At 42.8% G+C, this 288,358-nt stretch overlaps 1 protein-coding gene across 4 annotated transcripts; it reads left to right on the top strand.

Annotated features, from left to right (window-relative positions):
* The first annotated feature begins 86,516 nt into the window (after positions 1 to 86,516).
* On the top strand, positions 86,517 to 287,375 carry LOC138511080 (abnormal spindle-like microcephaly-associated protein homolog). Of its 4 annotated transcripts, XM_069626580.1 has the most exons (4): positions 86,551 to 86,591; positions 158,353 to 158,396; positions 197,706 to 197,868; positions 285,078 to 287,375. In XM_069626580.1, exon 4 carries the CDS (start codon positions 285,119 to 285,121, stop codon positions 287,357 to 287,359), a length of 2,241 nt encoding a protein of 746 aa, XP_069482681.1. In that variant the 5' UTR covers positions 86,551 to 86,591; positions 158,353 to 158,396; positions 197,706 to 197,868; positions 285,078 to 285,118; the 3' UTR covers positions 287,360 to 287,375. The 4 variants fall into 4 exon arrangements, with proteins under 4 accessions (XP_069482680.1, XP_069482679.1, XP_069482681.1 ...); XM_069626579.1 differs by lacking the exon at positions 197,706 to 197,868 and having other exon boundaries at positions 86,517 to 86,591; XM_069626578.1 differs by lacking the exons at positions 158,353 to 158,396; positions 197,706 to 197,868 and having other exon boundaries at positions 86,517 to 86,591.
* Positions 287,376 to 288,358: the final 983 nt, after the last annotated feature.

Raw genomic sequence — 288,358 nt, 5'->3', positions numbered from 1 at the left:
CAGGGGTCTAACATGAGCCTGGCGCCTAAGGCGCCAGGACTGTGTCCAAAGGGCCCCAGCTTGGGCCCGCTGGCACTTCCCTGGGGGGAATGATGCCTGCCTCTGGGGTTGCTCGGTCGGACCTGGCTCCTTGGAGGTAGGCATCATGACAACCACCAGGGCACAGGCTGTTCAGCAGAACTGAGATGCTCTTTTCATCTATCGCTCCAGCAGTACCAACAAGCATGAATGCCAAGTGACTCCAGATTATGCCTTGGGAGCTGATGCAGAAAATAAACTCAACCATCAAGGGGTTCAACGCCATCAAGGAAGAGTTGAGAGCAGTTAGACTAATGGCCCTCCAGAACAGATACATTCTAGATCTCCTCACAGCCATGGAGGGAGGCATTTGCACCAAGATGTGGTCTTTTTGCTGTACATTCGGTCCTGCCAAAGATGAAGGCAACGGGACGCTGACGGAGGCCATCACCCGATTCTCAGAACTGCACACGAGGATGGAGGCAAAAACCAAAAATACCGGGAAGGATGAAGGTTGGCTGTCTTAAATATTCTCATGGATACCAACATGGATGGTCAAGGACTGGAAGTACTGGCAGCAACTTTGATATTACTATTGCTGACACTATTTTGTGTCATCAGGATAATCATCATGCAGTGTAGAAATACACCTTAAAAGACTTTAGGGATGAAAGTGTTGATAGACATAGAGACTGTAGAAGATGAAGAAACAAAAATACGAAATGCACTGAAACCACAAATGATGCAGTGTCCTCCATTCCCGACAGGAACAGTGTTCCAGTTTCCCTACAACACCCGTGACTATTGGGGAAAATGGGTTTGGTGTAACCCTGATGGAGACTGCAGCTACGTGACATGGAGCCTGGATTACCATGCAAAATTTTATGGACATCTTGGAGGGATAACAGAAGTTTGGCTCCCGAAACTGCAGATGAACCAAGAGAATGGTGTAGGTAGTGTGGTCGACAGGTAGACTGGAAGGGTAATTGTAGATGGGCGGGCAAATCAGACCCTCATGCCCTCCACACGACCCTCAACATGAAGGCAGAGAAACAATAGCTGTGCCTCACGTTTAGGCCCATCACCATGAACTTCAATGTATTGCAGGTGTGAGAAGCATTACTTGCTCAGACAGCTTTTCAGATTATACCCAATCGATGACTTGGACGATATGGGAATTACATCGATTGAGCAAGTTGACTGATTGCAAACCGAGAAACCAATGACGTCCTCACTGACATCATGACGTAGCTGCATTATAAATGAAGCACATATTCATCCATTCATGAAGTTACAAAACATGCACTAGTTTATTGCATATATGCATGAAGCACGTGCTTATGACCCACGTAGGTAGAGGACAGACACACATCTGTGCTCTGGCACTTTGAAGCATCTTCTATGCGCTAGATGGAATTACTAGTACATTTCTTAGACCAAATAACTGGACGGACCCAAGGAAGATGGTCAAATACTGCTTTAATTTCAATGTAGAGGAGCAGCTGTGTAGATCTGCAGGTGATCCTGCCTCCCTACCTCCCCTGTATTGGAGACATGAGATTGTGCCGTGCCTGACACCAGCCATAATACCAATACGGCAGCAAGTGTTTGAAAGAAGATACCCGTTGAGACAACCTTACCGAATGTACCCTCGGCGTGATGATAACCTACAGGAGGAAAACCTTGAAGTAGTATAAGAAGAAGCTAAACAGGTGAATTGATGACGTCATAAAGAAGTGTGCATGATGTCTAAAGATGAGAAAGTATGACAATGGATGAGTCTGAGAGGATAAAATGACACAAGAGGTTGAAAGAACTATCGACATAAACAAGAAGAAGACTATTTGGTAAATAAGATGTTGCAGAAAACAGAAGTTCAACACATGTACAGATGCTGAAACGATCAATTCATCATAGAGGCCAGCTATAATTAGTAAATAGAATGTAGGTGAAGCCACCATTGTACAGAACTGGACATTGGTATCATGAAATAAGTAAGCCAGAACACCATTAAAGGAGATGGAAAGTTGTAACGCAGCAGAATAGCAGGCTCGGGGAGCTGTGTGGCGAGGCTGTGTGGCCCAAAGTCAAGACCGTAGACATCGAGGTCAGCTATCTACTCTGAAGAAGAACGAGTGTGCAGAGGATGAACCTTCTCATGTTAAGGTGCAAAAAAGAAGACAACAGAGGCCACGCTTTAATTCATTTAGAGCCTTTAAAACCACAAAATGGACCAGATCGTGGTCTCCTGTTGCGTGAGCCGAGGATGGAAATAGAGCTTGAACTTGAATTTCCAGACACGATAGTGAGTGCCCTCATTCCCGTGCATTCCCAAAGACGAGAATACTCTACAAGGCCAAGTAAAAAGACAATTTCATGGCAGAAGGCATGGGCGATGAGAGATGCAGTACTAATTGGGTGATGAGGTAGTATCATTTCCTATCTCCCTGCATCTGGGTCTGGGTTTACGTGCTGCTAAATGAGCTGAATGTTCCAGACATGTCATACGCGTGCCAACCAATTGTATTAGTCAATATAACAAAGGACCTTATAGTTTGTAGGACTAATGAGAAACTATGTATCTAATGTTTCTGGAGTGACATGTTTTAAGAGGTAGGCCTAAGTTGTCCACCTGATATTGGACAGCCAGTATCCATCCTAGCTCCAATATAATTGTTTATCTATATGTTTCCCTTAACCAATCCCAACCCTTGATAGGTTTTTCACTATTGCCATGTAGTATGCCATCATTCTGACGCATTATCACTATAAGAATTGTATTTTTTGTGGAGATCATAGAGAGACTGAGCGTACATCCGTTGATGTTCGTTCTAACCTCCCTGTTTTAGATAATTGCTAATAAAACAGTACTTTGGCGCACACGAAAGTACGAAAAAGTACGGCTGTTGGCTGGAAGCACTACCTTGGACTTGCCTGCCGTCCCAGACTTGAAAGGATTTCCATTGCCGTGCGGTGAGAGTAACGCCGAGCAGACGTCCCCTTCATGAACATGGAAGCTGCCTGACTTCCCATTTGACTGATCTTATACTGATTGGGCCAGTGCGGCAAAAGCCTGCCTCTGACTCCGCCCCCTCCACTTTCAAAATCTGTGTGTGTAGCGCACACGGAAGTACGAAAAAGTACGGCTGTTGGCTGGAAGCACTACCTTGGACTTGCCTGCCGTCCCAGACTTGAAAGGATTTCCATTGCCGTGCGGTGAGAGTAACGCCGAGCAGACGTCCCCTTCATGAACATGGAAGCTGCCTGACTTCCCATTTGACTGATCCTATACTGATTGGGCCAGTGCGGCAAAAGCCTGCCTCTGACTCCGCCCCCTCCACTTTTAAAATCTGTGTGTGTAGCGCACACGGAAGTACGAAAAAGTACGGCTGTTGGCTGGAAGCACTACCTTGGACTTGCCTGCTGTCTCCGACTTGAAAGGATTTCCATTGCCGTGCAGTGAGAGTAACGCCGAGCGGACGTCCCCTTCATGAACACGGAAGATGCCTGACTTCCCATTTGACTGATGTAAATATTGTCATTGACTCGGTGTAATCTCATTCATTGCAATCCTGTTTATTGTTGACTCGGTGTAATCACGTTTGGTTCTCAATCAACCCTTTCTCGTATACACCTAACGCTGCCCCTTTCACTTATTTTCAGCCTATACTGATTGGGCCATTGCGGCAAAAGCCCGCCTCTGACTCCGCCCCCTCCACTTTCAAAATCTGTGTGTGTAGCGAACACACGCGCGCACACGAAAGTACGAAAAAGTACGGCTGTTGGCTGTTTGCTGCATTGCGCAGACTATAAACTAAGGTATAGTTAGACTCTTTGAGCCCTTCTTTTGAACAAGGCACTTAGGCATGCTAAGAGCTTAGCCTGTATTGTTATTGAGCGATCTGGCCCTGAGAAGTGCCTATTCTAGTCATAATAAACTGTTTTGGTGTGTGCATCCTAAAGGGTGGAAATTGTTTTGCCTGATTTGAGTAATGAAAAGAAAGCTTGTGTCATGATGCCTACCCCCGGAGCACCAGGCCAGGCCCAGCACCCCCGGGAGCAGGCATCACGCCCCCGGGTAAAAGCCCAGCGGCCCTTTATAGGGGCTCTTTGGACTCTGTCCTGGCGCCGTTGGCGCCAGGCTCATGTTGGACATCAGTCCTGGCGCCATAGGCGCCAGGCTCATAAAGGGAAGTGTTTGGTGCTCTTACCTGAAGCAGACCATGCTGCACACTCACCTGATGCAGACCATGCTGCATGAAGAACCAAGCCAAATGAGGCTTAGGAGGGACTATTTTTCTGAAGGAACTATTTTGTTACTTGGGTGGGGCTGTGGAAGAATACTCACCTGGAACTTCTTCCAAGGCTATTTAAGCCACACCCGAACAGCCACACGTGCTTCGCTGCAGCGCTGCGCTTCACTCACCTGTTCCCGAGACGCCGCCCGGCTTCATCGCGTCTCTCAGTGCCGGTCGCCACATCTCTGCACCGCACCTAAGGGAGAGAAGAAGAGACAAACGGTGAGCAAGGGAACACAAGAGGAAAGCCGGGTTTTCAGCCATATTACTTACCAGCTATTCTTGGTGAGCCATTCCACATCTCGGGTCGGCGCCACATCTCTGGCAGGTACCGCACCCCGGCCCCTATGGGGATAGGACAAAAGACATTACTGGGGAATTATAAAGACATTTAGAGGGGTTGCCCTCATCACTGACTCACCTGATTTTACCCTGGCAATTTAACCCCTCAACTCATCGCCTTTGTTCTGCACCTGAAATAAAGGACAGAAAAAGACAACATAAAAGGAGGCTCACACTTGAACTTTTGCATCTTCATACTTACGGCATATCGCTCAGTAAAGTCAAGTGGATTTGCCAGCGCCATTCTGAAAACCAGTGAAGTAACTGGACTAACGCGCGCCCCTGCACCAGAAGCAGGTTGTAGAGTTCATCCTTCCAAACCATAAGGTGAGCTTAAACCGGGGTTTTTGGAGGAAGTCAGAGGAGAACGAAGGGGGAAAGGGGGCAGCAAGCACATTATTCAGCAGACAGTTAATCCCCTTTCTCATCTGCAGAAGGATATTCCTACGGGCCAGACAAGCAAGATTTGGGGGTCCTGTTCAATCGGTGGTCCGAATTCTGCGCATCACGCTTGAAGAGGCCACAGCAACCCAGACCAGACCAGCGCCTCCGTGGGAGCCAGGTGAGCGTTACAGAACGCGTAGCCTTCCTACAAATTCCCACCCAGGCGCTATGGAAACTTCCGAGACTGACCAGTTGGCCCAACTACTGGGGGAATTACGGGCCGAAGTACACGCCGCTCATCAAGAGGCTAATGCTCTCAGGAGGGAAGTGATTGTAACAAAGGAAAGAGCTGATGACCTGGCTAGACAGCTTTTGCAAGGTCAAGCTGGACAAACTCCTTTACCTGGTTCCGGAGGGAACCCCGCTCCTGTGCTTTCCAGTAACCTGGTGCAGATTAATCTACCTGGAAACATGCCGCTGGCCCCACCCAAACGCTTTGCTGGGGACCCCAAACGATTCGCCGTATTCATGAATCAGTGTCGTTTGCATTTCCTGTGCAGACCTGGGGCCTTCCCTAATGACCAGACCAAGGTAGCCTTTGTATTGTCATATCTCAGCGGCAGTGCTGCCAATTGGTCAGTTCCACTGGTAACTCAAGATGACCCGATTCTTCATGATTTTCAAAGATTTCAAGCAAGCATGGAAAGGTTATTTGCTCGTCACTCCCAGGGTCAGGCTCTAGATGACAAACTTCTATCTCTGCGACAGGGCAATCAAGACCTCCTTTCCTACATTGCAACCTTTAATAGACTAATTGTGGAAACTGGGTGGCCAGAGGATAAAAGAATCACGTTATTTTATTGAGGTCTACGCAGAGAACTTAAAGATGTCCTGGCCCAAGTTGTAAATCCGCCCCAAGAGTGCTCTGAATATATAGACTTAGTGGTCCAATTGGATCACAGACTGCAAAACAGAAAAGCAGATCGGTCCAAGTTTGAGACCCGGGTGTTAGTCAAGACCCACGCTAACCTCAAGGGGGCTGAAGCCTCAGAGCCAATGCAAATCGGAGGAGTTAAAGGACCTTTAACGCAAAAAAGGAACGTGAAAGAAGACGGCAGATGCACTTATGTCTTTATTGTGGATCCTCTGGACACTTTCTATGAGATTGCCCGGCAAGACCGCCCAGGAAGGTGGTAGGAGCCGCTGAAAAAATCCATGAAACCTCTGTATCGGGAAACGACCCCGCCCGACAAGCGTAGGGGTCCGCTTGCCGAGCTTGAAAACGAACTCTCAGACCTCGCATTTCACTGTGCCAATGGTCCTCGTAGATCCGGAACAGCCTAAGCGGTTGCATGCAATAAAGGCATACATCGATAGTGGGGCTATAGGAAACTATGTGGATCGTGAATTGGTCTCCAGGATTAACCTTCCCCTGCGTCCTAAAACCAGCAAAGATGTCATCACCACAGTCGATGGAACCGAAATTGCCTCGGGATCGGTAACACATTCCACAGCTGAGGTAACACTTGTAGGTCCGGACGGCCATCGGGAGGCAGTTGTGTTTGATGTAATCAAGGCTCCACAGTTTCAGGTTATACTCGGAATCCCTTGGTTAGAGACACATAATCCTCGAATTGATTGGCGAGTGAAGAGAATAACCTTTCCAGAGTGTGCACGAACCTGCTATCCAGAAAATCTGAAGGTCAGTCTAGCATCAGTAACCTCTGTCTCCATGCAACTACCTCCGGAATACCAAGACTTCCAGGACGTCTTCCAAAAGGAACAGGCCAACACGTTACCTCCTCACAGATCGTACGATTGCCAAATCAATCTGGTGCCCGGTGCACAACCCCCTTGTAGCAGGATTTATGCCCTTACTGAGCCAGAGAATCTGCATTTGAGACAATATTTAGATCAATACCTAGCCAATGGTTTCATTCGCCCGTCAAAGTCTGCAGCATCCTCGGCTTTGTTCTTTGTGCTAAAAAAAGAAGGCGACCTTAGAACTTGTATCGATTACCGCGCATTGAACCAGATAACTGTTAAAAATCGTTACCCTCTGCCTTTGATCCCTGAACTCCTTGACCAGGTGAAGGACGCTTGCATATACACCAAGTTAGATCTCCGGGGGGCTTATCATCTGGTACGAGTTGAAGAAGGCGACGAATGGAAAACGGCCTTCCGTATAAAATATGGACTATTCAAATACCAGGTGATGCCTTTCAGGTTGTGCAACGCGCCTGCTGCCTTCCAATTCTTCATGAACGATGTCCTTCGGGAACTCATCGACGTCTGTGTTGTCGTGTATATCGATGAGATTCTGGTGTACTCCTCTTCGGAATCTGATCACAGAAAACATGTCAGGGCCGTCCTTGAGAAATTGCGCCAGCACAAACTGTTTGCAAAGCTGGAAAAATGCATTTTCCATACCACCGAGGTTGAATTTCTTGGATTCATCCTGACACCTAAAGGGGTCCGAATTGGCTCACGGAAAGTGGATGCCATCCTCAAATGGCCATCACCTAGTTCGGTGAAAGGTGTCCAAAGCATGCTTGGTTTTGCCAATTTTTCTCGCAGGTTTATCCCAGAATTTTCACGGGTGGTGCAACCCATCACTGCACTCTTGCGGAAGAATAAACGTTTTGAATGGACCGAGGAAGCTGAACAGGCCTTTCAGGAATTAAAGGCTAAATTTACGTCCGCACCTATTTTGAAACATCTGCGTCCTGATCTCCCATATATAGTCGAAACCGATGCATCCAGCTTAGCCATGGGAGCTGTCCTGTCTCAGAGAGACCCCGAAACCAACCAACTGCACCCCGTAGCGTTTTGGTTCAGAAAGTTCTCGCCACCGGAGATAAATTATGCAATCACCGATAAGGAATTATTAGCCATTAAGTCCGCCTTTAAGGCTTGGCGGCATTATCTTCTTGGCGCCAGGCATACCATGACCGTGATCACCGAAATTTACAATATTTAAAAACTGCCAAGGCTCAGTCTTCACGACAGCTCTGATGGGCTTTATTCTTTGCTGAGTTCGATTTTGTAATCACCTACCGTCCTGGCTGTAAGAATGGCAAAGCGGACGCGCTATCTCGAATTGGAATGGGAGAAATGGACACAAACTCAGAACCTGTGCCGATAATTCCCGAACAAAGAATCTTGGGGATAACCACTTTACAAACCCTTGAAGACATTCAAGCACGGGTAAAACTATTCCTGGACTCTTCAGACTTGCAGGATTGGATCAAAAGGGGGTCTGCCTTTTCAATCAACGATGGCTTACCTTACTTCCAAGGACGTTTATTTTTGCCAGAAAAGGAATTGCAAGAACTGGTTATTTCCCGTCATCACGATACTCTGATGGAAGGACATCCTGGCATTGCCAAAACAGAGGAAAAAATTAAACGACAATTCTGGTGGCCGTCCTGGAGAAAGGATATTAAATCTTTTGTGATGTCCTGTGGAGTTTGCACCCAAAACAAAGGTCAAAAAACAAAATCCGCCGGTCTTCTTCAACCCTTAGACATTCCACCAGCACCTTGGCACACCTTGTCACTAGATTTTATCACGGACCTGCCCTCTTGTAATGGATACAATACTATTCTGGTTGTGGTGGATTTATTTTCCAAGATGGCCCATTTTATTCCGTTGAAAGGATTACCTTCAGCTTTTGTTCTTGCCAAGTAATTCCTCGAAAATGTCATCCGTCTGCATGGATTCCCGTCCATACTAATCTCCGATCGGGGAAGCCAGTTCATTTCTCGTTTTTGGAAAAAGTGTTGTCAACTGGCACAAATCGACGTTAGACTCTCAACCAGTCACCACCCACAGACCGATGGTCAGGCGGAGAGAACGAACCAGACCCTTGAACAATATCTACGATGTATGTTGCACCAATCGGAGGGTAATTGGAAGGACATTTTATGGGTGGCTGAATATGCATACAATAACTCGATACACTCTGGAACTGGTCAGAGCCCCTTTTATACCCTATATGGACATCACCCTCGTACTTCAGACCTGGACTCACCTTTGAGCCTCGAAATGCTCGCAGTCGACCATTTGCATTCTACGATTACTCAAGCCTTCAAGGATGCTACTGCACACTTACAACATGCGAAAGAGAAATACAAAAAGAATGCAGATCTGCATCGCACGGAGGCGCCTCCATACCAAATTGGGGATCAAGTATGGTTGGCTACCAAACTCTTATCACTCAAGGGACCTCAGACTTTTTATCCAAGGTATTTAGGCCCTTACTCGATCAAAGCTATAATTAACCCAGTGGCAGTCAAGCTAGATCTACCAGCTAACATGCGGATTCATCCCGTCTTTCATGTGTCGCTTTTGAAACCAGTGCAACCAGGAACCAGATTAATGAAGCCACCAGAACCAATCCAGATAGATGGGGAGCCTGAATTCGAGGTGAAGAACATTTTGGACTCTAAGATCTCAAAATCAAAACTTTTCTATCTAATTGATTGGAAGGGGTACGGGCCTCAGGAAAGATCTTGGGAACCCAGCGACCACGTACATGCACCTCGGCTAGTAAAAAGGTTCCATCGGAATTTCCTGAACAAACCGAAACCTCCTGGGGAAAAGGCCTTGGGAGGGGCCTTGGGGGGCAGTGCTGTCATGATGCGTACCCCCGGAGCACCAGGCCCGGCCCAGCACCCCCGGGAGCAGGCATCACGCCCCCGGATAAAAGCCCAGCGGCCCTTTATAGGGGCTCTTTGGACTCTGTCCTGGCACCGTTGGCGCCAGGCTCATGTTGGACATCAGTCCTGGCACCATAGGCGCCAGGCTCATAAAGGGAAGTGTTTGGTGCACTTACCTGAAGCAGACCATGCTGCACACTCACCTGATGCTGACCATGCTGCATGAAGAACCAAGCCAAATGAGGCTTAGGAGAGACTATTTTTCTGAAGGAACTATTTTGTTACTTGGGTGGGGCTGTGGAAGAATACTCACCTGGAACTTCTTCCAAGGCTATTTAAGCCACACCCGAACAGCCACACGTGCTTCGCGTTGTTCTGCATCCCAGCAGCTGAACGCTCACCGTGTCTGCTCCTGCACCTGGACTCCAGCCACGCCCGCCTCGAACCTGGAACACCTGTAAGGGAATAAGAGAAGAGAAAGGTGAAAACCAAGAACTATTTCAACCTTCTTACCTGCATCCGGAATCTTCACGCCAGCATTCCTGAAGGAAGACTTCCATTTAAAAGCACCGCGTTGCTCGCTGCAGCGCCGCGCTTCACTCACCTGTTCCTGAGACGCCGCCCGGCTCCATCGCGGCTCTCAGTGCCGGTCGCCACATCTCTGCACCGCACCTAAGGGAGAGAAGAAGAGACAAAAGGTGAGCAAGGGAACACAAGAGGAAAGCTGGGTTTTCAGCCATATTACTTACCGGCTATTCTTGGTGAGCCATTCCATATCTCGGGTCGGCGCCACATCTCTGGCAGGTACCGCACCCCGGCCTCTATGGGGATAGGACAAAAGAAATTACTGGGGAATTATAAAGACATTTAGAGGGGTCGCCCTCATCACTGACTCACCTGATTTTACCCCGGCAATTTAACCCCTCAACGCATCGCCTTTGTTCTGCACCTGAAATAAAGGACAGAAAAAGACAACATAAAAGGAGGCTCACACTTCTTTTGCATCTTCATACTTACGGCATATCGCTCAGTAAAGTCAAGTGGATTTGCCAGCGCCATTCTGAAAACCAGTGAACTAACTGGACTAACGCGCACCCCTGCACCAGAAGCAGGATGGAGAGTTCATCCTTCCAAACCATAAGGTGAGCTTAAACCGGGGGTTTTGGAGGAAGTCAGAGGAGAACGAAGGGGGTAGCAAGCACATTATTCAGCAGACAGTTAATCCCCTTTCTCATCTGCAGAAGGATATTCCTACGGGCCAGACAAGCAAGATTTGGGGGTCCTGTTCAATCGGTGGTCCAAATTCTGCGCATCACGCTTGAAGAGGCCACAGCAACCCAGACCAGACCAGCGCCTCCGTGGGAGCCAGGTGAGCGTTACAGCTTGCTGGTGGTAAACGTTACGCAGCAATGGCGACTAACATTAAAACTCGGGGAATGAGCAGGACTTGATTGTATGTGCGCAAAATCAATCTGCAAAAATGATGTTGGAAAGGCAAGAAGATGATATCTCTGCCTCCTCGCAGTCTCTATTCAATGAGGAACCGAGATTGGAAGGAGGAGTTGAGAGGGAAACGGGTGGGAATGATCCTATTGGACACACCGCCTATTTTTGCCTCAGGTGAAATAACTGTTAGGATTATCTGAGCATCTTGAATCATCCACACAATGTTCTAATTCAAGATGCAACTTAGTGAATCCAGCTGAGGTGATGAGTGAAATCAGGAGGATTGGTATGCCTTGGAATATTGAGGGAACTGAGGGTATACAAGGTAACATATTAAAAGAAGTAAAATCGAAGACCTGTATTTGGAAAGAAATTTTGCTAGGTTGATAGCATTCCCTGATATGTTAACTGAAAATATGGCAAAGATTTATGTACCAACAGGTGAGTGTATCCCTAATAAGCTAATTGCTACCACAGATAATGGGCTACTAGTACCTGGTGATCAGCAATTGCTTATACCTAGGAGCGAGATTGAAGTTAGGGACCACAGTATTATTGATGTAACCAACACCGTGATTACCAATAGCCATGTGGAAGACTTACAAATTCCAACTGTAGCTAATGGACTGGTCAAGGTCGCAGAAATATTTAACATTGTTACCTAAAAAAAAAATGAAAAAAAATAGGCAAAACAGGTGCGTGCTAAAAAGGCATTGAACGCATCATCTTTAAAGTTCCTAAGAGACATTAACATACGCGACCCAGATGTGATGATTGTAGAGAAAAAGGATACACCACAGTCTAAGGCTGGGTCTGAGGTGCAAACTGTTAAGCCTGTACCGTATACCAGCATTGGAATTGAACCAAATGTGACAGGGTTTGACGGTACAGTTAAAGAAATAAATGTGACCGGATACTCCGATGATGTAAATAAACTTTCAGATGCTATGAAAAACAAAATTGTTACCAATAGAAATGATACGAACATAAAAAATATTGAGCTGGGGATTCTCGACATTTTTGATTTATTTAAGAACCCTGATGCTCCGATGAGGATAATGATACCTCCCAGAGATGGGAATGGGGTTCAAAAGACCTATGTGGACAATGAGAGTATCAGAAAGGCGAACCAAATACATGTGGAGTCCTCGGTTCTGCACAAGAAGTTATGATTGAAAAGAGATGTACTGACGGTGCAAATAAAGTAGTCATAGACAAAGCACAGGCATGTACGAGTAATGAGGTGCAAGCTAATATTGACTCTTTGCTTAATAACCCTGACCGTACTGAAATGCCTAATATACCACAATCGATTACAAACAAAGATCATTCATCACTCAATAAGGATGATTCTCGTGATGGAGACCGTCCTTTGACTGATGAACATGTAAGAACATTAATAAAGGAAATATTGATGAACAATTTAGGGAGGACGCCTCTTACAGAAACTACAACTATTGGAAACATCATGCCGAATGATAATAGTCACTGCGATCCCGGCAAAAGCGCTGGCTTAAATGCAAAATACGAACCTAGAGTCCAGGCGAGTGATAACATTCAATTCGGCGATGTTGTGAGAGATCGTGAGGCACCTCAGGATACCTCGTATGCCCACAGATCTCAAGAGCTTTCATACGAGAGTTATGTGAAAGGGAATAAACAGTTTAGTAACCCTAATGAAAAACTCAGGAGGCCGCACTGGCCTAATGAACCAAGCTTGATTTTATACTATGTGTTTGAGGATGGTTATTCCCCAATCCTAGAAGGACCAAACATTCTGAGACTATTTCATGACATACAAGAGCTAGCCCTCATATCATCCTGTTTCGTCCAACTAGTGGACTATATCCACCCATTTAGGATGGATTTTGTATGATTGGTGATTACCTCCCCAATTGTGCGTGCTATGATTCTGAAGGAAGCTGGGGCTCTGCAGAAGGGGGGTTTTGATACGTATGAGTTTGTGGATCATAGTGATAATGTTTCAATGAGAAATGAGGATCTCTTATCTCGAAACAATAGCTTAAGAGAGAATCAACGGGACATGAATCAAGTAGGTGGGGATAACCTAACACTGAGTGAAATGAAAAAATGGAGATCAATGGCAGTTTTACTTAAGGAATCTTTGGAACAACTAAAAAATATGCGTAAATCCCTTTAGCGCCGATAATTCCTATAAATTGGTGTCCTGGAATTCAAGAGGACATACGCATTTGGTCCAAAACAAAATTATCTGTAAGTCCTTAGAGAAATTTGATTTTGTTTCAATACAGGAAACTTGGGCTTGTGGACCGCTGTTATGGAACGGCTTTGTTTTCCTTGGTCTGTTTGGTACGAAAGGACCAAGAGGGCGGCCCAAGGGTGGCTTGGCCCTTGCATATCGTAACAACAAAGATATTTCACTGGTAAACGAGTTACACTTGCATGCGTCCTGTATTGTTGCTACTTTCAGAATAGCAACCGTGAAGGATATTGTCCATTTGATTATTATCAATGTTTATTGGAATGATGCAGACAATGATGTTACCATGCTTGAAAAATTGATTTGCGATCTGAATTTAGCGTTAGAAGAATGGATGATATCTACCCCAGAGGGTTTAACAATCTTGGCAGGCGATATGAATGCAGACTGTACCCTAACAAGTAGTGAGAATGCATGGAGTCTATCTGGACCTAGTAATAAAGGTACACGTATAGATAACAAACTGTACAGAGGGGCTTTATGGTGTAATTTTGCAAAATCCTGGGGCTTGATACGGTTATATAATGATAAACCTACATGGAAAGCTCGAGGCATATCTTCTACTATTGATTATATTTTTGCAAGTGAGCACCTAATTGGAAATGAGGCAAATATGCTTGTGGAAACAAATCCTGCAAGCGATCATGCTATGTTATCCATGAACAAGAATGTAAGGAAACAAACCAATTCCAACAATGAATATTGTGCTCAAATGGTGGTAAATACTAGAGGATACAGAATAAAGTGGAATAGAAAGAAAAAAAAACAATTCAACATGCTAATGTTGCTTGATTTCAAGAATACTGCTTTAGAGGAGAAAAAGAAGCTATACTTGGTTGTTAGATTCGGTGGGCTATTGGGGTCAACGCTAGCTAAGATTGAGTATCCACGATCGGGGGGAGCCTCTCAGAAAAAAAGTCATAAACACACATTTGATCTTGAAACTAAGCGGCAAAGAACTAGGCTAAATGGGGACCTGCGTACCTTAAAAAACAGATGATGCCTGAAGCCGAACTCAAGAATCTGTGTAGAGTGAGGCGACAGGCGTACAGGAATTGGAGGATCCATCATTATGCCTGTTTATTACAGAAGGATGGCGAAACCATGCTTAAAGCTATGAGGGAATCTAACTCGAGAAATTAGTGGGCTCTGATTAATAGTACAGAGAGTGCACAAATTCAATTAAATGCAAATCCTATTAGTGAAAAGGTCTGGTGCGAACACTTCGAGAAATTACATGCACGTTCTAATAGTGATGACTTTGCGATAGGACAGGTACAATACAATTGGATTCTTGATATATCTGTGGGAAAAATACTATCAATAATTAAGAAAATGAAAGCCTCCTGTACTCCGGGACCCAATAATTGATCAATGGCTCTGATTAAGGACAACGAACTTCTATGGGCAAAATTACTACATATGGTTTTTAAAGATGTAATTGAGCTAAAATCCATGCCAGAATCGTGGAAAGTATCATATGTAATATTAATATATAAAAAAGGCAATCGCCAGAATCCCAAAAATTACAGACCTATATCCCTTATAAATATTGAGACAAAGATATTTTCTGCCATAATTCTAGAAAATTTGCTAAAATGGATAGAGGACAAAGATATTCTTGATGTCCGTCAGATCGGATTTCGGAAAGGACTGGGTACTGATGCCGGGAGTTTACTAGTTAATATTCTGCAGAATCAAACATCGAAAACAGGGAATGTACCTATTTATGCTGCATCAATGGATCTCTCGGCAGCTTTTGATATGGTGGACAGGCCGCTTTTATGGCAAAGACTGATAACACTAAACATAGATGGGGGCTGCTTTCTAAGCTCATTCATCTGTACTCAAACACCATTTTAAAGGTTCGACTTAACTCAGAAGGATTGATGTCTAAGGACATTTATTTTTTCCAGGAATGTGTTGAAACAGGAATGCGCCCTGGCAGAAATTTTATTTAACCTGTATGTTTCGGGAGCAAATGCTAGATTGGATTCCTCAGGCTTGCTAGCTCCCAAGGTGGGAGGAATTGAGATCAAGTGGGTGGCCTATGCAGATGACTTCATGCTCTTTGATAAAAACTAAAATTGGGCTGCAAAGGCTTATAGACACTTTTGTCAGCTTTATCAGAGATTTGAAATTGAAAATTAATCCTCAGAAAACAGTTGTGATTAATCTTGGTGATACTAATAAGAACTGTGTTAATCCTGTATGATTTGTAGAAGGCACAGCAATTCGATTACAGAAACTATTTAAGTATTTAGGCTATTCATTTGCAAGCAATATGTCCTATAGTTTTGTAAAGAAATGTCTGGAACTCAAAGCCATTGATGCCTGCGAAACAAATAAGAGTAATCGAAAGTAAGTATGGTAAATTTTCAATGAGTGCGTGCAGGAACTTCTACCTGATGAAGGTGATTCCAAGATTGACATATGGTCTAGAATTCTATCCTGAGAAAGAAGTATTGCAGTTAAAAACGATTGAATCCAAAATCTTGAAAAAGCTATTTATTTTTTCTGCCAAAATGTGTACCGTTTGAATTAATAAGATATGAGTTTGGCATGAACTCCTTAAAATGCTGTATGGATTGTAAAAAAGCGATACTATATCGAAAGTGTGTCTTATCTAAGCATAACTCTCTGTATCAAGTATGCTGTAATGACACAGGGAAATACATGTTGAACCTGAAAATGGAGGTGGAAAATACTCTAAGCAATATTGGTGTCACTATGAAATGCCTTTTGGAGAGACCGACCAAAACTAAAACATTGATTAAAGCATTTGATTGGGTGGCGAATAATGCGGCAATAATGAACTCAAAATTGTATGCTCAAGTCTTTTCAGCATGGAAATGGTTCCGGGTGCTGGAACTATATCTTGTTAAATGTCCTTCACGGAAACTCCGTCAGAGTATTATGAGATTCCGCTTTAATGTGATGAATTCTAATGAGATTAGAGTGATAAGGAAGTTGATTACCGCGAACACGAAGGTCTGTAGATTTTGTAGGAACAAGGATTTTCCAGAAACACTGTCGCATTTGTTATTGGGCTGCCCGATGTTGATGCAAGAAAGACTTGCTTACTTTTCGGACTTTGTACATGACACTTCCTATGTATTTAGAGCTCAAGTATGGTATGAAATGCTTCATGGACATAATATCAAACTGAAGTTAAGGGTCATAGCGTTTTTGACAAATGTCTGTAAAGTGACTTAAAAAGAGTTATGATGGTTGTGATATGAAATAATTACATCTAGGAAGGAAAACATAGGGTTGTGGCAAGTGCATATCAGTAATTGAAATTGAATTAGAAGAATCTTAATTGAATTAGAGGAATTCAAGAATTGTCTGTGAGATATTTTAATGTCAAAATTGTTTTTTTTTTAATGTTTGAAATGATCTTTTATGTATGGATATAATAATAATTGGGATTGTTTTTGTGTAAAATGATAAAGTATTTTTATACGTTTTGATATTGAAAAATTTGTAAAGGTTTTTTTAAACCAATATACAATAAAGAAAAAAAATAATAATAAATAAAACAGTACTTTGCCATCTTCTTGAGTTGGTTCGGTTATTGCTCACGTGGTAGCAGTGCTGATGTTACCGATCCAAACGAGGTTGGCTCCAGAGTTTCGGACGATCGGGCATCCTCTGATATTAGCTGGAAGATCGCCGTGTTTCGTGTTTAGAGCGGCCGAGGGAAATAAACTTGCAAGAAGAATCGAGATGGTGGGCAGGTCCCCCTTTGAAGAAATCTCTGCTCGGTTTCCAAGGGCGCTCTGCGGATGGAAGGCGAAGTGGTCGGATTGAAGGAGGAGTCAATATCGAAGGCCTCAAGTTGATTAAACGAATGTAAGTAGATTAAGGGAAATGGCAAAATAAAGGGACAGGATTGTGATAATTTTGAGTAACAGGACATTTTGGGGAGATTAAAGAACACCTCAGTATTCCTATTTCCAGGGAGATAGAAGAAGACGTCTCAAAATCCAGTCAGTACTGTGAAAGTTGACATCTTAAACCCTGTAAAGGGTAAAATAAGTAGAGGCGAGAAAAGTATACCCGTTATTATAAATGGTTATAAATGAAGGTAAGGTGATCACAGGGATTATTAATGTGTGGTGTGTTCATATTTTATGTGTTGTGTGACATTTTGAAAAAGTAAAGAGCTGTGAAGTTTTGAAAATGTAACAGGGTTTATAATTTAAGGTGTAATAAACTATTGGTGCCAATCACAAGACAAATTGGTAGTTGAAACAGAAAAAGATTGAGCAGCGATTGATGGTGCTTGCTCATATTTGTTTTTTTTAAACTTAAAGTGGTGACTTGATTTAAATAGGTTTATTAACGGTTTGGTAAGTATCAACAGTGAAGTGTGACTTGACACTGTGGAGGACACTCCTCTCATGCATCTTTGTAAAACACTGCCAAGACATGTCCCCAAGCTCAAACAGTACAGTGCATAATGGGTAAAGGGCACAGCCGATAAAATGTTCATGCCATGGCCACAAGGGGGATCGTTGTCAAAAGCAGTGTTACAACACATGACTACATATGTACACATTGCGTACATGGGGGGAAAAATTGAGAAAAGGCTGGCAGTTTTAGAATTATGGAAAATATACTGAGTAGGATCCACCTCAAGAAGAGTGGATACTTAATCAGCATAAGGGAGAGGGCATTGAGCCCTCGGCTCCCCTTACTCTGCCTGAAATCAAGAGCACAAGTATAGATGAGATAGGAGTTTATCCTTTAAAGGAATTGAAAGCAGTGGCGGGGTACAGTAATCCGACAAGAACCCCCGGCTGATGGTAGTGACGATAGTCCAGAAGAGAGCAAAAGGAAAGAAGATGCTTGTAAATCCGTACGAGAAAGGGAAGAAAAGGGTGCGGGATCGAATATATCAATGGATATAGATTGCGAAATAAAAAGATGGAAAGGAGAAAAAGATAAGGCTGACGAGATAAAGCTTGTACAGAATGAATGAAGTAGAGGACTGATACTACTCAAGTTAGATGGGAAAAGTATGGAGGAAGTTAGGCAAACAGAAGACAAGGACGAGCTAGAAAAGAAGGACAGGGAATGGGGAAAAAGATTGAGGGAAGATGACCAAGGAAGAAAAAGCAGAGATTGGGAACACATATAAAGGGAGGAACAAGAGAAAGACAAAAGGTGGGCAGAGGAGCAAAGAATGTATGATGGTAAAAAGAAAGAGAGGAGGAGAGAGGAAGAAGAAGCAGAAAGGTTGAAAGACAGAAGGTTACAGAGAAGGAGAGAAGAAGAACGTAGACAGGAAGTAAGAAGGGAAGACAGAAGGCAGGAGGAAGAAAAGGCTAGAAAGGATGCGAGAAAGCATAGGGAAGAGGACAAAGAGATAAAACAGAATAGAAGGCAGCGAGGTCTGAATGCCAGTCTCATTCTTAAGGAACAAATGTGGTCAAGTGAGGAAATACGATGGGACAGAACGAAATAGGTTCTTCCAATAAAATAAGTAGTGTTAGAAACACATAGGGTGGCACTAGAAGAGTAAAGATATGATGTGGAAGGCATTGGAGAATGGATCGAAAAAATATATCCACAACTAAGATTGGATAGTGAGCGATCCTCCGGTACCTTAATTCATGAATTGAGGAGGAAAACATGTTTAGTGATGAACGCTGAGCGCTGTCTTTGAGTAGATCAAATCGAGATAGAGGCAACGGGAATGATAGTCACACTAGTTGGGGTCTAGAAATGTCAGACGAGGAAAGGGAGTCAGGTCGTAAGGCAGAGGAAGAGGGTGTGTGTTCACCCTCCCGGAGGCCAACAAATGGATAAGGAAGTAAGATGGTCAGACCTAAAACACCCTAAGGAGAGAACTCCAGACCCCATATCATATCCTGAGTGTCCTTGAGGACGAACATATAGCGAGGAAGGAGATTCACCACCTTATGCAAGCAGGTTAAGTTCATTACCAGCAAGAGGGCGGATATGGACGATTACCCCTGCCATAGATAGACTGAGAGTGGGATCCGAATACGGTTTGGGGTTCACATAGTTCCCCTTGTTTGAGAAGGGGAGCAAGACCACAATGTATCCCATGCCCCAGATGGACAAAGATCATTTGAAATGCAAGCTCCCGATTTTGACTTTGGGGGCTGTGAAATGGCTATACGAGCTAGAGAAAATGACAGGACGGAATTTGTTAGCCATAGGGGACATAGAAGGGTTATTGGCAGCCATCCTTGGGGATGTAGCTGATGACATATGGAGGTGAACGGGATATGCAAGTGTAACAGCACAAAACACAGCGCATGATGGAGTGCCATTTAATAACTGCAGTTTAGACGTTTGGAGGGCTCTCAGGGTACAGTATCCGGATACCTCAGATATGGGTGCAATTATGACATGTAAAATGAAGAAAGATGAAGACCCCATTGCTTATATTCAGGATATTCAGGATAAATGGCAGCCTGAAACTCATGAACCATTGGAAAAGACAGTGACACTGTTTTATCATATCTTGTGTCAGGGATTACCAGAACAAGTACAGAGACAAATGAAGAGAAAAGTAGGGATGGAAGCGAAGCCATGGGCTGAGATCCAGTTAACTATTGTGCATCACTGTCAGTTGTTATAAGAGAAGAATTAAAAAAAAAGATGAGAACAGAAAGATGAAGGAGGCTAAGTTAGTTCAGAAAAAAATCGCCATAGAAAGGGCAATCTTGACAAGTGAAGAAGGAGTGGGAACACAAGAAGTAATGGGTGCGTCGCAGGTGAAAAATGCACGCTCTATGGACCAAGGCGGGTATGATTTTTTTTCCACGAGGTAGAGGTACAGGGTTCTGGGGAAGATGAGGTAGATTTCAAAATGCCTAAGATGGGTTTCAGAATGGAAATCAAAATGATCAAGGAGGGTTTGGTAGAGGGCTACCCACCATATGTTAGAATTGTGGGATGGCAGGGAATATTGCGTGAGCATTTAGTAGCAGAGGGAGTGTACAGAATTGGTAGTTTTCAAGAGGGGGGACAGCTTATCCATCACCATACAGCACACATTCAAGAGAGGGCTTTGCCCAGGATCACACATCCTATCAGGCACAAGCGTCGCAAGTACAGCAGATACAACAGCAGGAGCAAATACAAACGCACCCACCACAAGGGCAGTCACAACAATCACCTATGCAGACAAAACAATATGCGTATACAGGGCACCTATTGACGCCTAGGATAGGAGTTAGTCACTGTAGTAGGAGGAAATCCCTTCATGGGGACGGGATGGGTTTATATCCTCAATAGGACAGTTCATAGGGTGACTTGATGTGTTCAGTAATATCGGTGACACCAGACCCCCAAGACGAACCAAGGTTTGATGTGACGATAGGATATGCAAATCCTTTTCTTTTCTTGTATACACTGGGGCGACCCACTCTTGAATATGGGAGGGAAAATATCCAATCTCAGGTATTGCCATGAACGCTCAAGGGTTCTCTGGAGCTATGAATTTAGTTCCTTTTACTGATAAGTTACCTGTTTCTATAGGGGAATGTGACATGTTTGTTCCCTTGTTATATTCACCACAGACAGCAGTCAACATTTTGAGAAGAGATTTGATGACAAAACTTAACAGGACGATTTCTTTCACTGATCTAGGAATAGTGTGCTCCACTCCAGGAATACACTATTTAAATGTGGGAGAGTTCACATTGGCATTTATAGGGCAAGTGGCTCTATGTGGAGTCCCGGTAGATCCGGAAGTCTTCCTGTATGGAGTGAGCATTTTATTGACATGGCACCTGGGCTAGTAAAGTATGTGAGGATACCAGATGAGTTCCTATTTAGACCACAGATCCCTATGGATGAGGAAGGCGGACAGACCATTCCCATGTAACTGGAAGCAGCTATATTGCGAGGAGGGATAGCTATGCTTGAAGGGGTGGATGAGGAAGGTAGATCATGGAGAACGGTGATAGCTCTTGAAGAGTGCTACAAATTGACTGACATAACAGATTAAGATATGTTTGGAGAAGAATGTCTCGATGACAAAGTCGTGTTCTTTATGAGCCTTACATACTGGATAAGGATCAAGAAAAGAGAAATCTCACAGCAAATGGCGACGATGCAGCAACAACCAGCATTCTTCCAGGAAGACCTAGACAAGGTGCCGAGTGTCCTTTGGACCACGGGCCCTTAAAACATAGGCCTGTTGAAGGGAATAGGGAAGGTTAAAATAAAGCTTACGCCAGGAGCAATTTTACCACTAGCAAAGCAAAACCCTATGTCCTGAGAAGCTGATGAGGGCATATTCCAGACAATTTCAGCACTGATGAATCAGGGAATCCTGGTGCCATTGGAATCCTCTTGCAACACTGCAGTGTATCCGATTAAAAAATCTAAAGGGAGGTCGTGGAGATTTATCCAGGACCTTCGCCCTCTTAATCAGATTGTAGAAGCAGACTTTCCTTTAGTTCCTAATCCTGTGACAATATGGTTCAGTAATCCAGTTGAAGCTAAGTACTTCACGGTGATCAATTTGAAAAATTCGTTTTTCTCAATCCAGTTGCAGAAGGACTCACAAGATCTGACTTCCTTTACGTTTAGACAAAAAAGACTAAAACATACCTCAAGGGTATTGTGAGTCCCCATCAATCTTTTATAGGGCCCTACAAATGGATCTTGGTAACATTGAACTCAGGAGTGCAGCAATTCAGTATGTAGATGACATATTGATTTGCTGTCAAATGGAGGATGAATGCAGACAAGACTCTGTTCAGTTAATAAATATATTACCAAATAAAGGATACAAAGTTGACAAGGATAAATTACAGTATTGTCAGGAAGATGTGTTGTACATAGGTTAGTTAATCTTGCATGAAGGAAAGAAAGTGACACCTGGAATTGCTGAGGCTATTATGAAAACACCTATGCCGAACACAGTGAAGCAAATGCAGCAGTTTTTGGGCTTGTGCAATTATTGCAGAGCCTGGGTTTATGATTACAGCACATATACCAAGCCACTTTTGCAAGCGTTAAAGAAAGTACAAGTTGGTAAGGAAATGATAGAATGGACTGAAGAAACGAAGGAAGGATTTGAGGAGTTCAAAAGAGCAATTTGTACAGCTCCAGGTTTAGGGATTCCCAACTATAGCGAAGAATTCTATTTATTTTCACACACAAATGGGGCTGTAATGACCGCAGTGCTCACACAAAGGACAACGTTGGGTTATAAGCCTTTGGCATACTACAGTGGGATTCTAAACCTAGTTATAAGAGGACATTTTCCATGCAAACAATATTTGGCTGCTGCCGCATTTGCAATTGAGAAATCCACAACTATTGTAATGGGCTGTTCCATGATTCTTTACGTGGAACATGCCTTATTTGCCATTTTAGAGAAACCCAAAGGTATGTTGATGTACCAGAGAGCTTCAGCTTCTGAAGTAATAATTTCCAATCCAGCGATTAAAATCGTAAGGTGTAAAATAGTGAACCCAGCAACGTTTGTAGCTAAACCTGTAGAAGAAGGTGATTATGTGCACGGCTGTGCAAACTATGTTGAGTTCTATGATGATATACCCTGAGCGAAAGAAAATGCCCTAGCAGGAGGGGAAATTCTCTTTATTGTTGGTTCTTTGAAAATTGGCCAGACTAATGGGGAGAGACATTCAGGCTCAGCAGTTATAAGACACAGGTTGAATGGTGAATCTGAGGTAGTGGCGAGTGCAAGACTACGTCTCATTTTTCAGCACAAGCAGCAGAATTAGTAGCACTTATTTTCGCGCTTGAGAAACATGAAGAGCAGGAAGTAGCAGTGTACAGTGACTCTGCCTATGTGATATCAACCGTACACACAAGGCTGTCATGTTGGAAAAGGAGGGGCTATCTCCGTGCAGACGGCTCTCCAGTGCAACATGCGTCCTTATTGGACAGACTCATTAAGGCACTACAACTCCCAGTAGCCATACCGGTTGTAAAATGTGCAGCCCATACTAATCTCTTGCGGAACGAAGAAGCGGACATAGAAGCCAAAAGAGTTGCATTTTCTCCAGACATTTCGAGTTTTGATACAGAAGAAACTAAAGGAATTTTGACGATAAGCATGTTAGTATGAGAGGGGTTTAATATGCTGTTGATTATGCAACTAATAGAAATTCAGGGTAGAGCCCCGCAAGAGGAGCAAGAACTATGGAAACATAGGGGGTGTTCTTTATCCCCCACGGAAGCATTATGGCGACAGGAAAGCACTGGAAAGCCAGTGATGCCAGCAGCATTTTTGAAAGTCGCACTTGAACGACTGCATTACACCACGCACATAACCAGAGAAATTCCTGCTGCCACCATTGCAGAAGACTGGTTTGTCCCCAATTTGTTGGAACAAATTGCACAGTTCATGGTGAATTGCATCGTATGTCAAAGGTTTACTGCTGGGCATACACTGAGAACAATCAGAGGAGTAATACCTTGACTGAATGGTCTGTTTCATTATCTACATATCAATTACTTAGATATACTGCTAACATGTAATGGATACAGGTATGTATTAGTGGTGGTGAGTCCCTTCTTGAGGTGGATCAAAGCTGGTCCGTTTGCACACATCTGATGCCATTTGCGCAGCAAAGTTTTTAGTGTCCAATGTCTTCCCTAGGTGGGGTGTGTGCGCGAAGTACTAAGATCCGATAATGGGCCACACTTTGTCAACAAATAGGACTTCTATTGAGTATAAAGCATACGTTTTCTTCTGCTTATCACCCAGAAGCAAACGGACTGTGTGAGAGACTCAACGGCCTCCTCAAAGAGAAGATCACCAAGATCAAATTGATGTTAAAGAAGGGATGGCTATATTGCCTACCGCTAGCCTTATGTCCTTTGGAATCAGCCAGGTTCTGACCACCACCTCACCCCTCATGAGCTAGTGACAGGACGTCACATGAGAACACCTCTTAAACCTCCATCCAGAGTAAGGAGTGATGCTCGGAGTGTAGCGAAGACTCTAGGTGATGAGATGTATGATTATTTGACATGTATGACTAGCAGTGTTTCTTTCATTTCAGATCAAGTCAAGCATCAGAGGGAGAGGTCAAGGAACACAGAAGACGATGATCCAGTGATCAGTCAAAGTGAACTATTGCCACTGCCAAAGTTATATGTTGGTGACTTAATTCTCATTAAGAATTTTACTAGAAGGTGGCACACACCTAGGTTAAATGGTCCATTCTGTGTTGAGGAAGTCTCCCCTTCTGCAGATAAGGTTTTGGGAAGACGAGCTTGGCTGCATTTAGGTGATGTTAAAATCTACAGGTGAGACCCTCCATCCAGTAGTTACTGACCAAGAAGCAAGACAAAAAGAAGACATTCCTGCATCTGCAGACTTGATCGATGACCAAGAAGAAGGATGATAAAGCAGCAGGTGATTAGCACACGTTTTGGACTGAAATTCAGTGGACACTCCTTATATATTTTAGCAGGAAGTGCCTAGACTTGCAGAGAAATTCAAGAGGCTGAAACAAACTTTTAGAAATGTATTGAAGAAATAAATATTGCATCAATTGTATGCTTAAACATCAGTTCCTAATTAGAAATTGAAAGAGGGACTAACACTTGAGTCATTTTTAAGAGAATATCTATTTCAATGATAAACACATGATACTTGCTAACAGTAACACAAATAGTATTGTGGTTGCTATTTTCGTGTTCATACTCCAATCCTACCCTGCCCTTGTTAGGAGAGATGTTAACATTCACACCTTATTACATGATCCCAAGAATGGTCCAGTGATAAGGAGACTCTTAACAGTGATAATTGAACAGATTGTGCAATTACAGGTGTGAAATTGAATACTTGAAATAAAAATGATTTGAGAAGAAGATAATGTGATTATAGAAAGAGCATGTGTCCAACAAGTATTAGGATGGCACACTAAATGTTTTCACAGACTCCTATGCATGATATGTATATGTCTATGTATTCTTTTTATCTTTCCGTATCTTACATTTCTGAAAATCTATTTTCCTGCTGATAGAATTGAAAAAAAGATCATCTATGATTCTTCCAAGTGCGAGTACAAATGATGATAATTTCTTTGATATCTATGAGCATGTTAAGTGACATAAGAGGGATGCAGAAGAAGACAATCAGGGGCTACATTCCTATCTTGATACTGCAGATCACCTGTGGAATAATATGTGGTACCAGCGCATCAAAAAGGTAGGGGAAAGAGCATCTGATGAGAATTGCTATGTCTGCTATCTCATTCACTAGGCAATGAATACTGTCAAAACCTTCATTTCAAGAGATGCCGGCACAAGGTGCAAAGTGTCTCAGTCATCTAATAGCGTGCACTACCAGAGAATAGTTCCAAGGCAGCTGGGCAACCTTGCGATGGAGATCAAGACAGTTGTTTCCATACCACGATGAGTTTATCAAGACAACACACATTGAGAAAGAGCCTGGATGGACAGACAGAATGCTTGTGTATCCTGCTGCAGGACAAGATGAGGTGATCATTGAAGAAATTAAGAGATCAGGAACAAAAGGACTCTGCCAAAGATGCCACAAAATCATATAAATCTTGGGCGAGACAAGACGAAGCAGTAATGTATCAGAATGACTCAGAGCAAATGCTGAAGACTTTAACAACAAAAAATCCCAGAGAATTCTGGTCCCTGATCAAAGATAAAAATGATGAGACAAACAACCAACTTTCGGACGCCGTCTCAGAGCAGGCATGAATTACCTTCTTTTCATCGCAATTTGCTCCTATCCCGCAAACCTCAAGTGACTCTCCACGCTGCATAACATCGTCTTGGGAAGACCTGGCAGACCGCGACGAAATTCTGGCGACTATTCTGAAATTAAAAACTTCTAGGGCACCTGGCCCTGATGGTTTAACCAATATGGATCTAAAGCAACATCCACAGGAATGGGCCGCCCTAATTACAAAATTTTTTAAGCAATGTACGATCACTAGGCAAATACCTAAAACATGGACTGAGGTGGTAATAGTACCTATCTTCAAAAAGGGAAATCGAGAAAGTCCAGCAAACTACCGCCCCATAGCCCTCCTCGACATCATGGGAAAGATCTTTGCTACCCTACTATTAACTAGATTTCACAATTGGGCGAGATCGGCGCCCTGTCTGGATAAATTCCAAACGGGCTTTGTTAAGAACGCAAGCACCAGCATCAATATCCTGATTTTGAACATCATAAAGGAAAAGGTCAAGAACGGTGCTCCAGCAGTTCATATTGCGTTCATTGACTTAACTCAAGCCTTTGACAAGATCAGCCATCAAAAGCTGTGGGCGAAATTAACAATGTGGAAGTGCCCTGCAAAGATCCTATGCCCGGTGATCGCATTACATACGGACACAAAACTAAGAGTACGTCTAAATCGGCAAGGGATGTTATCGGACCAATTTTCATCAGAGAATGGGGTCAAACAGGGTTGCCGGTTCGCTCCGGCCCTATTTATCGCCTTCATGGGAGACTTCCAATATACACAACCAGTGGTCAGAGCCTTTCCACCCAAATTGGGCACTACTGAAATATCAAGACTGTTATACGCTGACGACTTGATCCTCATGGATCAAACCCAAATAGGTCTCCAACGCCAACTCACGAACTTGGCAAACTATATAAGCGACAACGATTTGGAGATAAACATCCATAAGTCAAAAATACTGACGATGGGGAAAAGCCGTCAAACTACGACAGATTAAGGCCACTGGTATTTGAACAATATGAAAGTTGAAACCGTGTCTACTATAAAATACTTGGGAATCATGATAGATTCAAAAAGGTCGGAAAGTGCGACCTACTCAGCACTATGGACGAAGATCAAAACTCTGACAACCCAAATGAAATTAGTAGATCGGAAATATGGTAAATTCTCGCTTCTTCCAGCGATCCAATTTTACAAACAAAAGGTAGTTCTGTCAATAATCTACGGCATGGACGCTGCGTTGAACATTGACAATACCATGTGGACAAAGCTGGAAGGCTACCTATGGAAGGCCGTGCTAGGTTTGCCGAAATCCTCCTCAATTGCCGCTGTTAGACGTGAATTGGGCTTACTATCATTGCAAGCATCAGTTGGTCAAAGCCAGATGCGTCTTTTTTGGAAAATTATTCTTCCAGATACCCTTCCAATCTATAAGCTGGTCCAGATAGAGCTCAGTCAAGGCCGGTGCAGAGCACTAAATAATTGGGCACATAAACTCACAAAACAATTAGCAGATTTGGCTTGCTCAGTAGAAGACCTGATTGCGAATCCCAACAGAATCAAGGTAAAAATAGCACAAGCAGATTGGATTCAAACTGGTGAGAAAACAATAGAAAACAAGCTCCTGGCTCACTTACCAGCAACAACAAATAAACTTAACCAACCTATGAGCTACTGCATAAAATTTCCCAACAAAAAAATGCAGAAAACCTTTATGAAAAAAAGATTCAATCAACTACCAACGCAGGAAATTATAGCAATACGCACGAAAACCGATGCGCAGTCTTGCAGATTTTGTTCGGATCCAGAGACAGTGGAAACTTTAAGACATTTACTCATGACTTGCACCAGAACTGCGTTCTTGCGAGAAGCCTACTTGCTCCCTCTGATTTATGATGTAACACTCCGAGAGGAAAACACGTGGTGGTGCCGTCTGATTGCAGGAGACAGAACTAAGTGGTCGATAGCGGCAGTAAAGATTTTAGAAGCAGCCTTGAGCCTAAACCAGAACTTACAAACTAGTCAAGTCTAACTCAATGAATACGGATTCTCTCTGCTGCTTGGTCATTAAGTTTCTTTGGTTAAGTACCTAGTTTGCTGGTTTCAATTTCGATTTCAATTTTTCTTCTTCTTACCTTCTTGTACCATGATCGCTTTTTCTCTGTCTATATCTATGATATTTATTTTACAGAGTGTGTTTTTCTATGTTGCGTATCAACATCTTGTAAAAATGAAACGTTTTTGATTATAAACAAGTAAATAAATTTTTTTTTAAAAAAAATAAAAAATTAAGAGAATGACTGTTCTGACATGACAGAGAATGCTGGAATGCCTGGATGCTGGGAATGGTCACATCTTGCTGATCTATGGGTGAGTGTATACCAATAAAGGATGGGAAGATGGAATGATGTCGGGTGCAGCTCATCTACTAAGAAAGGAAGCAGTACAAGGAGTACAGAAGATGAATGATGAGTGCTTGAAGTCTTGGTCTAAGTATTCTATACTGCTGAGATGGGTGGAGGACGAAGCTGTACCGGTATCCATAGTCCCACTAATTAATGTGTCCATGTGCTTTCAAAGCAAGGCATAACATTATGTTCCACACAATAAAGGGTGTAAAACCATCATGGACGTTCCAGGAATGAGGAGAGGGACAGCTGTCCTAATGGATCAGTATTGGTCCTGCATATCTAGAGCATATATGAAACTGCCCAGGAATGGGGGTGGTGTGTACTCTTTGGTATACGTCAATGCTCCAGCATTGGTGATCCCACAAAGTGACCTGAAGATTGATGATCACATGAGAAGAAGAAGGTCAATAGAACTCCAGCGAAAGAGGAGATCAAATTATTTCTCAGTAAAATCAAAAGCAGCTTTTGATGATATTCCTGATGAGCACAAATTGTTCAGTAAAACTGCAGTGTTGTTCACATCTATGTTCATGCCTGGGATCCAAACTGCAGTAAACGCCAGCTGGTTACAAATTAATATTATTATTATTATTACCATATGGGAGCTGCTGCAAACAATCAACGCCAATATAAAGGGAGAAAATAAGAGTTGAGGGTCATCATCTTGATGACCCTCCAGAACAGGTATGTCCTTGACATGATCACAGCCATGCAAGGAGCAAGGAGGTGTTTGCGACTAGATCGGGCGTTCATGTTACGCATTCATACCAGCTCATGACGGAGAGAACAGGACGTTGACAGAGGCCTTATCAATGTTGACAGATTTACACATAAAAATGGTGGACGAGACAGCCATTGAAGATGACAGTTGGTTTGCATTCCTGTTCTCATAAATTCCTAATTGGATGGCAAACTTATTCAAGTTCCTTGGAGATATTTTGGTGTTAATAATATTTGGGTTCTGGTTGATAAGTATAATAATTGGACAATGTAAGAAGACTGCCAAAAAAGCAGTAGGAATGAAGATTATGATTGACAAAAAAGATAAGCCGGATGACAAGATGCTGACTGATGATGCTATCAGGGAATACATAAAGGCTAGTATTGTGGCACCTGAAGGAACACAATTCTGTTATCCAAAGGACCATAAGATGTATATGGAATGATGGGTCTATTGTACCCCAAATGGACAATGTAATTACATGACTTGGAGTGTGGATGAACATATTAGAACAGCGGGCACCCTGCGGGGTGTGACGAAGATATGGACACCAAAAAGAATTTTTTTTCAAGAAAAAATACAAGAGAGCAGAAAAACTTGAGGATGTGGTCGATGACTCGACCCGAGGGGGGAATGTAGAGTAGCAGCTGTGTACATCTGTAGGCGATCCCGCCCCCCTACCTCCCTTGTATTAGAGACATAACATCATGCAATGCCTGACACCAGCCATAATACCAATACCACAGTGAGTGTTTGAAAGAAGATACCGGTTGAGACAACCTTACCAGATGTACCCTCGATGTGATAATAACCCACAGGAGGAAAACCCTGAAGGAGTATAAAAAGAACCTAAACAGGTGAATTGATGACATCATAAAGAAGTGTGCATGATGTCTCAAATTAAGAAAGTATGACAATGGATGAGTCCTAGAGGACAAAACGACGACGCAAGAGATCGAATTAACTATCGACATAGACAAGAAAAAGACTACGCGGTAAATAAAATGTTGCAGAAAACAGAAGTTCAACACATGTACAGATGCTGAAACGCAAGGTAGATTAAGTATTCTTAGAGGCCAGTTATGAGTGGTGAATAGAATGCGGGCAAAGCCGCCATTGTACAGGACTGGACATTGGTATCATGAAATAAGTATGCCAGAAAACTGTTAAGGGAGATGGAAAGTTGTGTCGCAGCAGAATAGCAGGCTCGTGGAGCTGCTTGGCGAGGCTGTCTGGCCCAAAGTCAAGACCGTAGAAATCAAGGTCAGCTATCTACTCTGAAGAAGAACGAGTATGCAGAGGAGGAACCTTCTCTCGTTAAGGTGCAAAAATGAACACAAAGGATGCAAGGTTTTAATTAATTTAGAACCTTTAAAACCTGCAATATGGACCAGATCGTGGTCTCCTGTCACGTGAGCCGAGGATGGAAATGAAGCTTGAACTTGAAGCTCCAGACATGATAGCATGCGCCCTCACTCCTGTGGTTTTACCAAAGACGAGAATACTCTACAAGGCCAAGTACAAAGACAATTTCATGGCAGAAGGCATGAGAGATGTGGGGCTCATTGGGTGGTGAAGTAGTATTGTGTCCTATCTCCCTGAACCTGGCTCTGGGCTTACATGCTGCTTAATTAACCGAATGTTCCAGACATGGCACAAGCGTGCCAACCAATTGTATTAGTCCATATAACGAAGGACCTTATAGTTTATGGGACCAATGAGAAACTATGTATCTAATGTTTCTGAAGTGACATGTTTTAAGAGGTAGACATAAGTTGTCCACCTAATATTGGACAGCCAGTAACAATCCTAGCTCCTATACAATTGTATATCTAGATGTTTCCCTTAACCAATCCCAATCCTTGATAGGTTTTTCACTATTGCCACATAGTATGACATGATTCTGACGCATCATCACTATAAGAATTGTCTCTTTTGTGGAGATCATAGAGAGACTGAGCATACGTCCATTGATGTTCGGTGTAACGTCCCTGTTTCAGATAATTGCTAATAAAACAGTACTTTGCCATCCTCTTGAGCTGGTTTGGTTATCTGGACTCAAAATTATTCTGGTGTAATCCCGTCCATGCCATATGCACATTCCTAAGGGCCATATGCTCATCAATAAAAGAAAGCAGGGAGATATGGATATGACAGCTATCAAAATAGATGCATGCGTATTTACACTTTATATTGCTTGTACAGAGCTTATATACTTTTACATATGTCATTTATGATGTCATCCTATGTGTAATTTTGCAAAACCTATTCACGGGAGGGATTGGATTACGGCAATATGTCTATTTATGGAATTCTATAAGGGTTATTATCTCATTGGCTGTCCCTTGTCTGTAGGACACACCCTGAACTACTTCTACATAAGTCATTTACTGATTTATAGCAGAGAATATGGCAGCGGACTAATAAATGCAACATTGTATGTAGAAATGCGTGACAGGCTTATGATTGGTTGGCAACCCGATCCAACCTTGGACTTTCGGCACGGCTAGCAGCATGTGAGTGAAAACGAAACCTAGGTGTTCAAATTGTATCAACTTGCTCTTTATTTTCCCAATTAGTCCATCACATTTCATCAACCTGATCCTTTGCTAAGGCCTACCATTTGTAGTTGACCTCGTAGTCTGCTCACTGTTTTGGCTATTTAAGGGAGTATGGGCAAGCTACTATCTCCATCTGGCATTAATGAATAACCTGTGTCTTGGACTTCTAAGTCACGTGCTAGGAGACCACGATTTTGTCCATTTCAGGCTCTTAATTACTGATATTTGATTCTATTATACTGGGTGACGCTGCTCCTCTTGGCCTCTAGATACTTGCTCACTCCGGTTACCAGTCAATTGGTCGAAAACATTTGGTCGACAGGACAACTGGTCGACACCATTTGGTCGAATGCCAAATGGTCGAATTTTTTTTTTTTTACCCTTTTTTTGGGTTTTTTTGGGGGGGGTCCCCCCCCAACCCCCTTTTTTTTCTTTTTTTTTTTTCCCCACACGAAAACCCACAAAACACATATATATAAAAAAAAAAAAATTCGACCATTTGGCATTCGACCAAATGGTGTCGACCAAATTGCAGTCGACCAGTTTGCTGTCGACCAATTGACTGGACACCGCTCACTCCACCTCACATAGGCTTTTGCCTTCGTGGTTGTTCAGCATTTGTCACCTGCAAATTTCCTTACTCCTCCTAATCTTACCAGAAATATGTTTTACGCACATGGTCTGTTCATTCGACTCCCTTTTGTCCCTTGCACTCATCTATCAAAATAGCCTCCTTGATTCCAGGCAAAGGTACTCCCTTATTCTGCACACAAAAACAGCTTCTTCTTCAGTTTTTAACTTTTCAATTCTTCGGATCGTCTTTTGAGGTGACAGAGTTGATTCTTAACACGGGGTGTCGTCCATTTTCTTCCAATGGCCGTCCCAATCATTAGGTATATACCTCTTTTTAGCAAGCTTCTATATGTCTTTTCTGCCTTGCATTACAGCCTATTTACAGTTATTGGTAAGCAGGTTGATTCACCTTCTTATATTCACAATCACTTCATCTTTAGGTACATGTTTCTCTTAGTGCTTTAGTTACATCGTCAGTCTTAAATATTTTCATATCATCATACATCTTCTTTATGACATAATTCTGTTGTCATCAGACTTTACTTAGAGTTCGTCCGTATTACCCATAGCCCCATTCTGGCATCTTAGCAGTGGACATTTTTCCAGGTAGCATCCTTCCTCTGCCTCAACATGAGGGCATATTGTGAATGGCTGCCTCAGTGCATATCGTCTTTCATACACTCAACGTGGAATAGGAATTTTACATGGATTCATGCATGGGTTCCCAATGGTAGCTCTTTGTCTGCTACTTTAATAGGATGGCGGTGAGAGGATCAGAGAAGATGCATCCACCTGCTCCTCTATATTCCACCCTTTGGTTGAATCTTCGACCACACCCATCTTCTATTCTTCTGCCATTTCTGCTTCTTCTTCTATCATTGCATCATATTTTCTTTTCTTATGAACCCATATCTTCTGTGACCTGCATTTATTATATGTTCATCCACCCTCCAATTCATATATCGACAATCCCTGGCTGGTGAACAGAATATCCATCATCCCACATATCTCTTCCAATCTTGGGTATAATAAAACTTGTTCCTGGAGGTGCAAGAGAACTCTTGATGTTTTCTTGAGTACTGTCTTCCATCTGCATTTTCTCTCCAGTGCCACTGTTAATGTCAATCATTATCTTTATTCCAATTGCTCTCTTGGCTGTTTTCTGGCATTGTCCCATGATGACCCTTATGAGACAGAATCCTAGCAGCACTAAGACTAATATAGCTCCAAGTAATTTGAAAGCATTCGCCAACCAAGATGGAATCCATGAAAAAAGAGATGAGCACCAATTGTCTCTTGCCGTCTCAACAGCTTCCTCTTCCATCATTGTGTGCACGGTGCTTGGATTCGTGTATTTTGCTCCATTTGTTTATTTTGTTTGTCCAGCCGTTAACTTAATTTTACGTGGTCATGTGGCATATAGCTTTTGGCATCATTATTGCTTCTGTCAGGGTTCTATTTTCCCGCTCATGAGATGGTGTAAACGTACAGCAAGACGGCCCTACCTTGGCACAAATGCCTCCTCCCATTGCTGTTATTAGATCCAGAGCATACCTGTTCTGGAGGTTCATCAGCCTGATGGCTCTCAATTCTTTTTTGATTTCATTGAATCCTTTTATTGTTGCATTAATCGTCTGCAGCAGTTCCCACCTAGTGATCTTCAACCACTTGGCATTCACTGCTGCTTGGAGTCCTGGTATGAACATGGATGTTAGTATCATGGTGGTGCTGAACATTTGTATTAATCAGGAATGCCTTCATAAGCCTTTATTGATTTTGATGATACATTGTTCTCTCTTTTTAGTCGATGAAGATGAAGTGATTTTTTCCTTCTTTGGTATTTATTCATTTTTGGAAACTCTTCACTATGGAGGTCATTCTGGGGAATTACTAATGCTGGGACATGTACCATTACGATGGAGCACACTCCTCCCCAGTCTTTAGGCAACTGCATGTAGGCTCTGAATCCACAGGCCCAATATTGATCCATTAGCACCTCTGTTCCTCCATTAATTCCTGGCACTTAAATTATTTCTCCACAACCTTTATTCTTGTCAATATAGACCTTGCCATCATTCGTGAAGCAGATTGTCACATTGTTCGCTTAGAATATACGCACTGGTCCTGTTTCGCTCTCAACCCAGGTTAGTAGTTTTGCAAGCTTAGCCCATGATTCCAGGCATTCATTATTCACCTTTTGCACCTTGCGGATTTCTCCTTCTTCAATAAATGTGCAAGGTATGGTATTTGTCCATCATCCCATCCAGTACTGGTTGCTACATGCCCATACACCAACAGCTGTGTTCTTTCCCAGCATCCTGGCTCTCCTAAGTTTTCAGTTATGTCTGACCAGGTCATTCTTTTCATTTTGACAGTCTTTATTTGTTCTTCATACTGGGACGGAGATATATATATATATAAATATATGTATATATATATATATATATTTTAAAAAAGGAGGAAAAGGCAAAACGCACTCCCGCAGGCACATGCACTAGTGTCATGTTCAAAAAAGGTTGGACACAACACACCGGACACAGTATAAAATTACTAGTGTTTTTATTGTTTGCAAACATTTTTTTAAAAAATGCATCATGCAAAAACAATGCACAGCACATAGACAACACATAGAAACAAAACAACAGCAGGAGGCCAAGGTGTAGCAGCCTGCAGACAACGCATTTCGCGCTACACTGAGCGCTTGATCACGTGAGGGGGAGTGAGTTCATCAAAAGTAAATACACTTCAAAATTGCAGTCCCTTAACTGTGTCAATGACATCAACTAGTTAAAACATCATGAGGAAACAAAAGCGGCCATATTTGAAAGGAGTAAAATTGCAGGCAAAGTCAGAGAAATAAATGCACAGTGCATAGATAAAATCTCTACAAGTTATAAATAGACCAAACCACGGTGAAATAAAACAATATATGGAACCTTGTAGTACCCATATAAAGTCGGTCCCTCATAAAGATAATAATGCAAGGGAAATGCTAAATATACGCGCACAGTGCACAAGAATTATAACATATAAGCCACCATAATATAGCAAAATAATTTCCCCACTTGGTATTACACAATGCTTGCAGTAAGAATAAAAATGCATTAATAATGAAACAGCCATATCTATCATTTGATATACAAATGAGCATATACATGCAAAGTGACCCATAGACCCCCTGTTGAGAAACAATTAAGATCAGCAGTAAATTCATGTCATATTGGAATAACAAAATTATATGGAGAATGTTACCAAGGCCAAAGCATACAAAAAGAAACCGCAATTGTCCAATTAGCCTCATGAAATGAGTGAGTAAGTCATATTGTTCCCATCAACCAAGTAAGAACGTGATAAAGAGAAGCCAGCCAAAAGTTTGTTAGAAAAATGGTCAGTGAATAGGGCTATGCCAACACTGTATATCTTACAGCGTGACAATGCACAAGGCATGATATTATTTGCAAAATGCAAGATTAGCAGCAGGACCGTAAAATGTCGGTTGTTCAGTGCAAAAAAGCAAAATGAGCAGCAAGACAACATTGTGTCTATCCATCCTCATAGAATGAGGATGTATTTAAAGTGCAAGTGCATACATATGGTTCTTTGTGCAAAGTGAAAAAAAGCAGCAAGACCATGAAGTGCAAGTGCATGAGCAATGTTGACAGGCCAGAATGTATAGGGCACACAATGCCAAAAGCTATATGCCACATGACCACGTAAAATTAAGTTAACGGCTGGACAAACAAAATAAACAAATGGAGCAAAATACACGAATCCAAGGAGAGAAGGGAAAAACACAGATGTACAAAAAGACTGCATTTAAACCACCAAAATGAGGCAAATATGATTAGTGTAACGCCCCCCCCTGCATTGCAGAATAATCAGCTAAAACAAGCAGGTAAAGATATGTGGAAACATACAAAAATTAAAAAAGTTAATCAATCAATACCTACATGAAAACAAAAGAGGTGAACCAGGAAATATAAAGCCAAAGAAGTGCACCACTGGAAAAACAAGAGACCCCAATAGAGGAAAACAAGGCAAAGATGGCAGAGAAGGCAACAAATTAACTGAAGCAAATAATTAAGTACCCAAGAAAGTATACAACTCCTCGTCTACATTGTGACCCCTGGGATATTTAGTGTCAAGATCCAGAATAAATCTGGTTTCAAGTTGTCTCAGCTTCAAAATACGATCACCTCCCCTTGGATGACGAGGTACATGTGCCCCAGCAAAAAATGTTCGAATTTTCACATCATTATTATGTTCAGATTTAAAATGTTTTGCAATAGGATATGTCGGGTCAGAGTTCTTGATAGCTCTCAAATGTTGCAGACTACTCAATTTAAATTTACATGTGGTACCTCCGACATACCAGCGCAAACAAGGGCAAGAGAGTACATAAACAACGAAGGTGGTATCACAATTGATAGAATTACGTATCATTTGCTTAGTTTGCGTGATAGGATGCACAAAGGATTTCTTCGCAATAGCATGTGCACAAGCTTTACACTTCATGCATTTGGTAAATCCCATATGTGAAGCCGGAAGCCAGGTGCTGGAACACTGAATCTTGCCCCCTGGAGGTAAAAAACTAGACACAAGTTTATCCCTTAAGGAAGGTACACGTTTGTACGTCAGTGTAGGTCGACGGCCCAAGATAGGCTTCAAGTCATTATCAAGAGTGAGAACATGCCAGTGTTTTTCCACAATTTTTCGAATGTCATTGGAAGCAGTATCAAATGTGATGATGAGTCTGGGATCATCATTAATGACAGTTTTAGGACTGGTATCATATAATAATGTGTCCCTAGACATTTCACGTGCTCGAAGGTATGCCATTTCAATCGTTCTTTTGTGATATCCTTGTTTCAAAAAATCCATAGCGGTCTGTGCACAATGATAGTCAAAACAGGCAATATTGCAACAGTTACGGCGAACCAAATAAATTCGCCATAAGGGATAGATTTTTTGCAGGGTGTTGGATGACAACTATTCGCATGGAGTGGTAAGCCAGTATTTGTGGGTTTCTTTTGTAATGCTGTATTAATACCAGAGTCATCCATCATTACGGTCACATCTAGATAGACAATCTTAGAGCGACTATGGCATTCAGTAAAACTGAGATTGGCCTGATTGATGTTAATACTATTAACAAACATCCAATCACTTTCGGTATCTTTCCAAATAATAAACACATCATCAATATACCGCCGCCATGAAATAATCTGTGTTGGAAAACAAGATAGTAATAAGTCAGACAGGAAAGTAGCCTCCCACCACCCCATTGTGAGAATAGCATAAGATGGTGCAAAGGTACTACCCATCCCAGTCCCCCTTACTGCCGATAGAAGGACCCTTCAAAAAGAAAGACATTATTGTGCAAGCAGAATGAAAGCATGTCCAAAATCATAGAGCTGTGTCCAAGATAATTGAGTGAACGGGTGTCCAAAAAATATTTACATGCAGAGATACCAACAGTATGGCTAATAGATGTGTACAAAGAAACTACATCCAGTGTGGCCAAAAGCAAACCTTCCTCCCAAGGTGTATTAGTAACATGTTGTAAAAAGTCCTTAGTATCCCTCAGGTAGGAAGGTAACACTGATACAAATTGAATAAGTGTTTCATCAATGAATTGGGCTAGATGTTCCAATAATGAGCCACATAGGGTGACAATAGGCCTACCCGGGGATTAATAAGGCATTTATGTGTTTTAGGGAGGAAGTAAATAGTAGGTATAGTATAGCATGTAGGAGTGAGGAATTTGACCAAATCATCCTCCAATAAATCTTCATTCATCCACCTGGTACATAAAGCAATCAAATCCATCCTGATTTCTTCAGAGGGATCTTTCAGCAATTTGGTGTAACACTGACGATCATGTAATTTCCGATTGGCCTCTATTACATATTTTGTTCTGTCCTGAATAACAACATTGGAGCCTTTGTTTGCTGGTTTAATAATAATGTTAGATAACTGCTGGAGTTCATTCATGGCTTGACGCTGGGCAATCGTGAGATTCTGTTTAGTTATGCCGGTCTTTTGACAAAGTCTTCTGAGGTCATCGATACACAGATCGTGGAAAGCCTCAATACAACCTCCAACTGGAAATTGAGGGTTAAATCTGGATTTACTTTTAAATTTCGTCCGTATATCCCAATTGGGATTGATGTCAAAATCAGAGAAGTCAATATTCATGGGGTCATATTTGTCATCATCGAGGAATGCCAGATCCATGAGTGATGGAATATCCGAAATTAGGAGATCAGTGCCACCAGTACGTGATACAGGACGCTTAGTAGCAGTGACAGTGTTGGCAAAGAATTTCTTGAGCTTAATTTTACGCATAAACTTATCAAAATCTATGCATACTTGTGCGTAATCATAATTCATAGTGGGACAGAAGTGAAGATCCAAAGATAAAAGCGAAGTCTGGGATTTGGTAAGAACATGGGACAACAGGTTGACAATTTGGCAGGTCTTCATGTTGTCTATTGTTGGTTTTTGGCCCCAGAGCGCATTATTCTGCCCTGTTGCTGCGCCTTTGGACCGGTTCCCACGTCGGCCTCGGCGGATGACTTTTTTGCCTGTGATTTCTGTCCTCTTCCTCTTCCCTTTGGCTTTCTGCGACCTCTGCCTCTTTTTTGATTTTTCCCATCCAGACATAAAAGTCGCATTTTGTCTAAAAAATTCATTTTAGGAATGGGCTCATCAGTCTCGGATGCAGAGATATCCGACTCAGAAGTGGCCACGGCTAAATCAACAGACTGAACAGGTATTGACTGTGTAGCGTTAGTTTTGCGAAGAGAGTCAAAGCGTTTAGCAAAAGTAAAAACACGACCCATCTCAGTCTGTTTTATCTCTGAGAAATGTTCTATGTTTACGCTGTTTAATTTCATCTTCATAGGAGATTAAAGCTTCATCAATTTTTATATGTAATTGTTTGCCCTCCTCTTCTATAGGAACTTTGGTAAGGTCAGACTCAACTTTGCCCAATTCTTTGAGCGCTTGTTCACGATCCAATTTGGCATATTTTACTAAAATTGTCAAATTTGCCAGAACAGTCCTTACTGGCTTCACCACATTCCTGGAGCATCAGTGGATCTTGGTCCTCAAAAGACGGAGTAGTCATGATACGTAGGCCCCGTGGTATTCTCCCAATAATTTTGAAGGGAATGTGCCTCCCACCACTTAGATATTTCCCTTCTCCGAAGTCTCTCATGTTCCCTTAGTAAAGACACTTCCTTGCTAACATTAATGCTAGCCTTTTTATTTGCCCCAACAGTGGGCAATGTGACAATAGATTCCTGCTGTTCACAAAATAAATCCTTGGCTTGAAGTAGCCGGGCTGCCACCCAGGCGTCCTGCGTGTTTGTCATACTATGGCTGATGTTTTGAAAATTTTATAAATGAGTCCAACTGAAAAGAGCCAAAAAGCGGAGTACCGTCTTCTAGTTATAAAGGCGGTTACCAAAAGACCTGAAAACTGGTGCGGACTGGAACTCAGAATGCAGTAAATACTTGTGTGGCAGAAGGGAAATAGAAGCAAACTGAGAGCACACACTTACCTTGTAACGGTCTCTCGTGCATCCTCCGGCACACGTGAAATCGCCAGCCGGCAAGGTGGTTTCAGTTGCTGTCTTCCCGTGCGCACTCTCGATCCAAGTCCTGTCGGCAGTGTAATCTGCCACCAGCGGCAGCAATCCTCTTAAAAAAGCGGAGCATCAAAGTAGGACGCGCACAAAGTAACGGTCCCGGTGCTGATTCAAACACGGAACGTTCCGTGTTAAACAAAATTCAAAAAAAGGAGGAAAAGGCAAACCGCACTCCCGCAGGCACATGCACTAATGTCATGTTCAAAAAAGGTTGGACAAAACACACCGGACACAGTATAAAATTACTAGTGTCTTTAATGTTTGCAAACACTTTTTAACAAAAATGCATCATGCAAAAACAATGCACAGCACATAGACAGCACATAGAAACAAAACAATAGCAGGACGCCAAGGTGTAGCAGCCTGCAGACAACGCGTTTCGGGCTACACTGAGCGCTTGATCACGTGAGGGGGAGTGAGTTCATCAAAACTAAATACACTTCAAAATTGCAGTCCCTTAACTGTGTCAATGACATCAACTAGTTAAAACATCATGAGGAAACAAAAGCGGCCATATTTGAAAGGAGTAAAATTGCAGGCAAAGTCAGAGAAATAAATGCACAGTGCATAGATAAAATCTCTACAAGTTATAAATAGACCAAACCAGGGTGAAATAAAACAATATATGGAACCTCGTAGTACCCATATAAAGTCGGTCCCTCATAAAGATAATAATGCGAGGGAAATGCTAAATATACGCGCATAGTGCACAAGAATTATAGTAGTGAGGCGGCCAGTAATAAATGGCCAAAGCCACCATAATATAGCAAAATAATTTCCCCACTTGGTATTTCACAATGCCTGCAGTAAGAATAAAAATGCATTAATAATAAAACAGCCATATCTATCATTTGATATACAAATGAGCATATACATACAAAGTGACCCATAGACCCCCTGTTGAGAAACAATTAACATCAGCAGAAACATCATGTCATATTGGAATCACGAAATTATATAGAGAATGTTACCAAGGCCAAAGCATACAAAAAGAAACCGCAATTGTCCAATTAGCCTCATGAAATGAGTGAGTGAGTAAGTCATATTGTTCCAATCAATCAAGTAAGAACGGAATAAAGAGAAGCCAGCCAAAATTTTGTTACAAAAATGGTCAGTGAATAGGGCTATGCCAACACTGTATATCTGACAGCGTGACAATGCACAGGGCATGATATTATGTGCAAAATGCAAGAATAGCAGCAGTACCGTAAAATGTATATTTGTTTTCTGCTTGTCCACCCCATTCCAGGATCTATTCTCTTTGTTTTTACATTTATGTCTTCGTATGGGAAAGTATGTCTTGATCGCCATCTTAAAGTTGCCCGTTTTCCTTCGAATTGTCCTCTGGTGGTGCATGCTGCCAGTTGACTAAGACATTTTGTATCATGTGAAGGCATTTCCCTTGAAATACATGTTCTTGCCGCATTCATGGCATATGATTTAAGGAACAGACATAACTTTCTTCTGATGTTCTTTCTCCTACTTATTTCATGTGCTGGTACCATAGAATGTTAGCTAGATGAGCTGATTTGTCTAAATATGTATTTATACATTCATTGTCTTTTTCAGCATCTCTCTTTATTTGAGAAACATGTCTTTTAATATCAGATCAGTGGGGTTTTTGGATTCTTAATGAGGACAATGGTAGATGTCTTATTTTCTTGTTCATCACTACCTATATGTGTGAATGCCAACATAATAGGGATAGCAGTTAAAATCAACATACCACAAAAAGCTCCAATAATTATCCTACATAGAGTACATTTCTTTTGTGAAGATGCATTTCTTACTTATTGAAACATTTCCATTTCTCCAATTATTTTTAATATATCAAATGTATCGTTTATTGCAGGAATCTTGAATTTATAACAAAAACTGCAAAATAATCACCAATATAATTCTTAAAACAATGGTGTTGGTTTTCGGATTCCCGAGAAATGTCATAATGTCTATATGTCTTCTGATCAGAGCTGGATAAGACCGTAGAATATAAGAAGAAACTGCAAGCAAGAATGTATATACAATCGGTAACATACAAAATAATGTATTCTTCTTTTCTTCTGGCTTTTAATGCATCTGTCCCATTGTCTCTTTCGTCCTGGTTTAGGGAAAGTGTTGCAGGATCACTGCAAGTCCATCAATCCTTAGGAAAACCTTAATGTTATGTTATTTTGCATTTATATAGTGCCTTATATACCATTGGTATGGTCTGAAGGCGCTGGTAGGTTGAACGCCCTTGGGAACCGAAGTTCAGATCAGTAGAGAGAGTAGAGAGTCAAAAGGTGCGTGTGAGCACCAGCTATGTGTGCAGTTGGTGCGGTATTCGTGTAATAGCTGCTTCTTAGCAGTAGGTGTGGTGGTTGAGAGATCAGGAGTATGTGTTCGTTCTGGCAGGATTTATCCAGACCGAGTGTGGCTGCGTTATGCCTGAGGAGAACGCCTGGCTGGGGGGTGTGTAACCAGCAGTGTTTTACTTAGAGTGCTGTGGAGTATGCGGTGGATGTTAGTATGAGAACAGTTATACCGAATGGTGTCACAGTATCTCTGTGTTCTAGTTGAGTGGTGTTGTAGAGGGGAGAGTAAGCGTGGTGGTGTGATATGATGTGTTATATGCTCTTTCAAAACGTTCTCTGCATTCCAAACCATACTATATACGTCACGCAGTTCTATGCGCTCCAGTCCGTTCCATGCATTCCTATCCACTCCATGCATCCCAATCTGCTCCACACACTCCGGTTTGCTCGACGCACTCATGCTCTCCAGTCCGCCCCGCGCTCTCCAGTCTGCTCCGCGCATGCACTCTTGTCCGCCCCACGCGCTCCATTTCACTCGTTCCATCCACTCTACGCATTCAGTATCTCTGCGCAACTCGTCCGCTCTAGTAACAGGTCAATTCCAATCTGGGCACTCGTTCGCTCCAGGCACTCGTCCTCTTTATGCCCTCACATGCACTATGTATTCACCTGTTTTGCTCACTCATCGGCTCTACGCACCCGCCCCCTCAATGCACTCGTCCCCTCTACGCACTCAGCCCCTCTACGCACTCAGCCCTTTCTACCCTTGCTGTAGAGTTGCTTGCAACCTCTACTTCTCACAAGTCTAACAGCTTGTGGCCCTACATTGATTCCTCTTTTTCTTCAAAGTCTTCTGAAACATTGTGCGAAGACTTTTATACTTAACTTCAAGGAAGTGTTTCAGCCCATCTAGACTATTGCCTATTGGCTTTGGCTTAGCCAGTTTTAACTGAATGACTCTTATTGAGGGATCTGAAAGTATTTGTCTGCTTAAGAAATATTTGTGGTAACTTGTTTGCTCTAATAATCTTTTTCCTTTTTACTTGCTCTTAACTAATCCTGAATGCCAACATTAATAGATTAATGTCAACAACACCTTACCAATTGTCACCTGTGGCATTAGGTCTCTGCTGTATGCCATCCCAAATGGGTTTATGGTCTCTCCATCCAACCGGCCCACATCAAAATCTAAATGTGTTGCTCCTTTTTACTTTGCCTTGCCTTGGCATTTGGTTACAGATGTTGTCTGCACACGCTGAAATTCTTCACTTGCTTCAGTAGGGGTAGTTGGAGGAAAGGTCAAGGTTTGTCCTTTGTAGGGTTTGACGTCATGTAAATGTATCCATGCTCTCCTTCCTTGTTTTTACACAACAGTAGCGCTTACTTCCTCCACTTCATGGGGGCTCTCAAAGCTGGGGGTGCTCCAGGTGCATACAAATTTGCGCACCAGCACCTGGTCCCCTCGATACAAGCTTAGGGGCTTCAGTGTTTCTTCCATATCATTGGGCTGATTGTCCTTTTTGCTTCCTCTTGACCCCTCCAGTCGGTTATGGTTCTGTTGAGACATAAAAAACTCTTTTAGTCAATGTTTTCAAATAATCATGCATTTTATCGCCTAAAGCCCTTGCTATACTATGGGTGTCTGTTTTTGCCCTGGTTGAGGGAGTGAGAGGAGTTCTCATATGGCATCCAGTCACCAACTCATGAGAAGTCCAATGGTGATCTGAGCCAGGGTAGTTCAGCAGGCCATGTAGCGCAAGGGGTAGGCAATTGAGCCATCCCTTCTTCAAAGTTACTTTTAATTTTGCTCACCTTTTCTTCAAAAGGCCATTTAAATTTTCACAAATTCCTTTTGCTTTCAGATGATAAGCTGAAGCAAATTCATGTCTTATGCCTAATAATGAAACTATATTCTCAAATAGCTCATTTACGAAGTGCGGTCCATTATCGGATCACAAAACCTCGCACACCACCCATCTTGGAAATACCTCATGAACAAGAAACTTAGCGGGGCACGCAGCATCAGGGTGCATGCATGGAACCACTTCAATCCATCTGGAAAAGGGACATACTAGAACTAGCATGTATCTCTAGCCATTGCAAGTCTGCAGCATATCTACATAATCTATATGTAGATGCTGAAATGGTCCATTTGGTCTGGGGATTATTCCTCCCACTGTTTGCAAAGTGTGTCCTGTAGTATATTTCTGGCACAAAATACAGTTTTTAATGAACTGTGACACATGTCCAAATAGGTCCAGTACAAACCATTCTTCTGCAATAGTAGCAGCTAGACTCTCTCGAGTCACATGCTCTGGGCAGTGAAGCTGCGCCAATGCTACCCTCAATAAAGCTAGAGGCATAACTGGCTTCCCAGTGCTATCCTGTCACCAAATTGCCTCAGTAGGGGATAGAGAACATCCCCATTTTTTCTATACTCTTTTTCTTCCTGTGATGCTCGTCCTTAAATTTCAATTAATTGCACAATGGATGTCATATTAAATCCTTCTTTAACCAACATGCATCATCCTGTTGCGTGCCTTATATTTTTTACTTCAGTCTCAAATGTGGTTGGGTAATAGGCTGCTTTTTTGGCCTCTAAATCTGCAGCTGCGTTTATGCGAGAGATTAAATCTGTTCTCTTTGTATGGGCTGCACATTTTACGATTGCTATGGCCTCTGGGAAACTTAAAGCTTCAATACATTTTTCTAATAATCCTGCATGTTGCACTGGAGTGCTGCCTGCGTGGAGGAAGCCCCTCCTTTTTCAACATGACAAGCCTGCCTGTACAGTTGATGTCACATAGGCCAAGTCAGAGTACACCATCACTTCCACATCCTCAAAGCTTCGCATCAATACACGCTGCTAATTCTGCAGCCTGTGCTGAGTAATTTGTGGACAGTCTCCTACTAATCATTAACTCAAATTTACCCTTTTGGTTCAGTCTTATCACTGCTAATCCTGTATTTCTCACCCCTGTTTTCTGATAAATTCTCGATGACCCATCAATAAAAGCCAATTTCCCCGTTTTAGAGCATTTTCTCTAACGCTGGGAATATCATCATAACATTCAGTATATGTTGTACAGTCATGCACACCATCACCTCTTACCACTGGTTCAGTTATAAATATTCCTGGATTCACTGGGCTACCTAACAATTCTGATTGCAGGGTATGAGATAATTACCTCATACCTTGACGCTCTTTGTGTGGTCAATATACTTTTAGGCTTCTCCAAATTTGCAAATAATGCATGCTCCAAGAACAATGTTACTGAACACCCCATGGTTATTCTTGAGTCCTTTGCTTACAATGATAATGTCCTTTCATGACTGGATCTAAGATCCCCTATAATAAGCCAATGGTGTATGACCATGTCCTAGTGTTTTCTGTGTAAGCACTGCTGTCATGACTTCTCTATTTGAATAGTGAATCAGTACAATTCTTCACTGTAGTTTGGAATCCCTAACACAGGAGCTCTACTGATCGCATTTCTTAATTCATAAAATTCTTTGATCATCTCTGCTGTCCATATTAATTTCTTTTTAGCCATCTGTGCCTCTTTGAGTCCTTTTAAAAGTGGTCGAATATATGTACTATAATCAAAGACCCAGGCCCTGCAATAATTGAATAGGCCTAAACATGGTTGAATTTGTCTCACTGTTCCTGGCTGTTCAGTCCTCATAATAGCCTCTGCCCTTTCAGGTGTCACTTTTCTTTCTTCGTGTGAGACAGTACTTTTGGGGCAAACAAGTATGTTTTAGGCAGATCGTTCTATATGAAAAGGAAGACAAACCTTGTGAGTCCTCATGAAGGAGAATTGAGAAAAATGCATTTTCTTAATCTACAACAGTGAAATACTTTGCTTTCAACAGGATATTACACAATATTGTCATAGGATTTGGAACTAAGGGAAACTCTGCTTCGACTATATTGTTTAGGGGTCTCAAATCCTGGATAAATGTCTACGGCCCCCTCTTCATTTTTTGAAGGGGTGCACAGCCGTGTTACACAGAGAATCAGATATTACTAAAATGCCTTGCTTCATTAAAGCGGATATGATTTTGAATATACCTTTATCCGCTTCACTGGACATTGGATACATTTTGCATGTGGCACAATTGCTCCTGGTTTGAGATACATTTTAACTCGTCATACTCCTTTCAGTAGGCCCACGTCATATGGACTTGTAGTCCATAAGATACCTGGGACTTTTTCCAAATCTTTCTGAAAAAATGGCAGCTTCTTTTTTACCATTGCTATTCTCTGTGGTATTTCTACATTCTCTACTTTGATCCAATAAGTGAGATTTATGAAAAATACTAACTCATTATTTGAATAGTCATCCCTAAATAGCTCCTTGTCTGTCAAATCTGTCAACATATATCCTTCATTAAGGGCTATCACCATTCTCTATCCTCTTCCCTCATCTGTCCCATGAAGCGTCACTCTTTCTTATCCGACTATTGCTGCTTCTAGTTCTTAAGGGATAGTCTGCCCTTCCTCGTCATCCATAGGAATCTCTGGCCTGAGCAAAAACCTATAAGGTATTCTTTATAACGTGTCCATCAATTTAGGCAACCATGATAATAAGATATTCACTCCATACAAAAACACTTCCTCGTCTAGAGGTACTCCTCCTAGAGTTATTTTTCCTTTTAAATGCTAATATGAGCTCCCACACATTTACATAATGTGTCCCTGGAGTTGAACACACTATTTCTTCATCAGTAAAAGATATTGTCAAGTTAAGTTTAGTTATTAAGTCATGCCCAAGTATGTTTACCAGCGTTTGTCTAGAGTATAATAATGGCATAGACATGTCATGTTCTCCTATAGAAATTGGTAATTCGTCTGTAAATGGAACTAAATTCCTTGCCCCAGAAAATCCCTGCACATTCATGGCATTGGCTGACACTGGATATTTTCCCTCACGGACACAGGATAGAGTTGCTCCAGTGTCCACAAGAAATGAAAACCTCTTGCCTCCTATCGTCACCTTGACCCTTGGTTCCTCTTGGGGTTCCGGTGTTACAGATAGTACTGAACACATGAGGTCCTTCTGTGGGCTATCCTATTGTGGATACAAATCCATACACACATACCTGTCAAGTATTTCCTCCTACCACAGTCACACTCTCTGATTTGGATGCAGCTACTTGCGTGTCTCCCGTATCCATGTGCCATTGTGATGTACCTGCCTGTTGCATTGGGAAATATTGTACTTGTGTCGGTGCCTGTTATGTCCAACTAGGTGCTTGCTGTTGTGGTGATTGCATCTGCATTGGGACATGTTGTATTCGCTGTGATTGTGGTGCATATGCCTCACTTTGCATCTGATCTTGGGCATAATATCCCTGTGAATCTGTATTATACTGTGCAGCATATCCCATTCCCCCTCTCAGAGATTTCCAATTCTGTTGCTTCATGCCTCCCCTGCTTCTGCATACTCTAGCTAAATGTCCTAATTTACTGCAACTCCCACTATGTGTTTTTTTTCTGCCATCAGATCCTCCCCTTCCCTGAGGGTTTTAAAATCCACCTCATCATCCTCCTCGAGGCCCATTCCCTCTGCTTCTTGGCATAAGATGATACCTGTTCTAGTCCATGGTGTATGCCGCATTATTCTGCTGCAGTAACTGCACTATTTGTGCTGCAATTCCCTCATCACTTGTCAATACCACTCCTTCTATGGCATACTTTGATAATTATTTCTGCACCAACTTTGCCTCTTCCTGTTCCTTACTCTCGGCTTTCTTTTTATCTTTCTCCCTTAATATTCTACAATAATGCACAATTGCCAGTTCTATCTCTAGCCATGGTTTTGCTTCCATTCCCACCTCTTGTAGCTGATGTTGCACTGGCTCTGGCAGCCTTTGACATTAAATGTGGTAAAATAATGCTACTGTCTTATCCCAGGATTCATGTGTCTCCAAATTCCATCTATCCTGAATCTTCTTAATAAAGGCAACAGGGTGTTCATATTCTCCCATTTTCCTAGTCATTATTGTCCCAATATCCGATGTATCAGGATATTGTACTCTGAGTGATTGCCATACATCTGTTCTACAATTATGAAATGGCGCTCCATCGTGCACTGTGTTTTGTGCAGTTACTTTCGGATATCTTGCTCTTTTCCAAATGTCATCAGTTCTCTCTCCTAGGATAGCTGGTAATAGGCCTTTAATGTTGCCTATCGATAAAGTCGCACCTGATGTTCTTTTTCTCTAATTCAGATATCCATTTATTTATCCATGCATTTTAAATTCTCCTTATCCATTTGGGGCTATGGAATATATTGTGGTCGACCCCCCCCCCCCTTCTCTAATAGTGGGAATTGCTTAAATCCGGGTCCATGCTCATACCCTCCCACACTCCTTGTCCTCCAAGCAGCATTGTCCTCGACCGCTTGTCTCTGTCCTGGCAATCCCCTTTATCTCTCACATAGGAGGGTATATATGCTCTGTACTGCACGATCGTGCTTTTAATCATTCAGTATATAGTGTTGGTTCTGGTGTTTTTACTATGGGGTCTTCTAAATCTGACAATTTTACCCATTTTATCTACACTCGATTTTCTTGAAAATCCATATGTTTGTTTGTTTATTGATTTGTAGGGCGCACCAAACCCTTAGGTAGCTGGGCGCAACAGAGTACAAGGATACTTAAAGCTTAGTTACATAGTATAAAGAGTAGTGTAAGGTACATAGATACATTGCACAGTCAGAGGGAGAAATAAGGTTCATAGAGGATAGTGTAAGGTACATATATACATTGCATAATCAGAGGGACAAATGAGGGTTCATACATGCATGAGTGCAAGAGGCAACATAAAATACAGTGGGAGGCCAGGTACAGGGGTACAAACAAGTGCAGGAGAAGGTTCAGAGGCTAGTAGGTTCAGGGGCTAGTGCAAGTAGGCTAATTGTGCTGGTTGTTGGATCATAGCCAGTTAATAGTGTTTCGTCTGAATCTATAGTAGGACTGGTCTATTCTAAGATCAAGTGGGAGTGCATTCCAATACTGGGCAGCTTTTACCGGAAAGCTATTTCCTCCTGTTTTTTGTAACCTAAATCTAGGTATCTGTAGGCAGTGGGAATCAGTTGCTCTGGAGGGTCGGGTCGATGTTCTTCTGACTATACTTTCCATAAGGTAGGGTGGGGCTGCGTTATGAAGGCACTTGAAAGTTAGCGAGACTGTTTTGAGAAGGATCCTGTCACTTATTTTTAGCCAGTGGTGATCTCTTCTCATATTTGATACATGATCTCTGGTAGGTAATTTCAGGGCCGTTCTAAGGGCATTATTTTGCAGCGTCTGGATTTTGTTAGTGATGTATTTATTGGCTCCCAAATATAGGGCGTTGCAATAATCAAGTATTGATAGTATTAGGGCATTGCCTAGTATAATACAACTAGTTTGTGTTAGGAATGGTCTACATGATCTAATAAGTTTGCAGGTACAGGCGATGGATGATGCTAGAGAGTTTACCTGTTTTCTCAAGGTTAGGGTGGAGTCAAGGTAAAATCATAATGTTTTCACTTCTTTGGCTACTGTGATTATATTGCCATCAATGTTGAAAGCAGAGTAGTTGGTGTCAAGTTTTTTTAGATTAGTGGCAGAGCCAAGAATCGGGATCTCTGTTTTGTCGTCATTCAGGCAGAGGCCATGAGTTGCCATCCATGCCTGAATGAGGAGGTATATTTCATTTACCAAGGCCGTATCAGAGACGAAATTGCCCGAAAGGGGAATAAGGATCTGTGTGTCGTCTGCGTAATTCGTGTAGGTGACACCCAGTCTGTCCAATTTGTCAAATAGGGGCTTGGTAAATATATCATACATACTTGGCGAGACACAAGAGCCTTGTGGAATGCTGCATGCTGTCTGGAATGGGTCCACCGTTGCCGATGTGGAGAAAACTCTCATTGTTCTATTGTCTAGGAATGACTGGGCCCAAGTTGTGGCTTCGTTCGAGAAGAGGGCAGCCGATGCTAGGTGTTTGCATAAAACTGCATGGTCCACCATGTCAAAGGCTGTTGACAGGTCAAGAAGGAGCAGCATGGCAGTGTTTCCTTTGTCGTTGAGCTCGTCAATTTGTGCCTTGAGGTGGATTAAGGCCGTCTCTGTACCATGTTGAGGTCTAAATCCAGATTGGCGGGAGCCCAAGAGCTGGTTGGCTTCAAGATAGTTCTGAATTTGAATATAGGCTACTTGATCTATTATCTTGAGAAGGAAGGGTACCGTGGTAATAGGCCTGTAGTTGGTAGGGATGGATGGGCCTACAGTTTGTTTCTTGAGAAGAGGTAAACCCATGACACTTTTAGGTTACTTGGGACAGTATTGGTTGAGAAGGAGGCATTCATTAATTTTGCATTGAAGGGGGATAAGTCTCTTGCAGCATCCTTAATTATTTGGGCTTCAGAGATGCAATCATTTTTTCAATTTCCTGAATGGATACTTTGGTAAATTTGAACAGTACTGGACCAGGTGAGTCTTTAGTAGGGTTGATAGATGGCATCTCGGTCTGAGGCAAGGGTGCTTTTTTTTTTAGCAATATTTGAATTTGAAGTGTTGTAATCTTGTTAGCTAGGGCATTCTGGATGCTAGTGCACCATTGTTTGTCTTTGGGTACATTGTCTGTTAGGCAGAAACCTGTGCAGTTCCCTTAGGGAACACTGCAAAAGATTTAAGACTACAGGTATAGCAGTAAACCCACTTGGTAGCAGTCTGCACCACCCAGATTTACCTGGTAGCTGTGGCTGAGCAGTCAGACTTCCCTCAAGAAGAGTTAGGCAGTATGCAAAGAATACACAATATGTACTCAAATACAATAGCACAAGCAAACACTGACCAGAGCTTGGTTTCAGAAGTATATAGTTATTTATTTTAAGAACACATAAGTTGAAAACACTCTAGCAATATATAGTAAAACACTTCGAACACAGTTATATGGAAAGCAGTCCCAACCCTTATTCCTAACTAGACAACTCTTGGTTAACACCACATAATTCAAACAGAGGTGAGTGCTTAACTTTAGATGACACTCTAGTAGGTTCAAAGAAGGGAGGGAAAAAGAGCAGAATTAGGATAAACACACCACTCTAAGGTCAAGAACACTCTTTGTAAGTTCAAGGAAGCACAAAGTCACAGGTGAGCAAAAGTCACTAGGCAGGGCCCACTCTTAGAGCAGACGGAGCGAAAATGTGCCCAAGATCACACAGTTATTAGGGATTCAGAGTCTTGCAAACGAGTTCAGAAAGAGTTTAGAGAGGCTTAGAAAGTTTAGCCAGGGTGTCCCAGGCAATCCCAGGTTCGAAAGCCGGGGGCTAAAACTACCCCGTACAGTCGGTGGCAAGGGAAGCCACGCGGAACACGGTACCTTAAACGGGAAGGATCCTCCAGCGGTGGCAGTTGTTCCAGGCAGTGGCAGCAAGGCTCGACGTCGGTCAGGGAAGAAGAAGATCTCGCTGAAGAGCAGAAGAAGAAGGTCGTTGCACTGCCCGGGAAGAAACCAGCCGCGGAGTCCTCCGGTTAAAGGGTTGTACCGACTTTCGCGGTTGTGGTAAAAGTGTGGTATTCCGGTTGGCGGGGTGCTTGGCACGGGCAAGGCGGCCACGAGATACCTCGAAGAAGCGGAAAGAAGGTGAAAACTGGTTGTCCCCACCAGTCAAGGGAAGGAGCCACTCCGTTAAGAGTTCTCCTCGGTCGTTGGGAAAAGTGGTGAGACGGTTCAGCAGGGCTCCACCGGGTGGTGTCGTCGTAGCAGGTCGGCTCAGCTCTTCCCTCGTCGGATTCTTGGTCCTGTGGCGACTTCTAAAGTTCCAGTCCCCAAAGCCCTGCTTTTATGCAGCAAACCCCCATTCACCCAGCCTAGCTGTCACTCAAACATGCTAAGTGGTGAGCCGGCCGGCTCACCACTTGGGCCAATCAGGACGGAGTGCGACTTGAGTTACCAAGGTAACTCAGTCCAGGGTGCCTAAATCCCCCTCCACCCCTCCTAAGTACCCCAGACAGAGTGGCACCACTTTGGAGGGCTTCTGTGGAGAAGCCCGCCAAAAGTGGAACAAAGGGCTCCACTTTGGGTCAGAGTTACAGAGGCGAACGCCAACGCCATTTTAGGATCATGTTTTGGCAAAAAATCCCAACCGGAGTTATAATAATAAATATATAAACCGGCGGTATGTTTGAGGCTACCGTAAATAAATAATTAAATGTGTTAGCCTAAAACAATGGGAAATCCCATAGGAAAATATTCGCGGTTGAATATAAAAAGTAGTTTCCACTGCCACCAGCCAAAACTCGATCAGGGGGGACGGAGACGTGCCCCCTTGACTAACAGACCCTGGGGCAATCGAATTGCCCCAGCCAGTACGTCCACAATATGATGGTTTGTACTGGTTCTGTTCAGGATTTAAGACTAGTAAAGTCTTTGGAGACTTTACCTGCCCTGGGAGACAGTAGTCAGTCCCAGGGTATGGAGTCTATGTTGGGGAGTCCCTAGGACACCCCTGGGTTACTGCACAGAGGGTGCTGTGTAACCCACATTACAAAAACACATGAGGCCCTATGGAGTAAAAGACCCCATAGCCCATTCAACACAAGGTTAACCAAAGAAACACTCTTCAAACATGCCCAAGAGTGAGGGAAAAAGGGTCTCACTCTTGGCAGGAGAAAAAAAGAAACCCCAAGAAATCCAGCAAAGCTGCTGGGGGACTCACTAGGTAGGGAAATTCAGCCTAAACAGAGAATTCTCCCTAACATTGTCAGGTGGAGGTATAGTGGATTCTAGTTCCTGAAGGATCACAAATAGTTCCTTGATATTGGAGCTGGCGTTTGAGATTCTTTCGTTGAAGAGATCTTTTTTAGTACGGATAATTTGTTTTGTAGTTATTTGCGAAGTGATTTAGTTGCAGTTTGTTTTCATCAGTGGGGGAGTGTCGCCATGGGATTTCTAATTTTCTCTTTTGTAATCTTAATGCTTTGAGGTGAGGGGTGAACCAGGCATTGAGGTGTGCCTGCTGTTTACTCTTGCGTAGCTTGAGTGGCGCAATGGTGTCAAGGGCCTTAGTCATAGTGTTGTTGTAAAGATCCACCAGGAGCTCAGGGTCTGAGTTACTTGAGAGAGCATTAATAGTGGGAAGGAGGAGTGGTAGGAGTTTGTCAGGTGTGATGTTTTTTTTAGATCTAGTGGGGAGAGGAGGTGCCATAACTTTATCTTTGGCTATTTTTTATCTATAGTTATGGAGAAGTCTATTAAGTGGTGGCAAGCCATAGTTGAGGGGTAATTTTAGTAATGAATGTAGAGCAGTTCAAGGTGGCAACTCAATCTAGAGTCCCTCCCTTATCGTGAGTTGGAGATAGGACCTTTTGGATTAGGCCATGTTCAGCAAGCTATTGCTTTTGGCTTGTTTGTCTTCTGGATCATTTAATCCTAGGTTGAAGTCACCCAGTATAAGTAATTGAGAGGAGTCTTTGGTGTTATTGGCTAGGAGACTAGATAAGTCCCCCTCAAATGTGCCAATAGGCCCTGGTGGCCTATATATTAGGTAGATTGTAAGGGTACGGCAGTGGGAGATGGGCAATTTAGCTGTGAGTAGTTTGCATCATTTGAGTAGGGGTAGAGTTAGGAGTCTTAGGCCAAGGTTGGCTTTTACTGTGATGGCTAAGCCACCTCATCTGGCATTAGGTCTGTCTATTCTGATTAATTGATAATTATCAGGTATGGCTAATGTGAAGGCTGGGCCCGCTGCCTCGTGCAGCCAAGATTCGGTAACGGCGAAGAGGTCTAGGTCATTATAGGTTAGGATGTCAGCTATTTCTGTGGCATGAGCCACTATGGATCTAGCACTAATCAGAGCTTCAGATACCGTAGTTGTGTTTGGTAGTTTCTGGGATTCCATAGTGGTTAGTTTATGTTGCTTAGTTTTAGCGCAGGGTGTCGTTAGTATGGGGGCTTGCTCAGGATGGGAGGTAGTTAGTTTGTAGCTGAAGTTTAGGTCATTGTTATGTTGGTTCTAGGCTCGTAAAGGCAATAGAATCTAGCTCAAAGCCTGATATTTCTATCAAGTGTGGGACATGGTACTTGCATAGTTTGGGACATAGTTGAGTAGATTATTGGTAGGGTGAGCAGCAGCAGAAAGGACACCCGGGTCTTTCTGAAGAGCATTGTTTTTGAGTGGATACAGAGTAGGGATCGATTAAACTGGTAGTCTAGGCGTGGCAATGCAGTATGGTGGGCTGGTCCCTCAGTATATATCAGTGTATGCTAATCCGACATAGGCAGGCCAGTTGTAAGTCGAATTAGGCTGGTCTGACATAGGCAAGGCACATGCAGTTTTACATGGGCGAGTCCGACATAGGTATGGCAGTTGTAAATCAGAAATAGGCAAGTCTGACCTAGGCAGGGCAAAGGAAATTTTAAATAGGCTAGTCTGACATAAGTATAGCAAATGTAAATCAGAAATAGGCTAGTCCGACATAGGTATGGCAATTGTAAATCAAAATAGTCTAGTTCAGAGCTAGTACAGAGTTAATGCTGGTATAGAGTAGTCAAAATCAGCATACATTCACGTTGTGCTAGTTTGAGGTGGGCTAGTCCCGCATGGAATCACTTTGTTTATAGTGGTTAAAAGTGGGCTGGGCAGCGATGTGATTTCTAGGCAATTGCGGAAATGAGAGGGCTATTCTTGGCAAAGGTATATTTGGCTAAATCGGCCGAGCAATAGCATGTCATGCATAGGCGCACTTAGACTAAGCAACATAAGCATACATTGAGCATGAACTTGATGCTGGCAATCGACTGTACTCACTCGTGTCTTCCGTTCAGAATAGTCCCAGTGAAGTTCTGAGTTTAACGATGGGTGGTGTGTTCCATAGGGAAGTTCAGAACAAGGAAAGTACTTTCAAGGGTGAGAGTGAATGCGCCCTGGTGTGAACAGGAGCAAACAGGGCCTTTGATGGCCTTTGATGAGGCCGGCTCTTCCTCCTGCTGGCTGATGTGGAGGCAATTTAAACAGCGGTTGCTTAGCAACCAGATGGACGCCCAGCCTCGTTATGGCGCCGCATCGCGCTCGACATTTTGTTTTAGGTTAAATGTTGGCGCGGATGCAGGCGCGAGACCCGGGCTGCAGAGGATGAAATAAAGCTGTTGGTAGGGGTAATTCTCGCAAGATATGTGGAATGAGCAGCAGGGACATCGGCATCGGTAGAAGGTTGTCGCTTGACATTGATCACTCGACGTGGCAGTAGCGCAGATCTGATCCTTCGGTGCTGCAGGTAGGTGGGGGCTCCTGCCCTTGTCACCTGTCTGGTGATACTGTGGAATGAGGGGCAAACAGGGCCTTAGATGGCCTGCCGGCGGATGTGGAAGCAATTTAAACAGCAGTTGCTTAGCAACCAGATGGACGCCCAGCCTCGTTATGGCGCAGCATTGTGCCCAAAATTTTGTTTTAGGTTAAATGTCGGCGTAGATCCAGGAGCGAGACCCGGGCTGCAGAGGGTGAAATGCGCCTTTTTTCTGCGCCCTCACATTCTCTTCCCTTTTTTCATCTGACATCATTATGCCCCAGCTTGTGTGACTATTGTCCTCTTCCATGTCATCAAGATCTCACCTTGTTAAAGAAATCATTCTATGATCGTCTGTTATGGCGTCCCCTGACCGACCTGCAGTCCTCTTATTCGGGGTTTCTGTATTCTCTTGAGTTCCATACCTTTCTCTATCCCTCATTTGCCTATATAGCTTCCCAAGCCTCTGCTCTATGTCTTCTATGTCCTGCCCACCAGCCTATGCTGATCGCAGCATTCCTTGCAGCTCCCTCTGGGGCTGTTGTGACCCATTTTCTACTTCCAATCGTTCTTGTGCTTCTATGGGCACTATGCTCCTATGAAATAAATATTCGATCTCATCATCTTTTAATCCCCTACTTTGGTTAATTTCTTCCTCTCTTCTCCTTATTTCCCTCAAATCTTCCTCCTCTCACCTTCTTTGCAACCTACGTACTTTCAATCTTTGGGCTTCTGCCTCTTTTAGTTTCTCTTCTAATCTCTCCTTCTCTTTTCTCATCTCACATTATTTCAGTTCCTCCCTTCACTTACATTCTTTTCCCCTTTTTTCTTTGTATAATCTCTCTTCTTTGTCGTCTAGTTTGAGCAATATTTTTCCTCCCATCCATTTGTTCTGAACTGTTTTCATGCCCTTATCTGTATCCTTTATTCCCTTCTGTCTCTCTGCCTTTTCCTCTATCTCTATCTGTCTGTCCTGTCTATTCTTTCTCTCATCACGCTGTTTATCTTCATTGCGTGTTAATATGTATTTATGTTCTCGATTCCCGCTCTCTTCTGTGATGTCTTCACTGTTACAATCAGAGGGCTCATAGGTTGGATTAACATACCCCGCTGCTGCCTTTAATGACTTTTAAAGGATAAAATCCCTTCTCTTCAGTATTTGCATCTTGCTTTTCAGGAGGGGAAAGAGGAACCAAAGGCGTTGCATCTTCTCCTTTATGTTGATTAAGCATCCATTCCCTCTCAGCTGGATATTCTTTCTCACTCTGGAACATTTTCCAGAGTTCTAAAACTGCCAACCTTTTCTCTAAGTTCTTTCCTTTATGAGTGGCATAAGTATGTCGTCACATGGAACAATATCGGTTTTCATAATGAACCATCTGGAGGCCACGACATAAGTGTTTTATTAGTTGTGCCCTTGACACACTCAAATGATATTTCCTAATTTTTACTGTATATCTCAGCAATGTTCTACATGGCTATAAAAGAGGTGTGTCCTCCATGGTGACTAGTCAATTCAGACTGTCAATACTTATGTTGTTCTTCTTCTTAGATCTATTAAGTGTACCATTTTAATCTTTTTGAGCAAGCACCATGCTCGTAATCCGTGAATCAAAATATTTTGAAAACTCGTTGTACCACTGTTCTTCTTACTTCTTCATTTACACTCTCTATCAATTATCTTTGTATTCTTTGTTTTTTAGTATTTTAAGTTTCTCTTCTTTATTTATATATTAATTTAATCTAATGTTAACCTTCTGATTGACGTCGATCCTTTGTTTCAATAAATGTACCAAAAATCACTTTTATTTATTTATTTTGCTATCGTTTTATATCTATCCGTTTATACATACAGAAAACATCATAGACACATATTACACCCCCTACACATGTGCACTTTCAATTTGTTCCCCTACATACATCTTCCTTTACTATTCTTAGTAAATGTATCTCATCTCTTATTATCTACCCCATCTCAGAGTTTAATACCCCAGCCTTCTTATTGGTTGTATAGCTCAGGAATTCTTAACACTCCAATATAGAGTTACGGGGTATACTTTTTCGGTCCCTCATGGGCCCGTGAAATTGAGGTATCCTTTCTCTTCCTTATAATCCTCAAAAATCCAGTAACTCTTTATATATATATATATATATATATATATATATATATATATATATATATATATATATATATATATATATATATATATATTATACACAACACACCACAATATAATCCCAACCCCATTTATCTTTTACTACATTCAATGGTCTACTTACATCCTCTATTCAGCTCCAGTACCTCAGCATTGACTCTCGCACAATCGACCAGTTCGCCTTCAGTCCACGGGGCACCTGTGAGGACCGGACAGGAATTTCGTCAAAGGGTGGCCTGTCGACCAAATCTTGAACATGTGTTTTTACTCTCCGCAGGAAACTCTGCAATTGTCTGGCTAATGGTAGGAGCAGGCGATCGTCTGGGGTTTGGATCTGGGCCTAGATCTAGGTCATTAGATCAGAACCATCCACACTGCTACCAAATACGCTTTGGCACTTTGAAGCGTCTTCTATGCGCTAGGTGGAATTACCAGTAAATATCTTAGCCCAAATAACCAGACAGACCCAAGGAAGATGGTAAAATACTGCTTTAATCTCAATTAAAGAAAGCACAGAGATATGACAGCTATTAAAATAGATGCATGCATATACACACTTTATCTTGCTTGTACAGAGCTTAAATACCTTTACACATGTCATTTATGGCATCATCCTACATGGCATTTTGCAAAACCTATTCACGGGAGGGATTGGATTAGGGGAACAGGTCTATTTATGGAAAAATATAAGGGTTAATATCTCATTGGCTGCCCCTTCTCTGTAGCACACGCCCTGAGATACTTCTGCATACGTAATTTACTGATTATAGCAGAGAATATGGCAGCGGACTAATATATGCAACATTGTATGTAAAAGTGCATGGCAGACTTATGATTGGTTGGCAATCCCATCCAACCTTGGTCTTTCGGCTCGGCTAGCAGCAGGTGAGTGAAAACAAAACCTAGGTGTTCGAACTGCATCAACTTGCTCTTTGTTTTCCCAATTAGTCCATCACATTTCATCGACCTGATTCTTTGCCAAGGACTATCATTTATAGTTGACCTCGAAGTCTGCTCACTGTTATGGAACATTTAAGGAGGTATGGACATGCTATTATCTCCATCTGGCTTCAGTTACATTGTCAGTCTTAAGTATTTATATATTGTTTCGGCATAGGTTCATACATCTTCTTTATGACATCATTCTATCATCGGACTTTACTTAGGGTTCGTCCATATTACCCATAGCCGCATTATGGCATCTTGGCAGTGGACATCCTTCCTGGTAGCATCCTTCCTTTGCCTCAATGTGAGGGTATATTCTGAATGGCTGCCTGAGTGCATATCGTCTTTCATACACTCGACGCAGTATAGCAGTGTTACATGGATTCATGCATGGGTTCGCAATTGTAGCTCTTAGGCTGCTATTCCAATAGGATGTTGGTGAGGGGACGGGATCAGAGAAGGGACATTCACCTGCTCCTCTACACATACATATTTCTTTATATTCATATCCTTTGCCAAAGCTGAAACCGCAAGATGCAAAGAGTTCATATATTTAGTTTGCACATGCATGACTGCTATTAATATGGAGGAGCCATAGGGAATGATATATAAGCTATAGGTCTCTGAAATGGATGGCAAGGGAGAGACAGGCTTCGAGTACATGGAAAAGCTGACATGATCACTGCAGCCAGAGATGAGCAGAAATGAGGCACTCGGCCAAGGACAAGGGGAGACGGAAATATTCCAGTTACCAAGACAATGAGCCACCTACAGAAAATCAGGCTAAAATCCTCCTAATTACAAGCAGGACAGCTTAATTTCCTGGGCTCCACACATGTGACCCAGCCAAACAGGACAATGCCCATTCAACCAAGGTAGACGAAGAATACTGTTCCTGTGGAACCAGAAGGGAAACATGCTACAAGTGTGGCCCACGAGATGCTAGCTGACTGCACTCTCCCAGGCTTAGGTGATCAGAGATTGCAACATTAGGGAACCTTTCACACCTCCATGGTTATTTCCATTGAATTGAAAAGGTACAACCAGTCTGGTAACTGTCCAGGGTCCCAGGGATGCGAGGACACATTCTGACCAATCCCAATTCACCTTTCACGTGGGGACATAATTTGTTTCAAGGGCCAATGGTCTCTGTGACCCTGCAATATTGTAGATTAATACTAGTAGAGGTGGTCCTAGGAGGGGCCCCTAGACATGGCTCTCCAATTATAGAACTAACCCATATAGTTCCTATATGTATCCTACCTAAACTGACCAATGTAAATGTGTGATAGGTTTCTGGGATCGAACCTGGATTTGTGATATCACATCCGGATAAAACCATGTGACACATGCTTGGAATTCGAGAGCTCTGGAGGATGCTTGTTTTTCTGGTGAGTTCCCTGTCATTTGTTTGCTAATAAAAGACAGTGGGCCTCATTACATGGACGGTGGTAACCATGGTGCTATTAGCGCCATGGTTGCCGCCGGCATTTTACCGAGTCCGCCATGGTGAATGGCGGAATTACCGCCCTATTCCAAGGTGTGTGGGGGCGGTAATTCCCCATTTACCATGGCCCTTCCCCATTCCCATTTTTGCCCCATAGGGCTCAATGGGAATGGGGAAGGCGGTAATTACGGTACAACAAATTGTGGTACCGTAATTACCTCCTAGGTCCCTTTGCGGATCCCGTCCTTAACGGCTGGTAAAACCAGCCGTTAAGGTAGGGTCCCACAAAGGGACCTCGTAGTAAGGCGGTAAGGGTTTACCGGCACTGGTACCCTTACCAGTACCGGTAAACCCTTACCACCGTCCGTGTAATGTGGCCCAGTAACTTTGCCCCGTGGCTGAATCTTCCTTTCTTGTGGCAGGGAGTTTTTGATGGGCCCAAGTGTTCTCTGCTGATAATTGGGGTGACTGTTAGAGGGCTCCGCCCACCCATACAAAGTGGTAGCAGAGGAGGGTCGCTAGGAATTTTCTGCGAGAAACAGTCTTGTTGCATGCCTGAGGAGCTGTGTGGCAACCCACGGATTTTCTTTTGACTTCCTGACACAGTCCATTCTTGGTTTTAGTTAGGTAGGGAAATCCCACCTGATCATAGGGCAAGATAGGCATCTTTGAAATTTTAAATAAAAGTTTGTAGCCCAAACTTTCCTCAGTTGTCTGCATCTACTTCTGATGCCTTCACAACTGGGAATAATAGGTCTAATTGTTTCGGCTGGATCATTATCCAAAAGGAGGTAAGTGTCACCATCGCTCAGGTGATCCATACAGTTTGCTAAACATTTGTTGTTATCCATAATGACAGCTGTGCCCCCTTATCAGCTGGTTTTATGACGATTGTTGGGTCTTCTGCTAATCGTCATAATAGTTTGTCTTGATGCTTCCTTATGTTATACTGTCTCATATCAAAACATGTTATCAATTTTAGATCCTTAACCATTTTTGACTCAAATAGTTCCAAGGCTGGGTTCTTAACATTCGGAATGAAAGTACTCTTGGGTTTTAAGTCTAAATAGTCAAATGTTTTAGATCTTTCTTCCATAGGAGGTGTAGAATAAAAAAATAGTTTAAGACCCATTTCTCTGGTCAGTTAAGCTAGATTGATCTGTGCTTTAAACAGTCGTCTAGAGTTGTTAGTCAGGTCAAAGGACAGCCCTAAACTAAGTAGATCCAATTGTTGATTGGTAAAGTCATGGTTTGAGATGTGAACTACTAGCTCACAAACTTCTTTTTGGCTCTGAGTTTTCTTGTGTCCTTGCCTGGTTTTCCTAATCCTAAAAAATGGTTGTTAATTGAGGTTGATGCTAAGTCCCCATTTGTTGTGTATTATCTAGTATTTCAATGGGTGCAGTCCGTAGTGTACTTGCAGTCGCCAGTGTCGTTGTTTGTTCTCTACCACTGCTTGTTGTATCATTCGAGGGATCACTTCCTGTTGTTTTAGGTCTTCGGGTCCTGTCTTGTTGAGGTCCTCTGTAGGGTCTAGTTTGCTGGTAATATTACTGGCAAGGGTAGACTATATCTTGAATAATCTAAAGTGCCTCTTCTACATTTACTGATTTTCCTCTGCTCAATATCTTTTTCATAGGAATTTAGTTTACTTTTCGCATCTTGTAATATTTATGCAAATCTTCCTGTGCCAGAAGGGAACTTAGTTGGTCTTTGAGTTCGGTAATCTCACAATTGATTTTGGATAATGATTTTGCCACTTCAATTGTTAATAATATGAGGTCTAGAGAACATTCATATAATATCGGCTCCCCTTTTATTTACAAAATCGCTGTTCTCTTTTCAAAGAGTAGGTCTCAGGAAAATTCTCAATCCTCTAGGTATGCAGTGTGCCTTAAAGTATTGTGCAAGAGTAGATGAGTGCAATTTTTTGTGAAATGTCTTTTCTCAACAATCGTTCTAAATTGTTAACTAGTCTATTTGGATTTTCTGAGGCTGAGAAGGTCCTTTCCGTGCTAATATTCGGAAAGCCTTATCTTCACTAAGGGCTAATATGGTGGCTTGCTTGCTAGTCAATAGATTAATTTTCGAAAATGACATACTTCTTAGTATGGTATATAGATTATTGAGGGTGCTGGTCACTGATAGTGCCACTCCAAATGAATGGGAATTCACAATATACAAATATTGTTGTGACAGGCACACCAATTTCGGAAGCTAACTTAACTTGGTTGTAAGTTGTTTAGTGAAATTTTGGGTGCAGGGGACAAAAATACAACTCTAGCACTGACAGCTGTAACTGTAACAAGTGTATTTATTGTCCTAAAGTGGTGGACACTCCCATCGCCTGCATACCTTCCTTGCTGAACTAGTCGGTCAATAGTAAATCTCTTTGGTATCTCATTATTTGAATGATTAAACATCATGTTGACTTTTGGTGGATAATAGGAACTTGAATATATAAATGAAGATCATGGAAGCAGCAACATCATTTAGGATTCATAACCACTATGGTCAGTAACAGTTGGCACATTGCCTCATTGGGTACTGTACCCGTTGTGGGCTTGTGCCCTGATATAATTGACCAGAACATTTTCCGATAAATACATCACACCAATTTGAGGCTTATGTATGAATTACAATACCTCTATATTACAATACCTCTATATTCAAATAATTAAGATGAGGCATAGGCAAGAATTACAAGGCCGCTACACTGTAGCAATAAAAGAAACATGTGTGAGCGTAATAAAGCGAGAATGTCAATTTTCAATGATGTCATGATGCTACATTGTCCGCCTATTACGTTCGATTTATAGCAGCCATTTTAAGTTGCACTCGGGTTGCTACGCAGCTAAAAACGGATGGCACAAGTACTGGGTAAGTAGTTGCTAAGTCTGATACCAGACCAGTTTACTTTGGGACATAGCCTGGCATTATTTATCAGCACATGGTCAGTGATCATCCTATCCTGATCTCTTATAGATGCATCCTGAAATACTCGATCATCAAGAAAGTTATATACACAACATTCAGAATTAATGCAGAATATTCTTTCCAGTGGTGAGTATGACACATGGGTAGACATTAAAAACTGTATAGAGCAGATTGTCTAAATGATTCTAAAAGTTGAACATTGGATGGCAAATTGCAACAGCTTCATTATTATTTCACTTGACAGGCAAAATGCATAGATGCAAATCTGCTCCAAAGCTAACTACAACTCCTAGTTATTGACAGCAAATGCATGTTGCCCTACATGCATCCAAGGTACGCACTAATAGAGTGCCATTTCTTCCCAGCATAAAAAGGGGTTATATCATAGGATATTTCAGATCATCCTCAATGACAGACATTCATCATTTTACAGAATTGGAGTCTGGCTGCATTACTGGATCCAGATAGAAGTTGAACTTCTCGAACATATTGTAGAACGGCTGATATCCGGAAGAACTAAAACAGGGTATTCAAACTTTAGGAAATACCCTCACAATAAGTGACTGGTTAATGTAATCAATAGCTACATTAATGCACACCCAATTTGTGCTAGGTATGAATCAACATCTACACTAAACGTGTATAAAATAAGTTTTTCAACCTAGTCTGACAACAGAAATCATCCAGGTGATTAACTAACCAGCCCTCAATGATGAGTGTGTGCTATCCATTGAAGTGTAGATTATATATATATATATATATATATATATATATATATATATATATATATATATATATATATATATATATATATATATATATATATATATATATATATATTACATGGACGCGGTAGCGTCCATGTAGTTATGGTTAAGTTGGTGTTTCCATAGTAAGAGCATTTTTTGGGTGGCTTATAACTTTGCTCCCTCTGGACGAATCCTCACCAAACTTTGCAAAAAAAGTATATGGCCCAATCTGAATTTTTAGCAAAGTTTGGTGAGGATTCGTCCAGGGGGGGAAAAGTTATGGGGGGGGTCCCAAAACTTGTGTTTTTTCCTATAGACATAATGGGAAAAAACTTTGTGCACGGCCACAGGCCAAACCGCTGGACGGATTTACACCAAATTTGCGGCCGGAGCGGGGGCTTTGTCCCAAAAGCGTGCTTTTGCAAATTTGGTGTAAATCCGTCCAGTAGTTTTTTATAAAATGACCAAAACGTAAAACAAAAAAATTAGTGATATCTGTGTTCGCTTCGCGGACGGACTTCCCTGTTCGCTCCGCGGACAGCACCCCGATTGGCCCATGGCCTTGCGTCATGTCCGCGGACATGCGACGTGTTCGCTGATTGGACGGCGAGGGGCGTGGAGCGCGTCAGATTTTCTGTGGCTCCCGCCATCTTGTATTCGCCATTGACCGCGTACAGCGCAGTGAAACGTGGATAAAAAATTGTATTTAGTGCCGTGTGTTGGTGTGTAAGAGTGTTTGGGGAGGGTGGGGGAGTATGAGATAGGTTCAATGTTTTGTTTTTTTATGTGCTAGACGTTTTTGTTGCGTTTGATTTGTCCGCGGAGAACACGGCTGTTCTGACATTTTGTAAATAAACTAAATGGTGGGGTGTTTAGAGGACGGAGTATGTGACATTTTTGTTCGCAAGGAAGGTAAAAATGAGCTATGAACACTCGCGGTGTACTTAATTGTTCGTAAATACACAAACTGGGGGTGTCCTCAGGACGCTGTCCGTATTGTAATCTGTCTAGTTGAATGTGTTCTAAGAACACTTGCGGTGTCCCGAAATGGTTGCAATTACACAAAATGGGGGTGTTCTGAGAACGTGGTTTGTATTGTTCGTTGTCAGGGTGAAAGTGTTTTAAGACCACTCCTTTTGTCCGCTAATAGTACAATTTCCTATGGGCGTCAACCAACTTTTTGTCCACTAAAGACACGATAAATCCGGCTGGTGTGCGCCGACATTATGTGATAATCCTATGACTGGCGCTATTGAGCTAGCTGACTTGCTTTTGCGACATAAATCATATCTCCCGCCCCTAAGCCTGATATTATCAAAGCATTCATATTACCTGCCTCTCTCCGTGACGTTACAGGGTGCATCATCAAACGCGCCCAGTCCTCTGCAGTCCTAAGTGACTTTACACAGAACCCGGAAGACAACACATATTATGTCACAACACAGCGCGCCACAATTCGGAATATGAAACAGTGATTTAAAAGCAAACAGCAAGATTGTACATTTTGTAAAGTACATTTATTTGACATCAAATGTTTAGAGAATATTCAGCAATTTGCATTTGTCTTTGTTGTCGATCCGCAAAAGTTCATGTTGAGGCACGCGATGTTCCTTTGCGGTACAGAGGGTGTTAGATCAGCTTACAACTCAGTGCGCCACAATTCGGAATATGAAACTGTGGTTTAAAAGTAAACAGCAGGATTGTACATTTGGTAAAGTACATTTATTTCACATGAAATGTTTAGTGAATATTCAGCGATTTGCTATTGTCTCTGCTGTCGATCAGCAAAAGTTTATTTTGAGCCACGCGTTGTTCCTTTGCGGTAGATAGGCTGTTGGTTTATGATAAAAGCAGTAAATGGTCGCTCTGATAATCGGAAGGTTGCTCCAACAACGAGCCATTAGACCACCCTATTGGTTGGTATGTTGTTTGTAGCCGCTAGTACTGCGTAAGGGCATATTGGTCCTTGGCGATTGTCCCATAAAATGGTGAGGGTCATGAAGTTGCATATTTGGACCTTCACCTGGCAGTTGAAGACCCCATTCGCTGGAGTCTGTAAATCGTGACATAGGCAAAATGGGGCCACATACCTGTTTTAAAAAACATAAATTAGTCTCACCATCCGATCTTCATTAAAAATCATCATTTTATTTATTAGGGCGTGAAACTATTTGCTATCGAAGATAGTGCAACGGAGTATGTTAATAATAAAATAATAATATTTTCCCATTCATATAGCGCTAAGAACCGTGAGGTATCTAAGCGGTGCTTATTATTAACCACGGTGTGTGGTGCTCATTTATCGACCACGGAAGGATGAAAGGCTGAGTTTGGCCTTGCCGGGATTCAAACTTGCGTTAGCAAGCTGTACACGGATGTCAAAGCAAGCGTTGTACTCGCTGTGCCACTTGACAGGCTACAGTGAAGTGGCACAGCGAGTAGAGTGCTTGACCGCTTATAGACCGGTTAAATTATTTCTATTAACCCACCCTGTGTCGTCTGCCTTTTTCAGAGGCCTCTAAACGACAGGGGATCAATTTGGCGGTGATAGTGCGCGGTAGAAAACATTATGCCACTTTCAACGAACAAGTTCAACTTGAGCGGTCTTTCATGCTACGCTATTGTAATTATATTTGGTATAAAATAATCTAAAGGGTTACTTACAGTACAATTGCAATTTCCATTGTCTACGAGTAGTGCAGTCCCAAAATACAACTCCGCGTGTGCGAACGATCTTTCGCATAGTGATATAATATATAAAAGTGGTTTTGTTTCAGAAATGTCATCGTTATGTTCTCTTACGTTTTAGCAGCACTCCTTCAAGAGAAGTCTTTCATCACAATCTCTGTCTGTCAAGGTCAAAACACAATACAACCTTATAGTCCGCTTCGTGAGCCTCTCCGGGGCCCGAGAAAAAAATGGAAGCAGCTGACCTTCACTGTGAACGAGCATACATTCTTACTTTGCAACATTCTGTGTAAAGCCATCTGTGAGAAGTTGGTTTTTGCACGCCATGTTTGTATATTGTTTGCGTGATATTAAAAAAAGTTTGTTTAAGGGACGTTATGGTTCTAAGTACAGCCGAAAGACCCCTGAAAATCGCAAGTTATGGTAAGATATGAAAAATAACTCGCGCCACCACCGTGCACTGCTAAGACTAACACCCAGGACATCAAAGATTACATCGCAAATGTCATTGATGAAATCACTGATGACATCACATGTGTATGTACTTTTCATGGAATTTGTGTACTAGGGATTTTTATTATAATGTTGCGAAAAAAGAGTCAAGGATATTGCAATAAATATCATACCGTTATTACTGCTTTGAATGATGCATTGATATACATAGCATTGTATTATGGGATTCTATCTAGTATACTGAGCTACTAATGGAGAAACATAGCATTGTGTGCAGGTACAAGATGAAAGTATAATATTTGTAATGTCAATATGTTGAATAATGAAATGATAATTGTCCTGAAATGTTCGAAAATTCACAAAATGGGGGTGTTCTGAGGAAATTATTCGTATTGTGTGATTGCTTAGCTGTATGCAATGAGGGAATGGCACAGAGAGTAAAGTGGACGCCGTCCGCGGACACCGCGGCTGTTCGTGGACAGGGCGTGCTACATGCGGGTTTTTCCAGGAAATCCAACATGGAAAGAAGACTGTACGGATCAGCCAATCAGATGTCGAGGTTGTGGATTTGTGTTGAAAGAGACTGTGTGTGGTGAAGATGGCAGAAGTAGAGAAAGTCAGGGTGTTGGTGCTTGGAGATATGTTTGTGTATGGTTTACAACAGTACGCTCAATGCAGGCATGTTGCAAAGAACTTTGATGTGAAAGGAGTGGAGGTGGTGTGGAGCACTGTGCCTGATTGCAATGTACAGGGAATTGTACAAGTTTGTGAGGATATGGCCACGATGAACAGTCCGCATGTGGTAGTTTTGCACTATGGTGCTTTCCATTTGGGCAACGTCAGTGCCCCTACTTTGTTGGCTGATTTGGAACGCTTGGTTCAAGCCGTAATGAAGATCCTTTCAAATGCGAAAGTAATTTTTTCTGGATTACTACCTAAGGCAATATGGGACAATAGTTCAGTTTCTTGTCCTCAGCAAAACAATGCTAGGTGTGTCATCAACCGAGGCATGTGTGCCTTCATGCTTAGAGCTGGTATGTTCTTCTGTAATAATGAAAATATTGATGCCAGTAATGCTGTTAATTTTAAAGAAGATGGCATTTCTTTATCTTTTACGGGAAATGCCTTTCTTTTGGAATGTAAGGGTTGTTTTGGAGAAGGTTATGTGAAGATTTTAGGAGTAAAGTAAGAAAAAAAAACAAGAAAAAAAATACAAAATAACAGGTGTCTGTCAAGCATCTGTAAAAAAAAAAAAAAACGGCTCTTTTCAGAGCCAACTTCAAAGGGGAAAAGCGGCACACTATTTAAATTTACATTCACCACACTCAGATTTTCGATATGTCCGCGGACATGAAAATCACTACGAGGGGGTTAGTATGTTCTATGTTACATGTATATGAAGTCAGGGATATTATGGTTAAGTTGTGCTACTAAAAACCTATGAAATTCAGTGAAAAAACTTTGTTAAAGGGACGTTATGGTTCAAAGTAAAACCGAAAAACCCCTGAAATTCGGCAGTTATGGTAACATAAGCAACCATAACTCGCGCCACCATGCACTGCTAACACTAACACCCAGGACATCAAAGATGACATCACAAATGTCATTGATAAATAGCACCATGTATGTACATCGCAAGAAGAATTAAGTAAGGTAAGTGTGCAAACTCTGTACTTGTGAAACACACAGACCAAAGGCATACAGTATGCACCATAGTGGAAAAAACCAGTACACAGTCACGTCTGCATCCAGCAATATTACCAAAATGTCGATACACATGAAAACGAAGAAACAAATAGCAGAGTAAGGAATGCAAAGTATTGACTGTGAAACGTAACTCCTATGTGCTAACTACACTGAAATGTCCCTATTAATGCCTAATTTCTGCAGTGTACCACAATAGGAAACCTTGATATTTGTTTTTTTCGCATCAATGCCAAGTACCCTAGAATAGCTGCAAAAGAACGTCCCTCTTCCCTAAATAAGTAAGGGCAAGCAGCACACTGTAAAACGAAATTTAGGTAATATGTATTGCTTTATGTACACTTCACACATATGTTTGTGTGTAAGAGGACATACTTTACATTGAAGGAATGCATCAATAGAGGCACCTCTTCCACAACAGCATGTAGCCATACGAAATCTGTGAGACACTGTAAAAAGTAATGTACACAGCCAGTATGTAAAAATGGAACAATTGCTAAACAATTACTAGTAACCCTCCCCTGTCGAAATATGGGTGATGTTTCTTACGAAGTAAACCTGTACATGTAAACTGTTTGTGACTGTGTGCATATTTGTTGCTTTGGTGCTGTCAATGCATTGTGACTCTGTAGCGCAGTGTTGCCCCAGAAGCCTGCAGGACAGCAAAATTGAGGTTTCCTACTGAGAGTGCATGTGGCCGGCGTATGTTCAATCGCAATGGAAGTCTCCATATGACTACAGGACTGGCCTCATGTCCGCATCTTCTCATTCCCTTTTTAATTAGTCTTGGCACCGGACGTCTGTCAGTTGCACAGCTATACGTATGCATATGTCATCCTCTGTTTCCTGGTAATGCCGCCCTGTCGCCACGCCTACCAAATCATGCCACACACTACCTCATTTCAAACTGTGCTGCCGCCTATGGATTTCGTGTTGCAAAGGTACCAATTTATGACTGCGTCACGGCTTGCTGCCTGGGACCCATTGGGAGCAAGGAACAGGATGCTCCAATGTACAGTGGGCGTGTTAAATAGCCCATTGCCTTCAATCTAAAGGTGCTTGTCATTCCAGTACATGTGAAACTCCCACACCGTCTCTGCACTTAGCAACGTGAGGGTACGTAGCAAGTTCCTCACTGCCGTTTGCACAAGTGCATAAAATATTGCACTGCACATATGACAATCAGTAGTGACTCTGAAAAATATGAACACTGCTGCTGCTTGCTAAATCCCAGACAGTTGCATGTGAGCACAGCTAAGTAAACCACAAAATCTTGCAATCTCAAACATTAAGAGTCCCGGTGACAAAAGTATTGCGGCCACGTGGCGCTGCCTGAACAACTATCTTATTGCGCTTCCTAATGAAAGTGCGTGTTTCCTGATGAAAAGCATTCCTATGTGGCAAAATGTACTCATCTCTATAAATGCTACACATACCACTAATATCGTACCATCAAGTGAGGGAACTGTTGCCTGGATGCATAGATTGCTATATTAGAGTACGTACAAATAGCAGTCTTGTGGCGTAATATATGGTGTAGAATATGGTGCACACCAATAATTACGACAACAAATTATCTGTGGTGAGACATTCACACATATGGCAGCACCACTGCACAAGCTGTGTAGGAGTAGTGCATGAGACGTTGGATATGTACATTTGCAGTTCTATTGTACTGTTGATCGCAGTACCTGTACAGTGGCCCTTTGTTCACAGGCAAGACGAAAGGAACACAGTCCGTATTGGAACGTAGTTACAATCAACTGCTTTCATTCACAATGCATGTCCAAGTCCCTGCCCACCCCTTGCAGTAGCTATTCCAATTAGCTGCTAACAACATCATATACAGTACTGTAATATTCCATTGGTGACTAATTTACAAACGTTACGCTTCCAACACATTCTTGCTCACACCACACCCAGAAGCCTTATTGAACAATGTCATACCTTCCACAGACCCAGTTCCATTCTGCAAATGGGCCGGATGTGCACGTGGAATCCCGGAAGTAACGGGGTTTACGCATACTTTTCGTGCTGTGTGCAGATGTGGCGGAATACATTTCAACCAGGACAGCAGATTTTATATGTAGCGTGGCTCTAAAAAGAGGCGGTTGCAGTTTTGTTTGTGTAGATGCTTTAAAGGGAAAACTCTTTGTGGTTTCTATAGAGATTTTTTATATTTGTGCACTCTGCCCATTCTTACAACAACCGCCTCACCGCATCATGTACATGCAACTGCAAAACACCACTACCAATATTGCACAAAGAAATGCCATTGTCATGCAATAAGTCTGCATTTTTTGAAGCAATGTGTTGTGAAATGATGTAGCAGAAGCTCTTGTGTTACAAGCTTAACTCTTTATTACTGCAGCAAAATCAGCAGTGCAAAACAGACAAGTGCAGCATTTAGTCTAAAGGTAGCTGGCCTTCAACAGTTCAGGGTGATGCAATGAAAGGCACACCCTGGAGGCACACTCTGGAGTCATTTTACAGTTCATTTGAGAGGAGGCCCGGAAGTTCGACCTGATCAGTGTCCTCTGCCGGCTTAGTCTGAGTCGGTGACGGCTTTGCGCTTTTTCTTCCCGGCTCTTGAGGGGTCACCCGAGGTCTGGCGAGACTTTGGCGTCACGCAAGATCCCAACAGAATAATGTCAATCTTGCAGAAAAACATGGCAGCATCATACAAAAATGTACACATGCTTCCATTGCTGACACATCTCCCGCCCTTTCACACGGAACAAACTGCATTAGACCAAGTGCATAGTCTGTTAGTGGTATGGATAATACAAAGGATTTTCGCTTTTTATACAGATTTTTCTTTTCCTGTACTCCCCGCATTCTTAAAGTATGGTTTTCAATGCATCTTGTAAATGCTGCAACAAAATACCATTGCCAATGTTCGACAAGGACATGCCAATGTCATGGAAGAAAACCACATTTCTACACCCAAGGGTCTCATTGTTGCAGAAGAACATTCCAACTTTGCTAAAAAAAAGTAGCCATTTTGCCATTGATGGTACACCTTTCGCCCTCTGGTTGGGAAGAAACTCCATTCCAACAGGCCCATATTCTTCTTGGTGGTATAGATGAGAATAGAATTTTCGCAATGGGAAAGAAACGCCTCACTGCTGTTAACAATCTCTTGAGTTGATGCACCACATATGAAGAAGAGGCGTGACCCACATGCCGAGCTCCGTAGTGCAGCACGACAAAGTCAAAAGGCCTGAAAGTGACTACTTCTTTGCAAAGGTCAATGACAATGCTGATATTACAGATGTCGACAGTGCACCACAATGCCTCCACTCCTTCCAACCCGAAATTGCCATCCAAGTCTTTTTCCTTGTCATACCTAGGCAAATATACCACAAAGCCATCACCCAGTAACAGCACTCTGTGTCTCTCCATTTCTAGCAATCTGACTGCACGAAGTACTGTAACAATTTGTTACCGTCCCTTTCTGTGAGGCGGAACCTAAGAAGCTAATTGGATAATCCCAACAGGCACATTCCCATTGCCCAGCATGCTTACAAGGGCACAATGTGGCACATGCGCTTTCTGAACTAGCGCAAGGGCCACGCCCGAGTGAAGCTGGAGCAATCCTTCTCCCTATTGGTGCTCTTTCCTGTCACGTACACCCTGAACACCTGATTGGCCAAATGTCATAGTCCCATTTCCATTGGCCACTATGGTGAGAAGGGCAGAATGTGGCATGAGCCTTTCCCCAAGTATCAAAATGGCCACGTCCCAGTAAAGCAGGAGGCGTCCTTCTTCCCTTGGCACTATCTTGTCTGCGGCACTACCTCATTTGCTTATGCGTTAATAGGCACACACGCATCCACCAATCGCATCAAAGTCGCCATCATCCAACACTGTCACCCCTGTACAACACTTCAAATGTACCATCACAGATTTACAGTACAAGTGGCGTGCCATTGCAAAGCACGTCCACTACAAAGTTCTGTAAAACAATGTACGCTTCCTTCATCCGCATATATCCACATGGCCACCCAGAATGTGCAACGTGTAATCCTAAAAGTACTGCACGATGTGCTACCTTTTCGTGATAAGGAGGGGATGACAGTGGGGGAGATGGCGGGGTAAGAAATATGAACCTCACAATGGGATTGGATCTTCCGTCATAGATGTGTAAAGGTTTTTTTTTTGTGTTTTGTTTTTAACGGGTGTGCAAGCAACTTTTTTTGTTTTTCCTCTTTATATGCATTTTTGTTTGCCTCTCCTCAATTGTTTACCACATTCTGTGCATTGTTTATTGCACAGTGTAAAAGAAAACGGCATTGCAAATGGCGCTCAAATAAATGCCATTTCTACGGAACCACTGCATGTTGTACAACCTCATCACCTCGTAATGGGTGGACAACATGCCAGCAGTCTGCATAAAATCACGCATAAATCGGTTTATAACACGCCTTCATGATCTTAGCAGTAGGAAAAATCCCCATCACTGCATTCAGCAACCTCTTCAGATGGCGGATTAAACGTCCACACGACATAAACCAAAGGTAGACTTCCATAGTGCACGACGACAGTCAACGTTCGTGACGGAGGCCACATATCTGCAAAGTGGAACCATTCTACCGACACTGCAGTCACCCTGACAGGCCCAGAAAGCGTGCACTCCTTCCAACCCAAAATTACCAGCAACGTCTCTTTGCACGCAACACCTGTACAGATGGCGCACAAAGGTGTCACTGACAATAAGCACTGTGTGTCACTCCATCTCCACCAACCTCATGAGACAGTATTGGGACGATTTGGTATTGCCCCTTCTTGGCAACCACACCCTAAACACCTAATTGCCTATTTCCCACAATTCCATTTCCACTTGCACCATGCTCATAATGGCATAATGTGCCACATGCGCTTTCCCATCCACAGTTAGGGCCACGGCCCAGTAACGCACACACAATACTTCTTCCCTTTGCACAAGCATTTTTGCGCCACTCCCCCATTAGGTGCTGGCAAATTGTCAAACACGCATGCAGCATTCACATACGAAACCTCTCCATAGCACACTATCATTCCTGCACACCACTCCATATTTACCGTTACACACTCTCAGTACACATCCCGTTTCATTCCAAAGCCCCTCCAACAGAAACCGCTGCTAAACAATGCAAGATTGCAGTATCCACAACTATCCAGAGGCGCACCCACCACACCTTTGGCCATGCACACAACAGTGCAGTCCTTTCCACATCCACGACAACACTATGGATCCATGCATACAACCATTTTGCCACCTAACATAATGCACAAACGTAACATACGTGGCACAACTTCTACACAACTCCCCCACACCGATTAACACCCGTTCACGGAAAAGTATCCTAATGAGCAGAATCCACAAACATACCACAGCCTGCACCACCACTACCCACTGCCATTCAAAACGTATTGTGTCACTGGCAACCTACTCACAACAGCTACACAACATTGGGCCTACTTCAATAAATGTGCACACATTACAGTAACCAAGCACATGTAAGCTGCACTTCAACCACACCCTCTTCTATACTTACATCACATAAACACTGCACCCTGTGGCCACAGTACACAATTTCGCACTGCACCATCTCCTACCGTACATGCACCCAATAGTCCAATCCTTCAACACGCTCACTGCAAAGAAATCTACACACACCACAGTAACCAAGCACATGTAAGCGGCACTTCAACCATGCCTCTTCCATACTCCCTTTACAGAAACACTGCATCCTGTGGCCACACTGCACAACTTCTCACTGCACCATCTCCTGCCGTACACCAAATACTATACCATGTTCCAACTTTCACCACAACCATGGAACGCACAATACACCCTTTGGAACTCACTTGTGCTGCTGTAACACGTGTACAATGTGCTCCACGCCCATTCACCGAACATCACCATCCTGTGCCTAACGCACTGTCAAACCTGCAAGGCTGCAGTGGCTGTGCTCCTTCCACACATTCCCCGCACCGTTACTGTACCATTCATGTCAGCTTTTCACCATGTACCACTATGCACATATGCACCACTGGCACCAGCCTTCGGCCTTGCACCCAATAGTCTAGGTCTTGCACACACCCACCCCCAACGTAATGCCACCATACATGTCACCAACTAATACAATCCACAGGTATCGGGTAATAGAATCGCCGCAAAAATGTCGCCGGTAAAAACAAAATTGCAGCAAAAATGCTGTGGTTTGACCCGGTGAAGGTGTACCCCATTATACGATTTAAGGGGAGCGGGCGTTGCGGGGGTGTCCCCCCCCACCCTTTCCATTCCCGCTTCCTACCACCACATGCCCTATATTATGTTTGTCAGTCTCTTTCGCTGGCGCACTGTCCTCCGACACTCCATGGCAGCATTTCCCAAAAACTTTGACGCACAGCACGCTTCCCTCCAGCCAACCACCGGCCGCGTCCAACGTTCGCCTACATCACGGCGTGCCGCAGGCCAATTACACTTCGGTCCGCGGAGCGAACATGGAAATGGGTCCGTGGAGCGGACCCAGATATCACACATTTTTTGGGAAGTACAATTCAGTAGATTTCCACCAAACACACAAAAGCACGCTTTCTGATCCAAGCACCCGCTCATGCCGCAAATTTGGTGAAAATCCACCCAGCCGTTCGGGCTGTAGCCATGTGCAAAGTTTTTCTCCTTTCAGTCTATGGGGAAAACAAGTTTGGGACCCCCCTATAAGTTTCCCCTCCGCACGAAACCTCCTCCAACTTGCTGTAAAAATTCAAAGCTGGCCATATACTTTTTTTGCAAAGTTTGACGATTTGTCCAGCGGGTGCAAAGAGCGAAGTTATACGCCACTGAAAGTGCTCTTCCTATGAGTTTATGAGTTTAGCAACTTAACCATAACTACAACCATAACTATATGGACTGTACCGCGGGCCGTGTAATATATATATATCTCGTTTTAAAAATTGTTCTCCAGATACAACATATATTGTGAAGAAGTAGAATTCCCCAAAGATATTTGCTCTTGAGGAAGAGGACAGGCCGAAACGCACAGAGCTCATAATTGTATTGTTTATTGATTACAAATCTAAATATATATAGTACCAGAAGTCTTGTTTCTGTAACTAAATGTTGATGTGAATAACTGATGTCTTATTATCATACGAACATACTACTAAGAATGAGCTACCAAATAGATTTACTTTTGACTAACTAGTTTACTAAGGAAGGTGTTCAGGGGACGGGAGTGTCAACCACTATAGGACACTAAATACACTATTCATGTAGAACACTAAGAACAGTGTTTCATTTAGTAAAGAATACCCTTGGACAGTTATCTAAGAATGTAAGTGTTACGGACAGAAGTAGGTTTTTGACATGCCTGTGACAGACATTTTTTTCTCGGACTTTCTGACATTTTCATTAGTTTACTTTGAGGCAGGGAAACCCCTCATAGTATGTAGGGATAGAGGAGCATTTTTTTTCAACATTTTTCTTTTAATAAAAGTCTTTGCCCAAAATGATATCACCACTGTATCCGACTCAAACTTCTGCACTCTTACATGTCACATAGTATTCTAAGTGTGGAAATGTTGTCACATGGCAGTTAGAGCTTTGTGATATTTTAGAAAGGTTTAGTACACCTGCCGTTCAGCGGTAATGTGTTAGTGATTAGTAGCAGGTGGCACTTTTCCCTTTCATTATATGTTGTGTGTGTTAAGGGGGAAGGTGTGTGGTGGGCATCTGCCTGAGGTGTGATGTCACCAATGGGTCCCAGGTGGAATGTTGGTGGTGGCTTGAGTGTCAGAGTTCCACCAGTGACAGTTAGAGCGAGAGAGCAAGAGGGTGAGGACTAGCCTGGGTGATGGTGCCAATATGTCTATAGAACAACTGCCTGTATAGAATTATTTGTGATAATAAAGGTGATCTACCTTCAACATACAGACATCTGCCTGTCTTGTGTCTGCCTACATCAGGGTTTCCTCTAGAGCCTGGGGACCCCACAACATGTTTCTTTACAGCTTCATCTCGTTTTCCACACACGTTTCTTAATAGTGCAGAGTGCTTTATTACTGGATCATCTGTTATTTCACCAGGGTTACATACATTTAGATATTACAGCTGGTCCCATTTTGAGGATCAGCTATTTCCTAATCACTTTCTGCCTCATATTGTTACTCAGCATTCTGATAAATGTCTTGCTTCTCAGCTGCACAGCCTTTTGGTCTGAACTACTTTTGTGTCCCAACCAATATTACGCTTTAACGGCTCTGCCACTTCATACGTCACTAATCACAGCTGCTGGGGCTTCCCTGTTCAGGATGTGAGACACTACAACTACAACTCGGGAACTACAACTCCCAAGGGAGCTGTAGTTCTTGTAAATACATTTTTGGCCACCAGGCGTGACAGCAATAAGCCAGTCTGTGGCAGTCCAAGGTGGACGGGTGGATGGTTGGCATTCCACTGTCCATTTAATATATTGGTGAGTTTATGGTTATCATCTTCTTACTTCTGCTATCTGCTATTGGTCATAGGTGATTAATCCTTTTCATGGTTCATCACTTAGTATTATAGACTGGAATCCTTGTATTCTGACCAAAATGCTGTTAACCGACTCTAGAGATTCTTTACTGTCCCTTAAGGACTCCCAGCATGGTTTTCTTTCACTTTGTGCCCTGAATAAAATCAGGTTTTTTAATATCTTATGCTCCGCCCCTGTGGAGTCCTTATACTCTTCTACAGCCCCCACACTTAAAATGCCATTGATAAAAGCCAGAACAGCTATAAAAAATGCAACTGCCGTATATGATTATGTTCAATCCAATGATCCAGATGTCGTATGGATAACTGAATCTTGGTTCACTCCCACTTGTGTAACTTCTCTCCATTTGCTGGTGCCGGACAACTGCCAGATTAAGTGGCTTAATATGGAACAGCAAAAAGGGGGGGTGGGAGGAGTTTGGGGGTCACCATTTTATATACAAGCACTTGTGAGCTTCAAACTTTCAAGAACCTGAACTGGGATGATTTCTCCCAGGTATTGACATGTACGTGCCAGTTTTCACCTGCTACATCCTGTCAAGTGGTCCTATGTTACAGACCTCCAGGATCAGCTAAAGTTTTCCTGAACTCTATGGATGCTTACTTGGGGACAGAAGCCCTCTGTTACTCCAAGTTAATTATGTTAGGGGATTTTAACATCTGTTGTAATAATCCTAAAGACAGAGATTTAAAATGTTTTAAAGATTGTCCTGATTCACATCTTCTACATATCCTCTCTTAATTTCCCACACACAGAAATGGTCATTGTCTGTATTCTGTATTATTCAGAGGCCTTGGCTTACGCCATCTTGATAATATACCAGTTAGCTGGTCAAACCAATATATGTTGAATTTTATATGGTGAATTTTAGCATGGCTACTGATTATATTTTAGGGAAACCAAAGGTACTAACGAATCCTGAACTACGTTGCCAGAAAAAAGATCTCAACCTTATCTCTGATACTAAATTACTCTGTGATGTACTGGGACTACTAAAGGAATTAACCTGCCCAGACATATATACAAATCTGATGCAGCAGTTACAAGTTAATTGTGACACCATGGGCCCCTTACAAAAAAGCTAAAACCGTGCAAAGAAGAAACAACCAATGGTTTAGTGAAAATTAGAAATCTCTAAGGTTCTTTACTGGAAAACTGAAAAAGCAATGGCTTAGGACCAGATCTGAAGCTGATCTTATCAAAGCTAAGCTCACATTAGAAATTTACAAGAGTGAGATCATACTGGCTCTATCTTCCTGCCTTCAAAAGCAGATCAATCTTGCAGATAAGAGATCAAAAGCTCTTTTTAGGACAATTAGTACATTTTCTAATCCCACTCTAAAGATCAGCCTACAGAATAAAAAAAAATGACAAATGATTTTGATGTGTTTCTTTTGGATAAAAGTGGGCAGATTAGATCTAATATTGATTCCAACACAGTGGCTGGCCCTACTGAGGTCACCATCGACCAGGTGAGGGATGAAGGGGTGATTGCACCTGAATTTACCTTTTCGATGGTGGCTGAAGAAAATATAGAGAAACCTATTGCTAATCATAAACCAACTAATTCTCTCTATGACCCTATTCCAGCCTATATGGCCAAACAACATGTGAAACCTCTTAGTAAGCCCATTCAAACTTTGATGAATGTCTCACTGACTCAGGGCTTTGTACCCCTGGAACTGGAGGAGTCCTTTCTCACTCCATTGCTAAAGAAGCCCACATTGGACCATACAATTCTATCTATCGTCCTATTGCTGGTCTTCTTTGGCTAGCAAAAATTCTGGAAAAAGTTGTGACTTCACAGTTGCAGAGGTATTCGGAAGAAAGTAACATTCTAGATGGTTACCAATTCGGTTTTAGGTCTGGAATGATATCCTCAAGGCTGCTGACGAAGGCCACATCAGCATGATTGTCATGCTGGACCTGTCAGCAGCTTTCGATACAGTTGATGTTGCCATACTTAAATCCAGATTGACGTCTCTAGTAAATGTATCCAAGGAAGCCATTGAATGGTTCGACTCATTTCTAGTTGACCGATTTCAACAGGTCAGGATGGGCCCTTACTGTTTAGACGCACTCCCGATTACTTGTGGAGTGCCGCAGGGGTAATCTCTGTCACCTCTACTTTTTAATCTTTACATCCGCCCACTGCTTACCTACAGTACCATTCATATGTGGACAATGCACAGATTTACGTTCGTCTAAAGCAGCCTTTGGAGGCCTTTGGAGGCAGTGGAACGAGTTGTGAAGTGTGCTGAAAAAACTCAACTTTGGATGTTGGAAAATAAACTCCAACTGAATCCCTCGAAAACCAAGAGTATTGTCTTTGGCCCTAAAAAGAAGCTGGCTAGGGTAATACCCTTGGTTCCCTGCCCTACCTTATTTGGGAATGCAACCAATTATACACAGAATTGACTAAGTTGCAACTCACATGTTAATCATATTCTACTATCAACTGAAACCTTTAAAACCCATGCTTTCACTGATTTCTGAGAATGACTGCCTCATTGTAGTGGGAACCCTACCAATTCTCAATTGGACTACTGCAATGCTTTGTTATCGGGAATCCCAAAATACCAACTGCAGTGCTTACAGGTGGCTCAAAAATGTAGCAGTCCGCTTGATTTTTTTCAGTGCAACAAAAAACATCTATTTGAAAAGTTCCGGAGAGCCCTCCATAGGTTATCTGTTCAGCAGCATAAAGATTTTAAGATCCTATGCCTTGTTTTTAAATGCATTCATGGGCTTGCCCCAACCAAACTGACATCTAGAATTGTACCCCACTGTCCCACTCCCACCCGGCGATCTATGGGACATGGTCTATTAGTAATACCCTTCTCGAGAACAACTACTTGGTGCGATAGACGGGTGGCCTATGTCTGGAACTCCCTTTCATTATATTTGCAGCAAATCAATTCACTAAGCAGGTTCCGAAAGCAACTGAAAACATATCTGTTCAAATAATTTCTGTGGCTAGTTTAAAGCAGGTTACCTATTTTACTCATATTCAATTCCATCTGTGCCTAGATGCAGTCCTCTGCCTGGTTCCCCTTGGGGATATGTGCATTAGAAATATTAAAATCAAATACAATCACCTTTATTACATGAAAATCAGAAACTATTAATTCTACTTTCACAATTCTAACCTTTAGTCCACCAGATGTCTGTGAGAACAAGGCTCCCATGTGTCAACCCCTTTTTGAATGACAAGTAGAAACCTAGTGCCAAAAATGAAGATCTCAGACGGCTGCATAGAGATATTATAAGAGATATTTTGGGGTCAAAATAGTGGCAAGATATGTTAATGAGATTCACATTTCAAGTGATAAACAAAAGTGATGCATCTGAATGTTGATCTTAAGTACAGTACCTTTAAATTTGAAACTGTACTCATGGCTAGTTTTTCCCCCTGCCTGGGCAATGCTTGCTCCAACACGTCACCTCCAATGAAAACAGAGGAATTCCCCTAGACTTTTCCATGGCGACTGTCTTTTTATACTTTTTTTTCATTTTGGAAATCATGGGTAAATCTGTTTTTTCAAAATTCATTCTCATTTGACCAGAGCTAATCACCGTAAAACATTGGCTGGTGGTTGTGTCATCTGGTGATGACACTGCAGCCCTTGAGAAAAGCCCTATTATGAATCCAACAACGTCACAGAAACTGTGCATTCGAATATAAGCATATTTATTATGAGAGCCCCCTGGTGGGTGCACACCCCATTAAGCACAAACTCTTATTCACTCCAGTGTCGCTCTCGAACCTCACGGGTTCGAGAACGACGTCAGAGTGTACATCACAACATCTCCCCTCCAGGGGTCAACAGGGAAATGAAAGGGAAAAGAACAAAGTGGACCAAATGGGAATAAACCATACAGGTAAAAAGGATACCATTAGTGATAAAGATATTCACTCTTGAAATTAGGAGCAACTCTCCTGTTCCTCAGCAGCATCCTTTTGGCAGGGATTCAAACACCACTTCTCGTCTCCATTGTGGTATATGTGGATAGTCCTTGGTTGTGAATCCACTTTTGACTTTTAAAATCATGTGGCAGCTGGTCTGTTCAGTTCTCCGGAAAACACAACATCATCCCATGACCATCGTTTCCCATCCTCCAAAATCACTGACTTCTCTGATGCCTTCACCACTCTCTGTGCATCCCAGAATTTGGACAAGTCTTTTAAAATTGTCCTAGGTTCCTTTACACACACTGGATCTCCTTCTTTAAATGCACCTTTCCTTACATGCCTGGTATGGTCATAATACTCGTTGTATTTCCTTTGTTTCTCCTTCACTCTCCTTATACTTTCAATGTCTATTATTTTACAGTTTTTTTATGGTAACCATCGTGGCCTCAACCTGTTAGATGCTACCCTCCCTCTCATCATGATAAACAGTTCTCCTTCTGTTGCCGAATGAAGAGTCATTCAATATGCATTTAATGCCTCCTTGGTAACGAATGGGCCACAGCCAGTTGTATTATATTCTTTATAAAACCATTTATACGCTCCACTAACCCATTGGCCATGCGATGGTAAAGTGAAGTAACTTTGTGTTCAATGGCTCTATCTTTTAAAAAAGCTTACATCTCCTCTGACATAAATTGGGCCCCATATTATTTCTTGGGGATATCCTTCCCTACTGAATACATCTTCCAAAAATCTCATGATCTTTCCTATCGTAATCGTGCCCTCCATTACTCCCCATTCAACCCACTTTGAGGTGTAATCCAACAACACAACTATGTATATCTTTTGAGCATCCAATGTCTCGAAAGGCCCTGTAATGTCTATGGCCAGTATCTTCCACACCATGTTTGCAACCTCAACAGGTTGTAATGGTGTAACAATCATCTTCTTGCTCTTGAGGCTTACCGCACATGCCTGGCAATTTTTTACCAACTCTTCAATTTCATTCCACATCCCTGGCCACCAATAACATTCTCTCACTCTTGTTTTCGTAAGATTTCTTCCAAGATTGCCTTCATGTGCCAAATCCATGTGTTTTTCCTTAATGTAACAGGTGGAATTATTAGATCGCCCCTGAAAACACAAACTGTGTCTTCTGCAATCTCGTTCTTAATTTGTGCGTATTCTTTCAGAGCATGGTCAACCTTTTCCCATCCTTCCTGTACAGCTTCGCACAGTAAACTTTGCTTCAGATCCTCTGCAGATGCTCGGGCCCACTCCTCCTTCACTATTCCTGGTTCAATATGTGCAATAATGCATTCTATATCCTTCTCATCAATACATACTTCATTCTGTTCTCCATTATCCCAAGGAAATCTAGAGAAACAATCTGCAATGACATTCATTTTACCAGGCGTGTACACAATCTTCACATTAAATTGCATAATGTCAAGGATCCACCTGCGAATCCTAGGGGACACTAAATGTGGATTCTTAGAACTTAAGACGTGTATCAATGGCTTGTGGTCAGTCTTGAGGATTATTCAGAGGCCCCAAATTAGACCCCTTAAATGTTCCAGAATTCATCTCGCTCCGAAAGCTTCCTTTTCTATGGTTGAGTAGTTTAGTTCTGCTGCCTTCAAAACACACAAAGTAAAAGCAATTGGTACTATGCCATTCTCCTGGACTTGCTCCAACACTCCACCCAGAACAATATTACTAGCATCAACTGTAATTATGTTAGGGGCTATGCTGTTGAACATGCCTAGTGTTGGTGCACTGTTTACGCTCTCCTTGTTGTTTTCTAGTTCATCTTGGCACTCTTCAGACCACACAAACTTTGTTGACTTTTTCATGAGCTCTCTCACGTGCTGTGTTCTGTCTGTAAAATGTGGTAAAAATGTTGAATAGTACACTGCTACCTTCATGGAAACTGCTCAATTGGTCTTCATTTGAAGGAACAGGCATGTTTGATATTGTTTCCACCAGATTTCTCTTTGGACTGAACCCTTCGGAATGTATATGTCCCAAATATGTCACCTCTCTCAATTTGATCTTACATTTGTCAATCTTAAGTGTGAGACCTTTTTCTTGTATGACTTGCAGAACTCCTAACAGTTTGGCATTATGTTCTTCTTCCGTCATGGTTGCAATCAGAATATCGTCCTGGAAGTAGTATACACCGTCAAGGCCCCCAAATAGTTGTTGCATCAGTCTCTGAAAAGCAGCAGCAGCAGATGCTAGGCCGAAAGGCATGCGCCTATATCTAAAAGCCCCCAGGGGAGTGACAAATGCGTTTAAATGTCTTGAGCTTTAATCCAGAACCACTTGATGGTATGCTGATGACAGGTCCAGTGTAGTAAAATATTTGGCAGGCTTCATGGTTGTCAGCATCTCCCCTATATTTGGTACAGGGTGCCTATCAATCCAAATGTTGGCCTTAAGATCTGAAGGTCGACACACATTCTTATGGAATTATCTGGCTTGCGTACAATTACAATCGGGATAACCATTCAGAACACTCGATGGGATCTATAATCTTTTGTTTACACAGTTTTGTTAACTCCTTCTGCAGAACATTTCTTGTTCCCAATGGAATGTTTCTCACCCTGTGTGCAATGGGCTTGGCACCTCTCTTCAGAGTGATCCTATGTTTGAAACCTTTGAGCATCCCAATGTTTCCATTGAATACTAAAGAAAACCTCTTTGCTAGACCTTCATTGGTACTATAATCTTCATTGGACACACATACTATCGGATTCATCTCTCCTATGTGTATCTTTATTTGGAGGGCTGCCTGTTCTTCCCATCCTACCACTGACGATCCATTTTCCGCCACATACAACTTACAGTATGTCTCTCTACCCTCAAAGTTGAGATGAACCCATTTATAACCAATGATCTTGATGGGACTCTTACCGTACCCTGTGGCCCTGATATTGGTTGTCCTCAACTCTTCATATCACCCATCCAATTCTTTGGTAAATGTCATGAGATCTACTATTGTGTATGGCAAAACTGTGTCCACCATCACTTACGTAAGTATCTTATTTATATACATGCACACCCATGGACCCCTGTTTCCTCTCGGGGTGATTGTCAACATTTATATATCCTGTTCTTCTCTGGAGTTTAAAACAGATAACAGGCTGCTTGGGCCCCCCATTTTTTCCAAAGCTCTAATATTAGAATTAATGAGGCGGTTACTTTCTTTGTATGTTCTGCCACTTGAACCCATTCTTCCTCTGCCATTTATGCAGACCTTTGCAAAATGTCCAATATGTCCACACCTGAAACACTCTGCCACATATGCGGGGCATTCTCTATCACCATTTGGGTGTCTGCCATGACTGCATTTGTTGCATCTCCCTTGCAGTCTATTAAATGTATCTCTTTCTCTCCTAGGCATTTTGGCAGTAACCGTGGACATCTTCCTTATCAATGCTACTATGGAATCTTCATCATCATCTTTTTCCACTTGCACACTCTTGATTACTGTCATATCTTGTTTGTTTTGTACTGCCCTCATGCATCTATCTCCTAATTCCATTGTCCTGGCAATATCCACTGCTTGGTCTAGTGTGGGGACTTCAGCCTACCATAATCTTTGCTGAATGTGGGAATCAGCATTGTGAAGCACTAATTGATCTCTTAAGTATTCTTCTGCAAGGCCTGTGAACCTGCACGTTGCCATTAGTCCTCTTAAAACTGCGATGTAGGTATCTACTGATTCTCCATTATTCGATTTTCAGGAGAAGAAATTATATCTCTCGTATCACATTTTTTTTGTTCCCAAAATGTTTGGAGAGTTTATGAAGGGCAACTTCATAACGTCTGTTGCTACTAGTGGAATTTCCCGCCCCCTCATCACTATTGCTTTGATCAGGTAGGGTGCAGAAAATCCTGAGTGCTTCAGCCCCTATGCAATTTAACAGAGTGGCCTTTTTTAGGTCATCATTGAATTTTGCTCCTCCAATTGCCCTCAAGTACACCTGGAATGTGTCCACCCATTGCGCCAATTGTGTGGTGGGGCTACCAGGATCTGCAAGGAATGGGCAAAGCGGAGAAGGTGTGTTCTGCATTGTTTTGCTCACTGTTCGCTGTGTTTTGTTCACTGTTCACTGTGTTATGTTCACTGTTCACTTTTTATTTATTTGGTATGTCCACTGTGCAATCACTGTATTGCATATTTTATGGTGAGTCTTGTTTATTGTTTAAACATTCATAAGGTTCGCTAACCCCTGATATATTGTGGAGCCTCGTTATTCAGCTGATGTCTTGGAGAGTAATGAATGCAGGTGAACATTTTTATTACCGTGCTGGTCCTTATAACGGCGCTGCTGTAAAACTCTGAAAATGCCCACTACGATCCATATTGTGTTGCTATGATGATGTTTGACAACAGTGTTGGGGGAATGAAATGGCCGACATGTTTCAGACATTTATCAGGTCCTTTCTTCTAATAATTTCAGGAGTGAGCGTTATGCGCGCGCCATGCCCTGTAATTGAAAGATGCTTTGTGTTGCGTGGTGAGGGTCCTCGCTCTTCTATTTAATTCTGTATAAATGACTGTTGCAGCCCACCTCTTTAGTGTCCCTCAGGAGTACCTGGCCTCTCTAGTGTGGCTTATTCACAGCTGTGAATCAGCTTGCTCCGGCTTCCCAGTCGTGTCGCCCGTGGGTTGGCACCCTTTTGTGTTTGTGGGGTTAGGGGTGGCGATCCGCTCTCTTCTGGAGGGTCTCGCTTCCTCGTCGCCAATTATTATGAATCCAATAATGTTACAAGAACTGTGCATTTGAATATAAGTATATTTATTACGAGAGCTCCCAGGTGGGTGCGCTCCCCATGAAGCACAACCTCTTACTTACTCCAGCGTCGCTCCCGAACCTCACTGGTTCGAGAACAACATCGGGGTTTACATCACAATAGGCCGTTAGTTCTCTTTCAAATTCTATAGGGATTGAGGGCCATTAACACATTGCACATTGTTACTAATCAGAAATGCGATTGGACAAACAGTAATGCCACCATGCTGATATTACTTTTTTTAAATAATCATATTTTCTCATATCCTTTTACCAGATTACAATTTTTTTGTGTGAGGAATTTCTCTCACTTTTTATTTTTACAACCAAACAGTCTTTAGTGTCCATTTCCAAATCTTAAATCAATGTCAAAAGGTGAATAGCACATTTAGGTACTTTTGAAAGAATGTGTTGTAAATGATCCCTCATTGAAACTGAGCAATCAAACAATGTTTCCTTATCGTCAGCGTGTGCACATTATGAGGCGAAAGGGAAGATAATCTTTGATCTAACCTGCTGCCATCCAATTGGATCACATCTCTTTGTAGACATGTGTACCTCACTTAGATACCTCAATGATGTCACAATGCCTTCTCCTGGCATGGCATTCAGTAGATTATATGAGTTTCAAAGGGACTCTGAAACAACATCAACAAAATCTATGACCTCAAATAGTGCAAGGTAAGATCATGTTCTCACATGGAGTAACTCGAACATGTGACATTCTAGTTGTACAGATGTTATACATAAAACTACTGCTTAATTTGATATACAGCAATATCATTGTCAGCCCCAGGGGTGCACATATTTCAACAAATCAAGCTTGGAATACTATCTAAATATGTAGATTGAACCTTTTACAGTAAATATTGTAGATGCGTTGGATTTCAGGAAGAATGTGGACCCAAATGTGTTTATAAACACACACTTACAATGTACTGTTAATATACCAAGCCTCTGCTTTCTTGGCCCTACATACTACAGGGGAAGGCCAGTTGATATAAACCATGTCAGCCATCTTGGACTTTATCAGTTACTCTTTGTGGAAGCACCACATGGAGCTGCTAGATCCTGGAGTGAGAATGTGGATGAAACACTGGTTTATAGGTAACTCCCAATTTTCTTTTCTGGGGTTATGGACACTTAATCACAGAGGACAACTGAATCATATTTCCTATTGCTCTTTTCATACTTTACCTTCAGGACGATAATTGGTTACAAAGCATTTAAAGTGTTCCTGAAATTGTACAATACTCTCTGCGTGTTCTGGGCTTCTTCTTGGGTTAGTACACAGGTTCCTCTTGGACTTTACCCTCTTCCTGATCTAGACCCTACATTACTCTTTTCTTTTTCTTGGGATAGTATCCAGGTGGCTGTTCGTTGACGCCTTGTCCCAGGAAACTCTTGTAGCTTGTCTGTGTCTTGGTTTAGTCCCCAGGTATTCTTCCTCTTTACCGTCTTTTGGGTTAGTCTCCAGGTGACACTTTAAGGTGTCATCTTTGATCATTCCTTCTCTTTTTTTCTCTACATATTTCTAATACTGCTTGTTCTGCTTATTTTTATTGCCAGCTCAACCATTCAGTCTCTAAAGAATGAAGCACTGTAGGGTGAATGCCTCCCCACGAGCTAAACCTGAAAGTAGGTGCTGTCATTATGCTACTACTCAATCTTATGCCATCACAGGGACTCTGCAATAGAACAAGGTTGGCAATTATGCGTCAACAAAGATATATCATTGAGACCTGTGTGATCAATGGAACTTAGATACGTTTCTTATACTGCCCATACCTCTCATTCCATCTGATACATTTAGCCTTTTCAATGACCATTAATAAGTCACAGGGAACTAACCCCCCTTCTTGGAAGCGATCAGTGGTAATTCCGATATTTCAGAAGGGGGACAGAAGTGACCTTATGAATTATCAACTGATATTGACCTTTAAGATATGCTACAATGGCATGTGTTACGCCAGGAACAGCTAGTGTTTCAAATTTTTTATCTAGGATCTCTGGAGTGCTGGAGTGGTAGGGTGTTTCAGGCACCCCTCCACCCCGGATTCCCATTGGAATCCCTAGGTCTGAATCCTGCTTTGCTTCCTTCCTTCTCTGGTTGTCAGGCTGTCAAACCTGGGACTGGAGCTTTTCAAATAGGGTTGCCTCTGGTAAGTCCTTGTTCTTCCTCCTGTGGAGTAGAACAAAGACTTACCTGTCTTTATCCTATAATTGTGGCTGTGCCTATTGGATTTGTACCATTTAATCCTATGAAGAACTTTCTACAACTTCAAAACTCCCCCTAAAGTGACTTAAAATGGTACCACCTGAATTTGGACATTTTTCATGGATCACACTTGGGTTCTTTGAGTTTTCTACCAAAGACTAGAAATGTAGTAATACCCTTGAATTACTGCAGAATTAAAACGGTTCCTTGTGATAATGTCCCTGGAAAAATTTTACCATGGAACATATTTGCCGAAAAATTGCTGTTTTTTGCAGAGACATTATTATGGAACTTGCGGGTGACAACCCCGCATCCCCAAACTCTATTTTTTTGCTTCAAGGGGAGTGCGGGGGACACCCCTGCAACCCCCGCTCCCTATGTCCCTATATATATGGTCACCTATATAATGTCACCACAAACATTTCCGGGCGACCTTATGTACGAGGACCATATATATAGGGATATTATTACCTGATACCATTAAAATGTATTAAATTATCACACCAACGCACTCCTGACATAGAAATGTATCAGGATAATGATTCTAACTTTGCTTACATGGTATATTTTCCTTTCTAGGAGTGTGATTAGTCTAACCTTATTCAGAATGTTGGCGACACTTAGGATATGGCTTAAAAGTGTTAGCCCTTTCTCTCTTTCTAGGCACTTGTACCATGTACTAGAGGATGTGGGGATAAATGTAACTGTTCCTTTGATGGTATTTCTGGGTCCTGGTTTTAACAGTGTAAATGCATTTTGCAATTGTCGCTTTTTCTCTGCACCTTAACCTTATACGTTTTGAGATTACCACTAGGTGTAGGTCTTAGACTTAGGAGTGGCAAGGGTCTGCTTAGGCCTTTAACTGTTTTTAAACATATATTATGTTATATTGTGCGTTATGTCTAACCCAAAGTATTTATTTGAACTGATACTTGCTATATTTTATATTCAAAATAAAGAGTCCATATTCTTTAGTATAATTGTGTAATGTATTCTCGTGGGGTGCCTTTTGGCACTAACTGTCCCTATCCACAGCCTTTCTTCCACCCTTGCGTAAAGCTTGACTGCTCTGTCATACATCCCCATCAGTGTTTGGTCTACATTTTCTTTGGAATCCTGTCTTTCCTTTAGAATAGATAACTCCACACCAATCACCAGAGGGCTATGGATACATTTTGCTAATACCTTACATGCCAGGTATAGCCATAATATGTACAGCACAGCATATCAAGGGGCTGCCATCATATGTCAAGTGTGGCCTTGTTTCCTCAGAAATGTGTAGAGAATTGCATTATGTTGATGTCTCGTGCTGTCATGCGACTCACTGTTGCTTTTCGTTCTGAGAGTCGCGTGACAGCAGAGAGACGGTTGCTAGAGGTCGGGGCGACAGTGCGCTGCCTCCGGGTTGGGCCGGCCAATCGTTTCAGTGGCGACGAGGAACCTCCAAGCGAGCCCGCCGCAGAGGGAAGTCTACCAGTGTGTCGGCGGCCCGACAGGACGAGCTGCCAAGTGGAGGCTGTAGAGGGGGAGCCCTAAGAAGCCGGCGGCATACAGACAAGCCCCTTTTCGCCCGCAGCTGTTGTGGGTGAGGCCCACTGGGCGTGCATCATGGTCTCCCTTCCCTGCGCCGGGCTCTCACAGATGGTCGAGTAATACGCAGCCTACGGCACTGTGGAGGCCCCGCCCCGCTGCCTTGCACTAAGGTGAGGAGAAGGGGGTGGGGACAACCAAGGACACTAGCCAGTTAATGGGCCACGCACGATCCTGAGCAGGAAAGAGAACTGGCCCTGGAATTCTCATTGGCTGCCAGGCTGTTGGTCATATTCAAGCACCAAGTGAGAAAAACAAGCTCAATCCACCAGAAACGGTCTGAGAGAGCAGGCTAACTAGTTTCAGGAAAGGTCCTGAAACCTGCATTGAATTTAAAGGGACAGCTCAGCCCGAGCAATTTCAATATAATATTAATTTGGAGTTTACACAGAACTGGTGAATAGTCTATAAGTTTTGGTTGACAGCACATCCCAGCAACAGCAGTGCCAGTGATACCTCAGAATCACTAAAGACAAATTCCTAGCAGAAATGGATGCAGCAAGCATGTCTCCACCTCCACCTTTCCTGTCAGATCCAGGGACACCTGTGAAGTGAAGTGTTCCACTAAGAGGGTGATCCCCAGTAGGAAGTGTGGGAGACCATCCTATTTAAAAGATTATGTGGGATAGAAAGCTTGATTTTTATGATGCATGTTCAGATAGGCTTTTTCTGGGTTATCACTCAGCGTTCATGACTGTTAGTTATTTAATTCATCATCACTGCAGTTATCCAGTTTCAATGAAATGTTTCCAGATAAGTTTAGCATTTTTATGTTGTTGCTTTTAATAATGCTCTGGCGTTTCATGTTCTGCTTTTCTTTATCATCCTTATGTTTCTGTTATGCACAAAAGGAGGATGTGTAGCATCCTGAGATGCTATTGGGAATGTTACATGTAATGTATGGAATGTGGAACTGACAAGGGTGGAATCAGAATGTCAGTGTATGTCTTATCAGTTGAAAGGAGCTGTGGATAAGGCCTGTGAGGCATATGCAGATCGTATTTGATGTAAATAAATAACCTTCACTGTAACCTGTGTGAGGAGAATCATTTCAATTTTCTTTTCCAATTCTCTGCATTCCTTTACAAAGGATCTCTATTTCTGGCTTTATCAGCCACTTGTTATCATCCACAGCTATTTCATGTTCCACCAAGACAGTTGCTGCTGCAACTTCATTTTCCTCCTTACACACATATTGTCCATGACACATTGGCAACCTGCACCTAAAGCTAGCTTGTATCTGCAAAATGCTCTATAACAAAAATGAAGCATTACAATTTTGAAGCTAATCTTTCTAACATAGGACACGAGGAAACAGACAAACAGGAATCTTTTGATGATCCATTCTGCACCTTGCATACGCTGCACTAAATTACTCACCTGTACCACCATGTATCTCTATTCCTGATGTAATTAATGTCCTTTAACTCTTACTATTTCTAGTCGATTGCTCTAGCCTTTTGATTTCATGTTTAGGTTGACATGGCTTTAGCTGCTGGTACACAGGGTCACATTTATCCACTAGCAGATCACATTCCTACACTAGGACTTTTATATACCATGTGCAAGATGTATCCACAATTGTCATGCCAGGATGCCAAGAATTTGGAATGCTTGGCTTTGCCGTTTGTGAAGTTCAATTTGCATACCCGATCATCTACCTTATATTCTTTAATTCCTATCATAGTCAGACTTTGCCCTTTCAGCAGCCCTTTTTGTGTGTTTCTGTACATATGCAAATGCATGGTGTAAATGTTTCCTTAAATGTTCCACAGACTCGTGGATTGTATTGAACTGCTGTTTGGGGAGGGATATTGTCAAATGCGCCAACCACTAATAGAACTGTTTATTCAATTTTAGATTTCTAAAGTTGACGCAGTGAGTCAAGGTTCAAATAGTAGTCTGACAATGTTCTTATACCAACAAAGTAAAGTATTTAATTCAAGAAATTTGAGAAAACCAGTTCAGCAATCATTCCTGTGAAAACTCAAAGATGAAAAGATTACTTTCTTGAATTAAATACTACTATTTGAACCTTGACTCACCGTGTTAATTTCTAAAATTGAATAAACATTTCTATTACTGGTTGGCGCATTTGAGAAAATCCCTCCCCAAACAGCAGTTCAATTCAACAGTGTGGCAGCCACATTTTTGGGGATTAAGCTCTGCCAGACAATCAGAAACTATTAATATTGGTATCCAGTTAATATGTCAAACATTTTTTCGAATGACAAATATGTCAAACATTTTACCGAATAAAAACAATTTCAATGTATTCTTTTTTAATTGACATGTTTTTTTTTGGTTTCGCAAGTAAAAAAAAGGGTTAAAAAAAAGGGGGGGGGGGGTTGGTGGGCGGGACCCCCGCATTGCAAACAAAAAATAACCAAAAAAAGATTCAACATTTGTATTTTCAGCAAATTATTTTTGACATATTGGCATTCGAAAAAATGCCATTCGAAATAGTCACTAGGAACCATTCATGTTATTAGTGGAATCGCTAGGGGTAAGCTTTTATAGGCTGCAAACCTCTTTACATACTAATGGATTGTAAACTCATTTACCAGGATCTGTTCACTCAACTTATACAATACGTGTTTTGTAAATGTGTGTTAACATTATAGCAATTTACCAATACAGACCAAGAAATCACATTAGTAAACCAGGCAAATACAGACCCATTAAAGCATTGGAGCAGTACCATTTTCCTGCTTGTGATCAATTCATGTTGGCTGAGGTTTGTAGCTTTTGATGGTGTCACCCTTATGCCCCCCTGGAATGTCTGTGTGCCCCCATGCCCCCTGTGAGTGTCTGTGTGCCCCCCTTGAGTGTCTGTGTGCCCCCATGCCCCCCTTGAGTGTCTGTGTGCCCCCATGCCCCCCCTGAATGTGTGCCCCCTTGCCCCCCTTGAATGTCTGTGTGCCCCCATGCCCCCGTGAGTGTCTGTGTGCCCCCATTTCCCCCCGTGATGTCTGTGTGCCCCCATGCCCCCGTGAATGTCTGTGTGCCCTCACCTGCCTGCTCCCCCCCCTTCTTCTTGGCTCTGTGTTCCCCCCGCTCCCCCTACCTGCCTTCTACCCCCTTCCCCCTTCCCCCTCCATAAATCCCACCTCGCTACCATCTTCCTATTCCCCTTCCCTTTCTTTCGCCCCTTCTCTCAGCCTTTCTCCCCTTAGCACTTACTCCTATCATCTGTCCCTTGACTTTTGATATCAGCTTGTCTGTCCCCCCTCCTCCCCTCCGTGTTCTTCTCCCTCCCCCCCCTCCCTGCTTCTTTAATTTGTCACTGACAAATTTGCACAGTAGCGTGTCTTGTTCTTCCCCTTCTCCCCACTCTTATTCCCCCATCCCCCACGCCCCCTCCTCTTGTTTACCTCCTGCACCACATCAATTGTCGTCAGACATAGTAATGTTACTGCTTGCTTTGTTCTCCTTCTTTTCCTCTCCCTCTTGCCTTACTTGTTCTATGCACTTGCACTGTCAGAAATGTCGACAGGCCTATTACGATAGTTATTTTCGCATTCTGTATTGTTTCAAGGACCTTAACTGAATGTAACTGTATTTTCCTATGTTCCCTCCCTCCTTGAAGCGATTTGAAACACATTGTGTATAGGCGCTATATAAATAATCAATCAATCAATCAGCACTAATGGAAGTGGCAAGTCCCAACTACTCCATGCTTCTGCCACAAACTTCTTGATCATATAAATAATAGTTCTCTTGCACCATTTGACACCCCCACTAGAGGCTGGCCAATATGCAATGTCAATCAGCTAGTTTATGGGGATTCTCGAGTATATCAAGTATGCAGGTCTCCAGAAACTCTTTTTTTCAAGAACCTGCTCACCAGATTCGGCGCCAAACTATTCGGTACACAACCAAATACGGATGACACACCTTGAAGACGAATTGCACATGGAGCTGGTTCAGCTGTTGCTCAAAACATGGGCTAACGAGAATGCCACTCTAACTCATTTAATTCTAAAATATGTAAACACAGGGGAAGCTAGATGTCTTTTAATTCCATGGATGTCTATGTGAGAGTGTAGGAGTGAGACCCGGACACAGAGGTGACATGGTGGTTGGCAAAGACTTTTATTTGACAACAACAACAGCAGTGGTTGGAGAAAAGTCTTAACTTGCCCTAACTCTAAGAGGGGTTTCCCTGCCTCAACAAAACAAACTCGTGTCCATGTCAGGATGTTCAAAGTAAAGTTCTGTGTCCTGTGTCCAAATCCTAACCTGACCCTCACATGCTAAACTCAATATACAGTGATAGGGGAATTGTCTCTCAGCTGACCACTCACAGCTCTTTCCAAAGTTCCAACATAAAAAGATTCCAAAAACAAAGTTGCACAAGTTTCAGGGTGTGATTCCCTTCTCATGAGTGTCTTCACATTTCTAAAGGGGTATGGATGTTCTCTTGACCTTTCCCAGGATTTCAAAAAGTCATGATTCCAAAGGTTGTACCTCTTCCCTTGAACTTTCTCGCCGCTACTGATGTCAATAGTTATGGTGCTTCCCCAGCACTTCTGTGGCTCTCCCAATCCACAGTCTAAAGGTGTATGATTCTTCCCTTTTACCTTTCTCGGTTTTTCAATATTCACAGTCCCAAAGGGTATTTTGTTCCCCTCCAAGCCACTGTGATGAGGAAGAGTGGAGTTGTTAACCCTTTATTATAGCTTCAGGGTAGTATACCTCCTCCTTAGTGTCTCTGAAGCTCTGGGTTCACTCTCCTGCCCAATTATTGGGGAGGAGATGGGAAAAGCTAAGGCCATTTCACTCTGGCGTCTGCTCCACCCCCAACGATCTGCCTCCACTCCTTCTGAGGCTTGAAGCCCTTGCCGCCAAGTAAGTACCTTTTTGCTGGTCTTGCTGGGTCTCTTGCCAAGCTTCCGTTTGCCTCTGTGAGTCTGGGACGAATGATCTGGCGGACAATCCTAGGTTGGCAACAGTCACTGCGGACCAAGCCACGCCGAAAAACGCCTTGCGCGTCCTTCCACTGGCCTCAGGTCCTGCAGCGATTTTGCTCTCAAATAGTATCCTGTGTTAAACTCTGCCGTGCTTCGGCACATCGGTGGCAACACCACCCAGCAAGGCCTCTTCTGGGATCACCTCTCGCATTCCTGCACGGGCCTTCCACACTTGTGGGCTGGTCCGTAACATCTCGCTTCGCTCCCTCTGCTTTGCAGCATTCTCTACCACAACTGCTTCTGCTCTCGCTCTGTGGTCTGCTTCTGCTGCTACGTACCTCCTGAGGAGGACTTCTCTTTTTGGGAAGTCCTCCTTTTAATATATATCCCCTATAACCAATAGGGGCTTCTGACAACTAGACCATGCACCACAGTCTTAAGAGGTATTCTTCACCTCTCCACGCCTTATTTGGCCACATAGAATTTCTTAGATAGGTCTGCTTCTTCCTTATCCCAGTCTGATTTAAAGGGACAACTCCTTTAACTCTACCGAGGTCTACTGTAGAGTATTGCATGTAGTGGGTCTGAGGAGGAGTGTGTTTAGAAGTAGATGGTAGCAGCTGAACACACTGGGTTCCCCGGAGACAGTAATCTGTTATTCCATTAGGAGGGACTTCCCCTAGGCAAAATCACATTGCCTAGCGATTCATCACATCTCGCATAAAGAAACCTCTGGCATTGATAAATGCTCCTGGAAGCATTGACAATCTTATGATAATAATCGCTCAAACCTTTACAAACAACATGATGAATTCAAAACAGTTTTTAGAAGGAGAACAAAGGCAGATAGAATTGGAAAAGACAACCAATGCGCTTTAATAACGTCCACCACTAATATGATCTCTGAGTACCTGCTTTGTACTAATTTTAAGAAGAAATGTATGCTCATTCATGGCCTGTTCCAACCTGCTGCCACTTAGGGCGGTGTAAGGGTGTATAAGGAGGAGGCTGACATACAAGTGGCATAGTGATTGCTATCGACTTTTATTTAAGATAAAAAATAAAGAGAAAACCTACCTTTCCCTATATCTATGAGGGGTTTCCCTGCCTCAGTTAAAAGTGCTAATGGGTCTGTCAGGATGTCGTTGCAACTAAAGAGTCCACTGTCCTGTGCCAAATGTCCCTATCTCTGTCCCTTACCCTTATAAATAAACTAAAGTTGTACCAATGCTCTTAGCCCAGGAGAATGACTCCCCCACACCCCCCTCCTGGACTGGATGGCACAATTCTGTTTGCAAGTCTCTCACCAGAGGGAATGACTTCCTTCCCCTGACTTAAATACTTCAAAATAAAGGATTGCTGTCTTTGGATCAAACGTTCATTATTTCTTTCCTCCAAAGGGAATGTCTCCCTTCCCCTGGATCACTGGTTTGATCCTCCTTGTAAACTCAATTACCAGGAGAATGACTCCCTTCTGCTGATGTCTGAATGTTTTTCCCCACACAAAACCAGGTGGAATGACTCCCTTCCCTTGGACTCTCTTTTCACTTGGTTTCACAATTTCACAAAGCCCGGGGAATGACTCCCTTGCCCTGGCCTTCCTTGGCTTTGTTCTCATACTCTCTTGGGTTTTGCTTTCACAGTTCACAACATCAGGGGGAATGACTCCCTTCCCCTGGCCTTTCTTGACTTTACTTTCACAGTTTGCAATGTCAGGGGGACTGTCTCCCTTCCCCTGACCTTTCTCAGGCTTTTTATCACCGTTCATAATGCCAGGGGGAATGTACCCTTTCCCTTGGCCTTTGTCAGGCTTTTTACCACAGGGCACAATGCCAGGGGTAATATCTCCCTTCCCCTGGCTTTTCTCATTGATAGACCTCTTGGTGCAGGTCCTAGACTCTGGTTTCTTTAGGTCTTTGTTGAGGAAGACCTAGTTCACTTGCCTGCCAGGTACTGCCACGATAAAGATGGCTAGTGAGGATCTCTTCCTAAGGTTGCAGGTCCCCAACCCTGTTTTCTCCTCTGTATTTTGTTCCTGATACACCTGGTTCAATCTCCTGCCGGTTACTATCATATGGCCAATTGCTTAAGATATTCTCCTTAGGTATATGTAGGTCCCAGACCCCAGGTCTGAGGTTTCTCTTGCCCCTTTTCTTGATCCCAAAGTGCCCATGTACATTCTGGAACTCTGCTGGTACTTTTTTGTTGGTCACGTGCTTCTCTGACATCTTGTTCGGCTTCTTGCATACTTGTGCTAGTTCTGCAGTGCCTGCAACGGCTCTGCTGAGCTTCTCTCTGGGCGGGTTGCACGTCTTACCACAACAGCATGGTACGATCTACCCAGGCACAGTAGACCCTAATACGGACGCCACGACTCCTTCGCACACGTCCCGGTCAGCAGCATCCTCTCTCTTCCACGTGGGATGTCCTCCAGACTTGCAGATCCTTCTGGGAGGGTCTGAAACAAAGGCAATTCCTTCTTCTCTCTTTATGTTGAATGAGCAATGACAGCTAGAATGCTCATTCAAGTTCTTGGGAGGACTCTTCATTGTTCCGCACCTTCTCCTCGTCTCAGTACCTGTCAAGGAGATCTTCATTAATTCATCCCTAATCTTCCTTGTCTGAGTATCTGTCAAGAAGATCTTCATTAAGTCATCCCTACTCTTCCTCATCTCAGTTAGTGTAGGGTATTCAGTCTCATTGTAAAGGCTGGAGGGGGGTATCCGTACTTCTGTCCTCTATATGGTAGGGTAAAGGCGCAGAAAACCCCAGAAAGGCTCTCAAAGTGGTATAACGTGGCGAGCAGCCAGGCTTAAGCTTTCAGCAGGTATTGCAGGCAGGTTCTTAAGTACAGGGGTTTCCCAAAGCCCAAACAAAGGAATGTCCACACACTATGTTAGGTGATAATACACCTTCTTTATATAAAATAAGGTCACTACCTCTACCATATATATATTACATGGCCTGCGGTAGCGGCCATGTAGTTATGGTTAAGTTGCTAAACCCATAGGAAGAGCACTTTTTGGGCAGCTTATAACTTTCCTCCATCTGGACGAATCTTCACCAAACTTTGCAAAAAAAGTGTATGGCCCACCCTGAACTAATTTGCAAAGTTTGGTGAGGTTTGGTCAAGGGGGGGGGAGGCAAAGTTATAGGGGGTCCCAAAATGTCTTTTTTTCCCATAGGCATAATGGGAAACAATTTCTGTGGTGCCTACAGCCCAGAACGCTGGACGGATTTTAACCAAATTTGCAGCAGGAGCAGAGGCTTGGTCCCGAAAGATTTTTGGTGTAAATCCGTCCAGTAGTTTTTATGTAGTTTTTATTTAAACAACCAAAATGTGAGGCAAAAAAAATAGTGATATCTATGTCCGCTCTGTGGACAGGACACCGATTGGATAATCGGCTTGCGTCATGTCCGCAGACACGCAGCTTGTTCTCTGATTGGCTGGGATGAGGCGTGAGGTGCATCAAATTGTTTCGGTGCACCCGCCATATTGGATGCGCGGACATGTGCTGGAAGTGAGCATACATCCAATTTTGGGGAGGGTGTTGGTGTGGATGAGTGCTTGGAGAGGGTGGGGGAGTAAGAGATGGGTGAAATGCTGTATTTGTTTAGGTGGGAAAAGGCCGTGATGTCTTCCCGGTGTCCGCGGACATAATGAACACTGGGCGCACTACTGGCTATTTTAGTTTACTATGATGTTGATTTTGGGTCGTTAGAAGAGTATTGGGTGAAGAGGGTATGTATTGAAGAGTTTCTACATTGATTGTAATTATTTTTTAGAATGTTAATGGAAGTGGGTAGGTTTCGAGGTGGATGTATTATGTTTTTGGGTTGTGGTCATTTGGTAGGTGTTTGTTTCTACGGTGTGTAATGCTGCGGTGGTTGTGGCCAGGGCCTAGAGTCTTGGGTGCATGGCCGAAGTTCCGTAAGCCTTCGGCCATGCACCCAAGACTCTGGGCCCTGGCTACAACCACCGCAGCATAACACACCAATGTTACCAAAGATTTTGACTGTGGTATGTGGGCTGCTTAGGCGAAATGTTTTTAAAAATATGTGCACTGATTGGTAGTAGTGTAATAGTGTTTATAGGACAGTGAGATGATGTGTCTTAGTTTGTTTGTTGGATTGTGTTCAGAATGTTGGTATTGAAGACTCTAGGCATTTTAGGTTGTATTTATTGGTGAGGTGTTCGTTTGCATGGCTGTGTTATGTTGTGGTGGTGGTGAGTTTGATTCTTATATACTTAGTGTTTCTTTTGGTGAGGCTGTATGAAGAGTTTTGGCCAGGCCATGCAGTCAAGATTGTAGTGTTTGGCAACAAGCGCTGCAGCATAAGATACCTATGGAAGCAAACATTTTGGATTGCATTGTATGGTCAGGTGTTTGTTTGAATGGGTGTGTTATGCTGTGGTGTTTGTGAGTCCAATTATGATATACTTACTGTTTGACTTTTTGTGGTTGTATGCAGTTTTTTCATGCAAATTACCAAGAGGGGTCCTGGGAGTCCCTCAGCTAGACATTAGTCCTGGTTACGAGAGGCTTATTCAGAGTCTTCATCTCGCTATCTTCCACAGAGAAGAAATATCCCAAACATATCAGTGTTTGTCCTGCCGTGGGGCAGTCCAGCACCGAAATGCTAGGCAATTTTCCTCTGAAGAAGGGTACCAATAGCAATCCCAGGACATCTCTTGTTTTTTGCATATTTAAGTAACTTTGGATCTCACTTTAAGTTACTAGGGCAATCCAGACGTTGATCCCTTGGTCGCTATTATTAGAGAGGCACAGCTCCACCCTACTAATGAGGTCCAACCAGAACGAAACAAGTGTCTGGGGTTGCTGTTGGTACTCTTGTTGAGAGTCCAATTGTCTAGCTTTTTCGTGCTGGTCTGCCCCTGGGCAGGGCAAAGAGTGATATGATTGGGATATTTCTCCTCTGTGAAAGATAGTGAGCAAAAGAATCTCAGTAAGGCTCTCGCACCCAGGACAAATGTGTGCCAGAGAGGATCCCAGGACCCCTCTTGTTACTCCTACATCCCGTCCCCTTTCCTCCATACTTATGGGACATCTCTCCGTCCTGTGGGACGGGACCGGAGCACTTTTGTAAAAAGCATCCAACATTTTTTTCAACATTTTGTCCCTCCTCTTTCCTGCGCGGGGCCCGGCACGCGGCCGTAACCCCGCCCACCTTGGCTCCGCCCTGCGCATCGCCCATCAGTCCTTTTCTCTGCACGATCAGTGCCAGATGCACTTGCATCCTCGGAAGATTTTCTTCCCGTTTTTCCCTCTCTGGCTCTCGCTACCGTTCGTTTACTAGTCTGTCTAGTCTTTTAAACTAGATTTTCCAGACTGTTGATCGTGTCACCGTCGCTTCGCGAGAGCGGATCCTCATCCTCTTTGTTTAGAGTGTTTGGGTCCGGAACACCGTTGGGGACTCCTGTTTTTACTGTGACTCCTTTTTGGTCCGGGCTCTTTAACGTCGGTTGGAGAGGTGGGAGGAGGTGTTCGGACGGACTCCTCCTTCACATTTTCAGGCATTCATCAACGAGAAGAAAAAACGCCTGGTAAGTTCTTTGATTTTCAGAGCACCCCGGCCTCCTGTGGGGGCTGTGTGTAGACCCAGTTCTACTGAGTCATGGGGTACCGGAGCTTGCTCTGAGACCGTTCTTTCGGCTTCCCTCAAAAACAAAACCGGGGTACGCCCCGAGGTCTTGGCTGGGCTTGAGATTACCGAACGCATGTTGGAGGCCCGTGCAGATAAGGCTTCTACCAGGCCTAGGTCCGAAGTCCCTCGTACAGAGGCTAAGGCTACCAACATTTCTGAGGGGCCGGGCAAGGCCCTGTCGTTGACAGCGCACCGTTCCCGCTCTTGTGGTGACACCAGATCTGTTGAGGGGGCAAAGAAGAAAGTTTCTTCTTTTACCGGCAGTGCCGAGGCTCTTCCTTCGAAGGGTCAGTTGGCGGTTGGTTTGTCGCAGAAACATCCCAGGCCTCATAGTACCGGCTCTGCCGAGGTTCCTTACGTTAAGGCTAAAATTAAGACCCCTGATCCATCGACAGGGACCCCTGCCTCACTTCCTCACGTGCCGCAGTTCCCCTCAGATGAGAACAAAATGCCGCCCGTTCCCGCCACGACCACGATGGCCATTTTAGGTACTACCCCTACAACTACGCCATCAGCCCCTGGTGTAGGGTTCGGTCCTTCGGGTGAACCTAAGGTCCCTTGTGCGCATCCTTACCGGCCGGTTTATGATTGGAACGCCCGGATGCCTCTTCCACACAATGTTTCGTTGCCTGCAGGGGCGGCTCCCTTGATTTATGTGGATACGTCGGCAGAGGGGCCTGTGTGGCACCCTTCCCCGTTGCATCCCTGGATTTGTCCACCTCATGAGAGGCCTCCTCAGGTTCCGAAACAATCTCATGCGCACCGACCCCATGAGGGAATATTTAAAGGGTCTTTTGAAGGAGATATGTCCACCGGTGCCTCCGGCTCCACCCGCCCCATCGGTGGTTCCGCCGGCGCCTCCCTTGCCCGTGGTGCCTCCCCCTGCACTTCCGCCTGTGCCACCATTGTCCCCAGTGGACAAGGCAGTGCCTGACTCGGGTCAGCAAGAGCCGGACCTGTCAGATGACCCTCAAGGCGATCAGGACAACAAGGTCCTGCCCGCTCTACCAGAGCTTTCCATGACCGGGTACTGGACATGATGAGCTTCTTAGATGTTCCGGTGCCCGAGGCACCTGCCCCGCAGGAGGGCGTGCTTTCTGGGGTGTTCACCTTGTCTCCTTTGGAGCGTACCGGCCTGTTCTTGCAGAAGGACGTTCTGGCCGAGGTCCGAAGAGTTTGGGAAAAGCCACACTCAGGACTTTTTGTAAATAAAAAGATTGACGCGAGGTACAGGCTACATTCCTCGGAAGAAGTGGCCTTGTCGTCTTGTCCGCCTCCCTCCTCCACAGTGGTGGCTGCAGCCACGTTGCAATCCAGACCTGCAGCTTCCTCCTCCGCGACGGCGACTCAGGTCTTGGGAAAGAAGGACAAGCTCCTGGACTCCCTAGGGAGGGAAATCTTTGCCAATTCGGCCTTGCAGCTCAGGCAGGCCAATGCAGAATTGATTTTGGCGGGAGCTAACATGCGATGTGGAGAGGTCTGTCGGAGTTTGAGGAGCATATTCCGGTCGAGAAGCTGGCGGATTTCAGAGGAGGCCTTTCTGATGCCAGGGTCTTGGCCCAGGATCTCCTGGAGGCTGCGGCTCATCACGTAGACACCTCGGCTCGGGGTCTGATGCTAGGGGTTGATACCTTGTGGCAAGCATGGCTGCATGCCACTAAGTTCTTGAAGGAGGTGCAAGACAAGGTTCTGGACCTTCCATTTGATGGTAAGGAGCTTTTTCACTCTTCTACCGATGTAGAGCTCACCAAAACCAAAGACAGCACTCAGACGGCCAAATCATTGTCTGTTCTGGTAAAGCCTCCCTTCAAGACTCAAAGGCCGTTGTCGCAAGGTCGACCTTCCTCTGGTTTTAGGGGCTTCCTCGACTGCAAAAATCGCAGAGTGGATACTCCTGCGGGGAATAACCGCCGTAGACAACAGCGTACGTGGTATTTCTCCCTCTCCTCAGCCTCCTCATCAGGTTCAGGTGGCACCGCCACCGATAAACCTGCCAAACGAGGGTTTTCCGTGCTCGCACGAGACCCCGGTGGGAGGACGCATTGCGTCTCATTGGGAGGCGTGGCAGACCATCACAGAAGACAGATGGGTCTTGTCAGTCGCTCGAGCGTGCTTCCGCTTACCTTTACCCCCTACCCCACCCCTCAACCCTCCTTTTCAGCTATCAGGCTCACCCTCCCTCAAGGCCGAGGTTCAGAAACTTCTGCTCCTCGGAGCTGTGGAACCCGTTCCCCTTGGGGAGCGAGGGGAGGGCTTCTACTCCCGGCTGTTTACGGTGCCCAAACCCAACCAGGCTTGCCTGCGTACCATCCTAGACCTTTCCCAGTTCAATCTTTCCCTACCCCAAGAGAAATTCAAGATGATCACGCCCGGCCAAATTCGCTCCTCTTTGCAGGCAGGCGATTGGCTCTGCGTGGTGGATCTTCAAGATGTGTACATGCATATCCTAATTTGGAACCCACACAGGAGATATCTCCATTTCTCTCTGGGAGAGGAGCACTTCCAGTTTCGGGTGCTTCCTTTTGGCCTCAGTTCGGCGCTGCGTGTCTTCACGAAGAGGATGTCGGTGATCGCGGCCCATCTTCGTCTCCAGGGTATCCATGTGTATCCCTATTTGGACGACTGGCTCCTACGCAGCCCTTGCCCGTTGGCAGCAGCGGGCAACCTCCAGTCTCTCCTTCATCTCCTGTTCCATCTTGGGCTGTCGGTGAACTGGCGGAAATCCTCCATGACAGTCTCACAGGACCTGACATTCCTGGGTTTTCGTTGGAACACGATAGACTGCCGTGTGTATCTGACCGGGGACAGAATGGCGGATCTGTTGGCCACGTGTCAGATGTTTACGCAGTCGGAGAGCATGTCTGCCAGGTGGTTCCAGAGGCTTCTGGGCCTCATGGCCTTGTGTGTGCTGGCTCTTCCTCTTGCTTGTCTCAAAATGAGGTGGACCCAGATGTCTCTTCGGAGTTCCTGGCGTCAGGCTGTGGACCCGGATTCCAAACGGATAATGATTCCGGATTCCATGAGAGTGGACCTGGACTGGTGGTCTTCTCTCAGCAACCTGTCAGTGGGTGCTGGGTTCCAGGACCCAAGCCCCATGGTGACGATCACGACAGACTCCTCCCTTTTCGGGTGGGGTGCGACGTTAGATCTTATTCAGGTCTCAGACCTCTGGTCACCTCAGGACAAGCTCCTGCACATAAATCAATTGGAGCTTCTGGCGATTTTTCTGGCGCTCAAGGCATTCAGACCGCTCATTGTCAACAAGGTGGTCCGTATAAGAACGGACAATGTGGTGTCAATGTACTACTTAAACAAGCAGGGGGGAACAAAGTCTCCCCCTCTCGTGGATCTGGCCATTCAGATTTGGGAGTGGGCTGTGCTTCATGGGGTCTGGCTGCTTGCAGTGCACATCCCGGGCCGGCTGAATGTCACCGCGGATGCCCTCAGCTGGCGGACAGTGGTCAGCTACGAGTGGGAGTTGAAGGCGGAGATCCTATCATGGATTTTCTCGCGTTGGGGCACACCGGAGGTGGACCTCTTCGCCACAGCGATGAACAAGAAGCTTCCTCAGTACGCCTCCAGAGGGGGGCTGGGAGCCTCCTCTCTGGGGGACGCAGTCGAGATCCCATGGCACAACATGAGAGCTTACGCCTTCCCGCCTCTTCCTCTGGTTCATCGAGCAATTTGGAAGTTGAAAAGTTCTGTCAACTGTTCTCTTCTACTGATAGCTCCGTGGTGGCCGGCCAGGTTTTGGTTCTCAGAACTTCAACACCTGTCGGTGTGTCCGCCGATCAGGTTACCAGTAACTCCCAATCTTCTTCACCAAGGGGAACAACAGATGTGGCACCCCTCCCAACAATCGCTCAACTTGGCGGCATGGTGCCTGAGTTAACGGCGCTAGAGCCTTTGGGTTTGTCTGCGGATAACATGCGCATTATCCAGGCAGCCAGGAAACCCTCGACCAGATCCCAATACAAGAGTAAATGGCTCAGGTTCTGTCATTGGTGTTTGAAGAAAGAATTGGACCCGAGGGTGGCGACGATTGACACAGTGCTGTCCTTTGTCTCTCCCTAGCAGAGTCAGGGGTTCATGTCTTGTCCTGCAGGACTTATCTCTCGGCGATTTCCGCCTACCTCTCTACAGACCGGTGTTCTTATTCGTTAACTAACCCGGTGGTGAAGAGACATTTTTCTGGTTTGACACGCATCTACCCTCCGGTTCGTACTCTGCACCCGCCCTGGGACTTAAACGTAGTCCTGACGGCGCTGTGCCATAAACCTTTCAAGCCAATGGCTATGGTTGACCTCAAGTACGTGTCCTGGAAAGTGTCCTTTCTTGTCGCCGTTACGTCTGCGAGGAGCGTGAGTGAGCTCCAGGCCTTGTCGGTGGAGCATCCTTTCTTGGTTTTTCACAAGGACAAGGTAGTCCTTCGGACGAACCCAGCTTTCCTACCAAAGGTAGTGACTGAATTCCATCTGAATCAGTCGATTTCCCTTCCGGTCTTTTTTCCGAACCCTGCCTCAGAGGCGGAAGGGGTTCTACACTGCCTGGATGTCCGAAGAGCTCTTAAGTTCTACCTGGACAGGACTGCTGAGCTTCGGAGCTCTTCCCAACTGTTTGTGACCTTCGGTAAACCCCAGGGCAGGCCGGTGTCTAAAGCATCCATTTCCAGATGGATTGCTGCCTGTATCACGGAATCTTTCACCGTCCAAAAGCTGAAACCACCTAAGGGTATTCATGCGCATCAGGTGCGAGGCAAGACAGCTGCGGTTGCTTTTCAGAAGTATGTTCCCTGGGAGTCCATCGCTAGAGCGGCTACCTGGGCCTCCCCATCTGCTTTCTGTAAGCATTACTGCCTCGATATGAGCTCTAGGGCCGACGCTCAGTTCGGCCAGGCTGTGCTGAAGAACCTGTTTCAGTAAGGGGTATTTCCATCCACCCATAGTTCCTGTAAGGAGTGCTTGGGAATCTCCCATAAGTATGGAGGAAAGGGGACGGGAGTTAGGAGTATTACCAGGTTACTCACCGTAGTGACCACCTTACTCCTAGTCCATAGTCCCCTTTCCTCCATACGCCCGCCCGCTGTCCCCTCTAATAAGGTTCCTCTGTTATTGCTAATGGGTCTTGGACCCTGCGATAGAAAAGGACTGATGGGCGATGCGCGGGGCGGAGCCAAGGTGGGCGGGGTTATGGCCGCGTGCCGGGCCCCGCGCAGGAAAGAGAGGAGGGACACATTTTTGAAAAAAATGTGGATGCTTTTTACAAAGTGCTCCGGTCCCGTCCCACAGGACGGAGAGATGTCCCATAAGTATGGAGGAAAGGGGACTATGGACTAGGAGTAAAGTGGTCACTACGGTGAGTAACCTGGTAAAAACTCTTTAAACTTTTCAAATTAGTGGGATCTTTTAGTTTATGAATCGCCTCCACCTTTTTCTTTTGTGGGTTTAATCCATGCTCTGTCACGTCATGACCCAGGAAGGTTACCCTTTTTTCTAAACCACCTTGCTTTCTGTAAAGATACTTTTGCCCCAGCCTTCTGTAGCTAAGAACATGTCTATTCTCATTGAAGTGGCTTTTCAGATCTTCACTTGTGATTAGCACATCATCCACATAAACTATTGTCCCCCTTTCAGCTGCACCCGGGAGTGCCTTGCTCAGGAATATCCCAAACTCACTTCCTCTATTGACATACCCAAAAGGTGTCCGGGACCACACATATTGTGATATGTCAAAAGAAAATGCAAACACATTTTGAATATTTTCAGCGAGTGCCACACATCAGTATCCGGCTGTAGGGTCTAATGTGGTAAACACCTTTGACCCGTGAGCCTGTGCAAGACCCTGGTCAATAAATGGAAGGAGCCACCTTGAAATGGGTACCTTTTTGTTTAATTCCATAGATCTGCACACAAGCGCCTTTGGCATTAGGTTTTAGCACACCTAATATAGGGGTATTCGATGTGCTAAGAACAGGCCTAATGATTCCTCTAGCTTCAAAATGTTTGATTATTTCAGCTAGTGATTCCAAACATGCCTGGGGTAGCCTATATTGTCACACCAATACTTGCTCCCTACCATGTCCTTCTGGTTAAGCCACAATCATATGAATCTTTGGCAAAACCTGTTTGAATTCCATAAATATCTTTCTCAATTGGTCTTTTTTTCTTCACCTGTGCAAGCATCTGCTGCTTCAATTTGCTCCTCTACCATTTTAGAGAACTCTGGCAAGTCCTCCAAATCAGGAACCTCTGTACTTTACTCTAATCATGTGGCAGTTTCTCTTTGGAGGGTGGCTACACTCAAATATTTTGGAATATTCACCTCCATTTCAATATGCTGCTTTTCTCTTTTGGATTCACTTAATTCGAATAGAATACAATCATCTTGATGACAGCACGCTATTTCACTTGGCTCATAAGGGTACACAGACTGAACTTTAAAAATGTCTTTAGGCTTAGAATACAAGGATTGTGGGAACTCACCCTGTGCAGTTACATAGCTTTCAGGAATGTTCCCAATCACTACGTTACTGGAATCAGCAGTGTAGGAAGACTTCTGTAATGCCATTCATATTGCTGAATACTCTTCCAAATTAATGTCTTGATACCCTTTATTGTCCACCAGGATTTGAATGGGTCAATTCCCAATCTCTATTCACATTCTAACCCTTGCTGCCTCATGGATTCATTTAGGCATACAAATGCATCACAACCTGTTATCTGTTGTCCCTTTCTGTATTTTAATGCTACTGTGGCTTGTCTGGTGAATGCAGGAATGGTACCATCCCTTTTCACCTGCAGTTCAACTGCATATGGTGTCATTTGGGCGCAATGGTAAGCTTGTCTTTTTGTCTTCAAATTCAGGTGCGGCTCCACCCAACCTGGACCAAACCTTTTGATTTAGAAAGTCTAATACCATATACATTCTCTGCATAATGTCCTTTCCCAAATATAATGTATTTTGTGTCCCGCTCACTAGCCAAACATTGTGATGAATGCTCTTAGGACCAATTGTAATCTTTAACATGCATCTTCCTACAATTCTGCTACCTCTCAGGAGATTGATTTCTATTTGTGTTACCTCTGAATTCATGTGACACAGTAGGTGGAGAATGCAGAGTGACCATCCTTTGACCATGGTCGACTGGTGGTGGTGATTGGTTATATTGGCGAGGGACATAATTCATATTCTGCCTTTCATTTGGTGGGAATTGTCCCGTATGCTGGTTTCCATTTTCAATGAATCGATCCACATATCTTGGTCTTTCTTTGTGGCCATATACCATTGTATTAGGGTCAAATCTACTCTGGGCCTCTAGTGTCTGGTATAGGGCATTTTGCATTTTATTTTGATTGTCATTTAGACCTGACATATCGTGGCGAAATCCCACTCTGGGAGAATTACCCAAATATCTAGGGCTAATGTAAGAATCCCTATTGCTGGGATCAATGGATTGGAACATAGGAGTTTGGGGGTGATGTCCTTTGTGGAGGCATGCCCCTTTGGCTAGGTGTCATGTTGTTTCTTGCCTGAGCCTGGGTTGATTCAAGCAGTATCTTTACATATTTTATCTCCAGAATCGCTGGTGCGGGTTCTTTAGACTTTGGTTTTGTCTCCTTATTCTTAGGTCCTTCCTCTCTCTGACCAAATATCACTTCACATAGTTTGGTCCACTGTTCTATTATCCATTCTAGTGATTTCTCTGTCAAATTCACAAATTAACTGGGGTACAATTTCTTTTTGCCGTCCATAAAAGTATGCAGTCTTAAATTCTACAGTTAGGGTTAAATTCCACATCAAAGCGTGTAAATGCTCTTTTCAAATTTTTAAGGTATTGGTGAGGGGACATATCTGGCTTTGCCGTCATAGTATAAGCTGCTTTTTTGGCATCCTGGATAGACTGATAAGGTGAAATCTGACACATATTTCTGTTCATTGAGGCCATGAATTACACTACCAACTGCTGAATCTAGGGTTGGGTAAAAGTGTACTGTCTATATTGTTCCCTAGGTATCTGGAGGGCTTTAAATATATTGTGAACGGTTTGGTCTTCCATGCAACAGTCACCTCCCTTTTTGAATCAAAGTCTTGATAGATTTCATAATTTCGATAGGGCTACATGGTGCATTCTGGTGTTTCATTCTGCCACTCATTTCTGTTCTCTTGTGGGCAGGGATAATTGTGCATATTTGCTGGTGATTCGGACCCCACCGTTGGGTTATAACCACGTCTGGCCACCGGAATAACGGTTGGTACATTGTTTACGTGGCCAGAGCTGTGACTGAGTTCAGTTCGATTGAATGTACTGCCTTGTCGCCTTTCCTGAGACTTGAGACGTAATATTTGCTGTTCTGAGTTCTTGCACTGTCCATGAAGCTGTTCTGCCTCATGACAGAGGTCAGAATTCTCATCCCTGACCTTATTGATTATTGCTTGCAATTCATTGATTTGTGTCTGACACTGATTGAGCGCTTTTCCTTTTTGTCATTTTCTTCTAGTAATTTGAATATCTCCTGTTCCATAGGATGGAATTCTCTGTCTTTCTCCCTGTTATCTTCTCTAAGGGTCTGTATTTCCGAAATACCAACATCTTTGTCTTGTCTTATTTCATCTAAAATTACTTTAAAGTGGGTTAATTCTTGCGCACTCTCATTAAATTGTTTCTCTCTCTAAGCCAATTGAGTAGCCAGATCGCTGCATTTAGCTTGCAATTCCGTGTCTAGCTCCCTCTGTTTTAATTATGCTTTTAACCGCTGTACCTGATCACATTCATTGTCCAAACTGCATTGTAACTTGCTAATAACTTCACTGTCATTCCCTTTAATCCTTATGGATCTATGTAGCAAGAAACACAATTTTGCGCACAATCTGATGATGCAGTCTTTCTCCTCCTTGCATTCTGGTGCTTGGAATAGCCTCAAGAGGCACACCTGGTCAATGCTTCCTCCCGTTCTACCTCTGTGGTAATTCTGTCTTTCCATATTGTCGCATTTTCTGATGACCAAACTGCATGGCCATAAAGCTTTGCCTCAAGATAGTGTGCCAATTCAGAAAACTCAGCCTGGATCTGGGACATGGTGACACTATTATGTGAGTCAAATGAGCACAAAGTACTGCATTACCTCACAGCACTAATTTAATTAATGAGTGCACGATATGGTTATGCTTTGGGATGCAAGGCCACGCCCAATAACTGAAAGTTTCCCAATCGCCAATGCACCAAATATGTTGGATATATTTTGGGGTTATATCTATTAATTTGTGGTATTTTTTATTTTGATATTTGATGGAATTTTATAAATATATTGTTGTAACTTGTTGGTTTTTTTTTATAGTGGTGAGACTAATTTCAAAATATTGCCTAATAATTGTTTTTACCAGGGTCTCTAACAACAAGCAAAATACTGGACTTGATATCCTCTAGATGGAGGGCTCATGCCCCTTTTCCTCCTGGTACCTTATGAACAATACCACGCTGTGCCCCTTTAGCTGAGTTTCAAAAATTGTAAAGCATGCAATTTAAACACTGCACATTCATTCAATCTCTCTAGCTATCTCTTAGCACACTTCTGTCTTTTTATGCATGTCAAATAAAACAGACTAATTGCAGAATAATGCAATAAGACTACAAGTTACTTTGAAATCTGTTTTTTATCGTAAAATAGAAAATATCCAAGTTACATACGGTAACAGTTATGCCCACTTTATATTCACAGTGCGAATATATTGCAAAAGCGTTCAGGGTTCTCATCTGTGCCAACTGTCCATGGCAACGTGGCACTTGGCAAGAGAAATACACTTTGAAAAGAAAAACACATCAAGGTTTTCCAAACATAAGCACAGGATTACCTGCACGTTAAAAATAGACAGCACTTCATATGAAATTACCTACTTAATCTAGACTATCTGACCTAATTAAAAACAGCAACCCCTCACTTAAACTCATACTTACCCGGATATGTTGGCAATGTTTCCTAATTCAGTTTAGCATGGAAATATTCATCAATCTTTCCACCTGCCTCACCCAGGGTCGCTCAGATAAGGACTGCTTCAGCATCAGAAAGCCTGCAAACAGTGAATTCTGTCTCCAGCAAGCCCTCGGTTATTTCGTCTCCCAGCAATTGAGGATGTCTGAAAGCTACTCCCTTTCAAAACCCTTTTTAGTGCATCCCCCTGCCACTCAAGGGGAATTCCTCCCCTTGAGCAGATCATTCCACTGAAACGGCACATGATTTCATTGATGTAGAGCAAAAGATACATCTCTCCATGAGCGTCCTACTCAATACAGTGCCCGGTGTTCAGTGGAATGGATCTTCACATGTTTTATCACCCAGTGCAAATTCTGCCTGCACATTTAATTTCCAATTTAAAGAGCATCATGCATTTTCCAAATCTACCTCCAGCATATTTCAACATAGACTAATTTGCACTAAGTGTTATTAAGGGATTCAGTTGCATGTTAACTGGGGTTGGGTTAGTATGTTAATTTATACTAGTATTATGTTTAGTGCAGCTCAATCCATGTAAATATCACCCTGAAGGAACGTGCAATTTCAATCATGTGCCCTGTGCATTTGCATCTATTTAATTCTGCCTGAGACGTGAACTGTTGAGTACAGAACTGAGTTTCACCCCAAAAGCCCCTATTGCAGTTCAAACCCACGCTAACATGCGCAGGCTAAAATGATGAACCGCTGAAATGTAGAGTCTCACCGCTATAATTCAGAGCCTCTACTCCTACAAAACCCCAGGGGGACTATTTGGGTAGCAGCCTCACCTCCCTGGCCTCAAGGCAGGGGGATCCCCCTCGGGGAGAAGTGACAACATCTCGGGATTCATCACAGCGGCTACAAGCTCATGGCAATCAAGATGGGCACTGAATATTAATACTATTAATAATGTTAATTGTTTGTTATGTAATGCCCCAAAGAGGAATTGATCGACTTTCTTTTTTTTGCCGGGCATATTTGGGGATTAGGAAACATTAATCCCCCTTCTTAAACAATCATCTATTGGATAATGCAGAACAGTGTTACTTTTTATTTTGTATGCTGATTCCGGTTTGTAGCCTGGACTTGGTTAACATGTTTGTGACTGGCTTTGAGATAAAGAATGTTATGGATGGACAATTTAACATAGTTATCTTGTTTCAAATAATGATACTTTGATTTTACAACTGTTTATGTATTTGTGATTTTTCTTTTTAAAAGAATGAACTTTTAAGCCGAATAAAGTATTGACTGATATGCAATGTGTGGCTTTCTTTTCACCCCTTATATCTGCCACATTTACTGCACTTGGCTTCCATCGTCTGATTCTATCCTTTGAGGTAAACCAAATCTGCAGAAAATACCATTAGTGTAGACATAGTTTGTGCACTGCAATCAGGAGCAGGGATACATTCTATCCATCTTGATATTAAAGATGTCACTGTAGGCATGTGCCTGTTCCCCCCTGATCTCTGAATTGGAGCAATACAATCTACCTGCAGGTTTGACCATTGAAGAGCCAAACCTTTCTTCAAGAGCAGTGCTCTATGAGTTGGTGAAGTGGGTTGGAATTGGGTTCGCACTAAACATGCCTGTGTATAGTTTTCCACATATTTGAACACATGTAGCCAATAAGCACATTCTCTTAAAATTTCAAATGTTTTCTGAGCACTCCTCTGACCCCCTGTTATCGTATCATGCAATAAGCCTATGTAAGGACACAGAATGTGACCTGGAATGGATTTGTGGATGCATAATTCTTCTTGTAAATGGATTTGTTTTTTACTTAAGCAATAAGCCCCGAGCTGCGGGGGCATTGCTGCTTCAGGCAATGCCCTGGGGCCCATAGTTAATGCAGGCTCCAGGGAATTACCTGAGGTGGTAATGCCCCCCCCAGCTTATTGCTATCAGTACCACGCCCCCCGTAAGACCAGGGTGTTTATAGTGTCTTTTTTAAGTTGCGAGATGCTGCAGCGTCTAATAACTTAAAAAAGAAAAAAATAATGTCTGCGATGGAACGGTGTGAAGGGGACTATACATAGTCACTTCTCCCTTTCCATGGCGGCCATTGAAAAACTAAGAAAAAAGTAAACCAAAAAGATGGCCGCCAGGGAACGGGGAGAAGGGAGTACATGTAGTCCCTTCTCCCTTTCCATGGCGGCCAGGATGCGGCTGCGACCGCCCCGACAAATGCTTTGTCGGCTGGTAATTAGCCGGGGATGTCCAATGAGCTTGCTTGTAACAAGCTCATTGTCCCTCGCTGGGTACTAATCTTCATTAACACCCTCAAATCCTCTTTTTTCCTTGCAGTCCTCTGTACGGTGATTCTTCTCTGAATCAAAAATGTAATCATAGAATGTAACTGTTACAGGGCCTTCATTGTGTGCACTAATTAATTCCTTGTCAGGTGTGTCCAGACTCCATTGAACAAATTATTGATCTGAGATTTGGAATGTGTCATCACATTTACTTGTACCTCACTGAGCAAGTGCTCTAGGGGAAATAAGTCTCCCACTACTGTTAGAATTTTGGCCAGCTGATTCCCTTCCTTATCTTATCCAGGAATTTTAAAATGCCCCCAGATCTTTATCTAGCAGACCCTGATGTAATTTTCTGTTACAAGATTGTCAATGGCCTGAATCTGTTTGAGGTGTGTTTTATTACATGTTGCCATCCATTTAATTTTCTGCCCTGGAAAATACTCCACAAAGCTATTCCTGGCACAGTCAGAATATGTGGCAATTACTATGTCTTTCACTCTATTGCTTTGGATGGCACCTTGTAAATGACACACAGATCTTCTACTTGGCTACTCCTGGGACATAAACAATGACTTAATGAATGGATATCCTCATTTCAGGCCTGTACATTTGCAATCCCTACCACTAATTCCTTATCAGGGTGATATCACATGATATGCACAGTCATCCACAAAGAGTTGGGAGATTTTGACACTTTTCATTGTCAAAAGCTCTGTGTGGAGACAGATATTATGCAATCAAGTTATTTTCTAACTCTATATTTTCATTTGATTGCAGGAATGTGCAATCATATAATTCTGCTAATCCTTGCACCAAAGTATATTTCTTATTTTGTCAATAACTCACCTTTACGGGGAATCCTTGTTAAGTTAATAACCATGAGGTGATCCTTCATGGTAATTAGCGCCCTGTCCTAATTCGCTTACTTTGCAAGAATTACATAGGCTGAAGTACAGTTTCAATAATCACACCCTCTTACTTACCCACTCTTACTTATTAATGGGGCAAAAGTGTTGTAATGCCCTGATAGTGGTCTTTTCACTTTCATCAATCTTGATCCTTCTTTAGGTAAGCAAAACATAAGGCCCTGGCCAGGCAGTCTTTTATTGAACTACAGCCTCATGTTGTTTCTGCCCCCATTACCAAGGTACACGTTACATTACATTACATTACATTTGTTATGCGCACTATTGACCCCTGGCATAAAGGCGCAGACTACAGATAAGGACAAACAACACCGACAAAGTGAATCCACAACAAAAGGAGAGGTCAAGGAGGCCCTAAAGGAGATTTTTGAGATCCCCAATCAGAACACGGTACCAAAGCAAGTATCTGAGTTTTTTTTAGAGATGTCAGGCGAATAAGAGGGTCTTCAATTCCTTCTTAAAGGTGAGGAGAGAGGAGTGCCTCCTCAGACTTATGGGAAGATTATTCCAAAGAAAGGGGGCCTTCACGTTGAATGCTCCCTTTTCCGCCTTTGATGTCTTACATCTTGGCTGTATGATCTGGTTTAAGGAACCCGATATCAAAGATCTTTGGCTGCACTTCTCTTTTATGTGCTGTTGTAGATACGCTGGCAATATTTGAAGCCGGCATTTAAAGACTATAACTAGCACTCTAAAGTTAATCCGGGATTCGATAGGGAGCCAGTGCAAGGAGCGTCTGGCCTCAGTTACGTGGCTGTGCCTGGGGAGTCTGAGTACTACTCTGACCGCCCAATTCTGGGCGACCTGAAGTCTATGAAATTCTCGTTGACTGATGCCCAGCAGGAGTCTACAACAATAATCCAATTTAGCACCAATTATTGCCCTGGCTATTGTCTCAGCGCTTTCTTGGGAAATCATAGGCCCCAAGTGAGCAAGCAATTTAATGTAATAAACTACCCCCGCCACCACAGACGAAACATATGCTTTCATGCTTAATGTCGGGTCCAGTATTACTCCTAGTATTTTTGTTTTTGATAATGGTGAAATAATGTCATTTCCCAAGTTAAAAGCGCTATAGGCTTGATTTAAGTTGTTGAGCGCCTTAGAACTGCCTACAATCAGCAACTCTGTCTTGCTGCGATTCAGAGCTAGGAAGTTGTCAAACATCCACTTTTCAATCAGTGCAAATACTCTATTAACCTCCGCCTCATCATTTCTATGATGACGCATTAAAGTGATGACACATTGGGTGTCGTATGCATAATTGGAGAACACAACCCCCTCCTCCTGAAGCATGAAGAAGAAAGAGGCCATGAACAAATTGTACAGACAACAAATTGTACAGACATGGAGATAGACTTGCCCCTTGTGGTACCCCATAAAGAACTGAAAGAGGGGTCGCTTCGGCAGTAGCTGAGCAAACTCTACTTGTTCTGTGCTCCAGAAATGAAGCAATCCACATAGCTGCCGAGTCAGAGAGGTTTGCAACCTCCTGCAGCCTTGGGATAAGGATAGAGTGTTCGATTAAATCAAATGCCGCTGATTGATCTAATGAGATGATCAAGGACACGCCACTTCTATCCATTACCCCCATTAATTTAGTTTTCAACTCCAACAGAGAGGTTTCCGTCCCATATTTCTTCCTAAAGCCTGACTGATTCAGATGGAGAATGGGATGGAGATCCAAGTGCTCTGCACGTTGACCATAAACCACTCTATCCAAGATCTTGAGTAGAAAGGGCGTATTGGAGATGGGTCGAAAATTGAGTGGATTGCCCATAGCCAATCCTGTTTTTTTTAGGATGGGGGTGACCATAGTTGCTTTTAACTCATCTGGTACACTACCTTCCATTAGAGAAGCGTGTATGAAAGTACAAACTGCTTTAATGAGCCGGGGTGGGCATGTTTTTATTATCATAGAAGAGCAAGCGTCTCCCCTACACTGAGATGCTTTCATATGCTCTATGATTTTTATCAGTTCACTCTCGGTAACCAAGTGAAAGTTGAACTGAGGAATTGACGGGTCATGAATGAACCCTTTAATCACTTCCTTGCTGGCATCAATAGTGGACAGCCTTTTTTCAAGCATTGTCGTCCTGATTTTGTGAAGTTTGTTGTGCAATCCATCCTGTATGAGTTGACACCATTCCCCATCAGTTTTTACTAGTGAGTCTCGGGGTGCAGGAGTAGTTTTCTGTTCCTTTAATATCTTGAAGATTTCCCCTGTATTAGATTTGGCCATGTTAATACGACCATTATGAAAATCTCTTTTTGCGTCCAAGATTGACTTTTTGTACTCACGTGCTGTGTTCTTGTACTTCACTAATAATACTGGATTGTGTTCCTTTTTCCATGCAAAGTAGGCTTTCCTGACCCCAGATTTTATTTGTTCTGAGATCCACCGAAAACCAAGCCTTGCTTTTGTGCTGATTGTCTTTAATCTTTTTTAATTTAAGCGGTGCTAGTTTATCTGATATGCATGCCAGATTATTTGTTAGAGCTACAGCCATATCTTGTGAGGACATCTCGGCCTGAAGGTTTACAAGATTATCATTTAGCAAAGGCTCAATGTTATCAGTCGTTATCTTTTTTAGATTCCGCACCAGCAGTTTAGGTGACTAATTTGGAGTCTTCATTGGAAAGGGCAAGTGCAATTTAAAGTGCACAAAGAAATTATCAGACCAGGGACAAGGGTTGGCATCAATATCAATGCAGTTAGCATTGAGAGAGCCCAGCCAGTCCAAAGTGTGGCCAAATACATGTGTAGGGGCATACATTAGTTGGGAAAATCCCCAATTATCTAAGGACTGTTTAAGTTCCGCAGCCAGATGATCAGTGTCTGTTCCCAACCAATAGTTAAAGTCACCAAGAAGAATGAATCTAGAGGTTGGTTTGAGTTGTGGTAAAACGTATGAGCTAATAACCTCAGACAACTGCAAGTTGCAAGAAGGTGGACGATATAAAGGCAGAACATTCATGGTGGTCTGAGCATTAAGGCTTATCTTAAGGTGAATTGATTCAATACCTTCTAAAATAAAACCAGGTGACTCCCAAACTGAGAGTGAATCCTTCATAATTATCGCTACTCCACCCCCTCTACCTTCTAATCTGCCCTTCCTCAACATTACATAGCCAGCTGGAATGGCTAGATTAAGAGCTGGACAGGCTGCACTGGAGCCCCAAGTCATTGTCAAAGCGCAGATATCTAAACATTGTTTGAGTAGTCTAGTTAATGGTTGTGTGATCTCTGCATGGTTCTCAATAAACATTTTATTGGAACTTGTCATACCCAATAGACTGTTCAAACTCCTCACATTCGTGGGATCTCTCAATTTTGGATAGCTTCCACCATTTTCTTCTGTGGGTTCAAAGCACTCTCTGTGATTTCATGCCCCAAGAAATTGGAAACACCCAAAAAGACAGAGGGCAAAAAGACTGAAGCCCAAAAGTCTGGCCCCATTTGTCTGCATACAAGTATGTGTGGGGTGGGTGGTAAAGTTAAACAAAAATGTATTTGGGTAAGGTGGGGCAAGGGGGATGCGGGGGATCTCCCCCCCGCATATATATATTCAGACAAATGGTAAAAAAGAAAATAAAATCGGGCTTTCGGGACCCATGCTTTTTTCTTCCTTCTTTTCACACAGATCCAAGAAATTAACTCTTTTTCTGCGCCACTGGGCCTTCTGCAATGATATCTTTGCCTCAGCATTATGTAACTGACAGAGTACATGCCTTGTTTCATTGAAATTATCCTTTATTTACTCACTCATAATCAGGATGTCATCAACATAATCTATGACCTCTCTTCCATCTCAAATTCGCTCCTGCTATTTATATATCCAAACAGAACCCTTTCTGAGGCATGTTGCTTCCGTTGGAACGTAAAAGAGAGCACATTTTGGATGCCCCATGCTAATGAGATGCACTAGCATCCCAGTATCTAGCTGTTAAGCCTAACATGGTGAAAATGTTTGACCCCTGCATTTTTGCAGGACCTTGGTCAATAAATGGAAGCGGCCACCTTGAAACATGCATTCTCTTGTTCAGTTCTCTTGATATTACCACCTTTGCCGAATTACATTTTGCCAAATTTTTGTTTGCTGCATTTTGCCACCTTTTTTTTTACCACAACTGTATAGCTTGGGGGTTTGGTTTAGGTATTTAGGAAGAAGGGTTTTGTGGCGGTCACCCTCACTTTTTCCGGTAAAAAAAGTGGTGTAATCAGCAAAAGAAATTCAGCAAAATACAATTCGGCAAACATAATGTGAGGAATCTTCATAGATCTGTTCCCTTAGTCTGAAAGCAATCTTCATTAATACTTGGGTTTCAATAGCCCCAATATAGGAGTCTTTGATGTACTATTAATAGGCATAATTATCCCTCTTGATTGAGGATGTTTAATGATTTCTGCCAACGACCCCAAGCAGGCTAAAGATAGCCTATATTGTTGTACCGGTTATTGTAATTGTAATGGGTTATTTATAATGCGCTTAATACAGAGGTTTCTAAGCGTGGACCTGGGTTGCTCCGTGTCCTCTTGTTTCCAAGGCAAGCGGATTGCCCCAGAGCTATCCTCCTGAGACGTCAATGTAGTGACACGAAGATCAGTGTGCCCACAATTATACGCATCTTAAATACATATTTGAATTCTAAAAATATCTTCCTGAAATGGCCTCTCTGTATGTAATTTTTACAGGCATATGCCATCTTAATGTGTTCCACTATTAGGTGTAGAAAACTCTGGAAAATCTTCCATAAGTGGGTATTTCGGTTTATGGTCATTTCATCTAAAACCATTGCATCTAATGCCATTCCATAAAAATGTTTCATCTAAAAAAATGTCCATCTTATGCATTTACTTTCTTTTTTTTAGGGGGGGTCCCCCCAACCCCTGTTTTTTACCCTTTAAAATACACCTGAACAAAAAATTACCCTTTACTCCCCCAAAAACATGCATTAGATGGACATTTTTTAGATGGAACAATTTCGATGGAATGGTATTAGATCGAATGGGTTTAGATGAATTGACTAGATACCAGTATTTCTGTACTTTCTTCCAATTGTGTCTCTCTGAATTGTAGCCACGCTCATATTTCTTGGAATTTCAGCCTCCACCTCATGTGGCTGCCCTTCTTCTTGGTCCCATCATCCAACTGAAACAGAATTCAGTCCTCCTGTGATCACGTCCTTAGGTTAATATGGATAAACAGAATGCACCCTGAAGATCCCTTTTGTTCTTGAGTCAATAAACTCAAGCGTTTCAGCTCCCATGGTGGCATAACTTTCAGGAATATTGCCAATGACTGAGTTATGTAGATGTGCAGTATAATGGAAAGAAAACTGGTGTCCACAAGCCGTGTGTCAAGACGTGATCTTCCGGGAGGACTAAATACCTCTGTCCCCAAGCACCAGTCAGGGAAGCAGTACCACTCCATGACCGGTTATTGGGACCACAGGTGAACTGGAACCGCAGCACTGGAACCTCAGGCAGCTGAAAAGGAAACACAGGGATGGTAAACACAAGTACAATCACAGCTGAGATAGAGGAGGGGTAAACAGAACCTAGACCTACCTAGCGCGGTGCCCAGGGAGAGCAGTGAAGGGAAGGTGGAAGAACCCCAGATAACAGGGAACACCTCCCCTCGAGAGGTGAGGTGGAGCTGATGGCAACGTTCCAGTTGAGGTGTCCGTAGGTAAATCCAGAAGCAAATCCAAAAACCAGAAGCAAGTCCTTAGAGTCCAGATAACATATCCAGTTCACCAATGCAGAAGCAGGATCCAGTTGCAGTACAAAGGGAAAAAGCCCCCAAAAAATCCAGAAAACACCAGTTCAGCCAGTAATCCAAGGGGTTTCACAATAAGTAGTCCAGAATGCAGAGCCAGGGGTCAGTAATACCTGGTACAGGAAGTCCGGAAACAGAGGCCAAAAAACGCCACTCAGTAACACAGCTAAGAAGTACGAGTGGCAAGAGAGAGAGGCTTTTATGGGGGACTTCCTGAATGTGTGGAATCACGTGACCGGCCATCGAGCACGTAAGCGGGGAAAGACCTGGTCCTGCCGTGCGTCCCTAAATCGCCATGACAACTGCAACCGGCGAAGCAACAGGCACCGAGAAGGCTGCAAGGGCAAACTGCGGAAACGCAGGACCCCCCGCCGGTGCAGAGGAGGAGCAGCAGGGTGGCCCCAGAGTCGGCACCAGAAGAAGAACCTGCAGTGCGCCCAACTCTCGGACCGCGCACGCGGTAAGATCGTTACACCGTGGAATACTCGTGTCCCCTGCACACCTAATTTGTTTGCATAAACAAACAATAGTTAATGTAAATTTGATAATGTAAATTTAAGAAAATATATTCAATCGTAAAATTCTAGTGGTAACGATAATGTTATTATCAAAAATGATTTTTCATAACATGCAGTTAATATATTACATTCATAGTGCAATTACTTCATTGCATTATACAAATATTGTCAGATATTAATCATGGCCCAACGCGTTTCGAGACTAAATTCCCTTCATCAGGAGCTCAAATTACAACTGTAATTCTATATTTCAACTTCTTTGGGATCTAACATTTAACAAGAAGGTAAATTGCTGTTAGTTAGATGTCCCATTTTGTCAATAATTATATACATTGGGTCTCATGTCGATTCTTGAGACATTCACCTGGTGGGAAGCTCGATTGGATTGCACATTTCAGTACAAGTAAGCTACACTACTGGAACCTCCGCAGTCTGCAGTTTGCACTGTAGGTCGTACTGACTCTTACCACGTTTGCATTTGTATATTACACCCTATCTAGAGTATGATGTCGCCTCACTCACAGCATCGCTTTCTATAGAAGAAGAACACTGTATGGTCATTCATCTCAATTGAGGTAAATGTCGTTATAGTTGTCTACAACCATCCATAGTCATTTTAGAATAGACTATCATTTTTAAAGTTTTCCTCACTACCGTCATAACTCCTTCCCCATAGAGGAGCACAGTGTATTTTACCAGCTGTGGAAACGGGCACTTAAGTGCAAAAGAGGTCGCTCCGAACCATGCTTTCTAAGGTATCCCTTCATTCTGGACATTTTATCTTAGAGTCTAGTTGACATATGTAAACCCATGTTTCGTGTAGACCCGTATTTCGTGTGGGTCTCTGTGTGTGAAGGGACACAGTGTCCCGTTTGGCGGGAACATTTTCTTTTTCTCCTGTTCCTTCCACCCTACTTCGAGCTGCTGCCAGTAGACATGGTATAATCCGCCAGCAAGGGGATCAGGCTGGTCTGTGAGGAGAATTCACCTCATCTGTGACAGGAGCTCTCCTGCTGGTAAACTGAAGTGGAAGGTCCCCATGGAGCATAAAGCCCTGAGGGAATCCTGAGAGCCGAGGAAGAGAGCGGGGACGAGAGACGAGAGCGGAGGAGAGGCTCTTCGGGGCTGCTGCCATGTGGCAACCCCTCAGAGGCCGCAGAGGCCTATTAAAGGCCCCAACTGTTTCCGAGTTCGTTTCTCCCCTCCCCTCATGGCCTGCGGGGCGCAGGAGGTGGAAAGTTTCCCAAACCCCGGGGAGCTGAGTGTTCCTAACATGCCAGCCCGGCCTGTGGTGTGTGTCATTTTCTCTCACGAAATAAAAAAAACCCATACAGCTGGGGGAACATTTAGAGAAAACAAGAAGAGCCCGAGAGACGAGTATTTCCCCCTCTGGGGCTGCCGAGGCCTGACAAAGGCCTCCACTGTGGCCAAGTTCGTTTCCCACCCCCTGCACCTGAGAGCCTGAGGGGAGCTAAGAGCAGTGAGCAAGAGGCCCACATCTGGAGTACCGTGGTAACTTAGGGTGAGACCCAAAGTTACTTAGAGAGACACAGCTTCACCTCACTCATGATGCCCAACTAGGCTGAAACACGTGTATGGGGTTGCCGTGGTACTCTTGTTTAGAGGAGAATTGCCTAGCATTTTGGTGCTGGACTGCCCCTGGGCAGGACAAAGACTGATATGTGGGGATATTTCTTCTCTGTGAAAAGAACAGTGAGCTAAAGACTTGGTTGAGACTCTCCCAGGGGCCATCCACCCAAGAACAAGTCAATGGGCTGTGTTCGTGCTGGTAGAGAGTTTCCCAGATCCCCAGTTATGTATAATTGTCCTCTTGTGTCGCGCATATGTTCACACTAATGCAAAGTGTGGAACACTCATCAATGTCATGGCTTCCTGGCCTCTCTACATGAGCCATGCCACATAACTGTTTCCACAGAGTGGAGGGGGAGCTGTTCAGCATCACAAAACCTAATAAACCCAACATTATTGCGGATTGTGTAAGTGAAACTATGTGCGGAGTGTTTACACTTACACCGCCATTTAAGGGCCCCGGTACATCATAGTGCACAACCATGTGAGGAGAACTTTGGTAAAGAGAGGTCATGCAGAGATCTATCACCGTAAGGGGACTGCTGGAAGTAGTACACGGCTAGTGTCCACCCTGTATTGGTTCCACAATAGCCCTTTACCTCTCCATGTAGTGAAAGATAAAACAAACCTCAGCCCTCAGTAAACATTGGGCTCCGCTCAGTTGGCTCATGATGGGAAAGTATTAAAACTATGTCAGAACAATTATGGTGGATTAAAAAAGGAGACCTTTCAACAGTACAGATGACAGAATTATACATACTGCAAGGCTGACACTGTTTATCTGTGGCCAACCGGGGGATTGTAGTTTTTTTGATTTCACTGACCCTGGATGTGTGTGACTTTACCTCGTTGGGATTTACACATGGCAGAAAATCCTTGCCCCACTACGGAAAAGTGCGCCCAAGTAGGCGAGATTGAGTTACTTGTTTGGCCACTAGTTGTCTCGGACTCACAGATATACGGGATGAAAAGATTGGCATTATTTACAGCACATATCACTGTTTGTTTATCCAACAATGCTATCAGGGTATTCCTTGCCGGGTTTAGGTGGGACCTGGAGAGTAGATAAAAGTGGTGTTGTTTTATGCCGTTTCCCTTCTTTCCCCTTGTCCATGTGCGTGTTAAGCCAAACATGTTGTGTGGTAGCTTGCAACTATTACTGTATGTTGCTTGAGGGGCCTAACAAAACCCAGGGTACACCCTGGCCCTCTGATATCCGATGTAAGACACTAGAGATTATAACGCACTATGGGTCTGCATTCCAGGACTCTAAAAGATGCAACATCATTTGGGATACGGTTTTGTTTGTTTCAAACAAAAGGATAAAACAAGGGAGGGATGAAGTTATGTTGATGTACAGGCTATTAACCAAATCCATGAAATTCTAGTTTTTCTCTAGGTGTAAGCCATTGAACATTGCTGTTTTGAGCCAGTTCAAAGAATTGTTTCCATAAGTGCCTATTCTATTTGATTATTTATTTACCAAATGTGGATACACTTGTCACCAGGAGACCCCACTGGTCTATTTGTTTATTTATTTACCAAATGTGAATGCACTTGTTCTCAGATGACCCCACTGGTCTATTTGATTATTTATTTACCAAATGTGAATGCACTTGTTCTCAGGAGACCTCACTGGTCTATTTTATTATTTATTTACCAAATGTGAATGAATTTGTTCTCTAGAGACCCCACTGGTCTATATGATTAATCATTTACTAAATGTGAAGGCACTTGTTCTCAGGAGACCTCACTGGTCTATTTTATTATTTATTTACCAAATGTGAATGATCTCTAGAGACCCCACTGGTCTATATGATTATTCATTTACCAAATGTGAAGGCACTTGTTCTCAGGAGACCCCACTGGTCTATTCGTTTATTTATTTACCAAATGTGAATGCACTTATTCTCGGGAGACCCCACTGGTCTTTTTGATTATTTATTTACCAAATGTGAATGCACTTGTTCTCAGGAGACCTCACTGGTCTATTTTATTATTTATTTAGCAAATGTGAATGAATTTGTTCTCTAGAGACCCCACTGGTCTATATGATTATTCATTTACCAAATGTGAAGGCACTTGTTCTCAGGAGACCCCACTGGTCTATTTGATTATTCATTTACCAAATGTGAAGGCACTTGTTCTCAGTAGACCCCACTGGACTATTTGATCATTTATTTACCAAATGTGAATGTACTTGTTCTCAGGTGCCCCACAGGACCTTCTTCAATATTTTTTGTAACTAATGTTTAAGTATTTATACCGAAGGTATGGACAGAGAACTTTTAATTATTGTTTCTGTCAAAGTCCTAGAAGAGAGCGCCTCCGCTAGGAGCACAGTGGTGTAATTTTACTCAAGTGTACTGAGGATTGGTGTGATAGTTTTCGATTACATAAACAAAAGAGGTTTACGCTAAATATAAGAAATAAGGCTGTGTCTGTTCATTTAACCAGGGGCACCAGTATAGCTGGCAGTCATCTGGGCTGACACACTCTAGGCTCTCATGGTGGTCCATCCATTCGCCCCCCTGGGGTGTCATGTTCTTGCATATGTGTGCAGTAAGGTGTTAGACACCTATGCTCAGGCCTCCTACAGGTTGCTGCTTACTAATCCCTACAGACTATAGGGGAGAAACACCTTACACATAGGTTGAATTCCTGATCAGATCATTTTTCTCTCGCAGTATTCCTCTTGAGACTTACGAGTTACATTTGACAGCTACATATAGCGAGGTAAGATGTAAGGACATCTTATCCAATTCATTTAATGCTATATCCAATAATGACATTCCGTAATCTGTTGATGACTGTCTGTTTAGATCGCAGCTCCGCCCTCCAGCTACCATTGTGTTTGATAGAGATTAGCCTACTAGCAAATCCAATCCAGCTTCCCATCAGGTGAATGTCTCAAGAAGCTACATGAGAGCCCATTTATATAACTATTGACAAAATGGGACATCTAACTAACAGCAATTTACCTTCTTCTGTGAAATTTTAGATCACAAAGAAGTTGGAATATAAGAAGTACAGTTGTAATTTGAGCTCCTGATGCAGGGAATTGAGTCCCGAAACGCATTGGGCCATAATAAGTATCTAACAATATTTGTATTTGTATAATGCAATGAAGTAATTGCAATATGAATGTAATATATTAACTGTATGTTATGAAAAATAATTTTAGATAATAACATTCTTACATTTACATTATCAAACTTGCATTAACTATTTTTTGTTTATGCAAACAAATTAGGTGTGCAGGGGAAGCGAGTGTTCCAGAGCTTCTGGACACCGGTTTTCTTTCCATTGTTCAATATACAGTCCAGTGCCAGGACTGATCACCACTCCCCCGCACACTCTTACATCCTTAAGACCCCTTTTGGACTTGAGGTGTGCACCTAGCAACGGCCTTTTTTTTCTATGATGTGCAGTATGATGTAATGCTTGAATTGCCATCCTTATTGGTGTACCTTCTTCTATATAAATCTCTTGACATCCCTTGTTATCCAGCTGTATCTTTATGGGATTGTCCCTAACCTCTACTAGTGGGGACAATTCTGCCTTTCATTCCTTGTTGTTTCATGACTTCTTTGATACAAACATATGCATCAGGACTAATACGCATTTGCCCTTTTCTGGGTTTCAATGTCACTTTAAATTGCCTTATGAATGCAGGAATACAAACATCCCTCCTCACCCACAGGACCATTAAATGGCATTAGTTGTGCATAACAAAACACCTGTCTTTTGTTCTCAAATTCTTGTGGGCCTCCACCCAATCTGGAACAAACATTCTGGCTCAATAAGTCTAGAACCATGCCCATCCTGTGAATGATATAATTTCCCATATAGAACTGGGCCTCAGTTCTACTTACTATCCACATATTGTGGTGAATGCTTTTAGATCCTACCTCTATTTTTCAGCATGCACCTTTCAACTATTCTGTCCCATAATTAAGACAGTCTAACCTCAATATTTGCAGATTTCTGGTGGGGAAAAATAGTATTTCCTTCCTGGCAAGGGTTTGTTTAAATACCCTCTCATTAATGAAACTGCTTTCTTGTTCTAGGGTCAACTCTGCCTCAATATTTCCTGGATGCCCATCTGTGCACGTTTTATGTATGGGAGACCCCTACTCATGTGGATGTCAGCAAAAGCCGATATGTATTGTTCCTGTTCATTAATGGGTTTACCACAGGGCACTGTGTCTCCCGCGTGTAATTAATCCTCTGTGTGTTTTAGTCCACCTGTGTTTGCTAGTTCTTCTTTGGGTCTAAATGAATGTTCAGTGGTTGTTCTAACTCTTTAACCCTTGATGTATCCGCACACCTTAGAATGACAGTAACACTAGGCACGCACCCATTCTGAAGATAAACCTCAACCTCATTTTGGACTTGGCCCTGTATGACATTATTTTGTATTATTGTGTTGGTTTGACACTTTGAAGCCTTCAGTGGTTTCTTGCCCAAAGATCAGAGAATACTGTTATCTCCATCAATAAGGAATGACAGGCACTTCAGACAATCCATCAAAGAAATGGTGCTTCATTGATAGTGGTTACCAGCACTTGATGTCTTAGATTGCACTTTCCTACCTTAATATCTAACCTAAGTGGCACCTTCTACAGGTATAACCTCACCATTAAAATTGAGCACAGCGCCCTCTATTGGCTGTAACTTTAAAATGTGTTCATGTTGTTTCCCGTTATGTATGTTTTCTAGCAGTGTTCTTGACATGACAGTAGCTTGTTCACCTGTGTCCGCCATTACAAACACATTGCAATGCCCTTCCACCATAATATCAATCTTTACATTCCTCTAAGAAGTGTGAATTGTTGCTGATCTCAGGACTGACTTTCCTTAGGCCAGTTTGACTTCTTGCCAAACATAGGGGCATATGAAATGATATATTACCCCCATCATTTTTTATGTGTTATTCTGTTTTCCTGTCTTCCTTATTTATTTTCTAATCTGCTAGACCATCTGCAGTTGGGATATTCATTGACTTCCCCAAGTAATAGACCCACTTGTGGTCATACCCAACTCCGCACCTGGATGCACCACAATGTTTTCAATGTTCTCTTCATTAATCTCCATTTTACCTGCCTTTTCTAAAGGAATACCTTTTTCATACTGCATGGAAGGAATATCTGGTGTTTGTCACTTACCATGCACTTGTAATTCACCTGTTATAATCACTTCTCATTGAACATCTGTGCCAGGAACAATTCCTCTGGTGACTCATCTGTCTGCACCCTCTGGCCACATTCAAAATCTGTAGTACTATGAACATTATTAGATTCTCTGGGTAATGGAGCCCAATTAATTTCTCTTTCATTTGCATTTCTCATATCTGTCTTTTCATTCATTCCTGGAACCTTTCTTCCTGGCATTGGTTGTGGTTTCATTTGTATCATTTGAAATGTCTCATGTAATGGAGCACACACTCTGGAGTCTTGATCCTCATCAGGTAGAAAAGTACCGGTCCTCTCACTTACACTGTTGGGAATAGCACATCCTGCAGGCTCAACATTAGTCTAGGCTGTATTGCTAGTATTATCTTTATTATTTATACTATATGTTTCTTTGATTTCTTTTATTTTCTGATGCTCTTTGGGCTTTACAACCATATATGTGCATCCAGGTACCTCTTCTCTTTGTGGGTTACTGTTCTCACACACTTAAATACAATCAATGATTTGCTGTAGTTCTAGGTTAAACCAGTCAAATGTTCACTTGACGCCCACTTCTATCTTTGTGGTAAGCATTATACCATAATCCTAATCATAATCACAATGTCTACAGCCAGGTTTAACTTCGCACGACCAACGCCCACAATCTGTTCTTCTCCTGCAATCATTCAGCCCGCTGCACTCCATTCTAGCGAATGATCACAATTCGCACCGGCACACTACGAACAACGACGCCCACCCAATGCGCATTCTATACGGCATGTACTTTACTTCTGCCCTGAACCACCACTCACTGCACAATGGGCCACTCCTTGCCTTCTGCCATCAATAACTGCTCATGCACCTATGTTTATGCACCAACAATTTGTTTCTGTGTTGATATTATCTGATTGTGCAGCCGCCTATCTGCCAGTATACTTAGATGGCACACCCTACCTGCATTATCTGACTACACCTCGCCCAAGTACCAGTGTCAACTGATTGCACACTACCTATGTGATGATATTAACTGATTGTGCACCCTCCCTATGTGCTAGTGTTAATTGAGTGTGCACCCTACCTATGTGCTAGTGTTGAGTGTGCACCCTGCCTATGTGCCAGAATTAATTGATTGTGCACCCTGCCTATGTGCCAGAATCAATTGATTGTGCACCCTGCCTATGTGCCAGAATTAAATGATTGTGCACCCAGCCTATGTGCTAATTTTGAGTGTGCTGCCTATGTGCTAGTGTTAATTGAGTGTACACCCTGCCTATGTGCTAATATCGAGTGTGCACCCTGCCTATGTGCTAGAATTAATTGATTGTGCACGCTGCCTATTGCTAATATTAATTGAGTGTGCACTCTACCTATGTGCTATTGTTAATTGAGTGTGCACCCTGCCTATGTGCCAGAATTAATTGATTGTGCACCCTGTCTATATGCTAATACTAAATGAATGTGAACCCTGCCTATGTGCTAGTGTTAATTGATTGCACACCCTGCCTATGTGCCAGTGTTAATTGATTGTGCACCCTGCCTATTATCAAGACCAAGCTTAGCTAACCATGCCTATGCATACCTTAGCCCCTTGCAGAAATGGTAGCCATTTACTATCCTCAACCTGTCCATAATGACCCTCTTGATCTCACTAGCCCTAGCCTTCACTCCCTGCAAGATGGAGTACGACACTAGCACAACCTCTAACCATGCCTTGCCCTTCATCAAGAGCACAGTCTCCCTAGCCATGGCGGCTCCTCTACCTCAACATGACGCCATAGCTCCTACACAGTTTCTACCTCCACTAACTCCACAACCGTTCCAACCCCCAACTCCACCTAAAGGCTCCAATACTCTCTCACCTGCCCTCCGGATCCAACCCTACACCTCTAGACCAACGCCCAATCAACATTGCTCCTTAACCACTAGAAACCTTAGATTAGGATCTAGACTCAAATTATACTACCTCCAATCTCACACCAGCAAATCGCCAATCAAGGCTAGTAAAATTTGGAAGCCTTACAAGACTCCCACGACCCCTAGCTCTCGTACCCTTACCAAGACCATAGCCAACCTGACCATGCCCAGCAACAAGACCACCTTGATCAAAAGAGCACTTATCAATGCCAGATCTTTGACGGCTCACGCCCTAGACGTGGCTGACCTCATTACTTCCAATCAACTTGACTTCCTAGCCGTGACAGAGACCTGGCTGCATGCTGCAGCACACCCTTCACTTGCACTAGCCATTTCAGACAACTACACGATTATAAGACTTGACAGAGAAACGCCCTAGGGCGGCGGCATCGCTGTCATTTGCAAGACTGCCCTTGGCCTATGAGCTCTCCCCCACCACCCTCTCCCATCTGCGGAACTACTCTCACTGAAACTCCTGCTCTCCGCCACACGCACTTTAAAAATTAATTTGATCTACAGACCACCTGGTCCCATATCCTCAGTTGTATACGACATGTTACAAATCCTAGCAACCGATTCCAAACCTAACTCCCAAATCATGCTACTAGGTGACCTCAACCTTGGCTTCCTAGACCCTAATGATACCGCTGCCAACACCTTAGCAAACTCTATCTCAGAACTAGGTTTCTCCCATCGCATCACTAAACCTATGCATAACAAAGGCAGAATCCGCAATTGGATCACCGACCTCAACTGCGAAACAAACCTCATCTCCAACTCACCTTGTACTTGGATGGACCACCATTCCATAATGTTCACCATACAATCTGGCGCACAACCTCACATAGCCAAAGTCCTAGCTCCTCCAGCAATAACAAGAAATAACAAAAACATTACACTAAAAAATATGCGTCCATTCCTACAACCAATCCTAAATTACTCCAAAACTGAATAGACCCATCCACCTTTGTGAACTTCTACAACCAGATGCTTCACCAAGCCATAGACGCTATTGCTCCGTTGAAAGCACGGAAAGCCAAACCGCTAGCGCACCTCAACAATTGGTTCACCCCCAGCCTTAAAATCTTACGTGATAACAAAAGAAAGGCAGAATCTGATTGGAAAAATCACCCCTCTCACTCCAATATTCTCTGAACTTATCCCAACCTACTAACCACCACCCCATACATAATGCTAATATCTCTGTTCCAAATATCACATTTCACTTCACGAAAACGACTATCCTCGAGGTGGAAAAAACTATCCTCTCTCTCAAACCATCTAACTGTAAAGGTGATATCTGTCCAGCGCATACCATAAAAGAGGCTGCAAGAGACCTCTCCCCTTTCATTTCCAAACTGATCAACGCCTCCTTTGCCTCTGGCACTATCCCAGCTAATTTGAAACAATCTTGGGTACTTCCGCTTCTTAAGAAGCAAACCTTAGACCCACTTATCGCTACCAATTACCGCCCCATCACAACAGTACCATTTCTTCTTAAAATTCTGGATAAAATTGCTTATTTACAGATCCAAAAACACCTTGAACAACACAAACTCCTAGGGGCCCATCAATCAGGATTCCGACCATTACACGGGACGGAAACTGCACTGATAGACCTGAAGACACAGATCGATAAGCTGAGAGATCGAGGGAAAACTGCATTATTACCGCTACTCGATCTTTCAGCTGCATTCGACCTGGTCGATCATAAGGTCCTCTGCAGGCATCTTGATACAGCAGCCCACTTTTCCAGAGGCGCTGTTAAATGGATAGAATCCTTCCTGAGTGACAGAACCAGCAGAGTATTTTGTCCTTCTGCAGCAGCTGACCCCTATCATGTGTGGAGTCCCTGGGGTTCCTGTGTGTCCCCCACTCTCTACAATATATTCACCAAGCCACTGTTCGATGATCTGGACCTTCTGGGTGTCACCTACACTAACTACGCAGATGACACTCAGATTCTCCTCCCGCTTTCCTGGGATCATGGCAAGGACCTGGCATTGGTGAATAGAATTTATCTCATCATTCAGGCATGGATGGCCACTCACGACCTCTGCCTGAATGATGACAAGACAGAGCTGATAATCCTCGGTTCCCTAACCAACATCTCCAAACTAGGGCATGAATATGCCTCTTTCAACATTGACAGTAATAATACCATCGTCTCCAAGGAGGTAAAAACTCTTGGTTTCTACCTGGATGCAACAATGTCCTTTACCAAACAACTAAATTGTCTGGCCTCTACCACAGCCTATACCTGTAAGCTGATCAGAGCAGGCAGGCCCTTCCTCTCCAACGACAGTTGCCTTATATTGGCCAGAGCATTAATTCTATCAAGATTAGATTACTGCAGCGCCCTCTACAGCAGTGCCAATAAAACCATTATCCAAAAACTCCAAATATTACAAAATAATGCCATTAGAGTGGCACTAGGCATCAACAAAAGAGTGCATATCTTAGCCATCAGACGTCATCATAAATGCTTATCGACCCACAATAAAATACAACTAAAAATCGCCTCTCTGACACATAAAGTGCTACACAACGTGGCACCAAACTACCTCACTGACAGAATATCCAGAAGAATTTCCAGTAGACCAACCAGAACCATTAATACTAATTGTCTGGTAGTACCCAGATTCAAATTGTCTAAGATTGGCGGCACCAGCTTCCCCGTGAAGGCCGCTAAACTTTGGAATTCCATGCCACATCAGCTGAGAGCTGACCTCCCCTACTCTTTCTTCCGAAAGAACCTCATCATTCACCTCAACCTGACTGAGAATTAGTCCGCCCTGAGACCATGGTATGGTGGCACTACCTATTGTTTGATTGTAAATTGTGTATAGCTCCAATTACCTAGATGTATATTATTCTGCCTCGCAACTTAAGTCTTGTATATTGTATTATATTGTATCATTTCAAATGTAATGTTGACATGTCTTATTTGCCCTGTATATTTGTAACATATGTAAGCTTCGCATATCCGTCTGCGCCCTGCTACTCCTGGGTCTGGTGCACCTTATAAATGCAATAAACAAACAAACAAACAAACAATAGAGACACCTTCTTAAAATCTGCAAAGGAATACAAACAAGTGAATCCTTTAACAACTGAATCATTAACGCCAAATCTGGCACTAAATTATTCAAAATTCTCAGAGCTGGAATCACCTATCCCCCTTACTCAGACCTGCTCCAAAGACAAAACATGGTGCTCCAAAATACAAGCAGCTTTACTTGACAAAATATTGCTGCTACAATCTAAAATAGAAAAGAAAAAAATAAACATTAGTCCTGACACAAGCCTTCCAAAACCCAAAAATCCAACAGGGAAACATTTCACCCCTTTCAAATTCACACCTTTATCCATCCCTGAAGTGGAGAAAATAATCCTTGGCCTAAGACCATCTCATTGCCAGGGCGACTCTTGCCTGCAACTATCATTAAAGAGGTAGCAAAAGAACTGGCACCAGCCATCACATCCTTTATAAATTCCTCCTTTCAGACAAACGCAGTACCTACCAACCTAAAAGATGCCTGGGTCCTCCCACTCTTAAAAAAGCCTAACCTAGACCGTGACATCCCTACTAATTATAGGCATATCACCACAGTGCCATTCTTGCTGAAAAGTCTGGACAGGGCAGCCTACCTGCAAATACAGACTCATCTTGAAACAAATAACCTCTTAGGCCTGCGACAATCTGAGCTGAGTCCCAGACATGGGACGGAAACTGCTCTAATTGACCTTAAAACGCAGATCGATGACCAAAAGGACAAAAGCAACATAACCCTCCTACTCTTGCTATACTTATAAGCTGCGTTTGACCTTGTCAGCCACAAAGTCCTTTGCAACCACCTCACCTCTGCAGCCCACTTCTATGAGAAAGTCACAGACTGGGTTCAATCATTTCTAGACAAACGAACAATAAGAGTCTTCTCTCCCACAGCATCGGCCGATCCAGCACCAGTGACGCGTGGAGTTCCACAAGGGTTGTGTGTGTCACCAACACTCTATAATATATTTACCAAGCCTCTGTTCGATGATTTGGATCACCTGGGTGTCACCTACACTAACTATGCGGATGACACCCAGGTCCTCATTCCCATATCGGGCAACCACCATAATGACTCCAAACTACTAAACAAAATCTACCTCATCATTCAGGCATAGATGGCCACTCATGGCCTCTGCCTCAATGATGAGAAGACCGAATTGCTACTGGTCGGCTCACAAGCTAATTTAAACAAACTAGACTCTACCTTCAAATCCTTCACCATAGACGGCATACATATCCCGGGTTCTAAAAATGTCAAGACGCTTGGCGTTTATCTTGATTCCACTCTCACCCTAATGAAACAAGTGAACACTACTGCCTCATCCACAGCATGCCCTTGTAAGCTTATAAACTCATGTAGACCCTTCTCCACACCAGCGAGAGCGCTTATATTATCCAAATTGGATTACTGTAACGCACTCTACCTAGGCACCAGCAAATGCAATTTGAATAAACTTCAGGTCCTTCAAAATAATGCCCTGAGAGTGGCCTTCAACATACCCAGATCTCATCACATTTCGGAAACAAGATGTAACTCCAGTTGGCTATCATTTACTAACAGAATCTCGCTTAAAACCTTGACCATTACGCATGAGTGCTTACCCAACTCAGCACCGAACTACCTTGCATGGAAATTCGGCAGAAGGCAAACCAACAGACCGACTCGGTCAGCGCAACTGAACTGTCTCTCAATCCCGAGATATAACCAACAAAAATCGGGAGGCAGCAGCTTCCCTGTCCTTGCTTCCAAAATGCGGAACTCCTTACCCACTAACTTAAGATCAGAACCATCATTCACAACATTCAGAATCAAAGCTAAAAACTGGCTCACCTCCAGGAAACCGACTAACCCACTACCAACCTGTCTCGCCTAACTCTATATATTCTCTCTGCAGCACTGTTGTAATTGTTGCACCTTGCCGATATAACTTCTCATGTGTACATAATCTTGACTGTATACTATTTATCTGTATTGTTCCGTATGTTCCCTTCTGCTTATGTACAATGACTATGTACCTGTGTAACCTAAGTAATGCGCCCAGATGCCTAGGGCTTGACCTGCTATACAAATAAATAAATACAAATACATCTCTTTTTTGTGCATAATTCTATTTCCAATGTTACCATATTCCTTGCTTTCAGATTCTATTGATATTGATATTTTATTTCCATCGCGTTCGTACACAAGTGTTTCAGAGCACGACAAGGCAAGGGAGGGGAACAGGGGAGAACAAAACAACAATCTAACTGGGCCCAGTGACATTGAGAACGCGCAAGTGCATGGGAGAGGGGGAGGGGAAAAGTGCATGGAAGGGGGAGAAGTGGAAAGTGTGAAGCAAAGGAGAAACAGATAAATAATAATAAATAAATAATAAAGGCAATAAACAGTGGTAGTGCAGCCAGCAATTGGCAAGTGCTAGGTTTAAGGCAGTAGACAGGGTAGGTATGATAAGTGCAGGAAGAAAAAGGGGGGGCTGTATGGGTACAGATACAGACCACGTGCAAGGGGTGGCCCGGAGGCAGTGCGGGAGGGTGGCAGGGTGAGCAGGTACCTGGGCCCGGAGGACAGAGGGTGGCCAGGTGCACGGTGCCAAGGGAGAACAGATCAGCAGGGGAGAGGAGGAGCAAAGTCAGAAAAAAAGAGGAAGGTCTTGAGGTGCTTCCGGAACCGGAGATGGTTCTCCTCGTGGAGAGTGGCAGGGAGGCTGTTCCAGCTGGAGGCCCCAGCCGAAGACAGAGATCTACCCCCAGCTTGTTTCTTCGAAAAACGACTGACCCTGAGGGAGTTAGAGGTAGAGGAGCAAAGAGCTCGAGAGGGGAGGTATTTGCGGAGGGATAGCTGAAGGTATTTTGGATCCAGGCCCCAGAAAGCCTTGTGGACAATGCAGAGGGGTTTTGAATGTAATCATTGGACCCACTGGGAGCCAATGGAGGGATTTCAATGTCAATGTACAAATGTGTAGCCTGTCACTTTGCTCTTGCTATTCAGATTGGGGCATCTGGGTGACTAGTCACTTAGTTGTCCCTTGCCTCCTCATTCTGGGTTGTTGTTCTCTGGTAATCACACCATCTTCTTACCTGCTCAGCAAGCATCTGCATCTATGCCTCCAGTTCCTGTAACTTTTATTGTTCTATGAAGTCATTTCTCTGTAAATGATTTGACTGTAGTTACCCCAGTTACTTTCTGGTGACTGCATCTGGTTGGTATTTGCCCTAAACATCCTTCACAGCAGATGGGGCGGTGGGGTCTCCCTTGCCCATAAGCACCCTGTGAAGTGAATTGGGCATATCTATGTGGGCTATATGTCACATTAGGTCTTTCATTATGCTGATACTGTTCCCTTTCCTGGACACCTCGTTCAATGAATGTGTTTACATATTTTGGTTCAATCTGGTTACTGTGCCCATATGCCATTGTCATACGGTCAAATCTGCCAAGGGTTCCAGGTTCCAGGTAAGGCCCATGTGACGCTTGACCTGTTGGGATTCTTGGTTTTGTTGGATTGGGATGAAAGCCTACTTTCAGATTGTTCTCAAGATTATTGAGACTGACATATGTGGCTGAGTTGCTGGAGTTGATAGACTGAATAGAGGCCACCTTGGTGCAGGATACTTCACCTAGACCTTTCCCTAAGGTGGTTGGTCATTCTGAGTTCAGGATGTAGCACTTTATTTTTGCCTTTCCTGCTTCTAAAGCCAACATCTTCCCTTATGTAATCACTGCTATTTTTGTCCAGCAGTCTCACCCTTATTTTTGTTCTTTTGTTTTTTACCCCTTACCTCTGCATACACCATAACATACCATATTTTCATTGTTTCATCTAGAACTTAGTAAAGACATCTCACATTTGGGAATTCCCTTGCTAGGTGTGATATAAGTGAATGGTGTAATCCTTGAAAAAATGTATATCCCATTCTGTGTCAAACAATAAGAAAGCCCTTTTTAACATTTGTAGAAATGGTCAGGGAAACTCATCTGGGCCCGCTGACAATGCATATGCTCCCTGCTTTGCATCTTGCCGATACATATTTACTAACTTCCTCCTTTATTTGAATCCCATTATGTTCTGTATGTTCTGTTCTGTTAGACTGAGCAAACACCCAGTGTGCTGAGGGTCCACAGTCCAAGGGAAACACCTTATATAACTTTCTTCTGATTATCAAAATGTTAATCTATGGAGCTATGGAATCTTTTGTGAATGGCTTCACATATCTTTAAGTGACTTCATGACATTAACAGGATCTATATGTGAGTGCTTTTCTTATCTAAAACTGCAGGGCCTGGATGATTCCACCTCTGAGTCTGACTCATCTGTGATGCCTGCTATTACATGTGAAGTAGTCATATTTTCTATTCGTCTGTTCTACACTTCTCTTTCTCGCATCAGGAAATACACGTCTCTCTGCTCTAAATTCAACCCTTTGCCTGTCTGTGGCTCAGTGGTTCTGTGCACCCCTCCCATATAGAATCTGGATGGCGGCCAGCCCTTATCTTGTCCACTGCTAGCTCTACCCCCATAGGATCAGCTGGCTCGGTAAAAATGTGATTTCTCTTAGACAGCTTTTTAAACCTACATAACTGCGCTATTTGCATTTTCATTTCCTGAAATTCTGTTTGTAAAGCTTTGGATTTGACCTGGATTGAATTAATTCTGCTTTGTTCTCACTGGAACCTCGAAACTAAAGCACTGAGCTCTGTGACGGGTATCTTATACTTTACACAGTGGCGTATTTACTCTTTCTGCTGCCCTAGGCCCAAATAAGTGCGTGAGCCCCCTAACATTATTCCACCTCTGCCAGACTCTGCACCTTCACCAGATTCCACCCCTGCAACAAACTATGTCTGCATTGTCCAAACTACGCCCCTTCAACCCCTTTTTGTCCCCAATTTTGGTATATGTAAAGTTTACATATGAAATATATGCAAGTAGTAGAGGCACACCTTATTTAAATGTTGAATAAAAAGAATTCAACCCCCTTCTCATGGTTACAGGTCTGGTGTTAGCAGGGGCAAAATGGAAATAAGGCATGTTACCTGCTGCAGCCGATGTGCCTCCACTCCCATGGGCTGGAACACCATTAAAATATGGCAAAATCACAAGTGAAGTTTGTAAACTCTGCCTGAGCATAAATGCCTCAGTGGAATAAGAACAGTTGGAGAAGGTTCTTGGAATCTTTATCTGTGCATTCTCACAGGGGTATAATGGATAAGGGCTCAGAGGTATTCTTCCCTTCCTCCCCTTCCCCCAGAAGCTCACTGTCTCCAGAGCTCTGGTTCTCTCTAGGCTGGACTATTGCAACAGCCTCTTTCTAAATCTTCCTGCTTCCACTCTTCGCACTCTGCAACTCATCCAGAACAAGACTGCGAGGCTTGCCTTGGCCTCAAGCCCAGGGATCGTATCTCTCCAGGACTGAAATCTCTGCACTGGCTCCCACTGGCTGCGAGGATTAAGTTCAAACCCCTCTGCATTGTACACAAGGCCTTCTGAGGGCTGGGGCCTCAATACCTTCAACTCTCTCTTCCTAAATATCTTCCCCCTCGAGCTCTTCGCACATCCGCCTCCATCTCCCTCAGGGTCAGTCTCTTCTCCAAGCAACGAGTTGGTGGTAGATCTCTCTCTTCGGCTGTGGCCTCCCTCTGGAACAGCCTCCCTGAAACTTGAGGAGAACCATCTTCGGTTCTGAAAGCACCTTAAAACCTTCCTCATTGCTTCTGCTTTTCTCTCCCCCTCTCCCCGGCTGAAGCCCTGGCTGATACTTTACTGCACTGGTTACCTGGCCATCCATCTGATCTCTGGCCCAAGCCCTGCCAGTTGCATGCATGCACTGCCTCCCTGGCAACCCCTGCACCTGGAAACTGTTTTCTGTATCCCTACAGTCCCCCCACCAGCACTTATGTCTGCACTCACCCTGCACTTGCCACCAGCTGGCCGCTCTTATTTATCTTGTTATTTTATTATCCCATGCACTGCACTTTTCCCTGCCCCTCCCCACTGCACTTTCCTTTTCCCCGATCCCTTGCACTTGCGCGATCTGAATGACACCTGGCCTAGTAGGATCGTTGTCTGTCTTCCGTCTGTTCCTCCTCCCTTGCCTCGTCGAGCCTTGAAACATTTGTGTATAGGCACGCTATAAATGCCAAATCATATCATAAGGGCCACCCTGAACATTTGTGTGTGGGAAGAAAATGCCTTTCTCCTAAGCTGCATAATGAACAAAATAATCACATAGTAAATTGCTATAAAAGGTGCATACATTTTTTTTTATTAAGAGGTACAATGCTTTTTACATCATTGCTGTTTGTGCCATTGTCCAAAATACCCAACACTCCATGAGTACAATTGAGCAATGTATTGGTCGTTCTAGCACAATATTAACTTTGTAGGTCGTGGTTTAGGTTATGGGTCATGCCAGCTTGCGTTTAAGGTGATTTAAAATGTTTGTTAATTCTAGAGAGCTGGATGGACTGTATAATACATAGGTACATTTTAAGAGTTTTGGGCATAGATCTAGATGTCCTGCTGTTGTATGAAGTACTGTTTCATAGTAAAAGTCCTTCCTTGTATTCAAAATATAATTCGTATAAAGATTACTTATAAACATCATAAAAATGCATTGTGTGACATACTTTACTGTTGCTTCTCCTCGTAATACTGAGCATGCACAGGCTGGGCCTGGCCTATAGGGCAACAGGCCCATGGCCGAACCAAAAACACAAAATGCTGTTGTGGGCCCGTTTTTTTGGTCAAAGTGGGCACCTTTTTTGGCCAATTTGGGCCAGTTTGATTAGTTAATTCACTCTTTGGCTAGTAGTTTAGGCCAGTGTTGCTGAATAAATATTCTTTCAAATGTACAATTTGCATCACACTTTATCAAAAAACTCCCCCTTGGTTACTATTCAAACAGTGTCACAAAAGGAACGAATTGTCATTTGGAACAGTGGGCCACTTTTTCATTGGTGCTTGAGACAAATGTATGGCCCAGTATGACCCAGAGCATGCAGCAGAAGGTCATCAAAGACACATGATAAACCCAGCAGGGATGCCATTTGCGTGCTTAGCGCTGAGCAGCTTCTGTAATGATGGCTGAATGGACATATCTTTACAGGGCATCTTCCTTAAAGCTGTGAAACAGTGTGTACCTTTGGCATACATTTTTTGTTCTCACCCTTCTATGGCTGTGGGTATTCTTTCACAGGTTTCTTGATGCACTTGCGCATTTAGATTTACTCTTTGCCATTTTAACTTCTCTATGATCTATTTCATGCTTGCACCTTTTGGGCGGCCACAGACCTCTGAAATGTGGGGCCGGGAGGGAATTGGTGCTTGCTTTTGAACATCAATTTAGTGCCACCTGTGGGAACTGTTTGCTTGGTGTACGCATAGGCATGCGTTTAATATTGTAAAATGATGCATACTTTTTAACCTTTACTTTTCTCAAGGGAAAACCCTCATTGTTGCAGCGGTCTTAAAAAATGCATGCCATGTATTTAAATATAAAAGTGCTTGCTTAACAAGGTTTATGTGTATATTGTTTTGAAAGAACTCCAAAGATAATGTGAAGTGGTGGCAATTAAACCAATGAGGTTTTGCATATTAAAGAACATTGTGGGAAGAATGACCAAAGAGCTTTATATCTGTCGCATGACTGAATCACTAAATACTTAAGGCACGCTGGGTTTGGTGTGCATTTCCTTTTTAAAAAAAGGTTGTACAAGAGTATAAGTATTTGGGCCTCCTAATCAGCAACCAGCTGTCTGATAAACCTTATCACAGAAATTGAAAACCACCACTTCTCAGGCTAACATCATTCAGGAAAGATATGAAAAGTGTTCAGTTTCCCCTGCTATAACCTTCTTTAAACAGAGGGTTGCGCCTATTCTCACATATGGGGCCGCGACAAGAAGTTGGCTGTCTGAGATATATCGGCAAAGTCTCGAGGGTGCCTTTTGGAGATCTATTTTAGCCCTGCCAGAGTCCACTCCTATGTGTACTATTCGGTATGAACTCGGAATGGTCTCCCTTCATGCTATCTATCTATGGAAACTCCTGTCACTGTATAGAAAGTATCTATCTGATGTCAGACAAACGGCATGGCATTCTGAATACTTTGTCAAAATATGTGTTATTGACTAAGCACAAGAAGATGCAATGCTGGAGGACTAAAATCCAGGAAACTCTGTAAACCAAGGAGATTGCGCCTAATTTACTGGTCTCTGACCTAGACAGAGTTAAGAAAATACTCTGGTTGAGTGACTGGATAAGAACAATGGACAAATGCTCCTCCCTGCATCACTCTGCAAACCAAGCGTTTATGACAAAAAAGCTGTCTACCATAGAGTGTTATATGACATGCTTTCCAGACCCTAAGTTTAGGAATTTGTATATGAGATTGAGGATTAACCTCTGGTATACTACTGATGTTCTATATATCCGTAAAATGACTCAAAATAACAGATGTAGATTTTGTGCCCATTCCTCTGAGCATGAGACTTAAAGCATTTGATTGCTGAATGCCATTTGCTAATTGAACCGAGAGTTAAATATTTCCATCATTTCCTTCAAGAATATCGGTTTATAACTTCGGATATGCTGTGGAGATTTCTGTTTGATTGTCAGAGACCAGTGGTGAATATCGCAATGATCAAATTCATGCAATCTTTAAATCTATCTGAGGACAAATCTCGACTAAAATTCAAATGAACTACTAACCATTTCAAGTTGGCGGAAGATGAGGAAAATGTTTGGATAAATTGGTTGTCTGTGAGATCTCTGAACTTCGTTTATATGTCTATTTTTAATGAGTGTGTAACATTGAGGAATGCATAGTTTATGTAGTTTATGTTTTAAGGTTTTTTGGCAAAATTTACCATGATTATATGTATCCTCACTATGTTCCTGATGTACTATATTTATCATATGTGTTAGGTATTATGTGTAAGCATTTGAGTATATGTATTGTAATATTTGAAAGGCTGTTTTATTCAGCTATATCAAATAAAAAATAAAAATAAAAAGTGTTATAAAACAAGTGTTGCCCTAACAATAAAGCTTTTGTAAATATCAAGCATATATATGTTTGGCCAGGAAATGCTTTAGCTCTCAGAGTGGAATGACTGCTAACAGCTCGATATTACTGGGGCAATTTTGTGGCTCAGTCAGACTCTGAAAAACAAAAGGGCTTTATGTTTAAAAAATGAAAACCAGTGAATTGAAAATAAACTACAATAAAATGCTGCACCTCTGCCAATCTGCTGCCCTAGGCCTAGGCCTTGTTGTAAATGCGTTTACGACTCTACAGCAACTTTGACACCCATGTCGACTGAGTGCTGTAAATTGTGGTTAACATTAGGTTAAATGGTATCAGTTATGCCTCAAAATTTACAAACAAAAGCAATGTGTCAAAATAAGTTGCAGAAATAACATGAGAAGGTGGCCCAATTGGAGACGGGTAAAGACAGTGGAGGTCATTATGAGTCCCCAGGTATCCTGCCAGTTATTCCAGTGAGATACCGGGAAACTAACGTAATGTTTCCACTACATTACCTGCAGCAGTGACTCCCCATTCCACGGAGTCCTATACAACTCCATGGGATGGGGTTGCCCAAATCACCGACACTGTTCGTACCAGTGCCAGTGATTCAGGCATTTATCTGCCCGTTGGGGCCTGATCCACCGGCAGAACAGGCCTGCCGCTAGAGAGCCCTTACCAGCAGACTTGGAGTTGGCTGGTCCGGAAGGGTGCCGGTATACGTTGCTACCGGCACTTTATTTCCGGATCGGCCAACTCATGATGAGGGCCAATGAGGGGCAAGAATTATCACAAGAACAGAACAAATTTAAGGACTTGATTGATGAATTAGCACAGTTACTGGAGGATTAGCAGCATTGTTCTTCTGCACAAAGGGATTTATAGGTGCAACCCAAACAGATAGAAAAATATTAAGGCCAGTTGTTACAGTTAAAAGGTAAATTAGATGCTACATGGGATAACAGAGACCAAATAAATATGCGAAAGCAAATTTTGCATCAACGGAATCAGCAGCTAAAAAGCAGGGCCAATAGCTAAAAGGAGGAAATTACAGGATTAATGTTTGAATGATTCCTTGGAAAATGATCTGCATCAGTTTTTGAAAGATAGTCACTGTATGTGCCTGGTCAACGGACATGCATTTATACCAGAAAGGCTCTCTTACACTAAAACATTTGTAAGGCTAGCATCCACATTCAACAGTAGTTGGTTGAATTGTTCAGTTCAGGTTCTCCTGTAGACTACTTGCTCTATAGGTCACAGAGCTCATTGGAAGCACTTCATTGGTTACCTCTAAGTTTCTCTGCACTTCCCTGGCTATCAAAAGGGATGCAGCTCATATGCACTTGCCTATAAAGGATCTTCTTGGTCCACACTCTTTTCCTTTCAATGTCGTTTGTTAATTGTATCTTTTTGGCTTTCTGTGATCCCATCAAAACCCTTCATCTGCATATACTTGTTCTCAGTCTCTAATCCCTACTGCTCTCTTCAGCTAAGTTTATCTAGTCATCTCAAGTTGTTGCCTGATGACTCAAGCACTTCCCTCTTCGAGTATTGTTACCTGACAATCTAGCCTGTCTACCTCCATGGCTGGCCAGCCAGGGTGGTGTCAGACCAGGTACCAATGTTCAAGTCAAGGTTTTGGTGTGCCCTGGATGAACTGGTTTTCCCAGTTCAACATTTCACTGTTTTAGACCCAGAAACTGAGGGACAAACAGAACAGGTTAACAGGTGACAGAATAGTATCTCTCCTGTGTTCTATCACAAGTCAAAGATAACTGAAGTCAGCTCCCTCCACTAGTTGAATTATCCTAGAACAATCATTAACACATCTTTTGTCATGCTTGTTTCTATTGTGTGGCTGAGTTACTGGAATGGTGCAGGCTCTGAAGAACACTCTAATCGGCTCCTCCTGCTCTGCCTTTGACTTCTTCTGCTCTTCCGATAATCACTCTGCATATCTGATCGTTTGTGGGGATAAAGTCAGGAATCGACTCAGGGTAGCTCTGCAGGTCTTAGTTCCTTGTGGAAGAACCATAAAGGTAAACCTTCCCTATGTTTTGTTGAATATGGCCAGCTATCAGCAGAGATGCTGCCCACTTCTGTATGCCCTTGCCTACAGAAGCTGTCCTTGTCTACTGGGGTTTCAATGGGCGGCTGCCCCAACCCTTCTCGCCTCCAGACCACATGCCAGTGGACAAATTACTGCTCTTGCGCTGTATAGACAGTCACTGGTCCACCAGCCTATTCGACACTACGTGGGAAGGGCGGTCAGCCCACATCAGCTCTTCTGCACTGTCTTTAGTTGAGGCAAAGTCTGACAGATATCCACAACCAAAACTTAGCTACGAAAGAGTTTACCTCTTCATATCAGTGTCAACATGTCATTGGTATTCGACAAAGGATGACGACCTACCCATAGGCTTTGGCACAGATCTCTTAAGTCTGACCTTCTATGTCCTTGCATATGATGGCATACAGTGAAATCCCTTTAGTCAATGATATTTTCCTGCAGAAACCTTTGTAGTGGACATAGAGTAGTTTAGTAGCAAGAAGGGTTGATGGAGGAAGTGAGTGACTTGGGGACTCTAGAGAGTTAGATTTAGGGTAGGTTGTATTTATGCTGTGTGACAAATTCAGTGATTTCAAGGGGGTGAACCCCACAAGTGCCTCGTGGTGAGTCTAAGAAAGGGAATCTCTAAGAGTAAGGTACACTTGGGAGACAAACTCACGTGCTATTTGATTTTGAGTGACACTTATAGAAGCCTGAAGAAAATCTCAGTGATTATTGTATGCAGGAGGTGGTAACAGGATTTCTGTAGCTTTATGTGACTGTAAGCGACACAGATCTTTGAACGTTGACCCCTTTTTTCTTTTGCCGAGCGGCAATTTCGCAAAATGTTTTTGGCTGTTTTTTTTTTATCCCCCTTCTGACGCCTATACCCTAATTCCTCCTTCTATATATTCCAATTTACCATCTACATGTGTGTGGTAAAAAAAGAAGCTGCAAAAATGCAGGAAAATCATTTGGTGAAATTGACAATCGGCAAAAGTGGGTATTGCCTTGAAAATTAATCTGAATTATTTTGCTATGTATATCACACTTGATGCCAGTGTCTCTGGATTCGTAACACCAGACCGGTGATTGCATGCATTAACTTGCATTAACTCGTACCAAAGGCAAGCAAGTTACCAATGAGCTACCCTCTAAGCCTGTGAGTCCAGCTTGTGCTTTAAACTTGTGAGGATCAGAGTATCCTTGAGGGCAGCTTGTGCAAAACTGACTTGCATACTTTTCAGAGTAGAAAGTTGCATAGATTGAGGGAGGCCAGAAATACCATTCAGTGCCTGACCTTTGACACTCAGGAGAGTCTACAACTACGTTTTAGATCACGTTATCCTTCACAGTGGAGAACTCAGCTGCCTAGATGCGTGATGCCTCTCCCCTGGACATTTCACCTGTGGAAGGGATGTGTTGACCCAGTACAGTATTGGTACAGCAAACGGTCCTCCTGGCCACCAGCAATTTTGCCAGTGGTCAAACATTACAGCGCACTGATGTCATAATCCTTTCTTATTCCAGGGATTTCATAACCGGCCAATACATTTCTGCTTCCCGTAGATTTGTAACCTGTATGTCACTATGCAAAGAATGCAATGGATGCGCTCTTTCCCAAATTATGATCATTTGCTGTGCAGGATATTCATTTTCATACCTCATTTTCAACTGTTATCCACAGCTGAAAAAAGCCAATTAAGAACCAAGGCATTTAGCCAGGCCCACTGTGAGGCTATATTCATCTACTCCTTCCTGAAATACCTTTGTTATGAGAGTAACACACTTGGGTATAACATGTTACAGGTTTTATTTTTGCACACTGATGTGACCGGATTTGTAGCAGCGTCACCATTATATCAGATTAGGCAAAACGCCCCTTACTGCTTCCAATATAGTCACCTGAAGGTGAAATGAAAATACAGAGGCTACTGGGGACGGGCAATCAGGGTCAAGGTCTACTGGCGAGGCATTATAAGATACAGAGGCTACTGGGGACGGGCAATCAGGGTCAAGGTCTATTGGCGAGGCACTATAAGAGGACTCCTGCTTATCAGAAATAGTTTGATTGCACTGCTGCAAGACGGTGGGATGTGTATTGATGTTACTACTAAAAGCAGGTCTTTTTTTGCAACCTTAATTTCTTCTTCCTAGCTCGTTTCTGGCATAGCTCTTTGGTGCAGCTGGATTAACTGCCTATAGATCTTTCTGTCTTCTATGTTTCTATGCTTCATCCATCTTGTCACCCTACTCTGATTTTATTGTTAGAATAATTTCATTACTGGGATTAATTGCTCAATGAAATGTGAGTGTATCCTGTACAGAAAAAGACGTCACAGATGCCACATTATGAGTGCACCATCTGTGCATCCTCCTAGGGTTCTGAATGCATAACCAAGCTCATTGGACCTACAATACCCATGACTCTGCCTACAAGGGTGGAAGCCACCTGGAGCACTGTGATTGGCTCCCAGATGGACATTTCACTGTCTGGAGGTTATTTTCTATTTGTTTTCTCCTTGGCCATACCCTTCTTTTCCAGAAGACTATGTGCACCACCTGAGGGTCTTATCTGCAAAATGAAGCTCCCTGGGCCTATAACACCCAATACTCTGCCTTGAGGGATATCTGGCACAGTACCTCCCTTATTCATTCTCCTCTGGGTACCCAGCCCAGGTGTCTGCAGTCACGTGCCAAAGCCTCAAAGGTCAGCTCCATGTTTGGCCCTGTTGGGACCGGAAAGGGCCAAGGACCACAACCCCTGCTCAAGCCAGGACTTTACATAGATGACCGTTTATCTGACTTCTGCTTTTATGCATAGAGATCCTTCCACTAGTTGACTATCCATTTATCAGCGCGCTTCTGTCACCTCACAAGACCAAGGAACATTGCAGCTTTGGGTTTGTAAATGTCTTTCGGTTACCTATAGCCCCATTCTAGCCCAACTCAGAATTTAGACCTGCTTCTCCTCAACCAACCACCCACCCCTTGCCATTCCATTCACCTGCCTACCCTCCTATTTTTGGTTGCACCCTTTCTTCATTGTCTTCACTTGCCTATTTCTTCTACCCTTCATCATGCATTTTGACTTAGCTCCGTTCCTCCTTCCACTCACTCTTATCCTTCCCATCTCTCATAGCCTTCAGCCTCAATTTGGGGTAACTTCTGTACCACTCCCTAGCCTCCCCATTTCCCTCCTTCCCCCCTGCACCTCTCGAATAATACTCTCCCAGGATCTCCAACCTCATCTCTCTGTCTTGCCTATCGCACTACACCTGCTCCTCTCCTTCACCTCCTGTCACCCTTTCGCTTCGGCTCTGGAATACATAATCCCTCTGCAACAAGTCTTCCTATATTAATAATCGCTTCAACTCTTACCACCCTCAACTTGCACTTCTTACTATCAAAGAAACATGCATCTCCCGGCATGGCGGTGCTGCATTAGCACAGGGACGTCATTTCATCAAAATGCATGGGGTAGCGGAAGTTACATCACACGACCCTTGACCTCTGATGACATCCCAGGAAGTGATGTCATTTGACCCCACCCCGAAGTGACATCACAGGAAGCGATGCAACATGACTTTTCACCCCTTGACAAAATAGAAACTGGCATCACATAGCATTGTTCCTAAGTACACTACGAAAAATATGGTTAAGATATCACTGTAATGTGATATCAATATCATACAAGAATGGATCACCATATGTATCATTAATGTCAATCTGTAAAGGCCCATATTACCAAGTTACTGTGAATGCAAGCAGACTTCCAAGGCCGAATGATAATGATGTGTTATTATATAGCACTTACGCTTAAGCGCTTTATATAGAACAAATGTACATACAATTTCACCCAACTTGTGTTGGTACTCATTTATCGACCTCAGACGGATCAAAGGCTGAGTTGGCCTTGCCGGGATTCTAACCTGCAAACCACACAAACATTGCAGCAGTGAGCGTTCAACCCACTGAACTATATATCCGGCTATAGCTATCTTACCGGCTATTGTAAAATTAGCAATTGCATGCCTGAATGTTCTCAAAGTCAGAAAGCAAATTACACTCTGTAGTGGATACCATTAAACTAGTAACTGAGATTTAACAGCAGGCCAGTTCATCTGCAGGTGTGGTGCAAAGTTGGCCACATGTCAAGCCTGTGTGGATCTACTTTTCAGGCTTCAGAGGTTGGCAAAATACATACCATTGGGAGGGTCCATAACTGTGTATTCAAGGATTTAGAGTAGCGCAGGGAATGCAGCGCACTCACACGGCATCTCGTACTCTGAGCACTTGTTACCTAATACATTCAAACAAACATCCTGGACAGCATGCCAGGGAGATAGGAAAGATACACATTACAACAAAACATTAATTGTGGCACAATGAAATCAAGGTCCACTTTATGTGCTATGGTCAAATATTTCTACACTGTGCACAAGCTTTTAGGCACAATAATGTTGTCAAGTGACCGAGGACACTGAGATGGAATGTCTTGTGATGATCGCAACAGAGACAACGGCAGAAAAAACATGCTATAACTGCAACTTGTGAAAAGCAAAATACATAGTCCGAAATTGATGCTTATTCTACTCTAAATGTTTTTGGGAGGTTTTTGTCTGCATTGTGAATTTCAGGTGTCTAAGAACAGAGTAAATCAGTGACTCACCGCCTGAAGTTGCCCTGAAATAAAGCTTTAATGAGTTTAGCAATTATTGTATATAATTCCAGAAAGACAAATTATTAGTTATTCTTATTCTTTCTTATTTAGTGTCATTGCTCAAAGTGTTACACTTGTGAACCCCATGTTTTTTTTTTAAAGAGGCCTGAACAAGAAATCCAGCCACTCCAAAAACAAAGAGCCACATGGCACTGACCACAGCCCAGAAGCTTCCATTTACAAAAATAATAAAATCATTAAAAAAAAAAAATATTTGAAGAAAATGTGTTTAGGAGTAGCAAGGGAGACCACAGGGGTAGCAAGGGAGACCTCAGGGGTCGCGACTGCGACCCCTGGCTACCCCCAAATGACATCCCTGCATTAGCAGCGCTTCACACTGACTCTGCTATCTTCTCCCACTTTCCCAGACCTGTTGGGAAGGGTGGCGGTGTGTGGTTCTTTATCAATACACCTGTTAACATAGCCCCTCCACACCCATCTGACATCAACTCTTCCTCTTCCTCTTTTGAATATGTCACTATTCAACTTCTCCCCCTACTCTTCTCTTCCCCAATCTGAGCCTTCTCCTTGAGTCCCTTCCTACCAACATCCCCATTGTAATGATGGCAGACTTTAACCTTCCGAATCCCTCTGCATCCACCTGACTTTGACTTAACTCCCTCCTATCTGACCACTCCCTCCATGACCAGGCTACCCTCTCTGGTGGGAACTCTCTTGCCCTTGTCTTTCTTTCTAATTCACTCTCCTCATCTGACCTCTCCTCCTCACATCATTCCATTGTTCACTTTAACATCTCAGTCCCTGCACCTTCTACTCCTCAACTCTCCTCTTCAATGACTAAGAAGAAATGTAGACAAGACTCTCTGTCCCCTTACCTTGATGATGTGAGGACCTCCCTCCTATATATTTCCCCTATTTATACCACTTCCAGTGAACATGCTTTCTCTGACTTTCACTATGCATTTATGACTCCATTTGACCAACACTATCCTGCTTTCACATTCAAAACAAACATGTGCCATAACCTACAATGCAATGCAAATTATTGGCACCTAGCCTACAAAAATTCACTTGATGCCCTAACCTTTGTGCTGCACTCTGACAATTCCTCCAACTTCACAAATCTAATCTCCTTCATTCACACTCACCCGAGCAAAATGTAATCTACCCACTAATATTTGCACACACCTGCCAAGCCAATATCCATTGATTCCCTCTTTCTACTGATGACTCAGCTCACTACCTTTCCTCTAAAATGTGTGACACTCTCAAATGCCTCCCCTCTTTCCCTCAGCAACCTTCCTTCTGTCCACCACCTCTCCCCTACCTCTTCTACCCTTGATTACTTCTTCCCTACCTCTCCTATTGAATTAGCACCCATCCTTCACAGTGCCAACATATCTTGCACTCCTATCAACCCTTGTGCTCCCAAATGGTCAAAGACTTAGTTTCAATCACTTGCCCTTACCTCTTTGAGGTCATTAACCTTTCTCTGTTGTACTCTTCCCTACCTCCTTCAAATCTGCAACTGTCTTAGCTCTTTTGGAGAACACCTGTGCTGACACAAATGTGCCAGAAATCTATTGCCCAGTTTCTCTTCTTCCCTATTATTCAAAAGACCTTGAACAGTTAGTCTTCAACTGGATCACTGGGTACCTTGAGGATAATGGCCTTGGTGAGTCTCTTCAATCTGGCTTCCATATTAAATACTCCACCAAGAACACTCATGCATGTCTCCAACCTTCTCTAGAATGCTCACCAATCCAAACTCTATACTGATCCTCTTGGATCTTTCTGCAGCTTTCGACACTGTTAACCACTCCTCTCTCCTCCTCACACTTCAGGTCCTTGAGTTCCGCAAATCTGTTGTTGCCTGGATTGCCTCCTACCTGGAAGGTCAAACCCTTAACATTTCTTGGAACTCCTAAATCTTGGACCCCAGCCCTTTCCTTGTGAGCATCACCATACGACCATTCATTGGACCTCTTCTCTTCACCATCTATGTCTCTGCCATAGGAAGACTTTGCATCATCATCATTGCTTTAACTTTATTTTGTTTGTTAATAACCATAAAGTACAAAACAGCAAACATATACGTTTGGTAAGGAATTCAAAATGAATAAATTGCTAAATCACAGATTGTGTCACACATAGAACCCATAGTCCCATGTGTAATTACATTGTTGGTCAAATTATTAAAATTAATGATTTGATATACAACATAACTACACCATACATCTTTCAGAAAAGACTTATTTCATCTTTAGGCTTTCACTATCACCCTTTTGCTAATAACATGGAAATTTTGTTCTCCTTTCCCTTTTTGACCTCAGACATCTCAGAATGGATTATGAGCTGTCTCACTGCAATTCGTCACTGGTTGGCTCTCCACTGGTTCATGCTGAACTCTTCAAAAACAGAAGCCATCTTTCTCCCGGCTTCCAATAACATCACTATCATTCCATCTCCTATCTCCTTCCTGCCTGACCTTCTTGCTCCATTACCCAAGGCGTATAATCTTGGGGTACTCTTTGATAGCAACCGATGACTGCAACATTTCATCACTACCACTGCCTCTCCTGCTCATATTAACCTTCTCAACATTCAGAAAATGCATCCTTTTCATTCTTAACACTCTACAAAAATGTCCACTCTCTTGCTCAGCAAACATTACGACTGCGCAAGCCTACTCCTACTGCACAACAACTTTCTTTTCAAGTTCCTCTACTAATGCTCAAAGCTACAAAGGATCCTACTCCCCAGTACCGGTCTGATTGTACCTCAGTTTACTCACCATCTCATTCCCTCCGATCCTCCTCTGCACTTAACCTCATTGTCCCATACTCTCCATGTTCCTCCTCTTGATTCAGCTCTTTCTCCCTACTCGCCCTGCTCTGCTGGAACCCACTGCTCATAACAATCAAAGCAAGCTCAAGTGTGGATTCCTTCAAAGCTTATCTTATACTTCATGTACTAGCTAAAGAGGGAACTTCCCCTGCCCTCTCCCCCATCCTCCCTACCTGACCCTACCACTGCCTCCAGCAATGCTTAATAATGTAATTTTGCATATTTAAATAGTACTCCAAGCCATAAAATAACCAATATCTCACTGCAATTTGCGATGTAATTCAGGTGGTTTGCTAATTGTGTAGTACAGCTGGTGGTTTAAATGTATTTATTTATTTTTCTGCTTATAACGCACCAAAGCCTGCAGGCACGAGGGCGCGCATATAACGGAGAGACAAGCAACAAACAGTACTAAAAACAAAACAAAGATATGGGAAGAGGCTGGGGAACAGTGAAAGATCCAGGCAAGAGTTCATTCATAATTGTATATAGGCAGGGCAACTATTGAAAGAGAAGCGTATTGAGCCTGAATCTCTGAGAGCATTTCCACTAGGAGGTCATTTCATGCTAAAGTGGCTATAACCGGAAATGAACGACCTCTACCTCAACTTCTTTTAATCCTGGGCAGATAAGACGTTAGGTATTATTGGATCTAGTTAACCCCCCTGCAATTGGGGTGAGACATTTTTTCAAGTAAATGGGAACGTGTTCATGTAAGCACTTATGTGCTAAGGTCAGGATTTTAAAAGTGTTTCTGGAGTTGACAGGGAGCCAGTGGAGTTCACTCCTAGCCACAGTTATGTGTTCCCATCTTGAAACACCTTTAACAATTCGGACTGCGTCATTCTGGAGGACTTGGAGCTTTTGTATACCGTTCTTACTTGCTACTGCAAGTAATGCATTACAGTAGTTAATACGAGCAATTACAATGGCTCTGACAAGGGTTTCACAGTTTTTACTGGACACTTAGTGCTTGACCAATTACAATATTCAAAGGAAAAGCAGCTCACCCTGCATTATACTCTCGTCTCCACCTCCGGGCTCTCCCCACAATGCTTCCTATTTTGACAGCAAGTGCAAAGGGACTAATGGAGAATTCAGAACTAAATTATCTCCCCCACCCTTAATGGTGCCAACTACATGTGTCAGAATCTAGGAACGTTTATTTTTCCAAATAATTGCAAACCAGCAAGATGATATTTTTAATAATGTATCTATATTTTAATTTGTTAAAAGTTTAAAATGTTACATAATGCACAATTATTTCAACTAAGAAACACTGCATTGACTCCATGTTTTGTTTAGGTTAGTGTGTTTAAATCTCATTGTGTGAATTATATTTGTGTATGGGAAGGTGCAACATATTAACATATTAACAAATATTAGACAACACTTGAAAATGTACATTATTACACAGCTGGATGACAAACCTACTTCTGTGGCATGCTGGTTATTTCTGTGGCATGCAATTTATGTGCAGCCAACAATCAACCAATGAGCTTAATCCAAACTCCATGGCATTCTTCTTATCAATCTGTTCCTGTAATCCAGCTACCTGAAAGGGACAAATATCCCAAACTCCAATTTTCCACCTTATATGCCCAGTTCTCTGCCTGCTACAACACCATCCACTCTGCTCAGTCTTAGCTTTGTATTTCCTCTTAAACAATAGTGTCATGCACTCTGTACATCTACAAGCATACTGCAGCACCATACGCTATGCTTAGTAACCGTTATTTCTCATTGCAACATATTTGTAGTTTGTTTTTAACCCTTTAACTGCCATGGGTATTTCCCCCCCAGTGCCAAGGCCTTTTTTGGTGATTTGGGTATGTGGCCATTCAATGCTTTGTAACTTTTTTGTTACATGAGATATCTCGGCCAAATTTGGCCCCTTTTTTCCCACATGTAGGCGGTTGTAACGCCACCCAGGAATCCTAGGTTGCTGTAGGAGGGTGTTTTCAAAAATGCCAATAAAATAATGTGCAAAGAAGCCTGTGTTTTCTTTCCTTGTAAGAGCTAGGAACAAATGGTTTGCTGTGCTGAATTCCCCAATTTCCTGGCTTTCAAGAACAGGTTGAGTGGAGACGAATTTTTTTTATTTTGATGTGGTTATCAATCGTTTTGTGAGAGGTAGGCGGTTTTGGCCATTTTTGCCAATTGGACATGCATGGACGGAATGGAAGAAAAGGGTAAGAAAGCCGAATTGGAGGACAGAAAGACATACATTTCTGAAAAGTAGACAAAATTCCAAGTTTAGGAAGGGATGATTTGCATAGGTCGGGCAACAACTAGGTAGGGGAAAATGCCATAGATTGGGGGAAAAGCAGGAAAATTACCGAAAAAAAGGTATGTGGTGGACATGGTTGGCTTGGTACGGCAATGGCTTCTATGAATTTTAAAAAAAGCCTCTGCTACATTCCCCCGACTCTTGCAGTTAGGAAAGTACACATTTTTTGTAGTGTTTTACAAAACCAGCAATACCACAAGCAAAACATTGAGCCATGGTAAACAGGAGTTTTATGCTTACGGCCTGAACAGACGCACTTAGCATGTGTAAATCATAAAAACCAATGTGGAGAGGAACGGCAAGCATACATTTATTGAAAGAGCAAAGGCAGACCTTTTCAAGGGTAGGTGGCTTATGAAGGTTACAAAAGTGTATGGTGCCTAAAGCAGCGACTAAATGTAGGGCACATTTGGGAAATGAAAGGGTTGTGTGACAAAGGGCACCAGCAAATGGGTCAAAACGTTATGAAAACCACACAAACACAACAAATGTTATACCTTCCCGCGTTCCCAGAGGTGTCCCGATGAAAACGCTACCTCACATGTGTGGGTGCACCTACCTGGGCGCCAAGGGGAAAGCCTAAAACACAGGTAACCCCAAGTCTTTTTTGACACCTGAATTTCACACTTTCTCCAGACGGGCACACCATACAGATATGGGCCTCGGGTGTCCAAGCCACCAAGGAAAATGGGGAACCCCATGCATTTCCGAAATGAGGACACCCGTGGGAATCCGCAGAGGTATGATTTGCGCAAATCGGCCCAGAATTTATTACCCAGACACCCCTGCAAAGTCCAAAATATGGGAAAAAAACGCATTTTCCGCACATTTCACTCGACTCACCCATCGAAACACGCCCCCAACAACACATGGCCTACCGTCCCGCATTCCCACAGGTGTCCCGATGGAATGTGTACCTCACATGTGTGGGTGCACCTACCTGGGCGCCAAGGGGAAAGCCTAAAACACAGGTAACGTCAAGTCTGTTTTGACACCTGAATTTCACACTTTCTCCAGACGGGCACACCATACAGATATGGGCCTCAGGTGTCCAATCCACCAAGGAAAACAGGGAACCCCATGCATTTCCGAAAAGAGGACACCCGTGGGAATCCACAGAGGTATGATTTGCGCAAATCGGCCCAGAATTTAACACCCAGACACCCCGGCAAATTCCAAAATATGGGAAAACAAACGCATTTTTTGCACATTTCACTCCACTCGGCTCTCCCATCGAAACACACCCCTAACAACACATGGCCTACCGTCCTGCGTTCCCACAGGTGTCCCGATGAAAACGGTACCTCACATGTGTGGGTGCACCTACCTGGGCGCCAAGGGGAAAGCCTAAAACACAGGTAACCCCAAGTCTGTTTTGACACCTGAATTTCACACTTTCTCCAGACGGGCACACCATACAGGTATGGGCCTCGGGTGTCCAAGACACCAAGGAAAACAGGGAACCCCATGCATTTCCGAAAAGAGGACACCCGTGGAAATCCGCAGAGGTATGATTTGTGCAAATCGGCCCCGAATGCATTACCCAGAAGCCCAGGCAAAGTCTGAAATGTGCCCAAAAAAAACAAATTTTTCACTTTGTCGGGGGTTCTGAGTAGAACATTGTGGTCCGCTTCACGCAAGTTGGACCTCTGTGGATTCCCACTGGTGCCCTCTTTTCAGAAATGCATGGGGTTCCCAGTTTTCCTTGGTCGCTTGGACACTCTAGGCCCAAATCTGTAGGTTATCTCCCCAACCGCTTTTGTGGTTACCAGTGGGTTAGCCTTTTTCCTTTGTGGCTAGATTGGTGAACCCACACATGTGAGGTACCGTTTTTGTTGGGACACCTGTGGGAACGCGGGAAGGTATGACATCTGTTGTTGGCGGCGTGTTTTGGTGGGTGAGCAGAGTGAAATGTCAGGAAATTGTGTTTTTTTTACCCCCAAATTTGGACTTTGCCGAGGGTTCTGGGTAGTAGATCCTGGGTCAATTTGCGCAAGTCAGACCTCTGTGGATTCCCACGGGTGTCCTCTTTTCAGAAATGCATGGGGTTCCCTGTTTTCCTTGCTGGCTTCGACACCCTAGGCCCAAATCTGTAGGTTGCCCACATGAACAAAATGTGCTGTGGCGAAAGGCTTGGGGTTACCAGCGGGTTACCTTTTCCTTTTGCGCCCGGTAGGTGCACCCACACATGTGAGGTACCGTTTTTGTGGGGACACCTGTGGGAAGGCGAGATGGTATGACATCTGTTGTTGGCGACTTGTTTCGGTGAGTAGACACAGGGAAATGTCTCTGAAATTGGCTGGAAATGAAGACAATTCTCAGACATTTCGCTCTGGCCTGCCCCTGCAATTGTGTCCCAGCCCACCAACATATCTGCCCAGACGGCCCATTCCCACCCACACCACCAACAATCCAGCCCCAGTCTCACCCACCCCACTGACAGTGGGCCCTAACCATAGAATAATAAAAAAACAGTACTCACATAACGTTGCAGCGGCTCGGCTAGAAAAATCTGTAAACAAAACAAAAAACATGTGTTACCTACGGTCACACCAGCAAAATTTAGCCCTCCCCGGGGGCAGATAAGGGGGGGGCTGTCCTGCACTCCTCCCTGGGCTCAGGCGTCCCTTCCTAGGAGCAGATATCTAGTCCCAGGGAGAGCTGCATGACATGGCACCCACTCCATTGCGGGTGGGGGGTGGGAGGGTAAACGCCCCATCCCATTAGAAAATTCCCTGTCCCTTTGGGGTGCCCCACAGCCCCACCTAAAATGCATTCCACCATTTTCCCTTTTTTTCTTTGGTAACCCAATTCCCCTTGGCGCAGAGGGGCACATTGGTCTGCCAATCTGGCCCCGGGGTGCCCAAACCGTACAGCCCCACCCACTGAGGGGCCTGTTCCACAATGTTTGGGGGCCCTCTCCCCCCTCACCGCAAATGGGTGGTGGGGGCACCTCATGCAGCCCTCCCTGGGCCTCCTACAAACGGCTGTGTGAGGTACACCCTGGGGCCAGATTGGCACACCAATGTGCACCTCTGCGCCAAGGCAAGTTTCGTAAACAAAGAAAAAAATGGAAAATGGTACACTACACTTTAGGGCGGGCTGAGGGGCACCCTAAACTGCCAGGTAATTTTATAATGTAATGGGGGGTGACCCTCTACCCCCCTGCACCAAATGCAGGGGGGCATCTCATTCAGCCCTCCCTAGTGGCAGATAAGAGGGGGGCATCTCATGCAGCCCTCCCTGGGGTCAGATGCCTCTTCCTAGGAGATATCTGCCCCCAGGGAGGAATACAAGGGGTGCCCCCATTTCCTCTTGGGGTGAGGGGGAGATGCCCACCCCCCTTTTCTGTAAAAGAAATCCCTGGTGGCTAGTGCCCCCCCCTACTCCCACCCAAAATTCCCTTTTGTAATTTTTTTTATTTCATTTTTTTCCTTCTGCCCCTTCCCTGGGGACAGATGATCAGCCATCTACCCCCAGGGGGGCCCTAACCTGCAGGCCTTCTTATGGGGGGGGGCCTGCAAACTTATTCCTGGTGGTCCTCCCTCCCACCCCCCAATTGGATGGGGGGCCACCTCATGTACTCCTGCCTGGGGGCATAAATCTGCCCCCAGGGAGGGCTACAAGGGGTGCCCCCCCTTTTCACTTGGTGTGGGAGGGGAAGGGCCACCACCTTTTCAGGGAAGCAAAAAAATCCCAGGCCCTCCCACCCCCACCCCAATCCCGTTTGATTTTTTTTTCTTTTTTCTTTTTTCTTTTGCCCCCTTTCCTGGGGGCAGATGATCGGCCATCTTCCCCCAGGGTTTATCAGATATGTGCCCCCATGCTTTGGGGGCCGGGGGGAGAGGGCTGCTTACTGTAAGCAGCCTCTTTCCCCTCCACATCACAAACGTATCCCTGGTGATCCAGTGGGTTGCTGGTCACGGATCGAGCGTTCTGCGCCGATCCGTGAGCAGCAATGCGTCATACATGGTGTTGTTGGAAAGGGGAGAATCTCCCCTTTCCAATGACACTATTTTTTCCAATATCCCTGGTGGCTAGTGGGCCCCAGGGCCCCAAACCCCATCCTACCTCCCCCCTTCCTTCGAAATTATTATTATTATTATTTTTTTATCTTCACCCCTGGGGGCAGATGATCACTGCCCCAGGTGTCTCCAGCGCTGTGCTCCCATGCTCCCATGCTTTGGGGGCCGGGGGGGGAGAGGGCTGCTTACTGTAAGCAGCGCCCCTCCCCCCACATCACAAACATATCCCTGGTGATCAAGTCGGTTGCTGGTCCCGGATCGAGCGCTCTGCGCCGATCCGTGACCAGCAATGCATAATACATGGTGTAGTTGGAAAGGGGAGAATCTCCCCTTTCCAACGACACCACGTTTTCCTATATCCCTGGTGGCTAGTGGGCCCCAGGGCCCCAATCCCCCTCTCACCTCCCCCTTCCTTTTTTTTTTTGTCCTCCACACCCTTGGGGGCAGATCATCACTGCCCCCAGGGGTCTCCAGTGCTGTGGCGCCATGCTTTGGGGGCTTGGGGGAGAGGGGGCCGCTTACCTAGTGAGCAGACCCCCTCCACCTGCTCCCAAAACAGATCCCTGGTGGTCCAGTGGCCATTGTTGGCCACGGATCAGGCTCTGCGCCCGATTCGTGACCAGCAATGCTGTCACACAAGGTATTGCTGGAAAGGGGAGAATCTCCCCTTTCCAAAGATACCTGCCTCGATATCTGGCTTGAAATACAGCCGGAGATCGAGGCAGATGCAGAAGGGCTCTTGCCTTCTGTTTTCACTGCGGCAGCCGAAAATGGCTGCCGCAGTGAATTTACTTTCAATTTCATGTCGGCGTGCGTCACGCACGCTGACGTGAAATTGAACGTATATCCAACCCCCGGGCAGTGAAGGGGGACACCCCTTCACATAGCCCAGGGGTTAGATTACAGTTTTGTGCGATCCCTGCCTTGCAGGGATCGCACAAAACATTGTGCCTGAAAGGACGAGCTATCTCGTCCTTGGCAACAGGGAGGGAATCCCAAGGACGATATAGCTCGCCCTTGGCACTAATGAGGTTAAGGGATGCAGGTGCACATGAGTTGTGCAAAGCTTGCTCCCCTTAAAAATATAACATTGGCACCTTTGATTTCTAATAGTAATAAATACCACTTTTGGGAGCAGGCAGGGCTTGACCTCTGCACTCTGGCTTACATGGCTTACTGCCTGCCCGCCATCCCCACAAAAGTAGTATTTATTGCCATATTGGAATCAGTTGATATCAATGACAGGCAAGGGCCATCTTACCTGCCAGAAGTTGCCAACTACCCTGCCTGCCTCAAACCCACACTCCATATTCAGCTTGAACATTATGAACTTTATGATTTATAAAATGTCTAATCTTTTCTTTGCACACCATGAGAAGGTAAGCATAAAGTATAGAGGGAAACTGCCCTGTACAATACCAACCGCACCCAGGAGCACATAGCCTTGCACTGAAAACTGTTTTCAGTGCCTTTTTATCATATTTATTTTCTTATTCTCTCTCCTTTTATGCAGCTAAAATGTATATTTTTGACATTCATCTTGCTTATCCTTAATTTGGAAGCACACAAAAATGTTGTATTGTTGCTCATTTTATGTCATTTGTAAAAATAATTCTGGTTACAGTAAAAAAGATTAGTATGAAATTGCTACTCAAGTATGTTTGTTCGCTAACTAAGTACATTTTGTTTAGCAAACTCTGCTAATCAATTTTCAATAACAAACATATCCCTTGGTATTCCTCTTTAGTATGCAGCACGTGCCCCTTTAGGTTAATGTTAACTTGATCAGTCACCTGTCTTCTTGTAAATATTTTCTTCTGTTTGTCTTGTTCTTCCTTTGGTGTATGTCCAACTTTTTTACACCCCCATAAACTGGCTCACCACTTGTTCTCATCTTTGTGCTATTGTACAGGCAACCTTCGTGGGAATGAATCTGCTGTCTGTAAATGTTTAATTGTAAGTATTTCTGATTGAATTTGACATCCCTGTTCTTCAACTAAATACAAATACATTCTTCAAATGTCTTTCTACAAAACAAAGTAGATTCCTTAGTACCATGTAGGGGCCTGACATTTACTACCTATGCCTCTCTTGATCATGCACTTGCCCATCAACCTCTGTAATTTCTGTGTTATATTCTCTTCCTCTAGGTTGCTAATCTACTTTTGTCTTTTATTGTATGCATCAAACTGTTTTTTTTGTTGCATTTAAGCTGTCTTGTAATGCACCCAGGTACCTCAGGGTGTGGCACGTTTTATAAATAAATAAAACAAACAAACAATCTATCACTTGGAACTCAAGCTTTCCATATGCAGGCATTTATTTACATGTGCCGTATTCCGGCCGGTTCAATGTGAAATTCATGAAAGGTACAAGATGGAATGGATAAAGCTTGAATGGAAAGAAGGCTATGGCAAATGACAGAAGTGATCTCTATTACATTATCAGTACAATAAATTCGAAAATGTAAAATTGCATTTTTTAAAGAAACTCGTTTTTTGGGTTTTTCTTTGTTTAAAATAACGATTTACCACATGTGCTGTTTACAGCTTCCATGTCTGAAATTTCTTTAGGGAAATTTCTTAAACAGTGGTTAACCCCCTGGTAGACAAGTTAAGCCCTAACCAACACCACTGTTCCTGTCTGTCTCACCGCTCTTTCTCCTCCAGCAAGCCTTTTTTTAGGTTATTTTAAAATTCGATTTCTGTTCTCTACATTGTTCATGCAATATTCTGAGCATTCAATCTTTTTTGCATTGTTCCTGATTGCACCCCAGTGCCTGTGGGCCCTTGTCAGGTTACTGAAAGCTGAATCCACTCTGTTGGAATGTAAGCTCCGCATTTCATCATCCACATTTTTGCAAAGGTTTGAATTTGAATTAGTGCCAAGGGTGTGAGACTCATATATGTGATTCAAGGGGATGAGACTCAGGCTGAATCTAAATAGATGCCAATGCATAGAATACATGATAGAAAATAATTACTTTACTCAACAATGCTATTTTAATGGGCTGAGTTGCACTGAGAAAATAAAACTAACATGAAACTAACATACTAATTTACCTTACCCATGTAAGATATAACTCCCATAATAACATTTAGTGCAAACCAGTCCATGATAAACTGGATGCAGATTGATGGAAATGCACGATGCTCTGGAAATGGAAAAAGGAAAAGGAAAATGATATAAACGTGCAGGTTTGAAGCTGCACTGTGTTATAAAGTGTGGAATGTGAGATCTGTTCTGCTAAAGATATTGCATTGTCTCGGGGAAGGAAGCGTTAGAGGGATGCAACAATTTCTCTTCAGCGATGCAGTTTGCATCTCGGGTAAAGGCACAGGGGGAATCGGGTGCTATTTTCATTTATCAAGGGGAGGTGCTTTTTTGAGTGACACATGGGTTTTAGAAAAGGGTCTGAGGCAGAGAGGGCTGGGTCATTTTCTCACTCACTGACGAAGGGAGCAGAAGGCCGGAAGTAAGGGCTGGTTCCTGAGAGATTAAGGGGGTAATTCATAGAATTCAGCGCACAAGTGGCGCACGCGGCTGGCGCACAGTGTGCGCGTGCGAATCCCTGCGCCAGCCGCGTGCGCCAAAACCCATTTCCGCGCACAGCGTATTCATGGATTCCAGCCACCAAAACCAGCCGTGGCGCACAGTGGCGCAGCGACCTTCCAGCAGCGCCAGTTACGCCCCCAAGAATGCCTTCCGCGCAGGGAAAAGCCATCAAAATCCCCAATCCAGCGCAAAGGGCTGCGCTAACCCTGTACCAGCACGGCAAGCGGGCTACGTGTATTTCAGGGGTTCACGTGAAGTTCCTCACGCGATCGGGCCTGGGGGAGCGTGCTACGTGTATTTCAGGGGTTCGCGTGAACTTTTTCACGCGATCGGGCCTGGGGGAGCGGGCTACGTGTATTTCAGGGGTTCGCGTGAACTTTTTCACGCGATCGGGCCTGGGGGAGCGGGCTACGTGTATTTCAGGGGTTCGCGTGAACTTTTTCATGCGATCGGGCCTGGGGGAGCGGGCTACGTGTATTTCAGGGGTTCGCGGGAAGTTTCACACGCGAATAGCCTGGGCGCGTGTATTTCAGGGGTGCGCGGGAAGTTTCACACGCGAATAGCCTGGGCGCGTGTATTTCAGGGGTGCGCGGGAAGTTTCAAACGCGAATAGCCTGGGCGCGTGTATTCCAGGGGTGCGCAGGAAGTTCCACACGCGAATAGCCTGGGCGCGTGTATTTCAGGGGTGCGCGGGAAGTTTTACACGCGAATAGCCTGGGCGCGTGTATTTCAGGGGTGCGCGGGAAGTTTTACACGCGAATAGCCTGGGCGCGTGTATTTCAGGGGTGCGCGGGAAGTTATACACGCGAATAGCCTGGACGCGTGTATTTCAGGGGTGCGCGGGAAGTTTCACACGCGAATAGCCTGGGCGCGTGTATTTCAGGGGTGCACGGGAAGTTTCACACGCGAATAGCCTGGGCGCGTGTATTTCAGGGGTGCGCGGGAAGTTTTACACGCGATTTCAGCAGGGTACGCGTATTTCAGGGGTGCGTGGGAAGTTCTACACGCGATTTCAGCAGGGTACGTGTATTTCAGGGGTGCGCGGGAAGTTCTACACGCGATTTCAGCAGGGTACGTGTATTTCAGGGGTGCGCGGGAAGTACTACACGCGATTTCAGCAGGGTACGTGTATTTCAGGGGTGCCGGGGAGTCCTACATGTGATTTGACAGTGTGGGCCCTCCCAGGTGTTCCCTGTACACCCTCCACGGCCCCTGCAGGCAGCCCACACCACAGGGGACTACCTTGCATCCCTGGTCATGTCCCGCAGGCAGCCCACCCAACATGGGCATGCCCCCCAGCAAAGGCACATGTCTCCTTGAACTAATGAACACCAACTCATGTCCCCCACCACCCCCACCCCCCAGCACTGTGGGGCACCTGCCAGCAGGCCCCCACCCATGTCCAACTCATGTCCCCCACCACCCCCACCCCCAGCACTGTGGGGCACCTGCCAGCAGGCCCCCACCCATGTCCAACTCATGTCCCCCACCACCCCCACCCCCCCAGCATTGCGGGGCACCCTCCACCAGGCCCTCGCCCATGTCCCATCCATGCCCCCCTGCACCTGGGTCCCAACAATCCCCAATCATGTCCGTAATGGCCATCCTCCCCTGCCAAAAGGCCCAACCAACTATCACATCCACCCACATATCAAAGGCAATTACATGTTACACACCCAATGTAAATAATGCAAATGAACACATGTCTGTCACACACAATGGCTGCAAGTGAATGTCAAAACAACCAACATGACATGCATGAAAGTAATGAGATGATACGACACATTGAAGGATGAAAATAAAAATGTATTGAAAATCAATTAGAATGGAAATGAAATTAGAAAAACCACAAAGCAAAACAACAAAAAGAAGATGAATGTCCAAGGAAAAAAATCCAAAAAATCAAAAAATCCATAGAAGAACTATTTACAAGACAATCCCGGGTCCATGAGCCCAACCAAATGAAACCTAACTATGTCAACTAACTAAAAACTGAACTATATACAAAAAAGTGGCGCATTGTCCAATCGCAACCAAATTAAAAAAAAATAATTAAAAGGAAACCTACCACTAACTATATAACTATATACAATGGCAGCGGGCAAGTCCTGCGGCTCACTCTGTGATGTTGCCGGCCAGGGCATCATCGAACTCCATGTCGATGTCCTGGAGGCGGGACTCTGTCCTGGCCCCGAGGTCTCGCAGGGTTAACCCCATGTTCACCTCAAACTCCCTGCGAGCTTCCTCGAGGCACTCAGCCCGCCTCAACGCCCGACGCATGGAGAACTCCTCCCTGACCATGGTGAGCCGCTCCTCTTCCGCCCGCTGCCGCTCCGCACCTATCCGCTGGACCAACTGCTCCCACACGGAAGACACTACCATCCCAGGGTTCTCCTGCCCTCCGGCCGATGCCTGCCCCTCTGATCTTGATGGCCCCGAGCCATGTTGCCTCCCACGTCGAGCCTGCTGCTGCCTCCGACGCCACTGCCTCTGCCAGCAAGACGGCATCCAGGATGATGGAAACCACTGACGCCGTCATGCACGTGCCCTGCCCGATGATGCCGTCACATCCTCCATCTGCTGGGGTCCAGTTGCTGTGTTGTCCACCCCTGCTGGACCTCTGACTCCCGACTGTGGCAGGGATGGGATCCCCACCGAGCTGGCTGCATTGGTCAGGGCAGGTCCACAGGGGGCCCTGGTGGCATCTGGGGTGGAAGACGGCAAGGAGAACGACTGGCGTATGGTCTCCACAGAGGAGGAGAGGGCCGCCAGATTGGCCAACACATGCAGGAAACCCCCGAACATGGCCGATCCCAATTGGGCCACGTTCTCACGGTGCTCTTCGTGATGACGTGCGTGCTCCCCCTGGGAAGCACGCACGGCATCACGAATCACAGCCGTGCGCATCGCGACCCCAATCAGGACCTTCTCCACACGGCCAGGGGTCCCCTCGTCCGCAGGTGGAGGGGAGTCAGATGACATGGACATCCCCTCTACCTGCAGACGGGCCTGGGATGGGGCATCCCTGCTGGTGCAAGGTGGTGCACCCACAGGTTCAGGGACAGCGACATGCACAGGCCCCTCCACGGTGACCTGTGCTGCCTCCTGCCCCTGCCCCTGGACTGCACCACTTGCACCAGCAGGGATGCCCCCACCAGGCCCCATGTGCGCCTCAGTGGCGGCCTCCTCCTCCTCTGTGGAAACCACCAACCTGGATGGCTCCTCACCGTCTACCGCCGTAGCAGGCCCCTGTGGGGGCTCACCCACCCCTTCCACTGCAGCCGTGGGGGCATCCCCGCCGCCTTGCTCCACAGCGCCGTCTCCGCCCTCTCCTTCACTAGCCGCTGCGTAGAGGGAGACATAGAACACAAGCATCAGGGTACTGTAAAATGGTCCCCTAGACAGGAAGCAATAGCAGATGAGTGCCACTGTCAAAGTACACTTCAATCATGTCACACCACAACACATGTGTCAGTCCAGGCAAAACACACACAGTGACAGTCATGGTGCGTGCCATGGACATTTCAATGCATGTCCAATGGACTCTCGAATCATTCAATGTAATGGGACTCACATGCATCATGGGTCATGCCTATCACATGCACACACTTCACCTCAGTCACATCCATCTGGCCCCGTACACCCCAATCACAGTGCATACAAGGATGACTAGGCTGCATCAGTGAATCTGTACATTGTCACAGACATGTGTCATGCACCCATGGCACTCACAAGTCACAGACACGCAGGTCAGGCACACAGACATGGATACCACATATGTATCTGGCATCAGCACCCATCCCTCGCCCCCACCCATGTCCAGGAACAGAGACTGCCATGCTCTCATGTGTGCAATCTGCACAGGGCTCCCCATGTCGCATTCAAACACATGCAACAACCGTGCGGTTCACACATTACAGGTCGCACATGCATTCCCATGATGTCCCTGCACACATACATGCGTACATGGCCTATGTCACACATACAGGCAAGTATCAGACAACCAGCACACTGCAACATGCCCTGTCTCACACAGCAATGCTTGGCCACTTACCGCTCAACTCCAGACGGGTCTCCCTCTCAAGGACCTGGGCGTGGAGCGCTGGGTGTGCGCGTTCCAGGACCCTCAACTGGCTGGAACTCATGCGGCCCCGGCCCCCCTCCACGAGGCGCCGGGCCTTCATGAGGGTCCTGGACCTCAAGTCTTCCCAGAACTTCTTGACCTTCTGGATGGTGCGGGTTGCCACCCCCTGCGCGTTGATGGCAACCACACAGTCGGCCCAGATCCTGTCCCGTCCTTCCTTGTTGGCGCGGGACGATCCGAAGAGGGCATCATACTGCCCCAGGACTTGCTCCACCAGGACACCAACTTCGGTGGCAGTGAAGCTGGTGCCCCTCTGCCCCTCTGGCTGGGGGTTGCCACTGGTGCCAGATGTTGATGTGCCCGACATGGCAACCCCAGGGGCAGGAGTGGGTGGGCAACTGGGTCCTGGGGCTGGGCTGTGGAGCGATGTTATCCGAGTCGGGAGTCTTCTGTTCCAGCAGGGGTGGACACAGCAACTGGACACCTGCAGATGGCTGATGTGCAGGCGCCAAATGGCAGGGCACGGTGGCAGCAGGCAGGCAGGCAGGCAGCAGCAGATGGCACATGGGAGGCTGCTCGGGGCACTGGGGGGCAGTGATTCGGCCTTCTGGGCAGGAGCGTGGTCTTCCGTGTGTTTTCGCGTGGCCAGCTTGATACGGAGTGATTTGGCACGTGAAAATCCTGCACGTCAGCGTGAAAATCGAGGAAAAGCCCTTAGCGCGTAAGCGCGTCAGGACACGTATGCGATTTCATTGGACCCAAGGCCCTTGCAGCGTAAGCGCGTCTGTGACGTTTTGCGCACGGGCGTTGCCCTGGCAGGGCTTGGTGTTCCTGCGTGCATTTATGTTCTGTACGTGCTTTTTGTGCGGTGCGTGTGTTTTCCATCCGTTGGGGTTCACACGCTATTACTTCACAGCGGGTGTTGGCTACGTGTTCTTCTACACGCAAGGCAGACGGTGAGTGGTACCCCGCTCCCCCAGGCCCGATCGCGTGAGAAAGTTCATGCGAACCCCTGAAATACACGTAGCCCGCTCCCCCAGGCCCGATCGCGTGAGAAACTTCACGCGAACCCCTGAAATACACATAGCACGCTCCCCCAGGCCCGATCGCGTGAGAAACTTCACACGAACCCCTGAAATACACGTAGCACGCTCCCCCAGGCCCGATCGCGTGAGAAAGTTCACGTGAACCCCTGAAATACACGTAGCCCACTCCCCCTGGCCCGATCGCGTGAGAAACTTCACGCGAACCCCTGAAATACACGTAGCACGCTCCCCCAGGCCCGATCGCGTGAGAAAGTTCACGCGAACCCCTGAAATACACGTAGCCCGCTCCCCCAGGCCCGATCGCGTGAGAAACTTCACGCGAACCCCTGAAATACACGTAGCACGCTCCCCCAGGCCCGATTGCGTGAGAAAGTTCACGCGAACCCCTGAAATACACGTAGCCCGCTCCCCCAGGCCCGATCGCGTGAGAAACTTCACGCGAACCCCTGAAATACACGTAGCACGCTCCCCCAGGCCCGATCGCGTGTGTGACTTCCCGCGAACCCCCGGAATACACGTATCCCGCTCAATCGCGTGTGTAACTTCCCGCGCAACCCCGAAATACACGTGCCCCGCTCGCACAATTGCTGTATGTTGCCACTTTTGTAATGCGCAGGGACGCTACCGCCTGCCTTCGTGTGGCGGACGTGTATCGGCTTGTGCAGGCTTGTGCGTGTCTTTCGCTGTGCGTGGCTTTGCCCTATTCGGTTCCATGAATACGTGTGGTTCGGGTGCGTGTGGGCGTTCCGTCTGCTTCCCTGCAGTACATCCCCAGTTACGCCCTTGTTTTCGCGAGTTGTTCCCCATTCCGCGCGTTACGCCCCGTGTTCCGCCCCCTTTCTGGTGTAAGCGCCGAGGTTGTGCGCTTTCACTGTGCACGTCGCGCACGTCTTTTGGGATGCTGCAGTGACGTGTGCGCCATGCACGGGTTTGGCGCACATCCCGAGGTAAACACGCGCAGGGACTTCCATGAATCGCGTGCGCCTCTTTTTTTCCGCTTGCGCCTGCTTGCGCCTGCTTGCGCGTAGGTTTTTGGCGCACGTTTGTTCCATGAATCGGCCCCTGAGTCTCCTGTGTTCTTGCTGACTGTCTGCAGTACTGCAGGCTGTATGTCTCTCTCCTGGGTTGCAGTCCTTAGAAGTGCTGCAGTCCCGAGAATCCTTATCTGTGAATGACCCTGTGCGAGGCAAGCAGAAAGACTGGGGAAGGACTTTGTGGGTTACTGTTAGGGAGAATTCTCTCTTTAGGCTGAATTTCCTAACCTAGTGAGTCCCCCAGCAGCTTTGCTGGATTTCTGGAGTTTGTTTTTTTCTCCTGCCAAGAGTGAGATTCTTTTTTCTCCCACTCTTGGACATGATTTATGGTGTTACTTTGACTGTTAATGTGTTTTATGGGCTATGAGGTCCTTTACTCCATAGGGTCTCATGTGTTTTTGCTATGTGTGTTACACAGCACCCTCCGTGCAGTGACACAGGGGTGTCATAGTGACACCCCTCCATGGACTCCATACCCTGGGACTGACTACTGTCTCCCAGGGCATGTAAAGTCACCATTGGCTTTTCTAGTCCCAAATTATTAACAGAAACCAGTACAAACCATCATATTGTGGACGTACTGGTCGGGGCAATTCGATTGCCCCGGGGTCTGTTAGTCGAGGGGGCACGTCTCTGTCCCCCCTGATCAAGTTTTGGCTGGTGACAGTGGATACTACTTTTTATATTCGACCGCGAAAATATCCCTATGGGATTTTCCCATTGTTCGAGGCTACCAACTTTAATTATTTAATTCTCATAGCCTCGAACATACCGCCGGTTTATTTATTTAATATTAATTCGCTGGTTGGTATTTTTTGCCAGGACTCGATTCTAAAATGGGGTTTGTGTTCTCTTCCGTGACTCCAACCCAAGTCGAGCCCTTTGTTCCACTTTTTGGCGGGCTTCTCCACAGAAGCCTCCAAAAGTGGTGCCACTCTATCTGGGTGCCACAGGGGGTGTGGGAGGGGGTTTAGGCACCCTGGACTGAGTTACCTTGGTAACTCAAGTCGCACTCTTGTGTGATTGGCCCAAGTGGTGAGCCGGCCGGCTCACCACTTAGCATGTTTGATTGACAGCTAGGCTGAGTGAATGGGGTGTGCTGCATAAAAGCAGGGCTTTGGGGACTCGCGTGAGAAACTTCACGCGAACCCCTGAAATACACGTAGCACGCTCCCCCAGGCCCGATCGCGTGTGTGACTTCCCGCGAACCCCCGGAATACACGTATCCCGCTCAATCGCGTGTGTAACTTCCCGCGCAACCCCGAAATACACGTGCCCCGCTCGCACAATTGCTGTATGTTGCCACTTTTGTAATGCGCAGGGACGCTACCGCCTGCCTTCGTGTGGCGGACGTGTATCGGCTTGTGCAGGCTTGTGCGTGTCTTTCGCTGTGCGTGGCTTTGCCCTATTCGGTTCCATGAATACGTGTGGTTCGGGTGCGTGTGGGCGTTCCGTCTGCTTCCCTGCAGTACATCCCCAGTTACGCCCTTGTTTTCGCGAGTTGTTCCCCATTCCGCGCGTTACGCCCCGTGTTCCGCCCCCTTTCTGGTGTAAGCGCCGAGGTTGTGCGCTTTCACTGTGCACGTCGCGCACGTCTTTTGGGATGCTGCAGTGACGTGTGCGCCATGCACGGGTTTGGCGCACATCCCGAGGTAAACACGCGCAGGGACTTCCATGAATCGCGTGCGCCTCTTTTTTTCCGCTTGCGCCTGCTTGCGCCTGCTTGCGCGTAGGTTTTTGGCGCACGTTTGTTCCATGAATCGGCCCCTGAGTCTCCTGTGTTCTTGCTGACTGTCTGCAGTACTGCAGGCTGTATGTCTCTCTCCTGGGTTGCAGTCCTTAGAAGTGCTGCAGTCCCGAGAATCCTTATCTGTGAATGACCCTGTGCGAGGCAAGCAGAAAGACTGGGGAAGGACTTTGTGGGTTACTGTTAGGGAGAATTCTCTCTTTAGGCTGAATTTCCTAACCTAGTGAGTCCCCCAGCAGCTTTGCTGGATTTCTGGAGTTTGTTTTTTTCTCCTGCCAAGAGTGAGATTCTTTTTTCTCCCACTCTTGGACATGATTTATGGTGTTACTTTGACTGTTAATGTGTTTTATGGGCTATGAGGTCCTTTACTCCATAGGGTCTCATGTGTTTTTGCTATGTGTGTTACACAGCACCCTCCGTGCAGTGACACAGGGGTGTCATAGTGACACCCCTCCATGGACTCCATACCCTGGGACTGACTACTGTCTCCCAGGGCATGTAAAGTCACCATTGGCTTTTCTAGTCCCAAATTATTAACAGAAACCAGTACAAACCATCATATTGTGGACGTACTGGTCGGGGCAATTCGATTGCCCCGGGGTCTGTTAGTCGAGGGGGCACGTCTCTGTCCCCCCTGATCAAGTTTTGGCTGGTGACAGTGGATACTACTTTTTATATTCGACCGCGAAAATATCCCTATGGGATTTTCCCATTGTTCGAGGCTACCAACTTTAATTATTTAATTCTCATAGCCTCGAACATACCGCCGGTTTATTTATTTAATATTAATTCGCTGGTTGGTATTTTTTGCCAGGACTCGATTCTAAAATGGGGTTTGTGTTCTCTTCCGTGACTCCAACCCAAGTCGAGCCCTTTGTTCCACTTTTTGGCGGGCTTCTCCACAGAAGCCTCCAAAAGTGGTGCCACTCTATCTGGGTGCCACAGGGGGTGTGGGAGGGGGTTTAGGCACCCTGGACTGAGTTACCTTGGTAACTCAAGTCGCACTCTTGTGTGATTGGCCCAAGTGGTGAGCCGGCCGGCTCACCACTTAGCATGTTTGATTGACAGCTAGGCTGAGTGAATGGGGTGTGCTGCATAAAAGCAGGGCTTTGGGGACTGGAACTTCAGAAGTCGCCACAGGACCTGAGAATCCGACGAGGGAGAAGCTGAGCCGACCTACCACGACAACACCACCGGTGGAGCACTGCGGAACCGACTCACCACTTCCCGACGACAGAGAACATCTCCCGGCTGGAGAGGCTTCTTCCCTGACTGGTGGGCACAACCAGTTTACCTTCTTCTCTTCGCACCCCAGGCTGGCTTGTGGTCGAATTGCCCGTGCCAAGCAACCCGGCAACTGGATAGCCACTTACCACTGGACCGCAAATCAAAGGACCGCTCCTTTTACCTGAGAAACTCCGCGGCTGGTTTCTTCCCTGGCAATGCAACGGACTCCTGTCTTCCTCCCCGACGAGATCCTCTCTTCCCCCGGACGAAGCACCGACTTGCATCCGCTGCCAGGAACAACTGCCCCCATTGGAGTATTCTCACCACTTTAAGGTACCATGTCCGCCAGGCCTCCCTTTCTAAAGATTGCTACAAGGTAATAATAACCCCTTAACCTTCTGGACTGGGCTGGCCGCCTTGACCTTCTAACTGGTCCCTTTCTTTGGTCCAACTCTTTTTGAACCTTTTCAAGACTTTTGTGCACTGCAACCGTGTGACCTTGGACACATTTCGTTTGATCCTCTTAAAGTGGATCCAGCCTACTGAACTCTAACTTCACGGTTTTACTTTGCCTTCTTCTCTTGTTGTGTTCTTGTAAAAGTGTTGGGACCTGTTTCAATTTATTCTCTGTTTTTCTCCCTTTTTAAAACGAATTATTAGAGTGCCATCTGCGTTAAGCGCTCACCGCTGTCTGAAAATAAGTGGGGCTTTACTTAAGACTTGTCTAATATTCTTCTAAGGGAGTGTATATCTTTTAGTGACCTTTGTTTTTGAATTGCTTACTATTAGTGCCTGTGTGTTTTTCTAGATGTGGTTTTAAATAAATAATTATATCTCTTTTACACCAAGCCCTGGTCAGTGTTTACTTGTTCTACTGTGTTCTTTTGACCTATTGTGAATACTCTGTATACTGCCTAACTCTTCTTGAGGGAAGTCTGACTGCTCAGCCACAGCTACCAAGTGAATCTGTGTGGTACAGACTGCTACCAAGTGGGTTTACTGCCAAACACCTGTAGTCTTAAATCTTTTGCAGTGGTCCCAGAGGGAACTGCATAGGTTTCTGCCTAACAGTTACTGCCAAACTGAGTCGGGGAATATCGCCAACAGATTGAAGTAATTATACAAGTAATTGAGGAGCGTGTTGAAGTGGATGTTTTAATACTAAGTAACATAGCTTAAATAATTCAATTAATTTTTAGGTGCTGCATTAATAATAATAATTTAAACGTGCATTTAAAAATGTGATTGTATTTCTCCAAGTTTTGCTGCGATTCAGAGTGACATAGCCTCTGCCAGCTTTGTTGTGAAGTCAAGGCCGACAACAGGCAGAGCTCTGCACATTATCTCAGATAGTGTTGAAATCCATTGCAGGAAAACCATGTTTAGGTTTTAAATTACAACGTGGGTGCACATGTCATTCTGTGTAGCTTGCATATTTCTAGTTTCTGATAAAGAAAAATAATTTTAAAAGGTAATTTAGTCTCAGTGTATTTATTCTGCAATCAGTCTCATTGAGTTGGCATGCATAGAGATATAAAATGTGCAGTAAGAAAAATCTCAAAGCAAACTTCGTCACAGTAAATTGTTTACCATGAAATGCTGAATGAATGTTTTGTATTTCATTTGCATGTTTAATGTATTTTGAAACACAGCGAAAAGGGCATAAGAGATAAAATATCACAGAGCGTGAGCTAATTATTCAGAGTGTACTAAGTCCAGTACTTGTTTACCATTAGTGACCCTGCTGAAATATTGAATAGGCAGTGTTCTGAAATTAGTCTCACCACTATACAAATACCCCAATAAGTTTACCACAATATATTGCCAAGAGATAAGAAAACTACCACCATACCAAAATACCACAAGATACTAAATATAGCCCAAAAATATATCTAACAACTCTGAGAGACTTCTGTCCCCAGCATCTTTGGGAACTGTACATAGCAAGAGGAGCCTCCTCCTCTAGGATCTCATCAGCACCAAAGCTGTAATATAGGTTGCCCGTGCTGGCTGATGAGATCCTATTTGGCATCACAATCCAAATAGTAACAGAGGGAGTCTTTTCAACAATTGTACTAGATTGACTGGTAAATCACTGTTTGATTGCTCCAGATTTGCTTTTCAACACTGATATAATAGTCCATCAGAATTAACCTTATTATATGTCTGAAAAGGTAGCGCAGGATTTTAATACACCAGCTTTAGAGATCAGTATGCATTGTGGGTGTCATGGGTTAGCGTTGTGGCCATTCTGAATGAGTCTTTGAATCTGCAGATGTCAATATGACGGGCAGTTTTGTCGGGTACTATTAAGTTCTGCTTTCAGCAAATCAGTACTTCAGTGGTATTGCTTTGAATAAACTGTTACAGTGTTATGATTAGAATGGCTTACTGCTGCCTCTCATCCTGGTTCTTTATACTCTAGGTAAAGTATCTTTCATCACTGTCTCTGCACACCGCCTTTACCGGTGGCACATTAGTATCTTAAGAAGTGCTTACTGCAATGCAAGGACTGTTTAAAGGAAATCTAGACCATCACTGGGAGCAAGTGTGTGGCCCTATGGCACACAGAGATGTTATTTATTTTCCTCATGGTGAACATATCTGTCGGTGCATTCTGTACAAGCGATGGACAGTCATTCACTACAGCTGGATATCCGGCATGCAAACCTTCTCAACAGCAAAGGTAGGATTTCACATCATATGCGGTCGTGGCTGCCCTGCTTTGGAAGAATTGGCAAATTATATTTAACTGGTTGATTTTCTTGAGAATCCATTTTTCTAATGTATAGTTAAAAAAAATACAATTCTTGTTTTAAAAGAATTTGTTCTAATCCATCTTTCCTTATTCAATTCCCATTTTCACCATCAGGAGATTGTGATCATCCCTAGATGATGTCAACACAGGGATGCAGTAGCATGTGATCACCCCTAGGTGATGTCATCACAGGGATGCAGTAGCATGGGCAAAGTGTGAGCCCCAGTACAACTTTATGATACCAGTGTAGAAGCGTGCAAAGTTGCCCACAAACTAAAACACATTTGTGCCCTAACTTCGTGGCTTAGATAGAAGCACTAGAGCTGAATGCAGGTGGAGACCAAACACTGCCAAACAGTTCAGAAGCAAAACTTGCATGCACTGTTGCCCCATGAAGGGGCAGGGCCAGTCAACACAAAACATTGTATAAAAGAAAAATACCAAAGGATGCAACACAACATGTTGTGGAGCTCAGGCATTGTGCTTACACAGTGCGGCAGTTAGGCGAGTGAAGCAAGGGGAGTGTTGACCGACATCTCGAGTGGTAAGTGAGCCACTATAATTTGCATCATTGTTGGATTATAATTGGAAAGCACAATCTGAGTGTGTCCATATCCCCATGTGTGTACTTACCTCTCTGCATGTGCAACCTCCAAAGTGGGTATGAACTGAAATCACTCCCCAAGGCTGAAATGTCACAGGACTGCTTCTTCTCTGACTCAGACCTCCTTCAAATGGCAATAGATCTTCCTCTGCACTTGTCTCCAAGGGAGGGACCTTTGTGGGCAGAAGAAGGTATGGTAGCCAGACAGGACTTGAATTGCAGCAAAGGTATTGGTGACTGGCCCACAAATAAGTTCCCGGGCGGACACTGCATCAGAAAGAATTACTTTTTATTTTTCCTTGGCATGAGTCACTTTATTGCAACAGGAAAGCAGCCTTCCCCCAGACCAACAAAAGGGGAGGCCGCTGGTGTCTCGCAAGGGCGCAACAAGTCAAATGTTTCCCTCACTCACAATTTAGGAGTAGTGAATGCAAGATAAGGCAGTACAGTATCGAAAGCGGATTTGGTGGATGTTAGCCGGTACCTAAACACAGTCTTGGCATCACCTGATCTTACTGACATTTCCATCGACGACCTAAGATTCATTCTCCTCTAATTTCTCCACTCCGACATTGTGCCAAGACGTCTATCCACAATGTTAAGACAGGTGACTAGAAAGTGATTGAGTGCTCTGAAAAGCATTGCAATGTGATTATTGAGGAAATAAATCAGGTACTTAGTGTTTTAGTGTCCTTATATGAAGGACTAAAATTGGAATCTAAAAATTAATCACCTTTATTGGAATCACTATTGTTCAAATTCAACAATGTGGGCATTCAAAATAAGATCAAGGACTTTCTCATAGTAAATTCGAATCTAAGGTCCAGTCCGATAGCACAGCAAATAGAGCGCTCCCTTTGATATCTGTGCAGAGCCTGCTGATGCAGGTTCGAAACCCGGCAGGGCCAAACTCAGGCTTTCATCCTTCCGAGGTCGATAAATGAGCACCACACACCGTGGGTAATAATAAGCAGCGCTCAGACGCCTGAGGGTTCGCAGCGCTATATAAATGCTAAATTATTTATTATTATTAAGGTTGCAGCACCAACGGGAGAATTTTCCTTGTGCCAGCACCACAGCTTTGGAAAAAGGGACGGGAACTGAGCCCTGGTTTGATACAAAAGGCCTAAATACTGTGGGAATTCAAGTGGAGAAGTTCTGTGGTAGCTCTAAGAATTTCTCTATGGTCATTATGGACACTCATTCAAAATATTTGATTCTCTCTGGTGACTTGGATCTACAAACATTAGTGGTCTCCATCAATTCAGAGGCCCCAGCAGATACATTGGAGATTGCATCAAATCCCAGCGAAAATTCACCAGTATTAGTTCCACAAAAGACCACACGCAGACATGGAAAAGCCAAATAACTAGATCCGGAAATTTCATCTGGAAAATAAGTGCTCAGGAAAAAACCATTGCAATCCTCAGGGAATATTTTAGGAACTTTGGTAAACCAGCCCACTGTCATGACTGTGCAAAGAAACCAGCAACTGAAACACCCTGCAAAATCTCACAAGGCCCCACCATCTGTTTCACGACCAGTAAGGAAAGATGAAACAACTGTTGCTTCACCTGTCATGGTGGATTCTGAAATGATTCTGAGGGAGAAGGACCATCCAGCACCCCTTAACGGGGATATCTCTGAAGGGGAAGGAGAGATTGTTTCACAGTTGATTTAGCCCTCTAGGCTAGCCTCAATAAAAACGGGGAACAGATTTTCCTCATTAGCAGTACAGACAGAGCATACCTGGGCCCTCCCTGGGGAAGAGTTTACACTGCAAGTGACTCGCCGATCAATAAGGCACCAAAGCAGCAGTGCCAGAGTGAGGAGCAGGAAAAACAAAGCAAACCTCCAACGGTTCCGCAATTGTTATTGTCAACAGCTGGAGATTCTTACAGGACGTATAAGGAAGCATTACTTCAAGAGCCGGTGCTTGATCCTCCAAGATTTATATCCTTTAAGCCACAGAATTTGGGGGAGCTAACAGCCTTTCAAGGTACCAAAGGGGTTAAGGTGTCACAATAATCAAAAGATGGAGCATATTTTTTTGAGAGGCGCGAGAGGTTCCGAGTCTGGTCTTGCACAACAAGTACCTCCCCCAATGGCCCAATTGAAAGTGCCCTCTTTCCCTTGCAGATTGGGGATACTTCTGAATCCCTTATACCAGGAAATGATGAAATACTTGTGGAATGCCTTTTGCCTGAATATAGGGAAATAATTCTGAACAGAATGTACATTTTAATGCTCTTTAGTTCTGTATTCCTATTGCAAGCAATAACAACAAGGTATATCGCAAGAGTCTACTTCATTGACCTATATTGGACAAATCATGCCCCGATCTACATAAACTCAAAGGTGGTTGCTAACTGGATCCTGCAGGAATTGCAGTTACTTCATCAAGTCAGGTTCGATTTGACTCCGTATTCATTATCAACTGATATGAAGGGGCAAGATCAAGTGAATCTTCCTATAAGATCTCTTCCAAATGGGTTTGTTGCAGCTAATGGATCAGTGCGCGAGGTCATCTCTACACATTCTTTTCAGCAAGAAAGTGAAGCCGAACAGGACAGGTCCTGGATGGCAGGTTCTCTAAAGGCCCCTAGAAAAGAGGGAAATACCCGTCAGGATCTTGTATAAAAGGGGAAGGAAAGTCCCTTTTTTGCACACACTCCAGAATAAAGACAACCTGCTAGGGAAAAAGGCCAGGAGATTTAATTGTACAGAATACAAATATCAACAAAGAACTCTGCTGCTCGAGAGCGCTCTGGTCTATTCAGTCACAAACAGGGGCTTAAAAACCCCACATGCGTCATAATATACAGTACAAATGGATGCCACTAATTAGAGGCACCCTACACATGGGGCTACTCCATAGGGGATGGCAGCCAGTGATTGGTTAGTTTGTTCCCGTTGGTCTGGATGCATGTGGGTCAGCTGGGCTCATCCTCGCAGTGAAGGTTGGCCACACATTAATACGTTATTCCTATCTAAACTAGACATGCTAAGCCGGAATATTAACTCATTGTGGAAGGTACCTGAGCGGCACGGAAATGGTGCCATGGGAAGGGAGGATAAAACACAGTCACGCTGACCCAGATATTCAGGGCTTCTTTGATACTGCAGTTCCTCCACTCAAGGTCTCCACCCTGGGTTTTGATCTTTAATTTATCCCCCCCTGTACCTCGTGTTACAAGGGATATGTTTTTATGTTGGAAAAAAATATAGCCGTGCATGCTTAGATCCTCTGTGGACACTTGATTAGTGTTGTGACCTGGGGGTCGCTTGCTTATCAGGGAATGTAAAGGTGTGGGGGTCGAGTCAGCGGTGTGGGGCTAGCTTTGGCCTGGCTCGGTGGGGGTTAGAGGCCTACTGGCAGTTTAGTGGAGATGAATTGGCACAGCGCGGAGCCTGGTTTTTGTCTCACGCTCTTGAAAGGGTGCATTCCTTTGGAAGATACTAAATATTCGCAACACTGGAGGAACGAGGGAGAAGTGGACTTCCGTGGGAACAGGGCTCTGCTGAGTCAGTCTGCCATGCAGGAATTAGGCCTATTGAGCAGAGAACATGAATCATCTTATCCCTTTTGGGCCGAATACAAAATGTAGTTGGCTTTCTAGTGTCGCACATCTACTTCTATGCGCTACAGTGCCTCTACACATTGCTGATAATGCGGATCGATCCACCGTGTATGTTACATTACCTCATATGATGTTCGCCTTACCTGGAAGCACCTAGGGGGGTGGGATAGGCTCATTTCCATCCCAACAACGTGAAGATCTTACAATGCTATTGCGGAATACCAGGGGGCACCATAAACTCCTTACTGACTCAGAGCTGGGGAAAAGTTTGAAATCCCATAGTATCATATTGTTACAAGAGACTTGCTTACTGAAGGATGCACATGCTGATGGATTTGTTGGAGTGTCTCAACTGGCAAAGGCAAACGCACTAGTGTGCCCCTCTGGTGGTTTTTGACTCTTGTTAGATTTTCTGTGGGGACGGAAATTTCACTTGTGGACAATTGCTTGCAGGGTTTACTTGTTTACTTGCCATGCAGCTGAAAATGAAGGTTGTGAACCTGGTGGTCAATAGCCTTGTGATAAATATGTATTGGCATAAGGGGGTTTGTTCACTAGATGTCATGTTGAAGGTTGTTGTCTCGACTGTGAACAGCTGGCGTGATGTGATTCCGGGAGGCATGGTGATCTTGACGGGGGATCTAAATGCATCCTCTTGTCCTTCAAAAAATAATAACAGAGGGGTGTGTGACTGGAAATGGTTGAAGTGTCTTGAGGGCTTGGGTCTTTGTATGTTAAACGAAGGGTCGCCGATGAAGCCTAGTGGATAACATACTTGGCAAAGCACACATACTGGCTCCACTATTGATTACATATTCATAGATGAAGGTTTGTCAGGGTGGAGTTTGCCATTGCGGATCATCCCAACAACCCTAAGCGACCATCATTTCCTTACTACTGGGTTTAAATTCCACTTGGAAAATCAAATAGCTGGTTGTGCCCAGGATTTTATGGTGAATGGACCAGGCAACCACATTTCTTGGAACCAGACTAGGGTTAACTGGGTTAATTGCAAGTTTGAAGACTGGTACATGTGGGGGAATGGCAACACCATACCTTGGTGGTGGACACTTTTACTCCATTTGTGGGAAAGGTTATATCCCGGGTTATGGGTGGCCAACCTGTTAATAGAAAGGGGCAGAAAGATAAACACCTCCATAGATTTGACTCAGAATTAGCCCAAAGAAAAAGTGGGGTAAGAGCCAAAATTAAGAGTATTAAGGTAAGGTGTGAGGTACTTGCGTAAGCCGTAATACTCGAGACTCCACCGTAATCTAGATGGTCAGGTCTGGACTGTAAATAGAATCCCAGTAGGGGCCTGCTCAAAGAGGGTGACCTTCCCTATGAAATACCACCCTGTCTGATCCAGTAGGATACGGAAAGGATGGTAGTTCACCTGGAAGAGCAAAAATTACCACCAGGTATTTACCAGGCTGAAAAAAATGAAGGTGAGTATTAATACATGAATAGAGTAAGATATATATATTTCAAATGAGAACGGCATCTAAAGACACTGTTCAAGCGAGCAGCACTCCACACACAAAAGTGTTCCAAAATGACAAATAATGGTCACGGACAGCCAACAGCAAACACTGCAACTTCGGTTGTATGTTTATAAAACAACCTTTATTTTTCATTTGCAGCAGTTAAAAAATCCATTGAATTCGCCCAGTGAGAGTTTTCTTTGCCAGACGGCAGCCTGACGCGTTTTACTACTATCTACGGTAGTGGCTGTGTAGTTATGGTTAAGCTGCTAATCCCATAGGAAGAGCACTTTTTGGGCGGCTTATAACTTCGCTCCCCCTGGACGAATCTTCACCAAACTTTGCAAAAAAAAGTATATGGCCCACTCTGCATTTTTTTTGCAAAGTTTGGTGAGGTTTGTTCCAGGTGGGGGGGCAAAGTTATAGGGAAAAAACTTTGCTCACGCCTACAGCTCAAACCGCTGAACGGATTTTCACCAAATTTGCGGCAGGAGCGGCGGCTTGGTCCCAAAAGCGTGCTTTTGTTAATTTGGTGTAAATCCGTCCAATAGTTTTTTTAAAAACGACCAAAAAGTAAGTAAAAAAAATTAGTGATATCTATGTCCGCTCCGCGGACACACTTCCCTGTTAGCTCCGCGGACAGTACACCGATTGGTTAATCGGCTTGCGTCAGGTCCGCGGACACCCGACGTGTTCGCTGATTGGTTAGAATGAAACGTGAGGTGCGTCAGATTTTTGGAAATGCCGCCATCTTGGATTCGCAGACATCGGCAGTAAAAACATCGCAGTAAAAACATATTAAAATACACACCATTGCACTTGTCAAACTTATCAAATAATTGCTGGGGAGGTGAGGGGTGATGAGGATAGGATATGGCTGTAAGAGGCAAAAAATTGGTCTTTTTCACCGCAAAAGTCTGCGAACAGTTCGGATGTTCGCGGACAGTCCTGCGAAAGTTCGCAAACACCTCTGCATTACTGGTTTGGTGAAAAGCAGTTCTTGGATGGCTTATAACTTTGGCGCCACTTAACGGAACTGCATGTAATTTTGCAATTATATTCCTGATCTAATCCCGAATGAGTTTACAAAGTTTGGTGCGATTCTGTCAAGAGGGGGAAAAATTAGAGGTGGAGACCCAAAATAATGTAAAGGCTTATAAATGAGGTGCCATGTGACGAATCTACACTTAATTTGGCAAACTGATAATAGATCTAGATATTAATGTTTTTTCGAAGTTTGGTGGGATTTCATCAAGAGGGGGCAGAATTAGACAGGGGGGTCCCAAAATATTGTAAAGGCATATAAATGTGGTGTCATTTGACGAATCTGCACAAAATTTGGCAAAATGATTTTGGATCTAGATATAAATGGTTTTCTAAAGTTTGGTGGGATTTTATCAAGAGGGGGCAAAATTAGAGGGGGGTCTCAATATTTTTAGATGGCTTATAACTTTGTTGCTATTTGACAAATGTGGACAAAGGTTTTGAGAAAGATTATAGACCCAACCTCCAATGTTTGTGTAAAGACTGAATGGATTTTGTCAAGTGGGGGCTAAGTCATATGTCTATTGTATGTACCTACATTTTGACACTTTTTAAAAAATAAAACATGGGCGGATTTCGAGCAATCTCGTGAGGAGCATTGGCAAGGACATTAAAGCATGGTTTTGCAAATGTGCCAGTGTTTTATTTTTTGACAAGTGTAATAATGTAGGTATAAAAAATAGTCATATACCTTTGGTGACTGAGGTATAGCCTGTGGCCCTGGGCAGTAGCCAGATTCTCTTGGTAATGGCGTAAGGTCCTGACGCGGACAATCTGGCTACTGGCCATTACCGCTCGGGATGAAAAATGGTGTTAAAGTGGCTATGTCTACCTGGGACCGGCTATGTGGTAAAGTTTTTCGAAGGTAGGATAGGTTTGAAAGGGAAAAAAAGTGCTTGTGGTAATATGTTCATAGGGTTTTGCAGGCTGCCATGGAAAGGGAGCAGGGGCTGTGTACGGAGCCCCGCCTTCTCTTTCCATGTTGGCTGTCCTGGAAAAAGATTTTCCTTCCTACAGCAGGACTCTGCAGGCGTCCCGCTGTAGGAAGGATAAACCTTCCTTCTTACAGCGGGACGCCGCAGGCATCGCGCTATAGGAAGACAAATCTGTATTAGCACCCTGGGTTCCGGCTTTGGGAACAAGGGGTGCTAATGGCCTTTATCCCCCATTTCAGGGGCTGCAATGGACGATAATGGTCCGTAGCCCTCCTTATTTATTTATTTATAACGAGCCAATGCCCGCAGACATCAGGTTGTGTGGTTACAGTATTTGTTGAGGAAGATGAGGTGGAGGAAGACAGCTTACTACTTGCTAAGAAAGGAATAACCTTTCTAAGAACATTGCGGTCATTGGATTTGGTGTGGTGGCCATGGAGGTGGTCCCGTAGGAGTACTGTCCAGGTAGTCTGCGACTGACTACAAAATTGCACTCAGTGCATTTCACTTTGGTAGCTTTAGCCTTTGGTACAGTCCCAACAGTAGCAAAGAACTGGCACACCCATGATTCGATCTTGGTGCTATAAGTAGGCACTTCCTCTACCTCATCTTCTTGGTCTTCTTCATTGTCTTTGAAAGTACTGTGCTTTTTTTGTTGTGAAGGTCCTCCAGGTGGGGGTGGTGGTGGCTCTTGGGGAGGAGGGATGGCAATAACTGATGCCATTTGTAAGATAAATAGCAGTTTTGATCAAATTCTTCCAAGTATGTACTGTGTACTAGATTGCTAATGGATAATTAGTATGAAAAGGTGTAGGGGGTGTGCAAGGGAAATTTTGAAGTTGAAAGTTCCTAGATCAGTAGAAAATGCAGTTCCAAACCATCCGTGAAGGATGGATCTTATCGTGAAGTGCGGATTGTTCTCGGACACATCATCATGCCGCACGCCAGCGTATGGTCATGTGGCACTGTCCGGAAGGTCCGCAATGAAGTTAGATGTTCGTAGATGTCTACGGATGCAAAACTAGTTGAAATAGTTGCAAAACGTGTATAGAAGTGTTAAAAATGATTCTAGAAGGTGGGAAATGGCAGAGTTTTAAGGTGACACTTTGTAAATTGAACACAAATATTGTTATATTTGGTAAGTATGATATTAGTAAGTTGTAGGAAAATAGCATGCACTGGTAAAAACTCATGAAATTCAGTGAAAAAACGTTGTTAAAGGAACATTATGGTTAAGTTGGACTAATAAAAACCTATGAAATTCATCCCTTTAACAAAGTTTTTTCAGTGAATATATATATAAATACATATTTATGTATATATATTACATGGCCTGCGGTAGCGGCCAAGTAGTTGTGGTTAAGTTGCTAAACCCGTAGGAAGAACACTTTTTGGGGGTCTTATAACTTCGCTCTCCCTGGACGAATCCTCACCAAACTTTGCATAAAAAAGTATGTGGCCCAATCCGAATTTGGTGAGGTTTGGTCCGGGGGCCGGGGGGGGCAAAGTTATAGGGGGGTCCCAAAATTTCTTTTTTTTCTCATAGACTGAATGGAGAAAGAATTTCTGTCACGCCTACAGCCCAAACCGCTGGACGGATTTTCACCAAATGTGCTGCAGGAGCGTTGGCATGGTCCCGCAAGCGTGCTTATGTAAATCTGGTGAAAATCTGTCCAGTACTTTTTTTTAAATGACCAAAAAGTGGGTCTAAAAATATTAGTGATATCTATGTCTGCTCCGCGGACACACTTCTCTGTTCACTCCATGGACAGGACACCGATTGACTTATCGGCTTGCGTCATGTCCGCTGACATGTGACGTGTTCGCTGATTGGTTGGGGTAAAGCGTGAGGTGCGTCACATTGTTTTGATGGACCCACATATTGGATCGGCGTGGAAGTGAGCATAAATCCAATTTTGGGGATTTGTTTGTATGTAGGAGTGCTTGGAGAGGGTGGGGGAGTAAGATATGAGTCAAATGCTGTATGCACCCAAGACTCTAGGCCCTGGCCACCACCACCACAGCATAACACACACATGCTACCAAATATTTTGACTGTGGTATGTGGGCTGCTTAGGGGATATGTTTTCAAAAATATGTGTACTGATTGGCAGTAGTGTAACAGTGTTTATAGGATAGTGAGATGATGTGTGTTAGTTTGTTTGTTGGATTGTGTTCAGAATGTTGGTATTGAAGACTCTAGGCATTTCGGGTTGTATTTATTGGTGAGGTGTTTGTTTGCATGGCTGTGTTATGATGCAGTGTCTGTGAGTCTAATTATTATATACTTACTGTTTCCTTTGTTGAGGCTGTATGTAGAGTTTTGGCCAGGCCGTACAGTCAAGATTGTAGTGTTTGGCAACAAGCGCTGCAGCATAAGATACCCATGGAAGCAAACATTTTGGATTGTGGTCTATGGTCAAGTGTTTCCTTGAATGGGTGTTTTATGCTGTGGTGTTTGTGAGTCCAATCATTATATACTTACTGTTTGACTTTTTGTAGTTGTATGCAGTTTTTCATGACATGGGTAGTTGGAGCAGACATTTTTTTGCAATCACTGTGATAAAAGAAAAAAACACGTTAGTGTAGGTAGTTTATGATGAGTATTGCATTGCATAGTAGACATTTCTGTATTTTGTCGACCCTCATAGTTAGTACTTTAGAAGTACTATAGTTCAAACCAGTGTACTGTGCAATTTACTCAGTTCCTGTGTTTGTTCATTAAATCATTGGGTCTGTGGGAAAACAAATCCATGCTGGATTAAAAAAAAACCTTTCTACGTTTTGGTACAATATATTTCTTTCATATATTTCAATAGGAGGAATTGAATAGGTGTATGGTTTTTGATTTGGAAGTGGTGGTAGTATTGTTGCAATTAGATAGCAGTTGGTGTATTCTATTTGTTTATTTATTTTTCCATTTTAGTGGTATTCATCTATCTGTTGGCTTGTTGCAGATTTTTGGGGCAGTTAGATACCTGCTGGCGTATTTTAACTGTATATTTCTTGTTTGATTTTAGTGGTATTCATTTATCGGTTTGCTTGTTGCAGAATCTTGGGGCAGTTAGATACCTGTTGGCGTATTCTAACTGTTCATAGTTTTGAAGTTGAAGTTTTGTTTATGTCCATACACAGATTAGTTATTAAATGTTGGTTTTAAGAATTTTAAGTAAGCGTTTACAAGATTTGCTGGTAATCTCTGTTTTAGAGTAATGGTAGTACCATTACATTCGAACCATCCACAATTCTTTTTTTATATATGCAGTGTAGTGACCTGCATTGGTTGTTGCTCCTGCGTGGTAGATTATACCTATTGTTGTGAAGGTTTTCTTAACAAGTGATACTTGACCATGTGTGAATCCTGTCAGCTTGCAGTTGTTTTTGGTACCATCTGCATTGTAGCGTAAAAGCATTACTATTACGTATTTTGTGTCTGCATTTGTAGGGTGGAACGATTATTGGAATTGCAAGTAGTACATAATCTGCCATGGTTTGCATTTTGTACAAGTTGCTGAAATGGAATGGATTCACAGTTAGGTATGGATACATACACAAAGCGTTCATTAGGAACTTCTTCTTGTGCGACAGGGCTGCAAAGAGTGCATGTATGTTTCCACATGTATGAAATCTGGAAGATTTCATTTATAGGTATGTTTTTTTTCTAGTACTTGTAGTAAGTACATTAGCCATTCTTGTGGATCTTCTTGTGTGTTTATAGTGAATTTGACCATTCCAGCACAGTAGTCTAAATCCTGCCTTATTCCAGAAACACTGTAAGTGTTGTCAGGATTGTTGACTGCATTTCTGTGAAGGACTAACATTTTCAAACACAATTGGTCTGTCCAGTGTAACTAAATGTCAATAATGGTGGAAATTGGAATATAATATTGATTGCTACATTTGCGTAGCAATTTACACCAGTTGTATTTGAAAATTTGAATGGACCTGACAGTTCTGTGTCCAAGTCATTTGTTCAGAGTGTGTGTTGTTTTCTTTGAAGAGGTAGGTGAGTTAATTTGCGCAGTAGATTTTTCTTTGATTGTGGTCCTTGATGAAGTATTAGCTTATTTTACTTTCTTTAGAGGAATTGCTGTGAGATCCTGCATAGTTTGAGTCTGAAGTGGTTTTCTTTTACAACGTTTTGCTTTTTGCGGAACAGGATAGGTTTTTAGATGGGGGTGTAGAGTGAACGCAGTCTATTGTATTTTAGAATGCAAGGAATATCAGCATTTACTTTACTTGCATCAAAGTTGATTAAAAATAGTCTGTCAAGTGTACGTAAGCGTGATAGTGCTACATAGCTCATGCCTTCTTTAAAGACTGTGCTACCAATATCTATCAATGCTTTATCTAGGGTAAGACCTTTTGATTTTTGAATGGTGAATGCGTATGGTAGAGTTAGAGAAAATTGTTCTCTGCGTGCATACATGTCTTTGAAAAGATGGAAGCGGGATGTTGACTGTCCTATCCTTTTAACTTCTGATAGTTTGTCAAAGAGAATATTGACAACCTAAATGTTGTCACGTGGGTATGTTTGAAAGCCAACAACTGCACCAAGTGCTCTATTAACTAGTCCTTGGTCCACGTCAAGTTACGCTTAAGCATTACTCTACTGTTTAAAGATCATTTTAATATTTTCTCCAAACCAGCTGTGTTAGAGATAGAGTTTTCCAAGGTGCATAGCCTTGTTATGGCTTGTTGACACCTGGGTTGTGTCATACCATGTACGTCCAGTTTATCTGTTGTGCAAATTTGAACTAATTTGTTTTGGTGTTCTACTGGAAGGAGTAGTAATTGGTTTAAAGTAACACTGCTTATGTTTTAGACAGCTAGTGGGCAGTTACAACAGCTGACAGTTTGTTTGTCAATTTTTGCAGGAACTTGCTGATGATTTTGATTAAGAACGTTTTGCCTGAACCAGCTTGACCACTCACATATAGCAGTATAGGTGTATAGTCTTAGCAGATACAATTTTTACTTTCATGTTGAACGCCATGTTCACTTTGATTTGTTACTTCTTGGAAAATGCTAGGCTGCTCATTGTTTAGTTGTGATTTTAGTACAGCAAAGTCTTCTGTAGATTGCTCATACTGACACATGGTCTTTTCTACTTCTGTCATGGCTAATTCTGCCTCATTTGCTGTTAGTGGCTGTCCAAGTGGTTTTTGCCTTCCTGTTACAGAAGGTTGTCTACTGTCAGGAGTGTCCACATTGTTTTGTACTGTGTAAAGTTTACGTTTGTTATAGTGCTTTCATTTACTTTGAAAGCGTCTTCATAGGAGTCATAGGTATCTAGTAAATCTTCTTCTTTTCTCCATGGTTTAAAAAGTTGTAGCAGGGACATGTAATACAGTTCTTTATGTTGAGGAGTTTTTAATGACAATTTGATATGATTAATTAAGCTTCGTTTGGTAAGTTTCACCACCTGCCTTCACAATTTCCACTCTGTATCTACCTTTCTTTTCATCTAGTTTAATATTATTTTTGTATGTGAAGTTTTGGGCTACGTGGTATAGACACATGGCTTCCAAAGTGGTACTTCTGTTTGGGTAGTATGTGTCTAGTAAATTGTTATTCAAAATGTCTTGGCTGTTTGGATCATTTTTGGCTATTGTTTCTATGTCTTCATATAATTTGAGAACTCTTTTTCTATATTTAGCTGGACCAAGACTTAGCCATATTATATTTTCAGATTTTCCATACAAGGCAGTACAGGTTAAACGGTCTGCAGCTTCATAGCAGCCACATTCTCTATGGGAGAGCATTTTTATGCCTAAGCTGTACAATTTCTGTGATAGTGTTTTGTCAGATGATATGTCATCCCAGTGGTCTTGAAGCTCTGTTTTTTCTGCTTTGGTTAAGTAGGCTGTGACCTATCATGCAACTGCAGTGGAATTGTCTGCAACGTAATGCACATCTATATTTGCATTCCATAGGAAGGCAATGATTGCATTGAAATCATTGATTTATTTTGATTCTTCTGTTCTTTTTATGTAATATGTGATGTGTTTTTAGGTGATTTTCCTTTGACACTATGTCTAACTGAAGACATGAAGTTGTTTACTTGACCTGTTGTTGAAACTGGTCTAGGGAAACCAAAGCGGCATTTGGTGTAGTATTTCCCTTTGTTTTTATATTTGCGACAACAATACTTCCCACATTTGTGTCTTTGAAATTGTAAAATTCGTGCATGAAGGTCACTATGTCTTGTTTGTGAAGGGATTTCACAAGTGACATATATTTGGATGAACTGTAAAACAGTGGCATCACTGTCTTGACCAGATTTAGGAGCATCTTTAATCCACAAAGGCATGTGGATGTGTGGTGCTCCTCTGGCTTGGTATTCTTTTCTCCAAAAGAAGTGTTGCACTTCTCTGAGGGGAGGAACAATTTTATTACAAATGAAGTGTAGTATAGCAATGAAGCGATGATGGAAATATCTTGATACATTTACAGGATCTAGACAGCAGAGTTCTACTGGTATTTTTATATCTATGTTTGTTTTGTTTTTGTTTGCTATACGTAGGAATTTGTGTAAATTTTCCCATGCATATTCTGCACAACTTAATGTCACAAACCATGTGGGTGGGCCAAGGTTTCTTATTATACAGCGTACATCTCCGTGATGTCAGAATCAGTATTCTTTTGTACCACGCATGTTTGCTAAAAGATTTGTAATGCTTGACTGTAAAACCTCATCTTTTTCTTGCACTTTTTGTAGTAATTGTGTAGCTGACATATTTTGAAAATGGGTACCATATTTCAATGTATGTGCAACTCCGTAGCATAGAGTTGCTAGTTCACTTTCAAAGAGAAGGTGGAATATGTATTCCACATTTTGTCTGAATCTGGGGTCTTCAGAATACATTTGTAAAGAGCGGTATTCTGATGCTGTTATTTGTGTGGGTCTTTCATTGTATATCCTCCTTTTCCAGTAGGAAAGAGTAGAGGAAAGGCACGTGCTTCTATACTTTTTTCCCATATGCTAATTGGAGATCCATTGGCTTGTGGCATTTGGTACCTTTCCAGTGCATCATCTATGGTGGGTTTAGAGTGTAATGGGTGAATTGTTTAATGGTCTAAAATATTGGATTCTGTAGCAGGATCTAGAAGTTGAAATTGACCAGTTTCTGATGAGTCTTGAATTATTTCAATGGTTTCCCTCAGGTTTTCTTCAATATCAATTTCTTTGTAGTATTCATTGTTGTCTGGTAGATATTGCAGGGCTTGTCTAACTTTATGTAAGTCCACAAGTTGTTGCCAAATTGTTTTGTCTTTTGTAGGTATGCCATTTACTAAGATAATTAAAGATTAATCTATTGGACGTTGCACTCCCAAAGTGTGTACATTTTCTTTGAGATCTAATGGAAAATAAACTACTTTGCCACAAATGCCTTTCACTAATTCAGAGGGAGGTAAGTTTGCTGTTTTTGGTTGAAGGCGTATTATTGCTTGAAATGGGTGCACTGTTTGAATTATGATGTTGTTGCAGGGGTATTGGTAGTGGGAATAATTCCAAGTTATTTGTGATAGCACGTGAAGGTGTTTGGTTGTTATCAAGTTTTGCAGTGCAGTAACTGCAAAGTATTAAGGGGTCAGTCATTTTGTATTTGTTTTCTGCTATAAGATAGAGTGCTAATTGGAACCACTTGGAATCTTCATTGTCTTATATTTTGTACGTTATGTCTACAGTTTTTGTGCTATTTTTATAAAAAGTCCTGCGGCAAAACACACACACACATGGTTTGGTACTTCAGCAGATGTACAATTAAACTTTAGTATTTCCTTTTTGTATATGTGTACTAGAAGGTTGCCATCTGTAAAGTTGTTGCTAGTCTGTTGTAAAGCTATTGCATTTTGTAAGTGGCTTTCACTTCTAAAATATTTTCTCTGGATATGCTCTATTTCTTCAAGTAGTTCTTTGGCTGTACCATGTAGTAGATTGTTATTTAAATTGGCTAGTGCTAAAGCAGGACTTTTGGCATAGTACAGTTTATGAACCAGATTTCTTACAATTGAATGGTGTGTTCATATCATTTTGATATGGTGGAAGGTGCTTTTGCAAATAGGTCCAGAAATGCAGGCTAATGAATGTCCTTGTAGTCCTGTGTATTTGCGCACTGGACAGGAGTCCATATTTTGTAGTAGTGTCATTTTGAATTTGTCTTTGCCTTTCACATACTGATTGAGGAACTGGCGTAAAGACTTGAAAGATTTTTTGGCTATGTTACACATTGATGTGCACTGCCATTTGTAGACTGGACGTATTGGTGCAGTGGAATGGAGAGTTGATACTAAGTTTTCTGGGGATATTTTTGTGAGCAACGTTTCTTGTTCCATAATGGTATTATTACGTTTTTTATACCCTCGGTGGTGAATGCGTATGGTAGAGTTAGAGAAAATTGTTCTCTGCGTGCATACATGTCTTTGAAAAGATGGAAGCGGGATGTTGACTGTCCTATCCTTTTAACTTCTGATAGTTTGTCAAAGAGAATATTGACAACCTAAATGTTGTCACGTGGGTATGTTTGAAAGCCAACAACTGCACCAAGTGCTCTATTAACTAGTCCTTGGTCCACGTCAAGTTACGCTTAAGCATTACTCTACTGTTTAAAGATCATTTTAATATTTTCTCCAAACCAGCTGTGTTAGAGATAGAGTTTTCCAAGGTGCATAGCCTTGTTATGGCTTGTTGACACCTGGGTTGTGTCATACCATGTACGTCCAGTTTATCTGTTGTGCAAATTTGAACTATTGGTTGCATTTCTTTTTTTAACATTGTTTCATACATTTTTTTTGAGGACTGTAGACTGACGCATATTTCCAGTTAATTCTCTGTATTGGAAATGTTGCCAAAGGTTGACATTTCCTATGCTGCCAAGAGTTTTACGGCATAGTTTGTGCCCTAAGGTTTTAAAAATAGGTTCACCTTTAACTGGTGTTAATTGAAGAAGATCTCCGAAAACTATAATGTGGTTTCCTCCAAAGAGTTCTTCATAGTCTGTTTTCAGTACATCTTGTAATCTGAGGTGAATGAAGGCTAACATTAGATTGGAAACCATGCTTACCTCATCTATTAGCAGCATTTTCATTTGTTTGAAAACTCTGCGTAGTTCCATTGCCGCTTCTGGAGAAAGTTTGCAATAGTCTAATTTGTTTTGGTGTTCTACTGGAAGGAGTAGTAATTGGTTTAAAGTAACACTGCTTATGTTTTAGACAGCTAGTGGGCAGTTACAACAGCTGACAGTTTGTTTGTCAATTTTTGCAGGAACTTGCTGATGATTTTGATTAAGAACGTTTTGCCTGAACCAGCTTGACCACTCACATATAGCAGTATAGGTGTATAGTCTTAGCAGATACAATTTTTACTTTCATGTTGAACGCCATGTTCACTTTGATTTGTTACTTCTTGGAAAATGCTAGGCTGCTCATTGTTTAGTTGTGATTTTAGTACAGCAAAGTCTTCTGTAGATTGCTCATACTGACACATGGTCTTTTCTACTTCTGTCATGGCTAATTCTGCCTCATTTGCTGTTAGTGGCTGTCCAAGTGGTTTTTGCCTTCCTGTTACAGAAGGTTGTCTACTGTCAGGAGTGTCCACATTGTTTTGTACTGTGTAAAGTTTACGTTTGTTATAGTGCTTTCATTTACTTTGAAAGCGTCTTCATAGGAGTCATAGGTATCTAGTAAATCTTCTTCTTTTCTCCATGGTTTAAAAAGTTGTAGCAGGGACATGTAATACAGTTCTTTATGTTGAGGAGTTTTTAATGACAATTTGATATGATTAATTAAGCTTCGTTTGGTAAGTTTCACCACCTGCCTTCACAATTTCCACTCTGTATCTACCTTTCTTTTCATCTAGTTTAATATTATTTTTGTATGTGAAGTTTTGGGCTACGTGGTATAGACACATGGCTTCCAAAGTGGTACTTCTGTTTGGGTAGTATGTGTCTAGTAAATTGTTATTCAAAATGTCTTGGCTGTTTGGATCATTTTTGGCTATTGTTTCTATGTCTTCATATAATTTGAGAACTCTTTTTCTATATTTAGCTGGACCAAGACTTAGCCATATTATATTTTCAGATTTTCCATACAAGGCAGTACAGGTTAAACGGTCTGCAGCTTCATAGCAGCCACATTCTCTATGGGAGAGCATTTTTATGCCTAAGCTGTACAATTTCTGTGATAGTGTTTTGTCAGATGATATGTCATCCCAGTGGTCTTGAAGCTCTGTTTTTTCTGCTTTGGTTAAGTAGGCTGTGACCTATCATGCAACTGCAGTGGAATTGTCTGCAACGTAATGCACATCTATATTTGCATTCCATAGGAAGGCAATGATTGCATTGAAATCATTGATTTATTTTGATTCTTCTGTTCTTTTTATGTAATATGTGATGTGTTTTTAGGTGATTTTCCTTTGACACTATGTCTAACTGAAGACATGAAGTTGTTTACTTGACCTGTTGTTGAAACTGGTCTAGGGAAACCAAAGCGGCATTTGGTGTAGTATTTCCCTTTGTTTTTATATTTGCGACAACAATACTTCCCACATTTGTGTCTTTGAAATTGTAAAATTCGTGCATGAAGGTCACTATGTCTTGTTTGTGAAGGGATTTCACAAGTGACATATATTTGGATGAACTGTAAAACAGTGGCATCACTGTCTTGACCAGATTTAGGAGCATCTTTAATCCACAAAGGCATGTGGATGTGTGGTGCTCCTCTGGCTTGGTATTCTTTTCTCCAAAAGAAGTGTTGCACTTCTCTGAGGGGAGGAACAATTTTATTACAAATGAAGTGTAGTATAGCAATGAAGCGATGATGGAAATACCTTGATACATTTACAGGATCTAGACAGCAGAGTTCTACTGGTATTTTTATATCTATGTTTGTTTTGTTTTTGTATGCTATACGTAGGAATTTGTGTAAATTTTCCCATGCATATTCTGCACAACTTAATGTCACAAACCATGTGGGTGGGCCAAGGTTTCTTATTATACAGCGTACATCTCCGTGATGTCAGAATCAGTATTCTTTTGTAGCACGCATGTTTGCTAAAAGATTTGTAATGCTTGACTGTAAAACCTCATCTTTTTCTTGCACTTTTTGTAGTAATTGTGTAGCTGACATATTTTGAAAATGGGTACCATATTTCAATGTATGTGCAACTCCGTAGCATAGAGTTGCTAGTTCACTTTCAAAGAGAAGGTGGAATATGTATTCCACATTTTGTCTGAATCTGGGGTCTTCAGAATACATTTGTAAAGAGCGGTATTCTGATGCTGTTATTTGTGTGGGTCTTTCATTGTATATCCTCCTTTTCCAGTAGGAAAGAGTAGAGGAAAGGCACGTGCTTCTATACTTTTTTCCCATATGCTAATTGGAGATCCATTGGCTTGTGGCATTTGGTACCTTTCCAGTGCATCATCTATGGTGGGTTTAGAGTGTAATGGGTGAATTGTTTAATGGTCTAAAATATTGGATTCTGTAGCAGGATCTAGAAGTTGAAATTGACCAGTTTCTGATGAGTCTTGAATTATTTCAATGGTTTCCCTCAGGTTTTCTTCAATATCAATTTCTTTGTAGTATTCATTGTTGTCTGGTAGATATTGCAGGGCTTGTCTAACTTTATGTAAGTCCACAAGTTGTTGCCAAATTGTTTTGTCTTTTGTAGGTATGCCATTTACTAAGATAATTAAAGATTAATCTATTGGACGTTGCACTCCCAAAGTGTGTACATTTTCTTTGAGATCTAATGGAAAATAAACTACTTTGCCACAAATGCCTTTCACTAATTCAGAGGGAGGTAAGTTTGCTGTTTTTGGTTGAAGGCGTATTATTGCTTGAAATGGGTGCACTGTTTGAATTATGATGTTGTTGCAGGGGTATTGGTAGTGGGAATAATTCCAAGTTATTTGTGATAGCACGTGAAGGTGTTTGGTTGTTATCAAGTTTTGCAGTGCAGTAACTGCAAAGTATTAAGGGGTCAGTCATTTTGTATTTGTTTTCTGCTATAAGATAGAGTGCTAATTGGAACCACTTGGAATCTTCATTGTCTTATATTTTGTACGCTATGTCTACAGTTTTTGTGCTATTTTTATAAAAAGTCCTGCGGCAAAACACACACACACATGGTTTGGTACTTCAGCAGATGTACAATTAAACTTTAGTATTTCCTTTTTGTATATGTGTACTAGAAGGTTGCCATCTGTAAAGTTGTTGCTAGTCTGTTGTAAAGCTATTGCATTTTGTAAGTGGCTTTCACTTCTAAAATATTTTCTCTGGATATGCTCTATTTCTTCAAGTAGTTCTTTGGCTGTACCATGTAGTAGATTGTTATTTAAATTGGCTAGTGCTAAAGCAGGACTTTTGGCATAGTACAGTTTATGAACCAGATTTCTTACAATTGAATGGTGTGTTCATATCATTTTGATATGGTGGAAGGTGCTTTTGCAAATAGGTCCAGAAATGCAGGCTAATGAATGTCCTTGTAGTCCTGTGTATTTGCGCACTGGACAGGAGTCCATATTTTGTAGTAGTGTCATTTTGAATTTGTCTTTGCCTTTCACATACTGATTGAGGAACTGGCGTAAAGACTTGAAAGATTTTTTGGCTATGTTACACATTGATGTGCACTGCCATTTGTAGACTGGACGTATTGGTGCAGTGGAATGGAGAGTTGATACTAAGTTTTCTGGGGATATTTTTGTGAGCAACGTTTCTTGTTCCATAATGGTATTATTACGTTTTTTATACCCTCGGTGGTGAATGCGTATGGTAGAGTTAGAGAAAATTGTTCTCTGCGTGCATACATGTCTTTGAAAAGATGGAAGCGGGATGTTGACTGTCCTATCCTTTTAACTTCTGATAGTTTGTCAAAGAGAATATTGACAACCTAAATGTTGTCACGTGGGTATGTTTGAAAGCCAACAACTGCACCAAGTGCTCTATTAACTAGTCCTTGGTCCACGTCAAGTTACGCTTAAGCATTACTCTACTGTTTAAAGATCATTTTAATATTTTCTCCAAACCAGCTGTGTTAGAGATAGAGTTTTCCAAGGTGCATAGCCTTGTTATGGCTTGTTGACACCTGGGTTGTGTCATACCATGTACGTCCAGTTTATCTGTTGTGCAAATTTGAACTATTGGTTGCATTTCTTTTTTTAACATTGTTTCATACATTTTTTTTGAGGACTGTAGACTGACGCATATTTCCAGTTAATTCTCTGTATTGGAAATGTTGCCAAAGGTTGACATTTCCTATGCTGCCAAGAGTTTTACGGCATAGTTTGTGCCCTAAGGTTTTAAAAATAGGTTCACCTTTAACTGGTGTTAATTGAAGAAGATCTCCGAAAACTATAATGTGGTTTCCTCCAAAGAGTTCTTCATAGTCTGTTTTCAGTACATCTTGTAATCTGAGGTGAATGAAGGCTAACATTAGATTGGAAACCATGCTTACCTCATCTATTAGCAGCATTTTCATTTGTTTGAAAACTCTGCGTAGTTCCATTGCCGCTTCTGGAGAAAGTTTGCAATAGTCTAATTTGTTTTGGTGTTCTACTGGAAGGAGTAGTAATTGGTTTAAAGTAACACTGCTTATGTTTTAGACAGCTAGTGGGCAGTTACAACAGCTGACAGTTTGTTTGTCAATTTTTGCAGGAACTTGCTGATGATTTTGATTAAGAACGTTTTGCCTGAACCAGCTTGACCACTCACATATAGCAGTATAGGTGTATAGTCTTAGCAGATACAATTTTTACTTTCATGTTGAACGCCATGTTCACTTTGATTTGTTACTTCTTGGAAAATGCTAGGCTGCTCATTGTTTAGTTGTGATTTTAGTACAGCAAAGTCTTCTGTAGATTGCTCATACTGACACATGGTCTTTTCTACTTCTGTCATGGCTAATTCTGCCTCATTTGCTGTTAGTGGCTGTCCAAGTGGTTTTTGCCTTCCTGTTACAGAAGGTTGTCTACTGTCAGGAGTGTCCACATTGTTTTGTACTGTGTAAAGTTTACGTTTGTTATAGTGCTTTCATTTACTTTGAAAGCGTCTTCATAGGAGTCATAGGTATCTAGTAAATCTTCTTCTTTTCTCCATGGTTTAAAAAGTTGTAGCAGGGACATGTAATACAGTTCTTTATGTTGAGGAGTTTTTAATGACAATTTGATATGATTAATTAAGCTTCGTTTGGTAAGTTTCACCACCTGCCTTCACAATTTCCACTCTGTATCTACCTTTCTTTTCATCTAGTTTAATATTATTTTTGTATGTGAAGTTTTGGGCTACGTGGTATAGACACATGGCTTCCAAAGTGGTACTTCTGTTTGGGTAGTATGTGTCTAGTAAATTGTTATTCAAAATGTCTTGGCTGTTTGGATCATTTTTGGCTATTGTTTCTATGTCTTCATATAATTTGAGAACTCTTTTTCTATATTTAGCTGGACCAAGACTTAGCCATATTATATTTTCAGATTTTCCATACAAGGCAGTACAGGTTAAACGGTCTGCAGCTTCATAGCAGCCACATTCTCTATGGGAGAGCATTTTTATGCCTAAGCTGTACAATTTCTGTGATAGTGTTTTGTCAGATGATATGTCATCCCAGTGGTCTTGAAGCTCTGTTTTTTCTGCTTTGGTTAAGTAGGCTGTGACCTATCATGCAACTGCAGTGGAATTGTCTGCAACGTAATGCACATCTATATTTGCATTCCATAGGAAGGCAATGATTGCATTGAAATCATTGATTTATTTTGATTCTTCTGTTCTTTTTATGTAATATGTGATGTGTTTTTAGGTGATTTTCCTTTGACACTATGTCTAACTGAAGACATGAAGTTGTTTACTTGACCTGTTGTTGAAACTGGTCTAGGGAAACCAAAGCGGCATTTGGTTTAGTATTTCCCTTTGTTTTTATATTTGCGACAACAATACTTCCCACATTTGTGTCTTTGAAATTGTAAAATTCGTGCATGAAGGTCACTATGTCTTGTTTGTGAAGGGATTTCACAAGTGACATATATTTGGATGAACTGTAAAACAGTGGCATCACTGTCTTGACCAGATTTAGGAGCATCTTTAATCCACAAAGGCATGTGGATGTGTGGTGCTCCTCTGGCTCGGTATTCTTTTCTCCAAAAGAAGTGTTGCACTTCTCTGAGGGGAGGAACAATTTTATTACAAATGAAGTGTAGTATAGCAATGAAGCGATGATGGAAATATCTTGATACATTTACAGGATCTAGACAGCAGAGTTCTACTGGTATTTTTATATCTATGTTTGTTTTGTTTTTGTTTGCTATACGTAGGAATTTGTGTAAATTTTCCCATGCATATTCTGCACAACTTAATGTCACAAACCATGTGGGTGGGCCAAGGTTTCTTATTATACAGCGTACATCTCCGTGATGTCAGAATCAGTATTCTTTTGTACCACGCATGTTTGCTAAAAGATTTGTAATGCTTGACTGTAAAACCTCATCTTTTTCTTGCACTTTTTGTAGTAATTGTGTAGCTGACATATTTTGAAAATGGGTACCATATTTCAATGTATGTGCAACTCCGTAGCATAGAGTTGCTAGTTCACTTTCAAAGAGAAGGTGGAATATGTATTCCACATTTTGTCTGAATCTGGGGTCTTCAGAATACATTTGTAAAGAGCGGTATTCTGATGCTGTTATTTGTGTGGGTCTTTCATTGTATATCCTCCTTTTCCAGTAGGAAAGAGTAGAGGAAAGGCACGTGCTTCTATACTTTTTTCCCATATGCTAATTGGAGATCCATTGGCTTGTGGCATTTGGTACCTTTCCAGTGCATCATCTATGGTGGGTTTAGAGTGTAATGGGTGAATTGTTTAATGGTCTAAAATATTGGATTCTGTAGCAGGATCTAGAAGTTGAAATTGACCAGTTTCTGATGAGTCTTGAATTATTTCAATGGTTTCCCTCAGGTTTTCTTCAATATCAATTTCTTTGTAGTATTCATTGTTGTCTGGTAGATATTGCAGGGCTTGTCTAACTTTATGTAAGTCCACAAGTTGTTGCCAAATTGTTTTGTCTTTTGTAGGTATGCCATTTACTAAGATAATTAAAGATTAATCTATTGGACGTTGCACTCCCAAAGTGTGTACATTTTCTTTGAGATCTAATGGAAAATAAACTACTTTGCCACAAATGCCTTTCACTAATTCAGAGGGAGGTAAGTTTGCTGTTTTTGGTTGAAGGCGTATTATTGCTTGAAATGGGTGCACTGTTTGAATTATGATGTTGTTGCAGGGGTATTGGTAGTGGGAATAATTCCAAGTTATTTGTGATAGCACGTGAAGGTGTTTGGTTGTTATCAAGTTTTGCAGTGCAGTAACTGCAAAGTATTAAGGGGTCAGTCATTTTGTATTTGTTTTCTGCTATAAGATAGAGTGCTAATTGGAACCACTTGGAATCTTCATTGTCTTATATTTTGTACGTTATGTCTACAGTTTTTGTGCTATTTTTATAAAAAGTCCTGCGGCAAAACACACACACACATGGTTTGGTACTTCAGCAGATGTACAATTAAACTTTAGTATTTCCTTTTTGTATATGTGTACTAGAAGGTTGCCATCTGTAAAGTTGTTGCTAGTCTGTTGTAAAGCTATTGCATTTTGTAAGTGGCTTTCACTTCTAAAATATTTTCTCTGGATATGCTCTATTTCTTCAAGTAGTTCTTTGGCTGTACCATGTAGTAGATTGTTATTTAAATTGGCTAGTGCTAAAGCAGGACTTTTGGCATAGTACAGTTTATGAACCAGATTTCTTACAATTGAATGGTGTGTTCATATCATTTTGATATGGTGGAAGGTGCTTTTGCAAATAGGTCCAGAAATGCAGGCTAATGAATGTCCTTGTAGTCCTGTGTATTTGCGCACTGGACAGGAGTCCATATTTTGTAGTAGTGTCATTTTGAATTTGTCTTTGCCTTTCACATACTGATTGAGGAACTGGCGTAAAGACTTGAAAGATTTTTTGGCTATGTTACACATTGATGTGCACTGCCATTTGTAGACTGGACGTATTGGTGCAGTGGAATGGAGAGTTGATACTAAGTTTTCTGGGGATATTTTTGTGAGCAACGTTTCTTGTTCCATAATGGTATTATTACGTTTTTTATACCCTCGTCCACTGCTATGTATGGCAATTGGGTTTATTTGCTTTTGTTTGTATGCTTCTTCATTGAAATATGGTTCTGTGCTTATGGTGTGACTCCATTCACCTCCACAGATGTTTGTGAGGCTACCTTTGTTGATATTCCTTTATTGAGAAGTATTTTTTGTAGTTTAGTGGTTTCCTTCTGTTTAAAATTAAAATAAATGATTTCCTTTTGAGAAGGATTGCACTGTCTGAGAGCTTCTAGGATTAATTTTCTACGGTAGGTTTTAAGGGTTAAGCTTGATTTCTCTACTGTTTTTATAAGGTTCTGAAGGACTCTGTGGCGGAACATATTTTGTAAAATAATTTTTTTGGTATGCTTACTTGTGGCTACATCAAGATTTATAGGTGCAGTGTTAGCACTACTGGTAGCTGCAGTCTTGTTAATCAGTTTCTATTTCGTTTTACATTTTGAAAGGGGCGGCAACCTTTCTGTACTGGAAGCTTGTTTTGTTTCGCTTAATGACTGTATTAGCTGTTTTGTTTGAACTTTTTGTACACATTCTGCTAGAGGTGAATGCTTATTTTGGAGACTTCTTTATTTTGTTTACTTTTGCTTTGCTTTCTACAGAGTTGCTTTTTGGTAGCAATTCTTTGGGGTCTGTTGGAGAAAAAAAGAAAGTATGGTTTGGGATCTTGTGCAGTGTATGTGTGCTTTGTGCATGAGTGTCTGAGTATGATGGTAAGGATGTATGTAGAGGTGTGATTGTGCAATGGGCTGCTACTTCAGGTTGGGAAGGCTATTCTTGTAATTGTGTGTTACTTTAATTGTGTTCAGATGACAATACAAAGTATGCACCTGGTGAGGGGAAGCACTAATACTGAATCTCATACAATTGTTTGTTCTTGTCAAGCTGATCAACACCTTTGAACCCCTCCCTTAACTCCTCCTCACCTCTTTCTTCTTTTGAATCCGTAGACGGTTCACTTTCCTTCTTATTGCGAAGCTTCCTTGTCTTCTTCTCCTTTCTTTCCTTCTTTAGATGTAAATAGGGGCGTGGCTCCTCAAAGGCCGTCGTGACCGGAAGGAACCAAGTCCCGGGGACCCCCAAGGAGCCAGTCCTAAGTCAGGGAAAAAGCCGGTTGGCAGAAAAAACCCTGAGTGCGGAGAATGATCCTCTTGATTGATTGGTTGAAATTCTGAAGGTTGGTAAGAAAAGTTGTTCGAGATTGTTTTCTGAACAAAGTTAAATAACTCCAGATCCTGAAGGTCGATATTCAGATGATGAGACAGGAACAGTGAAACTATGTCACAGGAATCTTTGGGTTAAGGAGTAATGCAGTTGTAGGAATCCACTGCCTGGCCAAGAATGGAGGACAGCCAGGCGTAAAGGTAAGGTGTCTTGCGGGATACTGGGGAAGAGACGGAATGCCCATGGAACGAGCAACTTCGCCAGACAGAATCCACAAGATAACAGCAAGCAAGAAAAGGTAGAGATAGATAGCTAATTAGAAATCGAAGCGAAATAGTAGCTGAGGGAAGTAACAGAGTAAAGAACAGGAAAGCAAGGGTAGCAAGGTAAGTAAACAAGGTAGAGAAAGTGAACCCATACCTCCTCAGTGAAATCTAAACAGCGCTCAATATAACCGTGCCCTAAAAATGAGAAAACACCTCGAGAGTGAAATGAAGTTCAGAATCAAGGCTCTAAGGAAGGAAGGAAAAAGTTAGTACAAAGTAGACTAAGAGTCGGGAAACTAGCGTTGGAAGTTCTTGCGAGAAAAGCGACGATACAACGCATCTGTGCTCTGGTGCGTGTGATGTATATACGTCGCGGTGGCAATCTTGGAACTAAAGCATAGACCGCTGAATGGCACTTCTTACTCCATATTGGGTGTGTCTCCATCGGCTCCATATCCAAGGCTGATGGATTACAGTTCTACAATACTAGAATACTACAGTATTTTATTTTTATTTAATTTTATACATGTGTAGAGCGCACTGCAGCTCATAGACATCGAGGCACTATTAAATGAAGGTGTACGCAGGCAAGATTATGAATACATAGAAGACATAAGGTACTTAGTTACAGAGAGAGAAATGGAGCGTGGTTACATGTTTGAGTAACAGTAAGAACATTATGGCAGTATTGCACTTAATCTTTTGGATGGAAAGAGTAGGTTTCTTCTGAGTTCTGGTTCATGCTTTTCCGGAGAGTGGTCTTGATTACAATTGTGAAAGAAAGAAGTTAGTAAATCTGTGTGTTAATAGCACTGTTGTTAATGTAGACATGGATTTCTTTGTTTTTGCAGTAGTAGTGCTTTCTGATAACTGTGCATAGCATGTATATGCACTTTCCTTTGACTATGTGCATTCTGTATATTTTACTTAGCATCTGTTAGTTGAACGTGCTTTAGAAATTATTACAATAGTAAGCACACAGAGCAGACTTGGCTTCTTAAGGCGGTGTTATTGGATTTTAGGAGATAGAAGAAATAATTGTATGCTTTTTTTTGCTATTTTTACAGGGTAAATGGTAGGAACTGTAGGGAAAAGCATGCAATGTATGCATTTGTGAAGGTATGGGAAATAAAGCAGAAGAATTTGATGGGTTCAGCAGCTTATTACTCAGCAGGTGATTACCAAACTACTGGGTAATCCTGTGGTGCGTGGAGATGGGAGAGTCTTAAATAAAGTAAGGGTTTAATGAAGGATCTGGTACTTGCGTTGCGGACTGAAGGGAAGGGGGGAGATGTTATATGTATTGCTTTAAAACACTGTACATAGTTGTACATGATGTGATAGACATGACTGCACCGGTGCATAGTTGAATGCTGTTGTAAATTCTAGAACAGAATTGGAAACCAGCTGGAATGAGAGAGCTGTCTAGATTGGAAGAACAGTTGTAGAGGCAGTGGTGTTGTTTCAGCTGGAAGCCTTTAAAATGATGTTGGCTATATGTATGCATGTATAAAGATGCATGTACTCATCCGGGCTGCGTGTCATTTTATAACACACTAGAAAGCCTTCTCCTATAATTATACATCTTTTAACATGAAATGACACTTTGTTACATAGCTGTGTGTGTTGTCTGATTACTATTATAACCATTTCTAAAGGAAGAACAAATGATAAAATGTATGTTAAATATGCAGAAGGTATAGAAAGGAAATTGTATGTACATCCTATGCACTATAATGCATTAAATGCTATTATGATTGAAATGTGGATAAATAGGTGGCAGTGGTTACAGAAATGATGGAATGAATGAACAAAATAATAGTTTGCAAATTACAGTTAGTAATATGGGTAAATACAAATTTGGAGAGCAGACAGATTTGCAAGTGACACTTGATCATAGCAGATGGAGAAATGACAGTAAGCTTTTTTTACAGGTTACACAGGGTAAGTGGCAGTTACTCTGTTTATATGCATTTGTATAAGAGCTGTACATGTACTGTGCAGAAAATAGTCATACCTGTAGTTTGTGTTTGTGCATGAATCTGCACGTAGAAATGTTGGAGAGTTTTGTAGTAGTTGCTGTAGGTGCTTTCCAATCACAGCCCGATTGTACTCAGAGTGATCAACAGTACATCTAAAGTGCTGAACTGTGATGATGGAGTTTGATGTAGAGTTCTTGGATGTGATTAGTGGCTGGTTGTGTGACTGCTTAACAGTAGCCAATGAGGGAATGGTGTAGAGAGTGAAGTGGAAAGGGTATAAGGGCTGCCACAGTGTTACGCACTCCACGGACACTGCGGCTGTTCGCGGACAGGGCGTGCCACATCTGGGGTTTCTCAGCAAATCCTGCATGGAAAGGGGACTGTAGGGATTAGCCAATCAGGTGTTGAGGTTCTGCTTTGTATTGAGAGAGGTTGTGTGTAGTGAAGATGGCAGAGGTGGAGAAAGTCAGGGTGTTGGTGTTTGGAGATATGTTTGTGAATGGTTTGGAGCAGTATGCTAAATGCAGGAATGTGGCTAACAATTTTGACGTAAAAGGAGTGGAGGTGGTGTGGAGCACTGTGACTGGTTTCAATTTGCAGGCAATGCTAGAAGTTTGTCAAGATATGGCTAGGGTTAACAGTCCACATGTGGTTGTCCTGCACTGTGGTGCTTTGCATTTGGGCTATGTCAGTGCCCCTGCTTTGTTGGAAGATCTTGAAAACTTGGTTCAGGCAGTAATGAAAGTACTTCCAAATGCCAAGGTTATTTTTTCTAGTTTGGTACCTAGGGCAATATGGGACAATATTTCTGTTTTTTGTCCTCAGCAAAATGTTGTTAGGTGTTTAATCAACCGAGGCATGTTTGCTTTTATGATTAGAGCTGGCATGTTCTTTTGCAACAATGCCAACATTGATTCTGGTAATGTTGTTTACTTTGAAGCAGATGGCATGTCTTTATCTATTATGGGAAATGCCATGCTGTTTTGGAACATAAGGATTGCTTTGGAGTAGCTAATGTGAAGATATTTGTAGGAAGATGAGGAAAAATAATAATAAAATGTACAAAATGAAAGATGTTTCTGAAGCATCTGCAAAAAAATAAAAGCAAGGCTCTTTTCAGAGCCAACCTCAAAGGGGAAATGTGGCACACTATTTAAATTTTCATTCCCCACTCTCAGATTTTTCAATTTGTCCACAGACACTGCAGTTGTCCGCGGACAGCGCTTATTACATACAGGGAATTTGAGGCTGAGAGGCATGCAAATGAGACTGTGCAGAGCAAGGGATTGGTCAATAAGGTTTACTGGGTGTGATGTGTAAGGAGAGACTTTGTCAGAAAGTCTTTTTCCTGAGAGGAGAGCAGATAGCTATGGCTGTGTGTATCAGAAAGCAGATTGTCTGGATTTTGGGAGATTTGTGGATAAATTGGTTGGGGGTGCATGCAGATCACTGTGGAGTGGCTGCACATCTTCGATTCCCTCATGCAGAAGTGCACTGGCATGGAGTGCGTGGAATGAAGTGGCTGGATTTGATAATTTGGTACCTCTTTGTGCTACTTTGGTGGCACAGTGTCATCCAGACATTATTAATATTCATTGTCGAGGGAACAGTTTAGGAAATGTCTCTGGCATCTCTTGGCAATTTGCAATGAAAGAAGGACTTGGGAAAGTCATAGACATGTTTCCAAAGTCCTGAGTAATTTTTTCTCGCATTGCGCAGAGACAAATGTGGCTGCGTTCTTCTTCATTTGGTCCACAAATGGAGAAAGCGAGGTATAATGTCAACAAGGCTGTTTGTGCCTTTTTGAGAGATGTGTTGGCATGTCTTCTTTTTCCCAATACAAATATTATGTTTCGTAGTACACACATTTTTCGCAGCGATGGAGTACATCTTAATTATGCTGGTAATCAGATTTTTCTGCTAAATATACAAAATGCATTGCAACCTTTTTTGGAATTACAGCAATCCATTTTGCAGTAGGTGTTGACCATTTGAAGTTTTCAAAACACAAAAAAACACCACAAAAAGGCTCTTTTCAGAGCCACCACTTCCTTGCAGAGGAAAGTGCAATGGTTCTGACAGGGCAGCACCCCAAAAATGTTAGAGTCCGCCGACCTTTACAAATGCACAGGGTCCTGCAGCATTTCATTGACACTTCTATTTTTGAACTGTGAAAGGCGGCTCTGAAAAGAGCCTTTTTTGTTTGGTTTTTGTTGTTTTATATTTTTTTGGTTTTTTAAACATGACACACAAGGAAAGGAAGGGAAAGGAGGGTAAGGAAAGGACACCAACCACGGTGCTAAGAAAGGGCAGGTGGAGAGAGGAAGATGTAGGGTGGGCCTTATTCAGGTAGGTAGCAGTTCTTCTCATGCTCCCGGACCACAGACTTGAAAGCATTTCAAAGGTTCTCCCCCCTGCAGAGTACTGCATCGCAGTACATGCACAATAAATGACCCTCGAAAGGTAAGGGTCATCAGCATCATGTATGCCCTGTGAGGCAGCTGGAGGGATACGCTGCCCCACAGGAGTGTCTCTTGTGGTGGCAGGAGCAGAAACGGAGGATGCTGCAGGAGAACTCAACCTACTATGTTTATCACAAGGTACAACCTTACGAATCGCCCCACCGTGGAACGACCTTAGGTGTTGCTTCATTGAGGTATTACCATAGCTGTACAAACCCGGTTTGCCATGACTCAGTACCAACTGGCACTGAGTGCAGCGCACCTTGTTTGCACAAGCTTTCAGTACTCCATCCAGAGTGGCAAACAACCTCCACACCCAAGATTCACGGTGAGAGCTAGTAGTAGGGACTTCCACTACCTCATCCTCATCATCCTCTTCATCACTCTCCTCTGCATCCTCACGCCTGTTCCCCTCTGCAGGCCCTTGGGGAGGTGGTGGTGGTGGAGGGAGTGGGGGTGGTTCTGAGACAGCAGTAGCACCAGTAGCAGCTATGGATGACATTAGGACAGCTGTCAGGAATGAGGAATAGCAAAAGCAGGTACAGCAAGGATCAATCTCCAGTAGTGCTGTGTCTTAGACAGAAAGACAGAATGAGGATCAGCTCTGGAGTGTGGCCTTTTATAGGGGATCTGGGGCATGCTTCGCGGACTCTCGCGCTCTCCGTGAACACTTCAAATACCAAGAAAGGGCTCAAAAAGTTCCAAAAAGTATGTAGATCATCAGGGACATTGTCTGCTACATGTGCAAGGGTGAACTTTCACTGGAAAATACCTTGGATTGCTCAAAAAATCACTTTTTAGGTGTCTGGGGACCCAGACAGTGTTCGCGAACAAGGACCCACCCTTGGCGTGGGTGCGGTCACATGATGACGTTGCGGACACGTTCGCGAATGAGGCGGCTGTCCGTAGGACACCAAATGTGCTGGGTCGGTTGTTCGCATGTGTGCGGGTGTTCTACGGACAGTGTTCCTGTCCCCGAACTAATTAAAAGTGCGACACACGTGCGGCGGACAGTTGCGGAAAGGCGCGATGTTCGTAGGAGCGAAAGGTGTGATACGCATGCGCGCGGGTGTTCTACAGACAGTGTTCAGGTCACCGAACAAAATAAATGTGCATCACAACTTTGCGGACAGGCGGAGGGGATGTGTGTTCTACGGACATATTCATTCTGGTTGCGGACAATGCGAACAGGGGTAATGTTCTTAGGACACCTTAATATGAATAGTTACGAACATGCAGACGGATTTAGTGTCCTGCGGACACCCCCATTTTGACTACGGACAGTGCAAACAGGTATAGTGTCCTTAGGACCCCCCCTTTTCAGTTAATTGTGTACAGGCGGACATCTTGTGTGTCCTAGGGGCACCTCCATTTTGATTGCGGACAGTGCGAACAGGTACATTGTCCTTAGGACATCCCCATTTCGGTTAATTGTGGACAGGCGGACATCTTGTGTGTCCTAAGGACACCTCCATTTTAATTGCGAACAGGTACAGTGTCCTTAGGACACCCCCATTTTGGTTAATTGCGAACATCCCGGACATCCACGCTGTCCGCGGACTCCCTAACTGCATTTTTTTTTTAAAAAAAAGACATAGAGGAATATAGTAACATCACACATAATATTTTATTATTGTATAAAAATATAAAAATTATGAAAGAGAGGGGGAAGCAGAAACTGATACAAATAAAGGGGAATTAGGGATTTGTACATGTTGGATAGTAGGGGAGGAAGGGATTGAAGTCTCATAATGTTTTTCTTGCTGGGGAGTTTTTGGAGATGTTTGGCTGGGACATGGAGAAGGGGTAAAGGTACATGTGGGACAGTGATATTTAATTTTTTCCTTTATATGGTCCTCCACGAAATGTTTTAAAAGAATGACATTTCTCATTAATAGATCAATTTTTTGCTCCACACGCTGCAAATGAGTTTCCAAGGTGTCTGTTTCTGTATTATGTTTAATGTCTGTATGGTCGGTTAAAAAAAATATGTTAAGTACACATAGAGTAATGGTTATTAATTGGTTTATTTACAGAAGTGTAGTCTCTACCATTAGTATCACTGTTTTCACTCATTTCCTCCCGGGGAAAATTTTCTATGTAAATAACAAAAAAAAATACTTTTAGTGTACCTAATACAGAAAGTTTATAAATATATAAAATGAATGTAGTGTACTTACTAGTTTCTTTTTAAGTTTTGTTGTTACTGCTGCGTAGGTGTGCTGTTCATTTTTCCTGTGCAGTTTCTGTGAGGTAATTCTGCTGGAGGCATATTTATTTTCTTTTGGTATGTTCCATTATGTTGCATATGCTATGTAATTGGACTGTTAGTGTCTTACATATACAGTTTCACTTCTTATTTATTATTGAAAGTAATTTATTTATGTGCTGCTTTTTGAACATATTTAGTGTTTTTTTGCATGATATAACAAGGTAAGATACCCCCTGAGTTTTTGGATAGTGTTGATTTTGTCCGAGTCCGTCCGCGGACATGCGCACGGTCTGCGATCATCAGAACCACTAGCATAGGACAGGGGGTTCAGTATGTTATATGTAACATTTATTTAAACTAAGGGAATCCTACTAAACACCTATCAAATTTATGCTATCGTTATGGTTAAGTTGCGCTACTAAAAACCTATGAAATTCGGTGAAAAAACTTTGTTAAAGGGATGTTATGGTTACACGTAAAACCGAAAACCACCTGAAATTCGACAGTTATGCTAAGCTAAGCAACCATAACTCGCGCCACCACCGTGCACTGCTGAGACTAACACCCAGGACATCAAAGATGACAACACAAAAACAAAGTTTTTTTTACTGATATATATATAATGCAGTTAATAGATATTAAGGGATAATCAAGTGTAGGTGGTTCAAAAAACACTTTGTAGGAAATATTCATTGATAGAACATCTGGATTGGGGGGTAGCAAAACTTCCAGGGGGTTTTGGTGAGGTAGGGTAAAAGGGAAAGGTAATTAATTTGGTCAGTAAGGACCCTATTTCCCGGGCGGAACGAGGGCGCACTAATGGAATGCAAAGAGGCAAAATCCAGTTAGAAATAGTACAGAAAATAGGTCAAAAGCCAGGTAATCAGCAAGCAGTAAGTACAATAAAGGGTTAATCCAAAAAGCAGAGTCGAATTACCAAAGCCAGGGTCGAGAATCACATAGAGTTCAGGAATGGAGGCAGCAGAGCAGGAGATCGGAAACCAGGAAAGCAGAGCAGAACGTTGATTATCAAGGAAGCGAGGAACAAAAAAACTTCAACCAGAAGCATCAGCCGATTGTAATGCACACGTATTTAAGCGTGTCGGCCTGGCACCTTCTATGATGACGTGCATCATGTGAAAGGTCGCAGAGGTTGCCTGACCATGGCAACCAATTGGGGGCATGATAACTTTGAAGGATCGGGCCACTTGAGACCGTGACTGTCTCGAAGGCGCCATGGCAACTGCCAGAAGCGTCCAGCGGGCACGTGTCTGCTCTGTGTATGCACACAGCAGCGGCAGAGGACGGTGGGAACGGGTACCATTTCATAAGGAATGACTGGGCCAAAGGTATGATGGCTCATGCAATACAAAATCTATGTTCAACATTCAGAAACTGGGTCAAATTTAGAAGAGCCTCATTGTTACAGAATGATTGTGAAAACATGCTGAACGTTATGACTACAAAGAACTCTTCTACGTTTTGTAGACTAACGGCAATATGTTTTCTCAAGCAGCAATTCAAAATAATGCAGTTTCCGAGCCTGAGTGGGTTTCTTATTTTGAAACTGCTTTCACCACTGATATTTCCAAATCAAGGTTTTAATTTTTCAGAAAGAATAATGAATGTCAATTGGAAGTTGATCTGGTGACAATTTTTGAGATTATTAGAAAAATCAGTACATCAAGGATGGCCGGTCCCAACAAGCTCTGAAACCTTGTAATTCGTAGTAACTGACATCTCTGGTCTTGTATGTTAACTTCTCTGTTTAAGAATGTGGTGGAGAGTAACCATTTCCCTGACTCCTGGCAGATAGCACATGTAGTGCCGATTTATAAAAAGAGGCCTAGAACCGACCCTAAAAATGATCTTCCGATCTCCATTTTGGACACTGCCAGCAAGTGTTTGCCACCCTGCTGTTGGGCGCTTCGGAAATATGGGCTAAAGCACAGGACAACATCAAAAATGGCAAACAGGGTACAGGAAAGCCTACAGGAAAGCCATGGGAACACCATTAATTGGATTCCTTTTAAAGTGTATTCAATCACTTGCATGGACAAAAAATACAACAGTGTTCAGAGCAATGATTGATCTGTCCTCCGTCGGGAATTACTATGGAAGAAGTTGCAAGGATGGGGAACCTCTTCAGGTCTCTTGAAATTAATAGTTGCTCTTCATGCAGTCTCTACCCCTCCTGTTGCCTCCCAGGCTCTTTGCAATGCCCTTGCCTCTCACTACATTTCAAAAACCAAGGACATCCTGTCCCCCCTCTCCACCCCCACCCCCTCCTCCCCTCTCCATCTGTGCTTGCTGACCCTTCTTTAGCCACCCCCACCATCCTTCTCGTCCTTTCCTCTTTTCTCCCCTGACAAAGTCGCTAGACAAGTCCGATCTATGAAAGCCTTGTCAAAACAGGTTCATCCCTGTTCCTCTAAACCCATCAAGGACCACATTGACACCCTTGCTCCGGCCCTTGCTGATTTCTGCAACCACTCCTTTGCCTCAGGATCCTTCCCCTCCCCTCTGAAGCACTCCCTTGTGCATCCTCTTCTCAAGAAACCCACAGCTGATCCTTCTTGTCCAGCTAACTAACGCCCAATTTCCATTACTCCCTTTCTGGGCAAACTCCTGGAAAAGTTGGCCATCTCTCTGCTTAACCTTCATTCCAATTCTGTTGGCTTTCTCCATGATCATCAGTCTGGCTTCAGAGCTGCCAGAAGCACGGAAACTGCTCTCCTGAACATCCGTTAAGATCTGCTCTCCATCCTTGACTCTAACATTCTCTCTGTCCTCATCCTCCTCGATCTCTCTTCTGCCTTCGACATGGTCCACCATACCATCCTGCTCAACCGTCTCCGTGAAAACCTGGGGGTCACTGATCAGGCTCTGGCCTGGCTGACCTCTTTCCTCTCTGATCGACCCTCCCAGGTCCAACTTGGGTCCTTCCTATCATCTATCTTCCTCTCTACCTGTGGTGTTCCCCAGGGGTCTAACCTCTTGCCCTGGCTTTTCAATGATTACCTGGCAACTCTCACCCACTGCATTGCCATTTTTTGCTCAAATTTCCAGTGCCACGCTGACGACACTAAAATCATTTTCAGGCTGCCCTCAGCCACCCCCTCTACATCTCTCATCTCTGATTGCATAACTGCCATTCAAGATTGGTGTGCTACCAATGATCTTTGTCTGAATGCCATCAAGACGGAGATCCTCCTCATCGGCACACCTTCACCATCCTTTCCCCTCACTCTCTGGACAGCTTCCCTTGGCCCTCCTCCTACCCCCACCTGCGAGGCTAAGAACCTTGGGGTCATCTTTTATTCCACCCTTTCCTTCTCCACCCACATCTCTGAGGTCTCTAAAAAGTCAACCTTCCTACTGCACTCCTCAGAGGTACTCTGCCTTTCCTCTCCTTCCCCCAGAAGCTCATGGTATCCCAAGCTCTGGTTCTTTCTAGGTTCGACTATTGTAACAGCCTCTTTCTAAATCTACCTGCCTCTGCTCTCCGCCCTCTGCAACTAACCCAGAACAGCACTGCAAGACTTGTCCTTGGCCTCAAGCCCTGGGATCGTATCTCTCCAGCTCTGAAATCTCTCCATTGGCTCCCAGTGAATGCAAGGATTAAATTCAAAACCCTCTGTATTGTCCACAAGGCTTTCTGGGGCTGGGTCCAAAATACCTTCAGCTATGCCTACGCAAATACCTCCGCTCTCGAGCTCTTTGCTCTACCTCTAACTCCATCAGGGCCAGTCGTTTTAACAAGCTGGGGGTAGATCTCTGTCTTCGGCTGGGGCCTCCCTCTGGAACAGCCTCCCTGCCACTCTAAAACTTGAGGAGAGCCATCTCCGGTTCCGGAAGCACCTCAAGACCTTCCTCTTTTCTTATGCCTTTGCCCCCCTCTCTCCCCTGCTGATCTGTTCTCTCTTGGTACTGTGTACCTGGCCACCCTCTGTCCTCCGGGCCCAGGTATCTGCTCACCCTGCCACCCTCCCGCACTGCCTCCGGGCCACCCCTTGCACTGGGGCCTGTATCTGTACCCATACAGCCCCCCTTTTCTTCCTGCACTTATCAGACCTACCCTGTCTGCTGCCTTAAACATAACACTTGCAAATTGCTGGCTGCACTAGCACTGTTTGTTGCCTTTATTATTTATTTATTTATTATTATTTATTTGTTTCTCCTCTGCTTCGCACTTTCCACTTTTCACCCCTCCCCCTCTCCCATGCACTTGCACGTTCTCAATGTCACTGGGCCTAGTAAGTTCGCTGTTTTGTTCTCCCCTGTTCCCCTCCCTTGCCTTGTCGCGCTCTGAAACACTTGTGTACGAGCGCAATAGAAATAAAATATCAATATCAATATCATGAGCATTCTGTCATGCAGGTGTGATTAAATCAGGAAGGTTTGTTGTCATGTAGGCTTCCTGTTAGAAGGGGCTTCGACAGGGCTGCATACTTGCCCCCACCCACTTCAATTTGTATAAATCATACAAATAAGCCACAAATTATAAACACCATTGGGCTAACAAACGAAGTAGAAACTCGTATTTCGAGCACTGCTGCTAGACCAGATGCATTAAACATTATTGCAGAGAATTAAACTGATGCTATGGAGGCACTATGTAATGAACTATCGATGATTGACAGTCCCCCTATTATGTGCAATAAAAAACCACTGAAACGTTTCATTGTCACCAAGGGCGACATAAGTAGGAAGCGGGTGGACTTTTCTAATAAAACCTCTGAGTTTCTCCCAGGTAGCCATGACACCATGATCAGGGCATCACCCGCCTCTGGCCATACAGTAGTAATAAAGGATCAGGGTGACGGTGCCATATGCCAAGTGACTTTACTTGGCCCAATGGAAAAATGGGTACGCCGGCCTCAGCCTAAATCATACAGCTTTCATCCTGTACTGGCCGTACCTAGTCAAAATATAAATACTAACTTGTTAAGGAGGAGGGCTGAAAATGTTAGCACAGGTGTTGAAGATACTGGACATTTGGCTGAAACATCGTCCACACCCACGCCCATTCACTGCGGTGTCCCACAGGGGTCCTGTACCTCACCAACCCTCTACAACATTTTCACACTCCCACTCTTCAGTGACCTTGATGATCACAGTGTAACATACACCAACTACGCCGATGATATGCAAGTGTTACTCCCACTCACCGGCTCCTATGAAGAAGATGCTGCCACACTCAACAAGATCTATGCCATCATCCAGGCCTGGATGGGGGCCACTGGCCTTTGTCTCAATGGAGACAAGACTGAGATACTCCTGGTAGGTCCTAAACAAATCCCCAACAAATTGGACAGCAAATACTCCTCATTCATCATCGACAACACCACTATCTCAACATCAGAGGCAGACAAAACTCTAGGAGTTTACATAGACGCCACCCTGTCCATGACAAGACAAGTCAGCGCCATAGCCACATTGGCCGCACTAACCACAAAGATCATAAACACAGTCAAACCCTACCTCTTTCCCAAAAACTGCCTGTTCATAGCTAGAGCCACAATAGGTGCAAGGTTAGACTACTGTAAGGTCCTGTTCCTAGGCACATCATCAAAAAACCAGAAGAAACTCCAAACCATACAAAACAACACCATCAGAGCTGCCGTCAGCATTTCCAAGAGAGAGCACATATCCCAAGCAAGGAGGGACGCCCACAGGCTCCCAGTTAAAGATCACATCCTTTTTAAAGCCCTCTCAATCACACACTCATGCCTCGCCAACACAGCACCACCCTACCTCTCTGAAATCATTCACTGCGCAACCTCTGAAAGGCCCAAGTGAACCCAACACTGTAACCATTGTAAATGTGGGATCAGTCCCTGTTGGTGCGCTAGTGACCACTCTCGATTGGTTCCAAAACCAGCCTTTAAAATTAATTCTGATTATCCTGGCAGCAAAACAAATACTACCCCCTCAAACTTCCCACAAAGTTTGTATATAACATGGAAAATGTAGAATTAAGCTTCGGGGGAGTATCTTGCACTGTAGGTCAGTCCTTTCAATGCAAAAAATATTTCAAACAAATGTAGCATATGTTCAAATCATGTGAGATTTTGAATGATGTTTATTTTCCAAAAGAACAACAGCCGACACTTGTTTCGACCCCTGGTCATTGTCAAGGCTGTATACATCATATGTAAAACATAACAACATTGGTGACAATGTACATGACAGTAAAATTATCATTAGATCATAGAGTTAAACATAAAAACATAAAAAACATAAAAAAAGGAGATAAGTCATACCATATTGTATCATGTAACAGGTCAGGATTTGATGGTTGGAGTCAGAGCAGGATGACAATTCAATACCAAATGATAGAAAGAAAATATAAAGTTGCAATAAGCAAATTGGCAATTGTTGTCCTTCCATTGTATTCAATATGCACTGATATATGGTCTTGAGAAATTTACCCTTGATACATAAACACCAAGCTTATGCAGGGTTTGTGAGATATTCCATCAGTCAGTACCCGATATGACCAAAGTATAACAGGAATTTAGAGATCTAAATAATGTATGCTGTGTGTACTGAAATAATTAGAATGAAGCCTACTCACCCTGAAGTTAGATCCAATGTCATTAACGACTAGTAGTTATAATTCTCTCATGAGACCACTTGGACATCAAACGTATTTCCAGAAGAAATGGTTATTGGTACTTCTGAAGTGAATGAACATATATGTATCAATCTATGATGAACTATTTGGTGGCATGGACTGTGAAGTGATAATACAATAATTGTCTTACCTTATTATGGAATGGCGGATTTACAAGCAAATTGAGTTTCAATGGGCCATTTCTGGCATGAGTATCTTTATGTGGCCTGTGAAAAACATATGTAAAATTTTTGTATAGTCATATGATATAGCCCTTAGATTTAAATCAATACCCATGTGTGTCTAATATCGGGTTACTGAAGAATGGCACCGCACAAACACTTAAGAATGGTTTTGTAACTAACTTATTTATGTTTAAAGAAACACATGCATTTCATGGTCGCAATTCAAACCCACTTGGGTGCATCTTAAGAAACATATTAGTTTACACTCCTGTTGCATCAATTTGAGCAAAACATTGCCTCCTCTTTTGCCTAACTTAGCCTTCATTTGTCCAATGAAACAAATATCATTGCTATTGTGCATTTGGTGACGTTCTCGCCAATGAATGGCCAACGGTGATTTGGGGTCATTGTTTCTTAAACTAGACATGTTTACCTTTCATCAATAATGACATATACATCCTTTGTTGCCAATAACAGATATAGTGCGCTGATAATGCGCGTCGTCATGTTTACATTGATGACGTCACCCGTTACGGGCACCATTTTGTGTGGTGCTTTAGCCGCGATCGCGGCCGAAAAGCATTGCTGAAGGAGCGGAAAGGGACTGCTCCACAGACTGGAACCAGGGATTTATCCCCACAAATAGAAGGTATAGAATTTTGTGATGCAATTATTTGAATTGGGTTTTTTTCTCTCGATGGGTCTCCTTGGGGGAACAAGGTGCTGTTCATGGTTATATGGGGCCACATTTCAATTTATCATTTTCAATGTTATCTTTCACTCATCCATTTCTCACCAACAAGACATTACTATAAAGGGCACAGTTTTTTTCTTGCTAAATGGAGCATTGTGCACACATATATTAGGAGTAAAAATCACCTTTTATGGGTATTGATTTAAATCTAAGGGCTATGTCATATGACTATACAAAAATTTTACATATATTTTTCACAGGCCACATAAAGATACTCATGCCAGAAATGGCCCATTAAAACTCAGTTTGCTTGTAAATCCGTCATTCCATAATAAGGTAAGACAATTATTGTATTCTCACTTCACAGTCCATGCCACCAAATAGTTAATCATAGATTGATACATGTATGTTCATTCACTGCAGAAGTACCAATAATCATTTCTTCTGGAAATACGTTTGATGTCCAAGTGGTCTCATGAGAGAATTATAACTACTAGTCGTTAATGACATTGGATCTAACTTCAGGGTGAGTAGGCTTCATTCTAATTATTTCAGTACACACAGCATACATTATTTAGATCTCTAAATTCCTGTTATATTTTGGTCAGTGCCCCCCCAAACCCCCCCTTTACTTAAATAATCATACCCCAACCTGCACAAACACACCCCCTAAAAAAAATTTAAAAAATGTTGGCGATGAAAGGGTCGGCGATGAAAAGTCCCACGATGAAACGAAGAAATGCGTGTATACCGTCGAAACACGTGTCGGCTGTTGTTCTTTTGGAAAATAAACATCATTCAAAATCTCACATGATTTGGACATATGCTACGTTTGTTTGAAATATTTTTTGCATTGAAAGGACTGACCTAGAGCGCAAGACACTCCCCCGAAGCTTAATTCTTAATAATCAACACTGTAACTAGCCTGCAGTCCCAACCTTCAGAAGATCTAAAGCAGGAGGCACAAGCTTCACAGTCTTAGCCCAAAAAACTGAAATGCACTATCACCAGAACCCAGGAAAGAAACCTCACGCAGAGTGTTTCGAAAAGCTTTGAAAACTCAATCTTACACAGTCCCACCCGCCCAAATACACATATCCAATTTGGGCACTTGTCTGCTAACCATAACTCCTATCTATGTTTAGAAACACCACTGTTGATTGTGCTTAATTGTATTCAGAAATGCATCATGTAAGAAGTAAAATGTACATTTATTTTTGTCCGTCTAAGCAAGCAAACTGCAACAGCGCCACAATGCCCAAGGGCCGTTGAGCGCTTTATAAATTCAAATAAATAAATAAAATAAATAAACACCAGCAGGTGTCCAGATCTTGTCCAGCTGTGCCCAACAGATTGATCCTGTTTTCTCACCAGGTACGCTTGTAAAATTTGAAGAAATTGATCCCAGAAGGGAAAGTCCTTTTTGTAATCATACTACTCACCTCTCATTATGGAAAGATACTCCATTACTAACTCTGACATTGTTTGTATTTAGCTACCCAAGAGGGATAGCCCTCAAAACTGGGTGCTTATAAAATGTAGATCTCCTGCAGTTGTCTCACTTTTATGGACTTGTATTGACAGGTTGAAATGAATTGGATTAAGACTTATAAATTGTAATAGGAGGAATAAGGAAAGGTATTTCCTCCCCAAAACTCCTCTACACTCTACGGCCTCGGTGAACAGGTTTCCTTAACTGGAAATAGGAAGGCCTATCATAAATCTAAAGTAACCTATCCCTATCCCATGAGTGCTAGGTTAATAGAGTTCAGTGAAAAATAAGCCAAGGTCCAGAATAATATGTGACTATGACAATAGGACACTATTATTAATTGGTTAAGCTGGAATACACGTGGATTTCGATCTTCCCTTTCCCATCCCTTCGGTATAACATCTATTAAGGCTAGTGATATCCTCCTGTTACAGGAGACCTGGGCTAATGATGAATTTACAATTGATGGTTATAACATTCTGTACTCCCCCACCATATGTGGAAATAAGGGTAGACCACGGGGCGGCCTGGCTATTGGTGCCCAGGCCAAATACATATTAAAAGCGTATGATTTGTACATTCCCTGCTTATTTCTCATGGCTGCCACACTTCTTGATTGTAATAACACAGTTCTTATTATCTATGTTTATGATCTGTTGGCAGGACTTATACCTTTAAGGGGTGGAGCTATAATTGCAGGTGACCTGAATGCTCTGCATCTTTTGAAAAATGTGATCAGCACATTAGATGCGGGGGACCACACGGGTTAGGACAGCGACACGCAGACTCCCTCCTTTATTGATACTGATTGGATGAGATTGTTTGAAGGGCACAATCTTAAGTGTTTAAATACTAAAGGTAGTGATAATACCACTTCCAAAGTCACTTGGACCAATGGAACTAGTATATCATGTTTGGATTACATTTTCATTGAAAATTGCTGCTGGGAAAAAATGTGTCCCGCTTATTGTGACTCCTAATTCAGTTAGCGATCATGCTACACTATGTTGGAGCTATAAATTGGTTGTGCCCAGATATTAGAAAAGCATACAGCACCTTGTCTCTGCGAGTACACAAGGACATTGGATTATGCTGCGTGACAGGAATATAACTTGAATTAGTAATGTTGTGCTGAATAACCAGCCCATATCTGAAGAATGGTTGGCTGACCAAAATTGCGACCTCTCTCATGCAATGCTATTTTTGAATTGCCAGCTGTATATGAGTTATAATACCAAAATCTCATTACATAGCCAGCAAGGACATTTTATATTGTTGTCCATCATGCTAAAAAGACCCATAGGAATTCACTCAATACCATCAAGAAATCTAAAATGTTTACCGACCAGGAGAAAAAGAGCCTATCAACTAACCTTGCTACTAGGTATAAGAACTGACGACGCAGCTATACATTCTCAGTGATGGGGGCTGACTGGAAATATTTGTTTTGCTTAGAAGCAATGAGAACAACACATTCTGGTCAGAAATTAGAACTTATATCAATCATGCATCCAAACTAGAACTAAATCCTATTTGCATATTGGGATGGAATGACACCATCAAAAACCTGTATGACATACCAAGTTTGGATAAAATCTCAATCCCTCATATCACTAGTTCAGCCTTCAATGCGGCCTTTCTACAAGAGGATATTGAAGTTATTATTAAATCATTGAATAGTTCCCTCGCACCTTGACCAGATATGATGGCCAATGTGATATTTAAGGCAAATCTGGAATTCTGGGCATTTGTATTAGAAAGATTGTTTTCACACATTTTAAAGACCGGTAACATTCCACTAAGCTGGAGAAAATACATTCTTATTCCTGTTTTTAAAAAGGGCGGATAAACCAATCTGCAAAATTATAGATTACTTGCTATGTTAGACATCAGTTCAACATTTTTCACTTCTATCTTGCTGAAAAATCAATCTAAGTGGGCCTTAGCAAAAAATCTTCTTTCACCTTTTCAAACGGGTTTCCGGAAAGAATATAGTACCTTACATAATCTCAGTGCTTTTCAAACTATTGCGGCCCATTGTCAGGATAGTAACTATGGCATTTAATACTTATGTTTTGTGGACTTCACTAAAGCGTTTGATACAGTGTCTCAAAGTCGATTGTGGACTAAATTGGCAAGGTGGGGTTTGCTCACACCCTTCTCTATTTTCTTATTTCACTCTACACCAGTACATCAGTAACATATTTTATAAATCAATCTGGAAAGACGACTGATGATACAAGTACTAATATGGGGCTAAAACAGGGTTGGGCTCTGGCCCCCTAATTGTACAGTTTATATGTCTCAGATATGGGGCTTTCTATAGAAACCAAACATAACTACCCACCTTGCCTAGATAATATGCCAGTTTCTTGGATTGGTTATGCAGATGACACAATTCTGCTAGATAGAACGCCCATAGGATTACCGCGGTCTCTAGATGCACTTGCGGTCTATAGGGAGAAAAATCATCTTCGAGTAAATGGCTCTAAAACAAAAAGTTTAGTATTTAGTAAGAAAAGAAAAGTCAAATATAATTTTAATTGGTGTTGTGACGGTATACGCCTTGAAGTCATTGATAAGTATCTATACTTGGGGGTACCACTTTGTAATATGTCCACTCTGAAATTGTATGGTAATTTTGTGCAAACGAAAATAATGAAGAAATGGTGGATACTTAAGAGTTTATGCATAACAAGGGCTATCTTAATATTGAAGGCCTTGTTGCTATGTATTGCAAGAACATTCTCCCCAGGATCTCATATGGCCTCCCATGTTTAAGCCAACAGATGATGACCTGGGTAGATAGAGTTGAAGGTAAAATGTTGCTTTCTATTTTAGGAGTGCCATCTTCAGTGCCAATAGAGGCCCTAAGGTGTGAACTTGGGGTTCCCTCTACTCGCTCGCTTTGGCTGCACCAGCGATTTAAGTTGTTTCTCACTATCTATAAAGCTGCACCCTCATCAAACAGTTTATTAAGCTATCTAGCTTGGTTGTACAGCAAGCACTGTACTAATATTTTCCTTATCCAATTACGTGAGACAGCTATGGGTATATTGGTACTACAGTGGAAGAGTTGATCACGCTCCTTATGCGCATATTATTCTCAAAAGAAAAAATAGTAATGACGATTTTATTTCAATTATTTTGTATTTAAGCAAAAGATAAATTATACTGTTTTTAGCACGCAAGGTTTTTATCGGGATCACCATCCCACCTGCCTAACTAAGTTAATGTCTTCCGAGATCTGCAGATTCATTATATATCTACGTTTGAAACTTCTCCCTACTCTGGAACATACAGGTCGGTGGTCTAAGATGGCACGTAAGGAAATAACTTGTTGCTTGTGTAATTTGAAGCTTGAGTCCTCCCATCATCTACTTACTCAATGCTAAAGCTTAATTGCCTGTTATATTAAAAGCTATAGCTCTTTTGTACACAATTTATGCTCCATCCAAAAAGATCAATTTTGGAGCTTGATATATGGAGCTGAAAGCATTACGATTTCTAAAGCCGCTTTCCTTATGTGGAAGGTAGCACTACATTGAATATTAAATGGCGTAAGTTAAATATATTATACTTCGAATGACACTATTATTTTTAATTGTGTTACAAATGAACAGCTTTTTCTCTCTCCTTTTAAGTAGATATTTATATGTAATATGTTTCATAATGTTCTTATGATATTTATTATTTTTGTGAATGATGTATTTAGACTTTTAATGATGTTATAGGTATTTCTTGTTGGCAAATGTTTTGTTGAATGAATGGTACGGTTAGAACAAATAGAACAGGGCTACTGGATATTTTTAAACAAATTCCAGGATTAAGATCTCTAAATTCTGATGACATAGAGTGCCTCACCTTGCCACAGCACAATAACAATTGAATATAATATCTAATCTTATATGGAAACAGCGCCAGGACCTGATGACTTTGGGTTATGTCCTATGAAATCCTTAGACGAAGCCAATGAACTTATATTATATTGCATACAAATGCCCGTTGAGGTTGTCGAAGATCAGCTGTGGGGCAAACATACATTGTGAAAAACTGTATTGGGGAATCTCAGATCGCAACCCTTATGAAAGGAAGGCAGGATTGGTCATGAGTTGAACCAGCATTGAAAAAAATCATGGCCACAGAATGGGGGCTGTCCCAATCATAGCGATAAATCAATTAGTATAATGACATGGAATGTATGCGTGTTTAGGAATTTGTATTCATGGTTTTATAGCACAGCATATTGTAAGAGATCAATGATCATTATGCTTCAGGAAACAATGGCGGGATTGGAATTTAAACTCAATGGATATGAAACCTATACCTGTCCGGCAAATCGGGCTGTTGCAGGTCGTCCAAGTGGGGGGGCTTACAATTGCAATCAATAGGAATTTAAAAACGGAAACACAACTGGTCCACTCCTCTGATGGCTTGTTAGCTGTCAAAGTTGATTTCATGGAGGAAAGAAAAATATACTATCCTATTTGTGAACTTGTACTGCAACCCCGCTAGATATAAGCTGGAGGAATTTCTATTAAAAATAATGAAACTTCTTGAGGACTGGGCTATATCATCTCCCAATAGTCGAATCATCATAGGGGGGACTTCAATTGTGATTGTTTGGACAGCTATAAAATTAATAATGGATCCATCACGAACAATACAATCACGAAAAGTGGTCGAAAGGGCAGTACATGGGATACCTATTTTGCGGAATGGGAGCTATTGCAATTAGATATGAAAGAGGAAGATCATACTTTAACATACACTTGACTCAGAGGTAGTCTCTTTTCTAAGATAAACTATTTCTATGTGTCCCCCATCAATTAAATGTAATTGCGGACGATTGAAAATTGTAGACCCCCGGCTGTCAGGATTAAGGTTTGGGGCAGGAAGAGACGTGTGCGACTCAGAAAATGCTAGCATTGCACTTGTAGCTATGGAAGGATTACAATTCCCAGCAGCAGTGGAGCGAATTGTAGTCCTATGGTGTGCGCGGGTTCCCTGCTGATTGTAATTACTGAGGTACTACTTTACACGCGAGCCACCCGTGCCCAGGTGCAGATTATTGAAGCGTTTGGCGCAGTCACAGCGACATTTTGGGGAAAACTCAGGAAGGTGGGGACGCCAGAGGAAAGCTGCAGTATATGCAGCCCGGGTCGCGGTTGTGATTGGACACCGGAGTTGAGTGGCAGTCAACCCGGGTCGTGACGGTGAGAGAACCCTGCCATTTCGGCATCATCTCTTCTGGTCCGGGTAGTCCAGTGGGGCTCCCGGACAATAAGCTAAGTGACCGCATGTCTTGTTTTAAAGTTGCTGCATCTTTGTACTGAACTCTCTGAAAGCTCACGAGTCAGAGTGTTGTCCTGTTAAAATCTGTGTACATGTACTAGTGCTGTTTATGTAGTCTCCCAAGCTCGCCATCCTTGGGGGAAGGAACGGTGGGGGAAAAACAGATGTACAGGAGACACTATTTAGGGTTACAGAGAACATTAGGAGTCAGCAGAAATATGCTGAACTCCTGCATCATTTCGAGTGGTGTGTGAGAGCATAGCACACTACTTCTGCAGTAGAGTGGGTCGAGAGAGACCTGGGTTACGTTTATGTCAAACGCATACATGTCACACTGTGTTTCGCTTTGCTTGCCCAAAGGGCCATGAGTTTTGTTTCTCATAGGGTCAATCCCTTGTTTGTTCCATGCTGTTGCTTCAGTGTCACTATGTGCATTCCACTATGTGCCGGCTCACCACTTAGCATGTTTGATTGACAGCTAGGCTGAATGAATGGGGGTTTGCTGCATAAAAGCAGGGCTTTGGGGACTGGAACTTCAGAAGTCGTCATAGGACCTAAGAATCCGAGGAGGGAGAAGCTGAGCCAACCTGCAATGATGACACCACCGGTGGAGCAGCTCTGAACCGTCTCACCACTTTTCCCGACGACAGAGGAGATCTCCAGTCCGGAGAGTCTTCTTCCTTTGACTGGTGGGGATAACCAGTTTTGCCTTCTTTTCACCTTCCTGGAGCATCTCGTGGCCGCCTTGCCCATGCCAAGCACCCCGGCAACCGGAATACCACGGCTTACCACTATCGCGAAGAGAAGGGTAGTACCTTTTAACTGAAGAACTCCGCGGCTGGTTTCTTCCCAGGCAGTGCAACGACCTTCATCTTTCCTCCGCGGCGAGACCTCCGCTTCCTCTGGACGAAACACCGACTTGCACCCGCTGCCAGGAACAACTGCCCCCGCTGGAGCTTCCTTCACACTTAAGGTACTGTGTCCCGCCTGGCTTCCCTTGCGACAGATCGTTCGGGGTGACAGTAAAGCCTCGACTTTCTAACCTGGGCTGGCCTGGGACAACCTAGCTAACTTTTCCTGACTTTAATTTCATTCTTTGTGTGCAAACTATCTACAAGACTCTTTGGGCATAACCCCACTGTGTGAAGCTGGACCCCTTCTGCTTGCTCTCTCCAGGAGTGGTTCTTGCAATTGACTTCCTTGCTCCCCAGTAGAACTCTGCCTATCCTGCCTTACTGTGGTTCTTTTAAAAGTATTGAAATTTGTGTGCTTCCATAACTCTGCCTTTTTCCCCTCCCTTTTTAATAACTCATTAGAGTGCCATCTTATGTTAAGCGCTCACCTCTGTCTGAAAATAAGTGGTGTTTCTCATTAAGACTTGTCTAATAAGTAATGAGGGTTGTATATATATATATATAATAGCGACTGTGTGCTGAATTTACTTTTCTCTTTGTGCTAGTGTAATTTACAAGTGTGTCTTTAAATAAATAACTATAGACTTTTACACCAAAGCTGTGGTCAGTGTTTGCTTGTGCTACTGTATCCCTGTACCTATTGTGTATACTCTATATACTGCCTAACTCTTCTTGAGGGAAGTCTGACTGCTCAGCCACAGCTACCAAGTGAATCTGTGTGGTACAGACTGCTACCAAGTGGGTTTACTGCCAAACACCTGTAGTCTTAAGTCTTTTGCAGTGGTCCCACGGGAACTGCACAGGTTTCTGCCTGACAATCCACATTATCTCCCTAATCCTTCCTCCCCTATTGGCTGCCACATGGTTTTCTGTTATTCCAGACATCAGGCGCCCCTGCCAACCACTGTGGGAGGGTCGAATCTGTTCGGCTTCTGTGGTTCGGGGGAAGGTGTCGATACTCTCTCCCCTTTTGGATTCTTGACATAATAATCCGCCCCATAGTCAGGTTATATTTACCACCCAAGCCAAATGGAGACAAATCCTACCCCTTTACCAGAGGTGCTAAGGACGTTAAAAATATTCAAATTTAGTTAGCCCATGCAAGGCAGGAATCCATCACATTAAAGGCTCAGGTGCAGGGGTTAGTGTCACAAGGTACCCATTTAGAATGCGGTAATGCCGGACCTTCGGCAGGGGCAGCGGCGGGCAGGTCACCTAAAGTTACTGTGCAACCACCAATCAGTGTTCCGCTGGCAGCACCGGAAAGGTTTGCCGTAGACCCTACAAAGTACATGATGTTTTTGACGCAATGCAGGTTGCATTTTCTGTGTAAACCTGCAGCCTTTGAAACAATTCAAGCATGGACAGCTTTTGTGATTTCCTATTTGACAGGAAATGTGGCCGCATGGGCTATGCCATTGGTTCAAAAAGGTGACCCTTTAGTATGTAATTGTGAGGGGTTTTTGACTGAGTTTGGCCAGTCGTTTGATAGGCGTAGCTGCCACAGGATAAAGAATTATTGGCACTACGTCAGGGGGCACGCGATTTAGTGTCATGTGTGACAGTTCAACCGCTTGGTAATTGACACAGATTGGCCAGAGACCAAACAAAATGTATTGTTCTATCAAGGTTTGAGAGAGGAATTGAAGAACGCAATTGCACAGGTGGAACCACAACCCACTCATGTACTGGCATGATTGACTTGTCCTTACTGTTAGATCATCGAATGAATGAACGCAAGGGGGATAGGAAGAAGCCAGAGGTGGTACCTTTTGTAAGGTTGGATAAGGGTTAAGGAGGAAGAGGTGGAAAAGGGAAACCCATGCAAATTGGAAGTGTAAGAGGGCCATTGTCTTCTGCAGAAAAAGAACAGTGCAAGGCTAATAATCTCTGTTTATACTGAGGGCAATCAGGGCATTATATTCATACTTGCCCTAACGCTCCTACAAAAGGTGCAGGGGGGGACAGGAGCAAGGGGGAGACGGGAAAAGGTTTGGCCGGTCTTAGGGGGAACTCGGGCATCGGCCCTAATGAATCAAGGTTCCCCGGTTGGGTAGCAAATACTGTAGGAAGCAAGACCTCTCACTTATATATTTTGGTCACATTGTGTTTCGCGCTAACTAAGCAGGTGGTGTCGGCCATGGTTGATTCTGGGGCTACAGGGAATTTCATTGACATTGAATTGGCAGAACATTTCGGTTTACCTCTGCAGGGTAAACAGCGGGTGGAGGGAGTACAGTCTGTGGATGGATCACCATTGACTTCAGGACCAATTCGACAGCAAACCCAACCATTGGGAATGGTGTGTGCGTCAGGCCATGTAGAAGAGATTACCTTCGATCTAATAGTGGCTCCACAATTCGGTTCATTTTAGGGATGCTGTAGCTGGTGCAGCATAATCCCAGGATTCATTGGTCGACTCAGGAGTGTGAGACACATATGCAGGGGGGATTGGGCCCGCTATCTTCTTGGCAGACAGAACACAGACACCGCAGGTGGGTGGAGCAGTAAGGATCGGGATTCCGTCCCAATACACAGAATTTGCAGGAGTGTTTGATAAAGGTGGGGCAGGGAGATTGCCACCTCATCGCCCTTATGAGTGTGTGATTGATTTAGAACCAGGTGCAAAGTTGCCTTGCAGTAGGATATACGCACTCACGGAAACTGAGAATCAACATTTGAGAGAATATTTGGATGAGATGTTGAAAAAGGGGTTCATCAGGCACTCTACATCACTTGTATCCTCGCCATTATTTTTTGTACCAAACAAGGAAGGAACCCTCAGAACCTGTATTGACTATCGAGCTTTTAAAGAATAGGTTTCCTCTTCCTTTGATCGCTGTGTTACTAGATCAAGTTTAGTCAGTGGTAGTGTACACAAAACTGCACTTGAGGGGGGCCTACCATTTGATAAGGGTGAAGAGTGGGGATGAGTGGAAGACCACTTTCTTGACTAAGTTTGGGTTATTTGAGTACTTGTTTATGCCCTTTGGCCGGTGCAATGCACCAGCAGCATTTCAATATTTCATGCAGGAGGTGTTGAGAGAATTCATTGATGTGTTTGTCATTGTGTATATCGATGATATTTTGATCTATTCTGCATCCCAGGAACAACATATAGCACATGTCAAAGCTGTATTACAACAGCTGCAGGAATATCAGTTGTATGTCAAACTTGAGAAGTGCACATTTCATAATATGCAGGTGGAGTTTTTGGGTTCATTTTAACCCCAACAGGTATTGTGATGGATAAAAAAAAGGTTCAGGTGGTTACTGATTGGCCATCTCCTCAATGTGTAAAAGATATTCAGTCATTTTTGGCAATTGCCAACTTTTACAGGAGAGTTATTGGTAACTTTTCTCAGATTGTGAGCCCCATAACTAAGTCACTGAGGAAGGCAGTGCGGTGCAGTTGGAACGAGAAAGCTGAAGAGGCATTTCAGAAATTGAAGGGAGCCTTTACTAAGGCACCAGTTTTAAGACATCCAGACCTTGGGAAACCTTTTCGGATAGAAATGGATGCATCTAATGTGGCTTCGGGGGCAGTTTTGTCTCAGAAAGATGGGAGGGGATTTGTCATCCGGTGGCATTCTACTCTCGCAAACTCACGCGTTGTGAGCAGAATTATTCTATCATAGATAAAGAATTGTTGGCCATTCGTGCTGCGTTCTTGGAATGGAGGAACTACTTGTTGGGGGCTAGGCATTAGGTGATAGTGGTGACAGATCACAAAAATCTACAGTACTTCAAGACAGCGCAGACGCTTAGTCCAAGGCAACTACGATGGTGTCAGTATTTTAATGAGTCTGAGTTCCTTGTGACTTTTCAGCCTGGGAGGAGAAATGGGAAGGCTGATGCTCTGACCAGGCAGCAGAATTTGGAGAATGTGGTGACGGAGGTTAAGGCAATCATTCCTCCTGAGAAGGTTATTGGGGCGGTTACTGTGAAACTGCTAGGACAATTGCGTAAAGGACTGAGTCTGAGGGAAGTGCACAAGTGGGGAGTTGGAGACCCATTAAAAACCATCAGAGATGGGCTTCCTTGTTATACGGGACGGTTGTTCTTGCCCACTCGTGACCTACAGGATAAAGCTCTATATTGGTGTCATAAGTCTCCATCGGCAGGCCATTCAGGGAAGAAAAAGACTCAAAGCATGTTGGATAAGTGCTTTTGGTGGCCAGATTTGAGAAAAGATAATGTTGGCTACGTTCAAAGGTGTGAGACTTGTGTTTGCAAAAAAGCGGACCATTCCAGAAAGGTGGGTTTGTTACATCCTATGCCTACACCTGAGAGGGCGTGGGCACATATTTACATGGATTTCTTAACTGATCTCCGTCCAGATAATCAGTATGACACCATTTGGGTGGTGGTTGATTACTTGTCAAAGCATGCTCACTTTGTTTCATGTATTGGTATTCCGGGGGCAACTGGCAGAGTTATTTTTGCAGAATATTGTTAGGTTGCATGAACTTTCTCAGAGTATTGTTTCTGACAGGGGGCCTCAATTTACTTGTAGATTTTGGCGTGCCTTCTGCCGGATGTTGGGAATTAATGGTGGACTATCCACGAGTTATCACTACCAGACTGATGGCCAGACGGAAAGGTTTAATCAGACATTGGACAATATTTACGGTGTTACTTGGGGGATGGTATGAAATAATGGGTGAGAGCTTTGTGGTTGGCAGAATTTACACACAATAACACTGAACACACATCTCTGAGTCTGGCATCTAATGAATGTCTGTACGGGCCTGAACAAAATATGTTTCCAGAGACTTTGCCCGTGGTGAAACAAATTCCGGTTTTACACGAGAGGAAGCCGTTGCTTCTGAACATCAGGCGGAAGGCACATGCTAATCTGGAACGAACTAAAATGGCCTACAAGACACAGGCTGATAAGATGTCAGGAAGCTCTGGTATGGCTGTTTACTCATAAATTTACACTGGTAGGACATTGCAAATTTTCACCTCAATTTATTAGACCATATGAAATCATACAGTGTGTGTCACCTGTGGCTATGAAATTGCAATTACCCAAGAATTTGAAGATACATCCAGTATTCCATGTGTCTTTGCTTAAACCTGCAGCTCATGGGATGATCACGCAGCAACCCCTAGCGATTATGAAGGGTGGCTAAGTGGAATACGAGGTGAAAAAGATCCTGGATTCCAAAAGAAAGCAATGTAATTTGTAGTATTTAAACCAGTGGTCTGGTTATGGTCCACAAGATTGTTCATGGGATCCAGCAGGTGCAGTGCATGCTCCAAAATTGGTGCGACAGTTTCATAGGCATCACCCTGAGAAGCCAAGCCATGTGAAGGGCCCTGGGAGAGGAGGTACTGTCAGGATTAAGGTTTGAGGCAGGAAGAGACATGTGTGACTCGGAAAACGCTAGCATTGCACTTGCAGTTATGGAAAGACTACATTTCCCAGCAGCAGTGAAGGGAATTGTAGTCCGATGGTTTGCGTGGGTTCCCAGCTGATTGTAATTACTGAGGGACTACTTTACACAACGGAAGCCTGTGCCCAGATTATTGAAGCATTTGGCATGCGTGATCACTGTGGCATTTTTGGGGAAAGCTCAGGACAGTGGGGACGCCGGAGGAATGCTGGAGTATATGCAGCCCAGGTCGCTAGATTGGACACCAGAGGAGGGTTGATTGGCAGTCAGCCCGGTCACGGCAGTGAGTGAACGCTACCTGGGCACATTTCGGCATCATCTCTTCTGGTCTTGGTAGTCCTTTGCGGCTCCCGGACACTAAGCTATGTGGCTGCATGTCTTTGTTGCTACATCTTTGTACTGAATCAGTGAAAGTTCACGAGTGCACACAGTGTTTTCCTGTTAAAATCTGTGTGCATGCACTAGTGCTGTTTATGTAGTCTCCCAAGCTCGCCATCCTTGGGGGAAGGAACGGTGGGGGAAAAACAGATGTGCAGGAGACACTATTTAGGGTTACAGAGAACATTAGGAGTTGGCAGAAGCATGCTGATCTCCTGTATCATTTGGAGTGGTGTGTGAGTGCAGAACACCTACTTCTACAGTAGAGTGGGTTGAGAGAGAACTGGGTTATGTTTAGGTCAAACGCATTCATGTCCCACTGTGTTTTACTTTGCTTGCCCAAAGGGACATGTGTTTTGTTTCTCATATATGGTCAATCCTGCGTTTGTTCCATGCTGTTGCTTCAGTGTCACTATGTGCAGTCCATGTGTCATCATGCTTTTTGCTATGTGTTCACTGTTATAATTCAGAAGAATAAAGGAAGAGGTAAAGTGTTCAGGGGTCTATGGTATTAGGTCATGAGTCAGGCAGGTCAGGTGTAGGAGTAGAGCAAAGTGCTAAGTATGTGTGTGTTTTCCCTATATTCCCCATACCCATCCAATCATGTTTTCCCTTAACCTTTCCGGGTTTCCTTACTTCCCCTTCCCTATCCACAAACTCTCCCTAATCCCTCTTCCCCGCATTGGCTGCCACGTGGTTTCCTGTTATTCCAGACATCAGGCACTCGTGCCAAACACGGTGGGAGCGTTGAATCAATTCAGCTTTTGTGGTTCGGGGGAGTGTGTCGATACACTCTCCCCTTTTGGATTCTTGACACCGGTCTAGGTGATCATTTGATACTGGCGTTTGATCGACTAAAGGAAACCCTTGTATTTGAGATCAATCCTATGCTTGCCTCCCTTGACCATGACTGACCAGGTTTATCTCTCAGATGGAACAATAGGATAAGTGTAGATTTTGTGAAGCAACTGGACTCAGAGGTATATTCCTCTGGAGTCCTTAGTAACATAAACTTGGACCCATCAAATAAGGCTGATATAATTTCTGAGATTGTTCTTCAGTGTTTAAGGGCAATTGTTGGATCATTAAAAACAAGAAACCTGAAACCCAACTGTCATGCTTATAATAAAGCAGTTGATGAGTCTAAACGTTGTAAAAAGAGAAAGATTAGATCTCTACAAAAGTTAAATCTCTCATATGCTGAATGCATAGCAGAAAAAAGACATATTTGCCAGACCTATAGGAACCTTGTTAAATCTTTGAAAATTGTTATCTATATAGGTGACAATCAGGTTATGATTAGAAACCTTTGTAACAACAACTCAAGAGCATTTTGGTCCATGATGAATACAACTATTGGTCAAACCAGAGGGAATATGGACTCTCTCATTAAAGAGGAAGTGTGGGTTAAATACTTCATAAAACATTGACAGCATTTGATATTATTTGTGAAGTATGGGATCCCAGTGAAGGAGTTTGCTTGGTGGGGCCATGTCCTTGGGAAGAGGATGAGATTGTTTGGGCCATCAACAAACCTAATCCATCAATGGCTGCTGGCCTCTGATGGCATAGTCGCATTTGTATTAAAAAATGATTCCATCTTGTGGGCCTCTATCTTAAAAATAAAATTTGATAAGATATTTTTTTCTAACTGTATCCCAAGACCATGGTCTCAGTCTTTGATCATTCCCATATTCAAAAAGGGCGAGCCCCACAATCCTTCTAATTACAGACCCATAGCTCTTACGGATGCCTCTTCAAAGGTATTTGCCATTTTAGTTCTGAGGGATTTGGAAAGTGTAATGCTGCAATCGGATTTTCTGTCACGCCTACAGGTGGATTTCTGTAAAAGAATGGGGACTTCACTTAATGCAACCATAATGGCACATCTTTTGGAGGCAGCTAAGCAGTCAAACAGGTCCTATCTTTATGGCATCGTTAGGTATGACCTCTGCGTTTGACTGTGTAATTAGATCCATCTTATGGCAGAAACGTCTGAGCTATGCAATACCAGCAGGCAATGTACAGATGGTGTCAATGATCCATCGTAATACCTACCATAGAATCCAGATCACTCAGGAAGGCTCCCTGACAAGAAATATTCTGCCGTTTGCAGGGGTAAAGCAGGGCTGTAACATGGCTGCAACTCTGTTTAATCTGTATCTTAGAGATATGGATGAAATATGGACCAGCGAAAATATCACTCCTGTGAGATTGGGTAGGTTAAGACTGCATTGGATAGCATTTGCTGATGACCTAGTATTTTTCGATAGAACAGCTATGGGGTTGAAAGCGAAGCTAAGCTTATTCCTGCTGTATGCCATTAATACAAATCTACAGGAAAACGCACTTAAATCAAAAATCGTGGTGTTCTCAGGACCGGAAAGAATGAAAAACGATGGTATGGTCTATGAGGTCAGAAAGGATCAAACAAGTTTTGCAATGCCGATATCTGGGATATAACTTATGCAACTCATCATCTAGGATTATATGAAAGAGTCCGACCTCTGGTTTCCCAAATGAAATGTCTCTTTGGTAAGGTCTGCAAATGTTCGTTGTTACCAGTATTTAATTATTATGTGTTAAAGGTTGAACTGATCATTCTTTATGGTTTAGATATGTGCTTGATGGACTTGGGTGATTACCTTAACTGTCTTCAGGGGCGTGTATGGAAAGAGGTGCTTGGGTTCTCCTGTTCTTTGTCAAATGTAATTATGAGGCATTAGTTGGGGTTAGTGTCCTTATCCTCAAAGCTTCTTTGGAGGCAACTGCTAAAATATTCAAAATTCCTAGATCCGCCCTGTAATTCTTTATATGAAGATTTGAGTAGCATTTTGAGGGAATCTGCCCCCAAGTCTGTGATGCAGTATGGGCAAAGAATGAACTCTCTTCTGTGCTCTATTGATTCATGTGATGAGGAATTAAATTGTCATCCAGAGGGCACTAAGAAGAAGCTCTTTAATCATGATTGGATGAATACTATCGGGTCTGTGGGCACCTATAGTCTCCATAAAGAATATGAATATTTTCAGAGGAAATATGCCCCTATATAATATGATCCCCTTGCAACTATGCACGTGCACTTTATATAAGATTTTGATTTAATCATTTTCAAAATAGGGAACGTTGTAAACTTTGGGCTGTGTTTAAGGTTAAAGGAATGAATATACATTGTCGATTTTGTATTAACCCTTCAGAATTGGAAACCTTAAAACACTGGTTAAAAAACGGACCCAACTTTAAGCCTTTAAGGATAAAAGTATTTGGCTGTGACTATGCAAGTGACAGTAAATTCTCTTCAAATCTTTTTTGGGCAAGGCTCAAGTGGGGTGAGCATAATGCACTTATAATAGCCTTAACTAGATTTTTTATTGATATTGATTCACAATTATAGAACTGTGTATTAGCGAAACTTTTCAATGGTTTTTATACATGTATTAATTGTCTGGAAGTTTGTGATATTGGTATTAAGTGTTTGAAACAATCATGAATGCTGACAATTGTAAATGATTGTAATGAATTATTGATTGTTCCTTTTTACAAGTATGGATGATTTTGTGAAGGTTTGAACAAACCAAATATAACTAAAAAAATATATAAAAAAGGTTTGTTGAATAACCATTTGCTAAATAAACAACTAAGAAAATGTGTCTACATCAGATATCGGGGAGTCACTCTGTCCAGTAGCATTTGCATCGCCAAAAATATCTAAATTTCAAGTCAAATGGATTAGTTACATGGACGACTTCCTCCTGTTTGACTGCTCTGAGAGAGGTTTTCAGTATCTGCTAGTTATGCTCAATTACATTGTTTGGCTATTTATTCGAAAAGAGACAAAGATTATGCAGTGTAGTGCAAAGAAAAAGGAATCTTTATATACTTCACGAATTGGAGGGGGGCCACTTGAAAAAGTTGACAAGTTTTTATATTTGGGTTTTCCTGTTTTTAGTTAACCGTATGCCTTGAGAATTAGGGATTGGGTGAAAATGATAGCATTTCCTATATCGAACGAAATGAAATTTGTGGATGCTAAATGTGGGACAATTTCTGTGTCACCTATGATAAAATGTTGTGAGGAGAAATTAATCCCCAGGCTTTTATATGGTATTGAGACATTTTATATCTGGATTTTAAAGATCGTAAAGTACCTTCAGGGATTATTATGCAGGAGAGACCATAATAGTCAGAAATACACCTCTTCACAGCAAGTCCTTATGAGTTGGAGTTATGCTCTTTAGAAAGCAGAGCACAATGGAAACTTCTAAGTTACTACAGGAAAGTACTTGACCCCCTGAAAGATTCTCTTGTTTGTGATTTGTACTCATATAATCTTGAAACTAAGAGTGGCTACTTTGGGGATTTTGACATGCAGTGTACCACAGCTTTGAGTAAGCTGGGATTAACCAAAAAAGGCACTGGACAACTGCATCTACAAGTTATATCAGTAACATCTTTCCAAAATAAGATCAGTCATTCTAATATGGTGGCCCAACTGACTGAAGGGGCATTAAGATATTTGCTGATCCGCTTTGAAACAGCTTAATTTAAGTGTATAATATTTTGGAAGGAGCGTTAGAAGGGGAACCAAATTATGAGCAATTAATTAGTGCTCTAGGTGTTCCAAAACAAGAAAAGGAACACTATAAGAGAAATATGTTAGCACTCAGCATGTAATGGACTTGATAACAAACTGTATGGCTACATGTTGAAGCACGAGGGGTGGAGTGTAGGAGACCCATGCTCGCAAGTTCTTGTTTTATTTTGTAATGTGGGGGCACAAAACAGTTTACACAAGAGTAGATTGCCCACATACATTATTTTAAGATAATGTATTTATTTCACTGGTGACATAGGAAGGCAATAGCCAGGTATATCCATGAAAGATGTAGTATGGTGAGCGTGTAAGCGAGATTTACTGTTTGCACACCTGCAGGCAGGGCCATTCAGATGCCAAACGTTTTGGGCCCGTATTTTTTAGGAAATGCCAGAATCAGCAACAACTCATGGTAATTCTTATACATCATAATTGTAACTATTTTGCATTTTACACATCCCACTGTGACCTCGAACCCACAACCTTGCAGCTGGCAGCCACATGGATAAACTGCTTGTGCCACATAGACTGCTCGGGCTATAACGACTGCATTGGAAAAGAGCACATTAGCAAGGCCTGTTAAAGGAATCCTAGTACACGCAACTTTGTTTTTAACAGGCTTGCAGGCACAGCTAAATCACACATTCTAAATCCAGGGGCAGTGCTGGAAATACATTATTTACTGGGGATTGGGGGGTGGGGAGGGAGGTGGTGGCAGTTCAGGTTGCCCTACTGTTATGTTTGTGGCCAGTACTGTTTTTATATGTTGAAAATGTAGCCACCCTATCTAAATAAGAACACCAAACAATTGCAAGGCATCTGTAATACCGGTGCCTCTTGGTAGCTTTTTTTGTGCGTAATAAATTTAAGGAAGGGTATTAGCATTCATTCTTTATATAGCACTAAATTGTGCAGAACCTGCTCTCACCTTCCTGGGTCGAAGCTCTAGCAGTGACTATTTGCCACCTATTTGACAATGTCTGTCATCCTTTGGCAGCCAAATCAACTTCATCAAAACAAAATGTGTCTGGAGCTAGAAGGCTATGCTTGAGAGTGCATACTAATATAAGTGTGGCAAGCCTGCGCAGCCACTTAATGATCAGGCTGTTTTTATTTTTCTTGATGCATTTGGACGTGCCCTATTGTTAAATCAAGCCTTGAGTAATAGACCAATGGGGCTGTCCAGTGCTCCAGATAAGATGTTGAAGTGGGAGTAACACCAGTGGGATGCTTAATTTATAATGGAATCAAAGGAATACAGTGAGGGGATTAATAGCTGCACATTATAAGAGGATAGGCAGTCAGTGGGAAGTGGACATACTAAATGGCCACTGAAAACCTATCAATCACTTTTTGACAACCAGGATGCTAATGTAGATTAATCCAGAGTAAAAAGACAACAAGGTATAAGAATGTTGCTAGATACTGCAAGAGGCCCGAAGGAGGAGATGGCCTGAGGGTGCCAGCAAAGACAATCTCTAATGTGTGCACTGCAAAGGGCACATTTAATGTCCTGCATCAAAGGCATATGTTGCTGTGTAAAAGACTGCCAACATGGGGCAGCTGCTTGGGTCCCATTTCACATAAAAAGGTTAAAAGGGCATTGATGCTGTCTGGCTGGCAAGAGAGAGAAATGTACGTTTTTTTGATGGAGGGTACAAAAAACAAGTGATTTGTTACTGGCATAGATTGTGTTTGCAGCTTCATACGAGGAAACAAACAGTCACCATCCTGGCATATATTGTGTCCTCTTGCTCATGAAAGTGATTTGGAAGTCCCCACGCTGGCATAGATTGCATTCGCAGCTTCATGACATTGTTTACACTGACCATTACTGGCATAGATTTTCTCTCCAGCTTTATAAAGGTTATTTACTGTAACCATTACTGGCATTTCTAGTTTGTGGCTGCAGCTTCATATACATGGCTTGCAGTGGCAATGCTAATGTATGTTGTAGACTTCAGGTATCATGCAAATTCTCCTGGGGTATGGTTGGGGAAATAGCATCTACTGAACTTTTCATTGATTTCCCACAGAGAACTAATTGTAAATTGTATGGCTTTTTACCCCATTCTTCAAACGTTTTGGTGTATAATTAACCATTTAAAAACATTCTTTTAAATGTTTTCTTGAGAGAGGACGCTCAGTCGCTCACAATAGTTTGTGGGAAATTTTAATTGGCAAAAACACAGAGGGGCATATCGTACTTATATTTAACTTGTATAATAGACCCTATGGAACCAACCGTTTGGGGTCGTTAAAACTATTGCAGAAATGAATAACCAGCCCGGGACGACACAATAACTGGGAAATTTCACATCTTAGTCAGGGGGGTGGGGGGGGGATTTAACCTGCAATATGAACCCCTAAGAGAACTGGAAGGGGTAGGGGATGAAGTTGATCTGGAGTGGGAGATCCCAGATACAGAGGCAAGTTATCCCTCCTGGGCCCACAAGTAGGCATTGGATGCAGCCCTCATATTGCAGGGGCTTAATCTAAGGGAATGCAATGGTAGGTGTAGTGGTTATTGTCCCGGAAGGAATACTATTTTTGGGGTTGACGTTTCCTCACGGATTGATTCTATTCGATCACAGACCCCTTTTGCTGGTCGTGAGACTAAATGGTAAATTAGGTGATATACTGGTACCAAATGTACTGATTAGGATCTCTGGGAATGCCAGACGTGTTATGCAATTGGATAAAATAGAGACAGCTGGGTTAAAACGTGCTCCTCACCAAACAGCAGTAGTACATTTTGAGAGCATTTGTGGCAGTGATCTCAGTGATAGAGAGGTCCTGGTTGAGTTTGATCATCTGGTTGCAGACCTCTGCCCCTTCCCCTTTTTTACTAGATCAGCAAATGACAATAAAAAGAAAGGTGTGGTAAAGCCTGATTGATCTGCTGATGAGAGTAGGACGGCTAAGAAAGCTCTGACCCTCTGCCTCCCAACAGAAGACAAATTGAATAAAGTGGAGCTACGTTCTTGTAGAAATAACTACAAGAATACAATCCGGGAGAAAAAAAAGGGATATTACAAAGCTAAGTGAGAGGACCTCCTACAGGCAGTGACAGGAGAGATACTAAGATATTCTGGAGCCCGGTTCCTGATAAAAAGGGAACACATGATGATGGGCTTCTGTTATGAAAGGATCTAGACCACTTGGTTCTCTCCATGTAAATTCTGTACCATAGTTCATTCATTGTGATTGTTATTGTAAATCTCACTCTGGGGCGTGCGATCCTAAGAATACTGAAGACCCAACTACTGTTGCTATGTAAACATGTTGTGATCTGGAATGTGGAATGGTTGGGGGTTGAAGATGTGAAGCCCAGTAGAGCAGTTGGCGCCTGGATGTCAAGCTGGGGGTTGTCTTACCGTGTAGCTTAAATAAACCTTCTTGAGTAGAGTCATCCTTCTGCGTGGCATGTATTTCCTTGGTGCATCCCCTCCACAACATTTTGGCAACAAGGATTAATTGGTGAGGAGACAACCCCCAGCAGTTCGGCAACTGGCAGACTGGAAAGGCGAAGGCCTGTGAGGCAGTCCACTGCAAGCCACCAATGGCTAAAAGACAGGAGTGATAAAGGACTGTGAGGAGGTCCATTACAAGCAGCAGCGATGGCTGGCAGACAGGACTGACAAAAGTGTGTGAGGAGGTCCGTTACAAGCAGCTGCGATGGCTGGCAGACAGGAGTGACAAAAGTCTGTGAGGCGGTTCACTGCAAGCGGCCGCGACAGCCTACGAGACCCGTGGAAGTTGCAAGGAAAGGTACGAGCGTACGCTGGATTGATGTTGGTGTGACGGTCCTGGAAGCTCCGACGAGGAGGAGGCGGCCAGCGCAGGCACTGAGCGTGCTAACAGAGGCTGAGCAGTAAAGTGGGAGGAGCAACAGATATCTGGCGGCGGCAGGGGTATGCCTGAGGCAGGTTCATTGATCTGTAACGGACGTCCGGCCACATAGTCACGTGTAACGTCGAAACTCATCACATGACCTAAGCAACCTGCTTTCACTTCCGTGAAACAGGTGGGAGTTTGGAAGCCACCCAGCACTTGGAGCTGCAATGGCCGCCTTGGGAAAGGTGCTGGAGAGTTTGCAGTCTGTTTGAAATAGACCTACATTGAGGCTCATGACGCTCTCTATCAACGGTGAGTGATGTGATTACAGTATGTATGGGGAATGGAATGAACTCAGATGTTTCGCACAGTAGTACAAGTGGAGACAATTGACTGCTAACTGGTGATCCCATACAAGGATACTTAAAACTGAACATTTTAAGAGTTGTTGAGGATTGCTGACCAGAGTCCTGCAATCATAAAAGAGGAGGGAGCCCATTGTATATGTTGACACGTCACTCTAGTTCAGTAAACACTGGGTTCATCAAGACAGTGGCATTGGGATCTGCTGTTCACACGTTCTAGCTGTGTAACTAAGAAACATGGGAAATATTCCTGCTCCTGTTTTTTTCCTACCCAGTCCAGGAGAGCCCAGAGTTAGATGGGCTCACTGGAAGGAGGACTTCACAAAATATGCACTAGCAGCTTTGGAGCAAACTATTCCAATGAAAGAAAAGAGGCTCTTTTGTTCCATTGTTTGGGGCCTGCTGGGAAAGACATTTTAAGGAAGTTACCAGAACCTACGGATCTTGGGCCCTATGAGAAGACCCTTGCGGAACTAGACAAACAATTTAAAATAGAAGAGAATATCATACTTTATAAGTTTGCCACCAGAGAACAAAGACAGGGCGAGAGTATTGAGGATTTTGTGACAGCACTCAGAGGATTGGCAGTGAAATGTAGGAAATGTTTCTATGTGTCAATGACAATATCAGAAAAGAACTGTGGAAAGAAAGGAACCCCACACTTGACAAAGCCATAGAAATTGCAAAGATGGTAGAACACACGGAAAAAATTATTACTACCCTTCAATTTGACAAGAGTGGTGATCAAATAAGAGACAAGTCCAAACTGGAGGAAGGCCTGGTAAACAGGTTTTATAAGCCACGGTCAAAATCATTTCATAATGACTTACCTAAGAGAGGCGAGAGAAGAGGGGAAGAGCAAAAGTTCCCCGACAACAGAGGTGGAAGACAGTCATTGGGGTTGTCAAAAGACTCAAGATTGCCATTAAGGGGTGAAGGTGGCATGTTTAGAGATTACAGGAATGTGTCCAGTAAAAGATGTTTTAGGTGTGGGAGTACCACACACTTTTCTGTTGATGAGGAATGTCTTGCGTGGCACATAATCTGTCATAAATGCGGGAGGAAAGGGCATTCGGCTAGGTGCTGTAAGAATTTTACTGCGGGTCAACTCAATAAATTGAGTGGATGTGAAGACATGAGTGAAGCTGAAGGTGCTGGCAGAGAGATTGTATTTTCAGTTAATGCAGTAGCAGGCAAAGTAAACATTTCTAAACCCTATGCCGAGGTATTGGTCAAAGGTACACCTGTTAGAATGTTGATTGACAGTGGTGCCGATTATACCTTGATTGGTGTAAAAGTGTGGAGGAATGAGTACTGTTGCACATTACGTGAAAATGATGTCAACGTGAATGCCTATGGAGATATTCCCATTGAGATTGTTGGCTATTTTGAGGGGGAGATACAGTTCAAGGGAAGGAAAGCTATGTCTACCATATATGTTGCGGCCAAGGGTGGAGAGTTGTTGTCCTGGAGCGATCAGGCAGAGCTTAAGATCAGGTTAGAAGCTAGTAATCCTGAGCAGGTGTTGTCTGTGGATGATGCCAAGAAATATAAGGACATCATGGAAGTTGTGAGTGAACCGAATAGAAGCAAGCTTGGCTATTTGAGAGGATTTGTTCATACGATCAGGTTCAGGAATCGAGCTATAACTAAAATTGCAAAGCTGCGCACTGTGCCCTTGGCACTATGTAAAGAAGTGGAAGAAGAGTTGTTGAGAATGGAAAACGATGGAGTTATAGAGAGAGTTCAGGCATCGGAATGGATTAGCCCCATTGTAGTGGTTAGAAAGTCCAGTGGAAAGATAAGGCTTTGCATAGACCTCAGGCATCTTAATAGCATGGTGGTTGCTGAAAGATTTCCTCTTCCCAGGATCGATGATTTGTTGGTGGGATCATCAGAGGCAACGATTTTCTCTATACTAGACTTGAAGTCTGCTCATCACCAACTAGAACTCCATGAAGATTCCTGAGATCTTACAGTGTTCATAACGCCTATAGGACTGTTCAGGTGTGTGTGTATGCCATTTGGGCTAGTATCTGCTGCCAGTGTGTTTCAGAACATTATGTACAGGTTGTTAGGTGGAGAATTGGGGGTAATGTGTTACATTTTGATTTGTGGTGCAAATGAAGTGGAACATGATATGAGATTGAAGAAGGTCATGGGAATCCTAGAGGAAACTGGACTTACAATAGCTAGTGAGAAATGCATTTTCAGTGCCCGGGAAGTAATTTATTTGGGTCATGAGATCTCGGGAAGTGGGGTTAGACCTAAAGAAGATGCTGTGGAAGCGATTAGTGCCTCCGAAAAGCAAGGGTTATGGTTTTTTGTTGTTGTTGGTGTGATTGAATTTTACGGACAATTTATGAAAGGGTTGGCAGACAAAACAAGAAGCATGTGGAGTCTCACACGCAAAGGTGTGAATTTTCATTGGGATGAGAAGTGCCAACTTGAGTTTGAGGAGGTAAAACGCTCTGTAATTAATGCACCAGTTTTGGAGAATTTTTAAGAAAATCTGAGAACTTTGCTTTTTGTGGATGCAAGTGAATATAGGCTTGGAGCTGTGCTGATGCAACAAGACTGTGGAGGTTTACACACCGTAGCGTTTGCGTCCAGGAGCTTGAAAGGAGCAGAGTGCAGGTACTCAGTAGTAGAGAAGGAGACTCTGGCGTGTGTGTGGAGAGTAGAGAAATTCAAAAGATTCTTGTGGAGTAGGGAGATTGTTCTTTGCACTGACCTCAAGCAGTTGGTCAGTATATTCTCCAAAGGTGGTTTGGAGGGTGTGTCTCGCCGTATTATGAAATGGGTGACCTCAATGCAAGGTTTGAAATTCTCCATGGTTCATGTTTGTGGTTAGACCAATGTGGTGGCTGATGCTCTGTCAAGAGGTGTGGAGCAGAGCAAGGTTCATGAGATTCACGAAGAAGAAGTGGTGGAAACTTTTTCGATTCAAGGCAGCATACAAAAAATCAAGTGGGATGCTGCATGTGGGGAAGATGGTTTATACAGTAGAGTGTTGTCGTTGGTGAAGAACAAGAACATTAAAAAGGGTGATCCCATATTAGAAGGTTTTGGGAGAGTCAAGGACGAGTAATACGTTCAAGGAGATTACTTGTTTCATGGACTCCAACTTGTGGACCCTGTGGGCATGAGGAAGGCTCTGATTGATTTAGCACATGTTGGTCACTTGGGCTTGTCACGTACCAAGGGCTTAGTGAGAGCTGAGTTCTGGTGGCCAGGGTTGGATAAAGATGTGCAGGTACAGGTGTCAGCTTGTTTGGAATGCATTGAAGGTAATAAAGGTTTGACGGTGCAAAAGGTACCCATGGTTGTACATTAAAGTCCTGCATTGCCATGGGATGAGGTAGCTCTGCATTTGTTAGGACCATTCAACATCTGTGGTTCCAGGGACATCTATTTGCTAGTTGTAGTTGATCTGTTTTCTAAGTGGCCGGAAGTGTGTGTGCTTAAAGAAATATCGATTCACAAGATTATACAATTCCTTGAACAGTTGTTTTGGAGAGAGGGCTTCCCAGGGAGATGCGTATCTGACAATGGAACACAATTGGTATCCAGAGAGTTCAAGGATTTTCTTAGAAAGTATGGGGTAGAAAAGGTGAACACAGCACTTTATCACCCTCAAGAAAATGGTTGTGTTGAGCGATTCAATAGAACGCTCCTGGAAGCTATAAGAATTGCAGTAGCAACTCGAGGGGATTGGCTTAGGACAATAATGGAGAGGACGTTTCAATATCGGTTAGCCTCTCATAGTGTCACTGGTGCATCTCCGTTTGAGTTGCTGCATGGAAGAAAACCCAATTCCCATTTATGTCCAGTTTGGATAGGGAGAGCGAAATGATGAATGTTGATGTTGAGGAAGTAAGAGAAAGGATGCATGAGAGTAGGGTTAAATCCAAGTTACGTTATGATCAGGTAAACTGCTGTAGGGACCTGATAGTGAAGGAAGGTGAGTGGGTCAAGATAAAATTGCCTGGAAAGGTGCGTAAAGGAGCAGCTGTGTATTCAGAACCCAAAATGGTGGTGAAAGACTTGGGTTTGTCTGTATTAGTGAAGGGAGGAGCTGTGTGGAACAAGGAGAAGGTTGCTGTTCAATGTTCTTCACAGTTTACAAATTCTTTTGGAAAAGAAGGAGTGTTAGGAGAGGATCTAGACCACTTAGTTCTCTCCATGGAAATGCTGTACATAATTCATTAATTGGGATTGTTATTGTAAGTCTCACTCTGGGGCGTGTCATCCTAAAGAATACTGAGGACCCAACTACTGATGCTATGTAAATATGTTGTGGTCTGGAATGTGGAATGGTGGCAGGTTGAAGATGTGAAGCCCAGTAGAGCAGTTGGGGCCTGGATATCAAGCTGGGGGTTGTTTTACCATGTATCTTAAATAAACCTTCTTGAGTTGAGTCATCCTTCTGCATGGCGTGTATTTCCTTGGTGCACCCCCTACACAACAGCATCTTTGCTGCATCCCCCCTGAGGATTGGCTCAACCATTTCTGTGGGTTGTACAAAGATGGCATGGTTAATAAATGTATGACTATTGAGGGATTTTTAGATAAAGGCCTAGAGATTATTGAATGTAAACAACCATTAATGGTTATTACACTGGTAGAAGTAAAGAGTGCAATTTTGATTTTCAAAAGTCAGGAAGCTTCAGGTCCTGATAGGATTACAGCCAACTTGCTGAAGGACGAACCAGAAGTCTGGGCACCAATTTTATTTAAATTATTCTTAGCAGTTGTTAAACTTAATCAAGTCCTCAATTCCTGGCGAGCCGCTGAAATAGTGCCGATTTATAAAAAAGATGGCAGGGAAAATCCCAGTAATTATTGGCATATTTCATTAGTTGATGCCACTGGAAAATGTTTGTGAAGGTGGTACCAAAGCAATTGCAGGATTGGGTGACATCTAACAAACTAATATTTCATCTCCAGGCCAGTTTTCAACACGGGACAAGCACTATTGATCAACATTTTCGCTTGTCCCTCATCTTACAAAAGAAGATACAGTACTGAAGAAGATGCAGGTTTACACAGTCTTTGTGGACCTCCAGACTGCTTTTGATTGTGCCCCCAGAGATCAGCTATGGCAGGTAATGCTGAAGCAGGAGTGCCTGTCCAACTGGTAGCAGTAATTCGACAACTCTACTCTAACAACACTGCAGTAGTGAGGTGGGGCCTCGCAAGTGAGGTTACTTACCAGTTTCAGGTGGACAGGGGTATGCGATAAGGCTGTGTGCTTGCCCCGCTCCTGTTCTGCCTCTACATCGATGACGTCATTCTGCAGTTGATGACCAAATGCCCAGGTGGCAGGCTTGCCCCCCAATACTCGGCACTGGTACTTTCCCGGCACTATTCTTTGCTGATGATGCTGTGCTGCTGGCAACATCTCTTATGAGGATCAGGCACTGCTTGGAGTGTTTCATCACTAAATTCTCCCAACCCGGCTTGACCCTAAATAAGAACAACACCAAAATAGTTGTATTTAGACTCAAAGAAAAAACTCTGTATATGTCGAATAAGTAGATGGGACTAACCTCAAGCAAGTAACCTATTATGATTACTTGGGACTAAGATTCACCGATATTGGGGCATGGTCCAAAAAGCTGAAAAAATCACAGGTTTTTCTTGAAATAAGTAGTGATTGTCTCAGAAAATTCTTCATAGAGCATGGTGAAAGGGCTGTATCGGCAGCTATTAATATCTAAAATATCCAGACTGCATTGGCCGCTCTCCATGGAGCCGAATTAAGGGGTCACATTAACTGTAAGAAATTGGGAATTGTGGTGAACACGTTTTTAAAAATGTTATTAAGGCTCCTGTAGGGTATTTTGTGGAGATTTGGGGCCTGACGGTATTTTATTACCGCCGAAAAATAACTTAGCAATAATCACTCCTTGTATTCAGATTTGGCCATGTGCAACAATAATACAGTGGACATGCATTATTTCAGCACCCAGACATGCATATTTGGTATGCGTGGTTGGTATGCGTGGTTGGTGGTATTTTGGTGAGCATAATTCCCTTGTTTTATTTGTGGCCCCAATGTCCAGAATCCCTTATCTTTGCTTAGATTTTTCGTGTAATCACTAGAGAGACCTCAGACCTACATTTTAGGAATACCACATTTTCAGTGTTAGTGTTAGTGTGCCACCATGGGCGATCTCACTGACTTATTTACGACAGAGAGCTATATGTGGTAATTTTGTGGTAATTTCCACTACCTTATATACGGTAGGGAACTATGTTCAGAGAGTCCCTCTTCCCGTTGGCTCATGTACCTCCAACGAGCTATGCTACAAACAATCACTCTCAACTGTCCATACTGAATATGATCATGCACACATCTGTCTTAAAATGACAATTGCATTGTTTAAAAATCTCCCCTCATCATCAGCACTGTATTGGTAAATATAAAATACACCACCCGTCTGCTTTCAAATATTTTTCTGTATTATGAAAGTTGCATTTAAACACGATCTCACTCTTTACAGAAATAAATAAAATAGCACAGTAACAGCATTGTCTGTGATACACTGAAAAAAAAATGGCGGAGAACAGAACACAATTTGCAACATTAACGTGTGATTAAGGCACCGGAATCTCCTTTCCTACTCTGACTGAACATTCTCGTACACACTCAGCTCCCACACTTATGCAATTACCTTATCTGTTCAGTCAAGTTTTCTTTAGCTGTTCTCTTTCTGAATGTGGCTCCCTTGAAGATTAACCCCAGTGAAAAGGAGCGCCTTTCCTTCTCAAACCGGGGTCATTGCCTGGAATTCTCAGCTTTTGCAGATAGGAATGCTCCAACCAGGAAAAAGGTCCTTCTCCCAGCTCTGCCAAATCTTGACTGTCCTTCTCTCTCCTCAAACTCCCCCCAGCAAAACTCTGATCACTCCCTCTAGCATGATACTTGCTATGACGCTGCTCCAATCAGAATCAATCATGCCATCTCCTCCTTCTCTACACAATGGCTCATTTTTATAGTAATACTTTGTAACCAACTGATTTCCTGTTCTTTTCGAGCCCTTTTGCTTCCTGTAGTTATGTGGACAGGGCAGCAGAGAAAACGAAGAAGAAAAAAAAATGGATGTGCGTTTAAAAGTTCACTTTCAGAATAGGCCTAATTCTGCAGTGGAGACACATTTTTATTAGTGGATTATGTTAACTTCAATTTCATTAGTCAGGTTAGTTATGAGTAATGTTAGTTATTAATTTTCAAATGTGTCTCTCGCACCATAGGCATTTCAGGTGAAAAATAGTGTGCATTTTTGAATGTGCACGTGTGCTTTTAACTGTAAAAATAGATTTGCATCTTATATGTTAAAATCGTTTTTGACTGAATAGCCTGTCTTTCCTTGTTAATCTGGTAACACATATAGCAATGCACCGCACCCTTGTGGTGGTGCTGCATAAAAGAATTGCTACCTGTGCAGTAGTGCTGTACTCTGTGCTGTAACACGCCAAATATCCTTACATACCCTCCTTTTGTTTTTAGAACTTGGCTACAATCCAAGCCAATTCCTAAAAACAACTTGTTCTTTCTTTTTCTTTTAAAATGCATGTGTATTGGGATATCTTTCTCTTCCTGACGTAGCTAGTAAAATCAGTAACATTTTCATTTTTACTGATAGCACAATCAACCATCCACCAATGATTAGCACCAGGATAGCCAAACCCACTATTGAGCGTTCCCCCCAGGTTCCCCAATTAAATCTTTCCACTTCTATTATGCCCAGATTACTAATTGTAATATTGTTTTTTCTCAAATTCATTTTTATAACATGTCTTTCTTTGTGATTCAATAAATATTCCACATCCGGATCTATTGGAAAAGTATCCCTTTGAAAAAAATCGATATTTTCCACTTGGCTTTCCCAAACATCATTTGTTACATGAAACAATGTTAATCCCCCAATTGACACAATTGCATCCTTTGGAACCTGTAAATAAAAAACATTATATTTCACCTGTTTAACCACGTATGTTCCATGGTTTAAATGTACTACCGTCATGTTCTTTAAGCAGGTGCTGACCAACCATTTACCTCTGACCATCTTAACTGTGCCATTTCTTCACTCACCATATTACTAATAATCACTTCACATCCCTCTGATATACTTGGGTCAGATTTCAAACCACAAATAGCATCTGTGGCATCAGGAACAAACGGTTTACCTGGACACATATAATTTTGTTCTTTAAATGTTACACATGTTTCCAGGTTTGGTATTAAATAAACTTCAGGTTCCCATGACTGAAATGCCACCACTTCTGGAGTCTTAATCTTAATGAATTTGTCCTCTTGCCAAAATCCCACGTTGTGTACCCACTTCGTTTGATAAATAAGTTCAGGGGCTACATATGGGATGCATAGCAAAAATCCGATCTCTAGTCTTTCCAAGTCCACATACAACGGCATTGCATTCCTCATTTCGAATGCAATTTTTACCTGTATTATGTCAATTTCCCTCCTGGTCAATCTTTCTATCATTTGACGAATGATATCCTGCGAAACAAAATACAATGGAATATGTCCTTGAATCAATTGTGAAACTGCAGTTTGAACTTCTCTCATATAATTCGTCAATAGTCTATCAACAGGACTCATTATGTTCAATATTTCAAGTTCTGTCATGCTTAAGTATTATTTTAGTCGCCCGTTGCATTACATCCGCTTGTTCATTTAGAATGATTGCAGTTTCATTTATGAATCTTACTTGTTCATCCAGTCCCCCTCTAATTCCATCTAATGTTTTTTGTATTATTTCTAGGTCAATACTCAGTTGTTGTGCTTTAGTACTCAGTGTTCCTACCGAAATAGAATTGGCTGTTGATATTGTGGTACTATTATTGCTCCAACTATAGACATTACCATTGATATCGCGAGCATCACCGCACCTCTCTTTCCTCTCTTCTTCTTAATGTCTGCTGAATTCACGAATGTTTTTTCCAATTGCATTAATATATCTCTTATTGACTGCTTAGTGTCCTCTTTTCTTATTTCCAGCCACTCTTTAGTCTGTTCAATCTTAATTCCGGTATTGTTCAAGTGTTTTTCAATCAAAATCTCAGGATTTAATGGTATGTATATATTTTGGAAAATCATCCTTCTATCACTCATGATGAATCCTGGTGCCTCTTCCACCGCAATACCAGATGCTGGTCCAGGTTCAATGACAACCTGTGCTTCTGAATTCTTGAAGATCCCTCCAAATATCATCATCATTAACCATATCATCGGTATCATCTTCAATGCTGATCGCTTTGCAGCCTTGGTCTTCACCCCCCTTTGGGGTTTTCTCGGAATCCGTCCACATGGGCTCCAGGACTCCATCGTCTCCCGTGGGCTCCGATCCCGGAACCTCCGACCAAATAATGTTAATTTTCTAAATCAAAATAGAAAATAAACAAATTAAGTACATAGCACAATATTAACTTCACCCTTTTGCCAAAAATAAAACATGCTTGGTAAAAATATATATATTTTTTTTTTTTTTTTTTTTTTAAATTAAACACAAGTTAAAAGAAAACAAGCACATATAAAACAGCACTCAATATTTAATACATTTTCTCTCTGCACACCAACCATGAGCTTCCATTATATATTTATTTATTTATTTATTTTATATTATATATTTTTACATATATTACAGTGTTTATGTGCCATTATAACAATCAACTTTTTAACTTCTTTGTCACTGCCTCCTGATTGCACCCATTTATTTTCTCTTTTTGTGTTCAAGGGACTTTATCTGTTTCTACATGCTCAAGCTGCCTGATCTTATGTCTGGGATGGCATGGTTTGATTTGATTTACATGGACAAACTGCTCTATTGCTGTTTCACCTTCATTTTTCAAAATTTTATAAACCACAGGAGAGACCTTATCTATAATTCGAAATGGCCCCTGCCAGGCTGCTAGAAATTTCGAATTTTTCTATTTACTTTTTCCAAAATGAAACTTGTACACCTGATCCCCTACACTGTATTCCTTTACTGATGTCTTTTTATCATAATAAGATTTTGCACTGTCAGCAGCTCTTTCCAGATTTCTCTGCACAAACGCAAATGCATGTTGCAAATGCCTCCTCAGTTCATCAATATATTCATGAACTGTGGATGCACTCACAAGGGTTTGCTCATGTGTTCTGTATAGTAGGTGTTGTGGTAACACCATTTTCCTACCTGTCAAGACCTCATGGGGGCTAACACCTGTTGCTTTGGCAGGAGTCGACCTGATTGCCATCAAAACCAACGGTAAACGTAAATCCCAGCTGGAACCTGCTTCTGCCACAAATTTCTTTAAAATATCCACAACAGACCTATTGCTTCTTTCAACTGTACCTGAAGACGCCGCCCGATATGCGATATGTAGTTTCCTTTTCACACCTAGTATTTGCCATACCTTACTCATTAGAGTACTTGTGAAATGACTTCCTCTGTCTGACTCAATTCTTTGTGGCAACCCAAACCTTGAGAACACATGGTTCACCAGCAATGTGGCTGCTGTTTGCGCACTACAATCTGGTGCAGGAATGCATTCAATCCATTTCGACATCAAACATACCACACTCAAAATATAACAGTGTCCCCTGCTCGACCTTTTTAAAGGACCTACATAGTCTATTTGCAAATCTGACCATGGGAGAGTTAGGCCTCTTTTCATCAATGGTGCTCTATGCATTGGTGAAGCAGGTTTAAATTGGGCGCATACTAGACATCCTCTAGTATATAATTCCACATCTTGGGACATATGTGGCCAGTAAGCATAATCTTTTAGTATTTCTAATGTTTTTTGTGAACCTCTATGGCCTGCAGTTATGGCATCATGTGCATGGTGTAGCATTAGTCCTCTGAATGAAAGGGGTACTACCCACTGTATTTGTCCTGTTATGGACTCTCTAATCATGAGTCCATACTGTAATCTAATTCGTGTTTTGTTCTTTAATAGCACCCTCAACTCTTCTTTTCCCATACAATCATTTTCTGTTAAAGGATTTTGTTCGGGATCTATCAAATGATTATAATAGATTCCCAAAATTTGATCATTCTTTTGTGCCTCAATCAAATCTTGGTCTGGTGTATCATAACTCCACTGCACCACCGGTTGATCTACCTCCTTTGGTGCTTTAGAACGTGTGACTGCATCAATTTGTATTTCACCCATTAAATAATCAATAGGTAGCAATTCTCCCATCACAGCCCCAATCTTAGCCAGGTGGTCTGCCTTATCATTTCCCTCCTTATCCTCTCCTGGTGTTTTTAAATGCCCACGAATTTTTCTCCAGTATATTGTTAACTTATTCTCTGACACCAATTTGTCTATGGCTTGTATCATTTTTCCATGCTTAAGTGGCTTTTTGTTATATGTAACCATGCCTCTTGCTTTCCAACCAGGCAAATACTCCACAAAGCTATTCCGTGCATAGTCAGAATCAGTCACCAGGACAATTTCACTGAACTTTTTATGAACTGCAGTAGCAATTGCTTTATAAATGGCTGCCAATTCCGCCACCTGACTGCTCCTATCTCCAATCCTCATCCCTATACTGGGGACACCTTCACATTTCAACCAGACATTTCCTATTCCTGCCACTAACTGTTTATTACTGTCATTTTCAATGTGAAAAGCACAACCATCCACATATACAGTTGGCAAATCCTTGCATGTTTTTTCATCAAAAGCTTTGTGTGGTGATTGTTCAAATTCCTGCAAACTAGTTTCTACTTCCATTTCATTTGGTATTTGTTCAGCTGCACAGTCATGTAAGTCAGCTAACCCTTGAGCAATTGGGTTCTTTTTATTTTGTCCATATCTCACTTCTACGGGAAAACCTTGCAATGCTAGCGTCCATGAAGTGATTCTGGATTGCGCTAGATTACCTGATCTAATTCTTTTACTCTCTAAAAATTGCAAAGGTTGATGATTTGTTTCAATAATTACCTTTTCTCCCTGAACAATGGGGCGGAAATGTTGTAGCGCCCACACAGTGGTTAATAGGGCCTTTTCACATTCATTAAATTTCATTTCAACTTGGGAAAATGCCTTACTTGCATATGCAATGGTTTTGTGATTCAAATCGTGTTTTTGTGATAACACTGCTGACATACAATGTTCAGAAAAACCTATTTCTATAAAGAAATCCCTGTCCTTTATGGGGTATGCTAAACATGGTGCCTTTACAAGACATTCCTTTAATTTAGCCACTGCATCAGACTGCCCTTTTTCCCATTTCCAGGGAGTATTCAGTTTAAGCAGTTTAGTCAATGGTTGAGTGATTTCTGCATAATTTTCAATGAACTTTCTGTTATAGCCTGTCATCCCTAATAAACTTTTTACTCCTTTCACATTTTTAGGATCTTTTAATCTTTGTATGGCCTCTATTTTCTTCTTTTGTGGATTTAGCCCATGTTCAGTCACTTCATGCCCTAGAAAGTTCACTTTTTTCCTGCACCATTGTGCTTTTTGCAAAGATACTTTGGCGCCTGCTTTCTGCAATTGGCCAAGTACATGTCTCATTTCATCAAAATGGCTTTTCAGGCTTTCATTTTTTATCAGGACATCGTCCACATAAACTATTGTTCCTCTTTCCGCTGCATCCGGCATGGCCTTTCTCAGAAATATGCCAAATTCACTCCCACTATTGATGTACCCGAACGGAGCTCTAAGCCAGGCATATTGAGTCCTGTCAAATGTAAAGGAAAATAAATGTTGTATCTCCTCTGCCAATGGCACGCACCAATATCCAGAGGTGAGATCTAATGTGGTAAACACATTTGAACCATGTACCTGAGCTAGGCCCTGATCAATGAATGGCAGTGGCCATCTAGATATTGGTACTCTTTTATTTAACTCTCTCAAGTCTGCACACAGCCGCCATTGACCATTTGGCTTTAACACACCTAAAATAGGTGTATTGGATGTGCTATGAATGGGCCTGATGATTCCCCGCGATTCCAAATTTTTAATAATCTCTGCCAATGATTCTAAACATGCCAGCGGTAGTCTATACTGGCGCACAAACACTGGATTTCTGCTACACCCTTCTGGTAGTGTGGCCACATGTAAATCAGTTAAACCACAATCATAAGCATCTTTTGCAAATACATCCTTAAACTCCATAAATATCTCCCTCAGATTGTCCCTCTCTTCATTGCTTTCACATGCATCCGCTAAGGAGATCTGCTCTTCTACCATTTTGGAAAATTCTGGAAAATCTTCTGGTAAGGGAATCTCGGCGCTTTCCTCTAACTGTGTGGCTGTGTCTTTTTGTAAAGCTGCCACTTTTAAATATTTTGGCATATCAGCTTCCACTTCAATGGGATGATTTTCTGTTTCATTTTCATTTAAATTAAATATTATGCAATCCTCTTGATGGCAGCACACTGTCTCATTTGAATCATAAGGATACACAGAATGAATTTTAAATATTCCTTTGGGCTGAGAGTCCAGGTGTTCTGGCAACTCGCCCTTGGCATCTACATATTTTTCAGGAATATTCCCAATCACCATGTTATTTAAATCTGCCGTATAATGTGATTTTTGTATGGCCATTCCTAATGGGGAGTTTTCCTCTAAATGAATATCCTGACAACCTTTATTATTTACCATGATTTTTACAGATCCTTTACCAATGTCTACCAATGGAATGTATTCACAATACAGGCCTAGCTGTTTTATGGATTCATTCAGGCATACAAATGCATCAGAGCCTTTCATCTGCTGTCCATTTTTGCATTTCAGTGTTATTGCAAACTGTTTTGTAAATGCAGGAATAATAGTATCTTTCCTCATTTGTAATTCGATTGCATAAGGAACCAGTTGTGCACAATGATGAGCCCTTCTTTTGTCTTCAAATTCAGGTGCCGGACCACCTAGGCGTGACCATATTTTTTGATTAAGGAAATCTAACACCATACACATTCTGTGCATGATGTCATTTCCCATGTAAAATTCATCTTGTGCTCCACTCACTATCCATACATTATGGTAAATTGTTTTCTGCCCAATGCTAATTTTAAGCATGCATCTGCCTGCAATTCGGTTTTCAAAGTCTGGACTGTCCAACCCAGAAACATATTGGTTTTTAATCCTAAATCTCGGGATTTCTTCCCTTTCCATTATTTTTTGCAACAATTTCTCATTAATGAAGCTCCTTTCATGTCCAAGCGCTAAAGTGGCTTTTATTGTTTTAAAATAGTCATTTATACCAACATGAACCCATGGTTGCTCATCTTCCATGTGTATTTCTGCCAGAGTGGTAATGTGTTTTTCAGAATCTGTTTTAGGAGCAATATTCTGTTTGCATGTTTTCTCTTTTAAATAAAAACGTAATGTGTGCTCATCTATGGCAGTCTGCCAATTTTTCCTTGGGTCCAAGTACATTTGTACAGGTAGTTTTTCATTGTCGCTCTGCATTGTGTCTTGACACATTAATATGACAGTGACACTAGGTATGCAACTATTCTGGAGATATACCTCCACAGCATCATTTGTTTTGGCAACGGTGTGACATTCATTTATATTGCTGTTTTGTGATTTTAGTTTCTTAGTCCTCAATGGTTTTTTGGTTAATGACCACAGCACTCCATTCACCCCATCTATTAGAGGAGACAATCTTTTCAGACAATCTGTCCCCATCAGAAATGGAATTTCACAAATAGATGTGATCAATACCTCTTGTTTCATTCTGTGCTTTCCTATTTTTATGTCAACCTCAGTTACACCTATGATGGGCACCTCCTCCCCATTAAAGTTATGCACTGGGCCTTGATTTTCCTTCACTGTGATCTGACTCTGTAGAGGTCTCCCTTCATTGATACTCTTTACCAGCTCCTTGGACATAATTGTGGCCTGTGCGCCAGTGTCAATCATAGCAAAGGTGTGGCATTTTTCTTCTACAGTGATGGGTGCATAATATCTGTCCTCAACTTCCTCTAATACACATAACAAATGTGAATTCTTACTGATTTCAGGGCTCACCTTTCTCAGGTCTTTTTCACTTTTGGCTAAGCACATTGGTAAATGGAAAGACATTTTTCCCTCCTTTTTACCCATTTCTGCGCGAGATATTTTATTCATTTCTCCATGATCAGAGGTTTTTTGGAGTGTGGCCACTGTTCGCCCATCCATCTGGGTAACATCAGAGACCACATTACAATCCTCCAACTGAACATGTGTAACAACATCATTCAGCAATTTGTCATTTTTTAATTCTGTGCATTTGTGATCATTTAGTGTGATACCAGCCCTTTCAGCCTCTTCAAAAATATGTGGCTCAAAGAATTCTTCAGGTGATTGACTTGTACCCTCCTTGTGAGTATTTCCTTTTTCTGTCTGTGTTTGGTCATTGTTTTGCTTGCCCAGGGAAGGAGCTATAGCATCCCCACTTACTCCCTGTTCACTGATATTCCCCATGCATGAGTCATTTTTCTTAAATCTGTCCCTTTGTTCTTTTGGAATTCCTAATGTTTCTTTTTCATTTGTGCAAATCTTTACTGTTTTATTTAGCTCTAGGTTAAATCGTACCTCTTTTTTAGAAGTATTTGCACTTTCTGTCACAAGTTCATTTACGGGCACTTTCATTTTTAATCCATTAGGCATCTCAGAGTCGTTATGCAAAATTATATCAGAGCAATCTGTCATTTTGGCATTGCAGTTATCATGAGTACTTAGTCACTTTTCGGAAGCCCCCCGGTCATTGCTATGGCCATCAGCCCCCTCTTTGGAAGGTTGTTTTTGCGCTGTATAGAGCTTTCCTATTTAATCAGCTAACATTTTCACTTGGCCCTCAAGGCACTGGAACCTTTCCATCTCTCTAGGATCCTCTTTCTGTGGCCTAGATCGATATTGGTTGTTTTCCCCCTGATTGGATCTATTCTGATACCTCTCAGGTGATTGATGTCGGTTGGGATGGTTTCTGAACTCTTGATTCATTTGTGGAGGAGAGCGGGTTGCACCCATCCTTTGATTATAGTCCCCTGATGGGGAATCATTGTACTGGCGTGGACTGTAGTTCACGTTTTGCCTCATGTCCTGTCTCTCAGATTGTGGGTACTGGCCCCTATGTTGATTTCCATTATCAGTAAATCGATCCACATATCGGGGCCTATCCTGATTACCATATATCATGGTGCTGGGATCAAATCTGCTCTGTGTCCCCAATGACTGGTAGGGACCATCATTTCTTTGATCTTGATTTTGTCTCTGGTTATTGTTCATACCTGCCATATCAGGCCGGTATCCTACCCGGGGTCTGTCCCCTAAATACCTAGGGCTGATGTAGCTCTCTCTATTACTAGGATCATGTGATTGGAAGATTGGTACAGGAAATGGCGATCTTTGTTGATTACCCCTTTGTTCAGGTGTCACATTATTTTTACCTTGGCTTTGAGCAGACTCAAGGGACATTTTGGCTGACCTGATTTCCATTACTGTGGCTGAGGGTTCTTTAGATGTAGGTCTAGTATCTTTCATTTTATCACTTTCTCTACCCTGACAATAGAGTACCTCATATAGTTTTGTGCTTTGATGTACAATCCATTCAAGGGACTTGTCACGGTCAAATTCACGGATCAATTGGGATATGATGTCTTTCTCTAGCCCATAGAAGTATGCAGTTTTAAACTCATTGGAATTTGAGTCAAAAGATACATCAAAGCGAGAAAATGCTCTTTTTAAGTCTTGTAAAAATTGGCGAGGAGATGTATTAGGTCCAGCAGTAATTGTGTACGCGACTTTCTTTGCCTCCTGCAATGACTGAAAAGGAGAAAAATGATGCCTAATTTCTTTTTCAAACTCCAGCCATGTCATATTCTGCTGTTCATTTAATCCCCTTATGATGCTGGCCGTCGGGGCATCTAAAGTTAAATGAAAATATTGTCTGTACTGTTCCTTAGGTATCTGGAGTGCTTTAAAAATGTCATGCACCGCTTCTAAGTGATCCTCAATGCAGCATTCACCTCCCTTTTTAAATGGTTTGATCAGGGCTTTAATGGATTTCATTATTTTTATGGGGCTACTTGTTGCAATGCATGGAATTGCACTATTTTGTGATTCACTCCTGTTTTCAGGTGTATGAGATTGGTGGCTGCCCCCAATGGGAGTATTAAATCCCCCAAGGGCGCTGCAACCAAGTTCAGTCACCGGCCCAGTCACTGGAGCACTAGCTCTTTGGGCAGAGCTAGAATTCACCTCCACTCCATTGAATGTGGTACCCTGCCGCCTCTCCTGGGATCTGGGAATGCACATTTGCTGTTCTAAGTCCTTACACTTTTTAAGGAGTCTGTTGGCTTCATCTTGCAAATAGTTGTTTTCACCATTCATCTTATTAATCACCTCCTGCATGTCGCACATTTGCATTTGGCATTCATTGAACTCTTTATTTCTCTTGTCTCTTTCTTGAATCATTTTAATCATTTCTTGTTCTGCACTCTGGAGATCACCTTCTTTTTCACAATGTTCTTTTTGTAAAATATGCATCTCTGAAACAACCTCATCTTTATCCCGTCTAATGTGATCCACTAAGGCTTTTAAGTGTGGCAATTCTTGCTCACTATCTTCAAATTGTTTCTTGCTTTTGGATAACTGAGTATCAAAGTCTCTGCATTTTAATTGCATGTCTTTTTGGCATATATCCAATTCTGCTCTCAACATTTCCTGATTTTTACTTGCCCCATCTAATTCAGTCTTTAACCTGTTAATTAGCTGAGTATCATTCTCTTGCATTCGCAGGGACTTATTTAAAATAAACCATATTTTGCCGCATAGCCGTATTAAACAGTCTTTCTCTGCACTTTTATCGGCTGCATTCAATAATCTTGTAAGGCAGACCTGAATTATGCTGCCTTCTGCAAAAATATTGTCTAGTTTTTCTTTCTGCACCTCACCCTGAATGCGGTTACTCCATTCTAACGTGCTATTCGACGACCAATTCCCATGTGCAAACAACTTTGCCTCTAAATATTGCACTAGATCTGAGAATGTGGTTTCCCTTTGTGACATTCTGAAATTCGTTTTTAGTGGCACACTGCTATTATAAAATGGGTTCCCTTTAATGTGCAAATGGCAGTGTGAGACACACTTGCCACGCCCAGTAGCTACTCTATGATCACTTTCCCGGCCTGCAACGCACCATAAATATGTAGGGTATTTTGTGGAGATTTGGGGCCTGACGGTATTTTATTACCGCCGAAAAATAACTTAGCAATAATCACTCCTTGTATTCAGATTTGGCCATGTGCAACAATAATACAGTGGACATGCATTATTTCAGCACCCAGACATGCATATTTGGTATGCGTGGTTGGTATGCGTGGTTGGTGGTATTTTGGTGAGCATAATTCCCTTGTTTTATTTGTGGCCCCAATGTCCAGAATCCCTTATCTTTGCTTAGATTTTTCGTGTAATCACTAGAGAGACCTCAGACCTACATTTTAGGAATACCACATTTTCAGTGTTAGTGTTAGTGTGCCACCATGGGCGATCTCACTGACTTATTTACGACAGAGAGCTATATGTGGTAATTTTGTGGTAATTTCCACTACCTTATATACGGTAGGGAACTATGTTCAGAGAGTCCCTCTTCCCGTTGGCTCATGTACCTCCAACGAGCTATGCTACAAACAATCACTCTCAACTGTCCATACTGAATATGATCATGCACACATCTGTCTTAAAATGACAATTGCATTGTTTAAAAATCTCCCCTCATCATCAGCACTGTATTGGTAAATATAAAATACACCACCCGTCTGCTTTCAAATATTTTTCTGTATTATGAAAGTTGCATTTAAACACGATCTCACTCTTTACAGAAATAAATAAAATAGCACAGTAACAGCATTGTCTGTGATACACTGAAAAAAAAATGGCGGAGAACAGAACACAATTTGCAACATTAACGTGTGATTAAGGCACCGGAATCTCCTTTCCTACTCTGACTGAACATTCTCGTACACACTCAGCTCCCACACTTATGTAATTACCTTATCTGTTCAGTCAAGTTTTCTTTAGCTGTTCTCTTTCTGAATGTGGCTCCCTTGAAGATTGACCCCAGTGAAAAGGAGCGCCTTTCCTTCTCAAACCGGGGTCATTGCCTGGAATTCTCAGCTTTTGCAGATAGGAATGCTCCAACCAGGAAAAAGGTCCTTCTCCCAGCTCTGCCAAATCCTGACTGTCCTTCTCTCTCCTCAAACTCCCCCCAGCAAAACTATGATCACTCCCTCTAGCATGATACTTGCTATGACGCTGCTCCAATCAGAATCAATCATGCCATCTCCTCCTTCTCTACACAATGGCTCATTTTTATAGTAATACTTTGTAACCAACTGATTTCCTGTTCTTTTCGAGCCCTTTTGCTTCCTGTAGTTATGTGGACAGGGCAGCAGAGAAAACGAAGAAGAAAAAAAAATGGATGTGCGTTTAAAAGTTCACTTTCAGAATAGGCCTAATTCTGCAGTGGAGACACATTTTTATTAGTGGATTATGTTAACTTCAATTTCATTAGTCAGGTTAGTTATGAGTAATGTTAGTTATTAATTTTCAAATGTGTCTCTCGCACCATAGGCATTTCAGGTGAAAAATAGTGTGCATTTTTGAATGTGCACGTGTGCTTTTAACTGTAAAAATAGATTTGCATCTTATATGTTAAAATCGTTTTTGACTGAATAGCCTGTCTTTCCTTGTTAATCTGGTAACACATATAGCAATGCACCGCACCCTTGTGGTGGTGCTGCATAAAAAAATTGCTACCTGTGCAGTAGTGCTGTACTCTGTGCTGTAACACGCCAAATATCCTTACACTCCTAAGAAGCTTTCCCAATGCCCCCTTGTTGATGGAGTGCGGTCTTGAGCTTATTGTTTCACATATAGCCTGGAAACCAGTATTTTACTGGATTACATTTTGGATAGCTCCAGAGCTCGGAAGATACCGAGAGGCCCTGATTAGTTTACTCAGCTACCCAGGGGGGTGCTCACTTTCATGGGTGAAATATGTAAACCAGCTGCTGAGTGGATTGGGTCTAAGTGACATCTGGCAGAAATCTCTGAATGTATCCAGCCACACCAAAGAAGAGGTGAAACTGGCTGTTAGGAAGATATGAGCACCTCATAAACTTCTGTTTAAATCTATAAATAGGATTGGATTATCTGCATTTGAAAATTGAGCAAGGAGCTGAAAAATATTTAAACTTAATAACACTGGCTTATGCATGCAAATTATTAATGGAACTCAGAACCCATGCTTAATTTATGGGGGTGTTTGCCAGGCTCAGCCCTGGCACTAATTTTGGAGTTCAGGCACTTATTGTCTCAGACTCACTTTAATTATTAAGTGGTGATAGTCAGTGCATCCATCAATCACAATGAGCAGGTGTGAGCTATAGTGTAACCCCAAATATGTCAGCACTGTGGGGAGCAGCTATGGGTGGTGGCAGCAGTGGTGCCCATCCACAGTGTCACAGGAGTGCTAGAAAATATTTAGGTACTGGCACTTATATTTTTACAAAATTAAGCACCGCTCAGAACTGATACCCTTAAGACCAACGAAATTCACCAGTGGTTGGAAAAAACTAAATTCAAAGTTCTGTTCACTGTGCGACTCATGTCCATAGACAATTGTGCATTTTTTGATATTTTGTGAGAGCTATAAAGATTTGACAATACTGTATTTATTACCCCTGTTCAGGAAAGCCCAATGTTAAACGTGCTGTGGTAGCTTTGATTTTATGCCAAGCTATCAAAATTGGTAATGATATCTACTTTGTGGCAAGATTCATTTATCAAGCCTGGTCACGCAGGAATTACTTGACCAGGCAACTAAACTTAGTCTGAGCTTGATGACCTTTTCAACATTTTCTAAATGAAAACTGTATGTATTTAGCATTTCATTATTGTTGTTTTTAATCTATGACATTTTTACCCTGGATGTCACACAAAAGTATTCTTTGAAGGTGATGTATTGAACAGTGTATGCTGAAGGAAAATGTAAGAAAGAAAGAAAGAAAGAAAGAAAGAAAGAAAGAAAGAAAGAAAGAAAGAAAGAAAGAAAAAGAAACAAGGAAAGAAAGAAGGAAAGACAGAAAGAAAATGCTACTCCACTAAAATATGTATCTGCCACTACAACCTTAAATTGTTTACAATCGCAAGGACCCCTCAGGACATCCCCAACCTCCTAGCACCAAAAAGCTGCCTCTACCATGAACATGTGTGTAATAACTTTACTGTTTCACGCCTAGTTGCGGCTGGTACGTTGGCCGCTAAGGGACAGACGCTGTCACCGCTTTGTTTCTACTCAAAGGGAAAGATGAGTTTGATTAAAATACCTAAGTCTTTCACCTAGTGCCGTGCTCAGTGCCTCATGTTGAAAGCATGGTCATCTACACTTTGCACATGCATCTGACTCACACCGGCCATGGGAGTCAGTGGCACAGCCTATGCTCATTTAGGTAGCTTGGGTGGGGCCCTTAGCAAGGTTCACAGGGGTGCCCTCACATTTTGTGCTACGCCAGTGGGCAGTAGGGTGGCATGGCCGAGGCCTCAGCTGTTTTGTTTTGTTTGACAATATTCTCAACAAACACCCACACAAACTCAGTGGTGATTATACTATTTTATTGAAAAATGAAGAAATAAAAAATAGAAAAATGCATGGAAGATGAGGATGGTAAGCTTACTTCCCATTTCTGTTCTTTCTGCCGTTGACACTAACCTCACAGAGACAATGCACTTAGCTTGGGTGAACATAGTTGCATGCCAATCGACCATGAACATGAATTTCTCCAGCTAAGATGTACTTCCCCGGGCATGTCCTAGGTACATTCAGGTGACAACAGTCTCTATGTAAGATTTTGAGAATCTTCCCTTGCTATCTACGTAGTCAAAAGTACCAGAATTTGGCATGATGAACCATTCAACAAGATATTAACAAAAACATTCTTGTGCTGTTAAAATCCATCACTGACATTTCGTAATATCTCCCATGGTGTTTTCAGTTTGTCCCTCGCAAACTGGTTCATGAAAAGAAAATAGCTGCATGATTAACATGTCTTGTCCCATCTTTGCATGGGAAGCAGGAACAGCAAAGAAATATGCCTTTAACTAAACTGAGTGCAAACGAGCGTTCACCGCTTATTGCAGATATGCATGGGCCCTTACATGTGTGCAGTCCAGCCAAGCTGTGCTAGGAGGGGGCTGGTCATCAAATGTCTCTGTGCCTCAGGAGGGAAGGAGGGCTTGCCTACAGCTTACATTAGGTAAAGCCTAACTTCATTTATTAATAGCAAAAACATTCATTCAGCTAGGATAAACAAATTGAATATGATTATTTGTGATGGTTCATTTTCTTAATAACTAATTTTTGTAACATCTGTCTCTGCTCTGTGGTACAGCTGTGGTGTTACTCGTCTGGTATTTTGATCTTCAAATGTACATCTACACTGATGACACTAAACAATTTGAGTACACAGGGAAGTAGTGAAGTCGGATACCTTTCATCAAGCGTTTCAAGTGACAGGTGACCACGCCCCTTCAGCACACACCTGAACCCCTATACATTTTATTGAACCCTATAAATTTAAAGCTCCCAAAAAATTTTATATACATTTTACATGAACTCAATAAGAGCCCCACTGTAGTGTATATAACATTTGATAGAGCTGTATCTGAACCCCTATTGAACCCCAATAAATATGCCGACCCCCCAAAAAAGTGTATACATTTTATATGAATTGTATACACATTTTAAAAGATTTCCAATGCAGTTATATAACAATTTGATATAGATTTATCCAAACCCCATACATTTAATTGAACCCCAATACATTTGATGACCCCAATATATTTTATAAACATTTATATGTATTGTATATACATTTGATTAGTATTCCAATGAATTTTATATAGATTTATCTGAACTCCTATACATTTCATTGAACCCCAATAAATGTGATGACCTCCACATTTTTTTTATATAAATTCGATATGAATTTGATAACCCCAATTGGCTTGCTATGAAAATACAACTTTGATAGCACCCATATAGTTTGAATGGGTCTGTGTGCTAAATAGGCATATGTGTATGGGAGTCTCTAAGGCTATGACGTTATTAGGGGTGGAGTGCCACAATATGGATATATAGCTGTTATTGTAGCCCTCGAAAAAACGTGCGCTCTTCAGACTTCTCGGGTGATCAAGCGTGGTGTCAAGGAAACTAATTATGAACAGCTACAAGTATAAACAGGAGAAAACAGCCTAAGGCAGCCCCGCTGATAGTTATTTACCATATTGCCTTCAGAGAAGATCCAACAGTCTTGGTGCAATGGACGACTCACAGGCTTTGATGGCGGACCATGAAGATCGGGATCTCAGTGAGAACATGTCTACACTTTGTGTGGGCAGTCAGTCGCCTCTCATCACCACTGTCATGGGGTGGTCTGTTGGAGATGTCATTCAAAATGCTCAGGTGAGTGCAGCCGAAGAGATGGCTAATTTGCATTTAGCTAACAATGCTGATGCCTTGGTTCTCAACCAGCCTATGGGGGTAGAGCCCATACTATCATGTTTAGATATGCAACATGGTGAAATGGAGTTTGAAGACAATAAATGCAGGTCTATGATCATGCAGAATGATGGAGTTGAGGTGGGGGAGAGTGACCCCGACCCGTCAACATTTGGGGAATACAGAAGGACATGGAGCGTCGATATCGGACATCATGCCAGCCGGTAGGTATATTTATAAAGCAAACATTTTTACCTTTTTGGGATGTGGTAACTCTGAGTTAAAACCATGCATTTCTGTTTTTGTCTACAGCTTCTAGCTGACAAAATGGATGGCAATGAGGAGAGCAAAGCTGTAGCAGACACTGTCCATTTATTACTGTTATTTGCTGCTCAATTGAAATTGAAAACCCGGGGAATAATAGACTGTGTTAGCAACGTATCTCAATAATGGAGACTGAAAGTGTTAAAAACGATGTGGTCACAACAGTTGTCACCTGGGCTGATATCCTAGCCATTCAGGTCTTCACAGCTATAGTGGTGAAAACATGTTTAAAACAACCATTTCACAAATGGTGTGACAGGCATAAAATTGACAATCCGCAGCAGTAGGTTTGTGAATGTTTGCAGATATCCCATACAGAATCGTTATGTAAAATATGCTACAATTGAGCCCTAAACATCTTGTAAAAATGGTATATTTAATACAGCTGTCAACCCAGCTAAGGGTTGGGAAAGGTGCAGAACAATGCGTGTCTTAAACATTGTGGGCTATACAAGTGGCATATAAGCCCCTTTTGAAAATTAAGCAGTTTAGACATGGATGTCCGCTGTGTGTTAGAGGTATAATTGAGAAAACTGTTTGCAAGTGAGCGGATAAAGTATATTTAAGCCATTACAACAGGAAAATGTACATGGTGCCTCGTAAACTGACCTATGAAGATTGAGAATGTAGATAATTTACATGTATTTACGCTTATTTGCAGGAAATGAAAAATTGACACTTTTTGACAAGCTGCCAATTTAATATGAAACCAGCCAGTGGATGTGTCCAGCAATAAATGTTGGCTTTACTTAAAGAGCATCTAGGCAGTATATCCCAAAGAATCTTGTATTATCTGCAAACACCACAGTGGGAACACAAACGTGAATGTGACAATATTCTATGCATTGAGAACATATGTTTCAACAGATGCCCCCCTACAATGGACATTTATTGGGGAAATCGCTACAAAGGGGTTTTTGACGATTTAAGTCTGCCTGTGGAACTTTCATTGAAGGTGGAGGTGTACAACATGCAACATCATTTCCTAGCTGTTAAAGGATATTGGCTGTTTGATAGGGAGCTTTATGAATTTCTATCAGCCACAGCTATACTGTGTATGTTTGCTTATCAAAACAGTAAACAGCACAATGTGTATGAAGTAATTGAGCATACTGTGGAATTTGTAGCCTGATTGATATTGATAACTGTACAGCAGCAAACAATCCCATATATTAAATGTGAATAAAAATATGGTGTTGTAAATGTGAATACAAATCTGTTGTTTGTAAAATAGTAGTGGTGAATGTATGTCCAACGACTATGGAATGAACATGTCCTGTGTAAAATTGACCCAAATATATTACGATGAATGTGGTGTTGGTAGTTATGAAGGTGTTGAGGGATTGTATCATAAACTGAGAACTGGTGAGAATGTGTCAAGAATCGCTGTCAAGACATGGATGTCGGATCAGGACCCCTACGTGCTGCATACCCCTATAGTCCAAAAACATATTAAATACCCCTATAGTCCAAAAACATATTAAACAACAAATTACGGTAGTATCTGATATCGATCAACAATGGCAGTCTGATCTTATCGATATGAGCCAGTTCCAGGGAGACAATGGTGGCTTTTGATATATTCAAGCCGTCATCGATGTCCTATCAAAATACACCTTTGTTGAAGCTTTAAAAGACAAGAAGGCACCGAGTGTACCTGCAGAATTAAATGCATATTTAACAGCAAGCAAGTACTCACTAAACTACAGATAGGTGCCGATAAGGAGTTTCTAAATAATCCACTACAGATCCTTGTAAAACAACAAAGGTTGCACTATTTCATACCACATTCCAAAGCTAAAACCTCCCATGTAGAACGTTTTATATGAACGTTTAAAACACAAATCTGGCATTTCTTCACAGCTAAGAGCACCAGTAAATATGTGTTGGTGACCCACATTTATAAATGTTTACAACAACACACATCACAGATCTATTAATACTAACCCCGTAGCTGCAACACCTCAGAATACATTGAAGCTCTGGAAACATTTTATGCTTAAAGACTTTTTGAAAAGGAGGCAAAAACCCCCCTTAAAAAGGGTCATCATGTACGGATCTCAAAACTCAAGGCGTCTTCACAAAGGGCTATTAGCAGAACGGTACGACGTCCTTTCATCGCCTGCTTTTACATCCCCAGGCTTTTAAACATGCACATTACATCGAATGTGCTCATCAAATTTGTTAGGGGGGGTGGGAAAGGCAAATAAGGGTTTGGGCGGTTGGGCAATAGTAAAAGTGTGGCTGGGAGGTTTTGGAGGGGACCCCCCAAAAAAAAAACGATGAGCACATTCGATGGAATGTGCACGTTTAAAAGCCTGGCGATGTAAAAGCAGGCGATGAAGTTACATGGAACCAGCAGAACTACAGCCACGAGATCTTTATCATAGATGGAGTGACTCTCTGTGAAATTCTTTATATAGATAGGCTAATCGATTGCTTTGGGGAAGCTGTTCAACGTGTTTTTCATAAGGAGGGGATCCAAAAAGTCAGAGAAAACCAACACAGAGTTACAGAATAAAGAAAGTAATAACTATTAAAGGATGAGGGTCTGGGAAACAATATCTAGTACAAAGGCCTGAAATTCAATAGTTGGGTGGATGTCAGCTCTCTAGAGGCCACAGCTGTATAGCGGGAAACTCATGGAGCCTATACCTTTTTACAACATGCTCCCCAGCAACGCCTCTGCAGATACATTCCCAGAGAACAAAATATCGAACTTCACCATGATGTTGGCCAAACCCGCAAATTTGGAAGGACAGTGGACTGTGGAGCACAGAGAAGTTCACTACGTCCGTTAGTGTAATACTTTAGGCAGCAGGGATGCCACGCTTATCATAAAATGAACAAACCCAGCAAGACTTTCACTGGGATGGTTCACTGAGGGTTACTAGCCAAATATATAGCAACAGAGTCATCAACAAAAGCATATGAACCATAGCAGGGTATGGGGACACAGTGTTACATCTAGACCTGCACCAGAGGAAAGTTCTTCTTCAAGGGCTGGACGCGTCTGTCAGGATTTCAACAACGGGAAGCCTGCGTAACCTACTCGGGGCCTTGCAACATGTTGGAAGTAGAGAACCATGGGACAATAGCTAACCTTATATTAACAGGGGGTTTTACAGTTGACTGATTTACAGCAATATAGTGGAGCATCAATAGGTGGTGGATAGCTATGCACAATTACTTATAATTGTGGATATCAAAGGTAACAACAGCAATATTGTGAACATTCAATACAGTTAACCTGATTATGTTTGTAAAAACCATTTCGACATCATCAGCATTCAGATAAGAGATGATCAAGGGCAGTCTGTATCATTTAAATATGGAAAAATCTGGCTGCAGTTTCATTTCAAACTGCTGCGACTCAAAGACTAATAAAACAGTGTTACAATGGCCGTGGTGAAGAACTATTTACTTTTATGGAATATTACAGGACCCAGGTCTGCTACAGCGATCTGTCATACTTTAGTAAGAGCCCCATAATGTATGCAGCGGGGCTCAGCAGTATCTTTAGAAGTCTCTTTAGATGCGCAATGTCCTTCCTATGCCGTGGCTTTGAAATAGCTAAATCTCACGTGAAAACGGCTGCCGCCAGTATTGCAAAAGATGTCATGGGTACTGTGACAAAAGCAGTTGCCAACCATTTCGACCAACAAAAACAATATGTGGTAGGATGGATTAGGCATCATTTATAGACCATGTGGGAGTGTTAAGAGGAAGAGGTCCACATCACCTCTATGCGGCTCTCCAGAACCCGTCAAGAAAAGAAGCTCAAGGGCCCGATGCAGACTTCAAACTAAGAAGATGCACGTTAGCCCTAAAACACACAAGGATGGTGATACCTTCTAAAGAAAAGAACAATGGCTTTCTTATATGGTTCCTCCACGCAGTGTGTACAATAGGAGCTTGATCTCTTCAGCGTACCACCGACCCAAACCAGCATCAAGAACAGTTTTTTCATGGAGGTGTCATCCCTGGTAGCGCTATGGCTGTTACCCCTATAGAATTCTTTGTATCAGGGTCAACTTGCATGTATCTGGATTTGAACAACACATTGTTGCATCTAACTTTTAAAATAACAAATTCCGATGGCACCACCCTCGTGACTGGCGCATGAGTGGCTACAATAGCCACAATGTTCAACCAGGTGGACATAACACTGGGTGAGAGAATGATAACCGAGAGTGATAATATGTCGCTTACAGGGCCTATATAGAGAGCATATTAAATTATGGCCCGATGCCTTGGAAAACCAGCTATCGGCCGATCTCTTTCACCGAGACACTGCAGGACAGTTCGGCGCCACTGCTGTGGATGGTGACAACACAGGGTTCATGAAGAGAGACTGCTACTTTATTTTATTGTTGTTTTTATAACACGCCTAATACTGTACCGGAGTTCAGTTTCTAAGTGCGGACCAGGGATTCATACCTCTGTTGCTCTGCGTGGTCTTGCTTCTAAGACCAGCGCGTTGCCCCTGTGCTATCCTCCGTTCACAAACGCCATTCTCAGTAGAACATTTAATTTAATAGGATGTCTACTTTCTGACCTTTTCTACCAGGATAAACTGTTGATCAACTATATTGAACTTGAACTATTTCAAAACACAGAGGCTTTCTATCTCATCGAGGGGATGCAGATCTTTACACGCTAGTCATCATCTCTGCTAGTTTGTTCGTTAAAAGTGTCTGCGTCTCTCCAACCATTACATTAGCACATGCAGAGGCTTTGCAAATATCTAACGCAAAATGTCTGGTTGAGATGGTAGCCCTTAAAGTCTTCAGCATTCTTATCGGTAGCCAGGGTACCAGTCAAGACAACCTGTTTCTGGGGCAACTTCCAAAAAAAATCATCATGGGAATTGTTGAAACATCGTCGCTCACAGGTACATACGCTTGAAACCTGTTTGACTTTAAGCACAGTCATGAACTATGCAGCATTGCATAAGGGTGGTGTTTTAATCCCAGCCAAAGCGTACTCACTTAACTTTGGAATCCCAACCATAATCAGTTAGTACATGGGGCTGGTGTCTAATTCGGAGAAGCACATGCGTGACACGGCAGTTGCATTCCCACACAATGACTATGCTCATGGCTACACCCTACTGGCCTTCGACTTAAGACCCAGCAACGCATCATCAGGCCTTTTCAACCTATTGAGGAGTGAGAACTTATAAGCTGATATAAAGTTTGAAAGAAACCTAGCAGCTACGTACTCGCTTCTAGTCTGAAGCATTTTTGATTGCATTCTCGAGATCAATGCACAGCAAAACTTACTGTTTGATATATCATGAATAATCTACAGATAAAAGGATTCCTGCATACCAATAGACTTGCCAAGAAAGCATTTTACGCTGTGTATGTCAGCGATACACGCCCCATGCAACTGCCCCACAGTTGCCCTGTTAGCCTGGTGGTGAACATTGATCCACAGGCCTGGGATGGAACGCATTTTAATAGCTCTGTGGCTGGATGGGGATATGCTAACTGTATTTGACAGCTTGGCACACTTTCCGCAACCCCCCATATACGCCAGTGTTTTACTGTATTACCTGTAAAGAATTGCAAAGTATTTACGTTATACCACAGTGCCAGTCCAAGACTCTAAAGCTATTACATGCGGACAACACTGTATATTCTTTGTCAGTCAGATGTCGGAATGGTGATTGCTGTTGGCTGTTTTGAAAATGTACTTGACCAATCGCAGGCAAAACAATTAAATGGTGATAACATTAGTTAATAATAAGACATTACACAGCGTGTATAGATCTCGCAGACTTTTTACACTTTGTCAGAAATACAGATGTGTGTGTTCTATTTCTTGTTTGAATAAAATAACTTTTTTTGTTCTAAAAATCAACAAATTACATGTGGTACATAGATGTACCGACGTAATAAACCAACAGTCTGTTTTATTTCTTGTAAAAATATGTATTTATAAAAGACATATTTAATACAGAAAGAAGAACATTCATCAATTATACTTAAAACTATCATTTTAATACATAGAAGATAAAAGGTACAGTTATACTTAAGACAGTAATTTGTTTAATACAACTAGACAATGTGTCGTTCGCATTACTCAGGCAACCAACTGAGACATATAAGTCTTCTGCGAGGCCTAGGCACTTCAGAGGTATAAGTGGCAGGGTCATCATAGTATCATGATGTGGTAGGCAAAGAGTCTTTAAAGCCCAAGGCATGCCACCTCATTTCAGGAATGGCCGATTGGGATCTGATTAAAGGGAGGGTTGCTCTGGATGCATTTAAAGGGCTGTGTTGGTGTGGGGTATGTATGAATTTTAGCAGTTAGGTTCATCATTTCAGCATACACATGTGAGCGTGGGCTTGAACTGCAACTGGGGCCGAGGGTGAAACTCATTACTGGACTCAAGAGTTTGAGTCTCAGGCAGAATTAAATAGATGCCAATGCACAGAGCACATTATTGAAATTGCACTTTGCTTCAGGGTGATATGTCAATGAACTGAGCTGCACTTCATATAATACTAACATATAATTAACATACTAATTTAACCCAACCCCAGCTAACATGTAACTGAATCCCTTAATAACATTTAGTGTAAACTAGTTCATGATGAAACAAGCTGAATGCAGATTGGGAAAATACATGATGCTCTGGAAATGGGAATTTAAACGGGCAGGCTGAATCTGTGCTGGGTGACAAAATAAAAAAAGTGAACATCCGTTCTACTGAAAACAGGGCATTGTATTAAATCGGGAAGAGCAAGAAAGATGTTTCTATTGCTCTCCAGCAATGAAATCACGTGCCATTTCACTGGAATGACCTGCACAAGGGGAGGTGTTTTCCTTGAGTGATAAAGGGCTTTGTCCAAAAGGGTTGGGAGACAGATTGGGAGGTCATTCATCTTCGGGCAGTGGGAGACAAAGGAACAGAGTGGGTTAGGTAGATGGAATCCAGTGCTGCAAGCTGTCTGATGCTGAAGCAGTCCTTATCTGGGTCGGCCCTGGGCGAGGCAGGCAGAAAGATCTCCATGCCAAACTGAATCAGAAATACTGCCAACCTATCTAGGTAAATATGAAGTTAAGTGAAGGGCTGCTGTAGTGTGAATAAGATCAGGTACTCGAGGTTAAGTAATTCAATTTGTTTTAGGTGCTGTCTATTTTTAACGTGCGTATATACTGCGTATATATTTTCAAAATCTTACTATTTTCTTCTTTTAATGTGTATTTCTCCTGCCAAGTTCCACAATGCCAAGGACAGTTGGCAAGACTCTGCACAGATAAAGCGCTAAAAGCTTTTGCACTGTGAAATACAATGTGGGCATAAGTGTCATTCTGTATAACTTGCATATTGTTATTTTATGATAAAAAAAGATTCCAAATTAACTTTTAGTTTCATTACATTTATTATGCATTCAGTTTCTTTTATTTGACATGCTTAAAGAGACAGATGCACGGTAAGAAATATCTCAAAGTAAAGAAGCTGCCGTGAGCTGTTTATCTAGAGCGATTGAATCACTGTGCAGTATTTCAATTGCATGCTTTACAATTGTTGAAACTCAGCCAAAAAGGCATAGTGTGGTATTGAACATAGGGTACCACAGGAGGGCATGGGCCTTCCATACAGACTGTATCAAGTCCAGTATTTTGTTTGTTGTTAGTGACTCTGATCAAAATAATTATTAGGCAGTATGCTGAAATTAGTCTCACCACTATAAAAATACCCCAGCAGGTTACCACAATATATTGCCATGGATTATAAAATGCCACCACATACCACCATAATAAGAAAAATACCACAAATTAATAGATATAACCCCAAAATATATCTAATAGGTAGCAGGGTCAACCTCTCCAGGATGTGTTGTTGGGTAACATCACCTAGACTGCTTGCATGAACTCGTTCCAGCCGATAGCAGCATTTTGTGTAGAAGTTGACTGTTGACTTGTAATACCCCGTACTAGATTGTGCATGTTCGAGCCCCTTACAACTGTAACTTGATAGATACATTCTCCCTTATTAGTCCACGCCACCACATCCTTTTCAAGCTCCATTTTATGTAACAGTATTTCCGCACTAGAATTATAGTGCTGGTTAAGTGTATTAACCACTTCACTACAACCGGGTCTACTGCCTGTGGAATGTTCACGCTAGTCGATTCACTGGGTGGCATGTATAATACTAGTTTGTTCTTTTCTGCATCACCATGCCTAGCGTGATTTAAGTATTTATGTAGACTATTTGTATATGAGGCTTCTTTATCATGAGTCGTTAAATTGAGCCTGTTTAAAACATCCTTCATTTCAGAGGCAAGACAAATGGTTGCAACCTTCTGTATATCCCATTCTTCAAGGAGTCCTAGGCTTTCTAATTTTTGTTTGGCCACTAACTACATTTTGTAAGTGTGGTCCAACACTGGACCCCGAGCAATCTGGTGAGTAGCGGCAGGGCTATGCCTATGAGAGATCCTATGAATCCACCGGCCTCAGAGACCACTTTCCTTTAGCCTGTATGGAGACCCACTTATTAACCAGTTTCTTGGTAATGCCCTTCTTTTTTTAGCATACTTACTTGTACTCTGTACCCCTTTAAAGTGTTCTGGGCAATCTCGGAAATAGCAGCCACCAAAATATCAGAGGCCATATATAGAATGGCCTTACATTACTGGATGGTGGCATACAGAAGCATTTTGAGCAGCGCAATATTTCTCAGTATGCGTGCAGACAAGTTGAAAGCTATAACAGCTACTGATGAGGTACTCTAAGGGTGTTTTCTAGATGTTTTAGATATGACAGGGTAGACCGGGTGGGATATATTGGTGCAAAATCTCTAATCCTCTAGAATGCTTTCTTTTTAAATCAACCAACAGATATCCGTAGGGTTTACTGGTAGTGTCTTCAAAAGCCTCCATAATATCTGTCATACTATAATAATAATAATAATAATAATAATAATAATAATAATAATAATAATAATATGGATAATTGCTGTTAATAACTGGGGTTTTTAAATAACGCTATATAACTAGCATTTAGTGTTATAGATCTGTTACTCCTATCCTTCTTGAACAAGTTCTGCACAATATAGCAAATGCTTGTATTGCAGTGACATGAATACGGTGTAAAGGCTTTTTTTTAGTTCAGCGCTCTGACCACCTCTGTCATCAAATCGACCATGTTGACCATAATCACCATTTTCAGTAGTTGTAATTGACCAGCTCTGAGACTGTCCGGCATACCTTCTACAAATCAGAGGTGTTTAAACTAGTGTTGAAAAGTTGTATAGAGACTGTGCCAGCAGCTATATAGCCAATGTTCGTCGGCATGTGTGACATCACTTTGTGTGCATTTTCTAGATGTTTTCTTACAAAATAACTCTTGCCACAGCTAGAAGCTAGCATACATGCAAACAGATGTAGTCTGGTTTCCGTAACATCTGGTAATCAATAGCTGAAGGGGTGTGTCAAACCTCCTGCACTTAATGTCCTTTCATCAAACATGATGCTGAGAGTCTTCTGTAGAAGTCTCTTGCTAATTTCCCATTGCTTTTTGTCACGCTCGATGCATGGCTCTGTAACGGTAATAGCCGTAGAGTTGTTGTGAGCATCTCCATGTGTATATGACTGCACAAGATATTTCAAACTGTCAACATTTATCTGAGCTGTATTGTTGTTATGCCTTTCACTGTCATACTGACAGTCCGTAGAGGTGTGCGATAGGCGTATGTTTTAGGCCCTGCAGATAGGAACTCCACAATGTACTCGCTAGAAGCTAGCTGTGAAGTTAGATTCCTTAGGTAATCGCCGGTGGCCAGATTGACATCCCGAGGGGCACTGACAAAGCTAGCACTATCAGCATCACTATACAGAACCCTCTCTTGCAATTTCTTCATCACAATGTGGCTATGAATATATTTGTATTGTCAGAAGTTGTTGGATGTTCCCCCACGTATCGCCAGCACAAACAAGCCTTTCGTCATCTATGAACACGCAGCTGCTCATGGTACAAGAATTATCGAATAAATAAGCATGAATTTCATCAGGGTCTGTGATGATGACTGTGTCTGGCGAATTAAGGCTGTTTTACTAACTGCCGCCAAGCAGGTTTGTCCTCGATGCGTTCCATGCACAAGCGTATGCCCCGATGTTTGTAATAGTCATCCACGTAAACCTTTTTAGTGGCATCGTCCACACACTATGACAGAAAGTCGGAGACCTCCTGTTTCTGCTGGAGGAACAATCGAATGCAATCACAAAAGATCTATAGGGTGATTGTATTTAAAAAGGCCATATCTCGAGTTTGTGCCCCAGTCGTTTGCCACGTTTTAAAGTGTCCTGTAACTTGATCGTACACCAAGTGCCTGTCTGCACCCACTATTCATTAGTGTTTTGTCTCGATGCTTGTATGACAAAGCGGGACCATCAGCTTGCCACCACATCTATAGGGCAACACAAGTAAGTAAAGGCCTCTGGGTGGATAGACCTCACACCTGATCAAACCAGAATACTAGTCTATATCTCCAAAATGATCATAGATGATCACGCTGTGTCCTAGAGGATATAATATTTCATTGTTCACAGCGGGTCTAGACTGGTAAAATCTAAATAGTGTATTTGCTCATCCTCTGAGATGCGATAATGTAACTTTAAAGTATTTGTACAACCTTCATACATTGTACTATGGGGTTGTATGGGGTCTGGCAGTTTCTTCTCTTTAAGAAAACTACCCACTTTTGGGTTGCCTTGTACCATTGTGCGCCATATGTTCCCAAATACTGACACAAACTCCTTGACTGAAAATAGGAACCTTTTTCTCAACAGTATGCATCTGTGCAACTGCTCAAGTTGTACCTGTCAGAGTTTTGAAACCCCAGGATGAGTAACATTCAGGACACCCGTGATAAAAGCAACCGTTGAATTCATAGGCTGTTTCTACACCCTGAACTAAAGCAAATCCGTCCATCCAGTATTTACTGTAGCGTTTCTCACCGATACCAGTTAGGGCACGGTGGATCGCAAATGTTTTTGGTCTGTGATATGTATAAGAGCCATTCAATAGCTGCTGTTGCATAACGTTTTTGGCGCCCATAATATATACCCTTGGGCAGCAGCGCATTCGTTTCAGGCTTTAGGTACAATTGTCTGTAGATCTGCATACAGCAACTAGCCAGCATGACATTCTTGAAAGGATCGATGTATACATCTGCAACCCCCCCTCACACCCACGGTAAGGGTGTTTCCTGATGGGTCGTTTGAATGATCTTGTCCTTGAACAAATGACATGCCTGTCTTAAAATATTGACATCTTCTTTACAGTAAGACCTTAACTCCTGGCGAAAGTCAAATACGTTGTGCTCATTTGCCTTATACCACATCATTAATTGGTCATTTTCGCTAGGCATAATGTACTGAACGCCATATTGATTGGAGAGCCGGATCAGATCTACATAGTTTTAACTAGCTGCTGTTTTGAAAAGATATGGAAAGAATCTTTTTGAACAGGGAAAACTAAAAGCTTTTGGGAAGATTACGGAGGATTTGATAAAACATGTTTTAAACGTTACCACAAGCATTGACATGAGTTTAGCACCCTGTGTGATAAGTCTCAGTCTAATTCACTCCTTCGCCAATTGTTTGAGGATAAACTAACCGTCGTACCCTTTGTCATTATGAGCTAAAAAATGTACTTGTTAGAAAGGTGCTAATAAAACCACTTGCAAACAAATCACCCTCGACCTCCTAACAACTGTCACCCGTTAGGTGTCTGGCAAAATTGTAGTTTGGCTGGTGCATTTTATTTTCCTACCTGGCTTCCATGTCATGCACAATATAATCCTCACTTTTCTCATGAGGTCTACCAGGTGTCATATAACTAAGGTTTCCTGTTTTAGGTGTTTATTTTGTTTTACTTCTGGCGATGTTATTCCAGTGTTTTCAAACATTTTTAGAATCTGTGTTTATCAGCGTTTTCCCGCTTGCCCCCTTAAGAAAATCGCAGCTAACTGTTTTTTCCAGTGTAAACACTCAAATATGATTTTTTTGTTCCATTGTGTGCATAAGTAGAGTAATATCTCAATTGGAGTTGTAATCTCCCCACTGGGGGAATACAAATGTCTTAACCAGGTCTGCCTTCAGCCACTCAATTTATAAGCACTATGTGTGTCGTTTACTGAATTCCTGTTAAAAACAAGCATTGACAAGGCCAACAGTTTTGGCTTGTGTGTATGTATTAGGCCTTTGCTATTAAATGTCAGGGTAATCTTACCATTTGCACCACTATGTCTGGTATTGCCAAAGCTTGTTTAACTTGCTGTGGGGCCTTATACATGCATTTTGTATACAGTGCATCCTTTGTTGCAGGTTGAAAGGTGAGAGTTGGATTACATTAAGGAGCCCACCAGATGAAGAGAAACACCAACCCCCCCCGCCATGTTTGGTTGCAGAATCGTTCCCCTTTTCAAAGAGGATACACGAAGTGGCAGCCCTACCGAGCGGTTGGACGATTTCCCTCCTTAGGCCTCCAGGGCTGTGGAAGAGTCAGTCACAGTATAAGGACCACTATCAGGACCACTTCTTGGCTATAGCAGGGTGACGCATTTTACTACTTAGGTTCAGGGTCGGATTGGCCCCTCGGCCTTTCGGTCCGTGGCCAGGCTGAAATCGTGCCTGGGGAGTGGGGCCGGTTTCTGGCCATGCCTGAGCTGGTTTGGGGAAAAGAAAATGAAAAAAAAAAAACACCTGCAATGACATTATTCATCAAAACTCAAAGCAAGGTAACAAATGTTACCTTGCTTTGATGATTGATTTGCATGCATGATGTGTGCATCATAAATTATGATGCATGCATCATGCACATGCTGCTGCAGCAGCATTCAAAGTTCAGAGGCGGGGGCCGCCACCGGCGGCTGTCACCGTGCCGCCACTCCAGGGGGCACAGTGCCCCCTAGAGTGGCTGTGCTGTTGTATTAGTGATAAATATATATTAGTGATATTAGTGATAAACAACCAATTTTAGAGTAGAATAAGCATCCATTTCGGACTATGTATTTTGCCTTTCGCAAGTTGCAGTAATAGCATGTTTTTTTCCTGCTGTTGTCTCTGTTACGATCATCACAAGACATTTCATCTCGGTGTCCTTGGTCACTTGACAAAATCCTTGTTCCTAAAAGCTTCTGTACAGTGTAGAAATATTTGACCATAGCACATCATGTGGCCATTGACTTCATTATGCCACAATTAATGCTTTGTTATAATGTGTCTATCTTTCTCATCTCCCTGGCATACTGTTCAGGATGTTTGTTTGCATGTATGAGGAAACAAGTGCTCAGAGTATGGGATGTCCTGTGAGTGCGCTGCTTTCCCTATTTTGCGAACCTTTGAAGCCTGAAAGTCGATGCATGCAGGCTTGACATGCGGCCAACTTTGCACCAGACCTTCAGATGAACTGGTCTGCTGTTAAATCTCAGTTACCAGTTTAATGGTATCCACTACAGAATAATTGCTCATTTTACTATAGCCGATAAGATAGCTCAGTGGGTTGAGCGCTCGCTGCTGCGATGTGTGTGTGATCTGCAGGTTCGAATCCCAGCAAGGCCATCTCAGCTTTTCATCCTCCTTAGGTTGATAAATGAGTACCAACACAGGTTTGGTGATATTGTATGCATATTTGTTCTATAAAAAAGAGCTTACACGTAAGTGCTATACGATAACATTATCATTTGGCCTTGGACGTCTGCTTGGATTCACAGTAATTTGGCAATATGGATCTATACACACAGATATTAATGATACATATGGTGATCCATTCTTGTATGAAATGTATATCACATTAGTGAAATCATAACCATATTTTTAGTAGTGTACTTAGGTACCATACTATTTGATGCCACTTCCTGTTTTGTCAAGGAGTGAAAGGTTGTGTTTCATTGCTTCCCAGGATGTCACTTTGGGGTGGGGTCAAATTACATCACTTCCGGTGATGTCATCAGAGGTCAAGGGTCATGCTGTGAGGGGTGGGCCACTTTTTTTGAGGCAAGGGGTTGGCCACTTTTTTTTGGGTGACCAGGCCTATTTCTTGTCCCAGTCTGACCCTGCTTAGGTTCTGTGCTTGGCTTTGCCGTGCCATGCCCTAGCTTTCTGTCCTTTTTAATATGATTCGATTAAGTGTTTGCGATACCTTGGGAAGGTTCCTTTTCTCATCGGATCGCTTTCCTGCGTCCCATTTATTAGCTGCTGTCACATTGAAATTGTTTGGTGCTACAGAAAGGTACGAACGGTAGCACAGTTGTCTTAATGAATTGTGCTTTCCTCAATACCCTGGGTGCTGCGCGAGAGAGAGCTCACGCTATCTTCTGGAAAATGCCCCTGGTCACTCTCACCATCATCAGATTACTTCAGACATGGCTTAAAGTACTTCATGTAAATGGGTTTACGTGAGATGACGCAGGGTCCAGTCCATTAGATCCAGAATGATCCCATGATGTGGGATGCTATTATGACTGGACGCCGCTGGTGTCTTTTGCAGTCACCGGTCGGAGCGTCTCAGAGTATTGGAAACTATGGTCGCTTTATGACAGTACGTCCATCATTGGGACTCTAATGACTGTTCTGCCACAGAGTGTGTTGTCTTTCTTTTATTTAAAATAAAGATTCCCCATCAGCACCTCTACATATTCTCCTCCCTGGTTCTGTGGTTTCCCTTGTGTTACTCCCCAAAGCTGTGAGGTGCTTTACTTCTAAGGTACAGGAATAAGTGGGACAGCTTCCTCTCAAGCTGCAGGAACGGTGGTCTGAATCCATGAGTTGTGGATTCCCAGTTACTCACATTTCACCACACTGTGTGATCCTGCGCGTATTGTATCAGGTTGCTTTGCCTCATTTCCAATAGGTGCCAAAAGCCGGGACCACCTTTCTTTGCTGTGTAAATCCGTGCATACTGCCTTGGAAAGCTCTAGCTTGGAAGCTTGGGCCATCAAATTTTGATCGGCACCAACATGAACTCGGCTACCGATGGGGCTTGGAAGGTGGTACTAATTTGAGCACACAGTGGGAGTATCTCTTTTTTGCTTACCCTGTTAATTTCATATTTGAGGTACTGAAATAAAGCACTTTCCTAAAGAGAAACAAGCTGGTGGATAAAAGAGCTACTCGTCTCAGCAGGTGTGATCGAAATTGTCACTTCTGTGCATTGTTCCCAGGACTGACTGCACCTTCCAGATGAGGCTCCTTCCCTGGTGGGGGTGAGAGGGCTCTCAGTTTTCCCAGGGTCTCACCGAGCAGCACGCAAGGCCCCTTCCTCAGACCCATGCCAACACCTCGGTGCAACGTTTGCTCACCTAATCGTCTCTCCAGAGCCCCTGTTTGGGGCAGCGTAGTCTCTGTGTGGTATAACACCCATTTCCACTCACACTGTCTGTGTTTTCGAGTATTCGCCAGATAAGAGAACGTGTGTTATTTGCATAATGATATGCTCGTTTCTGAAGAGAACCAGGCCCCTGATTTCAGGGGTCAGCAAGCCGTGACAATCAGGGTTTTAAGCAAAGTCCAAGATCGGATGAAGTTTCCCTGGGGCTTTTTACTTCTTCCAAAAGTAAAGGTTGCCCAGGCCCTGAATGGACGCCGGCTCCTCCATGCACCATTGTGAGCGCGCTCCATTTGAAGGCGAGCAAGAGATTAGCGTGTAGTGCTGAGCAGGTGACCCGAGAGCATTCCTTCAAAGGTGCTTCATGAGTGGTAGGTTTCACAGGGAGACACTAGTCACAGATCCTCTGTGGGTGCCCGGTCCTCGCCATAGCAACTGATGCGTAATGGCTATGGGGAAGTTAACTGCTGTTTTGTTCTTGTTTTGTTCTTGTGCTAAGCTGAGCAGCAGGAACCACCAGTGGTGCAGTGAACAGCATGGAAACACTGTCTGGGAGGCACGCGAAGCTCAGAGCATCAGTAAAACCAGTGTTTTCCGGATTCCCCCCTAGGAAGACAAGAACAGCCTCAGGGGTCTTCTTCCTGTTTTTGTCAGATGTTACGGAAAATTGGAAACCCTACATACAGCACAGGTGTTGGGCCATGTTGACAACAGACACTTTGCATGCCGGACAAATTAACCCATTACATTGATGACTCTTGGGGGTAGATTTTCTGCACGTGGGATAGTAAAAACATACCTCACACAAGAGAGCCACCGCAGCTGCTTTCTCAGTGTGAATGTTTAGACAAACTCGTAACCTAGGTATGACATTGCAGACATTTTGAAGGTCTCTTCTTAAGCGCTTTGCACTCATCTCTTAAACACAGGCAACAATGATACTGACAGCTGTGTTGATTTTTGTTGTTGAAAATAGTGCAAAACCCATAATTTCAGTCTAACTCTGTATGGACCATCTCAGATTTTCCAGAAATTTCAAAACGCAGAAGACATCGTGTTGTCTTTGTATTGGATTGCCTTGTAAATAAGGGTCTAGTTAATCCTTCAGTGTCCATGCGGATCTGTAGGAAATCATTGGGTCCAACAGTTTCTAATATACGCCTGACCAGTGTTTCTACAGCTTGCCTTTGTCCCGATGACCATAACTGATCCACGTTTACAAATCAGAATTCCTCGTAATGCTCAATGGCTGCAAATGTTTTATACATCCGTGGATATGACCGCACCCTTTCTAAGTACACAGGAGCATCAGGCTGTGGGGTTTTGGATTATGGCGTGTTAGGACGATTACATCTGGATATAACCAACCTGGCCTTTTTGAAGACTTTAAATAGCTGACATCACTGTGCTCTGGATCTGCACCATTTTAAGGATCATTCAGTGTCTTTATAGTCCCTCTGAAATGGGTATCCACCCCCACTATGTAGAGACGTACCAACTGTAACAGTGCTTGTGTTTTCAATTTCACATTTGGTTCACTCCTGTTACATCGGGCGTTGGTTAAAAATGCAAGCATGCTCTAGCGGTTTGCTGGCTGTTTAAAAGACACGTCTGTTTTGTAATGGGCCATTTCATTTTCAAGTGTAAGCTGTTTACTGGTACCTGTTACCTCTGATGGTTGCGATACCCTTTGAGCTTCTATTGGTGAAGTAGCAACTGTACTAGGGCTAGATGTCACTATGCCATTGTTTGCAGTGGGCATCATTGGTGCAGAAGATGTGATATGGTTTTCAAACCGACCGGGCCCGCTGCATATGGTATGCTATGTTCCACATTTGGAGCATTGCATTTGGTGCTGTTAGGACAGTGGACCTGACTTGACATGGATGTCCCACAATGCCCCGTCGTTAAGACTGTCATGCTATAATTCAGCCATTCTATTAATGTAGACATTACCTGTTCCACATATTGAAAAGAACACCTCATATCTGGTGCCCCCAGTTTACTTTTACAATAGGGCTTAAAAATGTTCACGACATCCAGCATTTTTTATTGCTATGTGTTAAGGTGCTTGCTGGAGTTGGGGGTTTTCGCACCATACTGGGGTCCACATGTATGATGGTGGTATACCTGCATACATTGGTTGTGTCGTCTATAGTGATGATACTAGCGTTAATGTCATTGGACCGTGTCATCGCTCTGTTGAACACACGTGTGTGTCACGCGGCTATAGCCGTCGTCTGTTGGTGCTATAGCCTGAAGACCAGGTGTAACAGCACAGTCCATAGCAATGCCGTTTGGCAGCATATCACCCCTGTCCCACTGCCAGGTGCATGTTTACTTCTTTTACGGCTCAAGCATGTCTCTACTTCAGCAACATGTTTATTTGTAACATCGTTCTGTACTGGGGCTTGAGGCTTTTGTGAGAGTGGGCATTTAAAACCGTTTTTTTTAATCTACATACCTCAACTCTTTCTCAAGTCAGTATCAGGTTATATGGTCCCTATACATATGTCGCCGGGAAAAACTTGTGGCAACATTATATATTGTGACCATGTATATGTGGTCAAGGGAACAGGGATTGCAGGGGTGTTCCCCGCTCCCCTTGAAAAGAAAAAGGGTTTGTGAGTTGCACGGTATACCCTGCATGTTAAATGTAATAATGTCCCTGCAAAAAACGGCAATTTTTTGGTGACTTTTTTGCCAGGCGAAATTTTAGCGGGGACATTATTAAATGGAACACTTAAGTTCCATTTTTACCTGAGGGTCTGGAATGCTCTTGAATGGACATTTTAAGCCCAAATGATCCCCCGTCCTGCATGATGGCACAGTACTTAGCTGTCCCACACCCATTCGTACACATCCAGTAGCGGGTTGCACTTGTAAGCGAGCTGTCAATCTACAACGATTGGGTATTTTGATCTTAGGACACCGATCAGTGCTTGACATAAAGACATCCTGTGACGTTGTAGGGGTCCCAGTTCCAGGGCTCCTTGATGAAACAAGGCTGTGACCTGTAGCGTCCCCATGATGCACATTAGCCCCCATAAAAAATGGACTTTGATGTGTTGTAGGGCCCCACAGCTCCAGGGACCCTTGATGAAATAGGATTGCAACCTGCAGCACCCCCCTGATACAGATCAGCCCCATGGAAAAGGCACTCTTATCTGTTGTAGGGGCCTCGGATCCTGGTGCCTTTGGTGGATCAAGAAAGCAATTCTGATCCATTGTAGCATTCACCACACTGTAGCTGTAACCAAGAGGTATCAGAGGTATTCTTTAACCTCTTTTAATGGATCTAGGATTGCTGGTGATGGGTAGGCTGCATTTCATGTTGTTAGCTCCAGGCGTGGATTCCCCCACTGATGGCCAAGCAGCCCCACAAATGGAATCCACTGTAACTTTAAAGCGAGTACAAGAGAATTTGGATTTTCAAACGTGCACTCAACATGGCAATAAAACAGTTGTCTTTAAAACTTTAAAATAGATACAGACTAATAACGTAAGGCATGACCTCTGGCTATTTTATGGCCCTGTAGCCCTGCATATGAAAATCATTGCAACTTTAATTTGAGTACTCGAGAGTTTGGATTTAAAACACGCTCTGAACATGTCATAACATGTCATAACGTAGCTGTCTTTAAAAGTTTAAAATAACTGTAGACTACACACTAATAACACAAGGCATGACTAATAACACTAGCTATTTTAAGGAACATTCTCTTACCCATGCTCACAATAGGGCTGTTCAGTATAGCTACAGTATTCGTGCCTTGCAATCATGTCCAGTAACATGGCCAGCTCACAAGCCTTGTCTGTACGCGTGTGCCAATGCTGCGTCATGCACAGTGGTAAAAGGCTTCAAAGGCTTGTTATCTTGACACACCTAACCCGGCTGCTATCTCCCTATGGCAATAGCAATGCCTAAAGACAAAAAAGAAGGCTTGGATTTTAAAAATACGATTGCAACATGTCTATAAATCAACTGTCTTCAGACTCCCTGCAATGTCTGCTCTGGGGTATGTCAGCCAGCCACACTCGCCCATTGTCAGTGCAGTTAACTTTAGGATGGAAAGCACATCAAGCGATAAGTGAATTGGAACAGCAACGTATATGATCACTGATTTAAAAACATTTATGAGGGTGTTATCATGTCTGTCTACAGAACCCTTTCGAGAACGGGTACTTTTTGCTAGTATTACAGGGCCCGAGGCAGCAGCCATGTAGATATGGTTAAGTTGCTAACTCATAGAAAGAGCACTTTTTGGGTGGCTTATAACTTTGCCCCACCCCCAGCTGAATCCTCACCAAACTTTGCATAGAAAAGTATATTGCCCCCTCAGACTGATTTTGCCAAGTTCGATGCTGTTTCGCGTTCGGGGCAAAGTTATAGGGGGGTCCCAAAATGTGTGGAAATCCTCATAGACTCAATGGAAAAAAATAATTTGTTCGAGCCTACTGCCCAAACCGCTGGATGGATTTTCACCAATGTTACGCCAGGAGCGGCAGATTGATCCCGAAAGCGTGCTTTTGTAAATTTGGTGTAAATCCGTCCAGTAGTTTTTAAAGAAATGGCCAAAATTAGGTCAATTAGAAATTAGTGATATCTGGGTCCGGTTCGCAGACTCACTTTTCGATTTGGGGACCGCGGACATGTGTGGGCCAAACATGGGGTTGCCAAATGCACCCGCTGATTGAATGGTGAAAAATGTGACCAGTGTCAGATATTTTGAAACGGTTGCAATGTCGGTTCCGCAGATAGCGCGGTGTGGACAAAGTCTGGAAAACACATTTGGGGTTATTCGGTGGCTGAAAGAGGGGCTGGAAAGGGTGGGGGAGTGCAATAAAGTTGACATGTTCCGCAGGGGTAATCTCTGTCTCCGATCCTATTTAACATCTATATTTGGGCACTTGTGTGTCTCATCCGCTCCAATGGCATCAGGTGTTACTCCTACGCCGACGACACTCAGATCCTGATCCAATAAGATCTCGATCAGGCTGAGATGTCGTCGTGCCTACAGGGCTGCCTGACCGCCGTGGGAGCATGGATGAACCACAATTGGCTCAAACTGAACAGAGACAAGACAGAGGTGTTGGTGGTGGGGTGCCCCCCTGATCCTTCACTCTGGGTTTCCTCCTTCTGGCCTACCTCCCTGGGTGTCCTCCCATCCCCGGTGGATAAGGTAGAAAATCTGGGTGTTGTTCTTTCGGCTTCATTGTCTATGGCCAGCCAAGTTGCCGCTGTTTGCCAAGCGAGACACTTTCAGTTGAAAGCTCTAAAGAGAGTTCTCCCCCTGATCCCCGCTTCTCTCCACCCTCCAGTGGTAGCAGCCTTGATATTATCGTGACTGGACTACTGCATTTCACTGTATCTGTCCCAGCCAAAGGGTCTCATTCAGCGATTACAACGCCTTCAGAATATGGCGGCCTGGGTGGCGACCGGTACACCCTACGGAACACACATATCACTGGTGCTTCGTTCTTTGCCCTGGCTCCCTGTCAACCAGCACATTAGCTTTAAGACGCTATGTATAGTCCATTGCGCTATACACACTCAGGGTGCTGAGTTTCTGCAAACCAAATTTTCACGCTACTGCCCTAGTCGTCATTTGCGCTCAGCCTCTGCTAATCTGCTCACCGTACCCTCCTACCATCGTACAAGGATCGGAGGCATGGCTTTTTCCATAGCTGGAGCAAAACTGTGGAACAAATTACCCCCTCAATAAAAATACTTTCGAATCATCTGACCTTCAGGAAGGCAATTAAGACTCTCTTGTTTGGCTAGTTCAGTATTTATTTTCCAGCTGCCTCTACCATGAATGTTTGCCCATCTCTCCAGCGCCAAGATACCTTTGATGACCGTGCGCTGCGCTTAAGAAATGACAGTAACATAACATAACATGGAGTTGTTTTTATGTGAAAAGGTGCTGCCAAGTCTGCAGATATCGCTGCTGACTGTGGACAATGTAGTGAACAAGCAGTTTTGAAAACACATTTGTGGTTATTTGGTGGCTGAAAGAGAAGAGGTCCTCGAAAGTGTTGGGGAGTGGAATAAAGTTGATATGGAGCTGTTTTTATAGGTGAAAGAAGGGTTTGAAGGTACCTTCGGGTAATCCTTCACTCCTTAAATTTGGGACCTTGCCAAGAAAGCCCACTTTCAGCTTCACCTACTTACAGGCATTCTACCTTTCCTCACCTTCCCCCAGAAGCTCAACATCACTAGAGCCCTGGTCCTGTGTAGGCTGGACTATTGCAACAGTCTTTTTTTATCAATCTCCCCTTTGTTCTCTACGCCCACTTCAGCTAATCCAGAATAGGGCTGGAAGACTTATCCTTTTAGTGTCCGCCGATATCATTTGGATTGCATGAGGTTCTGGGTGAGTCTTGCTATTTGAAAATGCATTGTACGTGCTTTTTATATGGTTTAATTATATTGTGGTGGTTGTTGCCAGTGTGAAAATATAATTGGGTACTTCCTGATTTTTTTGGTTAAGGGGGTTAGGCTTCAGATGGGAAGGTGACAGTACAAGAAAATACACAACAAAACCTAACTACCTCTATCTAAACCCGCCATGTCTGCTGGCCATTTTGAATGGCTGCCTGGTTCCTTCTGATTCATACTGGAACCAGGCCCTCCTCCCCCAGTCTAGCCCAGCAACTGGGCCTCCCTTGACCTCCCTTCCTGCACTTGTCCGACCGGGCTCCCTCTATTGTGCCCATTCAGCCATCCAGCCCTGTCCTCGCACTTAGCATACGAACCTCATTCCCTGCACTCTCTGCATTTCCCTGGTATTTGTCCACCTGGCCTCCCCATAGCACTCGCCTAGCCCAGGGGCCCTCTCCCCCTCTTGCTCCTCCCCTTCCAGTACTTGCACGCTCTCCACTCCGACCTGCACTTCCTTTCCCTCCTTAGCATTAGTGCACTCCGCTCTGACTTGCACTTCCCCTCCACCTCCCCACACCCCTGCACCTCTTGTTACTGCACTTGCACGATCCGAATGCCACAAGACCAACTAGGACCGCTTTTGTTATTCTTCATCCCTGTCCCCCCACCCCCTCTTTTGTCTTGCTGTGCCTTGAAACACCATTTTCTATATAGGCACATTACAAATATCCAATAAATAAATGTTACGTATCATGGATCACCATCCGGAAATCAGCTGTCATCCAGCTTGAATCTAACTGGCACCTCATTCACATCCTGATCCTAACTAAGAAACCCATTGTTTTGCTATACATCACATCTGCACCATATCTGGCACCAGGCCCATATCATTGATCTACATATATCCAATAGTATCGTCCGGCAAACAGGCATCAGCATTGAAACACCTGGCCTTGAAAAAGACCTAGGAGAGGTGAAACATGTGTTGGCTATAGAAATAAAATTGGGTGATATGAAATATTTGTGTTTGGCTAGTTACTAGAATTTTGATAAGGATAAGGATTATATTTGGAACTGTTCTTTCACCCAGCACAACTGTGATGGGGGTTTCCCACCCCTTCTTTATGAAACCCACACTCAGAATGGAAGGGCACCATCTCACCCCTTAACTCCACACTTGCAGCAGAGTGCTCTGATTATACAGTTGATCAGCGTGACAGATCCTATGTTCTAGTGCCCCACCCTTTCATTTCAACCCCTAGCCTGACATTGGCACAGATGAAGGCCATTTGTACAGACCAGTCATCTGGAAAAAAGAAGAACGAGCAACACAAGACTGCAATTTGTATCACTTATCACTGCAATTATGCTTAAGTTGCAATGCTTAAACTTATGCATAACTCGTTATGCATGTGTTACAAAGTATAACTGCCCTATCTTTTCAAAAGCGTTTTTATTCAGACATGTGATTTTATTGTTCATGCCATAACACACTCATTAAAATTCTTAATTGTATTTTCTCAGAGAGGGCTAGGAAAATGAAAGAGGGAAAAACACACCACACCATAAACACTGGATGCTGGCTGTCAACCGACAATGACTTGAGCAGATTTGATGTTGCTGTAATCAGAACCATCACCAAATGTAATCATGAACGATACCTCTGTGGAGTGGCCAGACTTTGTGTTAAACACCATTGCAGAGTCGTGGAAGGTTCTCTAAGACCATTGCTACTTTGCATTGTTTGCTACCCGCAGACATTATTTGCAGAGGGGGTAACTGAATTCAATGCTGACCAATATCTTGCCGTATGAACCCCATCAAGCCCGACTTGAATATTCAAGAGATCAATTTTCCTATATCACTGATTGCATTCTCTACACCAGGAATATCACTTTTAAAGGCTTTAGAAGAGTTTAGAACTATTTTGGATAATAAAGAACTTGACCCGGATTACAGTATGTCTAGTATAGAAGAAATCATTTTGACATTTGAAGCAGAAGAAACTGAGTGGTCAAATGAGGGCCTATTGTGGGAACCTAAATACATTTGAGGGATGACTGATGTATATAATGAAGATGCTGAAATGCAGCACATCAACTGGTGGTTGAGCTTGTGGCAAACCACTAATTGATTTTCAAAGACATGTAATTGGAGACAACTTATCAATGCAATGCACCTGTGAAGATGAACACTACAGCCATTCTTGGTCAGCACAACCTATTCTTGGAATTTTTGCAGTAGGCAATCGACTAAGTTCATGTGCACTTTTGTTTAGTGGTTTGTATTCTCCAAAATGCCTATTGAATTTTGTGTGCTACAGTTCATGTCAAAGATCTCCTGCTACAAACACAAAGAACTCCTACTACAAATATGTCTTCCCTGTAACAGATGATGCATTGTGACAAGAGATGGAAGCCCTGGAATATTCACTTAGCGGAAAAAGGCTTTAGTTGGCAGGTGATGTTCAGTTCAACAGCTCTGGATTTAGCGGAAGTATTGAACATCCCAATTCAATTTGTGCATTGGGAAAATGATAAGTTCTGTGGTGGTCTGGTTACAGAATGCACTTCCTCTTTTGCGATGAAGAAGCATGGTTTTATGAAATTGAATGAACATCTTTATTGTAGAGGTTTAGAAGTTGAATTGGTAGCCAACGACAAACATGTGTGAATAGCCAAAGTTATGCGAGATAGGCTCCCACACATTGGGCATCAATTCACTGTTTGGCCATGTTGCCAAGAAAGTCAGTGCAGCAGGGAAAAGAGGTTATGAGAGTTATTAAACTGTTCACAGTCAATAAGTAATCATCGCTGGTAAAGTTCTTTCAATAGTGATCAATCTGAAGAAATTCTGGTTGAGAAGTGGTAATCACATTTGTCTAATGATGCCAACAAACATGCATGATCGGCAAACAGACACCTTCATACCTGTGTACATCAGCCACTGAGGGAAGAGCAGTAGAGAATAAAGAAATGGCTGGAACCTTGGTTAACACCTCATCCATCCTTTGCAAAGATTGTATGTGACAAGGTGCTACCCAGAGATGTCAAGGGCCTTACAGATTTTTGGCACACAGAGGATTTAAAGGTTTTACATAAAATATATCTGAAATACTGTCCTAAATATCTACATTTCAGCATCAAGTTCATGGAAGTGAGAAGCAGCCCATACCAGATAATATCATTATGGATTGTCCTTCACCAAAAGAAAGATTGGGTAACTAAGCCGCTTTTTGACAAAATATATTTCAAATTCATGTATGACCTGGCATTATTCATCATGGCAATGGAGAGACATGGCAATGCAACTGGATTTACCCCTGAACTAATGCCAAAAACAGTGGTCTCAAAGAATATTTAAGTAACGTAATTTGCTATTCTTAAAACTATGAATTTGTTTTGGCCAAAATTAAAGACCTTGTTCATTGACCAATCCCCCACTGCCTTCTGTGTACACTGTAATAAAATATAATGTGTGCATTCACTAAAACAAACCTGTCTTGCTTTTTTACATTTCATTGGCTAAAATATTGAACATGAAATATAACAGCTTTTAATGCATATTTTTTCATTTTGAAAAGCGTTATTCGGTTGACCATTTGCAAAAAGTAACAACATAAGCAATTATACAAGAGAAGTTGATTAATATAATTTAAAACACTGACATACTATAACAATTTAAAAAACAATACCAACTGATATATATTTTTGTAAAAATCTCCTGGAGATAATACCTCCTGCTAAGGGATCCTCTCTGAGGAGAGCAAGCTCGCAGCCTCGCGAGGATAACCAACAATGATCACACGGTACCCATCAATCTACTTCTTAATACCCAAGTACAATGCATATATCTGGCTGTGGAGAAAATAACTTTCCAGTCCTGTGAACCAGTTAAAAACAACATAGCATCTCTTGAGTTTCTTATGCACCAACTCCAACGAAACGGGTCTCAAATACCTCCATCTCATATTGAGTGAGACCAGACAAATTAGCATAAAATGCAATAGAGTTTAATTAGATGCTTTACAAAGGGGGCAAACCCCAGAATTAGAACCAGACCATAAGCGAGTGTAATGTGCAGTATGTAAGAACCCTAGTCTGAAACGTACATAAAGTGAACGCTCATACGGTGGTTGGATCTCATCCAAAAAATGCTTGCAATTCATGGGTACAAATTCTGGTCCTTCCTTCAGAGCACGGCCTGAAACCTCCATTTTCACCCTAGCAATGGCCTTAGCCTTTGCTTTCAGGTCCATTTTCGAAGCCTGTCGACATTCTGTGGGGTTACTCCCGAGCGATCCTGCATTCAAACCTGTTAGCAAGTATTTCACATGCTCCACCCGCCCACAGTTGATGGCACCATCCAACTTCAAAAAGAACCCTAAGTGCATCTCTATAGGGGATCAAAGCAGGGGAGCTCCAGAGTCACACCCAATACAATGCTGGATTTAGGGCAATATGTGCAGCTACAGGCCATGTTTGAAAGTCCACATGAATCATTGAGGTTGGGCCATTTTTGGTAGTAGCAACAACTTATTTAGGGAAATATTCTCAATTGGGAATAAACCTTTTGTGAGAGTAGAACCCCATATCTCAGCACCATATGGTACAGCTGGTAGGGCTTGCTTATCAAACAGCTCCATAGCCGGTGTGATTGCCCCACTTCCATGGCTCTGAAAAAAAGAAGAAATACCCCCAAAATATTTGGATAGGTTAACTTTAGCTTTCAACAATATATATGGATTTGATATATGAATTTGTATTGCCACTGTATAATTTGTATTTATGAATTTCTATTGTGTCTGCTGTAAACCTATATGTCGTACATGTCTTTTTGATATAGGAAAAAGAAAAAACATGTTTTAGAATGTAATAGTAATGTAATTGTTTAACACATTTTAAAGTATGCTTACTTGTATTTTTTAATTCTTGCTTTGTTTCTATGTAGAAAAAATGCACAGAGAGCTGTCTACTTGAAAAAACACCTTTATGCAAAACATCAATATGGAAGAGTTCAGGGATGGCAGCAGGCGGCGGAATGATTCAAATAGAGGTGGAAAATACAACAAGGATTACAATGTGACTCCGGCACCAAGAAACAAACAGTGTAATAATTTTGTTTCAAACAGAAGGAACCTTACTAACGAAAAAGGTGAACTGCATCAGAACAACATGTCTAACAACCAGGCAGCAATGACGATACAAGCTTATTACAGGGGGTACAGAGTTAGACGAGATCTACATTCACGAATCTTTACAAGACCATGGGAAAGTTCAGACAGATACTTCAAAGGGAACGGTTTGGACTTTGGCCATGGTACAAATGTTTATGAAGATAAAAAGCTGCATGATAAAAATGAGAGTTATCAGAATTCCTGTGAAAGGCCAATTGGAGACCATTATCAATATGACCCTGGACAATATACGTCCTTCCAGAATAGCTACCAAAGCAAAAACTGCACAATCAGTGACAAGAATGAGCACCTTTTGGGACACTTAACTCAATCAAAACAGAAAAGGGCTTTGCGAACTCCAGCTACTATGGACAAGGGTTATTGGGACAACTCACCGTACATTGATATAAGGATGAAAAATCATGCCGCTACTATTATTCAGGCAGCGTATCGAGGCTATGTGGTACGAAAACTACTGTTTGAGCTGAAATTGGCTACTATTTCTATCCAGTCCTTTTGGAGAGGCTATGCTACAAGAAAAAAACTTGCATTTCAAAATCATTCAGTGGTTAACCAAGAACATTGTATAAACAGTACTGTTCGATATGACCAAAAGGTGCCAGACAGCCGCTATGCACATGCCCAGCTCTCAAATGAATTGAGTGATGTTAAAAAGACTGTTAACCAATATAACCCACCACAAGTCTCAAATAAAGAGGTTCCATTTTCTGAACACAGCCAACCAGAAGGATTACTACTGCAAAAATCGAGCATGGGAATTGGAAGCAGACCTTTGAGGCAGATGTACAGTTATTTGGCTGAATTTGCTGTTAAGGTCGGAAATGATGTTAAAATGACAAACATACCCAACAATAGGCAAAGCACAGATCATCACACTGACCATTTGAGGAATGAACAGGGATACCCGAATCAGGATGTGTATCTGCACTTGGATGAATGTTGTGGGGCAAAACAACAATCCAGACAGTATGGCATTAGGAGAAGAAAGTCTCGTGAGCAGCTACGTAAAGAAAACTTTTCAGCAGCAAAAATTCAATCCACCTGGAAAAGTTACCAGGTTCGTAAAGAGATTAAAGAAATGAACAAAGCAGCCACCAAGATTCAGGCCCTTTACCGAGGGTTCAAGGTAAGACAGGACCTACAGTTAAATAATGGCTTGCATGGAAGTCATGGAATAATTTCAAGATCCAGTGACCAATATACTTCAGAAATAAGATTTTATCCAAGAAGAAGCGAGGCCCCACTTGAAAACATCCCCCAGGGGGTCTGCAACTACAAAGGCATGTTGAATTCTAAAATCCATCAAGGAAAAGGCCGCACAGTGGCATCACAAAATACATTTTGTGAAAATCAAGATACCTGTTATGAGGAATTTGGTTACCAACGCACCAGACATACATCTGGTGCAAATGTGTTTTCTCTGCGACATTCCAACATTACAGGCTTAACACCTACACCTACATCTATGAGTAATTATGCTTCAATGAACCAACTCTCTCAAACCAAGAGAAAACCTTATGAAAACTGCTCAGAAACTAGTGTCTCCCATGTTTGGAATGGATGCCACATCAGAAGACTGACTCGTGAAATGCACAGTGCAGCAACCAAAATTCAAGCCTGCTATCGGGGTTACAAAACTAGATTGTTCCTGAAGCAAACTGGGTTGCCTACCTTTGGGAGATACCGGGAAGCTGCAGGTGATGCAGAAACCTATCCCGTTATGCACAATAAAAAGAGCTGCCTGCTACAAAGAAAGGCACAGGGCACCATTGCAGAATGTGGTGCAAACCTGCACAGCAATTGCCCCACTCCTGCATCTCCCATCAGAAACATTAATGTCAGTACGATTCTGAAGGGTGTGCCATCTTTGAGAAGGCCTCCCATATCCATACGGGTGTCCAGTCCACATGGGTCTGTTCAAGGATATTACAAAGGTACCAAAAAAGGAGCGCAGGGCCACTACACCGTTCGAGCTGCCTGTGCACAGTCCCCTTCCACAGTCCAAGTGAACGTAAACATGGTCAATAGGAAATAAAACAAAATACAAAGAACCTACTCTGGTCATCTGAAATATTGTCCTCGTTTTTGTAGTGCTATGCTCCGTTGTACTGTTAATTCCTGTTAATTACTTCAAAGAAAGTAGAACAAAGGTTTGTCTTGAATATAGCCATCAGCCCCCTTGTTTAGGGTTGTACACGGTGGATAACAGTCTGCCAGCTCACGTTGAGGTAGACCTGAGTGAAGTGAGGGCTTTGGTGAGATTACCGAACAGCTTTGGCTTTGGCGTGTTTACCGAACAAGGGGGTGATGACTAGTCACACCCTGGGGCTCCCTCGAGGTGCGAATATTGTAAAAAAAATTATTTTTGTTTTCATGCAAAATGGGCTCTGCACATTTTCCATATTATCAAAATAAAAAAAAACTAAGATGGCTGCTTCCATAGAAAATAGAAAAGGGACTTAGGCATAGAGGTTTAGTCTATTACTATGAAGCCAGCCAGCACAGTGTGACAGCCAGAGAGGAGAGGAAACCCAAGACCAGCAGCTAAGCCAGTGGAATGGAGAGTGGGATGTCGTGTGGGCCACGGCAAGAAGGGTCGGGGTCAAGGGAGCAAGAGAGGGGCAGCAGGCAGATGAAGGAAAGAAATTGTGTTCCCTGGCAAAGGGGCACGTATAGTTGGGAGAACACGGGCGGTCACTGGTGGGGTCCAGCCACGTTCCCAGCCACCTTATTGGTTAAGTGCCTTTTCCTGGGAGCCAATAATGATTCTTCGAAGTTTTGCTCTTTTACAGTAATTCCTGGGCAATTTAACTAACTGCTGTTGTTTTCTGTTGCAGAATGAAGGCTTGTTACTGTCTGATTGAGGTGTTTCCTACTGGAAAAAGCACTGTAATCATATTTTTAAAACTCTTTTCTGTATTGCAGGTGTGTTCAGTGCTTACAGATTCCAGATTTACCAGTAAATATATACATGTTGACAAACCCAGAGTGTGATGGGAATCCGCGTGGGCCTTTGCAGGCTCAAACAGCATTA

The sequence above is a fragment of the Ambystoma mexicanum genome, chromosome 6p (assembly GCF_040938575.1).
Source record: "Ambystoma mexicanum isolate Mex_15411 chromosome 6p, UKY_AmexF1_1, whole genome shotgun sequence".
In the NCBI taxonomy this organism is placed as follows: domain Eukaryota; kingdom Metazoa; phylum Chordata; class Amphibia; order Caudata; family Ambystomatidae; genus Ambystoma; species Ambystoma mexicanum.
Note: the sequence above shows the minus strand (reverse complement) of the source record. Positions and strands in the feature narration are given on the sequence as shown.

What these genes read in the sequence shown, in the direction of transcription:
- LOC138511080 (XM_069626578.1), top strand. Translation starts at nt 285,119, where the DNA reads ATGCAAAACATCAATATGGAAGAGTTCAGGGATGGCAGCAGGCGGCGG.